This window comes from Lathamus discolor, chromosome 12 (genome assembly GCF_037157495.1).
Source record: "Lathamus discolor isolate bLatDis1 chromosome 12, bLatDis1.hap1, whole genome shotgun sequence".
Classification (NCBI taxonomy): Eukaryota; Metazoa; Chordata; class Aves; order Psittaciformes; family Psittacidae; genus Lathamus; species Lathamus discolor.
This window is the reverse complement of record NC_088895.1, coordinates 13,055,837-13,333,692: the sequence shown is the minus strand read 5'-3', so window position 1 is coordinate 13,333,692 and position 277,856 is coordinate 13,055,837. Positions and strand designations below refer to the sequence as shown.

The 277,856-nt window shown below is 51.3% G+C and overlaps 14 protein-coding genes across 46 annotated transcripts in view; 5 read left to right on the top strand and 9 right to left on the bottom strand.

Annotated features, from left to right (window-relative positions):
• MAPKAPK5 (MAPK activated protein kinase 5) overlaps window positions 1-15,475 on the bottom strand; it is a 21,284-nt gene extending 5,809 nt beyond the window's left edge. For both annotated transcript variants that reach the window (XM_065692463.1, XM_065692464.1), the window contains exons 1-8: window positions 15,151-15,475; window positions 10,474-10,547; window positions 9,131-9,206; window positions 7,855-7,952; window positions 6,287-6,395; window positions 3,668-3,757; window positions 2,970-3,065; window positions 1,650-1,730 (exon numbers count right to left, since the gene is read on the bottom strand). In XM_065692463.1, the coding sequence (XP_065548535.1) occupies window positions 1,650-1,730; window positions 2,970-3,065; window positions 3,668-3,757; window positions 6,287-6,395; window positions 7,855-7,952; window positions 9,131-9,206; window positions 10,474-10,547; window positions 15,151-15,186 (660 nt within the window). In that variant the 5' untranslated portion in view covers window positions 15,187-15,475. The remainder of the gene's footprint in view (window positions 1-1,649; window positions 1,731-2,969; window positions 3,066-3,667; window positions 3,758-6,286; window positions 6,396-7,854; window positions 7,953-9,130; window positions 9,207-10,473; window positions 10,548-15,150) is intronic.
• Window positions 15,476-16,041: 566 nt separating this feature from the next.
• ALDH2 (aldehyde dehydrogenase 2 family member) lies at window positions 16,042-25,018 on the bottom strand. The gene is made up of 13 exons (XM_065692455.1): window positions 24,803-25,018; window positions 24,040-24,144; window positions 22,828-22,968; window positions 22,521-22,600; window positions 21,931-22,042; window positions 20,972-21,100; window positions 20,399-20,512; window positions 19,928-20,030; window positions 19,073-19,257; window positions 18,560-18,724; window positions 18,107-18,264; window positions 17,288-17,402; window positions 16,042-16,532 (listed from the first exon to the last, which is right to left on the bottom strand). Exons 1-13 carry the CDS (start codon window positions 25,001-25,003, stop codon window positions 16,500-16,502), a joined length of 1,641 nt encoding a protein of 546 aa, XP_065548527.1. The 5' UTR covers window positions 25,004-25,018; the 3' UTR covers window positions 16,042-16,499.
• Window positions 25,019-26,766: 1,748 nt separating this feature from the next.
• ACAD10 (acyl-CoA dehydrogenase family member 10) lies at window positions 26,767-39,670 on the bottom strand. Of its 5 annotated transcripts, XM_065692112.1 has the most exons (14): window positions 38,773-39,670; window positions 38,124-38,272; window positions 37,196-37,387; window positions 35,478-35,636; window positions 34,558-34,717; window positions 34,066-34,207; window positions 33,603-33,671; window positions 32,833-33,014; window positions 32,220-32,370; window positions 31,339-31,484; window positions 30,456-30,629; window positions 29,593-29,948; window positions 27,734-27,800; window positions 27,364-27,448 (listed from the first exon to the last, which is right to left on the bottom strand). In XM_065692112.1, the coding sequence occupies exons 1-13, from the start codon at window positions 39,041-39,043 to the stop codon at window positions 27,738-27,740; spliced, it is 2,214 nt and encodes a 737-aa protein (XP_065548184.1). In that variant the 5' UTR covers window positions 39,044-39,670; the 3' UTR covers window positions 27,364-27,448; window positions 27,734-27,737. The 5 variants fall into 5 exon arrangements, with proteins under 5 accessions (XP_065548188.1, XP_065548184.1, XP_065548185.1 ...); XM_065692116.1 differs by lacking the exon at window positions 27,734-27,800 and having other exon boundaries at window positions 26,767-27,446; XM_065692113.1 differs by lacking the exon at window positions 27,364-27,448 and having other exon boundaries at window positions 27,709-28,542.
• On the top strand, window positions 39,583-53,953 carry BRAP (BRCA1 associated protein). The gene is made up of 12 exons (XM_065692117.1): window positions 39,583-39,856; window positions 40,023-40,181; window positions 41,321-41,522; window positions 42,289-42,478; window positions 43,994-44,107; window positions 44,559-44,707; window positions 46,859-46,934; window positions 47,535-47,673; window positions 48,157-48,266; window positions 49,766-49,855; window positions 51,748-51,851; window positions 52,822-53,953. Exons 1-12 carry the CDS (start codon window positions 39,775-39,777, stop codon window positions 53,177-53,179), a joined length of 1,773 nt encoding a protein of 590 aa, XP_065548189.1. The 5' UTR covers window positions 39,583-39,774; the 3' UTR covers window positions 53,180-53,953.
• Window positions 53,954-64,843: 10,890 nt separating this feature from the next.
• Window positions 64,844-116,356, top strand: ATXN2 (ataxin 2). 12 transcript variants are annotated; one of them, XM_065693059.1, is made up of 25 exons: window positions 64,845-65,142; window positions 72,106-72,142; window positions 73,785-73,844; window positions 74,570-74,641; window positions 74,841-74,991; window positions 82,956-83,080; window positions 84,350-84,441; window positions 87,124-87,321; window positions 87,792-87,970; window positions 89,431-89,640; window positions 91,318-91,500; window positions 92,973-93,161; window positions 93,846-93,953; window positions 94,818-94,888; window positions 95,575-95,882; window positions 96,351-96,414; window positions 96,526-96,678; window positions 97,187-97,247; window positions 99,320-99,504; window positions 100,099-100,231; window positions 104,518-104,571; window positions 109,972-110,117; window positions 110,957-111,184; window positions 114,567-114,735; window positions 115,607-116,356. In XM_065693059.1, exons 1-25 carry the CDS (start codon window positions 65,012-65,014, stop codon window positions 115,633-115,635), a joined length of 3,336 nt encoding a protein of 1,111 aa, XP_065549131.1. In that variant the 5' UTR covers window positions 64,845-65,011; the 3' UTR covers window positions 115,636-116,356. The 12 variants fall into 12 exon arrangements, with proteins under 12 accessions (XP_065549140.1, XP_065549131.1, XP_065549129.1 ...); XM_065693057.1 differs by having other exon boundaries at window positions 97,187-97,253; XM_065693063.1 differs by having other exon boundaries at window positions 91,318-91,377; window positions 97,187-97,253; window positions 114,567-116,356.
• Window positions 116,357-118,021: 1,665 nt separating this feature from the next.
• On the bottom strand, window positions 118,022-146,637 carry SH2B3 (SH2B adaptor protein 3). 4 transcript variants are annotated; one of them, XM_065692142.1, is made up of 8 exons: window positions 146,284-146,637; window positions 137,316-138,092; window positions 124,943-125,044; window positions 124,299-124,390; window positions 124,116-124,207; window positions 123,734-123,951; window positions 123,222-123,393; window positions 118,022-122,606 (listed from the first exon to the last, which is right to left on the bottom strand). In XM_065692142.1, the coding sequence occupies exons 2-8, from the start codon at window positions 138,063-138,065 to the stop codon at window positions 122,317-122,319; spliced, it is 1,716 nt and encodes a 571-aa protein (XP_065548214.1). In that variant the 5' UTR covers window positions 138,066-138,092; window positions 146,284-146,637; the 3' UTR covers window positions 118,022-122,316. The 4 variants fall into 4 exon arrangements, with proteins under 4 accessions (XP_065548214.1, XP_065548213.1, XP_065548215.1 ...); XM_065692141.1 differs by lacking the exon at window positions 146,284-146,637 and adding an exon at window positions 144,606-144,695; XM_065692143.1 differs by lacking the exon at window positions 146,284-146,637 and adding an exon at window positions 144,606-144,695 and having other exon boundaries at window positions 123,734-123,948.
• A 2,858-nt stretch (window positions 146,638-149,495) lies between these two features.
• PHETA1 (PH domain containing endocytic trafficking adaptor 1) lies at window positions 149,496-152,363 on the top strand. Of its 2 annotated transcripts, none has more exons than XM_065692507.1 (3): window positions 149,496-149,574; window positions 149,874-150,043; window positions 150,524-152,363. In XM_065692507.1, exon 3 carries the CDS (start codon window positions 150,535-150,537, stop codon window positions 151,306-151,308), a length of 774 nt encoding a protein of 257 aa, XP_065548579.1. In that variant the 5' UTR covers window positions 149,496-149,574; window positions 149,874-150,043; window positions 150,524-150,534; the 3' UTR covers window positions 151,309-152,363. The 2 variants fall into 2 exon arrangements, with proteins under 2 accessions (XP_065548579.1, XP_065548580.1); XM_065692508.1 differs by having other exon boundaries at window positions 149,540-149,574; window positions 149,837-150,043.
• A 1,425-nt stretch (window positions 152,364-153,788) lies between these two features.
• Window positions 153,789-218,712, bottom strand: CUX2 (cut like homeobox 2). 11 transcript variants are annotated; one of them, XM_065692266.1, is made up of 20 exons: window positions 217,836-218,255; window positions 170,969-171,047; window positions 166,607-166,744; window positions 166,312-166,423; window positions 165,452-165,528; window positions 165,303-165,369; window positions 164,998-165,046; window positions 164,159-164,263; window positions 163,362-163,556; window positions 163,196-163,254; window positions 163,015-163,063; window positions 162,807-162,906; window positions 162,000-162,629; window positions 161,009-161,110; window positions 159,392-160,167; window positions 158,820-158,979; window positions 157,976-158,305; window positions 157,547-157,735; window positions 157,180-157,453; window positions 153,789-156,342 (listed from the first exon to the last, which is right to left on the bottom strand). In XM_065692266.1, exons 1-20 carry the CDS (start codon window positions 217,920-217,922, stop codon window positions 155,685-155,687), a joined length of 4,236 nt encoding a protein of 1,411 aa, XP_065548338.1. In that variant the 5' UTR covers window positions 217,923-218,255; the 3' UTR covers window positions 153,789-155,684. The 11 variants fall into 11 exon arrangements, with proteins under 11 accessions (XP_065548338.1, XP_065548339.1, XP_065548340.1 ...); XM_065692267.1 differs by having other exon boundaries at window positions 157,976-158,245; XM_065692268.1 differs by having other exon boundaries at window positions 157,976-158,245; window positions 163,362-163,553.
• A 7,647-nt stretch (window positions 218,713-226,359) lies between these two features.
• On the top strand, window positions 226,360-230,356 carry LOC136020787 (myosin regulatory light chain 2A, cardiac muscle isoform-like). The gene is given in 8 exon segments (XM_065692274.1): window positions 226,360-226,437; window positions 226,439-226,489; window positions 227,416-227,505; window positions 227,824-227,899; window positions 228,721-228,825; window positions 229,865-229,940; window positions 230,023-230,071; window positions 230,158-230,356. Coding segments are annotated over 8 exon segments (609 nt in total). The 5' UTR covers window positions 226,360-226,374; the 3' UTR covers window positions 230,257-230,356.
• A 588-nt stretch (window positions 230,357-230,944) lies between these two features.
• LOC136020786 (coiled-coil domain-containing protein 63-like) lies at window positions 230,945-238,538 on the bottom strand. 2 transcript variants are annotated; one of them, XM_065692273.1, is made up of 12 exons: window positions 238,421-238,538; window positions 237,242-237,330; window positions 236,519-236,682; window positions 235,918-236,107; window positions 234,702-234,821; window positions 234,071-234,252; window positions 233,687-233,868; window positions 232,992-233,212; window positions 232,458-232,532; window positions 231,888-232,080; window positions 231,267-231,464; window positions 230,945-231,070 (listed from the first exon to the last, which is right to left on the bottom strand). In XM_065692273.1, the coding sequence occupies exons 2-12, from the start codon at window positions 237,254-237,256 to the stop codon at window positions 230,961-230,963; spliced, it is 1,650 nt and encodes a 549-aa protein (XP_065548345.1). In that variant the 5' UTR covers window positions 237,257-237,330; window positions 238,421-238,538; the 3' UTR covers window positions 230,945-230,960. The 2 variants fall into 2 exon arrangements, with proteins under 2 accessions (XP_065548345.1, XP_065548344.1); XM_065692272.1 differs by lacking the exon at window positions 230,945-231,070 and having other exon boundaries at window positions 231,079-231,464.
• A 3,811-nt stretch (window positions 238,539-242,349) lies between these two features.
• On the top strand, window positions 242,350-242,881 carry LOC136020963 (myosin regulatory light chain 2A, cardiac muscle isoform-like). The gene is made up of 3 exons (XM_065692651.1): window positions 242,350-242,465; window positions 242,548-242,596; window positions 242,683-242,881. Exons 1-3 carry the CDS (start codon window positions 242,365-242,367, stop codon window positions 242,779-242,781), a joined length of 249 nt encoding a protein of 82 aa, XP_065548723.1. The 5' UTR covers window positions 242,350-242,364; the 3' UTR covers window positions 242,782-242,881.
• A 588-nt stretch (window positions 242,882-243,469) lies between these two features.
• Window positions 243,470-251,098, bottom strand: LOC136021040 (coiled-coil domain-containing protein 63-like). The gene is made up of 12 exons (XM_065692806.1): window positions 250,947-251,098; window positions 249,767-249,952; window positions 249,044-249,207; window positions 248,443-248,632; window positions 247,227-247,346; window positions 246,596-246,777; window positions 246,212-246,393; window positions 245,517-245,737; window positions 244,983-245,057; window positions 244,413-244,605; window positions 243,792-243,989; window positions 243,470-243,595 (listed from the first exon to the last, which is right to left on the bottom strand). The coding sequence occupies exons 2-12, from the start codon at window positions 249,779-249,781 to the stop codon at window positions 243,486-243,488; spliced, it is 1,650 nt and encodes a 549-aa protein (XP_065548878.1). The 5' UTR covers window positions 249,782-249,952; window positions 250,947-251,098; the 3' UTR covers window positions 243,470-243,485.
• A 5,290-nt stretch (window positions 251,099-256,388) lies between these two features.
• On the bottom strand, window positions 256,389-262,867 carry LOC136021030 (coiled-coil domain-containing protein 63-like). Its single transcript, XM_065692792.1, has 11 exons — window positions 262,779-262,867; window positions 262,056-262,219; window positions 261,455-261,644; window positions 260,228-260,347; window positions 259,597-259,778; window positions 259,213-259,394; window positions 258,518-258,738; window positions 257,984-258,058; window positions 257,414-257,606; window positions 256,722-256,919; window positions 256,389-256,525 (listed from the first exon to the last, which is right to left on the bottom strand). Exons 1-11 carry the CDS (start codon window positions 262,791-262,793, stop codon window positions 256,416-256,418), a joined length of 1,650 nt encoding a protein of 549 aa, XP_065548864.1. The 5' UTR covers window positions 262,794-262,867; the 3' UTR covers window positions 256,389-256,415.
• Window positions 262,868-269,899: 7,032 nt separating this feature from the next.
• LOC136021031 (coiled-coil domain-containing protein 63-like) lies at window positions 269,900-277,485 on the bottom strand. 2 transcript variants are annotated; one of them, XM_065692794.1, is made up of 12 exons: window positions 277,369-277,485; window positions 276,189-276,277; window positions 275,466-275,629; window positions 274,865-275,054; window positions 273,638-273,757; window positions 273,007-273,188; window positions 272,623-272,804; window positions 271,928-272,148; window positions 271,397-271,471; window positions 270,827-271,019; window positions 270,206-270,403; window positions 269,900-270,009 (listed from the first exon to the last, which is right to left on the bottom strand). In XM_065692794.1, the coding sequence occupies exons 2-12, from the start codon at window positions 276,201-276,203 to the stop codon at window positions 269,900-269,902; spliced, it is 1,650 nt and encodes a 549-aa protein (XP_065548866.1). In that variant the 5' UTR covers window positions 276,204-276,277; window positions 277,369-277,485. The 2 variants fall into 2 exon arrangements, with proteins under 2 accessions (XP_065548866.1, XP_065548865.1); XM_065692793.1 differs by lacking the exon at window positions 269,900-270,009 and having other exon boundaries at window positions 270,018-270,403.
• Between the last annotated feature and the right edge of the window lie 371 nt (window positions 277,486-277,856).

Sequence of the window (277,856 nt, the reverse complement as noted above, 5' to 3'; positions counted from 1 at the left end):
TTAAACTCTTCATCAATATGGTTCTCAGATTCTATGTCTCAGGAGTGAACCCCTCCAGCCACAACATAGACACTCATATTCCATCCAACACACACAGCTTGATAAAACCACTCAAGAATCAAAGATATGGGTTTTTTTCCTCCAATTTAAAACAGTGGGAGAGCAATCCTGATCATGAAGGTGGATCACAGGCATTTCCACCCAGGCTCGGAGTGGCTGTGGAAGGACAGTGTACCTGGAGTCTAGCACAGTCTATTTTGGGGAACCAGGGTTTGCCAGATGCTGCTTTTGCAGTGAGTCACACTTGGCATGGTAAGGATGAGGCCACTTCTTTCAGCAGCCTGTCCAGTTAGTGCCACCATGGCTGAAAGCAGTTCAGAGCAACAGACCAGTGTCTGGCTGCAATCATCAACTGGTTTCTCCAGGTGGAGAAGAGATGATCATAACTATAAAGAAGGCAGATTCATGAATAGGAAACACTAGACAATAGGTCTCCCTACAGAAGGCTACTAAAACACAGGACTATATATCATACTACCCCCTTTAGCATGTGGTGGGTTAAACCACTGTCCCTAAAGCTGGAAGCAGTGTAGATACTTAGCCCTGCTTTCAGAAACCAGCTACCTTTAATCAAAACTGACTCTGAAATAACACTCAGTGGTTCAAACACTGCTCAGCCAGCAGGAGACAGGGATGATAAGAGGGAAGAAAATGTTTTGGAATGAGCAAAAAGGAGCACAGCCTTTCAGGACACTTTCTGTTATAGCTCTGCCAAGATTCTCACAGCACTTGTCATCGCTCACGGCCACTGCTACAGACCACACAGCACACAAAATTGGTCACTCTGCAGAAGAACCCTGATAGAGACGAGGTACCACGAGAGCTGCCTGAACAAGATACCCCAAATAGTGCTTTGCACACCCAGAAACTCTGCCTGGCAGCAGGGAAGAGGTTTCCTTTGAGCCAGTCGCTTGTGGAGGTGAAAGAACTTCCCACATGGTCACACTGCAGCAGAACCATTCTGCTCTCTCCCAAATCTTTAATATTTAATATTTAGGGCTCCTTTAACAGTGCTTGTGCATTTCCTTTTAATTAAAGGATCATTAATTAAGCTGGGACCAAGTGTGCATTTCATTATTCACTCTATCAGGAGGAACACAGAGCCAGAAGCACTAAAGCCTGTCATTTCTAAACAGAGAAAGACAACTACCTGCACAGATCATTATCTTCTAATTTGCCCATTCAGCTGAATGAAGCCTTGTCTGAACCCAACACATTGAAGGGAAGAAATACCACTGTCTTCCTGGTCACTCCTTTAAGGAAAGCCAAAGGAACCACACTTTTGAGAAATACAGCCCTACAAATACTACTTTCTAACATGTGGACACAAACCAGCAAGCAAGATGTTATCTCCCTACTGCTCCCTGCAGATCCTGCTTTTGACTCAATGTGAGACTAGTTGGATGTATTCCTGAGGTAAGAACAACTGCATTGCTCCTGGCCATAAATGTGCAATTTCAAGGCAATCAAGTTTATTGCCTTAGGTGATAAACTGTGTCTACAGACTGCTCCTACAGCAGATACATTGGTGGGGTTGGGAAGACATTGTGCTGTAAAGACATTGACTTGTGGCCAGTTTCACAGCTTACCTTGTTGTAAGTGTAAGGTGTTGGAGAGGTGGGGATAATACCAGATTTTTCTTTCTGATGCCGTCTTTGTGCCTCCAATACCTGTTGCCATGAGAGAAAAAACAGACAAAAATCCAAAATCCATCTCATCTACAGGCACCACAAACAGCAATGCCCATGCCAAAGATGCCCGATGCTTCTCCATTCGGTGGACTTCTTCCAGCTACTGAAGACTCTGCCAAAATCAAACTGCTCTTCCTCAGAAAGACTGAACTTTCCACATAGGGGAAATCTCAGGTAAAATAGTTTGCTGTTTTGGGTGAAAACTCCACTTTTCTGAATTAAAGCAATTACTCACACCTCGTTTGGTCAAAACCTCTAACACCTCCCTACTTTGGGACTAGAACCTAACCCCTGTTTGGAGGGTAACCTTAGCTCTAGAGACGTCCCTTTTTGCCTCTCCCACAAACACATCACATCAAATTTGTCCCTTGCTGATCAAATCTGTGTTTCTACAAAAATCTCTGTTTAAACATGCTTGGGAAAAGCTTTCTGTGGGTTTGGTGGTTCACTTGTTCTACAAACCCTGCCTGTGGTGCACATGGCCCCTCACCAGCAGGCTCCAGCTGAGGAGGCCTTTTCAGGGCACTCAACCGTGGCCGCATGGTCTGCTCCCTGCAATCTCTCTCCCCAGTCATTAAAGGCTGCTGACGTGCCCAGTATTGCAATTAAATATCCGCAGTTTTCCCTTTATTTTCTTCAGGACCTCAACACAAAGCACAAAAGAGAGTGGGGAAAAAAGCACCACAAGACCCAGCCTGCTATAATGATAGATTATGTCTCAATGCACACTGACAAAGGGGGCAAGCCAAGGTGAACAGGTAACCCTCTGGCACTGCTCTCTTAAGCAATTGCCTTTACAGAACCTTTTTGTTTCACTGTAGTCTTTTTTAATATCATCTTGAACAAGCCTGAGCTGGAGGAAGGATTGCAAAGCAGGGACTTCTCCAAACCAACTGCTTTAATGCAGCTAAAGGCCAATTGTCCAGATTCTGGAGTAGTCTCATTGGTGGCAGTTGGGTCTGGGAAAGTCAGGAGGCACCAGCAACCGGTCAGTGCTAAGGACACAGCCTGGGAGATCTGCCTCACAATCTCCTGCTGATATCAATGGATCACTGTGGCACTCCACCTTCAAAGTTGGCTACTATATAATTACTGAAGATTCCTGTGCCCAGAAGCCCTTAACAGGACAGCAAAGGCTTTTAAAATGACACGGTTATGGAGACACAAGCAATAAAGATCATGACTCCCCTTCAGCCCAGAACTGTAATCGTTTGTTACCTGAGGTGCTACATAATATGGAGTGAACTGTGGTGTCATCAAGTCACCTTGGTCTACTTTGGCAAATCCAAAGTCACACAATTTAACAGGAGCATCCTGAAACAAGGACAAGAGGCTTCATTACAAAATCTCATTGTATCGGCTTTTCTAATATACATTTCTTCACTTCGTACTCACCTTACCTTTGCCACATGTACTCCTCTTTTGTATTCATACCCTCACCATTCCACAAAGCAGCCACATCATAAATTGATCTTTGAAACAATCATTTTTGTTTTCCTGGGTGCACTGGGTCTAAAGCAGTCCCCCTCTGATTTGGAGAGCACATTGTAGGGGTATCACTGCATATGCAGGGTGGTTATGAGCAGAAGAATGAAAAGGTCAAGAGCTTGGATACGTCAAAGCACCCATACTGTATGTTAGAACATCCCGACAACACCCAGGGAGCAAACGTGGCAGACTGGATCCTCTTATCATCAAAACAGGATTCTGTGTTGGGGTGGAGAACCTGAGCCATATTTAACAGCAGCAGCAGAGGCTGTACTCCAAACAGATCAGAGTACAGAAAAGCACAAAGCCAAAAAAGCTCCTTAATTTTTGTCACCACAACATTGCATTGATGTCATGTTGCAACTATTCTGAAAACCACCGTTTTACAGAATTCAGCAGGAAAAAAGAACACCAAGGCTTCATCTTACCAGAGAGTTATCCTTGAAGAGGAGATTCTCAGGCTTGAGGTCTCTATGTGCAATGTTTAGTGAGTGGCAATGCTGCAAAGCCAAAGCTATCTGAAAAAGGGCACAATAAATCAACCACAATTACAGAACTCCTCCTTTAGCCTGAACACTTCTTTTAGCTTTAAAAAGGACATTGCAAACTTAGCTTAGAGCCCATATGTTGCTCACTCCACTTAGGTACAATTCAGAGTTAAGACAAGCCTGGCCATCCTGCACATCAGTGCAGTAGAGCCACGACTGGGAAATGAAACCCACCACTCAAACAGGAAATAAAAGCTAAGTTTTACTGAGCTTCCCAGCCATCTCAATTTGACTAACTCTGGGTATTATTAACCCCCAGAAGTGACACAGATCATGACACAGATCCTTTTACATGCTATGCTAGACTTACAAGGTCACCACTTGCTTGCACCCTCTCCAGCAATTATGTTCTGTTTGACAGTGAGCAGCAAGTTCTTGCTTCAACATTTCACTGAGTATTTTATCACATTTGTTTCTGGCTTAAGAATCAACATTCAGGCAGTTTTAATCTTTAATTCCTAATGGTACTGTCTGGAATCTACTCATTTCATGACATATTACTCAGAAATGCATTACTTGATTCGTTCAAAGACAGCTTCTTACGCTGCTGTGGTTTAGAAACCTGTAACCCAGCCATGAAAGCTCTACAGACCATACGTTTCAAAGTGCAATTCATTTAAAGACAAGGCATAAATACTTAAACAGCATCACTGAAAGTAAGGCAAAGCCACACAACCCTTATTTGAAAGTATTCCTGTTGGCTTCTGTAGGATCCGACCCAAACACAGAGCTCTAAGTGAAGTGCTGAGTCCTTAGGAGACTGTAAATTACCATTACATGAGAACTTCATTGTTCACTTAGAACCAAACGCAAGCATGCTCCCAGAGAAAATGAGAGCTTTGAAACAAGGTTTAACTATTACTATTATTAAGACCCAGTTCAAGACAATGATGAACCACCATTAGATGAAAGAATACAACTTTAACATTGCTTTCAAACTTCACTTGTATAAACATTAAAGCAAAGAGTTACTTGAGCAGCTTGAATAACCCACGTGTTCACACAGTCAGAATTCAGCTCAAAGTCTTGCCTTTTGGTACAGTTTGACAATATTATCCCCACACGTTAATCCTAGAGACTGCCATCGTCAAAACGAAACAGCCCAAAGGACATGAAAACAAACTGTCAAGAGTAATTCTGCGCTTCCACCTCATTTCTTCGTTGGATGACACCAAAAAGGGCACAGCACAATTAGCATTTCATTAGAAACCAGTCAAAGCACAAGCCAGAAAAGTAAGATTCAATACTTCAGCCTCAGCACCAAAGATTATCTCCCCAGCTTAGGGAGAAGCAAGGGATGAGGATATGGATATATTCATAAAGCCACGTCAATTTACAACAAACTCTGTAACATCTTGTCTCACATTTTCTTTCCTTTATTCACTGCAGTGATCACTGGTGTGGGAGCAAGACATTTACTGATTGCTATCTCCAGTGTAGCTTCTCACCTACACTTCATGTATCCTGCGTTTGGAATGCCAATGTAACCTCTGCAAGAAGCAAACAACAGCAACTCCAGCCCTAAACTTCATGCCGTGGTGCCATTTTGACAGCAAGACCCTTCTGCCTTGTGGGTCCTTACACCAACCTGCTGGTCCTCTGCTGTAGCTCCGTAGAAAGGCTACCAGAACACACAGCCATCTTTCCTGCAACCCCCCCACTAATCCAAGCTTTCTGACTGCACACCACAAGTCATCCAACAGCTTGGAAGTGAAAGGGAATGAGTTCACCCCAAAATGACATTGGGAATGAATCTTACAGAGGCCCTTCTGCTTCATTATCCTACCTACTATAGCTAGTCACACCAGACACACTGCTAAGCAAGAAAGAGCCTGATGGACACCAAACCCTCTAACAATAAATCCCATGAAGGCTATAAAATAGAACATTCAAGAGAGAGTTGTGTAGAGAAATGGAGAGGGAAAAATGACATCGGAACAAACAGCACAGAAAACATGCACTGCAGTGGTACATTCCTCTTGTTATCTTCCACAACTCCAAATACAGAACCCAGCTTGAAAACCACTGGCCCAGGACACACGTATGTTATTGTCTGCTGCCCAAGAGGTGAGAGAAACACCAGCTCTGTGTCATGGCCAAGAGCGATTCTCAAACTGGAGCTCAGGAGCCGCATGGGGTCTGTGAGAGCTGTTGGAGGTAACACCTTTAAAACAACAGTGAGGAAACAGCAGGAAGGTTGTGCAAGAGAAGAGCTTTCTCAGGTGAAGGGTTCTGTAGACCAGGTCAGGAAAACCACTGCTAAAGACAGCAGAGACCCCAGGGTCCCAACCCAGAACAACCAGCCCACACCTTCAAATCCTTTGCTTCTATTCAAACTTTGGCATTGTCAGGTTATAACAAAGCAGGCAATGATCATCGGATCAGAACTGAGGATTATTTTAGCTTCCTTTTTCCCCACCACCCCTCCCCACCCAAAAATTGTTAAGTACTTTAGCCATTATCATTCATGGATTTGCTTATACATGGGGGTTGACTTGCCTGCTTTGTTACTTGGCTTGCTTGCTTCTCAGTAAAGTGCCGGTGCTGGCTGATTCTGTGAAATAGCTCTCCCCCTTCCATCATCTCCATTACAATTAGGAGCCGAGCCCTGTTCAAAAGCATTTCATTTTGTTATATTAAAAATAATAAAAAAAAGAACAGAGTTGCTAAGCTAATAATGCATACTTCACGTCTACTGATGGAGGCCGAAAGAGACATGTATACTCGCTTCTCCTACAGTTGTTAGGGCTATTCTGGTTCTCTAATTCTGCCTTTAAGCACATAAACTGCAGGATTTTCTAGCTCCATGCATCATCTGACTCACTGATTGTCAGCCAGGAATCTACAGCTCCCTCTCCATGATGGGCTCCCACATCCAGCTGGAACAAACACCATGGACATGTCTACATGGATGCATTTAGACAGATGCATGCTCCAACCATGCTTTCCACCAGCAAGCCAGTTTGGACCTGGAAGCCATTTAGACACAACTAAAGAATAATCCAGCAGGTAGAGTCTTGCATTAAACAGGCTGAACAGCTTCCAGGCTGGAGTTGGCTTAGAGCACAGCATATACCTGCCTGCACCCATCCTTGCAGACGTGCTGACCTGCCTCGCTGTCTGCCTGGGCGCTGGAGATGATCACGGCAACTTTGAAGCAGAAGGTTGAGGAATTACCTTTAATGCTTTTGAGTCTGGATCCTCCACTGCACCTCCTGGTTTTAATTTACAGTTTTATTGCCATAATTAGGAAGGATAACGAATAGAAAGAGTGGCGACCAGGGCTGTTAGATCCTCAACAAACTAACCCCTTGCTCTCCTTGCCACACAGCAAAATCAGATACATCAGAAGCTAAGACAGGTCTCAGCTCTTTAATCCTCCCAGCTCTGATATTTTCTTTTCAACTAACATCCAATTAGAAGACAGTACTTTTATCCCAAGTGATATTAAGGTATGAAGAATAAGCTTGCTTCATGTTTGGCTGTGTTCACTTTAAGCAGGACAATGTATGGAGAGATTACAGGGCAGAACCTAGCATTTTAGGAACAAGTCTTTCTTCCATTATGTGTTTAATGAAGACTGGCACTCTGAGTTTCCCAGTGGCTCACAGGCAACACCATCATGTAGAAGGATCTCACTTGCTCTAGGTAGCAACAGAAGTCACAGCTCTAATCCTGCTTTAACAGTGTTTTGAAATCAGAAGGAGCTTAAAGGTTACAATCAATTCAGTTCAAGCTCCTAAAGCAGTATCAAAGCAAGGCAGAAGCTAGAAGCTAATATACTGTCTCTGACAATGCACGTGTCACAGACTGAACCAATGAAACACCTGAAAAATGAAGATGCATGCAAAACCAGCAGTGAACGATGCAAATTCATTTAAATCCTCAAAGGTCTGGGCACTGAAAGGGTGAAAAGCAAGTTTGCTTAGTCTGAAGAATAAATATATCTGGAAACCCCCATAAATGTCCATTTTGGTCAAAAAAAAAAACCCCACGCAGACTCCACTATACCTTGGCCTAAACATGGAAAGCAAGCTGTGGGGATGAATCACCCTATGTAACCTTACCTTGGGCTGGATTCATGTGGGAACTGCACACTGTTAGCATAAACTTCAATAATCTGAACAATATTGGGATGTGTTGCACACATCATATGCAGACGTACCTTGAAGAGAAGGGAAGAAACGTTACTGTACACAGCAACATGCACTTGCCCGCTCTGCTCCTCCCTCTGCCCCCAAGACTGCAGCACACTGCTGCTACCAGTGCTCAGCACCAGTTACACCCACTTTAAAGCTATTCACACAATAAGAAATGCCTACAAGGGTTTATAGGAATGGCCATTACGTTGCTTAGACCAGGTAAGGCACAAAGATCATAGGTTGCCAACCTATTTGTTATGGACCACGGAACAAACCCAGCAGAGCTCCAAAAAAGCCCAGTCTTCAATTTCATTGGGGTTTCTAAGTAAATTCCAAGCTAGAACTGGCTTTAAAGTAGCAATAGAGATATGATTGAGACCAAAAATTCATGAGTAAAACCTGAAATTCCATAATCTGGCTTCTTTTATGGCCCAATGACCCAGCAGCTGCAACACAAGAAACCTCATCTCCTTTTCCAACATTCTGAAAGAGGAGTTTTCCCCAGTTTAAAGCTACCTGGAACTGCTACATCAAGCTGAGGTTTGGTGCTGTTTGGAAAGAGAATATTTCTCCCTGTGAATTTTAAGTGAGAATTTGCTCAGTGACAGGAAATGGAAGTTGCCTAAACCTTGAGGACAATTAATCCTTCTTTCCTTTCCAGGACAACCTGAATGACTGTCACGCCAATGTCACGTCACATCATGTCAACTGACTGACAGTCTGGTACCTTGGCACGCCTCTTGCCAGCTACAGTAAGTCACAAAAGGCATCAATGAGCTTCTTTAGTTTCTCATACATGGATAAACCCACACCATTTAGAGCACATTTTGAAGCATTCTCGGCAATTCTTAGTGACATCCAGGAGGGAGATGTACAGAAACAGAATTCATTCTGAACTATTCAGATTACATGGAACGTACGGAGAACACCAGCTTTAAAATGCAGCTCTATAAATGACACTGGTACCTATACACCTAACACCTACAGCAAACTCAGAGTTAGAAATCCCCCCTTCTTTCACCCACTACCTCATCCTACAGGAGCTGAGCTCAGCGAGGCCAGAGGAGCAAACCCAGGGAACCTTGCATAGCAAGATCTGTGGATCAGTGGGGTTTTTCCTCTCTTAAACCATTGCAACAATGCAGCAAAAGGGCAAGATTTGTGCTGTGTGAGAAGCAGACAGTATAAACAGGAACTATACCTCATTTCTAGCTTTTGGACGATCAAGAAGGATTTTCAGTGCAAAGCGTTCTTGAGAGGCTTTTTTCATGCAGACTCTGGTATTACAGCAATAAAATCATTCAGTCAGCAAGAACGTTAAAAAGACACTTCAAGCAATTGATGTGCAGTTACGAGTTTGCTCTCCACATGGGAATGAGCAGTAATGCCCACAATCTGGAATACACAGGGCACCTGTCACCACGTCCCAGCTTGAAAGCCTCAGTTTTCAGCCTCCCACAGCAAACAGGTTACGTAGAAACACCTCACACAAAGTTCTATTTTCAGCAGTGCAGTAAAAGGACTTCAGAGCAATGGGAACTGCAGACAAGCAGAACACACTCTGTACACCCAGCCTGAAGAGACACCCTGGATGGAAAAACCCCAAACCACACAGAGGCAGCCTGCACATCCCCAGTGGAGGGTGTAGTCTGCAGTAAACAGAGTGTTTCTGAATGGAAACCCTTGCTTTGGCAAGGCCACCAACTGTGTCACACACAGGTTTTCTCTCTCCTTCCCCCATTTAACATTAACAATTGAACTGCGTCAGAGGCAAGGGCCCACATATAACCAGGCAGCTAAAGGAAGAAAGCACAAAGGGACATTTTAATAAAGATGAGAGGCAACACAAAATGGATAAGGAGAATAAACCAATTGCCTGGACAAGATAAACAGTCACAAAAGACAATCGCCCTGTCAAGCATCCAGAAACAAGAGGTGCAGGCAGCTGTTTTCCAGCACAAATTCCTGCTCCCAAAAGCGCTTATTGAAAAGGGGATGTATGTTTTGCTTTATGGAAAGCATCCAGCTCCTGCAGGGTTAGAAATTCATGCTGGGCAAGCCTGGTTGGAGATGCAGAGCTCACTGCACTATCTGCTTTGGCCTCACATGAGGATCTGAATAAACAGCTGATAAAAATAGCTAAGGGCACACAGTGCCAATGCCCCAAGTGATGATACCTTAGATGGGACCAGCGACCTTTGCACCACACTGACACTAGTACCAAAGGGACAAAGGTGTTAGAGCAGAAGCATCTGCTGTCTCCATTTCACCACCAACTCCTGTTCCCTCTTTGCTTCAGGAACACAGCCGTGAGATGGGATAATGCAGAGAGAAGAAGAGAGATTTGACTTGAAACACACCCAGAAAAGACAATAGCACATCAGCTATGACCCATATGGGGTAGACACATTTATTTGTCTATAATGAGAGTCTTCCATGTAACACATCTGCTGTTAGCACACTTACAATATGTACTCACTTATTACTCACATAGCTAATGAAACAGGCTGAGATTACACACAAACCCGAGGTGTATGGTCTTACCTAACGGGACCACTGATCCCAGCTCCCAGCTTCTGAGTCCAGTTAATGTTGTACTCCTCTAAAATGGAGGTTTCCTAGTCAAGAAGGAGCAGGGGGAGGGAAAAAGAGAGTAAAGAAAATAAATCAAACTAAATGAATTACTACATCCCTTCAAAAGAACCCATCTCACAGACCTCATCTGCAAGCTCTGAGCGCAGAAAGAACCTGGTTTGGAGCTTTGCTTCACACCAGGAAAATTGAACATAAATACAAATGCTCACCTAAGAATATATCACAGTTTAAAGTTATTTCTGTGCAGCTGAGACTGCTCACTTAGCATTTGGAAAATGGATTATTAGCAACAGTAAAAGGGATCTTGTACCTTTAATACAGGAAGCACATCAAGAGCAATCCCACCCCAGCTTTTAAATCCAGCTTCCTACCTAAAAATGATCAATCACAATTGAACACAACAGCCCAATTTTAGCATTATTATGTATTTTCTTTGTCATAAGCTAAAATGGAAAATTATTCTGTTGCTTTCTTTGGGTTTCCAACCCTTTGGAATCATTATCCTGTAATTTAAACCCTGCCTGACTAGTTTTAGCTTGTCTGATAATGAACCAGGCTCATGTTTGTAATCCTTTTGTCTAAATCCATACAAACAGGGTTTGGTTTCATTATGACAAGGGCTATCATGCTTAAACATGTCACAAGGCAGGATGCAAACGTAGCTTCAGTGTGGAACATTTTGATTAACGCTGCTGCCACGTGCTGTTACACAGATGGGGATCCACCAACAGAGCAGGGCTGACGCTGGAAGCGTGGGCAAACTCAGCCACCAAACAAAACACACATAAAGAAACCTGATAAACTGCAAGAAACTGCCCAAGAAGCTGTGGCTGCCCCATCCCTGGCAGTGTTCAAGGCCCGGTTGGACACAGGGGCTTGGGGCAACCTGCTCAAATGGAAGGTGTTCCTGCTCTTGGCATGGGGTTGAAACCGAATGAGCTTTATTGTCCCTTCCAACCCAAACCATTCTATATTCACTCATAGATGATTTGGATTAGAAGGGACCATAAAAATCATCTGCTTCCAACCCCCTGCCATGGGCAGGGACACCTTCCACTAACCTACAGAGGAGGAAACCGAAAACACTCCTGCTCTCGACTAATTGGGAACGGCAGTCCCTGACCTGGGATCATCCGCCCGCGCTGCAATAGTTGTGGATTAACACTATTGCCAGGCTGGAGCCAGACCTCAAGCCACACGGCTTGGAAAACAAAGCAAGAGAGGAAAGCTGATATTTAGGGCAAGATTTGAAGGGATTAGAGAGTGCAAAAGATAGTTATGGAAGGAAAAATTGTCCGTTATCGCAGTCTGCAGTATCACACCAATCATGCGTGACTACTCTGAATGGTGTGAAGGGAAAAGTTTCAGTGAACAGCGGGTTTTATAGGAAAGGGGAAGAAAAGCACAGTGGATCAGACGTGGTTTGTTGGTTTTAAGTAGAAACGCACAGAATTTATCAATTTAATTAATATAAATGCCACTTGTGAGAAGCTATTGGGAAAGAGCTGATTTCATTTTCCTGATGTCCAGATACAGAGAATTGAAGGCAGAGCTGGAATGAAACCACAACTGTAGAAGAGCATTAACAAGAGGAGAATGGGTTTCTCTGGACAAGGGAGTACATCCTCAGCACATGCTTTCAAGATAAGTTTTTAAGTCACACCACTGACCTGGAGAAGCAAATGCCAAAGGACTCCAGAGCAACACTATGATTGAGCGATAATAGTTCCTCATTACTTTTATAGAGAGCTTTGAAGTGCACTGCTCCTCTTCCAAAACCAAAGGCCCTGCCTGCCCCCAAACCTCCCCAGCCCTTCAAACACACAGCCTGGGCTAAAAGGAGATACTTGTCTCCACACACAAGCCCAGTCTTGACTATAGTTTCTGCTGCCTCATGCCGCTTCTGCAAGGGCATGGACACTACTTGCTTCATCCCAGGTGAATAAGTGGAACAGAGAAGTTTGTTGGGAATTGGAAAGCCTGAGATCTACAGGTCAAATGAAGGGAAAATAAGATCTGCTAGTTCTCAACTCCCAAAGGACAAGAGCAACCACTACAAATAAGCCCATTTTTAATAACAATTTATTTCCTCTTTCGTATTCGGCATATTTACCATTGTTTTAAATAAAAAAGCCAACATTTGTGCTTTCTGCATTTTTATTTGGATTCCAATCTTCACTCCAAAGCAGTTTTACAACTCAGAAGTAAAAAGGAATCATCTATTGATCAAAAAACACCATTCACCATTTCCTAACGATATGAAATACAGTATTTGAGACCTCTGATGCCCATCAAGGTACAGAATTCCTCATACCACCTATTAGAAACAGCAGCTCCAAACACAGCACCAAGACTACACAGCTGCAAATCAACACAAGTTCTATGATTCTATAACACTCAGAGTGAGACACCTAAAACGTACAGATATAAAACTGCCTGTGGAAACACCAAAAGCTGTTCCAACTGGTCACACTGAATGCTTTGCCTCTTCATTTAGATGAATGCCCTGTGGATGCTGGCGACAGAGGGAATGGTATCCCGCACTGAACTCCACATCTGGAGAACACAAAGCCTTACAGCAGCACTGCTGCACAGCACTGAACTTGTGTTCAGACTGGCTGACAGGTCAGCTGGAACTAATCCGCTGCTGCTGGGAACAGAGGAGGCAGAACAGTGCCAGAGAGCACTTTCCAAAGGAAAATCTGCAGTGTTTCTTACAGGAAACCTTTTTCTCCCACTGTGAAAGGAACTTGAAACTTCTGATCACTCCTCAGATTAATTTCCAGTCAGCAAAGGGAATAAACCGATTTGAAATGTATTGAATTACACAAGTTTCACGCAGAGCACTCTCCAATAGCACAATTCCCTTTCAGCAAGCTCAGGGTACCTAAACCAACAAGGTCTGAGCATCCTCCTGTGCAGAGTCAGCAGTCTGCGATGCTATCGGCCTGGAAAGGCAGGGCTTGAAGACCTCTCCCAGCCTGATCTGCTTTCTGACAGGGATGGACACGCATCAGGACCGCTCAGGGGAGCATGCAGGTGCTTCTCAGCCTCCACTGAATCCCAACAGGACAAGGTCTGAAATAAGGTACTTCATGTGTATCCACTCCAGGCAATTACAAGTCCACAGACGGCTGCTTGGACAAGCTCCATGCATTCAACAAGTGAAATGCCAACAGCAGCGTCACTCGAGCTCCACTGCTCCAACACGCAGCCTTGCAACTACTCTGCCTCCAACAGCGATCGCTATCTGGAATCACAGACCTTAAACCTGCAGGTGCAGGTGGAAATGAATCGAACTGAACAACAACCAAGTGTCTGAGGAGTAGGAAAATCAGCGTAACGCATAAAGGTACTAAATTAGGTCGAGAAGCAGACAAACCCAAAGATTTGCCCAGAATCTGTTCTCAATCAAACCCTCCCCGCTCAGAGGGGCGGAAAGTCCGTACACTTACACAACCACTTCAGCTCATTTGGCTCGGTTTTAACCTCAAGAGCTCCGATGCAGATCTTTACTTTCCCACGAAATACCAGAGAAATACTTGAAAAACCTTATTTTTGAAAGCCTTCAGGACAGCTGCTTCACCTGCACTGCGCCGAGCTGGACAACGAGGCAGGAAGAGACAGTAGATCACTTCAATAGGCTGGGATGGCTGAACACAGTGCTTGGACTTCCTTCTATTTTGGACTTTTTTAGTTCAAAAGGAAAACTGCTCGTATTTTAAATCAATCCAGGTTTCAAGAATAGAAAACTTGTGCTGAGACATCCCCTGCACTGATTTTTATCCCAAGTGAGCTTTGTAAAGACAAATCCCACCACGGCAGATAGCAGGGCTAAGGAAAGGTGGCAAACCCCAGACTGGTTTGTGTTGAAGGGACCTTAAAGCTCCTCCAGCTCCAGCCCCTGCCACGGGCAGGGACCCCTTCCACTGCAGCAGCTTGCTCCAAGCCCCTGTGTCCAACCTGGCCTTGAGCACTGCCAGGGATGGGGCAGCCATCCAAATGCCAATCTAAGGGGTCTTTTAACCTACATCCTCCAGGAATTCATACATCCTGTTAAAACAAGCATAGACGAAGACACCCAGACAGTGACAGCGAATGCTTTGCACAAGATAAGGAGCCTGCAGAGTCTTTAAAGCACTGTTTTATTGTCACTTTATCTCAAAAGGGCTTTCCCCGGCTGCTCCAGGGGACCCGCTCAGCCGCGCACTGATCCCCGCTGTGAGCACAGGAGCCCCGGCTGCGCTCAGCTCCTCCACCCCCTCCCCAAGCACCAACATCCCACCCGCGGGGTTTGTTTTCATGGCAGCATCCCAACAGGAACTCGGGGATGCACGGAGGCGACAGCGCTGCCCCTGCACAGCCGCGCAGCGCTGCGAGGCAGACACCGGGGACCCCGCTTCTGCTCCCCAGCGCCTCAGCACCTCAACACCGACCCCGCGGCAGCCTCCGCCCGCAGCTCCCACCTCCTCGCCCGCTGTCCGGCGCTGCGGGTGACCGCCCTGAGTGCAGCCGGGCCCCGGTAGAGACGCAGCCCTACGAGAAGCGGGGAGCCGGACCCGTCGGGCCGGAGGCGAGCGGGGGCCGGTGGCGGGGACACCCCGAGCGCCGCTGCCTCCTGCCTACCTTGATCATCTTGTCCATGTCCGGATCCTCCGACATCCTCCCGCGCGGCCGCGGGGGCCGAGGGCCGGCGGGGCACAAGCAGGGAGGCGGCGGCGGGGCCGGCCCGGGGGGCGCTGGGCCGCGTTAGGCAACGGGCAGCCCCGGAGGAGCCTTTGTGCCACCTCCGCAGCGCCTCATCCCCGCCCGGGCAGGCCGGGGCGGGCCGGGACCTCGCGGGGAGGCGGAGGAGGGGGCCCGGAGCCGCTGCTCAGCCCGGGAGCCGCCGCCGCCGCGGAGCCGCCGCCCGGCAGCCAGGCATTGCCGGCACCCTGACACGGGCACTCCCGCCGGGCGGCGCGCCCCGGCGCAGAGCCGCCGAGCCAGCCGCGCCCCGCCCGGGAGCACGGCCCGCGGCCCCCGCCGCCTCCCCGTTCACACCGGAGAATTGTCGGAGCCCCGGCTACTGCGGCGTCGCGGCTTACAGGCGGCCAAGGGCACCCCTTACACACGCGACAGCGCCAACAAAGCCCCCCGAAAGGGCCTTCGAGGTCCTGGGTGCTTTCTAATGACGCAATGACCAGAGGGGCGGACCATCGCCCCTAAGGGGCGGGGCGAAGCTCGAGCGCCGGGCCCCGCCCCTTGCCTTGAGGGCGCGAAGTCTCGCGAGATCGCGTGAGGGGAGCCCCGGGGCGGTGCCGGCCGCGACCCGCGCCCTCCGCCCCACCTCGCGGGGGCCGATCCGCCATGGAGGTGCCCCTCCCTCACCGCAGCTGCCGCCAACGCCAAGGCAGTGTGGGGAAAGCAGTGCCAATGGTGAGCAAAAAGCTTTAAAACGGCTTGAGGGAGGAGGTAAGTACCGGTTGGGAGCGCGCTGGAGCTCGCGCCCCACAGACGGCTCCGATAAAAGCCCGGTTAACGTCACTAAGAGGTGTTTATTGGGAGCAGATAACGACGAGAGCAGCAAGAACAAGCATTCACCTCAGGTTCAGGCTCTGCTGGGTCCCACAGCCCTCAGTTCAGGACACAGATGAGTGCACAGGACAAGGGCAGAGCTAACCCTAAAGAGTTCCTATACAACCTATGCAGACAAGCACTGAAACGAGTCCTGGGAAGAACATCACCTCCATCAGACACTGATGCACCGAGAGTACCCCCATGTAATGCACTAGGACACCAGTGGCTGTATTTGGTACTTTAGAAAGAGAAAGCCAAGTAGCGTTTGTAACAAAAGCTCCTTCAGGCACGTTCTAAAGAGACAATTCTTAACGCAGAGTTAAAGGCTTTCCACCCATGTTTTGCATGTGTTAAGAAGAGGTTTCCTTGCTCTGCATCCCGCGGAGCAGCACCGACGCTCCCGACCGCTCTCTCCTTTAGGAGTTCTTCTGGGGAACTTTGATTGTCACCTGCAAAGAGAACACACACGGGTCATTAACCTGGAGGCAGCGTTCGGTTATATCCATCAGCCTGTGGGGATGGGATTTCCGAACACTGCGATCAACTCAATAGAGCCGTATTAAGCACTGGTCACTGCCCAGATTCCTGCTCTCGGGTGATGAGTGCCCAGTGTTCCTCTCCCTGTTTGTACCTGCAGAAGCTTCTGCCCATCTCTTCCCATTCCCCACAAAGCAAACTCATGGAGAACTCCACACACTTGCATTCTGTACAGTGGGAGCAGCTAAACAAGTGGTGCAGGCAGCTGGTAATCTATTAGGTTACGTATCTAACAGGTTTTCCTCTAGAAAACCTATTTAAGTTACATAGAAAATATGTATAATTTCATTTTACATAGAAAATACATATACATTAGAAAATCTATGAGGTTACATACCAAGGTTTTCCTCTAGAAACATGGAATGGTTTGGGTTGGAAAGGACCTTAAAGCTCACCCAGCCCCAACCCCTGCCATGGGCAGGGACCCCTTCCACTGGAGCAGCTTGCTCCAAGCCCCTGTGTCTAGCCTGGCCTTGAGCACTGCCAGGGATGGGGCTCTCAGTTACATGAAGCTGTGTCTGTGGTGCCTTCCCAAGTGCAGCTCCAATTTTGTTCCAAGCGTGAGAAGGACAAACTGCAACTCTCAGGCCCGCCTGCACCAACAGGCACAAAGCCAATTTGGAGCTATGGCAGAGGGCAGTCATTCCTTGGATACAGGGATACTCACGTTTTTCACCTCTACATAAGCCTCCAGGCCGTATTCTCCCAGCTCTCGCCCATTCCCAGAGGCTTTGTAGCCACCAAAGGGAGCTTGGGCACCAAACACATCATAGCAGTTTACCCTGAAATGGAAACAAGATTTAAGCACCTGCGGTTTCAGACCTGGTTAATGGAAGAGCCTTCTGCAGTGAATGGGTGTTTACAGGAGGATTTCCAGGCAGGATTTCCCTGTTTGTCCATTCTCTCAGATAACGGACTTAATCCATACCGACACCTTATCCCCATCAACCAGGAAACAACATCAAACCCATTCACCTCTTCCATTATCACAGCACCAAGCGGCCAGGTTGCCACCCACACCTCCCTCAGAGCACAGGTACCAGCAACACCTCCTTGTTCCCCCAGTACCATTGGAAACCAACCAGACAGCGAGATCCTGGCTCTCCAAAACCTCCTGCTGCAGCAGGAAACTGCTGTTGAAGAACTGACTCTGGCACTGCTGCATGGCCTCTGAACACACAGGAACATCAACTGCAGCCACACAGATGTGCTCAGTGACCTTACCATTGCTGGCCCTCACAGCCCTGCAGCCATTGCTCCCATTCCCAGCTGCAGCACTGGATTTCTTCCCCCCTATTCCATTCATTAATTCCTAGTGGGAACATGGAAGCCTAAAATACCTAATTTTTACCAACAGCTGAAGGCCTGTCGTTACATTCAGTGAAGTACTGGATGAGACAGGCTATCAAAGAACAAGCTTACAGAGAAACAGCAGCACAAAAGAAATCTTGCAGCAGCCGAGGGAGAAGGAAGTGTGGATGCTCACCAAACTGTTCCAGCTCGCAGGCTTTGTGACACATAGTTTGCTTTGTCAAGATCCTTTGTGAAGACGGCTGCTGCTAGGCCGTACTTGGAGTCATTTGCTCTCTCGATTACTTCCTCAATGGTTTTGAATTTCAGAATCTGCATGACCGGGCCAAATATCTGCAAAATCCAAAGAGAGCTTGTGAAAATCTGTGTGCTTTCAGCACGGAGCGGGGCTGTGGTTGATGCTGGAGTTACGTATGGATATGGGAGTCACGGGCATCAAATTCCAAGTATCATTCCCTGTATTACAAAGAACCCTGGATGTAATCTGGAGGGAGTTTAATGCGGTCGCTTTCTAAGCAGCATCGAGTTCTGTGGCTCACGACTGCCCAGACCTGTGGGGTTTTGCGTCAGAGAGGCAAAATGAGCAAGAAGGGAGAAGCTGACAGACAGAAAGGTGCTGCAGTCTCACCTCCTCTCTGGCTATCGTCATGTTGTCCTGCACGTCACCAAAGACAGTTGGCTGGATGAAATAGCCTCTGTCTGCAGCAGGGTTGCCACCACACAGCAGTTTGGCTCCTTCCTGCTTCCCAGTACTAATGTACCCAAGGATCTTCTTAAACTGCTCTTCATTTACCTACGAGCCACAGGACAGAGAAATCAGCTTCACTTTACTGGCAGCAAAAGACTTGACTACAAACTGCTGTGCATGTGACTGTGCTCCAGCAATTCCTCATTTCAACAGCCTGCAGAGCCAGCTTCAAAGGGAGATGGTCATTTTTAAATGCCAGCTTCAGGCGGAGGGTTTGGAACCATCAGAATGGTTAACTGACTTCTCCCTCCTGCACAAGCAAGGAGATAACGGCCACAATTCAAAGGAGATTAATCAAGAGGACCCATGGATCCCTTTCATTCCAATCTGCTGATACACAATGACTCAGGGCTATTTCAGGAGATAACAGATCAGGACATTTCCTGCTCTTACCTGAGGCCCCTGTTCAGTTTTAAAGTCAAAGGGGTTTCCAACCACCCTGTTCTTGGCCTTCTCAACACTCCTCTCCACAAACTCCTGATAAATATCCTCCTGGACATACGTCCGGGATCCGGCACAGCAGCACTGCCCTTGGTTGAAGAAGAGGGCAAAGTGGGCTTGATCCACAGCCCAGTCCACTAAGATTGGGGAGAGGGGAGAACACAAATCAGCAAACAAACCCAAGCAGAGTGTTCTGAACAATCACCATGCAGACTGATGGAGTACCAGTGACACAAAGCCCTTTCAGCTGACGGGTGTTTCCCATGCTTTGGTAGGGCAGAAGTTACATACAGATTTAATTAGTGTGGGGGTCTATTGAAGCAGCCCACACTAGAGAAAACCAATCTGATCTGAGGCAGAATACAGCTCTCATTTGACATTATGAGGTATTAAGGACAAGTTGGTTTAGATCTAGAAGTTCTTTCCTGCCATATAAAAGCACATGTGTTGGCTCCTCAAGACCAACAATAAGTCTGCATGCAAGAGATGAGGAAGAGTAGAAAAGAGTGGTACACACCAAGAGAAAGATACAAAACCAAATGGAAGTAAGACTGAAGGAAGAGACTGAACCAGTTCTCATTTGCTGATAACTGAACTTCACAGCACTGGGGAAGAAGTGGGAGTGAAGAAGTGCTGCTATACAAATACAGCAGCTACATCAAGAGGCACTTCACTGGGTGACAACATCCAGATATGGTCAGAGTTGGAGACTCACACCCACAGGAGAGGTTTCCTCTGCCCCCAGCTCTGCTTGCAGAAAGCCAATGCAAAAGGGACAGCTCAAGCACTACACTGAAGGGTGCTTACTGTCTGCGTCAGACATGATTATGTTTGGACTCTTTCCTCCCAGCTCCAGTGTCACCCTCTTCAGGTTACTCTCTGCTGCAGCCTTCTGGACCAGGTGCCCAACCTGCACGGTGAGGAGAACAGGTATTAGGAATTAACTCTTACGTCTGCAGCACCGGGCAGGGCAGCTGGTTTCAGGGCTCAGTCAGCACTTTAACAGTAATCCCTTCATTGTCAGGGCCCTCAGGGAACACCTGAAGCCTGCACAGTTTCACCTCTTCTGAAGCAGCTCAAGGTAAGCAAGAGGAAGTACTCTAAAGAAAGCACCTTAGAGGAGTCTTACGTAAAGTAAAACTAAATGTCACACCCTGAAGTCAGTTCTATTTTCCTTTTAGAAGGCAAAGCACCTCCAGTATTTTACACAGAAAAGGTATCACAGCAGTGAGACACTCTTTGTATCTCAAGGGCTTGCAGGTTAAGGTGCTCCCTTACCTCTGTGGAGCCAGTGAAGGCCACTTTATCTATATCCATGTGGGAGGAGATGGCAGCCCCTGCAGTGGGCCCATAGCCAGGGATGATGTTCACCACTCCTGGTGGGAATCCAGCCTGCCGGTTCACCACAGGGGAGAGCAACGTTAGTCCTTTACAAACCAAGGATTTCCCCTTCCCTCCCCTGCCAGTAACATTTTAATAGGCCTCCCACAAAGACCAGAGCCTTTTCTACCTCACTTTAGTGTTAATGTTCAGTTTGCAACCACCAGGACACCTCCACTCCCCACCCCACACCCTAAGCATAGTTTGGAGCAATAGATGTCAACTTCCCAATCACCCTGAACTGTTTTTGCAACCTAAACCTCAGAGTCCTTCCCTAATCAAGATCTATGTCCTTCGCATACACATTTATAAGGACAAAAGGGGTTTTTTGCTAACCCAATGCTATGATACCCAAGACAATCCAGCCTTTCTTCAGACCAAACAGCCTCTCTCTGTTCCTGCCACACATGCTCTGCAGCTCACCAGTTTGGCTGTACCACAGCAGCGATGGAAACCCAGCCTTTCGCTCACCTCTTTGATCAGATTGGCCACATAGAGAGCACTCAGAGGGGTTTGCTCTGCCACTTTCATCACCACCACATTCCCAGTGGCCAGGGCAGGCCCAAGTTTCCATGCTTGCATCAACAGCGGGAAGTTCCACTGAAAAACAAGGAGGAATTTGCTGCTCTGAGCTTGAGGGTTTCCAATTACTCAGTAAGTAACCAGCGAGCTCCATCCAAACCAGTGCAGTGCCTATGGAAGCAGCTTTTGACCCTTCCCTTGCTGCCTTCCAGTGCCTGCCTGCTTTTCAAGCACTGCCTTCTGCTTGTCCAGGGAAACTCTACTTTGAGGTGTCTCAGCACCACTGCAAACCCCATGTAAATTTATCTTTACTGCCAGTGTAGCCATCAAACCCTCTTTTGAGGCATTTGGAAAGCAAGCCTGTTTGCAGTGGCAGTGCATGCAGCCAGCGAGGTGTTCACATTCAGCTCCTGCTCAATGCAAACATGAAAACCAGACGAATAGAGCACCCAGCAATCAGAATGTGGCTACTCCTAGAAAGAGATAACACTATCCACAGGTCACTGTGTAACGATGACTTGGTTGTTGACCAACCACCTCCCGATGCTGGCTGCTAGTTACCTAAGTAAGATCACGTACATCAAGCTGAATTTTGCAGCTATTTCCTCATCACACAGCATTTTAAACACTAGTTTAAACTTAACCATGGTTCTGAGCCAGGTAACTCCGCTAAAGGGGTTTAAATTCTTTAAATCAGCAGACACAAAGTGAGTCTTACTCAGAGCTTATGAAATCAATAGATAGTTCTACAATGCCAGGACAACCTAACAGCCCTCCCAGCTGGTGCAACCATAGCTTTACCACTGGAAGGAAACAGGGGTGAGCAACAGACAGTAACTTTAAGACAACTCTTCATGATAACACCAAATTCTTGGAATGCTGCAGAAGTAATGATGCATTTTACTCACCGGGATTATCTGTCCACAAACTCCCACTGGCTCGTGTCTTGTGTAACAGAAGAAGTCTCCGTCTAAGGGGATGGTTTTGCCATGGAATTTATCTGACCAGCCTGCAAAGTATCTACCGACAGTAATATTTTGGTCAGTGAATTTAGAATAACAAGTGTCCCATCAGGAGAAGAGAGACTCCCTCCAGCTGTTTGCTTCCTCCCTTCTTCACTTTGTAGAACAGTTACCAATACAAGTATTTCCCAAACAGGGGATTTTAAGAATGGACCATAAACAGAAACATTCCTCTCTCCTGCCTTAGCATAACTGCCATCCCTGTGCTGTAACACAGATCACCTCCAGCAGCGCTAGTCCTGTATATAGCAAGAGATATACATGCAACAGAAATCCTTTGGGAACTCACAGGAATTCCAGTCTCATTCTTAGCAAAAAATAAAGGAAAATGGGTGTCTTATCGCCTGCTGTGGACCACACGGGACCAGCAGGCCAGTGCAGCCCTGCAATTGGAGGCATCTGGCCTCTGCACATGCAGAGGTTTGGCTATCACAGGTCAGCTAAGCATGAGGAGTCACTGCAGCCTCCACACCTACCTGAGACATTTGACTACCATGTCCAGATCCACCAGGTAGGAGATGGAATACGGCTTGCCATTATCCAGGGTTTCCAGTGCCTACAGAACGCAATGAGATTACCAGAAGGTGGGGACAGTCACACAAACAGATTCAGATTCAACTCTCAGTTTGCACTTTGAATCTGCTCTGTGTTGGGTTTTTTTTCCCTCAGCTTCCCAAAAGTACTTCCCATCTCTCCCCATCAACCCAATGGCACAAACCACCCATCTCTGCCCCTCTCCCTCCCCTCTCACAGCAGAGAGCTCAGCCGGAGCACAGCACGCACCGCCAGGTACGCTCGGTCCCTCTCAATCAGGTCAGCGAGGCGGTTCAGCAGCTTCCCCCGGTGGGAAGCATCCATCCTCCTCCAGGGCGAGCCCAGCTGGAAAGCTGCCTTGGCTGCCTGAACGGCCTTGTCCACATCTGCCTGCAGAGGAGGGAAGGCAAGAGGGTGAGAAAGGAGCAGCCAGCCCCCACTCACTCTTTGAAAACACAGCTGAAGCTCTCCTTGGACTCCAGAAGAAAACAGCCCCTGGCACACATGGTTGCTCACACCAGCCTTGTTAGGGCAAGAACTTGCAGCCTTGACTTGCCTCACTGCAAGACACCTGCATCCCCTGAGCTCCTCACCCCATAAGCATCAACTTGGGCACTCGGTGTTACTTCAGCTACGCACAGTGCAAATCCCATCTCCACCATGTCATCTGCTGGGTTAATATTTGCATCCCAGAACGAGGAAAAGCTCCAAAAGTGTGCTTCTCATGCTCACTCAGGTTTTGATTGCACCAGCACAGTCTAAAGGGGTTTTGGCCTTGATAAGACACCCCTCATCCATCATTTTGTCCTGTCAGGGCATTAACTGGTTCCTCGTTGGTTCTCTGTCCTGGCTTGCTGCAATGGTCTTGCCAGGACAAGCCAGTCTACCATGGACAAGCAAATAACAGTTTTCCTTCCCCACCGCTCCCGTGGGTAACACTAACAAGCTTCCAGGCTATAGAAAGAATCCAGAATTGCTGGGAAGCACCAGCTCAGCTCTGCCACAGCCCCATGGAGGGAGGGCCTTCTGTAAGGAATGATTACATGACTCTATTCACCACCACCTCTTGTTCTCATTTCCTAGGGCTGGGGACAGTCTCGGCTCTCCAATGGAATCCTGACCTTTTATCTCCTCTGCTTCTGTGGCTCCAGGTCACGCTGCCAGCACAGGACCGCAGTGTCTGCCTTCATCCCTGCCTCTCTCCCAGGCTCCAATCATGACTGTCCTCACACCTCCCAACTCATCTATTCCTTTTGGCCCTTCTCAGTCCCAGCCTGGCACTGGTGAGAGGCAAAGCCAGAGGGTTTTGTGGAAAGCAACAGTTGAGGAAGAGCACAAGAACCTCTTGACATTGGTACAGCTCAGACAGTGCTGCACACACAGCACTGCATCGGTGTCTTCCCCTGTAATCCCCGTGTACCTGCTGACACTGAAGCCAACCCGATCCCAAGAGAACGTTACCTTATCACCTTCTGCAACCTGGCAGATGACTTCTCCTGTTGCCGGGTTGATCGTCGGGAAGGTTTTCTTACTGACTGCATCGTGCCACTCGTTGTTGATGAAAATCTGCAAGGAAACAAGCAAAGCCTCAGCACCAGAGCCGGGGGGGAGCCAGGGAGAGCACCTGACAGCACCTTAGCTGCTTCATTAAAAGGGACTCGGCTTGTGTGGGCTCCGGATCCGCACCAATACCAAGCAGGTACTTTAGCAACAACAGACACACCCTCAAGTCCGTAACAAGAACTCACCCCTCAGCAACCAGCACCTCAACGGGAAGCAGCTCCGGTCTCAGTAGGTCCCTGCAAGCCCGCGGTGCCCGGCTGGAGCTGCGCAGGGGCAGCGGGAGGCTCAGGGGCAGATCCAGGTCCATGGGGACAGGGTCAGCACCGTGGTGCTCACCGAGACCTTCCCGAGCACCCGGCCAAGAGCCGACAACAGCCCGGGCATGGCCGCTGGGAGCGAAGGAGCGGCGGGGCCGGGGCCCCCTCCTGTAGCTCTGCCCTTAGCGGACCGGTGGCAGCGGTTTCGCTGCCGGGACACGCGCCCCGCACCCGCGGCCGCGCCCAGCATTGCGTTTCCCAAGAGGACTTCCCGGAATTCCCGGCTTTGGGCCCAACCGCCCGCCCCCCGCGGCTACGAACCGGGCTGTCCGCAGCCCGGACCCGGACCGCGCAGCCCCTCGGGCCGCGGCCTTGGACCCAGCTCGCCCCCGGCTCGGCCCTACCTTGTTGCAGGCGATGTCGGGGCGCGGGTTGGGCGCCGGGATGGGGGAAGCGGCGGCGGCGGCCGAGAAGGGCGCACGGAGCGCGGCCGGGCCGCGGCAGAGCCGGGAGACGCGCACCGCTGCCCGCAACATGCTGCGCTGCGCTGCGCTGCCCAGTGCGCCGGCGGCGGAGCCCGCTCCTCCGGGACCGCCCCGCTCCATAGGGACCGCCCCGTGCCATAGGGACCGCCCGGCCCGGCTCGGCCGGGCTGGGGTGTTCCTCCATCAGCGCGGCTCGGTGGCTTTTGCGTGGCTCTGTTCGGATGGAATGGGCTCGGTTCGGCTCTGCAGGGCCCCATTCAGATCAGCGGGGCATGGCTCAGCTGGGCACAGCTCAGTTCAGCCCCATTCGGGTCGGGTCAGCCCGGCTCAGTACAAATCACATCAGCACGGCTTGGTTTGGTGCTCCGGGGATGCCTCATCGGTGTTCAGCACAGGCTGCCCCTGTCCCTGCTTGGCTCTGTGAGGAAGGTGTTGCAAGGAACTGCTCAGGGACCCCTTGTTACCTGGATGTGCCCTTAGTGTGCACATGGGAATCTAATAAAGAAACCTCTGTGTGCAGGGGAAGTGGAACAAAACCAGCAGAAAGCTGAGCCCCTGACAACAGGAACATCATTGGGTGCATGCAAATGAGAGGCTTTGTAAAACTGCTCCCAACAACAGCTAAAGGCCTTTTCTGCACAAGAAGCCTTGTGCAGCTTCAGTGTGTCCAAGCACAGATGCACATGGGGGAAAGAGAGACGTTCTCAGGTTATCATCACTGTCACTAAGGAAGGCAGAGACCAAAACCATGAAGTTTTTAACCTCCAAAATAACCCTTTGTCTGACAGCACCTCTGACTCCCTCAGTGAGGGGTTGGTGAAGGGCAACTGGGGGTGGACAGCTCTGATTTATTAAAGAAGCCAGAAAAAAGGTGGAATATGTCAATTCAGAAGTAGCTTAATGCACTACCCGGGAAGGCACAGATAGCAGTGACAGTGCCTAGGCATCTCACTCGGGAGGGGAATGCCAGCCCTGGTTTGCAGGGGGGAGCCACAAAGCCCAAAGAAGCAGAGCGAGTACCCAAGGTTATCCAGCAGGGCTCTGATTAGGCTGTGTGTTTCCTCCATCAGCAAAAAGAAATCCTCTTGTGTTAGATCTCTCATCCACCCATATCCCTGCAGGGTGACTGGTTCTGCTTTGTCGCCCCACAGACTGGGTCCTGCACAGCTCTTTAGGAGGTAGCCCTAAGGTGGAATACCTGTTCTAACATGGTCTCTCTCCTCTTACAGGCCTGCACGTGCTAAACCACTTTCAGGTGCCAGAAAGACCTGGTTTACCCATGGAGATGTGCCTGTGTGCACTGTCTGTGCCAGAGGGACGGGGTCAGGCTGCGTATCCACAGGGCACATCTCATCACTGATCTCTAGCAGAGCCTTGCCCAGGGCTGAGCTCCATACGCCGTCCTTTGTGTCTTCTGCTGACACCCGGATTCAACTGGTGGCCCTGAGCATTAGCTCACCTGTCTTAATGCTTTCGCTCCTCTTGAGCAGGACCCTTCCCTTCCCTGGGGCTCAGCAGACAAACCCAGCAGCACTAAATGTGTAGTGGAGGAAACACCTCCACAGCAGATCCAGCGCTCAGCCCTGCAGAGGATCTGAGCTGCTGCTCAGATCCAGCTCCCCCTTCTGCAGCAGCGCCAAGTGCCTGAAATTCTACAGAGGCAGAATTCCACCCTGGAGCCTGGGAGAAACTGGAGCTCAGGTTACAAGGATTCCCTCTAGCCCATGGTCCTGGGGCTGGGCAGCCAGCACGGCTCCTCTGCAGCACCCCTTGTGCCCCTGGAAACAGGGATGTGCTGGGGACGCTGGGCAGATGGATGTGGCTGTGTTAAAGGGAGCTGTGAGGCTGTGCCTGAGCTGGAGAAACTGGAGAAGGATTCCAAGGAGTGTGCCCATCACTTTAATATTGAATTCATATTGAGCCCATCACTTTAATATTGGATTAACAGCAGACTTTATGTAAAGAGCCCAGGAAGTGCCATGATTGTTCCCACAGTTCTCCCCTTGCTGTTGGCCTCTGTGGAGCACTGAAAGCCGCCACTGATGCAGTCTGCATCTCATGGACCCCAGAGAAACCCAGAGAGATCCTCTGCAGTCATCGCCTCATGGAGTCCCCCCAGCACCTCCCAGCTCCAGTCTCCCCTGAATCCAGAGTCTTTGAGGACCTGATTCAGTTCCCAATATCCCCAAGGACTCTTGCAGTGTCTGCAGGTCACTGGAGCTGTGCTGAAGGAGAGTCACCCTACTCCATTCTCTTTATTCCCACCGCCAAGTCTTGCCCCCCTAGCCTGGTCATTCCTGACCTGCAAGCCTCAGGATCCAAGGATGGATTTTGCTGCCTACCTCCTGAGCCTGGCAATGAAGATACAGACCCGGGGTAACAGCAAACACCACTGAAATTCAGCAGCTCCCAGGCCGGTTCAGTCTCAGGTCCGAGGTGGTGGCTCAGCCGTGGTGCGCAGAGTGCTGTGAACCACGCAGGACCTTCAGCCAGACGTGGAGCTCAGGCCCGAGCAAAGCACCAGGCTGGGGGCTGCGTTGCTGAGACGTTCTGCTCCAGAGACCTCTGTGAGAGTAGGAGCAAAGCTCATGTGGGCACGTGAGGGGCTGCAGGACCAGGGCAGGTGGCAGCAGAATGTCCCAGGCCCTTCCAGATGCCCTGGGCAATGTGGTGCTGGGGAAACGGCCTCACCAGGGATCCCACAACACACAAGACAAGTCATCCCTCACACTCACGGGCCCCAGACTCGTTCCTGGTGTGGAGGAGGCCCAGAAGGGACAGGGAGGTGTCCCTGTGCTGCTTTATTTGGGCCAGAGAAGGGACAAATGTTAGGTGCATGTGCCTGCTCACCCGGCTATCCCGATCCATGGCCTGCAGGGTCATTGTCAGGCACTGCCTGGCTCCTGCCACTTTGTACCTGGTGGAAGAGGATGAGACATCACATCTTCCTGCATCCCTCTGCCCTGGTGCTGGCCTCCAGCAACCAGCCCTGGCTCCCTCCCAGGCTCAATGCTGTGCCCAGTGCTTTGGCCAAACACATTTATGCTCGCTCTGAAAGAGAAACTGAGCTCTCCTGCTCCTCTGGAGAGGATCTCCTGGAAAACTGTGGGGAAGGGCGACCTCCAGGACAAAGAGGCAAAGTCTGCTGGCTCCTTGTGCGGGCTGGGGCAGGACCAGCTGAGATGTTGCCCTGTTCAGGGGAGTGAATGTGCTGGGGTGAACCTCTGCCCTGCGATGCCAGCTGGCATGAGGAGAGCTCACCCTTCCCCTTGGCCCTTGCCCAGCTCACAGTCCCGGCCTCTTTGGCTGTTCAGCACTGAACTGTGTTATCTTTCTGCTGCGGGCAACAAGACTCCTCCCCTGGCTTTCACAACAGGGGCAATGCCAAGGGAAAGAGCAATGGGACAGCCGGGGAGGTGGCAGGGCTGGGGGTGCTCTGTGGCCCCCAGACAAGTCCAAGGCATGGAGCAGGGAGTGTGGCAGTCCTGCTGCTTGGAGACTTGGCGATTCCCTCCCAGCTCTGAAGATGTTTCTGAGGAGGATGAGGAGATCTCTTCTCAGGACTTCCAAACTCCCCAGACCTGCTCCTTCCTCCTCCCTGTCCATCTTCTCAGTGGATCAGCTCCTAAGCACCCTCAAGTGCTGGGATTTGCTGGTTTCTGCCAGAGCACAAGGAAATGCTTCTAAAGAACTGAAACAACAGATGGGATTCTTTTCTGGCAGCTAAAAGGTGGTTAAGTAATCCCCTAGAATGTGGTAGCGTCACTAGGGCACACAGTATAATCTGTATAAACTCCAGGATGGGGAGGTTTGCTCTCAGGACACACTCTGTGAGCGATTACTCCTGACACAGTTCCCAGCTAATCTATTTGCAACACCAGCCAATACAGCCACGAGCTCCTGAGCCACCGTCACCAGCACTGGGAAGTGGAAGCACAGAGAAACCAGACCCTGGGCAGGGCACGCAGGCGTCCTGATACCCGTGTATTGACCTGCCTCGCACTGGCAGAGGGAGAGAGCTGATGCTACTCCCCTCTCTGCCACTGCCCCCCACATGGGCAAGTCCCTTTTCTAGCTGGTGTCTGCTTCCTCCCCACCACACCAGGAATGCCCCATGTACCTCCACTGGAGGGTTCAGGGCTGCAGCAGCAGCTGCTCTGCACAGGAGAGCCCAGGACAGTGGCAGGGCCAAAGTCTAAGTGGTGCCCTAGAGCCTGCACTGCTGATCACCCTCAGCTTATCACCTGATGGGGTGATAAGTCCTGGGCAGGGGACTGTTTGCTGATGCGGGGTGTCTTCTGGGACAGCCCCTGCCATGGAGAGAGAACACAAAGGAGGGAATGAAGCTGTGGAGGTGCAAGTAGGTCCCTGCTCTATCTGAGGGACCTCCAAAGAAGCACTGGGGCGGACTCTTGTCATCACTGATGGCAGGACCTTGGTGGGGCAGCACCAGCGATTACAGCTGGGCTGGTTCTATCTGCTCACCCTGAAGGGAGTGCCAGCGCCTGAATTGCTGCTTCACAGAACATGAACTCCGTTACTCCAACATAGCAGAAACAGGAACCCATTCCCCTCTGTCTAAGTCACTGGACTTTATGAGTGCCACACGTCTGATGTGACCAGGAAAGCAAGGGCACTCAGAGGCATGCCACAATCCCCTGCCCTTGTGCAGGTGATGCAAAGCAACTTTAGGAAGGAGGATGTCTCACCTTCAGTTCTAGAAGAGGACGTGGAGTCCGTCTGGGCTGGGAAATCAGCAAACCCCACTGGGTGCCCATGATCTTGTCCAGCTTGTAGTAAAGACTCTGGGCCAAACCCAAGACACTGGTGGTGGGAGTGACCAGGGGGACTCTGGGGACAGGAGCCACCCCAGGGCATGACCAGGTACCATAGCTCCTGCTGAGGAAAGGCCCTCGCCTGGCCCAGGTGCTGTAACGTCGTGGGAGAAGCTGTGTGCTGGGGAGGCTGTCAAACACACGGAATCCTTCTTTGATGGCAAAATCCCAAGCCAGGTCAGCCACAAACTCTACATCCTCCGGGCTGCTTCCGCTTGGGGCTGGCTTCCCTGGGGAGAAGAATATGACACTTTTCTTTGGAAGAGCCCCAGTTTTGTAGTCGCATCCCAAGCAGCGCCAAGTGCCCCTGTCCAGCCCAGCCCATCAGGACTTGGGGAAACTCCTTGCTAAGGAATATGAAAGTAACATCTTGTTTTTCTCTGATAGAGACCCCCAGGCCAGGCCTGATGTGCACAGATAAAACAGCATCGAGGGCTCACGGCACTCCCTGCCTCTGGGTCTCTGCAGTGCTTAGTTTGAAGGTCTGGGAACTCCACCTGTGGGGCACAGCCTTGAGCTCTGAACTCTGCTCAGTCCCCCCATGAAAGAGAGCACCCGGCAACCTCTGTGCGATGGGCAAACCGGCATCCAGCCAGCAGCAGCTGCTGGGGAACGCTCTGTGCGTGCTCCCTTTCGCCCTTCCTTCTGCTTGCGGGACACAACGGCCACCCTGAGAGGTCAGAGCAGCCCTGTGTGTGTGTGTGCCCTGTGCAGGGCTGGCGTGGTGGGTTCCTCACCTGCCCCAGGCTGCTTGCAGAGTCCCTGCAGCGCTGCAGCCAGCCGGAAAAAGGCAAAGGCCAGGTAGAAATCCCAGTTCTCCGGTCGCTCTGCTCCCATGTGGCCCCAGTACATCTGGGAATACTCCTCTGCCGTGGGCACTCCCAGGTGCCCCAGATCACAATTCCTCAAGCCTGGAAGGTGTGAAGAGGCAACAGTGAGTCAGCAGTGAGGAGCTCAGAGGTTTCTAGGGATGATGTGAGGCTGGTGGCACAGCCACAGGGCTGTGGAGACTCCCCCATCCAACACCTGCACTGGTTGCAGACACACAGTGGGCTTAGCACCAGCCCATGGAGGTGAAGTGCAGATGGGACAGATGTTCCTCCTAATGCTGGAATCGTTTTCCTCTGGGATTAACCTTATACTTTTAACAAGTGCATAACTGGGGACAGACTCCTCCTGGGCTGCCCTGGGTCACAGCTCCCCAGCTTCACAGCTGAAGTGAGAGGGAAAATAACCCAAACGGATCTTTAAATGCAGTTGGAGCAGTGGAGCAGTTAAATGCTGTGGAGCAGGGCCCTGACATCACCATGAACAAAGGTCCCTGCTCAGGAGCAGGGTGATGGCACCAACCAGGACAAATGGGTGATAGACATGAAACAAACTGGGGATGGGGTGACCATGGTACAGTGATGACTGCACATGCAGAAAGATGTTTCCACCCTGCAGGGTTCTTTAGGGAAGGGAGAAATGGGAGAGCAGGGAATATGGTATAAAACCCACAGCTCCTCCCAGCTGCAATGAGCCCAACCATCAGCTGAGCTCTCTGGGCAGGAGTTAATCTGGTTTTGGACTCTAGGTCCTGGCTCTGTGTGTCAGATGTGGCTTTGCCCCTCTCTGTACCTCTCAGTGCACTAAAGTGAGGTGGCAGGAAGTAGGCCATACAGCTATGCGCCAAATCAGAGATGGGATCTCCTAGAGCTGCAAGCTTCCAGCCAAGGACAGCAAGGACTTCTGGCCTGTCTGGATGAAAGACCAGGTTGTCCATCCTGTATCAGAGGGAAAAAGAGATCAGAAAGGTCTCAAGACAGGGAAGAAGATCCCAGTGCTCAGCAGCAGTAGGTGCTCCCAGTGCTCTTCACAAGCTGCTGAGTCCTTCAGGAGGCTGCACCAGTGAAACATTAATTTCTGCAGGCACAGGTCAGGGAGGACAGAGATTACTCAACAGTGAACTCCCTGATTAATGATGAACTGAGCTGTGCTGTGAAGAATGAAACCAAGCTCTTCAGAGCCTCAGAGCACTAGCAGATGTTACAGGACAGGCCAGCCAAAAAGTGAGGCAGGCAAATCACTGTCCAAGGGGATTTCCTGGGCGTTTCCAAGGCACACAACGACTCCAGGCCCTGCTCTGGAATGTGCCTGATGAGGTGTAGTAAAGCCTTCCCCAGTCTGAGCCCCAGGAGAGGGCAGCAGCCTACTGAGGAGGAAACAGAGAGGGCACCATCCTGCCAGGGTGCAGGAGAGTTGATCCGCCAGTGTTAGAGCAGTGTTTACAGTGGCTGGGCAAAGAAACTCTGTAAGACCCATGAGGCAACAAGATTGCAGTAGCCCTCATCACCTGGGGGATGCTGAGCTTGACCCAGAGCCCAGCTTTTGGACTGTTCTGAAGCTGCTGTGCCAGCCCAGCTCAGCACCTCTCTGGTGTTTACATATTGCTTTACACAATGTGTCCCTCTCTGGTGCATGGGATGTGCTCCAGGGCAGTGCTGGCAGCCAAGCAGTACCTGAAATCCCCGTGCACAACCGTTGTCTGCTGAGAGTCAGGCAAGTGCAGGGGCAGCCACTCAATGAGTCTCTCCATGGCTGGGATAACACGAGTTTCCATAGCTCGGTACTGCTTCGTCCACCTCTCAACTTGCTGCTGAATGTAATTACCTGTAACAGAGGAATGAAGGCTCCGAGGGAAAGAGACTGGCACAGGGAGGCTTCAAAAGAGATGCATAGAAGATGCATGAAGAAAACATGAAACAGCCAAACAGATCCAGCACCCTGCAACAAGCTCTAAGAATCCAAACTGATGTAGCTCTGCACAGAGACTGGAGGAGCTGGGGAAGCCTGGTCAAAGGCAGCAGCAAACAAGTTACTCCTGCACCCACACCCAGCCCTTGCTCATGGCAGGAAGCTCTGGGGACTGCTGACAGGAAACACAGACCTGGAGGACCTAAAGCAGCTCTCCACACCCTCACACTGTTCTGAGCATCCAGGCACCCTGCTGCCCATCTGCACTCTCCTGGCTGCCCCCAAGTTCAGCTCAAGCCCCGTACCCGAGCTCATCCCTTGAGATGCTGCTATACAGGAGAAGAAAACAGTGTCAGAGGACACACAGGCTTCTCTCACCGTGCTCCCTGAGCTCCTCCAGTTTGGCTGCTTTGAGGTCTACGCTGTGGATCTTGGACAGGACTTGGCTCATAGCAGCATAAATAGCTCTTCGTTGGCCCGGCTGCAGTGCGGGTAAGGAGACATCACTGTAGATACGGCCAGCACAATGCTCCATCAGGAAGAAAGGTGTGCCAAGGGTGCTGGGGAGCAAGGGGAAGCAGCGGGGTTGAGGTTAATCCTGCTACCTGCCAGCCCTCGATCTCACCTGGGCTTTGGCTGCTGTGGGCTGCGGAGCCGGGCTGTCAGACCGCACGCAGGCACCACAAATGATGGACACACATTTAACTGCAGTGCAGAGGCTTTGCTGCTGCAGGCAGCAGGGATGTGAGCGTGGCTGTGCTGACTGCAGGCTGCACGGGGTGTCCTGCCTGCAGGCTTGCTGCTGTCATGGCTGCGGATCTTGGGGCAAGTCTGAGGGCTGGCAGTCAGAAAGATCACCTTATTGGAACCCTGAGTGTACGGAGTCAGTGGGAAGCCCTAACCACTGCTTTAGAGCTGCCTTTCAAAGACAGCATTTGATTAACTGCTAAATAGGACACACCTGAACCAAGCCAAATAAAAGTGTTACTGTCCTTTGAGCTTTCAGAGGCTCCTCTAGCCTTAGACTGGGCAAACATTAATGAGCCCAGTGCACTCAGTGAGGTCTGGCTCCTTCTTCTCTCCTTATCTTTGCAGGAATCTGGGTGAGATTTTTCAAGCACAGAGCGGAAGGTGAGGGGCAAGATTACCTTCTGTCCTCACAGAGGGCAAGTACAGTGGGAACAGGAACGCCAGCTTCAGCAAGGGCCTTCAGTAACCTGCCAGGGCGAGCCAGAGAGCTGTGTCAGCACAGAAAGGCATTAGGGAATCAGTACTAGAGCTGCAGTGTTGCCAGGCAGACACACGGTATTAGAGTCCTGTGCTCAGTTTTAAATACACTAAAGCAACATGGCTGGAGGTAGGCAAAAGAAGCACACCAAAACCTTCATGTGGCCCTGAGCCCTTATCCAACACACTCGGAAAACCAAGGGGAGATCCCAGCTGCTCCGGCACAAGTGTCCTGCTGCTGAGATCGCAGACTGGGACACAGAGCGGTGTGTCTGATGTGGAACAGGTTGGAATGGAGCACTGTCCCTAGGATGGGGTTGTTTGGGATCCATGGGAGCGGATTCATTCCTGCTCAGCTGGAATGAGGAGCAGACTCCTTCTCACCTGTATTCCCTTCTGACAGCAGAGCCTGAGGGATGTGGGCTGTCAGAGGGCTCCTTCTTCAGCACTAGCAAGTGACCTCCAAACCTGACAGAGTAGGTCTGGGAGGAGTGTCCATGGCCAAACTGCCGTAACACCAACGGGCCTGCAGGGAGAGAGCAGGGGGTCAGCAGAGCCAGGAGCTTCTATAGGTTTTACATCTGCTTCTTGCAATCAGGAACTTGCACCTGTGTCCCAAATCCCCAGGGAGCATGGCAATAGCCCATAGATGGCTCACAGACCAGGAACATTCCCAGCATCCATTTGTCGTGCTGAACCCCTCCCAGATGAGGAAGTCCTAAAGTGTCATTTCCCATTTCTGGGATACACTGACAGATCACTGAGTGTCCGTACTGTTTGCTTGGAGGTTAGGAGCCTTCTGTTGTATGATGGAGAGAGCCAGTGGCTCCAGAATAGGTGAGCTTTGAGGCAGAAGAGTAGGAAGCACTGTGATACCTGTGGTGTGGTCACTGAGGACATCCTCAAGGTACTTCTGCAGATTGTCTTTTGGGATTTCCATGCTTGGTCTGACTGCACGGGTATATGGAACAAACCCTTGCAAAGGGAAACCCAGACATGTTTCCAGCTCTTTGAATGCCATTTCTGGATCATTCACCTGAATGCAGGAGGGAGAGAGTATAACATTGGGTGATAGCAGCAGATAAAATTGCCTGGGAAAGAAAGAGCTCTGCACACTTCCAATGTGATTATCTGTGAGTTCCATAGCACTGATCCACTAAGACACACAGGGATTCACAGGTCATTCCCTGCCAACGTGGAGCACCATTGCTAATAGTCCCTGAGCCTCCCCCCATGGTCTCTGTTCTGGTGGCATACCTGTTATGGTGGTACAGGCACTGTGGGCTTGGGCTGGGCTAAGAGCTGGAATTCCCTGTGTGCAGTCCAGGGGAGCAGAGTCCACTATTCCCATCAGTTCCATGCTTCCCCCAGTGGTCCCCTCACTGCAGTAAACCCCTCCTGCTCACTCTCTCCAAAGGTGGAGGTTAACCAGTCAGTCCCCAGCTGACAGATCCATGATGCTTCTAGAAACCCATTAAACATGTCTCATTTTCTCTCATCTCACCCATACATTAGGGCTGTTTCTGTAATAGGGAACTGAAATCCATAAGGAAGTGACTTCTCCAAGGTTACACTGGCTGTAGGGTTTAGAGCTGTGAATGAAACAGTGCAGCCCGCCAGGAATCCTCCCCGTTAACCCCCTCACACCCTGAAGGAATAAGTACAGGCTGAAACAAAAGGCTTTGGCAACACGAGTCTGCCACTGCCACTTGAAAATCCTGAGCCATTCAAGTCAAACACAGCTTCTGGACTTAAAAACCATAACCAAAGCCCACCCTGGTTGCTTTGCTTTGTACCTGCACCGTTTTAATGCCAAGCTGGGCTGCTGCTTTTAGGTTCTGGCTGTTGTTGTCGAGGAAGATGGATTCCTGGGGCTGAATGCCCAAGCGCTCCAAGCACAGCTTGTAGATCCGAGGGTCTGCCTTGCCCATCCCTTCCCGATAGGATTCAACCATCTACAGCAACAACAAACGGATTATGCATGAGCCTGCTGTGACCACAGTCATCTGCAGCGTTGGAAATGGAGGATGGGAGGGTGGGAAAGAGGCTGCCAGTCTGATTAGCATGTGAAACAAAGGACATGGAGGGCTGACAGAGCTGGATAGGACATGATTCAAGTGACAGCATGGGTGCCAGGGCTGTGGCTCTTCCAGGCCAAATCAGCAAAACAGGACGAACCAGTCCTCAGAGGGAAGATATCCATCGAGGACTGGATATCCCAGACCATGCTGAACCAATCGCTCAGTGCTGTCCAAGAAAGCCTTGGGTTGCACCACCTTCCAAATGATCTGGAAAGCGATGTCCTGACCACTACACCTATCGACCACACAGCAGCAGAGATGCTGACCACAATCACCTGCTGACCTTGGGGTCAAAGTGTTGAGTCAGTCTCTGAACGCTCGCACTGCCCTCCCAGCCGTAACAAATCCAAGCAGTATTTCACCCTGGCACTGACAGACACTCCAGGAATAGAAATGAATCTATCACATAGATATAAAAGCCGATGCTAATGGAAATCCACATTCAATTAATTTCTTCCCCCACTAATTACTGTGCAGTGCTGTTGCCTGCTGTTACAGAAGAGCCACACCGCGTGAGTGATGACACCAGATAGGTGATGGTTAGTGAAGGGCTTTGAAACAGTCCGGGATGAAAAGAAGTACCACAGAGCATCCCAACAGAGCATCACTCCGCTATGACAACTTCACAGGCACCAGTGTCACCGCACAGAAAGCTGAGTCCATAAGGATGTAATGGTGACAAGGTGACTCTTCTTCACGTATTTTATTGTCTGAAGGCTATAAACCAAACTTAAGTCACGAATAAACTCCTGGAATTGAAAGATGTGAGTTGGGGCACACAAAAAGAAGCCAGTTTTCTGTCGCGCAGAGCTGAGTCCCCATAGCTGCCTGTCAAAGTGAAGCCCCTTGAACCAGCCTGGAGGCTCACAGCTGATCTGCTTCATCTCTGCAGCAGGAAGCGTGCTGGGAGAGGGGTCTCTGCCTGCTCAGCAGCTCAGGCAGGTTGGCGTGTTGGAGTTGTGGGATTCCCAGCTCTTTGGGATGAAACAAGCTTTAAAAGGACTAAATATAAAGCAGGCAGGGACATTGGGGAACGACATTTATTGCTTGTATAGTGTTCCAGCTCCTAAGCCCTTTATCAACTTATTATCTCCTTTATCTATATAAAGATATATCTATATATATGTTATGTCTCTATATATGTTATATCTATAATCTCTATCTCCCTATGCCTGTTACGTGGATACTTGTCGTTGTGGGGGCATTTTGCAGTGAATTTTCACATGCACAAGTACCTGCCTCTCACTCAGACCCTCTCCAAGGCCCTATCACTGCAATGAATTATGCCAGGAAACACCATCACAGGCAGTTCCATTTACAGCTGCTAACACGTGCTGCTGGCTGCCCATCATTTGGTACCTGCATGTAAAGAATTCCAGTTGCTGCTTCCTATAAACCTACAGGAATGCATTTTAGGATCCATCCAGGCTTACCACATCAAAGTGCTTTTGTAGGGGCAGGAAGCTCTTGCCATTCAGCAGGCAGAAGTTGTCCACTAGAAGAGCCGTCTTAAGACCTTCTGCACGGATACACTGTACTGCTTCTGCCATTATGGGGAGCTGTTTTATCATCTCCTTCCTGATTAAGTCCGAGAGCAAAGAGTCCACTGGAACACGGGCGTTTGCCTAAGAAACCAAACCCCAAGAATGGCAATTACCCATAGGCTTGTTTTAAGCAGGAAGGAAAAGCAGAGTGCTTGGGTAGGTAGATTGCCCGAACATCTTATCTTGGTGTCCTGCTTTCTTTGGCAGCAGAAGGCAGGCACTGAAGCGCCCAGCTAAATGGCTTAGACCAAATAAACCAGTGTTCTCACATCACTCATTCTGCAGGAGCAGCAGCAGAGATCAAAGGCTGATTTTGGGAGAGAGAAACACACCAGGACTGTGTCTGCCATGGAATCAAGGTGGGTTAGAGAGAAATCCTGCAGGCAGGAAAGGAATCTGCATTTTGGACTGAGCTGTTTTGGAAAGGCTTTATTCGAAAGAGGATTCCTAAAGCTGTGTTGGAGGGGCTTCTACTGATCCTAAGGACCATGGTCCGTGTACGAAGTAACAGCAAAAGCCTTTCAGCTGGTTTCTGGCTCTGACTTCTCATCTCCACTGATTCTAGAGGTGTTGTGAAATGAAACCACTATGAAACACGCAGGAAGAGGCTGGCGGAAGCAGAGGCAAATTCAGCTGAACATCCAGCCTGGGTACCAGAATGATGATGGCAGGGAAAAGTCTGCCCTGAGCAGACAGCAATGCTTCCTGGATCCAGACCCTTCCAAAGGACTGCTTTTAAAAGCTGCTCTTCCCTCCCTTCTGGATCCCATTCCCTTGCAGCCAGGAAGCACAAAGAGAGGAGGGGGTTTTGGCTTACAATCCCAAAGCACCGCCGGCCCAGTTCCTGCAGAAACTCCACAGCTGTCAGCTCTCCTCTCGTGTACTTCAGGGAGAGGCTGTTTTCCCCTCCAGAGAACACAGCTTGCTGGATGGTGCCGGCTGGAAGACAATCCCGGGCCTCCCAGTCTACACAGGAAGAAAGCCAGGAAAGAGCATGTTTGGCATCATCAGAACTGGGAAATCAGCTTGGAGTCCCTTTGGGGTCTGATCCATCAACAAGCACCCATGAGAACTGAGGTGGACCAGTGCAATTTATGCAGACACAGACAGGAGGTTTGGACATTCCCCCAGCTGAAGCACCTCACCTCTATTTTCGGTGTGGTACCTTGGGGTGAAAACATGGAGCTGTTAAAGCGTGCTGAAGGGCTGTAACGTTGGGTGGTATCAGACAGCATCACTACAGGACAGGTTCATCACAGGTGCTGACCTGGAGCTGTCAACACTGTTGCCGGTCACTGTTGTGGTACTTCTGGTGACACCATCATCATCATGGTGTACCATCATCATCATCATCATCATGGTAAGCTCTTGAGCATCTCACCAGAACCAGCAGCAACCCACAGGGTCACCAGGAATCTACTTTCCCTCCATGCCTGGAAGCAATAGGAGCAAATGAGAATACAGACCCGCGGCTGTCTTGTAAGGGGATGGGAGGAGCGCTCCGCCAGCGTGGAGGATCACGGCTCTGTAATGGCACCATCCAGACCGGCTCCGATGGACTGATCCCTGCAGGTGCTGCCGCATCCCAGCATGCAGCAGGTAAGCGGCAGCGTGGGTGATGCTCCATGGGTACATCCTGGGAACCACACTGAGGGTGGTAGGAAAACTACAACTGTCCTGTATGGACCGAGGAGATGGGATATAGGATACATAGCATTGAATTACAGGGGTGTTCATTCATGTGCAGGAAGTGTCCCACCAAACGTGGTTTTACACAGGGTCCTTGTGCCCTTCAAAGGTACAGCGTGATTTGACTAATCACTAACACACTACTGATCACAAGTCACAGCAAACCTTTGCAAAGTGACTCTAGCCTTGCTGCTTCTCTATTGAGGCAGCAGCCCGTGAAGCCAGTGTCGCTCAAGTTAATTGTCTACAACGCCAGACAATACCGGGAGGGTTTCAAAGATGCATTATAGGGGCTATAGGATGCTGCTGGTTTGATTATCCAGGGTATCCTTCATCCTTCACGGACACCTCTATGCCATGAAGCAAAGTCCTTATTGCCATGGCTGGGCTTTTAGCTTGCTTCACCATGAACCACAGCACAGCGCTGAGCTGCAACGTACCAGCGTGGTGGGTACGGGGGGAAAGGAAGGAAGAGGGCTTTTAATCAATCATGGGGGTGTTCCTTAGCCGAAGGGGATGCGGCCCGAGCCCTCCATTGCCATGGTAACGGGGTCCACAGCCCCTCGCCAGCCAACCGCAGCCCCCCGCTCTCGCGAGAGCTCACCTCCAAGCCTCGCGAGAAGCAGCGGGGCACCGCTCGCCGCCCCCCTGCGCCTTCCTCCTCCTCCTCCTGCTCCTTCCGCCGCTGTCTCCGCCTTACGTCCCACGTCACCGCGCCGGGGTCAGAGGGGAGCGGCGCGGGAGGCGGAAGCGGCGCTGGCCCCGCGGAGCCCGGGCCCATGAGCGTGTCGCTGGTGGTGATCCGGCTGGAGCTGGCCGAGCACTCGGCGCTGCCCGCGGCCTTCGCCTACAGCGCGGCTGGTGAGTGCCTCCAGGGCCCCCGCCGCGGCCCGGGGCAGCGCTGCCCGCAGCGGCGGGCGAGGAAGCGGCGCCGCGGCCCGCGGGCGCCCGGGGAGGGGGTCGGGGAGCGGTCCCGGTGGGCCCCGGCCCCACCGCCGCGCCCCAACGCCGGTTGTTCCCTGCGCAGCTCCGGAGATGGCGGCGGAGGGCACCGGCGCGGCCCCGGCTGCTGTCCCGGCCTGTCTGCAGGGGAAGGGCCCCGGGGAGCGGGCGGCCATCCTCCACCAGCACCTCGGCCGCAGGGAGATGACCGACGTGATCATCGAGACCATCCAGCCGCGGGCAGGTACCGGCCTCGGGGTGCGGTTCGGTTGGTGCTGCCCCGGTCCGGCGGGGGTAAGGGGAGGTGGTCCCGCGGGTGGCGGTCGCCTGTCGGTGTGGGGCTGCTGGGGGGCTGCTGGGGGGGCAGGCCTTGAGGCACTCGTGTGGTTTGGGAAACGGGGAGGGAAGCTGTGGAACGTGCAGAGAGGGGGCTGCTTATTCCTGACCGATGTTCCTTGCTCCATAAAGGTTTGTTTCTTCATGGAGCAGCTCTGCTCTGGAGCCAGGCTGAGAGAGCTGGGCTGGGGCAGCCTGGAGAAGAGAAGGCTCCTGAAGGGGAGACCTGAGAGCAGCTCCAGTGCCTAAAGGGGCTGCAGGAAACCTGGAGAGGGGCTTGGGACAAGGGCCTGTAGGGACAGGCCAAGGGAATGGCTTGAACCTGCCCAAGGGGAGACTGAGCTGAGCTCTTAGGCAGAAGCTCTTCCCTGGGAGGGTGCTGAGGCGCTGGCACAGGGTGCCCAGAGAAGCTGTGGCTGCCCCATCCCTGGCAGTGCTCAAGGCCAGGTTGGACACAGGGGCTTGGAGCAAGCTGCTCCAGTGGAAGGGGTCTGTGCCCGTGGCAGGGGTTGGAGCCGGAGGAGCTTTAAGCTCCCTTCCAACCCAAACCAGGCTGGGATTCTGCGAGTTTATTTTGGGCTGTGCCACAGGCTGGTCAGGGTTTTGCTTGTCAGCGTTGCTGCTCCGTAGCAGCGAGTGCATTCAGCTCTGCAGGTGTTTAAATTCCCTGACAGAGAGGAAATTTAAAGCTGGAATCCCCAAGCCAAATGTCCAGGCTGCTGTCGGAGGAGCTGCTTTCTCCAAGCCCTTGCTCAGCAAACCTGTCTTGCTTGTCCTGTGTTGACACAGGTGCCTGTTGGGGTTTGACTGGCACAAAACTCACTGTGCTTGACCACAGCATTGGGTCCTGCTGGGGGTTTGTGCTGGGTGCGTGGCAGCTCCGGAGTTCCCTCTGGAACAGCAGAGATGAGCTGTGTCTCGTTCCGCTGCTTTCCAGCGTTGGAATCTGACTTCTCCGAGCTGTTGTGTACATGCAGGCTGTGCTTGGGGAACAGGAGACGCTTCTGTTGCGCCATTAGTAATGTGGAAACCTTTGATTTGTGTAAGATGAAACAAAAGCTGCTGTGGAAGGAAGAAAAGCTCCGGAGGCTGCATCTGCTGAGGACAACAATAAACCTGATGATCAAAGCAAAGAGCGTGAGGCTGCTCCCGACTCGCCTTCAAAACAGCTCCCAGACCAGATCTCCTTCTTCAGCGGGAACCCCTCGGTTGAAATCGTCCATGGCATCATGCACCTGTACAAAACAAAGTAAGGATGCTTGGATAATTGCAGCTCTAATGGGAATGCTGCTCCTGAGTAGTGCCAGCACCCGGAAGGGCAGGTTGGTCACCCCGGGGCTGCGGCTCCTGAGCTGGGACAAACAGGAAGGTGACTCAAAGCAGAAGGGGTCTGATGGTGTTAGAGCTGGAGGCTGGCCTCATCCACCAGTTGTGGGTGATGCTGCTCCGGGTGTAAGGGTGCAAGATGAATGCAGGTTCCTATAAAAGGATGCTTGGAAACAGCTTCTGAAGGGATCCCATGATTAAATTGTGGTCCCTGGGGTTGTGGCAGCAGGCCTGAGGAGCTGTCAGGGGCAGGAGGCTTCATCCTGCATTTCACAGATTATCATTCCATGCCATTCCCATATGATCACATGAGAACTGCCATGTCAGGTCTTCCTGAGACATAAAATGAGCATTTAAGCTGGTTACAAATGTTGCTCACATGTTCTAGGAATAGTTCTGAGGGTCTGTGGCTTCCCAAATTCAACAGTTTTTATAGGAAAACAGGTGTCAACTTATTCCTGACAAAGCCATGGCTGTTTGGACCTGCCCAGTTTAATCTGGGAAGGAGTAATAGGTCCATGTGGGTACACCAGACACACTCCCTTGCTTCTCTCTTTATATGTACAAATAAGCAAGAAAAGGGATAAGGTTGAGAGCCGAGTTATCAGGGTATGTTGTTGGGGGTGCGTCCAGCTGTGCCTTTGCCCTCTCTGAAGGGAGCTGAGGCTGTATCTCTCTTGTCTCCTCAGCAAGATGACCTCTCTGAAGGAGGACGTGCGGCGCAGCGCCATGCTGTGCATCCTCACCGTCCCTGCTACCATGACCAGCCACGACCTCATGAAGTTTGTGGCCTCCTTCTACGAAGTGATCGAGCACATGAAAATCATCCGAGATTCCACTCCAAACCAGTACATGGTGCTGATAAAGTTTAGCTCGCAGGTAAGAGCTGGAAGTCCCTTTCCTGTAGGGACTGTTGTACATGGTTGCTCTTTAGGAGGGCTCCCTGGCTTTAAACTGATAGAGGGGAGGCTGAGCTGAGCTCTTAGGCAGAAGCTCTTCCCTGTGAGGGTGCTGAGGCGCTGGCACAGGGTGCCCAGAGAAGCTGTGGCTGCCCCATCCCTGGCAGTGTTCAAGGCCAGGTTGGACACAGGGGCTTGGAGCAAGCTGCTCCAGTGGAAGGGGTCTGTGCCCGTGGCAGGGGTTGGAGCTGGAGGAGCTTTAAGGTCCCTTCCAACCCAAGCCATTCTATGATTGCAGTGTGCTGAGCAGACAGGACCCAGCCAGCTGGGCTTTGCTTGCAGTTTGGGAAAGACTTGTTCTGCTTTTCCAAGGAGCTGGGTGGTCTCACAGCCACTGCCAGCACAGTGTGAAAAGGGCACTCACCCCACAGCTGAGCCCAGGGAATGGATGGGTGGGTGGATAAGCAGACAACAATTTGCTGCTTACAGATCTTCTATGTAGCTTTAAGCATTTCCCCCCCTGCCTGTTCCTGTGTGAACCCTCTCACTTGTACCTTGTCTTCTCCCACTTGAAAGCGACTCGTTTTGGGTTCCTGGAGGGGTTCTCCCCAGCTGTCCGTTTTGTGTGAGGTCCTTGCCGTGGTGTTGGGCAGATGCAATACTTGTTTGTGGTTTGTGCTCTTTGCAGTAATTACAGAGGTGCATTTTGTGTATTGCTGCATCAAATGACCCTGGGCTAAAGAGCCTTGCACAAATCCGTATGCTTGTACTCGGTTCACCCTGCAATTCCTGTTTCCTAGGACATTCCCTGAAGCCCTCTTCCCCAGGGACCCCTAAAAGGTGTCTCTGTAGGTGGCAAAGGAAATCTTGGGGACCTTTGTGCTCCTGGTTGGAGTGACCAGGAACAGAGGAGGGTGGCACTCAGCTCACTCGCCTCAATCTGGTGCAATGGTGTGTGAGAACAAGGGTCTGGGGAGGTTTCTGTGTGTCAAACGCACCCATTTTCAGGTTTGATGTTGGTTGGTTGCCTGTTTGCAAGTGACTCTCAGGCTCCCAGCGTGCTTTAGTACATCCAGAGCATGCCTCGACTGTGACCGGTGACATGGATTCGTGCCCACACTCGAGCTGTTCCTTCCCCGACACAAGTGTCCTGCAGCGGGGCCCTCTGAAACTTTCAGAGACCAAATTTGCTTTGCAAATGTGCTGAAGTTGCTGACAAAGGGCAAAACAGATGCTGAAGGGAGACCCGTTATCCCTGCTGAATGTTCAGGTATCAGAGTAGCTGTCACTGCTGTGAACTTCACTGCTTGTCTTCAAGTGGTAACGCTAAACCCAGTGCCAAAATGCAATGCCTGCTGGCAGGAGCTGGCTATGAAATCCCTCCTCTGGTGTTACAGGGCTTGGTGGCAGGGAGAGGAGAGGATACAGCAGACTGCTCTTCCTCAACTGTATCATCTGTGAGCTTTCTAACTGGCTTCCTTTGCTTTGGGCACAGGCTGATGCGGACAGCTTTTACATGACGTGCAATGGCCGGCAGTTCAACTCGATAGAGGAGGATGTTTGCCAGCTGGTGTATGTGGAAAGGGCTGAAGTCTTCAAATCAGAAGATGTGAGTTTGGTTGGGTTTGGTTTCCCTGCACTGTGGACAACTTTGACAGGATTATTTGGACTGGGCCGAGTGTTGCAAGCGTTGCTTCACTGCATCAACCCAAGCCCTTTATCCCATCCCAGTGTGACTTGGGAGAGTTCGTTTGGTGACTTTGTGGCCTTGATGCCTCGTTGCTGGAGTGTCTGTAACCTAAACCTGCCTTGGGGATAGCTCCAGTGAATCCAGAAAACAGAATGGGCCTGGTTGCGGGTGCAGCAGCTGTACCGAGCCCATGATGTGAAGAGGATCCTGGCAGTTGTAACCACTGTGTAGATGCATGGGATACTTTTAGTGGTTTTGTACATTGGTGCCGGCGGTAATGGGAGAGAAGCTTGATGTTTTCTTATGTGGGTGCTTTGCTTGCGGTGGTTGGAAGGTGCTGAGCAATTTGTCTCCCCTTCTTCTTTTGAAGGGGGCCAGCCTGCCCGTGATGGACCTGACAGAGCTCCCGAAGTGCACGGTGTGCCTGGAGAGGATGGACGAGTCCGTGAACGGGGTCCTCACCACGCTGTGTAACCACAGCTTCCACAGCCAGTGTCTGCAGCGGTGGGAGGACACCACGTAAGAGCCGTTGCTTTAGTTCCACATCTGAAGCTCCTTGGTTTGAGTGTGGTGGTTGTGTGCTGACAAGACTGGTTCTGCTTATCAGAGTGTGGGGGCAGGAGTTACTGCAAGTTCTAATGCTCGGGTTTTTTTCCCATTAAGGGACTCCCAGGGAGAAATCTTCCTGCCAGAAGTAATTGAACAATGTTTCCCATGGGCCTCGCTGCTGAGGCAGGGAGGGAGTTGTAGAGCAATGCTGATTGTTTTAAAACACCATAGGATAAAAACATAGGGGTAAACAGCATGGGATGCACAGCCAGAATGCTTCGCTCAGCCTTAGGTGTCTGTTCAGTCACTTGTTTCCTTGGTGTAGCTGAGGCTGTGCTGTAGGTTTGCACATCTGCCTGCAGCTTAGGAGTCTTTTTTAGAGCCCTGCTGTCCTCTTGTCTTAGATACTGGATGGGGATGAAGAGGAGCAGGGTAAGAGAAGGCAGGCAGGGGGACAGGACAGGAGAGTGAGGGGAAAGGAAGAAATGGCAAAATCACTGAGTAAATCAGAGAGGGAGCTGCTCTAGCCGGGCTGTATGATTCGAGTGATGGGAGAGGGCTCAGGGAGACACCCCAGTGCACTAGGCAGGGCTGGGGCTCAAATCTGCATCTGGCCTTACAGCAGCTCTGCTTTTTACTCTGCCAGCTCTTTCCTGTTCCTCCTCTTACATTCCTCCCCATCCCTGTAGATGGGGATTTCCATGTGTTTGAGTGTCTGACTGCAGAGCCCTGACTGGTACCCAGGTGCTGCTCACAGTGGTGCATGTTTTGCATCCTCTGGACACCGTTGTTCTACTGCACATCAGGCAGTTGTAGATCCTGTAGCAGGCTGCTGATGATCTTCACACTGTTCTTCTCTATCGCTAGTACCTGATTCCCTCTGATCAAGTGTGAGGAAAACATTTACCCCTCTCTATATTGTTTATAAGCCAAAGTAATAGAACCTCAGGTAGGTTAATGGCATTTGTAGCTATGCAAGTGTATGGGCTGCTTTGTTCCAAAATCAGTTTCAATTTGAAGCAGTGGAGCTCAGCCAGTGTAGGAGCAGGATCCAAAACAGCACTTAAATATCTAATGTACAGTTTAAGCAGAACTTACGCTCCCAGTCTAGAAGGATGATAAAATCCCTGTCCACTTTGCTTCGGCGCCACGGAGGCTGGAAGTGCCTGAAGTTGTATAGGGAGCTGACTGCAATCCAGTTGTCTCCTCCCTTGGGTATTTCTGTAGCTTATCCAGCAGCTAATGAAAAATGCATAAGAACAGTCCTGGCAAGAGGATGCTCAGCCTCAGTTACCCTGTTCCCTGGCTGAACTTCTAGGGCTTAGGGTCGGGACAGAAGCTGGTTGTGGGTCTCCTGTCTTTCTTTCAGCATACTGGTATTGTTTCAAAAGAAATCAGAGCAGAATCCCTCCTACTGATTCTTTTGGGGTACAGTTATGGGATGCTCTGCCTGGAAGGGCTGAAATGGGTTCCATTTGGGTTGAAATTGAAGCATCTCCTCATCTCCTTAAGGTTGTTTTGAGTTCCAAGGTATGTTTGCAGAGAGGCAGTACCTCCCTTTGGTACTCGGCTGTCCTCAGCCGTGTGTAGTTACAGCCTCCTTCCACAACAGCATGTACCTGCTGTGTGAAACCCTGCAGGTGGTGGAGAACTGAAGATATCAGTTGGCAGCAGCCTGGAGGAGCAATGTTTAGAGATGTGTAACACATCTATACGAGTGCTTCTTGCAGTGCGATGGCTGAGCCAGGGATGTGATTCTTGAGCTTGGTTGTGGCTCTTTTGCTTACTGGCAGAGGCTGACATTGCTGGCAGCCCCACTGGTGCTCTTGGTTGCAGATGTTCTCTACAGTTGGACTGCAGCAAACCCAGATCAAGCTGAGACTGTGAAACGGCTTTGGAAGAACTGCTCTTTGTTCTTCTGTCACTCAGTGGCTTAAGAACAGCCTTGTGTGGAATGGAGGACAATGTGAGTGGGGTAAATGTGAACTAAGAGATGCACACATATAGGGAGCATCCCACTTGCACAAGGCATTGACTTTCAGCTCTCTGGCTCTCTGTTTAATTACTGTAATATTAAAATGGAGCTGCTTGTGTCTCATCATGATGCTTATTGCCCTCTAGGTGTCCTGTCTGCAGATACTGCCAAACACCTGAGCCAGTGGAAGAGAACAAGTGTTTTGAGTGTGGAGTTCAAGAAGTAAGTAGGTGGGTGGATGGTGAGTGAGATCTAGACTAAATCTGACTGCACAGCTGCTCTAGTTGCTCTTGGGGTTGATTTTAGCAGTTAGTGGTGCATCTGCTTTCCTTTTGAGTTGGAATCAGTACTGGAAGGAATCTCAGCTCCCAGGTTTCCTGTTCTGACAAATCTTTCTTAGAAGGTGTTAGCATGTAAGCTGATCAGAGTGTGTGTGGTGAGTTTGATAGCAGGCCGCAAAGCTAACACTGAACTTGGGGGTCCCTTCTAGTCTGTGCTCTTCAGAGCTTCCTTTTGTGGTCCTGCTGAGGCACCTCATTCATTAGCCAAAGCCATTCTTCCATGCACCTTGTGATGTTACATCAACATGTCCAGCGCCTGCAGCCTTGTAATTGCCTCGAATGAGCAGGTACCTCCTTCTCCTTAACCATCCAGCTGAGCAAGGCTTTGAAGGGGGGGGAAAGCAGACACTTTGCTTTCTAAGGAAGTGACTGGATGTACCCAGCATCAGGAGGCCATCAGTGCCTGACCACACTTCCTCAAAGCACCTTCACCACCACTTGACAGCACTGTATATACAGAGCTTTCTCCCTCTGTTGGCAGAACCTTTGGATCTGTTTAATCTGTGGGCACATCGGCTGCGGCCGATACGTGAGCAGACACGCTTACAAGCACTTTGAGGAGACCCAGCACACCTACGCAATGCAGTTGACCAACCACAGAGTCTGGGACTATGCTGGAGGTAAGTGCTCTGTCTTGCCCCCTTGGAGGATGACCTTGTTTGTAAAGCAGTTTTTGGGACTCCTTAGGAGGAGTACTTGAGGCAGAGCTTGCTTGGAGATGAAGGAGTTTGCATTTGTACTAATACCTGGTCTTTTGGGAACATTCATCTCCTCTCTAATAGCAGTTTTCATGGGTCTGCAGCAGATGGAAGGGGGAGAATGTGATTCTCTAATGATCCGGGGCGGTCCTGGAGTCTCTGTGGAATGTGTTTGTTAATCCCTTTCCATCAATTTGCCCCGAGGAATGGGAATGGGCTGTTGTAATAAATATCCTGTAAGGTGTCTCTGCAAAGTCTGCTAAATAACAAATACATCTGATGTTGGCTTCCTGCCTTGCTAATGTGCTGCTGCAGCAGTCTGCATGGTTAATTGTGCTGCATAACTGGTGTCAACCTGGGTGCTCTTAAGCTAAAACTCCCTGTGGTTGAATTTTGTTTCTTCAGATAACTACGTCCATCGCCTGGTTGCAAGTAAAACTGATGGGAAGATAGTTCAGTATGAGTGTGAGGGAGATATGTGTCAGGAAGAGAAAATTGATGCCTTACAATTAGAGGTAAATATTTTGCCTTGTTGGACTCTGCATTGTGCTGCTGGGTGGAAGCGTTTCAAATCCAGATACGACTACAGTTCAATTACATCAGCCTATGCAGCAGCCCTGCTCCCTGCGTGGAGGCAATCATCTTCAGGCACAAGCAGGATGTTTTTACTGCCTTTTTTTTTCCCCTTTGAAAAAAAACCCAAGCTCTTGTTGGCTCTGCAGAGCCAATGCAGCTCGGTGGAAGCTGGCTGCAGCTTCGTCCTGTGCTCGCCACTAGATTGAAGATGAGCTGGGTACGCTGCTCCGCCTGGGGCACTGGAGGTTGAAACGGGTCCATATGTCCAGGTTCACCCAACAGAACCTTCCCAGTGCATCCGTGACTTGGCTTAAGAGCCAGATTGAGTAGTTTAGCTTGTAAAATGAAGAAGAATGGAAGAATTCCTAGCTGTGTGCTTTCCTTGGCTAACAAAGAAAGCCGACAGGCTCCACTGATTCCAGCCCTGTTCTGCTCCCTTCCCTTGAGTAGATAATGATTTTGGGGGTGGATTTTGTACCTGCTGACCAGCTCCTCCCCTCTAACCAGAAGGGTAAAGTAGAGAAACTCGGAATTACTGCTCCACTGAGCAGGTAATACTGCAGCATGATTTCAGCTGCATTAGGCACAAGGGTATCTGAGGAGGAACAGCCCACAGAGACCAGACTTCATAAGCCTATTGCTCAAATAAATACTTAAGTTGCCTTACCATGAATTTTCTGAGTAACACTTAAATGCTGAACCAGGTAATTGTAACCCTTTCTATTCCTGAGAGGTCGGTGCTTAAAGTGTGTGAGACCTCTCTATCTAGCTGATAAGATGTAAATGTTTCTAGAGAGAATGAATTTGGCAGTGTATTTTAGCACCCAGATGTTACTGAGTGTGCAAGGCTTTTTGCAAGTGTGTAATTCTATGGGGAATGCTTAATTTGGTGCTTATTAGACTGATCATAAGAAGTGATCCCGTTTTCCACCCTTCTCATAACTTATTTGAAGAGCCAGAAGGGAAGAGAAGGGACGTAAGGCATATCCTTGTTCAGATGCCAAAATATCATTGGAATGGGCTGTACATGTTGGAGAAGAATAGCTGTGATTTGTTACACACAGCTGAGGGTGTTTTCCCCGAGTTATTCTTAGTGAAGCCAGATACGTGCACCCTCTGCCTTGGGTTTCGGGCTGTGAATGGGGAACTCAGCAATTCGGCTTTTGGGATCTCAGACTCTCGTGACAGGATGGTTGATGCTTCATTTTCCTGCAGAGTGTAAAACCAGTAGAGAGATTCATTGTTACTACAACAGAAAGTCTTTAACAAGTTCTTGACGTGATACTGGGTATGGTTGGGTGGAACTTGATCCTTGTTGTTGTGCTCCAAAGGCTTTGATTAAGTTGATTTGTATATTAGAGCCCTTTGGGCTTCTCAATCAGCATAGGCACCCTTATGGGAAAGCTGACTCTTGTGTGTGTATCTTCTGTGTTTGCAGTACTCCTATTTGCTAACGAGCCAGTTGGAATCACAACGGATCTATTGGGAAAACAAGATCGTGCGGATAGAAAAGGACACAGCTGAAGAGGTGAGCTCTGGGCATGTGTGCAACTGCCAAAACAGACCCCTGGCCACTGTTGTGCTCAATGGGAGATGGAGCTGCTCAGTCTCCTACAGCTCAAGTGCTGTGTGACGTGGCCTCGCACAGCCTGTTTCACTACCAGCTGAGAAAATTGGCTCTGAGCTCTATCCCTTATCTCGATGCTCAGATCTAGCAATTTGCTGCTCAGTGGTGCAGAAGTAGGTAGATTGCCACCTCGATTGAAGGTTGATTTAAATGGGCTGCTGGGGAGACTGCAGCAGTGGTGAAAACAAGTCTGTGGTGCTGCAGGATCCCTGCTCGCCGATGCCGTCCGTCTCAACGCTGACGTGTGTCTCCAGGGAAGGTTAGTGTAGCATAGGCAGTATGACTTTAATTTGCTCAGCTGCAGAAAGTGGGAGCTGTCTTTCTGCTCCAAATGCACATTGATTTGCCCTTTGGTTTTGATCCCCTGTCTCTCCGCAGCACCCTTTGGGAAAAGTTCAGAGTCTCCTCCTATAAAGCATCCTGTAAGCAGGACTGCTTCAAAATGCCATCAGCAAAAATCCAGTGAGGATATTTGAATGCTTCTCACTCTACGTAGATCCTTTCAACTAGGTTTAAAGTGAGTCAGGGTTTAGGGTTGGGTCCTTAAGTCACCTTCCTACATGACTTCTAGTTAACCATTTAGTATCTGCAGATAGTGGCATTATAAATGTAGAAACTGTGAAGCTGAAGTAGGGGTCATTGGCCTTGGCCTAAAGAACAGTCCAGAAATCTTATGGAGGGCCCCACAAAAGGAAAAGATGCAGCAAAAATCATCGTGTCCATGGTAAGGAAACATGATCCACAAAGCAACTTCAAAGTGAAAGGACTATCAGATATGCCCAAATGTGATTTCATGTTTAAGGATCCTTACAGTTTTATTCATGGCACTTGCTCTGTGTAAGTCTTGGCTGGATCAGTGCCACCCTGCAGTGTATTCCATTATCAGTGCTCAGGCTGCTGCCCCAAATCAACCATCAGCTGCACAAACATCCAGGGATTAGGGCTGGAAGGGATAAAACCTGCTCTGCATTGACTATGGCATCAGTGAAGGCACCACGTGTGCTGACGCTGACGTTTGTCCAGATTGCTCCTCCAAAAAAGCATTTTCCCTTTAAATTCCTGCCTCCACCGCAAGCTTTTGACCTTAATAGAAGGGAAACAAGTGTTTCTGTCCACGAATATCCTGTGAGTCCTGCACCAGAGGTTTTGGTGTGTTCTGTGCGGTGCGGAGAGAATGAGCTTGGTTTTCTTCCGCAGTAACAGCCTCGAGTTGTGAGGTAAAGGGGAAGAGGAAGCCAATGGACGCGTGTTTCTGTTTGTGTTTTGCATGAGTAAGATATTGGTGTCAGTAGGTCACTGCCTTATGACAGCGAGCTGCTGAGTCAGCGCGGAGCAAAGTAGCATGTTCATTTTCAGACTTTGGCCGTGCTTCTTTGAGGTTTGGTTTAACCTGAGCAAAAGTCCAGCGTGACAAAGCCCGAAGATGGGAATTTAAGTTTGCTGAGGATACAAAACCGGCTGAGGGCATGGGGAAATGAACGGGAATGGCAGCCAGGGAGAAGTTATGCATCCGGTAGAGCTTTTGTTTGCACGGGGCGCCTGGCACAGATTTACAGCCCGAGTTGTTGCTCTGTGTGAGCAGCTCCCACGGCAACGTGGTTCCTTGTTGGGGTGCTGCAAAGTGTAATGGGGAGGGTCTGCGTTAAAATAAAGCCTCCTCTTGGCTCGAAGCTTCTGCTTCTCTGCATATAATAATTGGGCAAAGTCGGCCAGGGCTTCAGCAAGTTGAGTGTCCCAATGGAAGTGCTGAGGACTTTGATCGGTTTGAAATGCCTCTGTGTTTGTTTTTACAGATTAACAACATGAAGACCAAGTTTAAAGAGACCATTGAGAAGTGTGACAGTCTGGAACAGAGGCTCAATGACTTGCTCAAAGAAAAGCAGTCTGTCGAAAGGAAGTGGGTACCGCTGCCAGGTTTAGCTCCATGCAGCCATTAAAACTCTGCACACTGACATCCAGCAAGAAAAAACTCCTGCTATTCCTGGGCAATTTGGGGCTATTTAAACTGGTAGACTGAGAACGCAGCTTATTTTAAACCGAGCTCTCATTTCTGTAGGTGTTCACAAACTGAAAGTGCCTGTTGAGTGGAGCGCAGCGTTCGGGCTCTTGGCTCCTTTTACATGGTCTGCATATTTAGCGTTCAGTAATCCCTCCCCTGCCTGCTCGGGAGGAGAAGCCAGGCTGCTTGGCAATTGGTGGGTTTATCCAAGGAGAAGAAAGGCAGCTCAGCAGAGGCAGCTCACCCAGCACAGGCGAAAATGTCGCTCTTAGGAGTTGCCTTGATGAAGGATGTCGAGCATGGGCACTGTGCGCATCGCTCTGTGCCAGCTCCGTAGGTGGGACTGGGTGCTCCACTCCCCATCAGCCACCCGGCCCTTGGTGCTGCTGCCTGTCCCAGCTGGAGCAGGGTGTCCAGGCTGGTGAGCTGGGGCTCCTGCAGCTCCCCTTGCCCGGTGGAAAGGAGTCCATGTATGAGGCCAGCAAACTTTCAGGGCAAAACCAGTTGTTAGGAGTGGGGAAGCACTGTCTGAAACACGAGGCTATGGATACCCTCGTGGGAGCATCTCATTTCCCAGAGAGGCTGGGGCCATCCCTGGCAGTGCTCAAGGCCGGGTTGGACACAGGGGCTTGGAGCAAGCTGCTCCAGTGGAAGGGGTCCCTGCCCGTGGCAGGGGTTGGAGCTGGGTGAGCTTTAAGGCCCCTTCAACCCAACCCATTCCAGGATCCTATGATTTTTTGCCAGGAAAATGAATTGCAGGTGGTGTTGGTGGGGCTGGGGCTGTCCTGAGGGATTGGAAATCAAAAAAGACATGCGAGTGATGTCTGTGTACTGTGCTGCTTTCCTGACCTGTGCTTCTCTTTGTAAGGTGTTCTCAGCTGAATAACAAAGTGGCCAAACTTTCCAACGAGCTGAAGGAGGAGCAGGAGCTGAACAAGTGTTTGCGAGCGAATCAAGCCTTGCTTCAGAACAAACTGAAGGAGGAGGAGAGGGTGTTGAAGGAAACCTGTGAACAGAAGGACCTGCAGATCTCCGAGATCCAGGAGCAGTTGCGGGATGTCATGTTCTACCTGGAGACACAGCAGCAAATCAACCACCTCCCAGCTGAGACCCGGCAGGAGATTCAGGAAGGACAGATCAACATCGCCGTGGCATCTGCCAGCTCCTCCACAGCGGGCACAGGCAAACCCTCCTCCAGGAGAGGCCGTGGCAAGAGGGGCAAATGAACACTGGAATGCTCTGCTCCCATATGGAAACTGGCCATGGTGGTGTAGGCCAGGCTCTCACCCCTTGGGACTCTGGCTGGGAATGCCCAGTTCACTAAAGCTCAGCTAGAAATTGTCTTCAGAGCTGCTCATAAAACTGGCTGCCGGTCAGTGGAGGTGTCTGTGGTATTTAAAAGCATTTCACTGCACTCTTTAGCTGTTTTTAGGCAGATCCTAATGCCCATTTTGCCTTCCTCCCTTTTCAGAAATCATGCATTCGACTTTCTTCTTGGAGAGTGAACTGCTCTGGGGGGGATGTGTTACCTGCACAGCACCACATTCCCCATGGGGATGCTGTGGAGTAGGCTAGGCCCAGTGTGTGAGGCTTCTCCAGTTCTCCTGGATTAAAAGGATTCTTAGTTAAGAAGTGATTTCTATTTAATAAACAGTGTCAATTTGGGATGATATCCATCTCCTTTGAGTATGCGCAGTCCCGATGCTGCAGCACTGCTCGTGCAGGGGTAGAGCTGTAGTCTGGAAATAAAAAGGAGTGAGGTATGGAAAACTAAACCTTCTTAGTGGTGTAAGAAACTGAACGAGTCCTAAGGGCTTCCAGGCTGGGTATTAAATGCTTTAAGGGACTTTGCTACTCTCTTCATTTCAAAGATGGCCTTTGAAAGGCCGGTGCTCGCTGCTTTTGGGGCAGAAAGCATCAGGTTTGCATCCTGGGTGCTGGTTAATGTGGTTATTTTACAGGCACTTTGACAGACTGAATAAATCTGTTGTGAAGATGTATTGACGGCTGCCCCGGCGTTCCTGTCCTCCTGGAGCAGGGTGTGTGTTCACAAGCTCCAGTGCTGCTCTCCCAACATGAGGTGAGGAAGAGGAGTAACGCACCAGTTTAGAACCTCTTCCCTCATTGTCTGTACACAGACCTTGAAGGAGCTGCTACCACAGGGCTGATGTGCCAGGGTCTGGATCCAGTTCCTGTGATCACAGAGCTCTGCCCATCCGGCTCTGAAACATGGCGCTGGCCCAAAGCTGGGCCACCAAAACACCCGTGTGCTTGCCCCGAAGGGGTGCGCATCTCTAAGGGGATTCTAAGGACAAACCTGGGTTGTTTTTCTCTTATTGTTGCTTTTCACTTAGAATATATCCCCAGCAAATCCTCTGGGAAGGGGCCAGGGGTGTCCTGTGTCTGTCCTGCACCATCCTTTCCCATTGCTCACACTGCAGGAACAGCCATGATCTTAGTCCTTAACAGCAGCTCTGCCTTCCCAGCTCCAAACTGGAGCAGGGAACTGAACCAGCTGGTCCTTTATTACTAGAGGCCATTCGGTTTGGCCAACAGAAAGGAGGTGCAATAAACAGAACAACTCGAAGGTCGCTGTAATCCGCTTCCTGCCTTTATGGACTGGGAGCGTGCAACTTCCTCACTCGAATACAGGGCACTGGTCAGTGCACTCGCAGTATCCCCTGCTTGGGTTTGGAGATCTGCCCCATTCATCTTCTATCTTTTCTGACTTTGTAATGGGAATGTGCTATTCACTAGTATGTGGCTTGTAAACAGGGCCTCTGCCTGCTGTAAATGACTCCCAGGACCTAGAGATGCACAACACAGCTTGCACTCCCATAGAAACCGTCTCATTTCAGATCTCTTTTTACACCGTCTAAGAACCTTTGGCTAAACGCTTGCTTTGGGTAGGACACTGAGGTGCCGAACCCTGGAGTTCCACAAGATGTGACTGAAGATTAAACCAGCATCACAGAGGGAGGAGCCTGCAGGGGGGAGAACAGAACATGCAACTTCAGACTGAGTTCTCTGCTTCAGAACTGGAAGGCAAAGCTCTTTGTCACGGTTGGGCTGGGGGGAGTTTGCTTCAGCTGAGGCAGGCAATGAGTTACCTCCTGAGAAGTGGGCAGCTCATGCAGGAGAACCCAGGGTTGCTGGGGGCTTTGGTGTTGAACTGAATCACCCCTCGAGTCCCTGAGCTTCTCCAGGAAGCCAAGACGACCTCCAGCGTGCTCATCCAGTGCTGCTGGGGCAGGTTGAGATGTCCCTTGTGGTGCGACCGCACTGACGTGGCCTGAGCCTGCTCGTGGTGAAGGGAAAAGTCCTGGTAAAGGCCGATCCGTGATGCTTGCAAAGCCATCATCCGGACACCCAAGTGCCTGGAAAAAGCGGTCAGGTTTTGACATCAAGCTGCAGGTCAGCTCTGTGGCTGATGACTCAGTAGCACCGCGGCAGAAGGTTGCAGCAGAGCACTGGACGGCTGAGATTGGCCAAGCTCCTGCTATGATTAAAACCCTTAAAATAGCCTGACTTTATTTTGGTTAAATCAGGAAAGCGGCGCACATTCCTCCCCCGATGAACAGCAACGGGCTTTGAGTGCGTTGGGTGCTGGAGCGGCGTCAGAGAGCTCTGGGACACAGCCTGCCTTGGCACTTATGCATGGGCTACGTGGCAGGAACGGAGAGGATATGCTCCAGCAGCAAGAAAGGGGGCACCTGCTCTCCCCCACAGGGCCTGGATCCTTCACTTCAGTTCCTGCTATTCCCTCCCTGCAAAGGGTCCCTGGTTCGGAGGCTGGCAGCGAGGGAGCAGGACAGCAGCGACTCGTGATTGCACACACGTGGGCGGGACGGTGACAAACACCACCCGAGGCAGCGGCCCAGGAGCCTGTGAAGCAGCAGCTCTGGGTGGGAGCACCCACCTGCTCCAGAGGGACCACAGGGAAGGCTCTGGGATTCGAACCAGCCATGGACAAACCCAGATGGAGCAGAGCGACGGCCAGAAGTCACACGAAGCTTGGCAGAGGCCCCTGAGGATGCCGGAATGATTCACTCCAGCAGCTGCTCCCTGCAAGGGCAGGGGAGAGGTGGTTACATGGGGTCGGGGGGACAAAAGGGATCCCCTGTTTGGAAATGCAGCCCCAAACCCTCTGTTGATGGGCTCCATGAGCCCTTTCTGGGCAGGCCCAGCAGATCCCTCCCCATGCAGCCTGGTAGCACAGTCTGGGGGCAGACACCTGGTTGATGTTGCTCTGCTTCGCACGGTTGTGGGACCCACTAATGTTTTGGTGGGCTAATTTGCCCTTTGGGGAGAACTTGGCCCTTAACATCAGCTAATCCCCTCTGTGACACTGGTTCTGCAATTTGAGGTGCTGGGTGAGGTGGTGTCTCTCTGATTTGTGCCCTAGAACAACCTTGCACAGTGCCTGTAGCAGAGTGGATGGACACGGTCACCCCCCAGGCAAACATCCATGGGTATCCATCCATCCATCCGAGCAGCTGGAGCACCACATGGCCACACTGCGTTCCCTGTGCCATGGCCCCTCCAAGGACCACGCTGCCATCCCACCCCCCATTCTCTGCTCCGTTTGCCTTTTCACCAGAGCCCAATTCCCTAAGGCCCAGTGGAAAATTCCTACCTTGATCTGCACCAACCGACTTGTCCGTTCTCGTCTGAGCTCTGAGAAAATCCCATCAGGTTCTCCAAGGCTTCCCCCCCCTTCCTTTTACATAAACGGGCACTTTGATCTAATAACGGCATTTTAAAGGCAGGCCCATCCAGCAGGATGCTCTCTCTGCGCTGCTTGGAGGGGAGCTCTGCAGCACAGGAGGGATGTTTGTGCATCCATTCCCAGCCTGGACTCCTGGATACGTGTCCCAAGGCTCCGAGCGCTGGTTCACTTCATCCTCCCAGGGGCAACAGCAAAGTAGCGGTAGGTTTGCTTGGAGCAGGAAGCAATTGGGGATGTTTGCTTTCCTTCCAAGGCCCAGTTAAACCCCACACCTAACGCTTCCTGCTCTGCACCACCCCTGAGCAAACACCATTTATAGCAGCAAGCAGCATTTATAGCTTTGCCCCTTCTTGACCTGGAAGCAATTGGTTAATCGAGAGAGACAACAAACCCCAAGACACTCGCATGGTTTCCTTCCACCTCCTCGCAGGGAATCAGTCTCCTTCCACCCCAAGCTGCTTAAACGCAGCAGCCGCCCCAGAGGGAGCTGCGCTTCCTTCCCCACCAGGAAACTGGTCCCTATTGAAGCTTCTTCAGGGCCAAGAGCTCCTATAAAGCTTCTGCACCCGAGGGGTTGCTGCTTTGCTGGAGCACGCTCTGGGGTAGGTGCGGGCTTTTCCTGATGCTGGGAAGCAGGGGGAAGCTTTGCTGCTCACTGGTGGGGCTCTGCAGTGAGCAGAGGTGTCTGAGCTCACCCGGACACTGGGAGCGTGGTCTCTTGGGGATGTGCTGATGTGGTTGTAGAGGTTATCTGGGCTTGAGCACAGGGGGGAGGATGCGCTCTTGCTTTGCTCGTGCTGTGTTAGGTGTGTGCCTGGTTCCTCACCCGAGATCCCTGGGGCTGTGCAGGGCCCTGCGTGCTCCTTGTCTGAAGGTGGCTCTTCAGTGCCTGCAGTGGTTGTGCTCCCCAGGGCGCTCAAGTTGAGCTGTGAAACCTCTGTGGTTGTGCTGGGGGGGGTGTGGGGGCTCCCGTTAATGCTGGTGGAGACGACCAAACACAAACCCCACTGGGCTGGCCCTGCCTGGGCGTTCGGGCTGCCTTCACACATGTAAGGAAGGCTTCTCCTAAGGGTAGACTGCGACTTGTCCGGTTTTCTTGCCGTTATCAGTGTTCTGTGTGGTGGTACCAGCCAGGACAATGTCAGGGTAGGACGTACCTTGGTTTGCTGGATGCAAAGGTGATGTTCTCAACACGTTACATGCCTCTGCCTCCCTCCTGCCTCCTGTCTCTGTACATGATTCTGTGATATTTATTAGTTGATGTGTGATGCTCTCAGTGCACAAGTGTATCCCATTGCCATATAAAGCCCATCTTGGTGGGCTCCTTCTCTCTGGGTGATGGGAGGCTCCCATTACACGTATGAATGAGGCTGCAAGCCAGCCTCATGGTGTCTGTGTCGGAGCTCTACAATACAACCACAGCAAATCTGTTGAGCACCTAACCCGTGCCTGGATCCCCTAAACCATTCCTCTGTGCTGCTGGTAGGCTCAGTCCAAGCAGAATTAACGTAGGCTGGAGAAACTCCTCGTGCTGTTGGCCTGACTCCATGGTCTGTGTGGAGTCCCAGTTGGAAAACCTTCTGTGAGGGCTGGAGGAGCTGAGTGGGAGGTGCAGCCCAGCGTGATGGGTGAGCTGGAATTCTCCACAGGAGATGGGGATGCTGCGCTGATGGAGCGGGAGCAGCCGGGCTCTTCCAAGCACAGCCGTGCCAAGGGCTTCCCTCTGCAAGTGCAGGAGTTCCTGAGGAGCAAAGAGGACTTTTTCCAAGCAGTTCTCCTGGGCAGCTTTCAAACGTGCTCTGGTTTCAATGGAGCGAAGGAGAAATCCCAACTGGATCCTGCTTGTTCGGTGAAGGAGCACCAAGAAGTGAGCACAGCCCTGAGGAGCTCCTGGCCTTCACCCCTTGCTGCCATCCCCCTGCAGCTTCATCGCAAGGAGCCAAACGCCTTCTCCTCCTTCCAAGAAATCAATGGGGAGGAATGGGCAGTGGTGTTCAGCCCAGGTCCATGGGCAGCCGGCTGGGAATGCAGGCAGCACGCTGAATCGCCGGCTCTTCCCCTGCAGCCATGGGAGTCAAACTGCAGAAGCACTTAGGAGGACTGGATATTTCTGATCGTATTTGCAGCTGTGCTACTGGTATCCAAGAGGAGAAATCCGAATGTTTCACCTTGGGAAGCGATTCTGAGCCTGGAAGGGAGCGCTCCCTCGGGATCAGCATCTGGGAATGTGCTCAGACCCGGCTGCTTCGGAGCTGTGAGTTGTTCTATGGCTGAAGCGGTGGCACTTGGCTCCCTGGAAGACCCAGGCTCCTATGGAAAACTCGCCCTGAGCCAGCCTGGATGCAGTGCTCTGAGCTGCACTAATGCCTCCAGCACATCAGCTCCATGCAGGAGGTCTATGTCCCTTCCTGCGGAGATGCTGGGGATGCGCTGATGTCGTAGGAAGCTCCCCTGCTTTTCCCATGGGACACCTCTGAGGAGCCCTTAGCCCCACCACAGGCAGGATGGGTTGAGAGGGAGTTTGGAATCCATTAGGCTCTTGTTCCACAGTAAAACCATGGTCTTGTATCCAAGGAAGATGACATTGCTCCTCTCACATGTGTATTTGCTGGAATCACTTGGCCCCGCTCACAGCAGCTGCCCGGGGCTCCCCTGTGAGGGGTGGCAATCCTGCCTCCATGGATGGAGCCTCCGATGATGCTCCTGGCTGGGGCAGGCAGGTTCTTCCCAAAGCCAAATTCCAGCTGTACCGTGTCAGAGGAGGGGCAGAGATCCGCATCTCCCTTCCGATTTAACTGCTGGTTTCAGCACCGAGCCTTAGTGAACAAGGGGAAGAGAGCCAGAGGTAACAAATCCAACCCTTTCCAAGCGTGGTCATGTGGTCGTCATCTGCCAAAAGCATAAACCAAGATCATAATCCTAAATGTGTCCTTTGAACGTACCTGTGCCTGTTCTGCAGTGGTTCCCTTCTAATCCCTAGGGATTAATTCTGGAGTGCATTGAAACATCCGAGGTGAAGGGGCACACTGGAAATTCCTTGTGGGCTGGTAATAATACCCGAGAGCTGCTCTGTGCAGCAGACCTGAGGCTGACTTGGTTTTTAATGGACATCTGTCTGTAGGGGGAAAAGATGCCATGGCAACTGGCTTCCTTGTTGGCATGCCTGCCTCAGCGAAGGGATGGGGAGAGGACGGGTATTGGTGGGGCTGTGTGGCTGCCTGGGAAGCGTGGAGGTACCGCTCGGTGAGGCAAAGGTTGTTTATGCGCTCTGAGCACCAGATCTTGAGGGATTTAAGAGCTAAATCTTGGCATAACGACTGCTTTGTGCGGTGCTGCTGCTGCTGAGGGCCGGGCTCCCCCCTCCCTGCTCTGGAAACGTGTGCTCGAAAAGCATAAAGTGCTTGGCTGGATTGCCTGGCAGCTTGCTGGGCAGAGGTGGTGTCTCCCGTTCCAGCTCCATCCCCAAGCACTTGCTGGGGAGCTACAGCATCCTTGTACCGGCCTTGGAGCTTTGCTGCGTGAGGAAGGAAATGCCCTTGTTTAGTGGCTGAGGCCAATGGGGTTTGAGAGCAAGGTTCATGGCTATGTTGGTTATAGGTGAAACAAGCCCTGGCACTTCTGCAGCTCTCCTCTGAGCTCTGTGCATGCTGGCGTTTCCCTTCGGCTCCTCTTGGTTGCAGGAGAAGCAGTTGGCTCAGCAGGCACATCCATCATCCATGCCCAGGCTGAACTGAGCTGGAGGGGGCTGCTGGTGGGCTGAGAGGAACTGGGATGGAATAGCTCTAAAAGCACAAGTTGTGGATCACAAACTGGATCTGATGGGAGCTGGTGTCTGCTTGGGACTGAGCTGTGAAGCCAAGGGGCTGCCCACAATGAGGGGTCCCCACACAGAGCATAGGGTGCAAAGGGAAGGGAGGGAAAGGGGAGGCAACAATTGTCCCATCTGGTTGGTTTGGAGCTTGGGCTTTGGTTTTGCTTGTTGTGGTTGATGTACCTGCGCCTGGTTTGGCCAGTAGTGTGTTCATCAGTTAGAACTGAAGGCGGCTTTGCTGATGAGCTAATACCATCTCCCCCTGGGAGGTGTTTCTATGTGTTAGAGGACCCCATTTGTCTTCCTAATGTCTCTCCAAGCGTCTGGAGATCCCTGTGCCCATAGCACTGTTCACAAAGCTTTAGTCTATGGGAAGGGGGTTAAGGATAATGGGGCTGAACAACGGAAGTCTTCAGGGAAGGGAAAACATGCTCAGAGCTTCTGTAACAGCTGATTTGGTTAAAATAGATGCTGCGCGCCTGAGTCGGCTGTCCCTCTGTAGGGACATGCGTGGTTTATCTTGTTGAACGCTGTTGAGGATCACCCTGGGTAGCTCCAGGAAGAGAGCAAGCAGCAAACAGCAGGTTAGATCAAGGAAACATTGCATCATGCAGCACTTCCTGGTAAGTAATGGTATTATCAGTCTCATCCATCTTCCCATGCAAATAGAGCCTGCACATAGAGTCACAGATCTGAATGAAAAGAGATGTCTTGGGGAAAAGAGCAGCTCTTACCTGGAACATGGACAGAAAGAGCAAACCAGGATGTGATTCTCTGTTAGGGAGTGTTGCTTTTCTTTCTCCACCATGGAGCAGGCCACTTGGAATCCCGAATAGCTCTGAATGCTACAGCTAGAGCACTGCATTGCCTGTTCTTTGTCACAACCTAATTTGCAACCAGATTAGTAGATATAATGGTAGGGAATGACAGGAAAAAAAGTGAGGAATTGAGAAAGCCAAGCCATAAAATAGTAAATATGGAATATTGGGAATGATGGGCTATCAAAGCAGAGTGTATACAGGTAGAAGCAAAAGGAATTACGTGCTTTAACCGCAGTGTAATCCCATTACACTGGAAATGTGGGTAGTCCACTGCAGAAGTGTGCTCAGAACCCAAAGGGGAGGAGCAGTGCCTGCTGGTGGGCACAGAGGAATCCATCTGGAAGCCAACCTGCAGGTTCCCCGTTGGTCACCGCTGCCGGAGCTACTTTAATTTGGTCACTTCTCTATGTACTTTTAACGTGTTTTTGACGAAGATGCTGGACAAACAGAGCAGGGAGGGTGCGATGGGAGCCAAACAGAGCTTAACAAAACAAAGAATACATTGAAGGAGAAAACAAGTCAAACTGCAACTGCGCTTGAGTCATTACTGCAGACGTGAACACCAGTCTTATTCATCCGCTGCTTTCCAAGCATGTAATGTCACCCCAAAATGCAGTTTACTACGTTCATATCCTGCCTTAGAAGCCACCTCTGCCCGTGGCACTTATTCCTGTGGGGTTTGACAATGCTGACTATCGAGGGCTCTGTCTTTGCCAGCAGGACCCTGCAGTGTGGCTGCCGCTTCAAAATGCTGCAGGCTCTTTAATAGTTCTTAACCTTTAGCCACATAAAGAGTGACTAATGGCTGTGCACCCTGAACATTCTGAGCTGAAAAAGCATGGAAGTAATGGCCTTTCAAGAAAAACAAACCATGAAGTGAGCTGGATACGTTATACTCGGTATTCCATCAGTCTTCCTTGTGCTTTTCCATGGTCACTTGGGTTTAAAATGCAAACCCCAGCAATGGAACACACTTGTTGAGTAAGAAATCTCAGTTTCAAGGCATATTTTGGCTCTTCAAGTTCCTTTCCTGCTGTATTTCTAATGTGCAGCACTTGGAGGCCCTCTGCTTGAGGGCTAGCAGACCAACTAAGTAATACAGAAACCTTCTGAACAGTACCCTAAGGAGTTGGGTTAAATGCAGGTTATTTTTTATGCTAGTGGATTTTACACACACACACATATATATATGCATGCATGTGTGTGTTTGTGTACTACCTCTGCGTTTGGTGTTTGTCTACATAAAAAGGGTCCTTTTTTGGCTTTTTTTAGGTTTATATTGTCTGTGTATGTATATATATATGTATATAAGGGGGTTGTTTTAGCTTTTCTTAGGTATATATTGTCTGTGTGTATATATATGTATATAAGGGGTTTGTTTTGGCTTTTCTTAGGTATATATTGTCTGTGTGTGTATATATATACATACATACATATATATAAAAGGTCTTTTTGGCTTCTCTTAGGTAATGTCACTTATCCCATTATCTGCAATGAAGCAGACTTCTGCTTTTACAGTAAATGATGCTAAAATCCATGCCGGTGATAGTGTGAGTTGTCTTCAGCTCTGCAGGTGGTAGTGTCTCCTTCAGAATCCCTTGGACTGCAGAAATCCTTGATATCCTCTTCTCTCTGCTCCATACCTGTGGAATAGCAAAGTGAGTTCACTGAAGTGATTGGGAAAAGGCAGTGTCCTTAACGCCTCTGGCTCTGTTTAGGGCAAGCCTTTTCAATGGGAAAAGGCTTGATGCTGAGCCCATTCGGGCTATAGCTGTCATCTGGCTCGGGATGTGTTAACCACAGCTTGGGCCTGTGAGGTGAAGCAGAACAGTTTGAGTCGAAAGTGTAGGGTGCGAACCCTGCTCATTTAAGCAAGCTGTTAAATATTTGTTATCTTTTCACCATTGTGTGTTGCCACCCACAGCAATCCCAACCGCTCGGAGAGCTGTTGCTTTACAAGCAAGGTGTATAAATAATGCTGCTCCTTTTTATTCCATTTGAATCCTGTGGGATTTCTAGAGCATTTCTATGAATAGATTAAACTCTGAGCATTTGGAGTAACCATGGCTATAAATCAATTTAGCTCTTGGTTTTCAAGTTACATCTGCTTTTACTAATCCTGTATGTACACAAATGTGGGGTTTTTAATAGGAGAGACCAGGCTTTATTTTTGGGTATTGAATGAGCTGGTGAAACCCACTTCATGAAGTGGGTACCACGGACGTGGCAGGGCTGGATACCTGCTGGAGCTTGGATGTCGGCAGGAAGCCCGGAGCCCAAGTGTGATGGGAACGGCAGAGGGACCTGGGGGGGTCAGTCTGGAGAAGAGAAGGCTCAGGGGGGACCTGATGGCTCCCTACAGCTGCCTGACAGGAGGATGGAGCCAGGAGGGGCTGGGCTCTGCTCCCAAGGAACAAGGGATGGGACAAGAGGAACCGGCCTCAAGCTGCACCAGGGCAGGTTTAGATGGAGCTGAGGACCTGAGGGTGCTCAGGCATTGGAACAGGCTGCCCAGGGCAGGGCTGCAGGCACCGTCCCTACAAGTGCTCACACACCATGGAGATGAGGCCTCGGTGCCATGGGTCAGTGGTGGCTTTGGCAGTGCTGCGGAATGGTTGGACTTGATCTGACAGGGCTTTTCCAGCACGCTTGTTTCTCTGGTGGCTGGGTCCAACTCGGAGCGATGGGAGAACAGGGCTCAAGTATTCAGTGTTAATAATTCCTTTGGGTTGCAGCGATTTAGGAGGGGGAAATACCCAAAGGTACACCCGTGCTACGGGCGGGCCGGCAGCAGGGGGACGCGCTATCCCTCAGCCCCATCTTGCCTCCCCTCCGCCGGCCCCGAGCACGACGGCTTCAAGCGCTCAGTGGCCACAGCCGGGCTCTGTGGCTGCCGGCAGCAGCCGGCCTGCAGCTTGGCTACCGGCCGCGGGGGTGCCCGGGGCGCTCCGCGGCGCCTCCCGCAGCCCGCCGGGGCCTCGGCCATCTTTCCCCTCAGTTCGGTGTCTCCATGTCGGGTTCGCCCTCACACGGGCAGCTCCCGCTCGGGCGGGAGGGGAGGCAGCGCCAGGCCCGGGGGCCGCAGCACGGCCGCGAGCGAGGGGACGGTCCCCGCTGCGGGGCGGCCGCCGGGGGAAGGGGGGGGGGGGGATGACACCGGGCTCGGTGCTGGGGGGCGGGCGGCTGCTCCGCGGGGCCTCACGGCCCGGCCCTCGGCGGGGCTGCAGCGGGAGCCGCTCCGTCCCGCGCCGCCGCCTCACGTGTCCCCCTCCGCTCCGCTCCCCTCCCCTCCCCGCCTCCCGCCTCCGCCCCTTCACCCGCCGCAGCACCGCCGCGGCGCCCTCCGACTTCCCGTAAAGAGTCCGCGGCTGCCGCTGCCCGCTCCGCCGCAGCCGCCTCGGCCCCCCCCGCCCCGCGGAGGTACCCGGGAGGCGGCGGCGGAGACCGTTGCCACCCTCGGCCTCGCCGCGCCGCTCCCCCGCCGGCCCGGTCCGGCCTCCTCTCCCCAGCCCCCCCCCCCCCCTTCCCGTCTTTCCGCGGATCCTTCCGCGCCGCGCTCGGCTCCCTCCGCCCCGCTCGCACTGTTTGGGAGCAACCGGCCGAGCCAGCGGCGCCCCGGCCCCGCCAGCGCAGCGAGGCCCCGCGGACCGGCCCTCGCCCAGCCCCGGCGCGCAGCCCGGCTCTCGTCCCTCTCGTCATGTCCCTCAAGCAAGCGGCGGCGCCGCAGGCCGCCGGCAACAACCGCAAGCCCCCCGGCGGCGGCGGCGGCGGCGGCGGCGGCCCCGGCCTCCCGTCAGCCGCGGGCGGCGGGAGGCAGAACATGGGCAGGTGGGTGCGCGGCGGCCGCGGCGGCGGGACCGGCCCTGGCCTTGGCCTTGGCCTTGGCCCCGGCCCCGCTGCGGAGGGCCCGGCGCGGGCGCTGCTCCCCCTCCCCCGCCGCCCCCCTCACCCCCCCGCTCCCGCACCGGCCTCCATGGGCGGCGGCGGCGGGGGGGTGGGGAGCGGGGCCTGCTGCACGGCGGGGGCCGCGGCCCGGCGCGGGGGGCTCCGCCCGGCGGGGCGGGAGCCGGCATGGCGGCGGGCGGGGCGCACGCAGGCCCGCCGAGCGGCCCGCCGGTTCCGCAGTGCCGCCGGGGCGAGGCCGCCGGGCCGGGCCGAGGCCGGTTGCCCTTCAGGCGGCCGGGGACGGCTGGGAGACCACGGCGGGGCCTCCATTTTCCGTGACGGGCTTGGCGGGTGAAGCCCCCCGCGGCCTGGCGGGGGCCTGCGGCGGGGGGCGCCGCTTCCCCCGGGCCAACGTGACCCGCCTGCTGAGGAGGCGGCGGCGGGGATGGAGGGGGGGCGGCGGGGGATGGAGCGGGGGGCGGCGGGGCGAGGCGCCGGAGCCGGCGGCCGCACGTGTGCGGGGGGCCGGCGGCGGGAAGGTGCCGGCCGCGATGGCGGCGGCCGCGGGGCGGGGGGCGGCGGGGCTGGCCCGGGGTGGGGGGGGGGGGGTTGGAGGCAGGATCGTTGCGGGGAGTGGGGGGGGGGGGAAGCAGCGAGTCCCGGCCTCGCCGAGCCCCATCCCCGCGCTGGGGCGCGTTTTTATTGATCCCGATAGATGTATAAATGTGATTGATTTAAATCGCAATAAAACTCTCGCGGGAAGGGAGGCCGCGGCAGCGCCCGTTGGCCTCGCCGGAGGATGGCGGCTGCAAGCACGGCTTCGCTTTATTCCCCACATGTGGGGGGGTGAGGACTGTGTGTGTGTTGGGGGGGGGTTCGCAGCCGGCTCTGCCCGCCCCCCCTCCCCACCTCTCGCCCTGCCCGCACAGGCTGCGGCGGCCCCGCTGCCTCACAGCGCCTTGGGAAGGGAGATCCCGCTCCTGCTCCGGGCTCTGCGGATTCACGCATTTAAGGGAGAAAAGGGAAGGGAAAGAATAAACTTCCCAGCGTTCTGTTTCCCGTGCTGCGGGGGTCAGAGCAGACAATCAGAGCGGGACGGTAGCAGTTCTGAAGGTCACAGGCACTCCGAGCACTTCCATCTCAAGTTTTATTCATCTTGCTCTTTAACTTGGCTTTTATTCTTCTACTCAGTTTTGTGCCCTGGCAATAAAACAGAATTTACGGTGGCCCCGTTGTTGGACATCATTGGAAATAGGGGTTTACGTCGTTGCCCGTCTGTGGAACTGGGAGCAGGAAGGAAAGCTTTGGACGGGTTGCAAAGGACAAAATACATTTAAATAATACCAGTAGCACCCCGGCAGCTCACTGCGGGGATTTACTAATCTTTACATATTGCTGTTTACATTGAACGTGATCTTTACTGTGCTTCACTAAACAGTTATCCCTGCCAACACACAGTGGCACTGTAGAGGTTAACCTGAAGGGCAACAAAACCTACAGCTTTCTTTTTAGGTACAGTACAATAGTGAGCCCTCGGCCCTGCACAGGAGAGGATGTGGGCTTCAATTTTGACGTTTTTAAGGTGAAAACCACTGGATTTCTCCTCCCGGTGTTGCCTTTCTGGTTTTGTTGTATAAATTCCACTCCAGAGCTCCTTAGGGAGTTCCAGTGGGGCTGCTCAGCAGCTGACGTGTTCCCTCTGAGGTGTTCGCACTCCCCTCTGTTTGTTGATCAATTTTGCCACTTATTTCTGAATGAAGGGTCTGTAAAATCCCAGCCCCTGGGCTGCTGGAGCCCCATGGAGCCCTCTTCAGAGATCTGCTCCTGTTGCTGTCCTAAAGGAAAGTCTGGCCTGTTGGGGAGTGCAAATTCAAAGGTGGTTCATGCTGCAAACGTGTCCATGGAAATGAAAAGCCGAGTGGTTTTTCTGCTTGAAACATCTAATTGGTTTTTAGCTGGCCTGCCTTTTGGTTTCAAATTGAAGCACTGTATTATTGAATATAAACTTAAACATCTCCAGTTCATGCCAGGCTTGCTTTCTAGCAGTTCATTTCCCCTGCAGCACCAACATTCTCTTCTGGAGATGCAAAAAATGTTACTTTTCATGGCTAAGTTGCTTTTAAAGGCTTAGGTTTGGGTAGAAAACACATCGATAGTGAACTCTCCTAGACCTCATGTTCTGCTGTGTGTTTGTCACTGTAAGACTGAGGTGGGTGAAGCACCTGGGCCTTGTAGGGCTGATAGTGAGAGCAGGGTCAGCTTTGCTCACTGCATCCGCATCCATGGTTTTGTAATGATGGATACACATACTTCCTATTAGAAGGGATGAAATCTTGTGTCAACAACTAAGATACTGCAGTATTTGTTTTCATGATACCAATTTCTTTTACATAAGGGGAAAAAATGACCAATGAAGGTCTCTTAAAAAGTGTTCAAGAAAAACAAGAAGGATTAATACCTCGTTTTATAAAGAGGCCCTAAGTGAAATACTCTGTTCAATAGCAAGTGCCTGTGCAATATGGCAGATGGGAAATGAGGCTGTTGGGAGATGCCAATGGCACATAGAGCTGCAATTGGCGAAGTAGACCTCGTACACAGACCTGCTCTGCTGTGCTACTCAGAACATTATCCAGTACCTACTTTTTGGGGTTTAGTTCCATTTTGCCCTTCCAGAAGCACAGGGAGGTGGAAGTGCATCTGCCCCAGCATTCTTTCAAGCACCGCATCCATTTTTGTTCTCAGTTTTTCGCCATTGTTACTTTGTCTTGAAGGCAAAGCACCTCAGAGGCTGGGTTTGGATGGTTACGTGTGTAGTTCACATGGTGGCAGAAGGTCTTTTTCATTGGGTAATTCTCTTGCCTAACTGGACTTGGAAGTCTGTTAAAGGATAGGCTCAGTTACTGTCCTTTTAGAAACAGCTCTGGCCATTACAAAGTTAAAACTGAAATGATCCCATGTTGTGTAGCTGCTTTTGAGCCTCAACACTTCTTGCCTACTCTTAGCTTCCTTTTTCGTTGACATCCTTTTTCACTAGCCTAACTGAAGGCTTAAGGAAAGGGCAAAAGTGTCCATTCTGCTCAGGTAGAAGTAATCGGGAATATGGAATGCCGAGGCACTCAGCTCTCATGGAAGGGACTGTTCTGGAGGTTTGGTCAGCACGGTTCATTCAGGTTTTCTAGTTTTTTCTGACATATCTGTGTGTGTGTTGGTTTTGATGCAGCAGTGCTAAACTGCTGAGCAGAATGAATGGGTAACCTGCAGGTCTCTTTCTTTATTGTCGTTAATGCACTTTAGTCTGATATTACAGATGTGCTTTGGAGCAGGTTTTAATTTAACGGCTGGTTCATGGCAGTGTATATGAAGAAGGTTCTTCAATGACTAAGGCCACCAGCAGGTTCCAGATGTGCACTGGGTCAGGCTTGAGTCAGGTTACTTACATACTCAGACGCTACAGAAGTTGTCATCTTGTAAGAAGACAGGAGTTGACATTATTAATGTCAGTATTGGGGAGAAACTACAGAAAACATCACTGCAGGACTTCTTCATTTGACTGCTTTGATTCATTTGGCTTGTACAGACAAGTGCTGCGCTTAAACCCTTGTATTTCTGCTTTCTCCCTTAGAAGAAAGCTTTGCCAGCTCTCTGTAAAGTCCTTTCAAGTATCCTGTACATTTGTTTCCAAAGCCATAGTAATGTCCACTAGTGCTCCAGAAACATCTGCTCGCTGCTGTTAAATTCAAGCCTTTGTAGCTGCACCTCTGCTCTAGACATCACAGTGTGGTTGTGTTTGTTTCTTGGTCTCAAAGTGAAGATGCTGCTGGAGAGAAATCCTGCGACTTCCTTTGCCATCCTGGGAAGATTTGTGAACCTTGCATTAGTTTTCGCTTAACTGGGAAAATAGAAATGTGTGACCTTGTTTTGCTTATACAAATGCTCCGCTTGGCATGTAAACATGAGGGATGCTGAGGAGCAGGGTAGTAAATGCTCATAAAAATAGAAAAAAGTTTGCAAGTTGCTCCTGGGGAAGAATGTTGATGGTGCAGGATTTGGGGTTAAGTCCTGACAGAGTCTTTCACTCTAAAGGTATAGCTGTTGGCCTGCAGTGAGTTGGCTGCTAAGTTTAATTGCTTGGTTGTTGCTTTGTTTGGTGCAGCATCTTTCTTACTTGGGGCTTTGCTGCCCCAAAGCAGAGGATTAGCACATTGAAATTGCCAGGCCGCTCTGCCTTCTCCCACCTCCTTTAACCACATTTCTGCAATACAAAATGTTGGGGTTTTGTTTGTATTTACCATACTTGGTGTATTCAAGATGTGGTTTTAGGTGGCAGCACCAAATTGCCGCTGACCCTTCCAGTTTCTCCCACCATTTCTTAGTGTTACCTCTGTTTTAACTTGTGGTCAGCTTCTGGCAAAGACCCATCTCCTTCCCACCTTGTAAAGGTCCCACTTTTTCCCCATATGATACATCAGAGATGAAGTGTCAAGGGGTACTTTGAACTCGAGTCTTCACCTGTGGCAATATAAGCCTCAAGTTGATGGCCCTGATTTTAGCAGGAGAAGCACAGTTTTGATTGAGCATAGCACTGGCAGGATTGGTGAATGTCTTTTTATTTTCATCTTAGTGAATGCCTTTCCTTTTGTTCTTAATGGTTTGTTCTTAACACTTGTAGCTGGAAAACAAGAGGTCAGGTCTGTAAAGAGACCAGAACAGCGTGTAGAATTTCTTCAAGTGGCTTAACTCGTGGTCTGATGTAGAAGTTGAGACCTTTTGCCAGTGTGGATGAACACAATCTGATTGTTTCTCAAAAGAAATGTGGGTAGGAACAGGGATTTGGTAGATGGGGTAGGAGATGGAAAATCTAGAATGCTTAGGTTGATGCTTAAAGGGAATACTCCAAACCTTCTGACCAGTCTAGCAACCCAGTTATTTAAGTTCTAAGAATACCGGTCACTGAAAATGGGAGGGCTTTTTATATCAAAGACACCAAACTGTTTCACTTTTGGCCATTTCTATAGCTGGTGTAGGAGTATCTTCCAAAATCTGTGAGAGCAACAGAGGGTGAAATGGCTTGACTTAAACCGTGTTCTTTCAAAGACCGTGTTGTTGGCACTTCTGCTTGTAAGAAAAGGAGAAATCAGACCTGGACTGCCCCTCTCTCTTACCTGGGCGTTTCACATCTGGTGAAATGGCTCTCAGAAAGAAGATCATTTGTCTGAAAATGATGTTCCAGGCTCGTGCAGGGCTCACTGCAGCACGGTGCCATAGGCAGCCATTTGAGATATGGCAGCTGTAATAAATGGTGGGACTTGCCTGTCTCCAGAGCAAACCTGAAGTTGGGAAGTTAAGGCTGATAGGTAATTAAATAAAGGCTATTTGCATTAGGGTTTTTTCTCTTTTGTGAGATGAGTGCTCTGCAAGTATACTGAAATGTCAGCTAGGCACCCGAAATCTGCAGTTAGTGCCAATCAGCAAATGTCACCCGGGTGCCTGGTGCTCTATGAGACTATAGTGCTGTTTCAGAAGCAACTTTTCTTAAGCAAGTCAGGTGATGGTTTAGTGGGGTTTCATTTTTACCTCCTTAAGGCCTTTCATGTTTCTCTGATGGACTTCTGCACAATTTAGTGGGATATCTGTGTTCAATGGGAGAAGTTCCTTTCATTTTTTTTACTAAGCCCAAAGCCCTGTTTATAAGGACATGTTGTTTTGAGAGCAAGGTTGCGTTCAACCACTGAATTGTGTTTACAAAAGCCATTGAATGCAGTTGACATTCAGCTGGATTTAGGTTTCAGTGGTGTTTGGGTATTATGAAACGTGAACATGACTCTTTGGTGACTTTCTTTAATTAAATGGTCCTTAATCTGTAAGGTGGGTCTGTTTTTTATAGAAGACTTCATTTTGCTTCACATTATGGTGTGCATTTCTGAAGTCATTGCAATAACAGATCTAAATCACTATGAGAAATACCTGAAACTAGGACTTCTTGGTACAAGGAGGTAACTGAAATAAGGCACACTGGTGAGGTTGAAGAGTTGTAGCTCTTGTGGACTTGCTTGGCTGCGAGGATGCTGTTGGGACTCAGATGTCTGAGGTGGAGGGGACAATTACATCTGTTTGCAAGGAATTAAGGGCAAATGGGTTAATTTAAAAGCTTTTTGAAGTGTCCGGAGTGCTACACGTTGATTTGCATTAAAAGCTGTTAGTGTTTTTGAGGGGATGGATAGACTCCATTAGCTTCCCTTGCTGGGTTGTAGTAGCTGCAAGCGAGCTCTGTAGGTAGGGCCTTACAATCAGGGCTCCTCTGTAGCGTTCATCAGGGTTCTGTTGTTTGGGTGGCCCTTAATCAGATGGATTTTGACAATGTACTGGGCCTCTGGTCTTAAAGAGAGGACCCTGGGCTGTGTAGGGGTTGGGCTTGGAGGTGTATCTTGATGCCAGTAAGTTTGGAATTGGCTTTATTAATAGGATTCAGATGGCCAGGTTGGATGGGGCTTGGTGTAACCTGCTCAAGTGGATGGTGTCCCTGCCCGTGGCAGGGGTTGGAGCTGGGTGAGCTTTAAGGTCCCTTCCAACCCAAACCATTCCGTGGTTCTATGATTCTGATTAAGATATGATATTTTTAGATTTTTATAATGACCCAGGGTTAGTATTTTCTTCATTTTGTGCTTTAATTCATTGTAGGTAACCCTCTTGCCTACTAACCAGTGTCACTTGCTTGTAGGTCAGTAGTTTGGAGGATAGATGCACTGGGCCCTGTAGTTGTCAAGTTCTGCTTTAGGGCAGCTCTGTTTTTCTCTGATCCCATACTCCACATTAAATTAAGATGAGGTTTTGCATTCTTAATTGTTAAGAAATTTACTGGTTTCAGCAGTTCTTTTAACCATATCCCATGTATGTATTTAATTTCAGAGGTCGCAGCAGTGGCAAAGGACCGCCTCAGCCTACTGTAAGTATATAGTTTCCTCATTCTACCACTTCTAGATATCATAAGGAATATATATATATAGACACACATAAGGGAACAATTAATGTACGGGGAACCCAAGTATCAGTGTAAGAATAGCAGATACGGGGTTATCCTCTCCATTTTTTCCTTTGGATACTGTAATGAATATTTTGGACTGCGTTATGATCTTCTAAGGATGTTACATCTTGCATTCTTTTAAGCCTCCTGGGAGGGTGAAGGGGAGAAGGCTCACTTCAACTTTTCATTGCACCAGTATAAATTGTCTGCATTTTCTTGCAGTTACAGTTGTAGATACGGATAACATTGAACTGAAGGCACTGCTTTTGAATTAGTTCCTATCTGAAGATTGTAACATTGGCTTTTTCCCTAAATAGGTGACAGTAAGACAACATTTAGTCAAATAAAAATAACAATTTTGTTTAGCTTTACTATAAAATAGGTAACCAGTAACGTAATGTGTAGCTGTAGTTACTGTCAAGGCTGTATATTGTTGAAGTATAGGTGTGCCTTGACTTGTAGAGCATAGTTTTATCAAAGCTGAAGATGTGGATCTTTGAACTGCACTAATCAAATGTTTGCTAATTTGTTATTGGCCTGGTTTTCAAGGATGACTAATTTCAGGGAATGGGGCAGAAGTAGGGAGGTTTGAAAGGACTGTAGTTTACTTACATAAATGTTTATTGGATATATCATGACACCTCAGTAAAAATAAAGAAGCTTTGAGGAAGGGTGGTGAAAAAAGTCATATGCAAACACTAATCATCGCCTCCATACCGAGTGCTGAGCATAGGAGTGTCCTTAAACATGTCTTTTCAGACCAGGAAGGTGCAGGAGGAGTAAGTGGATCCAGCAGCTGACAATTTAAAAGATAACGTTGCTGGTTAAAAAGCTCAAAATATGGTGGAGTCCTTGCATGTTTCAGCATCTCTTGTTTTACAAGCAGGAATTTGACAAGGACAGATCCCAGATGTTGCCACAGAACGCAAACGTCCTGACCACTTCATGTATGCCTGTTTGAGTGTGTCATCTGGCAACCTGCGTGATAGTTGGTCAGCTCTCCTGGTGTAGGACCACACATCCTGGTTCTGCAGTGAATTACTTGTGACTAATTTTATGATGGGTTTTGTAGCTCTTTGGTGTTCCACAGTTTGATGACTTTAGCTCCTGTTAGTGCATGTGACCAGGTCAGTTAGATGGAAAGATGTACTTCAGCAGGCCCTGAAAGCACCTCTTTCTTTTTACTTCTACAGCACTTGAAGTACCTTATCCTGTTGATGGCTCTTAAACCAGTGAGGGATGTTAGCAGGGTTTTCACTTAGGAGCCTGTGCATGTGAGCTACTTAACCAGCAGCAGAATTCCCTTATTGAGTGACATTAGGGAAACTCTGTGCTGTTTTTCTTCTTTGGAAGAGTGTTAGCTCTTCAACTGATCAGAGAAAGGGGTAAGAGTCGTCTCCAAATCTCATTTGACCTAGGTTCTATGTATATTGACTTGAGTAAGATTTGGGACCAGTCTTGCTAGGAATTAACACACACTGATGAAAACCTGCCTTATTTTGCTTTTTGAGTTGTTACAAGTGTTTCTCCTATATTCATGACTGTATCTTTTTCTATTTTTTAGATTTCTTTTGATGGCATCTATGCAAACATGAGAATGGTTCACATACTGACATCAGTTGTTGTAAGTCTTCCTATTTAGAAGGGGGATAAACAGTTGCCATAGAGACATAGAATTGTTAACTCGTCCACTAATTGTGATATAATGGAGTGAATATTAAAATCTAACAGTGGGTATCTTTTGCCAGCTTGATCTTTAAAGAAGCACAGTAATAGCTATTCTGTATTTGTGGCTTGGAAAGGTTCAAATACAACTTGCAGAGTTCCAGCAGGTTTCTTAGGTGCACTGGTCATGTTTTGAGTTTTTGTGCCTTAGTGGAGGTTATGGCTAAATAAAATGAGTCTCTGTGCAAGGAATGGAAGCCCTAGATTTGAAGGGAAGTCCCAGCATGCCAAAATTAACTAAGGCCGACTGTCCTGCATCTGCTTGAGCCCAGGAGAAGCTTTCATCCTGGCTTGTACACACACATAGGCACAGATTTTGCTTTTGTACAAAACCCCATGTTTGTGTGCATTAACTGGTCAAGAGTCTGATGAGCACCAGTTGTGCTTCTGTGAGTATCTTTAGATCCTTTCAGAACAAATGGTGCTGCGCACCCAGCTGTTTGCATCTGCAGAACACAGTGGCATGTTTAGAAATGGGCAAGTGTTGAATAGATGGTTTGACTAAAAACGGAGCTGTAGTTTTACACATTGTACTTACATAGAAAATACATCTTTCAGAGAACCACTCAAATGCCATTTGTCAAGCTGGTAGAAAGCTGTGTTTCCATTTTTCTTGCATTCTAGGGATCCAAATGTGAAGTACAGGTGAAAAATGGTGGTATATATGAAGGAGTTTTTAAAACCTACAGTCCTAAGGTAAGTTCATCTTGACTCTTCCCTGGTTTAAAAGAGCCTAATGTTTGATTAAAATATTAATATTTATTATTATTTTTCCTGTTCATGTCTGGGTTTACAGAAAACCTGTTGTTAAGTGTGTGTATTTTTGCCAGTATATGAAGTTACAGAGGAGCTTACCGCGCATTAAGTTAGTGTATTCTGTTTCTCTCTCTAACAGTGTGATCTAGTGCTCGATGCTGCTCATCGGAAAACTGCAGAGTCCAGTCTGGGGCCAAAACGTGAAGACATACTTGAGAGTATCTTGTTCAAGTCTTCAGATTTTGTGATGGTGCATTTTAAGGATATGGATACCAATTATGCAAGAAGAGGTATACTTGGCTTTAAAGTTGTATCTTAAAATGATCAGTCAGGATTGCTTAAAGTAGATGCTTTAGAATCCAGAAACTGAAGTTCACATTTAGACCGAGTGTGAAACATGCAAATATCCCATTAAAGTTGATGGATGCTCAGCACCTCCTGGGATTGGAACTTAGTAAGAATATTTCAAGTGGGTTGCAGAACCTTTGGGAGGGCATTTTGAGAGGCTGGTTTTGGTGTCTGGAAAGCAAATCCCTACTGGTGTTAGAAAACATTTTACAGATTTGGTGGGAGGTTGGGTTTTTTTTTGCTAAATGTCTTTCTAAATTAATCTGTTTTATGTTCTATGAGACTCCATGAATACACATATTCTTTATAAAAATACTGCTGTTCAGACTTGATGTATATAAAGTCTATATTTAGTTAAGTAACTTTTGTTTCTAAACATGCATTCATATGAATAATCTAAAAATACTACTGCAAATGGAGCTAAATATTCTTAGAAAATCCACTCTTTGTGGTTTTAATTCCTGCTTTACAACCTGCAGGTCTGTAGGTAAAGCCCTACAAACTGCAGAAGAACCCACTGAGGAAGTGGGCAAGTGGTCTTGAGATCTTGAAGATCTGTCTTGAAACTGTCAGAATGAAGCAGTTTTACAGGCAGTCTTCACACTTACTCTTCTAATGCTTGACCTCAGCACCCTAATGACTTTGCAGGAACCTAAAAGGCTTATAAGCCTAGTTCCTTTGCAGATTTTGGGAGAGCAACGAATCTCAAAGGGTTTTATGCTTATATTCCCAATTTGCTGGGCTAAAGACAGCAAATGCGTAGCTTGCTGTGCCATGGGGTTAAATCGCCTGTGTGTGCATTTTTGGGTTGATGGGCAACTGTCCCTAGGAGCTGAGTGGTTATTATAACACACGTGCTTTATTCCCCTGTAGCAGTGACGTAGAGATGCGTAGGGACTGATGGACAATTAATGAGCTCTTTCTCTTTTCACCTTGTGTTTGTACATGCATGTGTTTTCGTCTGATTTAAAGCTGAAGAATGGGAGGCTTGTTGTTTCAAGGAATTTGCTTTTCCCAGAAGAAGATGCATAATGTCAGAGCAAATGTAGCATTGAAATGCAGATAAGTCCCAGGTTCTGGATGGGACTTTGAATTTAAATGACATGAGAGCTGTTTTATAACGGGTCTGCTATGAGCATCACTTTAATGTAAATGCAAACTGGGCTCTCCATTACCCAATATTTATAGATTTGGAGCAGATGGAATGAAGAATATACTGCTACTTCCAGGAATAATTACTCAATGCAAGTTTTCTAGAAGAAAATGTTTGCTTCAGATTGAACAGTTGCTCAGTTCCCTTTATTAGGTGGAATGTCTTTGAATCTAAATCTCATAAGTAAGTAGCTGAAGAGGAAAGCTGAAATAAAGCTGTAGAGATTTGGAGCAAGGTAAACTGGAAGGCTGCAAAACTCATAACTCGTAGTGGGTAAATGAATCTGCTTTCCATTTTGTCTCAAAAGTGTATTGTCTTGAAATGACACTTGAAAGCGCACGTCAGTCCCTGATCACACCTGCAAATTAGAGCAATGAAAGGCTTTCTGCTTCTTGGGAGGTTAAATAAGGATTCAACAGAATGCAAGTGCATGAATATGCGTGCAAGATCTATTTGCCTTGTGTTCTTATAAATAAACCCAAATCTTCATGGTAAGCCTGTGTGATCCACAGTAAAAACTGAGGCTGAACTCCTAGGTGAGGAGGTGGTGCTCCTGACACTGTCTGGCATCCAGAGGAGTTTGACAGTCTTGCACTTACTCAGGACCAAATACTTCTAAATTGCCTCGCCATCAGTGTTTTTGGCTTTCACAGACAAGTTAATAGACAATTTGGACATAGATGGTTGGAAAGGCAGCTTGCTCTCACTTCTTTAAGCATGTAGCCAAACAAAAGGGCACTTCACAAGCATTCTGTTGCCATAAGAGAGGCTTACCTAGAGTAGGGCTTGTTGGGGTCTCTGTAGGTAGTTTCTTCTCCCCCTTAGGATACTACTCAGCCTTTGAGGAGGTCTTGAAGTAAACTTAGTATCTGCATAAGATACCGATTTGGAAGTTTTAGTGCATCCTGATTTCCTGGTTCAGTACAAGTATCTGGAGTTCTGTGGAGTTTTATTCCGGCATTTGCTTCTCTGCGGAGCTGGAGGAGTGTGGACAAATGATGCTTCTGACTGGTTCTTGATCTTCTGACTTGCCCTCTGACTTGAATAGCAGAGATGTTAACTCTGTTGTGAGACCACTTCAGACAGAAGAGACTAGAAGAGTACTGGGAAAGAGCAGGCGGTAGGGAGAAAGGGAAGGGATGGATTCTTCCTTCAGAGGAGTAGAAAACACAGTTGTGTCTGAAAGAACCATCTGAAATAGTCTGCCAAGGACCTTTCATTGCTATCATGCTTGTGCAGCTTTGGAGTGCTGAGCTGATAATTCATCCTGCAGCTACACCAGTGGTGCGAGGGCAGGGGAGGTAACGTCAGTATAGGCTCGGGGTGGGTGAAAACACCCTGTTTGGGAGCAGCAGTCTTAGATTTGCTTGTGCCAAGCATGACATTGCACCTTTAGGCACACCAGTGGAGAAAGTGTGGTGCCTGCCCAGATTGTAGAAACTGGAAGGCTTGGGATAAAAAATAGTAGGTCTGTAGATAGGGATGTTCTACGTGTTTTATGTTTAAATCTGTCCCTACTTCCTGGGCCCTTATTTGCAGCTCTGCCAGCCTGCACAGACCTTTCTGCTCATGTAGAGTCCTGTTAGGCTTTGGAATGAATGGAAATGAGCCACCTGAGGGTCTCTCGCTGTGGAATTAGGCCTTTCTGCAGTACAGGCAAGCTGATGAATGAAACATGCGTTGGAAAACTCAGGTGAAATTGTATTAGTTTCTTCACCCCCCTTTCAGACTACTCTGTCTGCATTTAAATAGGGACAGGCTCTGTCTTCTGCATGTGGCAGTGGAAATTGACTGCTAAAAACCCTCTCTGATGTGGAAGCTGTACATTGGCATGTAACATCTTCCTGCTTCACCTTCTGAAGCCAAGGTGAAGCCCCTGCATCTCGTGTGGTAGATTACTTGGGCTGGGTGATTGAAATAGGAGGTTCTATTTCTCCTGTGTTCAACAGAACAAGCTCGCAGCAGTGTTTCCTCTAGCCCTAACCAGTGATCAGTCAGCAGTGCTGGTCTGCATACGATTCGGATTTGGGTAAGGCTTCAGAGTTGCCTTCCTGGCTTCTCTTTAAAGACAAGACAATTCAACATCATAACTATTGTTAAAGTAAAAGGCTTCTACAATGTTTTTATTGGGGTTTTGGCACCGTTACCGCACTCTGAGAAAAATATTACAAACCCAGTGAAAAAAGGCAGAATTGACTATTTAAGTTTTTCCTTGAATTAGCATTGAAAGTGGCATCTTTCCAGGGAAAGTGTTGCAAGGGGAATAGCAGTAGGCATATTATGAACAAAGGAAGGAAAGGTTGGCTCTCTGCAGAGCTGTTGGTAACTGGTTTTAATGTTCCAGATCAGTAGTGAGTAGTTACAAAACAAATCAGTTTACAGTTGAAACGTTGAAGATGAAACCTCAGTTTACTTTGGACCCTAAACTTGATCAGAGCTTGCAGTGTGCAGCACGAGCACCTTTGACACGTGAGGCCCATTACTTTAATAGCATTGGAACTGCAGAGTTGCACTTAATTACATTGTTGTGCTCTTCACCATTAGTAGCTCAGAACATGTTTGTGCAAACACGCATGTTAAACACTGAAATTGATTAAACCCAGACTCTTTAATTGCTCTGTTCTGGCCATTTTTTTCTTTAACTCCTTCAATACTTGAAGGCTTTGCCCAAGCGGAGTTTTTATCTCAGTGTTTCTGTTTAATTTGCCCTAATGTGAGTTTCTCTTGCACAGAGTTGGCCTTGGGATTTTTTTGCCCTGGTCAGCAGGCTTTAAAACAAGAAGTGAGGTCTTTGGTATCACGTTCCTTTGCTTAGGAGATGTCACATTAGCCAGGTACGGAGGCGGGGGGGCTGATTGAGTGTTACAGCTTGAGCTCTTTGGCCAGTTTTCATTTGGTCTTTAACTTGGGTTTTACCATGTAGAAAAGGGACTTGATTAAAACTTTGGCCGCGTCAAGGTGTCATGTGAATTGCTCATTCAACAGCTCAGAGATAGGAGGCACCAGATAAAGGAGGGGCTGAGCCTGTGCAGTCAGTATCTTGTCTGTTATTACTCCACCAGTCAGCACTTGTAGCAGCAGCTCATGGTTAGGTTCTGCTTTGCCACTAACCTTAAGAGCAGTATTTTTATCTTGGAAACCATTATTTGTAGAATTCCTTTTTTCCATATGTTCTGAATTTTGTTGCTCATGGATTTTGGTAAAGCCTTGTTCGACTTCCAGTATTTTTCATCTCGGTGTCCCATGTCCCTGCCTGGCTGTTTGTCCCAGGAAAATAGTGATGTGTGCCTTGAGGTACTGTTCTGCCTCACTTAAACTTTGGCTGGCTGCTCCTGAGACCATATTGTCTGACTAGTAGTCTGCCTTTGTAGCTTGTATTTTTCCTACCTCTGGATTTCCTTTGAGTCATAGAGGTTAAACTGCTGTTACAGTCTTTCTTGTGGCTTTCATTCTGAAGTGAGAGAGAAATGAAGAGCAGTGGGGCTTCTCTGCCCCATGATAACACTGGATTCTACTGGGAAACAGCACTGACTCTACAGGTCTTACCCAGATCGGTGGCATTCGTTAGATAGTGGAGTTTTTGTTTTGAGTTGGGTTGGTTTTTTCCCCACAGTATCACTGTGATTCTTAACAGCACTCTGCTTAATGTTTATGTGGCTTTTAAAATAAGAAAATTAGGGGGTTGAGTAGATGTGTCTTATTAAGCTGGTATTTTATTCACTGTATCCAAAATGGCACAGTTTTGTGTGGAGTTTGAAGTAATTTAACAGAAACTAAGGAAACACCCTGCTGAAATACAGATTATCTCCATCAGGTGCTGTTACCAGTCCTTCGAAATCATATTTATCTCATCGCATTGGAGAAGAGCTCCCTGTGCTCTCATTGAAGTAATGTAGAAGCAAATTTCAGTTCCCTGAGTGACACTAACAGCCTCCAACCTGCATTTGATGTAAAGTGTCCAATCTGAGCAGATCAAACATGAAACACTGGATTAATGGCGTTGGGCACAGCAGTTTGGTCTGTCTGGGTTGTGGCAGTGTTAGCTCTGGGGTATTGATAAGGTAGATGTAGAGCTTCCAAATACATGTGCCTTACCTTCCTGTTAATTGTGTTCTTTAGTTGCTCCTTAACTGTGGAATGAGGTAGCACTGTGTTACTGTGTAGTTTTAGAGGACATTTAAACATGATATAGAGTATTTTAAAAGCTGGTTGGGTGAAGGTAACCAAGAAATGTTTCCTTTTGAGTTGGTGTATCTTGGAATTCTGTAGGCTATTTGGAAGGGGGTGGTTTGTGAAGGAAAGTGGGGCTGTTAATAGATGGGAACATTTTACTATGGAAATGATTTTTGCAGGGTGGGAGATGTATAATTGGTTTAAACATGTCTGTGAGAGGGACTGAAATAGTTGAGCATTGCCTGAATTCAGCAATATATTGTGAAAGAAAAAAACCCATCTGTATTTATATCTGATGTCTTCCAATTTTTTTCTCTCTCCATATCTGTTGTAGTTCCTTCAGAAACAGGTAACTTTCTTGGCAGTCACTCTGTGTCTCTGCATTTTGCGTTTCATACTGCTTTTCTTACCATAATACGTAACAGAAACTTAACTGTCTTTGCTCGCACATTTATGGCACTGTAAAACATGCATGTGTAACTTCCCAGAATCATTTAGAGTATCCTGCAGTTAGTTGGTGGCTTCTCACCCTTGGCTTTTACCTGTTCTGAGCAGTTGAAAACACAGGGATTGGGGTTGTGCATCAGCACAAAGGTAGCAGTATGATGATACAGTGAGTGTTTCAGAACAGTTAACAAGTAACCCCAGAACGTATCTGCTAAAGGCATCACGTTTAATGAGGAGCTAAAATACAGTCTCCGCTAACAGTGTTGACCTCCAGCTGTGTTGGTGCTGTCCCAGGTCACGACATCACACAAGGTGATGGATACAGGTTTATGGAATTCCATGTGAACCCTAACAGTTTTGTGCCTCCTCGGGTGTCCTTCCTCCATTTGCCTTTCTTTTCTTGTTTTACTGATTCTTTTATATTTGAAATGAATGTTTAGCTAATAAACTCCTTATTTCTCATACATCTTCTATAACATTTTGTTCCATCTGAGCTTATTAACAGTGCTTAATCCCTTACCCCTAGTTGGTTTTTGTTTTGAGCCAGCATTTCATGAGACAGGTGAATGTCATCAGACTGAGCACAGTTCACATTTATGACAGATCATACCAATATATGTGCAGAACCTCACTGTGAAATTGGGTAAAACAGGAATAAGGAGCTATGTCAGCAGTCTCCTGTGCTGGTTTAAAAACTGGAACATCAGTGGCCAGCTTCATATGTTGTGAATCCTTTTCATGATGGCTTCAAAGTTCATTTTCCCTAGTAAGATCTTTATATCTTGCCAAAAGTTAATTTAAGCCACATTCTTCTATATCTGGCACTGCCTGGTGATTTGATCTCATCCTTGCTAAAGGTCTGAAATGTTTACTCCTCATTGTAGCAGTGGAACGATAATAGGAAATTGTAGCTTGCAGGCTTACTTATTTTAGGCTTATTTAGTTATTTATAAGCTTATAACAAGCCTATTTTGTTTTCTAAAGTTGCTTCTCTTGAAGTGTGGCAGCTCTGAGATCTGGTCGCTTACAAATATAAAGCTTGGCTTCCTCGATGAATGGCTCTGTACGTGTTTTACAGCACTTCAATATTCTAGTGTTATTCCTTCCTAAGTCTGGTTTGAATGAAACGTGAACAAGTGAAAATCAAAGCTCATGATCTTTATTTTCTTATATAGTTTTAATATCTTTTATAAACAGGAGCAGACCCTTTCTGTCTATTTATTTTCATATGTTTATTTTCATATGTTATTCACAACCGCTATGAGGGTGCTGAGGCGCTGGCACAGGGTGCCCAGAGAAGCTGTGGTTGCTCCATCCCTGGCAGTGTTCAAGGCCAGATTGGATGGGGCTTGGAGCAACCTGCTCTAGTGGAAGGTGTGCATGCCTGTGGGTTGGAATTGGATAGGCTTTAAGGTTTCTTCCAACCCAAACAAGTCTGGGGTTCTATGAACAAGAGGTAGAGAGTTTCTGAATCGTGCTGTGGGATTTGGGTAAGCTGCTGCTTGAGGAAGCTCTTGCAGGCAGGAAGACATCTCTGTTCACCTCACAGTGAATGGTGCACCAAGCTGATGGATAATTGAGTTACACTGCAAAGGGAGTAGAAGCGTGTGCATGCATGCTGGTGTGCTGAGGAGTTGTAGAAATAGAAGAAACTCGGATGTTTGAAGAGGAACTTGTAATTTACCCATTTAAGGGAAAGGGACTGGGTTGCACTCATGCTTTTTTGACATTTGCATAGTACGTTAGTGTGCAGTTGGTTGGGCTGTTCAGAAAACGCTTTCTACAAGGCTTGGGTTTTGTAGAGGAATGGGGATCCTCAGGTCATCCTTTTTGTTCTTTTTTTCCCCCCAAAACCATACATGTAGTTTGCGTACTGCATTTTGAAATAACTGAAAGTAATCACTGCTATTTTTTGATACATTAGAATTGAGTCTGTACTTTCATAGCTATTCTGAGTCTGAAGTGCCTTTCTAACATAGTCCTATTGAATACCGCAACTACAAGAGAAGGTGAATGATACTTAATGTGCCTGTGATTCAGCTGTATTTGGTTGTTCCTCAGGTAAACTAATGTGTATGTTTCCTGTATGTAACCAAATTAATTTCCCCCCCATCCCTCCCCACTGCATTGTAGATGCTTTTACTGATTCAGCCATCAGTGCTAAAGTCAATGGTGAACACAAGGAAAAGGATCTTGAACCATGGGATGGAGGAGAGAACACCGCTACGGAGGAGCTTGAGGCATTAGAGACAGATGTTGTAAGTAATGCTTTTTATCATGTATGGCAGTCTGTAGATCAGCTAGTTCTCTGGACATGCCTTGCAACAATTCCTTAATCTAGTAATGAACTTTGGACTGAAATTGCTGCCTCCATTGTATGGGTGGATGTTCAGTCTTTGCTGGCAGCTGCCACAGTAGATTTTTACCATTTGAATAAGAATAGCTGGATTTCAAATGCCAGTTTTGGCAAATATTGACAAATGGCAGCAGCTGTGGTAAGGGACGTGTTTGACTCATGGACCTGGCTGAAAGAGGAGCTTTGATTAAGGACTCCAAATTCAGCAGTACACTGAAGTGATTTACGTTTAATCAGAGCGTTCCTGTCTGACTATCACTGCATTTGGAAATTATGGCGAAATTGTGCTTAGCTAACTGTCTCTGAGCTAAGATCAAGGAAATGGGTGGAAGTATGACCCATGACTTAATAAGCACAGATACAATCTCAGTAGATTATGAATCGTTAGATGAAGAGTATGGTCTCAAATGACATTTCCTTATACACCATAGCAGTCAGCTCTTACTCAACCCTTCATTCTTCTTAGTAAGGTATTCAGACTGCAATACGTTAAAGAAAGAGGATGGTATTTCTGATTAGAGGAGAATCTACTCGTATTACTGTGGTGCTTATTAACTTTGGGTAGAACAGTTATCCTGTCAATTTTAGTGTACATATTGTACAGCTGAGATTTATTAGAATACTTAAGACTGTCAGTGCTTTTATAAAACATTCACAACGTTTACCATTGTGCTTTGAGTGCTGTAATAGCAATTTTACTAAAGTGGGGAAGTTGTGCATATCAACAGGGGTGTTCTGCCTGTGGGGTGTGTGGCTCACATAATTGCATTAGTAGTGCCTTTGAAAAGCTGGAGCGTTTGCCACAGCAAAGGACACTTCTAACGTTCAGAAGCGTCAGTTTGCAATTGTGGAAAAGGCGTTCATCTATGTATTCCCTGCTAGCCAGTAATCTTCTAGTACCAGAGTGAGCATGGTACTTAAAACCCGTCATAAAAAGAACACAAAACCACACAACAAACAAGAAAAACCTGGCTTTTGAAGGTAAAATCTGTGCATCTGGTGAACAAATGTCTCTGGAATAAATTGTAGCTTTAGTAACTTTGCTATCTGGACAGTGAATTTATAGGCCCAAGGAAAAGGGCAAAAGGTGTCATTTCTGCCATCAGCCCTTAAGTTTGAGGGAATTGTGTTTCCAGTGTCATTTTGAAAAACAAACATCATTTTCTTCTAGTCTAATGGATGGGATCCCAATGACATGTTTCGTTACAATGAAGAAAATTATGGTGTAGTATCAACTTATGACAGCAGTTTATCTTCTTATACGTAAGTTCCAAAATATTTTGTTATTAGATTTGTATTTCATGTTCTCCCTGCTTCAACAAACTGTGTATCCTGAAGAGAATTTTGCATACTCTCTAAAGCTGTGAAATCGAGTAACTGAAAATGCAATGAATGAATAGTGCTTAAGAAACCTTGCCAGCCTTTTGTGAATAGTTAGATGTAGTAATCATTATATGTTCCCTTAAATGGGCACAATTCCTTCCCATTGCAACATTTTCTGAAGTTAGGCATGCAATAATACTTGTTTCTCACAAAAACCTTTATGAATAAGGTGGAAAATACCAAATTGTGAAACTGTCTTTGCATAGATGCTCTGTCTATAGTTTGTGTTTAACCTAACAGAGCAGTGTCACTCAATCCTGGTTTTATTGAGCCAGTTGATCTGGATGATGTTGGAATGCTGCTGATGACCGGGGGGTTGGGGGGGGTTGTGTGCTGTGACTTGTTTAGCAGACTTGTCTAGATCTAAACTAAAGTTTTACTTACAGTATAATAACAACTTGAATATAGAAGTAGTATAAACCCTGCTCTGGCTACTTTGGCAGTGTGGACCTGTTCCCAGTAGTCTGCAGCTATAATGTTAACTGCAACTGCAAAACAAATCGATTGCAGATGTTCAGCAGCCATTGTGAAATGTCTTTAATGTTTTCCCACTCTTTTAACCCCCGAAGTGTAAACTTATTTTTGAATGGCAAGGAATTGCAGGGAATATTTTGATTTTTATTAGTCTGCAGGTCTCTGGTTCAACAGTTTTATTTCTACTATTTTGTTAAAATAGACCTGTGACATGGTGATCATCAAAGTGCTTTAATCGGCTTACGTTTGAATCCTAGAGAAGCTGGTCTTTCATATACTTCACTGCTCTAAGTACTTTTTGTACTTTTGAACTTTAGTCTTCCATCTTTCTACTTTATGGATATTAGTGGAAAGAGATTAAAACCATGAAGGTGGCTTTAAATTAATGCCATTGTTTCCTAGTCAAGCAACTTGCTCTGCATCTCAGGCTTGCTGAACTGGGAAGCTCTTTTCCTGGTTCTCCCAAGTATGTGATGGGCAGCAGCCTAGCTAAATGAGTATATGTGCAACTGAAGCATTGTGATGGATTTATTGTTTGATTGTTTTCCCTTCCTAGAACCAAGCAGGTATAGTTAGTCAAACTGCATGAAGGTGCAAGTTTGTGTTCTAGCAGGTGTACTGCATTAGTATGTTCATCACCTGCTGTACATGCTTCTCTCATCACTGGGGTTCAAAACAACTTTTCCCCATTAGAAAACATAAATCCGTATGTTCCATCAGGAATTCTTTTGCTTGGTTAGGTTGACATCCCTGCTGCCGTACATCCCTTCATTTTTTTCAGTCTCTTTAAATAAATGAGGATGTATTGGGTGTTCTTAAGTGTAAGCTTAATACAGGGCAAGCAAGGCCTGTGACTTCAGGTTTGTCTGCTTTAAGTTCTTGCATAGCTTATTTGAGCCAAAGCTTTATGCTGAAGGGTAAGGGGTTTATTTCATACCCTTGAAGTTCCCATTGATAAGGCCAGCAGATGTCTGGCCAGAAGTGTATGAGGAAAAAATGTGTGATGCAGTAGCTGAGTGCTGGCTTGGTTTTGTCAAAGCCACTTGTTTTCCTGGTTGTGCCACCAACACTTGAGTAATCTTGCATATGTTAGTACATACTTGGCTTGTGTCTCCACCTACTTTCTTTGTTCTTTTTTTGTATTATTCAAAGTATGTGCAGTAGTGATTCTATAATGCCCAGCATAGCATGGTCCAAGCCTCAGCTGTGTTCTTTATGTAGTTTATTCTGAAGTAAGGTTGGATGAAATGACTTCTAGAACTCAGTATTAGAACTGGGGACAAAGTGCAAAGTTGCTTTGTAAAACCTGATTCTTAAACACAAATTAGAAGAGGTAAAAACCAAAACCATGGGTGGACAGAAGGAGTTGCAGGGTGTAATGTCCATCCCTAGTTACCTTTCAGTATTTCATTGCTTCTGTGTTTAATACTTGGTGGCTTTCCTAAGGAACCTACGTATGCTTTTTGCAACATGCTATTACCTAATAGAGAATGGTAGAGAATACGTGGAATGAATGGGTTTGAGGTCCTAGGACATGGCAAGTGAGTCATGGGTTTCTGGTCCTGTGCTCTAATGTGTGGCATTCATCTTTTCTGCAGTTCCCTCGTAACAGGAAGAGCTGCAGTTCTATGGCTGGAATTATCAAAGGATTAGGAATGTAACTGTTTAATTTCAGTAGGACTGGGGACTCTTGGGTCCACTGGGAATGTGTAAATAGCTAAAGAAATTCAAATACAGTCTTTTAGAGCAGCTTCCTATCTAAACAACAGGCTGAGGCTTCTTATTACTAATGTACTCAAGCATGTGAAAATTGGAGCTTTTGCATAGCTTTAGGGACTGGGGATTTTGCAAGTCCTATGGAAGAGCTCTGCACCCTGACCTCAGCTCTCCAGGCAGGTACATAGCACTGAATTTGCACCAAGTATCAAATCAGTCCAGGAATATCAATATACTAAAAAAGATAGCAAGTCTTCTGGCTTAAAAGCAATTTGTTTTCCTCTTGACTTGGTTAGAATTAACACAGTGTCGTTTTTGTAGCTCCTTTGCGCTTTTGAATGCATTTCAGAGGTTCTTTTTGTTGTCTTCTAGGGTGCCATTAGAAAGAGATAATTCAGAAGAGTTTTTAAAACGGGAAGCCAGAGCAACTCAATTAGCAGAGGAAATCGAATCAAGTGCCCAATACAAAGCTCGGGTTGCCTTGGAAAACGATGAAAGAACAGAAGAAGAAAAATACACTGCTGTTCAGAGAAATGCTAACGAACGAGAAGGCCACGGTGTGAACACTAGGTACTTGCATACACTGTCAATAGTGGTTTGAGTTAAGTGATGTACATGTTTTGGTACAATTTGCTCATTGAAACTGCTTTTTCAGCAGGGCTGATGAGGTTAGGAACCTTGTGTAAACAATCCTGTGCTGGTTTTGGCACTCGCGCTAACTTGCGCACCTCCGCCTGGCCCTGTATTATCTCTGTGGTGAATTCAGACCGAATTACAGGAAAAGGCAGTGGTTATGGTGTGTCGTGGGGAATTTCAGGCATTAGGACTAAAGCGTTCAGTGTTCGTGAGCTCATAGAAAGTGGACTCTGTGGTCAGTATCAAAAGCCAATTCAGGAGGTGAATGTTAGGTCAACATCTGATAGTATTTAGAATTTTCCTTTAGCTTGATTTGAGAAGGATAGAAAATGCCAGCAGAGCACTTGGTCAGGTACTTTTCATTGTTCTGTCTTAACACTGATAGAAATTTGCTGTTTTTACAGAGAAAATAAATACATTCCACCTGGGCAGAGGAATAGAGATGTCCTGTCCTGGGGAAGTGGAAGACAAAACTCACCAAGGATGGGCCAGTCTGGATCAGGCCCACCAATTTCAAGGTCTGGATCCCATACTTCAGAATTCAGTCCTAACTCTGGAGCAGATCAAAGAGTAGTTAACGGAGGCAAGTATCTGAAGTCTAAACAAATGTGCTTTATAAAATTGCAGTCAATTACCTAATTATGTTGCAACTGCATCTGGTGTGGTCTTAGGATGTGTATTTCGTAAGCTAGATTAGCACTCATCATTTAACACAGAGGTCGTGATTTTGATTTGGGTTTAATTTGTAATGGAACACGCATTTGGCTGCGCTGTACAAAGCTTTTCAGAGCAGAAATATCACTTGTTTTCCCTCAATCACCTTTGTCTTAGATGATGGTGCAGTATCAGGTTTTAAAGGTTAAAACCTGCTTTGTGTAGTACTGCTGCTGAGCTCAACGGAGGAGTAGCAATGCTGACACCTAGTGAAAGGGAAGTGGCAGCCAACAAGGCATCTTTCTTCCTTTCTGGTGCATGGATCAATTCTCTTTCCCATGAAAAAGGATAAAGCAAAAGAAGTGTTAGGGGAAGAGGAATCAAAGCCTTCTCTCCAAATAGCTATTTGAGTATTTGCTGCTATACACATGGGTAATATTTATAAACAGACATCACTAGGCACTGTATAGCAGGAATTGGTGTTCCATAAACCAGACACCATGTATCCGAGATGGATTTCAGCAGTAGCCTATACTAAAGGCATTATTTTTCTAAGTTAAAACTGCTGTTACAAGAGATGGCTGTGAATAAATGATAAATATAGAGTACTCAAGTGCCTCTATCTGGAGAGGAGGTCTGAAAACCATCTAAAGGTAAGTGAGACTTCCTTTTTAAATACAGTCAGCTGTACAAAGGATGAACAACTGAGTCTTGCCCAAACAGTGCGAACCTTGACATTTATTCATAGTAATTGTGGTTTCTGTCATACTATTAGTCTGCTGAATGAAAACATATACCTAAGATATTCAGAATGGCTTGTGAATTAAATCTCTTTGATTTGGAAACAATGAGCCCTATATCCTAGACTAAAATATGACATTAATACTTCAGATAACTGCTAAAAGCATTAATGGCAGGATTCAGACACTGAACACCGCTGCTTTTTGTAAAGATACAGTTCCTAGAATTGATACTGCTCATCATTTGGTTTGAAAGTAGCAGTTTGTAGAGTCAATACTGTATGTGAACCGCTGTTTGAGAACCTCTAGTAGCTATTTAAGGACCTTGTCAAGAGTGATGCGTACTGTAGAACATATATATAATAGGCTAACAGATCAAACTTTACTGTCTATTCCTTAGTAGTATTTGTAGATCCTAATTAACCCTTTGGGGAGTTTGTGACATTCAGATGTTAAATTTGACCTGAAGTGGAGGAAATAACCTTGCACAGACCGATTTTCTTGGTTGCCGAGCTAAACTGAGCTATCCCCAAAGGGTTAAACATGAAAAATCATTTTGTCATATTTTACTTTTTTTTTTCTGTTGACCTTTTTCCCCATAATTTTTCTTTAGTTTTTATACTTTCCTTCATATCATTTGTTCTGTCAGGTGTTCCCTGGCCATCGCCTTGCCCATCTCCTTCCTCTCGCCCACCTTCTCGCTACCAGTCAGGTCCCAACTCTCTTCCACCTCGGGCAGCCACCCCTACACGGCCGCCCTCCAGGCCCCCCTCGCGGCCCTCCAGGCCCCCGTCTCACCCCTCTGCTCATGGTTCTCCAGCTCCTGTCTCTACTATGCCTAAACGCATGTCTTCAGAAGGTACAATACCACGATTTGTTCATGTTTTTGTTTGTCTTTGTTTAACTCCTTTGTGAGTTTAATTACAAAATTGTTTTTCCTCTTCATTACTTAACCTATAATTTGTGTTTAACTTTAGTTTTATCAGACTATTTCTATTAACCTTTTTATTTGAAGAGCTTTACAAAAACAAAATAAAGCTGTGACATTTCCCAAGTTGGTATGAAATCAGCTCAGCTTTGTAAACGCTGCTCAGTGTCTTAACTTAACCAACAGCAACATGCAGGACCTGATAACTTGAAGGGCCTTCTTAGGAATATAAATTTATATAACATATCAAATATTTTAATACAGTTGTTCCACAAAAAGCAGTTCCAAATTGAACTAAATCATTGAATTTCCTTTTGTTAAAAACCAGTGTTTGGAGAAGTGCACTGTGGAATGGGATAGGATAAGCTGCTTTATAGGTGAATCTGTAGAAGGCTTTAGATCTGTTTGCATTAGCAGCCAGGAATATGCAGGGAAAGGCTAACCCGTGAGTCTCCATAGCTGTATGCAGGAGTATCTGAGCTAAATTTGTCCTCTGAGGGTACAGGAAGGGAACACATTCTAAAATGTTTATTTAATCTTCTTTAAGTGCACTTAAAAAGTAGCCTGCACAACACGTGCTAGGGCATTGCTGGACAAAGTGTGTATTCTTTAAAAGACTTGCCTGTAGATAAATTGGGTTGAAGTGTGCTTTAGAGTCATGGTTAAAATAGAGGCTGTCATTTAAAAATTTATGTAACCAGAAGAGGTACTTGATATTTTAGAACTTTATCTAAAACCAGAAAGCCATTATCTGAACTTTTCACTGTTACTGACCTACATTAAAAGTGAACTGTAATCGGCCACGTTGTCTTCTGTTCATACACCGTTTTTCCTTTTGAAGTATCAACATTTCAGTCTCATCTTGTAAAGAGAAATGTATTTTAGGCTATAGGAACTGTATTGCTGCTTAGACTTGAGCATAACTGTTCTGTGGCAGTGGTATAAGCTGTTCAGAATTACTGTACTCACTTCTGACTTTAGCTTCTGGCGTTACAACATGCATGACTTGAACCTTGGGATAACAATAACTTGTTTGGTTGCAATTTTGCTGACTTGTAAATGAATTGCGACGTGCTGCAGGCAATTCGGCCTCAATGCAGAATGCTCTGCTGAAATTCCCCAAGAGCATTGGCCAGCCAGTGATGACTGCACTGTAAATACATGGTTGGTATCACTGACCACCTGACAAAAGCAATGGATATTTGTTCTTTTCTGGAAAACCTTTGATAGCCTGGAGCTGTGCTTATCCAGAGGGAACTGGGCCCCTCACCTTTTTGGCTTGTCTGGCAGTAAGCAATATTGGATGCTTGGGTTCAAATCTTTTACATCCAGGACTTGCATACCTGTTCTAATTCTGATAAAGCTTCTAAATATCAATGAACTTGAGCTGTCAGAGCAAGGCGATGAGTGTGTTGGTAGTCTGGCTGGACCAATGACTTGGCCTCTTTACTCTCATGGATCCCTGGTTCTAGTTGATGTCAGTGTAAATTGCTTGACTGTAATACTGAGAGTTATTAGATTAAGTCCAGTTTTAAAAGCAGTATGTTTGGGTACTCGTAGTGGTGGACATTAAGTACTTATTGTGTGGGGTTGTCTTCTTCTCCTCAGGGCCTCCACGGATGTCTCCTAAGGCACAACGGCACCCTCGAGGTCACAGAGTCTCTACTGGTAGGGGTACAATTTCAAGTGGCTTAGAATTTGTATCTCATAATGCACCAGGGGAAGCATCTACTACTGCAGTGGCACGAGGCAGCCCTTCAGGTGGGACGTGGTCATCAGTTGTCAGTGGGGGTAGGTAAAGCTTGGCTTATTGCAGATGGCTTGCCAGGGGCACTCTAGAGTGTGAATGCTAAGCAGAATACTGCGTTTCTAGACAATTCAGGCTCTGAATAAACACTGGTCTGTTAACTTAGCCTGTTCAGATGATGGGGGACAAGGATGTTCCCAGGTAGCTTAGTAAACTAGTTGGTGAGTTGGTCCTTCAGGTGCAGTATTGACCTAATGGCAGAGAGGTTAAGTCAGATGCTGTATGAAAGGAAGGAAAAATGTGGGAATTGGTTGACGAAAAAAGCAATTTTCAGGGAAGTTATTGAAGGAGACAGGAAAAGTTCTTTGTGTTCCATTGTGTCACTGAATTTGGTTAATGGCAGTGTAACTGAGTTGTGGTTTACAAATGGAGGAGGCGTTTGGATAGAGGAAGGCTGGTGTTAGAGGATTCAAGTTGGATATATTTTTCCTTTAAAAACTGGTCAGGTTTTAAGTGGCCATTTTGTGTTTGTCTCAGTGCTGTAGCAGCAGATAATAGTCAGTGTCTTTTCTTGTTTTGTTCCATTAACACGTTTCTTAAATACTTCATGACACAGGCCCTAGTCTCAAGCTTTTGTAGTTGAGGCCGTGTTCTAGTGAGTTGTCAGCAGCTGGGCACTCTCTTTGAATTGAAGGGCAAGCGGGCAGCAGTTTGAAGTCTGGTACATGTTAGCAGTGCTAGAGCTCTGGAGGAGGGCAGTGGGAATGCATGTTTCAGCAAGAAGGGAGGAATTAGACCCCCTCAGACCTGTTGCCCTGTGGAAAAGATTTAACCTCTTCTGTTACGGCATTATGTCTGATTCATCTTCCCTCCCCATTTTATATGTTGTTAGCGTGCAAGTAGGATTGTTAAAACAACTTAACCTGTCTTTCTCCTCGCTCAGTTGATGTTAATATGTGATGTAAGGCACGTAACTAGCCACGGCGGGATGAGCAGGAGGTGCAACTTACGATTCAAAGAATGTACAGCTTCCCTCACTGCTTTAACACGGGGGCAAAACCATACATCACACCATCTTCTTTCAATAGGATATTGTTTTTCTTCCAGCTGGCAAGCCTCCAAAAGAGGACGCTGTAAAATGGATGTGGTTTTTTTCAGCCCTTTTAAAAACGTTTTACAGCTGTTTGTGTGGAGACCTGTCCACCTTTTCTGTGTTAATGTGAGCTGTTGTAGCTGTACTACTTGGGGGCTGGGGAGAATATTGCAGTTTCATGGTGGCACTACAGGGCAGTGATATGTATTAGGGGACAGTCTGCAGAATAATTGCACCACTTACCTGCAATGCTGCATTGTAAGGAACTAGGAGATGTACCTGAAAGGTAAACAGGTTTTCAGTTACTATATAATTCTCCACTAAGTATTTTAAAGCATGTCATTAGTGATTTGTAAATAAGCAAACTGCTGAGCAGATGAGGAAACTTAATCCTATAACTGTTTTTTCCCTGTTTGTTTCTAGTTCCGAGATTATCCCCTAAAACACACAGGCCTAGGTCTCCAAGGCAGAGCAGCACTCCCATGGGACCAGCTCTGCCTTCTCCTCAGCCTGGAACTATTCCCACTGAATCTGTTGCCATGCCTGTTCCAGCTGCCTCTCCTACACCTGCCAGCCCTGCATCCAACAGAGCAGTTACCCCTTCCAGTGAAGGTAAGTTACCCTTGCTGCTTGCAAATGCTCCTGTTCCTTAACCCTGACAAAGAATGTGCCTCTGCAAGAGCAGAGCTGTTTCCTAAATGATAGGAAAACTTCTGATGCGTTTGATTTCACTGTGTAGCAAGTTCCCCTTTTGTCATGATGCTAGCTTTAAACTAAGGTTGGAGAAAAACTTTTTGGTAAGTCTATATGCTCAATTTCTTCTGCTCTTTAAGGAATATGGGCTTATAGGTGTTTGACTTAAATTGAGGATTATATTTTTTCTTCAAACTGAGTTCCTGGCTGTTTAAAGAAACATGGGATGCTGGTTTCAAAGAATATTCTGAGCATAGCAAAAGGAAGGGGAATAATCCAAACACTCAAGAGCACAGTCAAGATGTCTGAGGACTCTGATCATTCTAGCACTGTCTAATGGACTAGTGAAAATAGTCCACTCTCAGTTTATAGTTCATTTCCCAGCCTAGTTAAGGCTCTTGTGTATGATGCGGGGGATGCGTTTGACAGGGACTTCTTCAGCTTAAAGTCAGAGTGGGAAGGAGGGAGGATAACCCTCCAGACCCCAGCGTTTTCTTTTGTAAGCTGAAGTGGTTAAATCTCAGTTCTGTTTCTGTCTTGCTTTCTCTCTTTGGTTAGTTTGAGTTGTGTGTAAGTGAATAACTTTGGTAATTTCTTTCCTAGCTAAAGATACTAGGCTTCAAGACCAGAGGCAAAATTCAGCAACTGGAAACAAGGAGAATATAAAGCCAAGTGAGACTTCTCCTAGTTTTCCTAAACCCGAAAACAAAGGTTTGTATCAAGCTTTCAACTATACTTGTGTAATAGAGGAATTCCACGTACTAAACCTGCTGTACTGACTGCTTTAGTTAGCATTTTGAGGAAGACTTGGAGGCAGCCTGACTGGGGTGTTCTACAGTGAAAACTTGGTCGTGCAGGTGTGAAGTGGCAGGCCTGCAATTTTACATGTTGTTCTGGACTCATTTTATCAACACAGAGTATAGAGATGCTCATGTGGATGGTGGGCTTTCTTTCTCTGTGAGTGTTCTTTTTCCTGCTCACAAAGCCGGTTTTTAGCTGTCTGGACTAAATGCGTGTTTCTGCTGAGAGCTGTATTCCTGAGCATCATGGTTAGCTCAGGTTTTGTAGCTGTGCTTCTTCCTGTTATGCCTTAAATTTGACCCTCTCTGCAGCATTGTTTGTTCATTTAGTTCTCCAAAACATCTTTTCATGTTGAAATTGTAATCATAAAATCATTTAGGTTGAAAAAGACCTTTAAGATCAAGTCCACCTGTAAACCTGACCTTGATCAGCGTTTCGCCTTTACTTGCTATGCTCTGAAATGCTGGTCTGTTAATGTTCTGAGGGTTTTGCTGCATGCTGCTTTGTGTTCAGCTGAGTTCTGCAGTCCCTGCACCTCAGGGCTTCTGTCTTGGTGCGACGCATTAGAACTACAGATATGCCAGTTATGTAATGCTGTGGTTTCAGCAGTGTATTTCTGTGTGCTCATACATGGAATTACAGCAAGCTCCAGATGAAATGATAACACTTTCATTTTTAGATGTGAAACATTTTTGCACACTCAATAATATGTACGTGTTGTGTATCAGTCTTGTATTAGAAATGCTTGGACAATGTTGATCTTATATTTGGCAGGTGTATCTCCAATTGTTTCAGAACATAGAAAACAGATTGATGATTTAAAGAAATTTAAGAATGACTTTAGGGTAAGTCTCTCTGTGTGTTAACTTAATGGTGTTAACTCATGTGCATCCAGACTATTTTAATGAACTGAATAAACTGCATGTGTTAACAGGAGAACAGGTCCTTACCACTTGGGCTTCATTTATGAAAGAGAAGAATTCATGCTAGATATTATAAAATCAATGCAGACTCTTGCTAGTAGAATTACCTAATACACATGAATGTGCATATTGACTGTACACTGAAAATAGTACTTGAAGCCTGTTTCATTATTAGGTACAAATAATTATCACGCTTAAACTCCGTATGGAAGAGCTGTTTGAAAATCAACTAAAGGGATTTGCTGAGGCAAATCGAAGATGGCCATATTGGTTTATTAAATCAGGTTGGCTTTTCAAGTGTTACTGTTAAATCACATGGGGATGAGTCCAGACGGTTGTCTTAAGCTTTCCTGTCACTCCCTAATCAACATATAGGTCATTTAAGTAGCTGAATAGTTTCTTTCACAGTGTAGGCTTAACACGTCATCCTGGTTCATAGATTTCTCTTCTAGTAGAGATTGAAATGTATGCTTTAAAAGGTCATTTCCAGATGATTGAGGCCGGTGGGACTGTGGTGTACTCTGTGTATGTGATAGCATTAGATTTGTCTCTCCCTAGTTCTGCATATCAATTTACTGAATATATTCCTTGGGGTTCTTTCTTTTCAGTTACAGTCGAGTTCCTCTTCAGATGCAGTGGATCAGCTGCTAAACAAAACCCGAGAAGGTGAAAAATCAAGAGATGTAGTTAAAGAAAAGACAGAATCAACCCCTAAAGAATCTATCATAGAAACTGGCAGTAATACTAACTCTAATGGTGGCAGTAGCAAACCTAATAGTCCAAGTATTTCTCCTTCAATAAGTAATAGTTCTGAGCAAAAGCGAGGGCCTGAGGTAACTTCACAAGGTGTACAGACATCTGGGCCTGGAAGTAAACAAGATAAAGAGGATAAAGAGGAGAAGAAGGATACTTCTGAGTGAGTAATTATGCCTTTTAGAATAAGCACATCTGTTATTAGCATTTAGCCATTTGTGGATAAAGCTGTGATGAATGTGTAATATCGTACTGTTTATATACTGATACCAGTACTCTCTGTTAGAGAGAACAGGTGAAGTAACTACTAAAAGTCATCTGATGAGTCAGTGGCAGGGCTGCATGTAGAGCTCTTTTGATGCCTAATTCCTGTCTAAATGCTTATTTAAATGTTTTCCTAGCTCATGTGAGCTGTAGTATCAACAGCAGGAAAGCTTTGTTATGGATAAGTATAGTAAGAGTACTGTCACCAAGGGTGGCTTTTTTCATGCCATGTGTTGCTTGAGTTCTCAGAAATCTGACTCTCAGATGGAAATGAAGTTTTTAATCTCTAAATTTTTAACCATTAGGGAGTTTTACAGGTATGCTTATAAAAGAATAATGCTGAATGTCATTTTTTTGTTACGTTTAGGCAAGTTAGAAAATCAACACTTAATCCTAATGCAAAAGAGTTCAACCCTCGATCTTTTGCTCAAGTAAGTTACTTGATACTGTTTAACATTGTTTTTGAGTAGATCTTTCTAAGTAAAACTTGTACTTGGAGGATAATCAAACTAATCTTATGCCTTGTTGAACTCTGTTTGTAGCCGAAACCTTCTACTACACCAACCTCCCCTCGTCCACAAGCTCAACCTAGCCCCTCCATGGTGGGTCATCAGCAGCCAACTCCAGTGTACACTCAGCCCGTTTGTTTTGCACCAAATATGATGTACCCGGTTCCAGTGAGTCCAGGCGTGCAGGTAAAATGCAGACTTACACTTCTCAGATGGTTGTCAGCAGGTTGAGGACACTTAGGAGATTAAGTTAAAACAGGGAGATGGTACAGCTTATAATACTGTTGTAAATATGGGCACAGTTGCATTGTTGTTAAGTTTTAGCTAGACTTCCTCCCCATCCTCTAAGCTCTCTTAAATTTTAAGCAACTGTTTCTTCCAGCTGTGTCCCACCAGTTTCTGGTCATTATAGGGATTACTAAAATAACAAATCTAACTGTTATAAAGCTGACTGATGTAGTACATTGAAGCAGCAGTAGCAGCATGACTTAACTGGTCATTGCCAACCATATGACCTTAGTTGTTTGTACATGCAGATTAATTACAGTGAGCCAAGAAAATACCTTATGTTAGACAGAGTTCACTAAACCATGTAACATAACAGAGTAAAACACATTAAGCTGAGTGGGGCCCCCACCCTGACACACATTCACTTTTTAAAGGAATATCACAGCTTCACCTCCTTCTGTTTCAGCCTTTGTATCCAATTCCCATGACGCCCATGCCAGTGAACCAAGCCAAGACATATAGAGCAGGTAAAGGTGAGAATAATACTGCCTGTTTGGTTCTTAGTCTGCATGCAGCATGAATACGTTACAGATGTTTGTGTGTTTTCTAATCTGTGTTAATTTGGTTTCAATTGCTATTTTAAATGCTATTTTTAATAAAGAGAAGTAAGTGGAAAATCCAGATAAACTAATTCAGCCAAAACATGCTAAGCTTGAGTAATGGGGAGTTGCTTGGTTTGGAATCTGATTTATCAAACAGGAAAATGTCTCTCATGTTAGTGTAAGCTGATCATTTCCTATATTTCATAAACATTAGGGGTTTGTTTAAAGGGAACCTTTCTGCGCCAGTTTTCTCCACTGATTTACAGCAGAGCCCTCAGTAGTGCTTTAGTAGAGGGGGTTGTTGTGGTTAACAAGCAAAATCACTTGTTTCTTCAGAAAGAGTTCATACTTCAGAGTATAGATAGAAATCCAGAGTAAGAGAGAAATACTTCAGAAAGAGTATGTGATGCCGCTCTTCTAGAAGGAGCTTACTGCTGATTCCAGTTTGTTCCTTTGCATTCCTTCTGCAACACTAACTGAACAGCTGGACTAACAATGCCATGGTTTTAAGAAGTGACACCTGTGGCTGTGGAGGAAGAGAACATGTGTGGTGAGATGCGCTCTCTTCTGGGCAGTGTAGTGAAGGAGCAGAAAAATGCTGGTCTTGTTTTGATAGTCGTGTTTCACATAATGCTCTGATTGTACACAGTGCATGCTTTCTTGCAGTTTTATACAGTGGGTTGTGATGATAGGTTCCAGTGCTGCAGCTCCAGTCACTGGAGGAGGAAATTGTTTAAAAGAGCAGTTCTGCTGTGTAGAAATAAACAAGTAGCCTTTATGAATGGAGGGAAGACAAAACCCCACAATGTAATTCTGTTTTAAACCACACTAACTTCACTGTGGTCTGACCCAGGAAATCTTCTGGTTGGTGACACTGATTGTTTTAATCAGAGATATGTTGCTGGGTACCCACTTGCTGCATGAGGCTGCTCTCCTGTTCTGAATTCCTTTCTCAAGTTCCATTAGTTTTGGATATCCATCCTGTGTGCAGCACAGTCCTGACGGAGCTGCATGGGTTGAAGGTCAGGGCCTTTACGCCGTTCCAGTTGCATCCTGTATTTACTCTTCTCTGTTGTTGATTTTCAGTGTAAATACAATCATCACTGAGTGAATTTACTGACATCTTCAACACTTCCCTCCTTGCCTCTCTCTAAGGGCTCTGTCTACATTGCGCACTGCAGTGGAGTTCACAGGTGCTTGGGTTAGCATAGTTATTAGTTGCAGTCTCACTGCAGCAAGCTGGAGCTCACCTTGAACTCTCATGCCCTATTGCTTAGTAGACTGAATTAGTTTGTGCTCAGTGCCTGGCTGCTGTGGTTTGGTTGACTGGCTTACCAGGATAGCTCAGGTAGTCCCACACTACAGCGCTCTGCTGTCTTAATCTTTCTTTCCTCTAATTATTCATACTCCTTTTCTTCTTGTAGGTTGATTTGTCCCCTTCAGTGTTGACTGTGACCTCAAAGTTGCTTTCTGCTATCCTAAGGGGTAGCACAGAGCTTAAAAGATGTGAATAGCTCAGATTGTGGCTGTATGGAGACCTTTATTCTGCTCTCCTCAGCCATAAGCACAAGTAATTTTAACAGACTCAGATTTCCAGTTGATGGAACAGTTGCTGAGTAGTTCCCATAGAGGGTGAATTAAGCCTTTTGAAGGGGACAGGATCAAATTTGAATAACATAGGTATGCTGTTATAACCTTTCTCTTCTCTTCTTATTCTTAACAGTCCTTCTCTCCCTCCACCTTTGTTCCTTCCTTCACAAAAAGAGCAGGCCTGGGTTTGTGCCTGTATACACGGCTCAAAGGCAGTGATGAAAATCAGATGTTTGTTGGAGGAACTCCTTTTCATGCTGTTCCTTTTTCATAGAGCTCTAATACGTGGTTAAAGCTGAGGCGAGGGTGTTCCACTTGGTCACAGTGACATTGTAATGTAAAACATTTCAGGAAGATGGTCATTCTTTGTCCTGTGTTTCTAATGTGAGGCACTGTTTGCTTTGTAGTACCAAATATGCCACAGCAACGGCAAGACCAACATCATCAGAGCACCATGATGCATCCTGCCTCAGCAGCAGGCCCTCCAATTGTAGCTACGCCACCTGCTTATTCAACACAATATGTTGCATATAGTCCCCAACAGTTTCCTAATCAGCCTCTTGTGCAGCATGTGCCACACTACCAATCTCAGGTAAGAGTCCTTTCACTCTACGTGATAAGTCAAACCAGAAGTAATTGAATGGCTCGGTCCTAAGTTGTTTCCAGTCATAAGAAGTCGCTTAGAACAGTTTCTGTGTTCTGATGGTGTCATGGTGTGCTTCAAAGCCTGTAACAGACTGTAAGGTCAGTTTAGAAGTTGGCATTTATTACTGATCCTACCTTTTTTGCTCTTTGAAGAGTTCTTTCCAGGTCAAGGCCGGGACAGCTCCTAGTTAGGTGTTCTAAAAACAAACTATTTGGTGTACTGCTCTTACTTCAAAAGCTTTGAGATAGATGTGATTGGATAAATACAGAATTACATGCATAAGTTTAATACATAATTCGAGTAGCAAAGGTCAGATATGCCAGTGGGTTTTGGTTCTTTCCAGCCCACTGCGGAAAATACCCTTTAATTTTGAGGAACAACTGGGATAATGGTGCTAGTATGAAATCTGTAGTTTGCTCTGTGTTTTAGTAAGGCTAAGCTATTGCTATTACTGTTTCTAAGTACATAATTGTTTAGATGACAGTAGTTTCTTTGTAATAGCCCTCCAGTTAACTGTTTTCTTCTTTCTCTTGACTGCAGCATCCTCATGTTTATAGCCCTGTAATACAGGGCAACGCTAGAATGATGGCACCACCAACACACGCACAGCCTGGTTTAGTATCTTCTTCTGCAACACAGTATGGTGCGCATGAACAGACGCATGCTATGTATGGTAGGAAACGTTTTGTGTTATATGTAACTTTTTAAGTTCTTAACGTTGTGCAGGGATGTATTTAATCTCAAGCTTCAATTGAACATGGGTATCATTCAGATTACACCAGTAGATGTGGTTTATATTTCATAAGATGATGAGCAGAGAGCATTGAAAACTGAGCCACCGGGTTAAAATGAAAACTCAAGTATGCTGATTTCAGTAGGATGCCAGTGACCAAGATGAAATTTCAACCTGGGAGCTGCTAAAGAATATCTGCCGAAAGAAGTTTGTTCAAGTTCCCTTGATGCTCTTGACAACATCCCTTGATTGTTTCTTGATTATAATTAGGACTTGTTTTATTGCAAGGCTATGACCTCAGTTTCAAAACTTGACTTTAGTTCTGACAACTAGTGAAATGCTGTCCTTATACTACTAGCATTATTAATAGTATGAACACTGCTGTTTAAGCAAAATAAAACATGTGTTGCTTACCTTTCTTTTTTTGGTAAGTCAAGGATATATGAAACAGCTCATGTATTGCTCTGACTTTGACAGTTACTCTCCAGCATTATCAGATGGGCGTATTTCACATACAGTGAAGTGCTGAAAATGTGGGTTACCTTGTTACAGAGTAAAATGTGAAAGAACTTCTAAAGCGTTATAAATGTATGATAAATCAATGCCCAGTTTGGAGGAAGAAACCTCACTGCAAAACATGCTATTGAAAGAGGTAGAATCAAGGTTGCTAGAAGGCTTGGAAATTGTCATAAAATGTCAAAACAGCAGATGGTCTCTTGAAAACATGGCATTTCAATACTTGTTATAGCATCTGAAGAAGCCTTTTATTGGGTCACGTATATTATTGACTTAGATTCTAATAAAAGATTTTCTGTACCTTTAGACATCTTTGTATGTGTTCCAGTGCTTAGTTTTACACTGCTACCTAATGGAAGTCCATGATGTGTCATGAAAACTTGCAAAGGCTGAGAATCTGAAGTTTAGTGTGGAATTAATCCTGATTTTAAGTCTGTGTCTTGCCCATATGAAAACATCCTGTCAGATCTCGGCAGTGGGATGGTAATAGAGCTGAGAAGCAAAACTGAGAGAGAGAAACCTTTTCTGACACTTGGAGGAAGAACATTTCAGCTCATTTGCGCTGAAGCTGAAGTGGAAGTTAACTTGGTAGAGATTAAGTCTTTCACAGGTCCTTGCTAATTGTGTAACTTTGATCTTTTCTACTCTTGTGCTTGAGGTGTCCATGTAAACAGATCTTCTTTTTCATTAGATTAAATAGAGTGAACGATCAAAGGCTTTCAGACCTTTATTGGTGAAAACTCTCCTCTCAAATCCTAATGAAAATAAAAACCAAACATGAGATAATCTGAGACATGGTTCAGAATGGTTGCATGTGACTTCCTAGCAATTTCTCATTGTGCACCATCCTTTTCTTCTGTAGCCAGTGGGTTCTACAGCATTGAAGTACAAGCCCAGTACCCTTGGTTGGCTTTGATCTGTAGATGTCTGTATAGTTTTATCACTGATACTCTAATTTGCAACTGTTAGATCTCATTTCTGTGTTGGTTTTGCAGCTCGTCTGTTGTAGGTATGTGACTACCTACCAGTGCAAACAACTAAGTTGGGTCAAACTTGAATCCTTTGGTATTTTCTGCCATGTAATTAAATACTACGTTTCCAAGAGCACCTAATTTAACAGAAGTTGCATGTCCTCCTGTGTTCTTTCAAATAGCTACTTGGTGACTCTTCTAAATGTTCTCCAGCCTTCCCAGTAAATGATCAAGTGCTTGAAATTCTTGTTACTGAAACCATTCAACGCAGCTGGATCATGAACTCCATATGAGACACTTTTAAGAGTATGTTCTTGCCATGTGCAGATGTGTTTATTGCCTAGTGAACATGAATTGGCTCAAATGTGCCCTTAACCTACAAGGTTTACAGTTAGCTACACACGAGCTGACTTCTGATGTAGTGCAGCACTGTCTCAATTCAGCTTTTTGCAAGTCTTCCATGTGCTGAGTACTTGAAGACCTTGCCTGTATGGATTGTGTTTCCTCCAGATGTGTCCATCTGTAACAGATGCACTTCAGCTTCCATTTATCAATATATGAACTCTTGGGGAAAGCATAGAAATGCCTGAGGTGATAAATATAAGCTGCTTGTGGAGTACACTGCTAAAGACCAACGTGCTGGAATCATTCACATCTGATAGAGTGACTGTAAGAACGTATCCATAACTTATGTTCTGTATTTTTGAATCTTAAGTTTACCCACAGTATGTTTGACCTCAGAATACCAATGCACTTTGATTCTGGTCCTCTTCTAAATGTAATCTGAGAGAATAGCAACTTCCTGAGGAGCAACAACCACTGCTTTTGATTTCTGGAGCACTTGCTCAAACAAGGTCTCAGATTTCCTTTTGGCTCTTTAAAATCGGTGTTTGATTTTAAAAATATATAATATTTATGTTTAAATTCATTTTTGCCCCCTCTGATACCAGGATTCTGTGGGCTATAACTGCCCCTTTATCCTTCAAGGTACTAGTGCTTTCTTTGAGACGACTCTTGGAACGTTCCCTTTTTCTCCTGCATATGTGGTAGAAGAGGTCTGCAAGGACAACATTACTGAGACCTGGGGGTTGGGGGGCACTGCTTATGGAGCATTCTTAAAGGTGTGAAATGTTTTCTGATGAGACCTGAAACTCCATCTCCACTCATGGTTTGGGACAAGTTGCAGGTCTGTGGCAAGCAGTTACAGCCTGCCAGCGAAGAGAAATGCCTGTTGATCTATTGAGTGAACTGCCCTCACTGCCAGAGTTTGGGTTTTGTTTTCCTTCCTGTCCTGGCAAGAGATAGCTGAATCCAAAACACATGCTGTGATCTACACTTGTTGATAAGCACTCTTCCACTTAAAAGTATTTTTTGTCTAATGTTGTTTAATGGGATATTTCTGCACTTCTGGGATTTCCTTGCCAGTCGTTACAGTGTCCTGCTTCTGTTTGACAACCTGCTGTTGACAAGAGCTCAAGAGAAGCAGAGGAGCGTGGTCACCAGTAGACCCACCTAAACCTATGATGGAGGAGTGTATAAACCATTGGGTTTTTTCCCCTCAAAACACAATTGGGAAGGACAATATGCAAGCAACTATCTTCCCATCTACCAGCCAGGTGCTAAACACGTCTAATTACACACTTCAGCTTGTAACTTCTGGAGACGTGAGCCACTTAGATGTCCTTACCAAGGAGAGCTTGAAACGCAGGCACTGCTGAAGCAGAGCAGTACACACACCTTTAACAGCCATACTCACATACCTGGCCATGGAGTTGTTGTTCTCACCCCACCTAACTGCACGCTGGTTTCAGAATGTATTGTCTGTCTCAGAAGTGTTGGCTCTGTGTGATCTCCCTGATACCAATGTCCTTGGGCTGGAGTCTGCTGGCCATGGTTTGCAGTTTGACTCCTTGGTCTGTGTTGCACAAACACCCAAACTTGCCTTGTGCTGTTAGGAGAAAATGTGGGTATCTCAGCAGAGGGTGGATATGTTCATTCCTGTGACAATGACCTTGTGTTAGTTTTACCGTGTAGCTGAATTGCCTGTGTTTTCAGATAACTGGAGTCCTCTGAAAAGCTTAACTTTTGTGTTTAAAACCAAACTTGGGTAAAACCAGACCTTGGTTTTATACAGATGCATTTCCTGTTTTTTGTGCTCTCATTCCTGTCCCCGTTCTCCCTTCCCCTTTCCCCTTCTGCATATGTTTTACTGGTCTGGTGTTGTCTCTAACTTTTATCTGGTTTCTGTCTCAGCAGTAGAGTAAATTCTATTACCCTGATAGTACAATGGTGGATATAATATAAACCTCAGAGGATTCTCCAGGGACTAAGAGTGAACCAGTCACCAAAGGTGTCTTGGAACTGTTAAGAATGACAGTGATCTAGCTGAAAAAGCAGGGGGCCAATTTCTGTTTTAGTGTGATAACATTTTAACCTTCTTATTACAGTGGACTGTAATAGACCATTAATTGACATAAAGTTGATTTTTGTGTGAAGTAAGAACTGAAGTCCTCAGTGTCACAGTTAAGGAAGGCTTGCTTGAGACTTGTGTTGTTTCATCTCCACTCCTTTGTAAAACTAAATATCCACCTCTAATAGCACCTAAGTAAATAAAAATATCTGCATGGTTCTACAAGCTTAAAAAAAGAAAACCTTAAAGCATTGACACTGACCTTTCCAGAAGACGGGAAGTATGCACGTGGCAAGAGGCTAATTTACCTTTCTATTTCCCAAATTCAGCATGTCCCAAAATACCATACAGCAAGGAGACAGGCCCTTCTTTCTACTTTGCCAGTGAGTTGGGTTTTTTGTACTAATTTTGATTGTACAGAAAAAGCACTTTCTAAAGAACAGATGTTAAAGGAATGGGACGTGTTGAGGGAACAAGTTTCCTTGCACCAAACCAGTGTGTGGAAAACTCAGGAAGGTTCCTTTCAGTGGACAGGGGCATGAAGCAGATTGATATAAGCGCAGGAGGCTGATTTGTTGGCTTTTAAAATTGGTTTTGCATGTTGAATAATCTCTGACTTTACTACCCAGTCTTTTCATCCGCACCCCAAAGTGAGCACTGCATGTGGATGGCCTTTCCTTAGAACGTGACTGAACTGCCTCACTCCCTTCCTTTCATGGCTCAAATGGGGTTTTTAAAACTTCACAAGTTATTCATCTTCCTAAAAGGAGAAGTATCTTGTGCCTCATCTCTTTAAAACGCTGTGGCTCAAGTTCAGAGCCCCAGGGAGGAAATTACTTGAGTTGCAGCTGAGGTGAAGGAAGCTTTCTGTAGAGTTGCTTTGGAAGGAGAGCTGTGAGCAACATACTTTGTCTTTATTATAACAAGAGTGAGTAGATGAGGGCTCCTTGCATGAGATGTTTCCTCCTTGGCCGATGGACAGTATCTGTTACCTGGCTCCAGCACTCCTGTGTGGTGTTTCCTACATCAGTGTGAGCACTGGGAGAGGGGCTGATGTTCTCCACGCTCGTGGTACACAACAGCTAACACGGCCTTCAGTTACGTACGTATACTGGGAAAGGCAGATTAACTAAAACCTGCTGCCTTGTATGTTGGTGTTCATCTTGGCACTTTGAGGAAGCTGGGTTTTGCGGGTGTCATTGCAGGATGAGCTGTCGCTGTCACCCGAAACATGGGAAAGGAGGACTTGCAGTTTCAGGGTATTTTCATACTTGCTCCTGTCCTGCAGTGAGGCTTGTTGCTGTGTGTGTCTGCAAGTCCATGCAGCCCATGCCAGGCACGCTCCTGGGGTTGTTGAGTTAGCTCATGCAAGAAGGATGTGAGAAATACCACTTGTTCTCCAAAAATCTCTTCTGGAACAGACTTCCTGTGGTTCTTGTACAGCCCTGGTTCTGCGTGAACTGGTGTTGGAGGATGCTGACCTGTCCTGTTTTCATGCCTCTTGGTTTGGTGCACTGAAATAACTTTACTAAGCTCGTTCCTTTCATGAGTAATCTTTTAAGTGAAGTCCACTCTACATGTGTAAAATGACTTCTTGAAATGTTTGTGTTATGAAAGAAACATTTGCTATTTCTTTGCTTCCTACCATTCAGGTCTTTTAAATGTAGTTATCCTCACCATCTTACTGGGTCTGGCAATAGTTTTGAAGTTTGTTCACTGGTCAGTTCTTGAAAATAGGCTCTTCAGTGCATCTTTGGACGATGACCAACGATGACCACCATTGGCACCATTGAAATTCCGACCAGGGCAAGCACAAAATTACAGGATATGGGTTTTTTTGCATCTACCCTTGTAGCTGGGAGTTCTGCTTGATTTCTGCTGCTCTGACTTCTTTTGATTTCAGCTCCTTCTGTGGGTTTGATGGCTGACTGCTCCTTGTTTGCCTCTCAGAGAAATGGGTTGCACTTTTGTAGAGTTGAATTCAGTAATTCAATCCATCTGATATTTCTGCCCACTTCATTACCCAATCACTTTTCTTCACTGTCTATCCCTGCCAGGTTGGTGCAGTTGAATACTTCATGGTAGGAAACAGCTTGATCAAAAAGATGCTGAAGTGAAGCAGATTATTAGCCCAGGGAGTATTTTAGGGGGAGAGGGAGTTTAAGTCAGAAAGGGTGAGAAAAACAGTGTGTTTGTGCTGGAGTGAGCTGAGGCTACTTGCAGCAGGGAGATGCACAGAGCTGTTTTGTCCTTTCCGAGAGCTTTCTCAGCACTCTCTTGGATACTAGATGGCCATTTGGAAAACGTCCAAAGCATGAAGAATTGGGAGAAAATGTTGGATAATTGGTGATTTATTGTGTTTTTCTTCACCTCCTGTCTTACCTTGTTTGCTCTCTGATACGTGTAGTGAGCTTTTGTGATGAACAGGCAAAAATCCGTGACATGAGTCGCAGTGAAAGTGCTTTAGTTACGGCTAAGCAGGTGAATTTCTCATGGCTGTTCTGCAAGGCTTCTTTCACAGGCTTGCCAGTCTCATAGAGTTCATTGGCTTGTCACGAACTATTAATTGCACTAGCTCAATGTGGAAACCCTTTTACATCCCTGGAGTTGAAGTTTGAACCCTGCTTCTGAGCTAACAAAGATCCATGCGTGTATTTCAGACTTGCTGCCACTCGCCCTGAACCGTTCTTCATTTGTATGCAGTCTCAGTCCAGGATTTAGATGAGTGTCCAAATAACATTTTTTGAGAGGCACTTTTAATATTACTATTAAAACGTGATTTGCAGCAGCATCTGAGGTAGTTTTAACCAAACTTGTAGAGTTTATTGGAGTAATTTGTTAAGGAGAAAATGGGGGAGAGGAGAACCTAAGCAAATAAAAATCCCTCAGTGTAAAATACCTGGTATTTCTAGTGCGAAGCTATAGATAAAAGGTGTTAAAAGGTTATGGAAGAGCTGCTTTCTGACAAACCCTTCATCCTCCCCCTGCTTCTGTATCTGTTCTTTAGGGTACTATTCCTAGGTTTAAGTGGTTTCTTAAGAGGGAAATTCTTCTTTGTGAAGTTTTATTGTATAATGTATCTGTTTCAGAGTAACTCAGTTTATTATTCTCTCGGCTATGAAGAGATGAAAGATGAATTGCACGAATGGTTGAAGAGAGCACCACATTATTTCAGTGGCTCTTAACAAGGAATGTGGCAGGATGTGGGAAGCCTTGAATACCTTACAACTTGGAATTAATTCTCATATACATTTTAAAGCCTCTTGAATGGAGTTGAAGTTAATTTGTAGTCAGGCATGCCAGCGCTGTGGCTGAGGCAGTGGGATGAGAGCTGAGGAAGATTGCTGGTAGCAATGCCCTTTGGCAAGCAAGTCAATCCCTCTCTGCATTTATTTCTATTACTTCGACAGAGGTAATAACTTCTGGCCTTCTGCAGAGTGTGGATAATAACGAGGCTGAGAAATGTGCCTGCTCTGGGAAACCAGAAACTTCATGCTGTAAAAATGATCGGTGTGTCCATCGATGATCTTCACGCAGTCATTGTAAGGAGCGGTGTTCGGAAGCCAGAATGAAGCGTGGTGGGGATGCTGCTGCAAAATAAGTTTTAGTAGTGATATGTATATATAAAAAAAAAAGCCTTTTCTTGCATTTGAAAGCTTAACAAAGTGCTATGGAAGAAAATATTGGTGGCTTTGACAATATGCATAGGAAACACTAAGATGTTTTTCAAAACCCTTCTCAGAGGTGCTCATGGTGTATGAGTATGTACACTCGTGCTTAAGTACACTTACATGCTCATGCATAAGTATGTTACCATCACCTCCAGACTGTAGGAGTTCAGAGGTACAAATATCTACAAAGTTCATCTGCATTAATAGCCTGAAATGGCAGTGCACATCACTGTTGGACCATTTGCTCAGTGAAGACTTAATGGAGCTTTCAAGACAGCAGGGCGGGATTAAGTGAAATGTGGTAGGCAGTTATTTCCTAAAGGAGAGGCTTTCATAATGGCCTGGGAGAGAAATCTCAGTTAGGCAAAAAGATGCTGTCTGGATGTATTCTAGCGAGTTTGATTGTTAGAAGTAGCATTTGTATGCTTAATAGCAAGCCAGACTGGAGGAAAACAAGTATTTGCACAGGGTAGTACTGTGTCAGGGCTGGTTAATGGAGCACAGTAGGGTTGCTGTCTTTTTGAGGTTGCTTTTGCTGAACAGTATTGTGCTTTCAGATGCAGCTACATCTTTGTCCATTTTCTCCACCCATCTTGTCTTTCATCCTTTCTATGCACTCAGGCAGTTGTGTGTATTCATGAACTTGGAGGCCAGCACAGTGACACTCTCCAGGAGCTGCAGCAAACAGTTCCTTGTGAAAGGGAGATAAACCACACCTCACTAGCTGTGAATACACCAGGCAGATGGCTGCAGCGTAACTCAAGGTTTCTCCCTATGCCCTGCTTTCAAGGTTTATTTGCTAGGGGAAGGAAGCACCACTAGAAAACCCATTGCTGCTAAAGGTATGCTACAGACAGGCACTTTCATCGGCTATCAAGTTCTCATCTAATACACACCCCATTAAATAAGCTGTAACCCAGTAGTAAGCAGTAATTAAATTCAATCACAACTACAAAAAGAAATAAAGAAGAGGAGCAGGAGCAGGTTGATAGTTTGCTTGGACTGTTTTGTCAGTATAACCAGCCTCTGTCTTGGCAAGCTGTAACGTAGGAGAGGGTAGCGTGCATTGTCATGTGCAGAAGTATAGTTGCAAACTGGACTAGTTGTTGCAGAAGATCTAAAAGCAATGAGGGGAATAGGCAAAGCATCTTCATTTCCTTAGGGCCTTGCTTTCTGGTTGCATGTTTTGTGTTTAAAGGAAGGCTTGCTATCAGTATGGCTTTTCATACTTGGATTCCCTCAAGAAAAAGACCCTAAACTACCTAATGTGGCCCATTTTGAAGCAGAACAGAGCAAGGCTCTTCAAGGAGGACCTTGTTGATCTTAGTTTGTTGTTGGAGACTGGTATGGCTGTAGCAACAGATGTGGGTTTACTGGTGTGAAAGTTCTGTGGTGGTATTCCTTTTTTAGATTTTTGTACTTTTTGTACTTTTGTACTTTTTTTTTGTACTGTTCCAAGGAATTAAGGATTTCATGGAATGTGGAGATCCAGACCAGGCTCTGTAATTGGCCTTGAGGGGAAAGGCAAGATACGTTATTGTAGTACAAGGTACTGGCTTCAGCAAAACTTTGATGCTCAAGCAGCCTCAGTTTTCTCAGCTGTTGTTGTATATACTGTGTGTCCCTATAGCTCTTTTACATGCAGTGCATTTACTTTACACTGACTGTACTGTGAGCAAGTTCCAGAAGAGTAGCATGGTGAGGTTAGCCAGGTATAAGGCCAAAGAATTTTTTGGATGGTGGAAATAAAAATGGCTTGTAAGACCTTTGAAAAGTCTGCTTCAGGAAAAACTAAATTGTATGAAAACGATGAATTTGATATTTTAAACAAAACCAAAATGCTGCTTTGTTCTGTGTAGTATCTGTTACATTGTCAAACTAGGGAAGATGCACTGTCTAATTATGGTTATTTATAGACTTTCCTGCAAAACCAAACTACACAAAAGGTAAGAACTCAGCTATTTGCAAGATAAATACTTTTTATAGAAGGGGGAGGGAATATATTTACAGTATTTATAGTTCGAGCTGTAGTGCAACCTTCAAGTGCAGATGGTAGCTTGATGAGATGCATGTTGTGTATCTGTTGCTAAATGTTTTTCTCTTTCATCCTAGTTTCCACTGGCTCACTTGCTCAGCAGTATGCCCACCCTAATGCTACCCTGCATCCGCATCCTCCGCATCCTCAGCCTTCTGCCACACCAACTGGCCAGCAGCAAAGCCAACATGCTGGAAGCCACCCTGCTCCTAGCCCCGTGCAGGTAATTGAGGGAGTGAATGGTTTTGCATTGTGTTTAACGTGCTCTGCTGGAAGGTATTGCATCTGATGCTTGGCACTGATACATTGATTCATTTGAGAGGAAAAATGGTAGGAAACTAACTGCATGTGACAGATCTCATGGGGGCCTTGTCTAGATTCCCCTCTATTTTCTGAAGGATGGAAGTAGAGCTGTATAATGTAGTCTTTCTCTGCTTGCAGTGGCAAGGTGATAGGTTTATAATGTAGTTTCTTAGATAAGCTAGCAGGGAAACTCATGAAAGTCCTTTTTCCTTAGTAAGGACTAATATCGTGGAGTCCATGCATCCATTTCTCCCTGTTCACAGGGGCTGAGGTATAGCTTGTTTCTGTGTTAACAGTTAAGGAGGGATCAGAGTTCTGTCAGAGCTTTAATATGAGTGGAGTTACAATTGGAAACAGCAGATCAATGCTAAGAATTGTTTGCGTGTATTTTGTCAAAGACAAGCAGCTGAAAACAAAATAGTCCTTGTGATAGTGCTGCACACCTGAGTTACCTACTGGTAGTAACTTTGGGCTGCTCAGTGCAAATCTGAAGTACACCCAGCTCCATGGTTGCAGGTTCTCCTTGGTTTTACCTGGCAGCGTAGGTTCTGTTTTCCAGATTTGTGCTTACATGATTTCCTAGCGCAAGGAGAAAGTGAGCCTGGTGGATTTGAGATGAGTTTCCTCATGTCCGTAGATGTGATGACCCTTTTGCCACTTTTGCGAGCGGTTTTGCAGACCTTTCTTACTGTAGTTTACGGAACAGATTTGTCTCGCTTCTAGACCATCACCTAAACCATCTTCTGTCTTTCTTTGCAGCATCATCAGCACCAGGCTGCTCAGGCACTCCACCTGGCAAACCCACAGCAGCAGTCGGCAATTTACCACGCAGGTCTAGCTCCAACCCCACCTTCCATGACGCCAGGCTCCAATACGCAGTCTCCACAAAATAGTTTTCCTACAGCACAACAAACAGTCTTCACCATTCATCCCTCCCATGTTCAACCTGCATATACCAATCCGCCACACATGGCCCATGTCCCCCAGGTAAACACAGTTTAACAACCTTCAAGACTAAATGTCTTAATGCCACAAAAGTTAGGACAGTCGGGCCTGCTGAAGTGATTTCCATTCTGTCACCTCTCAGCACAGACTACCTGTTGTGTTATTTAGGTTTTCTGTCTGTACATTGCCTTTTATTTAGAATTTTACAAGAGATTTGGACCTCAGCTTCCAACACCCAGTGCATCTACAACTGTAGTTTAATGAAGACATCTTAAGCTGGCACTGCTACTGAAAGAAATTGAGCTCTCTTCCCAGTTCTCGGCTCCCATCCCTGCCCTGCCCCACCATTCTGCTCACAGAACTGTTTGGCCATGCAGCAAACCAGACTGGGGACATGTCTCACCTGAAGTGTGCCTCCCCTGCCCCCATCTTAGGCTATTCCTCAGATCAGTTCGCTACTCAGGTTCACTGCATGAGCACAGGAAGAGCTGGCATACAGAAAGGTTGGAGGTGAGAGCTTGAGCGGAGGAAGGCTGAATTGCTGCTTTTGGTAGCGGTTTTAGGCTCTGCATTGTAGTCAAACATATACAAGTACATCCAGTAAAGGATGTAACACAGGATTTCTAGGGAATAGCAAGGCACTGCAATGGGAAATAGGTGAGATTCAGTTCAGATGACTGCAAGACAATCCTTGCTGAAAGAGAAAACAGCGTGTGCCTCTGTGTGTGTGTGTGTGTGCGCGTGTGTGTGTATTTGTCTGTGTGTGGTTCTAAACGACCTGCTTAGGCAGAAGATCCCTGATGTTTGTTGGGCAACCTAGCGACAGTCCTTGCTTCAGGATCAGAAACCCACTTCTCTTAACTGCTCTCTTGTGGTCAACTCACTGAAAAAAAACCCTGGATTTTGGGAAGGGAAGCACATGATTGATTAATAAAGAGCTCTGCGTAAAGCAGCCTTACAAAGATTTTCTTTGTATCTAAATCTCATGGATTTAGTCTGCTTTGTCAAGGAATGACAGTTAATTGGGAATTTGCCTGCACAATTTCTTCAGACCGAGTACTTGGTGTGTGGCTTATGCCTTCTCATACAGGTTAACAATAGTTTGGGATATCATGACTAACTGTTAATTAGGGAGGTTAGTCTAATAGGTGTCCCGTCCCTTGCAGAATTCTGATCAAGTCTTTGCTTTGGTCCCTTCATTAAGCCAATGAACTACTAGTTATTTAGGAATTGCTTTACTGATGTTGAGTTTTTAGCTTTTTTATTCTGTTGGGCTTTTAATTTCTCTGCTTCTTTACTCTGGGAGGACAAGGAGAGGATGTCCACACTTGACTACTCTTGCCATGTCCTCCCAGGCTCTGGTTTCTGCCAGGAGCAAGATTCTTGCTCTGCTCTGGTGTGATGACACTGGTGTGAATGCTTAGATTGTAGGAGCTTCTCGGAGTGCCCTGCATGCAACCCTTGGGAAGGGTCTTTGCTGCAAGCCCCTGGGTTAGTGGCATGTGCAGTGCTGTGCCTTGCAACATGAAACATGTTGGTTTCAAGGTCAGCTTAGAGGTACACATCATGGCCAGGCCTGTGCCTGTGCTGTGGATGCGACCATTGCCTTCCTTTCTGTGTGCCAAGCACTTAATAAGCAAACCTTGCTGAAGCAAATCAGATGCAACTTTTAGTCTGTTCAGTCAGGATTTTTAGCAATGCCTGCTAAAAGGAATGCCTGGATTTTTGACTTATGCAGTCTCTTCTGCTGTAGTTTTTGTAGGATGAAAACTACAATCTATCCTCCGTGAGACTGACCCCAAACTAACTGACTTTATCAAACAAAGTGGCTTCCTCAGACATCTCTAGTGAAGGAACAACTACAGTTGTGTTAAGAAATTTTAGATGCATGTAATTATTCCATGGTGGGGAAACTAATCACTGGATTGAATAGTTCCTTAGCAGCCTCATTTCCAACTTCTGAACACCACTCTGAACTACCATGTAGTAGGAGCCTCAGTTAGGCTAACACAGGGGATCGGTTGAATGTCCCTTTAAGTGAACAGATGAATCTGGAGCTGTTAGATATCTCACTTGAGAAACAGTACTTTAAAATTCATTAGAGTCCTGTCAGCTGCCAATTTGCAAAGCGTTTTGAGCCACAGCAGAACATTTTCATCCAATGTGTGTATCGAATGCAGCTGCTATATGAATAGCTGCTTTATAACGATGGCTGCTATAATAGCATGTTTGTCAAAGTAAAAATGGTGCTGATCCTGAAAGGTATTTCTGTTCCACAGCCTTATCTTCTAAGCCTTTTTTAGAGCAAGAGTGAGATTTGGATTGCAGTTCCTGCCTTTAAAGGCTTCTTGAGTGCTACTAGTCCAGCGCAAGTCTGATAAAGAGTTTGAGGAATGTCTGTGATGAGTCAAGTAACCCTTTTTGTCTTGAAGAAATAAAATTGTAGCCACTACCCTGCTATCTGTCTTTACTGGCATGTGAAACTTGGGAGACTGTGATTCCTGCCCCGTGGTGCAATGTTGATGGGATATGGTAGAAGGACAAAGCAAACCTTAGATAATAAATGCTTCCCCCTCCCACCCCCCAAGAGAAACCCCCTGAGAGCTCTAAGAGTTCCTTAATGTTTTGTGCTTTTAAGAAACTAGTGTTTACTAGCTTTTTAAACCAAAAACTTGATGACCTCTAGAGTCCTAGTCTGAGCTAAAGAAGCCAGCTGACAAGTTGCTGAACTTGTTTGCCAGGAGGTGATCAGTCATCCTAAAGAGTAATCTCCTTTTTCCTCTGAGACTTAACTCTGATTGCTTTAGATTACACAAGGACTTTAACTGTGATGAGCTTAACTGGAAACAGAACAAAGCTGCCCTAACAGTATAAAGGGATTAAATCATCTTAGAACGACTGCTTCGATGAACGATAACGTGGGCACAGGTCACTGGAGAGAGTGGTTTCCAGGGCAGGGAGCCACCAAAGAATGTGGAGTTGTTCAATGAGGAAGGGATGCCAGACTCCCAGCGCGTGTGAAGTTCGTGTCTGTACCCGTCGCATTCTCTGCGTAGGAAGTGCTTTGATCCAGGTTACTAACAGAAATGTTTTGAAGATTTGTTGCTGAGGTTTTGTTTGTTTGGGTGTGTTTTGGTTTTGACCCCACTGTTTAATGCTGGCACTTTCTCCCAGCGCTCACTGTCCAAATGGCTAAAATTAAGAATGTGACTCGGAGCCAGCAGTAAAGATTTAAGCCCTTTTTTTGTTGTTGTTTTGTTATTATTTTTTGTGTTAAGATCTCTGACTTAATCCCTGTCGCTAATCTAGTTAAAATGGAATAAATCTCCAGATTTACTGCTACAGCTGGAGAAAAACTTGACAGTCATGTGGCCAGGAGTGATGCCTCCTTGTGACCATTATACTAAAGAGCTCTTTGTTTCAGGCTCATGTACAGTCAGGAATGGTTCCTTCTCACCCAACTGCCCATGCTCCAATGATGCTAATGACGACACAGCCACCTGGTGGTCCCCAAGCCGCCATCGCTCAAAGTGCACTACAGCCCATTCCAGTCTCGACAACAACACATTTCCCCTATATGACGCACCCTTCAGGTGAGGAGTGTGTGCCCGGGAGACCTGCACCGTAACTGAGCCAGGTCGTAGTAGTGAAAAGAACTGTTAGAAACCAGATGTGGGGAAAAAGGAACAACAAAAAAAACCAACCTTAAAGATGTCCTTGTAGAGTGCTGAAGGCAGACTGCTGCTGCGTTTGCATTTGTACATTGCCAACCCAAATGTGAGCCTAGATAAGCGTTACGAGATGCAGCTAATTGAGCAAAGACTTCTCTACTCCAGCTAGAGAGAAGCTAACTCTGCAGACGCTGTGGGATGAGTTCTTCCAGGTTTTGCCGTGGTTTGGCCGTGGGGGATGGACTGTCTGTGTAGCCTGTTTATAATGCTCTGAGCTTTTATTAAATGAAAAGGGATCGGCCGTGAGGATACGAGTGAAAACGTTGCTTGGGGGTAGAGCTGTTAGACTGAATAAAGTGACAGCTGAAGCCTAACCTTTAATTCAGAGTAACGTTCTGCAGCTTTACTTTTTTGGGGAAGAGGAGGTGCTGAATGACTTCTTTCTGCTTTAAATTTAACCTTACCTTTAGGTTTCTCTCTTATTCATTTCCGAACAGCCTCTAAGCTATTGTAGCAAAGTAGTTACCTTGCTCTTGTTTCTTGGGGGATGTGTGAGCAGAACAAAGCTGCTTTCTGCGGGGGTTAGGTAGGGAAACGAAACCATCCGAAGGACATCTTGCTATGCAGGGTTTTGTTTGGTTCTCTAATGTAAGACAAAAAGGAGAGCAAAACCAGAAAGGAAGCAAAGGAAAAGAGACAAAGTTGAGCTCAGTCGTTGTCCTGTGACCACTTAATAGCAAACTGTTGTGTGGCTTGCCAATTTATTATTTACATTTGAACTTTTTTTTTACAGTACAAGCCCACCACCAACAGCAGTTGTAAGGCTCATCTGGAATAACTGAAAGGCTGGATACCTTTTGTAGGCCAAATACCCTCCTTCTACTGCTTCTGCCAACTGGAAGCACAGAAAACCTAGAATTTCATTTTATTTTGTTTAAAAAAAAAAAACCAAACCACCACAAAAAAAAAAAAAAACAAACCACAAAAAACACAAAAAAGGAAATTGATTTCTTGTAACATCCACTAGGAATGCTAACAGTTCATCTTGCAGTGGGAGAGATTCGGACTGAGTAGAGGCATGTAGGAACTTGTGGGCTATTCCATAATTCCATGCACTGTATCTTTTGAGTCCTGCAAGTGCCCCAACTCTGCTTGCTGAAAACTGGAAGTTATTTATTTTTTAATGACCCTTCAAAGTTACGAACTCATCAGCTAGCGAAAGAAGTAACAAGAGTGATTCTTGCTGCTATTCTCACTAAAAATCAAGACTCGGAGATCCCTTTTACTTCTCACTAAACTTGAAACAGGTTCAGTAAAAAAAAAAAAGAAAAAGAGACAAAAAAAAACCAACCCACCACCACCAAACCCCAGAATTCTAATCGTCAAACTGATGAGTTATTATTTATAAATCACGTTTGATGAGAGGATCACTATCGTGAGACAGTGATGTAACTTTTAAGTTAAGAAAACTTTTACTTTGTAGATAATATAAAATAAAAACTTAAAAAAAAAATTAAAAAATAAAAAAAGTTTTAAAAACTGACCTCGGCGTTCGTGTCTTGTGTCAGCACTGCTTTACCGGAACGCCGCCTGCAGCTTGCCAGCCCAAAGGGAGCGAGTGGTTTATGTGGAATCATAGAATAGGGTTGGAAAGGACCGTAAGATCGTCCGGTTCCAACCCCGTGCTGTGGGCAGGGACACCTCACACTAAACCATCCCACCCAAGGCTTCATCCAACCTGGCCTTGAACACCGCCAGGGATGGAGCACTCACAACCTCCCTGGGCAACCGATTCCAGTGCCTCAGCACCCTAACAGGAAAGAATTTCCTCCTTAGATCCAATCTAAACTTCCCCTGTTTAAGTTTGAACCCGTTACCCCTTGTCCTGTCACTGCAGTCCCTGATGAAGAGTCCCTCCCCAGCATCCCTATAGGCCCCCTTCAGGTACTGGAAGTCTGCTCTGAGGTCTCCACGCAGCCTTCTCTTCTCCAGGCTGAACAGCCCCAACTTCCTCAGCCTGTCTTCATATGGGAGGTGCTCCAGCCCCTGATCATCCTCGTGGCCTCCTCTGGACTTGTGTAGCATCAGGTAAGCTTGGCTGGGTGTTGCTGTTGTGTGTGTCCCCCCCCATGGCACCGTTTCCCTTGTATCTGACTTGCAGGGTGATGGCAGGAGCAAGGGGAGGGTTTTGAGGTTCTGTGCAGGTTTCTTGTACTGGGATGGAGTCCCTAAAGCCTCAGCTCTACACTGCAGATGTCAGAGCTGGGCCTTGCGGCTTAAGATGAGGTCAGTGTTACTGCTGGAGAAGGGAAGGAAGAAATCAGGATAAGCATTCCGTAGCAAAATGGCTGGTAAAGGAGGGGAAAGGGTGGGAGAAAGGAGCTGATTCCATCTCCTTCAGTAACGCACAGAGTAATTACAGCTGCCTGTAAAGCGCTGTGGTTTCTCACTGATGTGTGCAGTTCCATCCTATGTTGGTGAGCCCAAAGATAATGGAATCCCAGCCTGGTTTGGCTTGGAAGGGACTTTAAAGCTCACCCAGCTCCAACCCCTGCCCCGGGCAGGGACCCCTTCCACTGGAGCAGCTTGCTCCAAGCCCTTGTGTCCAGCCTGGCCTTGAGCACTGCCAGGGATGGGGCAGCCACAGCTTCTCTGGGCACCCTGTGCCAGCGCCTCAGCACCCTCACAGGGAAGAGCTTCTGCCTAAGAGCTCAGCTCAGCCTCCCCTCGGGCAGGTTAAAGCCATTCCCTTGGCCTGTCCCTGCAGGCCCTTGTCCAAAGCCCCTCTCCAGCTTTCCTGCAGCCCCTTTAGGCACTGGGAGATGATGCTGGTTAAACTGGATGATGACAGAGCTGCGCTTCGGAGGCAGGATAAATGACCTGCACAAAATGCCATGGGCAGCAGTTAAGAGCACGATGTGGCTTGGTGAAAAACATGCAGGGGAACACTGTAGACACTGCTGCATCCCTGCTCCTTCCACGGCAGCGGTGCGGTGAGGTGGAATGAATTAATGCTCAGGTGGGCAGCAGGGGGCATGAGACCTTCACAGGCTTGAATGAGGCTTCTGGAAAGGAGCAGCTCCCTCACAGAGGCTGCCTTTTGCCTTTAGTATCTAAAGGCGAGCTCTTGTCCTTCTGCATGCAGTAGCTGTTAAAATACAGCACCCAGGCACCTCGAGAGGCTCGGGCTAAAAAGTGAGAAACAAAGTTCTAAAAACAGTTTATTAAGAGCAGATTTCTTTATATTACGGTAAAATGGCATTACTCGAGAATAAGTTACTTGTACAGTACATACAGAGACAATATATAGAAACCCCTGCTATACAAGAAGAACTTTCAAATCAATGCACTTGTCACCCAGCGAACTGTTAGCTTTTATCATCCTGCTGAAGGCTGCAATGGAGAACGCGCAGTGGCCTCCCCACCTCCGGTAGCTGCTGGTGGAGGTTGGGTCTGTTCAGATTGAACAAGCTTCAAGATCTGGAATAGTTAGTCAAGATTTCAAGGTTTTTCTATGCTTGTTAGAGTAAAACGGCACCTGTTGGATGGCAGGAGTGATGGGGGGTCCGGAGAGTGAGAAATGAGAAGCTTTGGCCTCACCCTGGACCTCTTCTTAGAAGCTTTGCCCCGGAATAGTTTGAATGTAAAGGTGATTGGGGAGGCAACGGTGGTGCCAGTGTTGGGGAACCTGCTCCTGTGCTGGTCCTTGGGGATGGGATGAGGGAGGGATGGAGAGATCAAATAATGCTTTATCTCATGAACTTCCTTAGAACCTGCCACATCGCTAAAGCCACTGGCTGGGATGTGGCTAGTACACTGATCTGCTGGCAAACTGCAAGTGGTTCTGCAGCTAAGACGGAGATGAAGGGATGTTCTGGCTGGACCCAAGTCTTGTGCTATGTGCTAAGCAAGCTCCCTGCTGTCACAGAGCAAAGGCACTGCCTGATTCGCATCTTTGTCACCAAACACAACTGTCCTGAGTGCTGGCTGGAGCGGGGGGGCCCCGTCCTCACATCCTTGGGGATGCTGTGTGAGTGGCTATGGAGGAGGGGGCTCAGCCAAAGGCACCCGGAGTCGCTGCTGGCTGGGTCATGGCTTTGTTATGCTGGGTCCATACTCGTGTTGTACGTGCCCATCGCAGGGCCAAGGCACAAGCTGGTGGCCACATCCGGCTTTCATCCAGCTCTAGGGAACGTTCCTTGTCCTCCATGGGAGACCAGGAAGTGGCCGTGTCTGCAGCACAGCCGTGCAGGGCTCTTCTCTTGGCTTCTCCTCTTAAATTCGATGCTGATACTTCGTAAGTGCCAATAAAGCCCATGTGGGCCAGGGAACTAAACCTGCCGAGTCTGTGGCTGTTCCCAAGTTCCTGGAAAGACATAAAAATTCCTTCAAGTTGCTCACATTCCATGGGATGGAATGGCTCACTGCCCTCTGCCCACTGCTCGTGAAGAGGATGGATTAACGTAGCCAAGGCTGCTGGCAGGAGCAGAAGTAGGGCTGCACAGCAGGCTCCAACCGGGGTCACAGGCCAGATGCTTTCCAGGAGAAATGGGATTTCAAACTCCTCCGGGAGCTGCGGAAATAGCGCCCGAAATCCCCTTGGATTCCGGTGCAGCTGGGATCTGACTGCAGGAGGTCTGAACTGTGCCCGAGCAGAGGTCTATGGCGGGCAGGTGGTGGCTGGATGGCCTTTGGGTACCTCACTGGGGAGGTTTGAGATGGCAATAACTCTATTAACTCACCAGAGCGCCTTTCCCATTGCTCACTGGTGCGGAGGACAGGCGTGCACATCCCCTGGAGTTCGTCCGCACTGGGGATGTGGCTGATGGGGACCCAACGTGTATGCTGCTCATCAAACACAGCGGTCGCCATTGGAACCACAGAGAACCCCCTTGCAATTAAGCTGCAGGTTAGAAATAACCTCATGCAAGTGCACGTTTCGTTGTTGGCACCGGAACAATAAGCCCCGGCGTGCCAAAACAACCCATCCCAGCAGCAGCAGCATCTGATCGCTCTTGGCAAGGGCTGTGCCGGCTGTGAATAGCATTCCCTTTTCCCAGCCCGTTCTTCCTTGCAGATGCTCTGAGCGGAGGGTGATTGGGGTGAGAGCACCTCGTCTACTGGGGAAAGACCCCCTTTGAATGCCTGACGGGCAGCTCTTCGACCGCAGCAATCTGCAAGTGTTTTCCCAGTGCGTGCTCCGGGAGCCACGCACCAAGCACGGGATGGAGCCGACACCTCCCTCTCCATCCCTGGAGATGCAGGACCACGGCGAGTTCTTTATGTGCAGCGCAGGGCGCTGACTTCCCTGGCACAAACCAGCCCTGGCTCTGTGCTCCTGCAGCCTTTGTGCCGGAGCGGGGAGGGGAACGGGATGCGGATACGGCCGAAGAGCTCCAGCTGAGGACAGGGCCGGCTTTGTTCCTCGGGCAGCTCTCCGGGTTTGGCAGCGCTGGAGGTGCCATTGGCTCCTCATGCTCCGGTTTCAGCTGAGAGCGGGTGACGGCTGCTCTGCTCTGCACCAGAATGCAGGGTTCATCGCCTTGCACCCATTTTCGGGGTGTTCTGAACAGAGAAAGGCTTCGCCTGCTCCAAATGCACGAAGACAACTGGGAAAGGGCAGGGGCAGGAGATGGGGAAGCACAAAGTGCAAATCCCACAGCTGATGATGCCCCGTTCCTCCCAGCCTCTATTACTGCTGATAGACCCAGATTTACTCTGCCCCATCCCTCCTCCTGCCTGCACCAGCTCTGCCCTTCCCAGCCCAGAGCTTGCCCTTCAGCTCCCGGCCTTGAGCAGAGCTCAGCTGCTGGGGCTTTGCCTCCCAACCAGGCTTAACAGCAAAGCCCTGCCTAGAGGCTGGGTCTCTGCAGAGCTCAGCCCCAAGAAGCTTTCCCTTCTTGTTTCCTTGCTCTCCAATTAATCCCAATCCAGGAATGCTCCTGCGGGATCCCGCTTCTGTGGCAAAGCCGAGGAAGGCGACAAAAAAGAGGCTTTCCTGTGAGGCAATTTGAAGGCGATTTTTGCATCCGAAATCCCAGGGAGCCCTGGGAAATCTGGAAGTTGAAACATCCCCTCCCGTGTGGCGCAACAGCTCCAGCCCTTCCTCATTCTTAATATAACAGCAGCTCCCAAGCAGCGGTTCCTCTCGGCGCGGCACCGGCAGGTAAAGCCTGGAAGAGCAGCTGGAGGCTGCGACGTGGCCACTCTCCCGGCTCCGGTGATGCTCTCCCATGCTGGTGCCTTCATCAGGGATCGGGCACGTGAAGCCGCGGGGGTTAAAGTGTGGTGATTCCAATTGGAGTTACGGCAGCGCCTGCGTCTTGCTTGGTGTGCAACCTGTGCGAGCAAGCAGAGCTCTTCTGCTATCAGGGGCTGCCGGGGAGATGCTCTTCCTCCAGGCAGGGAGCGCGCACCATAGGGACCCCCCCTTGCCTGCAAGAGGCCGTTGCATTGCTTTAAATACCACCAAACCTCGGCTTTGCAGTGATTTAAGGGGGAAATAAAAGGCAAATGAGAGCAGGGTGAGTGCTGGAGAGGCACAAAATGTTCTGGGGGGAAACTCACTTGAGATTTGTGCCTAAAATGGTTCCATCATGGGGATAAAATGCCTCAGACACCAGGATAAAACACCTCCATCACTGGGATACACCTCCATCACCAGGATAGACACCCTTATCACTGGGATAAAACACCTCCATCACCGGGATAAAACACCTCCATCACCGGCATAAAACACCTCCATCACCGGGATAAAACACCTCCATCACCGGGAGGAGCAGTTTGCCGTCAGTCTCTGCGCTAGCTCTCCCCTAGTGCCATTACGAACGATGGAGCAGTTAGTGTTCACGTCTGGATCAGCAAGGCCAATGGTGTAAGTGTTCCTCTGGCTGGTGCAGGGAGCCGCTGCAGCTGCTCTGGGTTAGCCAGAAGGGTGCGAAAAGCCAGGGTTTTGCCTTATCTAAACCCAAAGCCCTCACTCTGATGGCGACCATCATCTTCACCCGATGCCGGAGCTCAGCTCCAGCAGGCTGGGCTTTGCTGGGGGCTTTGGCAGCAGCAAGTGCTGGGGCAGGAGGATGGGGCTCGTCTTCGCCAGAGCAGCAACTGGCGATGCATTACAATCCACTCCTCTTAGTTCCCTCTTTTTCCTTTGCCTTAAACCAATTCAATGGGGGCAAGTCAAGCCCCCGGCGGGGATGCTGAGCCCGCCGGCGCGCTGCCCGGCACGCAGGGACTCAGGCACGAGAGGCGTGTGTAAACAGTGACAAAGAAAGCTTTGATTATAACAACCAGAAAATACAGCTAAGAGGCCCTTTAACAGGCCGAAGAGAGGGAGCACACCCGGACTGGAGTGAAAATTACCCCCTTTCCTTGCAGAAATACAATACTCATCCCTAACCAGAAGGAAGAAACGGGCACGTTCTGCCCCTCCATGGGATACCCAGCAGGTCTCTGGGATTTCTCCACCCGAAAGCGCATCCCGGAGCGCGGCAGCCCCGGTCAGAGCGGTGTGTACTGGTTGTCAACGGCACGGACGTGGCCCCGGCCCGGTGCCTCCACCTCGTAGTCCGAATCGCGGGGCCGGGGCCCCGGGGCTGCCCTGCTGGGGCGCAGGCTCTGCACCAGCTCCGACGGCGGCGGCACCACGTGGAAGATCTGCTCCGGTGGGGGGCCCGGGGGGGGCTCGTCGGGGCCATGAGGACAGGAGGAGCTGGTGGGGGTGAGGCTGAAGGCAGGGCTCCAGCCGGGAATGGGCAGCGGGAGAGGGACCGTGGTGCTGGAGCCAGGAGCTGCGGGTGAAGGGCAGAGATGGGCGGTCACTGGGATGCTCCCGCCCTGTTGCCCCCGGGTACCGGGTGTGGTGCTGGATGCATCCTGTGCCCCCCCCCCCCATCTGCAGCGGTTTGGAGCAGCTTCTCCATTCTCAAAAGAGGAAGGTGGGAGCTCGGGAGTCACCTTTTGTGCTGCTCCCCCGATGCTTCCGCTTCCCCTCATCCCATATGCAGCTGCCCAGCCCCAGGGCATCAGCATCCATGCCAGGAACCCTCCCACTGGGACATTCCTGCACTCCATAGAATCATAGAATGGTTTGGGTTGGAAAGGACCTGAAGCTCATCCAGTTCCAACCCCTGCCACGGGCAGGGACACCTTCCACTAGAGCAGCTTGCTCCAAGCACCATCCAACCTGGCCTTGAGCACTGCCAGGGATGGGACATTTACCACCTCTTTGGATAACGTGTTCCGGCGCCTCAGCACCCTCACAGTAAAGATCTTCCTTAGATCTAACCTGAACTTCCCCTGACTCAGTCTGAACCCATCACCCCTTGTCCTCTTGCTACAGTCCCTGATGAAGAGCCCCTCTCCGGCACCCCATGGAACGTCCCCATCCCTCCTTCCCCGTATACCTTGGGGCTGGGGCAGGACGACGACGTAGCTGGACAGCCGGACGTCGCAGGCTGTCCCGCACTCCAGCGGGATGGGGTAGCGATGGAAGTGCTGCAGCATCTCCACGATGGAGGAGAAGCGGAGGTGCTGGACGCGGCACTGGCCCCGCTCCGTCAGTGCCAGCCGCAGGTGCTGCGGGGAGAAACATGGACCTGTTACCCTTCCACCAGCTCCATTGCAGGAGGAGATGATGGGGGACAAAGGGATGGTTGGGGTTGAGGGGGACAAACGGCCTTAACATGATGCGCTGCATCCCCACTGCCTGTATCACTGCATGGATTTTCCCCCTCAGGGATGGGTATGGGCTCACCAGCCTGCTGCAAGCACCAGGGCAGGGACCACATGGGAAGAGCATCTCCATGGGGCGGGATGATGGGACATGGACCATGCTGGGGGGGGACGGACGGGTGACACTCCCCGAGGGGCTCCTGCGAGACTCCCAACCCCATCCCATCCTCTCTCCCACCCGTACCTTTGCTCTGCCCTGGAAGTTGAAGGTGAGCACGTACTCGCCGCGGCGCGTCTCGCTCTGCCGCACCAGGAAGACGCCGTGTCCCTCCAGCCCCCCCACCTGCACCAGGTGAGCCGCCTTCACGCGGGAGATGGGCCCATGGAACCAGGGGCAGGAGGAGAGGAACTGCTCCATCTTCGGCCCCGCCGCCTCCCCCGGGGCCCCCGGCGTCGCCCCTGCTAGGGCATAGGGATGAGTGCCCCTGGGAAGCGGGGACCCCCTGCCCGTCACCCCCATCCACCTCCCCTCTGCACATGGGGATGCTCCATCAGCCTGGTGGGATGCAGAGACCCCCCCCCCCCGGCAAAAGATGCCCCATGCCCAGGGTGTCCCCGCTGCTCACCTTGGCCCTGGGTGTCCGTGCCGGTGGTGGGGCTGGCGGCTGCAGGGTTGGGGTGCCAGCACGCCAGCAGCTCCGGGTCACCCGCGTCAGACCTGCCGGGATGGGAGAAGCCAGGCTGAGAGCTGGGGGGCACGGAAGGGTCATTCCCATGCCCAGGCTTGGGGGCATCCATCGGGAGCTTACCCCCTGCGTGCACATTCCCGGATCTCGGCCGTCCAGGAGCTGAGCTGCTGCTCGTCCCCTGCCTCAAACAGGATGTCGGTGGCGTTGGTGACCTGGGGGACATCAGAGAGGGACATGAGAGGGGGCTTCAGAAAGAGAGGTACATGTGAGGATGCTGGAGAGCGGCTCTGCATCAGGGACTGCAGCGGTAGGGCAAAGGGTGATGGGTTCAGACTGAAACAGGGGAGGGTCAGGTTGGACCTAAGGCAGAAGCTCTTCCTATGAGGGTGCTGAGGCACTGGCACAGGGTGCCCAGAGAAGCTGTGGCTGCCCCATCCCTGGCAGTGCTCAAGGCCAGGTTGGACACAGGGGCTTGGAGCAAGCTGCTCCAGTGGAAGGGGTCCCTGCCCGTGGTTGGAGCCGGATGGGCTTTAAGGTCCCTTCCAACACAAACCATTCCGTGATTCTATATTCAAATCCCTCCCAGCCATGCTGGGCACCAGCCCTGACCCCAGTGGGTGCAGAGCACCCCCCATGCGCTCTTCCCCAGTCCAAGGCTGGGAAGAGGAACCGAAATTTGGCACGGGAGCTTTCGGCAGCCACATGAGCTCCGGAGGGTGGGAAAAGCCTCGGGATCGGGTCCGTGCCCCTCAGCTGGTCCTTACCTTGAGGACGAAGGTGTGCAGGTTGTCGGGCATCTCGAGGCGCGTGCACCTCCGCACCTCCTGCACGGCGGAGCAGGCAGCGTGCAGCTTCGGCTTGGAGCCCTGGGGAGGGTCACAGGATGGATGAGCTGAGCCCCAGCACCCTGACCCACCCCCAAACATCCCGCTGCGCTGCAGGGACGGGGCTGAGCCTGCCGGGAGCCACCCGAGGCACAGCAGACGGCAAGGAAATACCCGGCTCTGCTGGGAAACACCCCGCCAGCAAGGAAATACCCCTTGAGGCATGGAAATACCCCACATGGCACTGCTGGGACACCCTGCACAGAGCGGGACCCATCCTGGTACCCGCAGCAAAGGGATGGGTGGAGGAGAGGAGGGAGAAGAGGGGTCCAGCATGGATGGAACTGGACGGTTCCAGTGTGGTTCCGGGAGACTGAATATACCCAGGACGGGGACACTGGGATGCAGGCAGGGAGCCCCCGCAGATGGGCACAGGGGTCAGCGGCTGCTGACACAAGCACTCGACAAAGTGCTGAGCAAAGACTTCCACAGAGGTTAATAATACCCCTCCCGGCAGCTTTCGGTTCCCCTCCTGCCCAGCACGCTCCATGCACCAGCGAGTGAGGCTGCGGCACGTGGCACCCGCCGGCCACCGCTGGGATCAGGGTGTATCCAGGGTGCCAGGGGCCATCCTGAGTGCCAAAGGCCCTGGGGGACCCCCTGCATCCCAAGCCCTCCATGCTCATCCCTGTGGCCAGAGCCAAGCCACGTTTAAAGGGGCTGTGAACGGACAAAAGGATGGGGTATCGTGCTTATCCAGCCTGGAGAAGGGAAGGATCCAGGGAGACCTTTGAGCAGCTCCAGTGCCTAAAGGGGCTGCAGGAAACCTGGAGAGGGGCTTGGGACAAGGGCCTGTAGGGACAGGCCAAGGGGAATGGCTTGAACCTGCCCGAGGGGAGACTGAGATGAGCTCTTAGGCAGAAGCTCTTCCCTGTGAGGGTGCTGAGGCGCTGGCACAGGGTGCCCAGAGAAGCTGTGGCTGCCCCATCCCTGGCAGTGCTCAAGGCCAGGTTGGACACAGGGGCTTGGAGCAAGCTGCTCCAATGGAAGGGGTCCCTGGATGAGCTGCATGAGCTTTAAGATCCCTTCCAATCCAAACCAGTCAGGGATGCTCTGAGGATGCCCGGCTGCCAGACAGCATTTGCCAACCAAAGTGCCTGAATCCTGCTCCAAGCTTGTGATACTCCCACCCCATCACATCCACAACCACCTGCACGACACCGAGGGGGTCTCCAGCAGGGACTCAGCACTCGAACACCCAACCAAACCCTATTGAGTTGCTTTCTTTTCCTCTCTCCCCCATCCCTCCTCCCTCCCTCCACGCTCTCAGCTGAGGACTCGGTGTACTTTGGGGCCGGAAACGCAGCACGAGAAGGATCAGCCCTTATCAGCACTGAAAAGAAAGTTCTTAGAAGTCGCTCATGCACCGGGGTTGGTGCTACCGCAGCAGCTCACGGCATCCTCAGCCCCATTGGCGACAGTGATTGCAGCTTCGCTGCAATCACTGTCGCCAATGGGGCTGAGGATGCCGTGAGCTGCTGCAATAGCACCAAGACTTAATCCCAAAGGACTTTCATTTTCCTGCATCCTTAGATAATAACCATGCCCTGTGCACACTCCAAAGGGGTTGCCCATCCTGGCTCTTTCCTCACCCCTCGGGTTGTGACACCCAGCACGTCCCCAGCCTTGCAGGGTTGTATTGGCACGCATCCCGACCGCGGCGCTGGGATCGGCTTCCTGCTTTCCTCGGAAGCGGGGAATTTCCAGGAAGAGGGAGTTCGGCGAAGCCCCCCGCATCCCTCCCCGGGGATGGTGCAGATGGGGAGGGTGAAGGGGAGAAGGAAATGATGCGGCAGAGAGATAATGGCACCCGAAAAAGCAGTCTGGCTTCGGAGAAGTGCCTACCACAGGCACGGTGTGCCCGTTCCCCCCCCCACCCCGCACCACAAGATGCCCGGCTCTGGTACCCAGAAAGGGATTTCTTGGTAAGCAAAACTGCACACTCAACACACCACATGCTCACCCAGCACCCACGGGCTGCTGCTCAGCAAGAAAGGTGCCGCAGCAGCATCACAGGGGCTGGGTGCTCCTTGCTGCCAGCTTGGGATGCTCAGGAAGGGATGCTCATGGTGTTGCCCCAGCTCAGCCACCATCCCCATGAGCATCATCGAATGGCATGGATTTAGTAAAGGTCACCCACTTCCAAATCCCTGCCATGGGCAGGGACACCTTACACTAAACCAGGTTGCTCCGAGCCCCATCCAGCCCGGCCTTCAACACTGCCAGGGATGGAGCATTTGAAACCTCCTTGAGCAGCCTATTCCAGCCCCTCACCACCCTCACAGTAAGGAATTCCCCCCTTATATCTAACCTAAATCTCCCCTGGTTAAGTTTAAACCCATTCCTCCCTATCACTACAAAAAACCCCATCACAAGCTTGAGCACCCCTAAAATCACCCAGGGCCATGATACCCCATGAAGCAGCACCCCAGAACACAGCCACACCGTACCAACGCTGCGCAGTCCTGGCCCTGACTTCTGGGCCATCCTGGGATGTGACACCGGCGATCTCCAGCTCACAGGGCACCAGATCCTGCGGCCCCCGCTTCCCTGCCGGGCTGACAGCAGCCAGGCGCTGCTGGGGACATTGAGCCACCGATCGCATCGGTTGGGGATGGAGGAGCTCTCGGCACCTCCTTAACCACAGTGCTGAGAGCGGGTCTGCTGCCCCCAGGATCTGCGTCTTTGCTCTTAGCAGGGAATTCTTCCAGAGTTTAGAATCAGGAAGCCCCATCCCAGCCAGTGCCGTCCCCAGCGCCAGGGGACACGGGGAAAACTGGAAGATGGATGAAAACACCCCCAGGATGAAACCCGCTCCTGCTCCCTACCGCGAGCATCCTACTGGGGAAGGGCACCCCGCTGCACCGCTGTCACGGGGAGCACCAGCACAGCGTGGGGACAGGCAGCGCAGCACAGGGAATGCCGGCACAGCCCCGCGCACCGGGCATCGTGCCCGGGTTAAAGGGGGTTTGCCGGCACCTGATGACTCTAGGAAGGATCCCGCGCCGGGAGCGCGAGCTGAAGGTCAGGCCAAGGTCACAGCTGCGCTGGGGCGTTGCAGGCGCAGAGGAGCCGCTGCGTTTCCGCTCGAGCAGCTCTCACCGCAGCTCCTGCCCCACCACGCTCCCCGGTACCTGCGCTGACGCCAGACCCATGGGCACCGGGCTCCTTCCGTCGTCCTCTGCAGCCTCCTCCCGCTCGCCTTTCCTGCTCCCCCATGCGGGAAACCTGCTGAGCATCGCGGCTCCCTCGCGCCTCTCCAAGGGTACGTTGGATTGATGCTCTCTGGGGAAGCAAAACTCCTTCCAGCCCACTCACATGTGCTGGGAAAGCTCCTGCCGTGATGCTCTGCGCCGCTGCTGCGAGGAGCACGGCCTGGATGCTGCACGGGGGGCAGAGCAGATGCGGGACGCTCTCCGCTCGGCGCAGAGGAAGGCAGGCAGCTTTCCAAGAATGAGAGTGAAATCACACTGCCACAGTGCCCACATCCGGCAGGGCCGCGGCCCAGGTCTGAGAGCAGCACCTCCGGGTCTGACCGGCACCAGCAGGGTGCTGGCACCACCACTCAGCCAACCGCTGCCAGGGCCCTAAAATGCTGCCCCCACCCATAATGCACAGGAGGGAGCTGGAGCCGTCCGCCCTTCCCAGCGGATTTGGACAGTGCCCGGTTCCCTGCTGGCAAAGGCGGTGGTGGCACAGCAATGAGAGCGGTGGCAGGGGATGACGGTGGTGGTGCAGCGGTGATGGTACTGGCATGGTGATGGATGATGAGAACAACACATGGCAGTGACCAATGTGGCACAGTGATGAGGGTGCTGGCGCAGTGACGATGACAGTGGTGGTGATGGGAATGGCATGGTGATGATGGTGGTGGCACTGCAATGACGGCAGTGGCAAGGTGATGAATGACGACAGCAGTGGCACAGGGATGATGGCAGTGGCACCATGACGATGACAGTGGCATGGCAATGACGGCAGCGACACAGCCCTGTGCAGAGCAGAGAGCAAATCCTTCGAGAGCGGCGGGTGCTGGCGCTGGCCCCTCCACGTGCGGGGATTTCCCTGCGCTGCTCTTTCGCTTCCACTCTGAGTCACACCATGGGACGTGCCACAGCCCTTGGGCAAGGGCCCTGATGGATACAGACGAGCTCCGTCGCTCCTTGTAAATCCCAGAGCCCACCAAGCACCCCCTACACAAGGGATAAACCTCAGCTGGAGCTGCAGTGTTCCTGGTGCAAGGAGTGATGGATGGATGGATGGATGGATGGATGGATGGATGGATGGATGGATGGATGGATGGACAGCCACCGAGATCCACAGCACTGCGAGCATGGGATTGTGCTGGTGTCAAACCACATCCTGCACCCACAGGCCCCAGGGAGTTTTGTGAAGTTTCCCAGGACACAGCCTTGTCCCAGGGGAATGCCGGGTGAACTGGAGGGGAAGCACATCCATTGCTCCGGTGCAGGGCAGCAGCAGGGTCCTGTTGGAGGCACCAAGGGTTGTGCTGGAGGATGCAAGGTGTTTGCTGCACCGGTGATCACCTTTGTGGGGTTCCACTGTGGTAATCCCAGTGCTCATCCTCGGGAATTTTGTAGGGCACATAATCCTGGTGTTTGGCCTTGGGGGGGTTCCCCGTGGTTAAACCCAATGCTCATCCTTGAGGACTTTGCACCATAGATCATCCCAGCACGTGTCCTTGGGCGCGGTGTTTGCACCGTGGCTAATCCCGGTGTTCATCCTCAGGGATTTCCACCACTGCTCATTCCCGTGTTCAGCCTCGCAGCATTTAACTCCAGTAATCCCAGTACTCCATGGAGTCCTCTTTTCTATTGCTGGGGATAGGGCCTGGGATCCCATTGATTCAGGCCATTACCCTACACAGCCCCAGCTTCTCATGTGCCTCCTGCACCCCAAATCCACAGCAGGGCCCCCCCCGAGCTCGGCTCAGCCCCTTAAAGCTCTTGGGGAGGACCCCAGGGTGGCACATTCCCACCCCACCACCTGCATGAACCTGTTCACTCTGAAACCTACTGACAGCAGCAGTGAGCACCATCAGGGGGTTGTGTTTTGTGCTTGTGGAACTGGAGGTAGGAGGTTTTCTGCCTCTGTCAAGCAGAGAAACACAAGAGGTGATCCCAGACCCCAGCCATTACCCCCCCCACACCCTCCCCTCTGTACATCCGAAACCCCAGCGCATCCCAACCCACCAGCACCAGAGGCACAAAGCAGCTTCCAAGACACCGCATCCCCGAGCATCCCCACAGCCCACGGCAGGGACAGAGCCATCCCCGAGGGGACCAGGCTCAGTGGTGACAAGAGGCACCGTTGTGCCAGCCTGAAGCGCTGGCTCGGGGGTGGCCGGGGCACAAAGTGCCTTCTGTTCCCATCCTGAGCTGCTGCCGAGCAGGAAAACACAGCCCAGAGCCCATCAATCCTGATGGAAATAAACCTGGGACACTGCAAAACACACCCCAAGAGCCACCGGCTAAATCCATATCCGCGGGGAGGGATTCGGGGGGTTCCATATAGAAACCCCCACCCCACCCTCAGGGCTGATGGCCCTGCTTTGTGCATTGATAAACATCCACTGAGAGACACAGACGTCCATGGGAATGAGTCAACATTCCCTCTCCAAAACCTTACGAACCACCCCAAAACCAGAGAGCCCAGCGGCTCTCATTCGCAGCAGGGTTTGGGAAGACGAGGGCTATAAACAGGATCTGTAAACAGGCAGCATTTGCCAGCCCCTTTCATTTGTGTCTTATTTTAAGCCAAACTCGCTTCCAGCGTGGGCTGCTTTAATAAGTTCCTGGAATAAACAACAAGCATGGAAAATCAACAAGGTGCCTGCATACGAGCAGAGCCGGCTGCAGCCAGGGACTGAGCCACCCCCAAAACCCAGTCCCAGAGGGCTGGGGAACAGGGGGTATCCAGCAAGGACCCCACAGCATCCCCAGGCTGTGCCAGGATTTTGCAGCACCCCAAGGTTTTACATTACCCAAGGGTTTTCTGTCACCCAGAGGGACAGTTCCCTGCACACCCCCAGCATCTCATGTGCCTCCTGCATGCCAAAGCCACTGCAGAGGCCCCCCCAAGCTCAGCTCAGCCTCCTGAAGCTCACTGGGTGGCACATCCCCACCTCACCACCTGCGTGAATCTGTTCACTCTGAAACCTACTGACAGCGGCAGTGAGCACCATCACTGGACAACCCCTTGCTCTGCCCAAATGAATGAAGTAGACCTTGCCCAAAATGCTTCATTTTCAACATCATCTCAAGGCAAGATTGAACATCATGACATCCATCATGCATTGGTTGGAGCTGGGACCAGTGGGGAGGAGCGGGGAACCCTTCCAGACCCTGCGCAGCCTCTCACCGGTATTTACCTTTGAAAGAAGCAGTGCTCAGCCTCGAAACACCCAGCAACAACCACATCCTGGGCCGTAAAAAGAACGAGAAAAAAGGTAAAAAGAGACAACCACCCAAAAAAACACCACCGGGCACCTTACACTGGGTGCCAGGCCTGAGCAGGACCCAGCACCCACCAGCACCCTGCATCCCCAGCTGCGGGAGGCTTGGGTACAGACCCTGAGCACTTTCCCAGTCCCCTTCCTTGTGATTCAGTCAATATCTCCATGTTTTGCTCCCACAGGACAAGGGATAATGGTTTTAAACGAAAAGAAAGTAGATTTAGATGAGATATAAGGCAAGCATTTTTTACAATGGGGGTGATGAGGCACTGGAATAGGTTGCCCAGAGAGGTGGTGGATGTCCCATCCCCTGTAAACACTCAAGGTCAGGTTATACAGGGCCTGATCTAATTGAAGCAGTCCCTGCTCATGGTAGGGGGTTGGGTCTGGATGAGCTTTAAGGTCCTTTCCAATCCACACCACTCTATGATTCAGTGATCCTCAGCTTGTCCAAGGTGCTCTCCTACCTAAGCAGCTCTGCAGCATCCCTGTGAGACAGCCCTGACCATAAGCATCCATGTGCTGGCAGGCAGCAAAGCATCACTGCCATAAGCAAGGGGGTCACAGCAGTGGGATGAACACCCCATCAGCAACAGCAGGGTGGACTTTAAAGGATGGGGTTAAAGTGAAAGGAACCCCCCTGAGCCCCTCTCCTGTTACAAGCCCAGCACCGGGGGATGCAGCAGGTTGGGGCTGCTCCATCCTGCACCCATCCCCTCACAACCCAACCAAGCCCCATCCCAGCAACACGGTTTCCAAAATAAGAAACTCCGCTCTTCAGCAATTAGCACCAGGGCTGTGGTTAAGCTGCTAAAAGTGTTTTTTCCGTGCATGACCAAGGATGGAAAAAGTTGTGGTTAATAAATGACAAATAACCTTTTGTCTCATTGCGCTCCCACCCTGCGATACCCAAAATGAAAAAAATGGGGGGGGGGGGTAATATAGAGAAAGTCACCACCAAAATCTCACCAAAGCAGCTGAAAGGATGCCCCAGCCCTTCGCCTTCGAAGAACAGTGAGCAGCACAGCACCGAAAGCAAAGCTGGGGATGTGCTGCTCACCCTGCTCTGCAGTGAAAGTCTGCGGTGGGTTTCGGTGCGGCTCCAGGCACCTCTGGGTGATGTTTTGCCTTTCCCAAGGGAATCACAGTACAACCAAATCCCTCCAGCTCTTCCCCCAGAGCAGGTTTCCTGGTTTCAGCCCTGGAGATGCCAGGAGAAGGATGCGGTCCCTTGGGGATGCAACCCAAGGGGATGCCAGGAGAGGGATGCAGCTCTCTGGCCACCCACTGTCCAGCCGCCAAGGGTTGATGCAACAGGGTTGCTCTTGGATAGAGGAACAAGGCAGCAAATCCCAGCCTGGGATCAACATTTTCAGGACAACAAAGAGAGAAAATAAGATGCCGTGCAGCCGGCTCGCCCCTAGGCAAACCATGGGGACAAGGGTAGGAGCACACGTGGCCCAGTCTGCTCCAGCTCACAGGATGTAGGACACCAAATGGGATCCAGATTGACACAAACATGCTCCTCCCTAGGCCAGGGCAATGACGGGACGCTGAGATGCTTCCCATCACTACAAACCCTTTCTCATGGGGCACCCGTTGCCTGCAGGCAGTGGGTGCCCTGCTCATGGTGGCCTTGGGAAGAAAAGACCATTTTGCACTGGTTGTTTTTGTGGGAATAGAGGAATGAAGGAGCTGACAGTGCGGCAGCAGCAACCAGGGCATTTGTGCACCAAACTGGGCACATCCAGTTTTTCAGCACAATTGTAGGTCACTAGTAAGAGGAAACACGTTTTGGATTTGAAGCAAAGTGTTCTGCTGCAAAAGACAGGGAGTGCTCAGATCCCTGCCTGGGATAGGGATGCAAACACAGCTGCTGCTGGGGTCCAGGCTTCCCATAATGTGGCCTCTCCATCCCTGAAGGCATCTCCCCCTCCGCCATTGCCCCTCCGTACATCCTCACTGAATCAACTCCAATTGCTCCTGGAGGTACAAAGCAGCTCCAGGAGGAGCTGGAATGGGGATGGGGACCTCAGCGCCAGGATGTCCCTCACCCTACGCCTGGTCCCAGGCACCGCGAATGGGAGCTGAGCGGTGCAGGACCTGCTTGCTCAGGAGGCGGCAGTTCTCAGAAACCAGCTTCAGGTGAAAGGAAGAGGAAAAAGAGAGAGGAGAAATGAAGAGAAAAAAAAAGGAAGTCAAAGCAGTCTCACGCCGAGCGGAGATAAAAATACTGCTCCTGCGGCCACGGCTGCAGACGAGCCATGACACAGGCTCCGCGGGTTCTCTCCGGAAGGAGTCTTCCCGGCCTGTCTCGGCGTGCCATCGATTTACGGGATGCGCTGGATTTCATTAAAATGCTATAAAGAAACCAGCGCAAATGCAAATCCCATTTCCCTTCCCCTTTCCTGTGAAAACATCTGGTCAACAGAAACGGCTCGGGATGCTTCCGCTGCAAATCACGGTTTTCATGGAGCTCAGGGCTTGGCCATGTAAAAGGCACTTGGGGCTCGGCTGATGAACAGGGCAGCCCCGAAACCCTGCGGGGGCTGTTTTGCCAGTTTTGGCTTAAATTTGTGGAGAGGCCTCAGAGCCACCCAAACCTACAAGTGGTATGGGAATAAATATCATGGCAGAGGAGAAAGTCCTTAGTGCCTCCATGGAAAGCAAGTGAGGCCTGCCCTCCTACAGGCATCAGAGAATGCACCTGGGCTGCACACATAGGACCATACCCAGGGTTTCACTGGTTTTCCTGTGCACATCTATATATACACCCATACGTACAAGCACTACAGATACCCCGGTGTCCAGGTGCCCTGAGCCCAGCGGTGCCCTGCAGCCAGGCTGAGATGTGCTCCCAGGAGAGCTCCGCATGCAGGCATCTCCAAACCCCTCCTTTGCAACATCATTTTTCCAGTGCTCGAGGGAGGAGGGAACGATGCCAAAACCAACCCAGCAGCGGCTGCAAGCACGGGAATGTGAGCTGCTCCCTCTGCCCAAAACCCCATCTCATCCAGCTGAAGCTCCAGTGACGTGACAGGGAATGGGATGCCCGCACGGGTGGCACCAGCACGGCTCACTGGCACTCACCCCTTCACCCAGCACAGCGCTGGCCACCCAAGCAGTAAATGGGATTAGGGCCCTTCAAAGGACCCTGCTCCCTTTGATGCCGGGCACGTTACGGGATTAGGCTCAGAGGCCCCATTGAATCGCACCAGGGAGAAAGTAGAGGGAGGGAATAAGATAAAAGCTGCCAAAATGAGGGAGCAGAAGCCAAGCCGTGACCACTTCCCGCGGGCACCCTGCCCTTCCCAGGTCATTGCAAGGTGCTAAGTATTTGGGGGCTTGGCTTGATGCTGTAAAGCCATGAGGTTGAGCCGAATCTCCATTTACATTGTACTGTTTGAAGGGTCTGGAGGTCTGTGGATGGGCAGTGGAAGGTGTCCCTGCCCATGGCAGGGGGGCGAAAATGGACAAGCTTTAAGGTCCCTTCCAACCCAAACCAGTCTGATTCTACAACCAGCAGCATCATCAGATCAGGAACAGACCCACAACACGGGCAGTGGCAAAGCCCTGTGAGCATCATGGGGCAGAGCATGGAGGGGAGGGGGCTCCCTGCATCCTTCTCTAGTATTTATTTGCAAGGAAAAAGAAAGCAAAAGTAAATCACCACCGAGCTGCTCTGCTCCTCTCTTTGCCTCTTGATGGGTTTGGGAAGTGGGGACCCACCAGCACCGTGGGGGCTTCCTGTCCCCCCCCAGAGTTCAACTACACTTGGTGGAAAAGGGTCTGGATTGAGTGTGCTGTAAAGGAGAGAGGATCTGGCCCTGGCCCAGTTAATTAGAGAGGAAGGACCCACCCTGAGAGCATTTGCACAGGAAGCAATTTACTGCGGAGAAATCCAGCGAGGAACATTCCCCCTTCCGCAGACCTGCCTGAGAAACAGGGTCCCCGGCCTCATGGGGATGGGATCTCACCAGGACATCTCTGCGGGATGGAGGTTCCGAGCACACTGCAAGGAATAACGCTGCAGAGCGCTGGGGGAACTCACAAACGGCTTGTTTTAAATGCCTCCTGCCCGTGGGTCACAGCAGCCAGGAGGAAGAATGTGCTGGGTGCTGAGCTTGCTTCCCAAGCAAAGTGGATGGGGGGAAATAGAGAAAAAAAGGGGGGTAAGGGAAGAAGAAAGGCAAAAAGCAGTGTTTGTAAGCACCAGGTTCTGTGGGCAGGCAGCACACAGTGGGGTGCTTGTCCTCTGGCTGGTGGGGGGCATAAGTGGGTTCTCAGGAAGGCCCTGCTTGCTGAGCACCCTGTGCAGGGGAGCATCCCCTTGCTTGGCTTTAGTTTTGGCTCTGCAAAGTCCCAAGGGCAGGTCTGGGCAAAGCCACTGAGGATGTGGAGGAGCAAAGCTGGCAGCAGTGCATGAAATAACATCAGGTACCTCCTCCCCACTGGCCAGGCTGTTCCCTGCGGCATGGTCCGACATGCCCAGTGCCATCCTGGTGAGCCGGGGTATGGACCACGCCAGCATCCAGTGATGCTGCCCATGAGCATCCTCAAAGCACCCCAAAGTGATGCTGTTCAGAGCCAGACCTCCCCCTGCCCGGGGATGGGGACACACACTCCTATGGGAACAAACAACTGCAACCTAACAACACAACGGAGCAAAACCAGCTCTTACTTTCAGACTGTGCAATTTTGGTGTTTTTCCCTTATATTTTCCTTTCTAATATTTAATATTGGAGTCATTTGACAGAAACAGCAGGAATTCAAGCTGCTGCTCCCTGGCCCCACTGCCACAGCAAGCAGCGAACACAGCCCAGAGGCAGGGACAAGGCTCCAGCCCTAGCGGAGGTTTCCTCCTTCCGAAGCACAAGTTTAGTCCTCAAAGTTAAATGAGCACAGAAAAAAAGGGGAAAAGAGGGAAAACGCAGCCCATGACGCCTGCGTGGGACCTGCCATGGGGAGGAACTGCCTTTTTAAAGATTAAACTCCCCGGCTCCCCCCGCATCGCTCCCTGTTTGCTCACATCCTGCATCATCTCCGCTCCAGCTCCAGCCAGCCTCTAAGCACCACGGGAGCTCCCTGGCGTAGCCAAGAGCTGAATTTTGAGCTACAGAAGTACTTACGAACCTAAAATTAACTTCCCTTACAGGTCCCATGGGGAGCAGAGGGAGACTTTTCCCCTTCCTTTCCCAGCTTGCCCAGGCGAGCCAATGCCCTGGCTGCTGAAGCCACAGCAAACCAGAGGCAGGGTGAATTTGGGGTGTGCCAAACCCTTGCTGGGATGGGTCCACGGGGTTGGGGATGAGTGGGATGGAGGCCACCAGCTTCTATCCTCATCTCACAAGGCAGATGCTCTGCTTCTAGCTGGAAAACCCAGGTTTGGGGTCCCATCAGGGAGAAACACAATTGCATCTTGACTGACTGCGATAATCAGTGCACAAATCACCCTCAGCACATGGTCACAGCAACGTCCATCCCCCAGCCACAGGTTCTCCTTCTCAGAGGTCTTAAATAAACTGCGTCCAGCCTTGTGAGGCTGCCGAAGAGGGAGAAGAGCAGCAGAGCAAAGCCATCTGGGTCCTGGGCTTCTGCCCAGACACTGCTCATGGTGACAAACCCTTGTGATCAGGGATGCAGCACGGCCCTGACCCTCTCACCGGACATGCTGGTACCCTGGCATCATCCCCATCCAGCAGCATCATCCCCAGCCTGCAGCATCATCCCCAGCCCACAGCATCACCCAGCTGATAGGGACAGGAACCAGCAGGTCCTTACCTTGGGTGGGTCGAACAGCTCCAGCACGTACTCCTCGCCATCAGACGTCCCCGCTCGCCGCAGCACCAGGCGGCAGCGCTGCCAGCGCGTCCCACTGTCCAAGGAGCTCTCATCCAGCAGCCCGTACTTGAGGATCCCTTCCTTGCGCACCTCGGGGGGCTGCTCCCGCGACAGCCCCCACGGCAGGATGCGCTTCCCCAGTCCCGGTTTCAACGCTGCCTCCGCCGCCTCCCCATCCCCATCCGCAGGGAGAGCATCCGAGGACCGGCGTCGGAAGAGGCTGCGCCAGCTCCTGCGCAGCTGGCTCAGCGAGAAAGGCCTCCGTGCCGGCCCCAGCAGCTCCTCCGAGCTCCAGGACTTGCGGAGCCCTGACGGGGTGGCTTCGGGAGCTCGGGGGGGCTGCTCAGAGCCTAGATCCGAATCGGCTTTGGTGGCCACCGTGCCCAAGGAGGCATCCGTGTGGCGCCGGTGCGTCTCCCGGTAGTCCCGCGCGGGGCCGGCGGGCAGGATGCGGAGCTGGTTCATGGCGAATCCCTCCTTCACCTCATGGCAAAAGTACTGCTGGAAGAGGTCGGTGAACTGCACCGAGAAGTTCTCTGCGGCCAGGAGGTCATGGTGCGGGTGCTCGGTGGCGAAGCGCAGGTAGTGCCGCGCCAGCTCCTTGGCCGTGCTGATGGCGTGCAGCTCGCAGAACTCATGCCAGCCCCGGGGATGCGCTGGCGTGCCGGCTGGCAGAGCGTGCCCATTCATTGCCGTGGCTCCAGCGAGGCAGATGCGCTGCAAGACAGAGCACACCAGAGGGGTCAGGGGAGCCCCAATGCCCTGATGCCTCCCCTCCTGTCCCAGCAACCCCTGGCCAGTGTGGCCATACACCAATCCAAACACGTACCACAGGGCAAACAGCCTGGGGAGCACCATGGCTGGCTTGGTCCCCATCAAAGCCACTTCATTCACCAGGGTAGAGCATGGGATATGCTGCAGCCAGTGTGGGGACAGCCAGCTTCCCGGTGAGTGGCACAGTGGAACCACTATGGCCCAGCATCGAGCCATGCCAGACAGGACTTGGAGCACCCAGCCCTGCCGCAGAACCTTGCATAGAATCATAAATCACAGAACGGTTTGGGTTGGAAAGGTCCTTCAGGTTACCTAGTCCTAGCCCCCTGCCATGGGCAGGGACACCTTACACTAGAGCATGTTACTCTGTCCAACCTGGCCTTGAGCACTGTCAGGGATGGAGCTTTCACCACTTCTCTGGGCACCCTGTGCCAGCACTTCAGCACACTCCCAGTAAAGAACTTCTTCCTTATATCCAGCCTGAACCTCCCCTGTTTCAGTTTGAACCCATCGCCCCTTGTCCTATTGCTGCAGTCCCTGATGAAAAGCCCCTCTCCGGCATCCCCATCCCCACCTGGCAGGGCCGTGCCTCAGTTTCCCCACCTGCGAGGTGGGGTGCAGGCAGGTCCCGGAGCTGGGTGTCTGTGGGGCTTCCTGCCAGCACAGCTGCCTGCAGCGGGGACGCCCGCCCGGGCCACATCCGCTCGGCTCCTGCCAAAGCTTCGCAGCGCTGATGGGTTTCCCTCCAGGGACCTATTTCAACGCAGCTGATAAAACCGGAGTGGGGGTGGGAGGGGAGGAAATGGCAGGAAAAGCTGCAGGAATCCAGGGACAGAGCTGCCAGATCCCAGTGGCTTGGGGCGGGGGGGGGGATTTGGCCACGCCGCCAGCACTACCAGCCATGAGCATGCGTCCCCGGAGGGATGCTCGGCTGCCCATGGACCATCAGGCTTCGGCAAACCACGCCATATCTGTGCCCGGGGCAGATTTTGGTGTGAGGCCAATCTGACGGCACCCATGGCCGCCCCAGTGTGCGTGGCTGAGCCCAGCAGCGGCGCTCCCGATGGGCTGCTTGCTGCTGAACCTCGTGCTCGCCGCCACACTTATCGGGGCCATGCACTCCGCGCAGGCAGGAAACATCGGCCAACCCAGCCGGATCCTGCTACAGCAGCACGGGCACCACCACCACCTCCCTGAAACTGCAAGCACCCGGCAGCGCCGGGCTGCTGGGAGGGGAGGAAAAGTGATTGCATTGGTCATGGGGAGGGAGAATAGGGTAGAAAACCCAAGGGTTGGGTGGAAGCGAGCGTGGCGATGGGGAGCGTGCGGCAATGGTGGAGCTTGTTTGCAGGCAGGGAGGTGATAATGCCGGGAAGCCAACCTCTATCTCTGCCCACCCGCCGCCCTTCCTAGTACGTACCGTGAGGTTTCTCAGCGAGGGGAGATGTTATCTCCCCCCCACCCCGGCTTCCCAGAAGAGCCGCCCGAGGCTCAGGCCCGGCGCTGGGCATGCGCCCGGTCGTGGCCTGGCCGAACACCCCGGCGGGGCCCCGTCTATCAGCGCCGCCAGCCTGCCCTGACTCAGCATCCTCCCGCTTCCTCCCGGCACCCGGGAATCGCCGCCACAGCTGACGGCACCGCCGGCACGCTCCGTGGGATGCTCCCTCAAAGCGCTGGAGGAAGCGGGGCACCCGCATGGATGGCTCCTCAGGCGTGGGGGGAGATTCCCAAAGCAGGGAATTCGCTTTCCAAGGTTTGGGGCTTGCGCCACACTGGCTTTGGGAATGGTTTCCAGCATGGGGATAGCTGGGCTTCGCCTGAGCCACGCGGTGGAAGCAGCCAAAGGCCGTCTCCGGTAGCAACGTGCTTTTCCAACTGGATCGACAATGGGAACTACATCCCCAGCGCTTCCTCCTGCCAGCACAAACAGCAACGCTGCCCTCCCTGCTCCTACCCGGCGCACTTCCCATGTGGAAACAGCTCTCCTGGATGAATCCATGCTTGGGCTACTGCAGCAGCCTCCCGCTCCTCCACCTGGCTCCATGGGACATGCCACAGGGATGTGGGTGCCTGCTGATGAGCGGGTTTCTCCCTGCTCCAGCCCACAATGCCCGAACTCTGCATCCAGTGGCTTTAAAGCAGAATACACATCCGCATCCCTTAGACCTGATACGCTCCTACAAGAGGCTCCAGGCCACCCTGCAGGCCAGCTCTGAGCCAAGGGACTCGTCACAACAGCCAATGGCTTTAACTTGCACTGAATGGGGAATCCAGGCCACCCTTGATGCACGAGGGGATGGCTGGATGGAAGGCTGACATCCTTCCTGAGCACTGGAGGAGCCGTGCATCACCCAGCCCGCCCCATCTCGGGGCTGTTTTGGGGTGCTGGGCCAGGAGTTCCAGGAAGAGTGGGACTGGACAGACCGGCCACGGGCTGACTTTGATGCGGGTTGGGATGGCGAGCCCCGGCTTGTGCAGGATCCAGCCCGGCAGCAGAGCCGCCCCTGGAGATTCCATTAATCTCTTGCTCAACCTTGTGAGCGTCGCTGCGGCAGGGTCGGATCCGGCAATGGGTTATTTGTGCCTTTGCGATGCTGGGAGCCAGCCCCCGCTGCTGGAAGGATGAGTGGTTCAGAGCCAGCAATGCCGTGGAGGAGCTGCAGGATCTATCCCACCGCCTTCCCAGCACAGCACGGCCATGCAGGGGGCTATGGCTGAATGGGAAGAGCACCCTACAGCACCCAGCACTGCAAACCCAGCCTCAAAGGGAGATGTTATGGAGCAGAGTCCACGGCGCTGAGCAAACTCAGCTCCTGCTTGTGCACAGGCGGCCCCGGAGCATGTGCAACCACGATCCGAAAATGAAAGCAGCCCCAGCCCTAGAGCCGTGGGTCTGCACGCCAGCAGCACAAGTAGGAACTGTGATTGATGTGCCGGCTCTCCCAGAAACCACTGTTCCCAATCCGGAGGAGAAGCGGCCGGCGGCGTTTTCAGCCCCTTTTTAGAAGCATGAGGCTATTCAGCACTCACCCCCAGGACTATTTTGAGGAGGGAGCAAAGCGAGGGGCTGGTAGACGCCCTCGCCAGCCCCATAGCTCCCTGCTTGCCGAGTGGCAGAAATACAGCGTTCCCACAATCCCAAGAGCAGGAACATTGTTCCTTCCCAGGATGTCCTCCATGAAAAGAGCTATTCTGAGCCGGCAGCAGCCTTTCTTGGCACAGCCCCGCACCCTGCTCGCGAGGCAGCTATAAAAGGCTGAGTTACAATGAACAGCACTTTTCAATGGGAGAGCATCCGGTGCAGGGGACTCAGGGGGATGCAGGTCCCTGGGGGGGTTCAGAGGGATGCAGGTCCCCAGGGGATCCAGACTGACAGGGATGGGCTCACAAGGGCTGGGTGATGGAGAGCATCCCCCCATGAGGGTGCTGGTGGAGCCCTTCTCTGCATCCCGATCCCCTGGGGACCAGGGTGGCAGATGCTGGAGTATTGGCTGGATGTAACGCTGGGATGAGAGTGCACAAAGGGACCATTTTGGGGGTGGAGATGCAGCCCCTCAGCAAGGCAGGAGGGGCTGGTGCAGGGGGAGAGGTGGGAAAGGGTTTGGCTGCAGCCTCCTGATGTAGGATAAGGGTGGGGACAGAGGGGACCATCCCAATTTCACCCTCCTCCAAGCTGGATCACAACGTGACGCAGAGCAGCATGGCCATGGAAAGCCCCATGAAGTTTTACTGCTGCCCTTTAGTCAAGCTGCTTCTTCCTTCCAGCAGCCCATGCACCCAGGGCATGGGGACTCAAAGGAGGCAAGGAGGGTGACAGGGCCCCCCAAAACAGCACCTACATGTTTACAGCATCCCTATAAAGCAGCCAAGGCCATTTGTGCATCAGGCCAGCAGAATCCACAGCAGGAACTGCCCAGCACTGTCCTGCTCTACTCTCTAGGAGCAGCTCCCCATGGTGCTGTGGATTCTCTGGGGTCTTATAGAGGGTGATGGCACAGCCCCATCACTCCCTGCAACCCAATGGCTGTTTCCACACAACCTGGAGGGCCCCAGAGTGTCTCAGGACCTTCCTCCCCTCTCTTCTATGGCTGAAGCAAACCCACAAACCAAAGAGCAGCAGAGGAGCAGGTTAGAGGAATTCCTCCATCGCATACCCACAGGGGCTGTGTTTTGTCAGGAAATCAGGTTAAAAGCCAGGAGGAGGTTGGGGGGGCCTTGATTTGCTTTCCTGCCCCCCCTTTCTTGCAGGACATGCACACCCCTCTCATTTGACACAACTTGCTCTGCTGAAGGCCAAGGCTGGACTTAATTTACATCTTGATGGGCTAAGCAGCACCACAGACCTCTGGGGACACAGGTGGTTTAGATCCAGAGGGATTCCACCCATTTGGCTTCCCCTGGTCATACCACTGGACAGACAGGATGGACACAGTTCATCCCAAACCCGTCTTGGGTCAAATGCAAGCTCCACGCTCGCTTGACCTGCAGGAGCTCACCAGGGTGAGCCGCTGTGGCCAGCACTGATCCCTAGAAAGCCTCTGCCTGCCCTTGTTCACCCGAGCGCCCATCACCGTGGCGTCTGGCACCCGGCGGCCTGGTTTATACCATCACACTCCCCTACACCTGCTGCCTGCGGGGTAAAGCCCAGCCATGGGGTGACCTCTTTGTACAGGGTTTGTTCTGCTGCATTAAATGAATCTCTGCAGTGCAGGGTGGCAGAACCTGGGTGCAGGGAGGGCTCCCATGGGAGAGGCTGAAGGGGGTCCCCTGGGGAGCAGCTCAGCCCCCCACCAACCCGGCTCTCCCTCCCCACCACAGCAGCATCCCCAGGGCTGGATTGAGCCCGTCCTCCTCGCCAAGCCGCGGCAGGACCACAAACCCTGTCAGCGCTGAGCTCTTGCACTTTCGCTTTGTCTCACCCGCTGCGATTTATCCCCATGCCTTTGTGGTGCCCATCAGCCCGCGGCAGCCCCAGGGGTGTGTGGCTGGGGGGGGTTTGCTCTGGGGGAAGAGGATGTACGACCCCTCAAAAGCCAACAGCACTTGCACCCCAACCTCTCCAGTGCAATACCCGGTGCTGGCAGACCCGCTGCCCTGCGGGCTCTGGCAAAACCAAAGCAGATCTTTCCAGAGGCAACAAATACATAAAGGCAAAGGAGAAAACAAAAGCAGTGTTGGGGGTGGGCAGAACGCTCCCGGACGAGGCTCTCCTGCACCAAAAGCAAGTTAAAAAGAAATCCAAGGCATTGATCTAGTCCCAAACAAGTCAAAGTGAAACCTGCCAGCAATGTCATTGGTCTTTAAACTCCAATCCCTGCCAGCAAACAGGGACACGCAAGAGGCGGCAGTGCCAGGTCCCTGGCCGGCCACCTCTTCCTCCAGCTGCTTTTCCTACCTAAGCACAACCCGAAGAGTCCCTGGGCCACCAGCCCACAACTCCAGCACATCTTGAATCAATTTACAACAACAATATCGAACTCGTCCCTGTTTCCTTGACAGTAAATCCCAGCCCAGGCAGCAATGACCCTGTTATTGCTGCTGTGGGAGCCAGCGGGTCCAGGCTCTCTGCGGGTGATGCCGCCAGGGCTTGGCATGAACAGGACCGGGCACGCTGGCAAGTGCAAGGGAGGCCGCGGGGATGTTGTCCTCCGGTGCATCGGCCTCATGCTCTGAGCCCCCACGGCTGCCAAGCCAGGCAGTGCCTGCGAGCCAACAAAGTCTACAGGGAGCAGAAAGCCAGAGGAGCCACTTGGCAGGCTCTGGTTGGCACCTCCGCTTGGTGCTGGCAGCAGGCACGGGGGTAAAGGAGAAAGGGGCAGTGGGGTGAGCAGGCAGGGCATGGCCCCCACCGGCAGGGCAGCACCCCACATGGGTGGCTGGGGCTGGTGGGCATCACCCCGCGTGGTCCTGTGTCCTGCAAGAGGGGCCACCTCCACGGTGGGGGCTGCAAGGGGCAGATGGAGGAGAGGAACAAGGCTGAATCGGGGGTCCCCGGAATAAAGGTGCTGGAAATGAGGGACCTGGGGGGAGAGTGATCCCAGAAGATGGGGTATTGTGGGGTAAAGGGGTGTCAAGAAGATGGGGATCCCCAGAACTGGGTGCACTCATAGGGGAACAGGGCCCCTGGGATAGGGAACGCCTATGACGGAAAAGGGCACGGGTCCCCAAGGGTGGAAGGAGGGGACCAGAGGAAGGGGACCCCCAAAGAAACGGGGAGCGGAGGGGCTGAAGGGGGCAGACCCGAGGGGTCGGGGCTGGCAGAGAAGAGGCGTCGCGCTGCGGGAGGTCCGCACCCGGCGCAGCTCCGGTCCAGCTCCCCCGTCCCGGCCGGTCCCCGCCGCCGCCGCCGCCGCCACTTTCACTTTGCAGCGGCCGCTGCCCGGGGCCGCCCGTCCCGGTACAGCCCAGCCCAGCCCAGCCCGGCCCGGCCCGGCCCCGCTGCGCGCCCGCGGTTACCTGCAGAGGAAGGCGTCCGGCTGCCGCTCACCCATGGTGGAGCGCGGCGGAGCGCCCGGGGCCGGGACCGGGCGGACGGGACGGACAGCGCGGGACGGGACGGGACGGCTCAGGCAGGAAACCGGGGCAGGCGGCTCCGCATTTCCGCCGAGCGGAGCCGCGGGACACGGACCCCGGCCCCGGGCGCGTTATGTAAAGCGGAGCGGAGCGGCCGAGGGCGGGGGCTGTGCGGGGCGGAGCGGAGGGGCCGCGCTGTCCGTCCGGGTCCCAGCCGGCAGCTCCGCCGGTGCGCACCGCTCCGCCCCTCCGAGCCGGTGCCTTTAACTTATCGCGTCCGCGCCCGCGGAGGCAGTGGCATAAACAGCCCGGCTGCGCTCGTGGAGGTTGCTTTGGGTTTGGTTCATTGGATTTGGGTTTTTTTTTTAAGTTTTTATTACTTTTTACTACTTTTTTTTTTTTTTTCCTCTGTGGGTTTGCGGGTGCCCGGTCATCACAGTCCCGTCGGCCTGGCCCCAGCCTGATCCTGGGGGTCGTTTGGGAGCCTGGGAGGGATGTGCAGGAAAACACCCCCTTTCCTGTTCCTGCCCGGCCGTGTCCTCCCACGGCTCCACAGTCTGAGCCCCAAGGGACCTCTGCGGTGGCAGCAGTGGGCGAGACGCTGCCTCAGACCCCATTTCTCATCGTTTTCCTCTGCCTTTCAGCTGAGGAAATCATCTCGCTGTGAAAGGCACCGCGGGGCTCTGCCTACAGCCCGTGGGAGCGGGTCAGGTCACAGGGCCTGTGGCTGTCCTGCACTGTGGGCAAGGGACAGAGCAGTCTCAGTGCTCCTCCGGCCCCCAAGGAGGGCTGGGGACCGGGGAGGGGAGGGTGTACACAAACCAGGCCCGGCCATCCTGCTGCTGTCATCCTATCCCATGGGAGCAGAGCTGCAGCCGCTCATCCTGCGAGCCATGGGAAATGAGAGGATAATAAACTTGCTCCGCACCTTTTCCCAGGAAAAGGCCGGTTTCTGCTCTGTGCCATCATATCTGGCGCACTGACATCTCCCACCCGTGTCACCGGTAGTCCCAAGAGACCCTCTGGGTCCTCATCCTCAGCAGCACTGGGGATGGAGGACTCTCCTTGCCTTCAGCCCCCATGGAAAGTACCCTGAGCAGCCCTGTCCAGGCCTGGCACTCACCCAGCACACACCAAGCTGGAAAACCCCAGGGAAGTGGCAGCTGGGATTTTACAGCCACCGCAGATCGATTTGTGGGTGTTGGGAGGGTGGAAGCTGCAGGATTTTTTCCCTTGGAGAGCGGGCTGAGGCACGCTGAGCTGTGTGTGAATGGGCACCTGTGTGCCACCACCAACGGGCTTTGATGCTTTAAAATACACTCCAGTCGCTCACCCTATCCATTCCCAATCCATCTCCTTCCAATGAGGAGAAGACTGAAAGAGGACCTGGCGCTGTTCCCTGGGACTGGCCATGCCCAGACCATGGCCCTGGGCTGCTGCTGAGGTGGACACAACCCCACTGCCCTCCTCCAGCTGCACAAACCCCTTGGACCGGATCTGAGCTTCCCTGCAGGTCTATAACCTCGCACTCCTCGGGCATCCAGGCGACTCTGCATCCAGCCAGCCCTCCCCAAACCACGCAGGGAAGTAGCTGGGAGTGGTTGACGTGATAAAATCTTACCTTAAAAGCTGGTTTTGAATTCCTCCTGCTGTCCCTTTATGCATAATTGCACCTTCTGGCTCTTTTCCGGAGCACGGATGAGCGGTCGGCGGAGCCTGGTGCCTGCCCTCCTTCCCATGGGCGGCTGTCCCAGCCCGCAGCTATTGCGCACTCGATGAGCTTCATCTATGTCAAAAGCGCCCTCTCAGCGTCCTCAGTCCCCGTGGCCTGAGATTTCTCTTCTGTTTTGCTTCCTGTATGGATTTTCTACAGTCCCCAACTGCTAATTCACTGCCACCGACTTCTGCTTTCGCTGTTTGTTTATGCAGAGCTGCGCAGATGCCTTTGTACACACACACACACACACACACGCTGCTGCTTCCCTTCCGCTCCGCACCGGCCTCAGCTTTTAACCACTGCTGCTTGCTTCTCCTCTAAAAGCTTCCACCAGCTTCCAAATGTCCTTCCCACTTCCCCCTTCAGCTCCAGCCGCCCGGCCTGCTTCGGTCGCTGGGTGCATGGAGCGGTTTGGAAGAGGCGCATCGGCATCTCTCAGGGTGGGATGTGATGGGAAGCAGGTGACATCTGCCACCCCACAGTGAGGTGCTCCCCCACCATATCTGGGGGTGACATTTGGAGGTGCTTGGCTATGGGAATCTGTGCTGAGCTGTTTGTGGATGGGCATCTGCGTGACACCACCAATGGTCTCCATCTTCCCTGATGGTTTAAAATACACCCCAGTCATTTACCCCATCCATTCCCAATCCATCTCCTTCCAACGAGGGAATGACTGAAACAGAACCCGACACCCCCCACCCCCCACCCCCCCACTGGTGCTGTGCCCCTGGATTGGTCATGCCCAGACCAATGCGCCCCAAATCTCAGCCTGGCTTTCACGCACCCATTCAGAGCGCTGGGTGTTGGTAGGTTGGGTGGTGATGCGTCGGGTGGTGATGGACTGGGTCCTGATGAGCAGGGTGCTGATGGAGGGGGCGCTCCCTGGGCTGGCTGCCCTCCGCAGCCCCGTCGAGCCTGGAGCTGCCACCGCCGCCGGGCTCCATCCGCCCTCTCCCGGGCACTGGCCGCACTGCAGCCGACCCGGTGGTGTTGGGGGGTGTCCCCGGCCCCCGGGCTGCCGGGCTGGAGATCCCCGTGGGTGACTCCCTTTGGGGTCCCTGAGGACCATTCATTGGTGCTCATGATGGAGACCCGCACCTCTTCTCCATCCCCGGCGGGGGACCAGGCATGGAACAGCCCCTGGGTACCCCCGCAGCACCCCCAGATTCCCAGGAAGCCGCTGCTGAGCCAGCACCTGCTGTGACTCAGAGCTCCCACTCACCTCATCCAGCACCCGCTGCTGCATAACCGCACCAAGTCACCAGTCATGGGACAGCAGGAACCAGAGGCCAAGGGCTGCCCACATCCAAAGTGGCAGCCCCTCACCTCCTTTCGGACCCTTTTCTTCTCCTTTTATCTCCATTGTTGGTCAAGCTCAGCCTTGGAATTCATTTCCGCATCTTTCCCATCAAGACTTGACGTGGGAAACTGAGGCACAGGCTTTGGGCTCCCTGTTGGGGGGAAGCTGGAGGAACGACGAAGGGAAAATACGATGGAGCCGCTCAGAAAGGGAAGTGCTGGAGCCTGTGCAGTGGCACGAGACCATCCCAGAAGGAGACCCAAAGGGAAGCGAAAACTCACAGAGGAATTTTGCTGGTGGTTTTTAAGGGATGGGGGTGACTTTTCAAAGGGCTTCCTGGGAAGTGGCTGCAGTGGAAGAACAACCTCTGCTAACATGGCCAATGAGGCTGCCGGAAGCAGCCAGGGTTTCAGAGTCCCAGAGCCAGGAGTGTGGATCCCTTTAATCAGTTACTCCAGCAGGTCTAATAGCAATACTGCTTCTCCCATGGTCTTTCCACCTCCTAATCTTGCCATGTGAAAAGGCACCTTTCTGCAAGGCAGGGAGATAAGTGCTGCAGGGAGACCTGAGACTTCCCACCAGTGGCCTTCAACAGAGCCTGCTCCACTCAGGAAGGAAGATAAAGCCCAGGTGGTTTAAATCCCTCTTTATAGTATGAAAGAGAAAGGTGGTGGGGAAAGTCCTCAGTGATCTGAAAACCACTGCCATGAGCAGAAGATTGCAAAGCCATGAGCAGAAGATTGCAAAGCCCTGAGCAGCTGTGTAGGGCAATGGGGGCATCTATGAGGAGGCGAGGTGAGGACCACAGTGGTGATGCTGAGGTGGTCCTCAAGCTGGTGATGCTTTCAGCAGGAAAGGACAACCAAGAGCAGAAGTCAGCCTGAAGGCTACTCCCAGCCAGAAGTTTAATGATTGCCCTGGGATGTGGGTACCAGTCCCAATGGCCAGCATCATCCAGTCATTGCCAGAGAGGGCAAGCGCTGGCCACCGGGCCAAAAGCACGTCAGCAGCTGTAGTGCCATGTGGCATCATCCATGGTCAGGAAGGAGCGAGCAGGATGTGATCTCTGTCCATGTGGCTGCACAATGCTTGGCAGCTCCAGAGCTAGCTAATGGCTTGTCACCCGGTGCTTCTTAGCTCCTTGGGCCAGTTGTCACCTTCCCCCTGTTGCCCACTCAGCTCCTCCTTTCCCTTTGCACTAAGGCAGAGACTCCCTCCCTGTCTGCTTTGGCCCAGCCTCTCCCAGGGACGTGCTGAAAGCTCAGGTGAGCAGCTGGTCCCTTGCAGCATCTCCCACCTACGCAGGACCAACCTCTGCCCTGTTGCCTTCATCTCCAGCCCTCTCATCCATCAGCCTCTTCCTGTTCCCTGCCAGATGCTTCTGGGCACCGCTTCTGGGACTCTGCCCTAAAAACCTGACTCAAAAATTCAGTGTTTTGCAGCCACTTTCAGCACTAAGCTTCCAGTTTTCCCACCCATGAGTACATCCACGTGTACACCCGTGCGTACTCTAAGCCTACATCCATGCGTGCACTCACGTGTACATCCATGCCTACATCCATCCATATATCCATGTCTATCTTCACGCCTAAATCCACGCATACATCCACGGACGTGCGCACCCCCTGCATCCCCACATCCGTGCTCCCATCTCCCCCAGGCCCTGCCCGGAGCTCAGCCCCGGGGCCCAGAGCTGTGGCACGGAGCCAGCACCCGCCAGCACCGGGGCCGAGCTCCGGAGCGGTTTCTCCTCCGGGAGAAGGGCCCCGCTCTGCCTCCCGCGGGGCCGCCCCGAGGCGCGGTGAGGGGCGGTGGCGGCGGAGGCGGAGGAAGCAGCGCTCCGCCCGCGGGGCCGGGCCGGGCCGAGCCGAGGTGGCGGGGAACCGAGGACAAAGGTGGCCGTGCGGGACCGGGAGCGGGGCCGGGAGCGGGGCCGGGAGCGGAACCGGGAGCGGAACCGGGAGCCGGGGGTGCCGCGGGCGGCAGCGGGTGGGGGGGGGGGGGGCGGGTCCTCCGCTCCCAAACATCCTCAAGACTTTGGGGACCCCAAAAACAGCCCCAAGATACCGGGGAGAAAGGGTTCCCACTGCCCCCCTGCACCGGGAGCCCCGGGAGCCCCCGTCTCGTCTCTTTGATCCCTGATACGTGGCTTAATAGGGAAACAGTAATCCTGGTGCCCATCTGCCTTGTGCAGGCTGGGGGACGGTGAAACCCGCTGGAGCCATCAGCTGGAGCGGGAACACCAGGGTACTGCACCCCACAGTATCCTTACACCATCCGATCCCGGATCCAGCGCTCCCACAGCCACCCTCACATCAGCGATGCTGGCGGATGCCGGAGACTGGAGCTAGAGGCTGAGTCCAGGTAGGCAAAAAGCCTGGCACAGCAAGGCCACGGCTGATCGGGGGACAAGGGGAGGGTGGCCTTGCCCGGCTGCCCGGGTTCATGGCCACTGCTCCCTGGAGCCGCAGCCGGATCCGCGGCGCAGGCCCTAATTCCTCCCTGTGTGCCGCGGGGAGGGGCGAAGCAGCACAGGGCAAACACGGCGCCGGCGGTCGGGTCACCTGCACCGGGTGACGTGGGGCACTGAGGTGAGCCCTGCCTGGGGCTCTTCCACGGGAAAACACTCGGATGGGGATAAATCCCCTCTCGCTGCAGCCCTGAGCCGCCCACCGGACACAGCACCTTAGCTGGAAGCAGAGTTATCCTGGCTATCACGGGGCTCTTTATTCACCAGCTCCATTTCCTGGGCATGAGGGCTGCTGCTGCCAAGAACAAGCCGATGGGTTATTACAGTGCAATTAAAGCACACTCATCCTCAGCATCCATCCTCTATCCCTGCAGGACACGGAGCCATGAAGCTGAATGAGCGGAGCTTGGCCTTTTATGCTACCTGTGACTCCCCGGCTGACAACGCCGGCTTCCTCTACAAGCGCGGTGAGCGGCACACAGCGTACCACCGCCGCTGGTTCGTGCTGAAGGGCAATATGCTCTTCTACTTCGAGGAGCGGGAGAGCCGGGAGCCGGTGGGTGTCATCGTGCTGGAGGGCTGCACCGTGGAGCTCTGCGATACCGCCGAGGAGTTCACCTTCGCCATCCGCTTTGGTGGCACCAAGTCCCGCACCTACGTGCTGGCGGCCGAGAGCCAGGCTGCCATGGAGTCGTGGGTGAAGTCTCTCTCACGAGCCAGCTTTGACTACATGCGCCTGGTGGTGCGGGAGCTGGAGAAGCAGCTAGAGGAGATGCGCTGTGGGATGGCCCGTGGGTGTGCTGGGGGATGCCGGGGATCTCCCAGCTCCTGGAAGCCGAAGCCTTCGGAGCTGGAGCGGTCCCTGGAGCGGCCGCCGGCTCTGCCGGCTGTCTTGCCGAAGGAGAATGGCTGTGCTGTGTGGAACAACACATCGGGGGTGAACCAGCCACCCGAAGCTTCAGGTTGTGGTGAGGATGCTGGTGATGGGAACCCCCGGCCACCGCCGCTGCCACCACGCAGGCGGGCATCAAGCACCGAGGTGGGCAGTGCAGTGGTGGAGAGCCCGTCCTCCTTCTGCCGGCTCCATGAGTGGTACGGCCGGGAGGTGGCCCAGCTGCGGCGGGACTGGCAGGAGAGGCAGCGTGGTCCCCAGCCCTGAGTGATGGCCAAGGCCTGGGGACCCACCAGGACCCGTAACGAGGAGATGATCATTGTTGGTGCTGCATCGGTCCTGTTGTCACCCCGGGATGTGCAGCCCTGTCTATGGTGGTGATGGACACTGCTGATGGTTCCACCAAGGGCTCAGAGCTGAGGCACACCGGTGCTGCTCTGTGATGGTGAAACACCAGCCCAGCACTGATGGCAACTGGGCTCAGCATGCCTCCAGCCAGGCATGAAGCCCCTGGGCTTTGGGAGCTGACAGGCTTTTGGGCATCTTGTGCCAAGGCAGCAGATGCTTCCTGCATGGATGCACCTCTCCAGCCTTGCCCAGCAAGCAAAGAAGCTACAAACCACTTCCTGGCTGATGCCTGCTGGAATTCCAGCACCACACTGAATCTCACGGGACCTCCTGGTGCTTTTGCAGTGGTATCATGCACTGACAATGCTTTTGGAGAAGGATTTGGATGGGATCTCACCGGCCTGAGCCCCTTTGTGGGTATTTCAGAGCCGGGGACCCTGCTACCACCTTCCCCTGCCTGCGCCGAGCTCTGCCGGATCCCTCTGCTCCAGCAGGATGTGGTCTGAAAATGAAAATATCAGCGAGCGCAGCCCTTCCTTAACGGCAGCAGCTTCCCGGGGAGCTGGTGACACCGGGCCGGGGTGTTCCACATGGGGCAATCGCTGCTTGCAGCCTTAGGTGAACCCCTGGTGAGGGCAGACCCAGGGGAACGCTGCAGCTGCAGGCACTCCTGTGCTGGATGGGTATTTCAGGGCAGGGCATCACCCCTGCGCTGGCTTCCTAAGGGGAAGCATCACTCATGGTGGTAATGGGAACGTGTGTGTCAGCACGGAGCGTGTCGAATGATTCATGTGCCAAGCCGGAGTGAAGCCAGTGTCTCGTGCTAGTGATGCTCTTTTCTGCTCCCAGTGGTTTAGATTGACACTAAGGCTGCTGGCTTGGAGGTGACCTGGGTTTGAGCTGGGTGGCTCTGGCTCCCTTTGCCCCATTGGGACAAGCACAAGATTTTGCCACAATAAAAGCTGTTTCAGAAATTCCTGCCTGTCCTGGGTTCTTGTCTGTCTGTGCCTTTAATCCCCTTCCTTCCATGGGGCTGGGCAGGGACAGTGTCACCCAAGTAGGACACAGCCAGCGCCAGGGTCTTGGAGCCTGACTTGCCTGCAGGGATGAGATGGATGGGATGCGATGGATGGGCGAGGATGATGCCACCCTGGGGATATCAGGATACCCAGTGCCAGGGTGGCTCCATGGCAGGGACAGCATGGTTCTGCTTCTCTGTGATGGCTTGAAGAGCCAGGCACAGGTGACCAACATGGGTGTTTGGGCATTGGAAAATGACTGGGAGCACAATGCTCCTACAGTTTCACCCGTGGAAGAGGTATTGGATGCCTCAGTGTGAGTTGCTGGTGCATTACAGGTTCAATGGGGCGTTACAACCATCCCATCAAACCCAGGGTTACAGGCAGCACTATGTGATGCCGCTCAGGTTTGGGTGCTCCTGTTCAGGTTGCCCAGCCCACTTGGTGGGACATCCCAAGCCATCTGCCAAGGGGTTTTAGCCAGGGACAAATTACCTGTCCCCTTGCTGGTGACAGTGTTGGTGCCAAGTGGAAGTGGCCAACATGACCCCCTGCCCCTACCCGCAACACCCACCTGCATGAACATCTCCAGCTTCTTGCCGACATCGAGGTCCGTGTCCCTTGGAGAAACTGAGGCACGAAGCCAGGCAGGTCACTTGCTTGCTGAGAGCACTGTAGAACACTGAGCCCTGCTCCTGGCCACCCCACTTGGTGTTCTGGCATTTGGAGCGGTGTTGCCGAGGGAAGTGGGGCGCAGCCGTACCCATGGCATCCAGATGGTTAACGTGGCCCTGTCAGTCGGCTGTGGAGGAAGGTTCTGGTTTCCATGGCAGCCGGCCCAGCTTCTCCAGACGTTCAGATATTCATTAGAAATAAATCCGTCCCAACACGTTAGCTGACAAACGAGCTTAAACGGATATGCAACATATGGATTTATTAATCCACTGAATGCAAACACCCCTGCCTCGTGTCGGGAGCTGCAAATGTGCCCGGTGATGGGCGGCTCTGAAGAAGAGCTGTGCCGGGGTGCCGTGCCATTGAGCCAAACCTCATGCCAAAGGATGCTAAGTTACCCAAGGGGCAGGAGCAAACCTGCACTAGGGATGAGCACAGGACTTGCACAGGGCAGGATCCCTGCTCATTGCAGGGGTTTGAACTAGGTGACCTTTGGATGTCCAACCCATACTATTCTATGATCTCACCTTGAGCTGGACTAGCCCCATTTCACACTCTCCTTTCTTCCCTCCATCACCAGGAGATGTTTATGGTAGTGAGAGCTCTTGCCACAAACCCAAAGCAAGGCTGTGGTTTCCAACATCAATCCAGGCACCGAGCTCCCATCCCGTCTGCCTCCAGACAAAGCACACTCCAAGGCCAGGGTCGTATCCAACTTCTGTATTTAGTGGCTCTTTACAGAACTTGTTCCTTCCAAAACTGTTAAACAAAGTTCATCGATCTCATAGAAACTTTTGAAGTACAGTACATGAGCCTAACAAAAACGTGATCGGTATGTCCCGCCAGCTTTAATACAACAGGATTGCCGTGTCCGAGACCATCCTAAGTGCTTCCTTGAATCCCATTCCACTAAAGCTCCAGCTAGCACACGACGGAGAAGAGCAATGATTGTACCTTGACCTTCTGTAGAGTGGTGGCAGGGAAAAGAGTGGCCATGGGCAAGCTGGGGCTTGCTGGGGCAGGGTAGGTGGGCAAGGAGAGCCGTGCCTCCATGGAGCCACTTTTAGCATCGCTCACCGACCACCACCATGTAGAAAAATACCTTCTTTTCTGATAAAAATGTATAAATCAGTCAATGCATAGCCTGAGAGCCTGCAGGGAGCCCTCCCGATGGCGGTGGCCACGCTGGGTGATGGCTGATGCCATGCGGGCAGGGGACAGGGCAGAGCAGCCCAGCATGGGCCACCCCATGGTGTTTAAAGGCATTTTGATAGCAGAGCCCAGCTGGTGGTGGTGGGGTTGGGAGGTGGCACCGGGTCAGCCCTGGAGAGCCAAAGCTCAATGGTGCTTTGCCCAATTCAGGTCTGAGCTTGCCCAATTCAGGCAGGAGCCTGGTGTGACAATCCGGGCCTCATCCTGGCTTCATGTGCAGCCACTGCCTGGGACTACCACTGCAGTGAGGGGATGCTCCTCCTGCTCGGGTGCTCTCCCTAAGTAAAAGTGCTTCAGCCACCGGAGCGGGCTGTGGTGCTGGGAGCAGCCCCGAGCAGGGTTTGGCCCCCTGTGAGCAGGCAGCTCATGATTTTTGGGTGCTCATTCCCAAGCACTGGTGCCCCAAGGGCAAAGCTCAAAGGCTCCATCTCTTCTCCTTTCCCAAACGGACGATGGCAGAGCATGGGGAACTGGGATCCAATGGATGCCCATTCCCAGCGAGCTGGAGCCACCCCTGAGCATCACACCCAGGTACCTCTTCCCGTCTCGCTCCCCAAATCACAAGCACAGGTTGCTCTCATTGCTTTTGCATTGGTTTTCCTCTTCCTTTGGGAGCTGGCAGGAGCTGCACCGTGCCGTATCAGGGCTGCCACTGGTTAGGAAGCACGAGGGACAGCGTTGGGACCATGCTACATCTTGTTCCAGGAGGCTAGTGCAGACATCTCTACAACATATACAACCGCACGGGACATTCTGTGTTACAAAGGTTTCCAAGAACATAAACCACCAGAACTAAATACATACTCGATGGCATCAGGGGGGTCGCTTTAGAGTCTTCAGGGACTATGTCGCAGTCTCTGGCTGGGGCAGAAGCGATGCGGTGTCTTACAGACAGAGGTGGAAACTGCTCAGCAAACGTTTAGTCCATTTGGTCAGTCTCATAGTGCTTCTCGATGGCTTTGCTCAGTCTTTTCCTGTGGGATTTTCCTTTGTTTTTAATCTCATCCAGTGGCAAACTACAAGACTTCAGTGTACATTTAATGACACAACTGCTACATCATCTTCATTTTATAGCTATCTTTAATATCAAAGCAGCTCAAGCTGTTAATAAATTCCAAAGTATCCTTTTATTAAAATATCTAAAAGAGGTCTATAAATATTTTTGTTTTCCTTTTTTTTTTTTTTCTTTTTGCTTTTCTAAAATTGTTCCCAGTTTTTCACATTTAAAACAAAGCTGGGGGAGATGTGGCTGCATCATGGGGGCCACCCCCTTTCCCATGGCTGCTCCATGGCTCCGGCTGCCTGTCGCCTCTCGGTGCGTGCTGCATTTAACAAAATATATGTATATATATGTGGGTGTCTATATATATCTGCAGGGTGTTGGAGGGCTCAGAACTCCCACTCGAGGGCCTCCTCGCGGTTGGCAGCCCGCTCCAGGCGGTGGATGATGTTGTTGAGGTTGGCCATCTTCTCATGGCGCCGCTGGACGCTGGTGCTGAGCCGAGGGCCGGGTGCCGGCGGCAGCGCCGGTGACACCGGTCCAGCGGAGGATGGCCCCGGTGAGGCCGAGCCGGCGAGGCCGGGCGAGGATGCTGCCGAGGGCGATGTTGGGGAGACCTCCAAGCTGCAACGGGATGACCCCGATGAGGACTGGGAGCTGTCGGGATGCGGCGGTGGCGGCGGTGGGGGGCCCACGGTGGCGGCACCGGCACGGCCCCCCCGCCGCGGGAGGCTGCCGGCACTGGGGGCAGCAGCGTGGGGGGCTGCCCCCCGATCCTCCTGCGGGGGTCCGGTGCCCTCGGCCGCCCCAGCCGGGCTGTGTGAGTCCCGCCGGCGGCCCCAGCCTCCTGCCTCCCCCTGCTCCTCCTTCACCTTCACAGCGGCACAGGGGTGCTCGCCCCCCGCAAACACAGGTTTACGGTCCTCTGTGTCCGAATCGGGGCTATGGGGGGCCCGGTGCACGGGGATGGGTGTCCCACTGCTCTGCTCCGGATCCGTGTCGTTGTCCGGTGCGCCCTCCACCAGCATCTCCCGCCGCATCCGTGACCTGCCGGGATACAGGCATGGAGGGTCGGTGGCCACCACCCATCATCCCATTCAACAGGCACCACATGTCTTGGAAAAGCATCTCCGGCCGTAAAAATGCAGTGACACCACTTGGGAGGGAAACCCCCACCTTGTTGGCCTTCAAGACACTTATTTTGGGGGAAAACACTCTGCTTGAACACAGGGAATGGGTTTTGCAACACTTTGGGGCCGTTTCCAGCCAAACTGAGACAGATTTTGTTGTTTTATACTTACCATTTTTCAAAGGTTTTTTTAGAGCAGTTGTGTTCCAGGCTTCTCTGGAACCATCTGAGTGGAAAGTTTGTGGGCTTGAAAACACCATTAGTCAATGTATATGTTTTTACACTGTTTTCTATAGGGGAAGGAGCAAAACACATCATCTGGGCTGTTGACTCAGAGCTGGCAGCACTTGGAGTGCGCCTGGAGAGGACCCACGAGCCATGTATGCACCTATAACTGCCTAAGGATGAAGCTCATGCTGCTCCTGCGCTGTGGGGATGAATCCTGTGCTCCAAGAGCCTCCATGAGGCTTTTCTCCACCACCTGCAGTGGCAAGTGGTGTCCCACACCAGTGAGAAAGTGGATGTGAGCATGGGAATTGCTTTAGATGCTCCACACGACTTGGTCAAGCTGGTCAACACCTCTTGCCTACCCATCAACCAGGGTGCATGCAGCATTTCAGCTGCAATCCAGCACCATACGTTGGTCTGCACCTTCCCATCTATGCAAGAGGGACTGGGAGGACTGGAAGAGCAACAACGACACCCCCTTCGTGGCTCAGCACCATCAGATATCCACAGCCCAGGAGCACCCATACCTGTAGTTGTGGAACCAGTTGATGACGGTGTTGGTCTTGAGGTTGAGCTGGAAGGAGAGCAGCTCGATGGTCTGCTGCGAGGGGTAGGGCTCCAGCTGATAGGCTTTCTTCAAGGCTTCCTTCTCCTCCGGGGCCAGCACCACTCGTGGCTTCTTGATCTGGAGGAGGCTGAGGTCCTGCGGCTGCAGGCTGGGGCTGGCGCACTCGGAGCGGGCACTGGGGGACTCGCTGTCCGAGCCGGCGCTCATCAGCCCGTACCGACGCTTCAGGTAGGCTGCAGGAGAGGAGACCCAGCTGCGTGCCCGGGGAGCCCCCCTGCTTGCCCAGCACCCCAGTCCCATTGGGGCTGCATCACCCTGGCCCTCACCTTTCTTCTCCAGCTTCTTCATGTCGCGCAGCTTCTCCACATTGAGGGGGTCGTTGAGCCAGAGCTGCATGCGGACGAAGGGCTCCCTCCCCTTCAGGCTCAGCTTGTGCCACGGCTTGGGCCTGGAGAGGAGATCGGACACCGAGCCCTGCGTCAGGCCCAGGATGCTCTCCCCAAACAGCCGCTGGCCTGGCAGAGGAGAAGCAGAGGTGGTTAGAGTGGGGGGCAGAGCAGCGTGGTGGGTGCTACAGTCCCCCCCGTGGAGCGGGTGCACCCCACTTCCCAGCCAGCATCCTCCCCAGCATGCCAGGATCCCACTGAGCACCCAGAGAGGACAAGGAAGGGTCTGTGGCTACGGGAATTGGGGTGATGCATCCATGCAGCCTCACCAGCAGCTCCCGAAAACCCGGGCGGAGAGAGGATCCGCACCTAAATTGTTGTCCGTCAAGACCTCCTTGACCTTCTTGGTGATGGAGTAGGTGTCCAGCTCCGGGGACATGGCAACGATCTCCTGGATGCCCACAGGTCCCTGGCTGTTGGGGTACGTCTTCCCACCCAGCGCAGGCGTGGACCGGCTCTCGGGCTGCTGGTTTTCTTTGCTGCTCTCCAAGGCCAGGGTGAGGGGCTCCTGGCAGCCCTTTTCGTGCTCAGCGGGGCTGGGGGGCGGCGAGGGGGACGGCTGGGGCTCCACCGGGCTGGCTGTGTGACACCGGGGCAGAGGGGTCAGCGGGGATGGTGGGATGGGAGAGGGCAGGGACCCTGTGGGAGCAGGAAGGATGCTCTGGGGATGCCGGCAAAGTCTCACCAGCAGCTATGGCAAAGCACGAGGTGCCAGTGGAATAATTAAGGAGAGAAAACACCAGTGATGTACAAAATAAAACCCAGTTTTATTTTTTATCTATCTATCTATCTATCTATATATATATCTGTGCCAGGCACAAAGCCAAAGGTTTCTGTTGTGATTTTCCTTTTTATTATTAACCTAGATAATTTCAACTCCCCCTTCTGACCAAATAACTTTTGAGGATCTGTATAACAGCCCATAATTGTCTAAGTGACTAATTAAGGGGGTTTAAAATGAGATGGATGCATTAGAGGAGAGGCGGATGAAAGGGGATTGCCAGGACTGGGGTGTAGGTGCTGAGGAAGCTCTTCCCAGTGCTGGGGTGGGAGCAGGATGAACTTGCCCTGCGCTGGGATGCAGGGGATGGATGCAGAAGCATTGGAAGCACTGATGGCACTTGGGGACCGCAGGGACCGTGGTGGGACTTACCTTGGGAAGGTGTTGGCTGCTGGCTGATGCCTTGGCCCAGCTGGTCCGTCAGCCAGAGCTGCATGCGGATGAAGGGCTCCCGACCCTTCTGCGTCAGCTTGCTCCATGGCTTGGGCCGTGACAGCATGTCGCTCACGCTGCCCTGGGACAGCCCCAGCACCTAGGCACCATGCACGTATCATCCACCAGCACTGGGATGCTGCCTGCCCTCGGTCCCCGTGCTGAGGGAGGCTGCCACCCACTGCTGCGCTCATGGCCCCATGGAATGTCCAAACCGCTTGGCCTCAGCCATAGGTCCTGGGACCATGGTGAGCCCTCCTAGGATACCCAGTGGGATGGGAGGATGGTCCCTGCAGGGTGTTTCTGGTAGGAAGCACCATGAACCAGTTGGTGGTGACCACTGGGAGACCATTTGGGGTTGGGTCAGACTGTGAGGACTTGGCATCCTCCAACAGGAAACGCACTGGGGAGAGTGGGGACCCTCAGAGGAGCTGGCAGAGGCCACTAATGAGCCCAGGACTTCTGGTCATGGAGCAGGGCGGACAGCAGACCCCCTTTCTCCAGGCTGGTACCTTCTCTCCGAAGATCCTTTGGCAGATGCCGTTCTTGGCCAACTTCTCCTTGACCTGCCGGGTCAGCTCCAGCGTGTCCACCTCCCTGTACATGTACATCTCGTACTGCTCCGGGGTCAGCGGCGGCACCGTGGGCTTCAGGGTCCGTGGCACATAGGTGGGGTAGTAAGAGAGGCGACCACCAGCAGCCGGCTCCGTGCCGGCTCCCTCTGCCTTCACCTCGGTGAGCCGATGTGGCTCATCATCTGCCGGCAGCAGCTCGTCCTCATTGGTGCCCCCTTCACCGGGCTCACCCCGCGGCCAGCCCCGGCCATTGGCCATGCTGGAGTAGCTTGAGGAGGAGGAGGACAGCGAAGGCGAGACGGAGGTGTAAGGTCGGCTGAGCAGGCTCCGCTCCGATGCCCAGTGCTGGTCAAAGTAGGAGCCAGCATCGCCAATCTCTGACTTCACCTTCCGGATGATGCTCTGGACAAAGGCGGCAGGGGAGAGGACAGCCAGGGGTGTCTGCGGGGGGCCAGGGCTGGCCCCATTCCCCTCCTCTTGCTTGACGTAGGTGGGGACAATGTTCTGGCTGACAGTGGCCAGCGTGGAGCGCTCGGTGGGTGGTGTGTCCCCGGGGCGCCCGCTGCCCCCCGATTCCATCTCCAACAGCGCCTGCTGCTGCGCCTGCATCTCCCGCCGTGCCTGCTCCAGGATGCTCTTGATGGCATCTTCCGAGCTGCTGCCGCCTGCCCCGTTGGCCACCGCTTGTGATGCTGATGATGTTTTGGGTTCCCCTGGAAAGAAAAGGGGAGAGGGGAGCCCTGAGGAGCAGCAAACATTGTTTTACCGTGTGGCCATAATACGATGCAAGAGGAAAGGGATGTGGAGTGCTCTCTATGGCGTGGGTGCAGATCAGAAGGACCAGGAGCACCCACAAAGCAAAAGGTGCGACACAAAGCTCAAAGCTTCCTTTTTGACGACTGCAAAATAAATCCCATTACCAAAGATCGCAATAGACAAACATGTTTGTTTTCCCTGTCTGTTTTTCCACCATTCCTGTCTAATTCAATTCTACGGGATTCTGCTTTCTCAGCAGACTACCTGTTCTAACGTATTTCGTTTCTTGTAATTGACTGCGAGCGCAGCTGCTTTAATGATTCCTTGTGCCAGATGGATCTTGCATCCTCATTTAATCATCTGGTTTGGGTACCGGGGGAGGAAAAGGGTAGTGCCAAAGTTTCCAAAAGCCCAGATGCAAGCGCTGCTGCATGGGGAGTAATCTTCCACCCCTAACTATTAACCAGCATTTCTTCCCACCATACCCCAGATTTCCTCTATGGATGTCAGTGGGAAAAATGCCCCCCAAAAGCCCATTTTGGCCATGCCAATGCTGCTCCATGCTGGGTGCCCAGAGCTACCCTGTTCAGGAATATCGTGAGTGCCAGGCTTGGCATGATCTGGATAAAGTTTCCTAGGGGATGCAGAGACCCCTGTGCTGGACATTGTTGGTTTTGGGGGTGTTTCATGGGTTCCCCTATGGGACCCGCAGCCACGAGTACCCCTCTGGGTGCTGCTCCCATGGGTGCAAAGTGGGGCTTGGCCTCCCCAAGGGCCACCCAATGCACTGGCACCTACCTCCCTTCTGTGACTCGATCTCCTTCTTCGCCTGCTCCAGGATGCTCTTGATGGCATCGTCAGAGCCGGTCTCTGGCGTCCTGATCCGCGGCGTGATGCTACCTGATCAAAGAGGCAGGATAACAGCCTTGTCACTGGCGCTGGTTTACAAGCTCTGCTTGTATGTCAAGAAGTATTTACTGCTCCTCATGTTCAGTTATTTTTAGGGATGCTGGTTTTAAGACAAATGTCACTCCCGATTAGTCACTTGCTGGAGCACGGGAAGACCTGGTAGCCCCAGCTCCCAGCCACCTTGATCTCTCCATCCAAGGGCACGCAGGGTGCTGAGCAGAGACATGGGCACGGGGACCACGTCCCACATCCCTGGCAGTGCTTGTGCGGGTGAAGGGCTAATGCTTGATTGGATCCAGGGATAAATCAGAGCCCTCTGGACTGAAACACCAGCATGGACATGGACCTGCAGTGCTCAGTGCCACTGAGGAGACACGAGTGACCGGCCACCACTGCTGCCACTGTCCCTGGAGCCAGATGTCACCGCTTCATGGCAGTGACGACACTGCACTGAGGTCCCGCAGCATTAACACTTCATTATTCTAACAAAATATTCCCAAACACATTGATTCACCACCATGGAACAGCCCAATGAATAATTTAATGGCACTTGTCAGAATAAATGAGTAAAGCCCGTCCGGAAATGCAGCTTCCATAAGGATGGGTTGTTGTTAATTGCTACCATTTGCCAGGGCTCCATCCCACTGGCAGCTGCTTCCATCCCACCCCAAAGCAAACAGGGGACCACTGGGACAACCCCTGAGTGCCATCGGTGACCCTGTGTGTGTCCCTGCCTGTCTTGTCATTCCAGGCTGCTGGGCATCCCTGCACGGCGTGATGCTGCCAGGGTGAACTGGGATGCATCGGGATGGGATCCCATGGTACCACATGCAGCATCCCAGTGCAGGACCCGCTGGCCAGGGCCACCCCAACCACTCACCTCTCTGGCGCACCTGGATAGTCCTCAGGGCCAGCACGTTCTGCTCGTCGGAGAGGAACTGCTTCATCTTGATGAACGGCTCCTTGCCCTTCACCGTCAGCTTGTGCCAGGGCTTGGGCCGGGCCAGGATCTCGCTGACGGAGCCCTGCGATAACCCCAGCACGTAATGTCCGAACACCCGCTGCCCGATGTTGTGCTTCAGCAGCTGCTCCTTCACCTGGAAGGCGATTTCGGCCGTGTCCAACTGCTCCTCCTCAGTATTGCTGCTGGTGCTGCTCTCGGTCGGCTCTCCAGGCGGGCTGGTGGCCGGCGCGGTGCCACCGGGGTGTGCGGTGCTGCTTTTGGCACCGAAGATGCCGGAGGGGAAAGGCGGCCCCACGCCGGTGCTCTCGCTCTTATAGGAGGGTGTCGGGAGCTGGGGGGCCTTGGGCTCCCCTGAAAGCCGCTCTCCTCCCGGGAAGGGGGACAAGGAGAATGTCCGTGGTCCCTCAGGGGCCAAGCCAGGGCCAGGCAGAGGTGGGATGGGAGTGGGGGATGCAGCTTCTTCTGCCGGGGCGTGCTGCGGGGATGGGTACGGCTGCTCCATGCCCAGCGAGTCCTTTCCCGACTCATCTTCAGAGTGATCCTCTTCTAGACATGAATGATAGAGAGGGAAACAGCCCTGTAGCGGAGCATCTCCTGCCTCAGTTTCCCCAGGTGGCATCCAAACCCTCCCCTGCTGTTGGCTGCACAGCCAGGGCAGGATCCTGCCTTTCCACCCTCATTCCCAAGGATGCTCCCGGCTGCTGCGGGATGCAGGGACCCTACCAGTGCTGGCCATCAGACTGGGCTTCTCTAGCAGGTACTTCTGGGAGGGGTAGAACGCCTCCTTCCCCAGCAGCAGGGCCTCCTCTGCCTTCGATATGCTCTGCAAGGAGCCAAGCCGAGATGGGAAAGGGCGGCGGAGGCACCGGCGGCAGGGCTGGCATGGGCGCCACAGCCCGGTGAGCGTGCCGGCGCGCGCCGCGGCACTTGCCTGGGGAAGGCTGCAGCTGGCGGAGGCCACCTTCATCGCCTTAAGGATGCTGGGAGGGAGACAAGGGGGTGACTCAGCAGGAATGGCTTCTTGCTGCTGTCAAGCTGTTCGGGATGCTTGAAGAGCACCATGGGTGCCCACGGGCAGGGGACAAGCAGGCAGGGTGCTGGTCAAGCCATACCTCAGCTCTGTTTTGATCTCCTCGTAGTCCGCCTGTGCCTGCAGCTTCTCCTCCAGCTTCTGCAGAGCAGAGGGGGGGATTCCTCGCACCAGCTCCCGTTGCACACCCGGCAGGGCCAGACCCACGTCCCCCCTCCCTGTGAAGCCCCAAGCCCCCGAGGACGCACCTCAATGGCTTCATTCTTGGCAGCCAGCTGCCCCTCCAGCTCAGCGATCTGGTTGGCAGAGGACTCCTCCAGCTCCTGCAGCGAGCTCTGCAGGTGCTGCACATCCTTCAGGAGCCGCAGGATCTCCCGGTCCTTGGCAGCCAGCGCTGCCTCCAGCCTCGACCCTGAGCACATGGAATAGTTCACTTTGTCCTGCTGGGAGAGGGGACACCGTCAGCTCCCGGTCACCCAATGTGGGGACAAGGGCCGCCCTCCCCATCAGACATGGCCCCATGGGCAGCGGGCGAGCCCAGCACTCAGTGCTGCAGGTGATGCAGCCCTGGGGAGGGACAGACCCTTCTTAAGCCATTAAAGGTCTCCCAGGTACATCTGCTCAGTGCCACAGCGTGCTTGTTCCCCCTTTCCCATAGGAGGCTGGGACTGCAGGTAGGACACGGCCAATGCTACACCCCACGGTGGAAAAATGCCTTGGTCACAGGCACTTTGGGCTTGCTCCCGAATACAGTGAGTGTTCCTGAACACGAAAGGGTGCTCCTGAATGCAATAGGGTGCTCCTTAGCACAGTGGGATGCTCCCAAATGTGCTAGGGTGCTCCTAGCTATGACAGGGTGCTCCCGAGTGTGATGGGATGCTACTGGCTATGACAGATGCTCCCAGACATGATGGGTGCTGCCAGCCATGGTGGTGAGGTGCTGCTATCCCCGAGGGATGCTGACAGCTCTGCTGGGGTGCTGCTGTGCCCGAGGGGTGCTCCTGGCTGGTTTGGGGGTGCTGCTGTGCCCGAGGGGTGCCCTCACCCCAGCAGTGCCCGACGGGGAGCAGCAGGCCAGGCGCAGGGAGCTGTTCACAGCCGCCAGCTGCTCCCGCAAGCTCTCCACTTCCCTCTGCGCTGCCTCCGCTCGCTGCAAGAGAGCAGAAAGAGCATCAGGATGCGCACCCCCAGCTCGTCCCACCCCGCACAGGGCACAGCGGGGCTCCAGGACACACGTCCCTCCCAAGCATCCTGCTCCCACCACCGTCACCATAAGATCTCCGTGTATTTCCTCTCCCCACATCCTGATCCCAGTCCCTGGACGCTGCCCACAGACCCCATCCAGGACACTGTCTTTTTCCACCCTAAAGGCCTTATTTACATGCAAACTGCTCTTTAAGCCTCTTTTATTACCCATGCGCATTTATTTGGACCTACAATTTCAGAATGAAGTAGAACTGATGGATAGAAATGGGTAGAACCGGAGGTAATTGTACCAGACACCAGCACCAGGGCAGTGTGGGTGTGCTCTAAAATGCCCAGGAGAGGCTGGAGGTGACAAACATCAGCTCCAGCAGCCAGAATGGAACCTGGCAGAAGCCCAAACACACCAGTGACCCTCAACATGGGGCAGCGGGTCCCACTGGGCTGGGCTGGAGGGGCCACCAGGCAAAGGAAACCAGAGCCACCATCCTTTGTAGGGCTTCCCAGTCCCGGAGCCTGGGAATCCCTTCTGTTTTCCAGGACACACGGCAAGGCCACATGGATGCTTGGGGTGCTACAGTGGGTGCATGCTCTGAGGGGCAAAGCCCATCAGCCCCAGTGTGATGGAAGGGGAGCAGGGTACATGCCCTGTGTTGGCTGGAAAGTCAGCTCCTGGCTCACCTGGTTGGCTTTCTCCAGGTTTGTCATGATCATGGCTACTTCGTCTGCCCTGTGATGAGAAAGCAAGAGGAGTCAGGCAGCGAGGAGGCACAATCATAGCCCTCCACGGCCGGCTGGGGCTCCTGCAGGTGCCGCAGCATCTTAGATATAGGGAGTCCCCATGACTTGGGATGCTTAAAGTATCCCAGCTCCTCAAGTCACTTGGCAGCACCATGGGGCTGTCCTGGTGCTGCTGCAGGCAGCTCGGCTCAGCCTCTGGCACACCAACAGCCTCCCCACACAACCAGGTACTGCCAGTGACTTACTTGGATGCAGCTTCCTCGTCGTATTTACACCGCAGCTCCAGCAGTTCCGTCTGGGTGGCCTTCAGCGCTGGGAAGAGGAAGAGGAGGGTGAGCCATGGGGTTGGGGCTTGGCCCCCCATGGCCAGCAGCCCCTGCCCCGGGCCCCCTACCTGCGTGGAGCACTTTGATCTTCTCCTCTGCCTCCCCCAGCCGAGCGGCCAAAGTGACCTGTGCTTCCTGCAGCCCCCTGTGAGACACGGCCGTCAGTGAGGTGCTGATGCTGCAGCCCCCAAGGTACAAAGACCCCCTCGCTGCATCCCTTCCTCTACCCCATCACTCCGTGACACCAAGGAAATACCCACCAGAGGATGCCAGGACGTGTTCAAGCCATGTTACCCCCTGATGTTAAGAGTTGCATTGCCCCAGATGTAAAGGAATTCGCTTTGGGCTGAAAATGGTCCCTGCTCCCCATGGCTGAACCCCTTCCGATGGCAGCCCACCCCGCCTGGAATTAATTGGAGGAGGGGGAAGCAATCAGGGAACAGTTATTCTGCATTATTTATAGCCCGCACTTGCCAGGAACTTATTCGCAGAGATCTGCAATTTAGGGTTTAAAGATTCCTCATTTGTTTCCCGGTGCAGCGTGTTAAGGAATAACAATGAAGGCCCTGAGAAAACCAGGAGCCTCCGAATTAAAAGGCCATTTAATGAGGTTCACCCAACGACCTGGACTTAACTCCTTTGTCCAAGCAAAGCCACGTGCCAGGGAGATGGTGTAAAGGGCTGGCTGGAGGGATCTGCCCTGGCTCTGCCCATGTCTGCCATTGCCCGAAACCCGCATGGGATGGGTGGACAGATGAATGCGCAGAGTGCCCAAGAACGTGTACCAGGCTTCTGCACAGGATGTGCCCTCGAAGGAGGTGCAAAGGGAAGGAGGAGAGGGAAGGACGGACAGACGTCCCCATGCAGGAGCAGGAACCACGCATCCCCGCAGCACCCCAAGATGACCCCATCCCCGGTACTCACGTACTTTTGCTGTTCTGCCTCATTGCTCTGCAGCAGGGTCTCTGTGCACGGTGCTTTGCCCTCGATGCCAGGTTGCGGGGGCTCGGCCACTGCCGGCGATGTCCCCTCCCTGCGCTCTGCGGGGGGGACACGTTTCATACAGCTGCGTAGGGGACAGCAGCAGTGGCCACCAGGGACCATGGGACAGGTCCTGGCCCTGAGACCCAACCCATGTCCCAGGGATGCTCCGAGGCACATGGGGGAACCCATCTGGGACTGCTGCCATCCTCATCTGAAGGAGCGGCCATGATAGGGGGTACCTTTGGTGCTGATGAGCTCCGGGTGCTTCTTCCAGGGGCGGTTGAGATCCTTCAGGTGAGAGGGTTCAGGCTCGAGGCGCTGGAGCTGCTGCAGCCGGTCCTCCAGGCTCCGCGCAGCCTCCAGCACAGGAGCGGGATCTGCGGGGACACGGGATGCAGTGGTGAGCAGAAGGGATGCCCACCACAAGCCCTCTCCCACCTCCCTGCGGACCCAATGCCCACCCTCCTCACCGCCCACATTACCCTCATAACCAAAGTGGGTGCCCTCCTTGCCCTGAGGAACCCCTCGGTGTACCAAGTGCCACTGGAACACCCCTCAGTCCTGCGCTTTCCATCGCCATCCCCAATGGACTGGCAAGGCTACGAGGGAGCATCACCCCCATGAGCGAGACGGTGGTACCCACAGCACCAGTGGCCCCAGTGCCACCAGTGCCGGCCCGTTTGGGCGCAGACAATGGCGGTTTGTGCCGAGGTAAGCAGGTGCATTCAGAGCCGTCCGTCTTCCCTCTGTCAGCATTACACCATCATTAGCTAGTGTCTGCTCAGCAGGGTGTGCCATTATGTCTCCCAGGGCTGATGTAATTATACATTGACATAATTAACCCAGCAAGCCCATTAAGCAGGCCAGCTAAAAATTCATCTATAATTATTTGTTGTGTGCATGCTAATGAGTCCATCTGCACTGCCATTGTACAACATGAACAAATTAATTTACAAGTCTGGATTTTTTAATAAGTTCAAGAAAATGCCTCCTATTGAGCCAGGTTAATATAGGTTTGGTGGGGTGGGGTTTTTTTCTCCTTCTTAGAAGAGGAAAGAAAATAGATTTGAATTCTCCAGGGTCAAAAAGTTAGACAAACAGGGAAGTGGGACGGAGCCAAGCGCGCTACTGTACATCAGGGATGCATGGCAGGCACCCAAGGGTGAAAAATAATAATGGTGATGGAAAAGAAATGAAACAACTGCTCGGAATGGGACAGAGAACAGCTCCTCTACTGCCCTCCCATCCAACAGCATCATGACCATGAGGTGCAGGGTCCCACTGCAGCACTCACCACGTGGCTTCCCTGCAGGACCAGCGAGTACCAGACCCCATGTGCTAATGCTAAAAGCCCCCGGAGCATCCTTCTCCACAGGGAATGTTCTCCCTTCTTTCTGCTGGATGTCACAGAGACTCCATGGATGGGCTGGGATAAAAGGTTTGCACCCAGATCCTGGCCACAGGGGTGCATCCAGAGCGGGTACTGAGCCAGGACGCTGCTGGCTTTGGCACTGAAACAAGGACTCAGGTCCAGCTGGGACCTTCCCAGGCTGCTCCTGGCACCCTTTGGCTCAGTATCCTACAGGTTGGTTCCTCATCCTAGGACGCAGGAGTGAACCCCCAGAGAGTTGTGGTGGTGCAGCACAGCCCCGAACCAGACCGGATGCTCTCACAGCCATTAATAACATCCGTAAGTACATGAGATGAGATAACGATATGGTTAATTAAACCCAGCGCTCCAGGGCCCCAGCTCACAGGCTGCAGGGGTTGGGGGTCCCCTTGCACTCCCCCAGCCCTGGGGCATTGACAGGATGCTCCGTGCCAGCCTCTGAGCCATCTCCACAGGGATAAACACCAGGGCAGGCCCAGTCGGATCCTCTCACCTCCGTGATGAGAAAGAAGATGGGAGGAACTGGCCTAGGTGATAAAGCCTCCAGGGATTTTCCTTGGATCAGCATTTTCACTCCCATGAGCTGCAGCCCCACGGCTGAAATACAACCAGGGCAATCCTGCAGTGCACTGCTTCCCATTTGGAGGCAAAATCCCAGGATGAAGTGGTTGGGAGTGGAGCTTTTAGAAGGGAAAACAGCAAGCAGCGCTTCAGCTCTGCTTCCTGTATCAGCTGGGGCTCGCTCATGCAATACAATACACCTGGCTGGATTAATTCCATCATGCTAATACCACACTGTCCATCCTGTGGGAAAGTTCTGTCCTTGTCTATGGGGCCACCAGTAAGGAGCCACTGGAACCAGGCACCAAGCTCATGCCATGCCTGCACCGTGCTCACGCTGATGATGAACAAACCAGCTCTCCAACCTTCCTATTGCAGGGCTGGAGAGAGAACATACCCCAGACCAAGTGCATTATCTGCTCACACCGAGGTACATGGATGCCATCGCTCTCTGAGCCACCAGGAGGGCTCAGAACACTGCCCATGACACAGGGGATGCTCCCTTCCTCTGTGGGTCATGGCCCTGAGCTGTGATGGGAGACACCAGAGAGGCTTATGCCAAAACAGGACCTTGGAGCTCCTCAGGCTCCAGCGCCGCATCCACCCGCAGCAGCTCCCACACATTCAGGAGCTGCATCGTTGCCCACCCGACAGCACAGCCAGTGAAGCAGAACCTGCTTATCTATCACTCGCCCACTGTATATATACATATCTATGTATTTATAGACATGTAACTATATATATTGTGCTTCTATAGATATTATAAGTGCTGCCACTAGCTGGCGTTATTGGCTGTCCTTTAGTGCCACCAGTACTGCTGCAGCAGGGACAGGGCGGTGGGCAGGGGACCTTCCTGGGGTCACCAGGCCTGGCACCAGGGCCACGGCTTTTCCCTGTGCTGGAGGGGGTCTGAGCCACCAGCAGACCCCCCCGGACACCCCCACCGCAGCACCCTGCAGCCACTGGAGCTGCTCAAGGCACTGTGTGATGGTGGGATGGGGCAGGAGGTGCCCTGGCTGCTCATCGCCTTCTCCTGAGCACGCACAGCTCCAGGGAGCACCCGTGTCCCTGGGGACCAGCAGCTCATCCCTGTGCCAGGGCCTGGCTGCTTGATCCAGCTTTCAGTGGAGGTCTCTGTGCTGTGGGGCTGAAGGGTGACATTTGCTCCATGCCGATACCCAGCTCCAAGCGGAGCAAAGCGCACCCATGGTGCACCCCTGGTGCATCCCTGTGCATGCCCAGCGCATCCATGGTACCTCCACAGCACATCCCCAGTGCCACCACCTCTCCCCCTGGGGCAGCATCTCATCCACCGCCCCATCCCAACCTGCTCAAACACATCCACCGGTGCCCTACGCATCCCTCCACGAGGCAAAGCCAGCCTTAAATCAAATCATCCCCAACAACAATGACATTAATTATGCTTTTAACACATTTTACTGCTTCCCCCCCTTCCCTTCACGCCACATCTGTGTGAACAATATCCAAAAGATTTACGGTTTTCTCCCGTAATTACAGACACACAGCCAGCTCACTTATCAAAATACTTGCTGAGCAATCAGGCTCCGTTACAGTCTCTGCCAGAGATTTGTGTTGACAGCAGCCATTCAAAGCAAAAAATGTCGAATCAGGACTTATGTGGCGCTTGTAAAGTACTCCACAAAGAGTTCGCCTGTCGAGAGACACACGGACATGTAACAGACGGGGACAGAGCGACAGGCGGGAGGGTTTGGGGAGCAGAAGGGAAGAGGGGAGCAAAAGATGGATGGAGAGAGGGGAGGAAGAGGGGGGCAGAGACCAGAAGGGAGCAGTTCTGAGGTGTGAATGTGCATGAATGTGTGTGCATCCGTATGCACGCGTGTGCAAGCAGGAGGAGCATGGCGGGTGAGTGTGGGGAGGTGGGGAGGGAAGATCACGGGGTTCTGGAAACCGAGCTGACATTTGGTTCTTGTAGCACAGGAGAAAACTTAATGAGGACAAAAATATGTCTCCGTAATTCCCCTAAGAAATCATTAAAACATTTTGTTATTCCTAAATGTCTGGAAAATGAATTAGTGGCCCTGCAGGAGCCCTTTTGAGCATCTTCAGCCGTTCGCAGCTCTCCATCCTCACCATGCTGAGGGATGCTCCATGCCCTGAGCAGCCAAACCCTGGCTCAGAGCACAGCAGAGCCCACGGCGAGGAGTGGGGAGCAATGGGGAGCGGGGTCCCATCCCTTCACACTATGCCAACACAAGCCTCAGGGCTGCCCTGTGCCTCAGTTTCCCCCTCCCAAGGCTTTGAGCACTGTGGTGATAAGGGGGAAGCCATCCCTGAGGCACAGCTGGTGCCGGGAGCCGTGCTGCGAGCCGGCGCTCGGCCGTTTCGGTTAACTTACCGTCAAAAAGACAACTGGGGATAGCCGCAGTGTTATTACAAGGGCTGAGCAAATGTATTCCTTTCCTAATGTCAAGATGCATTTGGCTCAGGGGCTGAAACACAGCGATGGCAAAAGCTGTTTCCACTCCTCTCTTCGGCTGGTATCTCCAGAGCACCATGCGCGAGCCGAGGTCGGTGACACCAGCCGCAGCGGGACGGGGACGGCCGGTCCTCGCTGGCTCCTCTCGGCACGCAACGCGTTAGGCAGCCAGGTCACCACCGTGTTGCTTACCTGGAGCTTCGATTAACTGCTTGTAAACGCTCAGGAAAGCCGTCTCAGCCTCCTTGCTTCTCTTACTAAGTGCAATCACCTGCAGGGAGATGGGAAACAGGGGTCAGAGATGGGCTCGGAGGAGGGAACTGGCTTTGATGCACTGGTGCTACCCATGAGTCCCACCAAGCATCCACCCCGTGCCCTGCACAGCCGCTCACTGCCTTTGGCTGAACTCTCACCGCGGCCACGTCACATTGCCCTAAATCATTGATGTGCTCTGAGTAAATGAAAATTATAATTTAATGTTGGTGCTTAAATAAGAAATAAAGCAGCTCGCCTGCTGTTGGGTTCACCACACAGCCCTCCCCAGGCACACTCCCAGTATGATGCTGGGCCAGAAGTGATGCTCGCACCAGGACTGGGCCATCTCCTCCATCTCATGTCCCTGTCCCCTTTGGCTGCAGGTGATGCTCGCGCCGGGTGGGTGGTGGGGAGCCAGTGTGCTCCATCGCTAATAACGGAACAACACCTCAATCTGCCGCACGCTCCATCCAACATTTATGAGCATGAATCATTTACACACCTTAATTTTTCAAGGCGTGACAACACCTCCGGGTGGGAGCTGCTGCCCACCGGGCTCCGGCACTCTCTGTTGTGGAATGGGGCACCGGTGGCACACACAGACCTCTGTGTCCCTGCCGCCTCAGGTGCAGGGGCTGGGGATGGAGGTGACCCATTCCCAGCTGGAAAATGCAGGCTAAGACAATGACAGGCTAAGGGAATTGAGGCTGTTCATCCTGGAGAAAGAAGGCTGTGTTGAGACCTTAGAGCAGCTTCCAGTGTCTGAAGGAGGGCTACAAGGATGCTGTAGAGGGACTCTTCATCAGGGATTGCAGGGATAGGACAAGGGGTGATGGGCTCAAATTTGAACAGGGGAGATTTAGGATAGATATAAGGAAGAAATTATTTACTGTGAGGGTGCTGAGGCGCTGGCACAGGGTGCCCAGAGAAGCTGTGGCTGCCCCATCCCTGGCAGTGCTCAAGGCCAGGTTGGACACAGGGGCTTGGAGCAAGCTGCTCCAGTGGAAGGGGTCCCTGCCCGTGGCAGGGGTTGCAGCTCGAGTAGCTTTAAGGTCCCTTCCAACACAAACCAGTCTATGACTCCATGCCCAGTTTGATCCAAACTGGGCACCCACACCATCCAGTGATGGAGGATGAGATGCCCACCAGCATTCGGTGCTGGCAGATGCACTATGGATGAGTCAATCAAAATACATTTCAGCCACCAATGGACTAATCATCGAACAAAGCCCAAACTTCACACCTCCCGCACCACAGCATCTTTTCCCTCCAGCCAGAGCTCGCCATTGCTTGTCATTCAAACCCAAAGCAAACCACTCATTTGTAATCCAACAGCCACCTGAGCAAGCCGCCTTCTCCTTCCAAGCTCGCAGGCACTGGAGCACAAAGATCATTTTTCTATTGTTAAAATTGTATAAGCTGGGCTTTTTATAGCATCTCGTACACAAACCTACTTTCTCAGCACCACGTTTCCAGCACAGGAGGAATTTGGGGGCTTTTCTTCAGTGTTCTGCAAAAAAACCTTGGCTTCAGGGTGCTTTAAAATAATAATAACGAAGGGGGGAATGGGGGCGGGGGGCAGAAAGCAGCCGGTGAGCGGCACTGCCTGTGCATCGCAGCAGGACAGCATTGTGCCTGCTGAACGCACCGGCAGCACGTGGTGGTGCGGTGGCACAGGGAGCTTTGCCAGCGTGTCCGTAAGGATGCGGAGACACAGCGGTGCTGGGGCGCTCCATGGCATCAGCACTGTGTGATCATCCCCACCTCCCGCATCCTTTCGATGTTGAATGGGAGAGGAGGAGGACCACAGGGGATGGATCTAGGTTTCCTCCTGGTACTTGCGAGGGGTTGACCAGCTACTCAGCCCACCTTCCCCCCCATTAACTATACCATCAGCATCCTAACTGGAGCATCAGGACCTGTAGTTTGCTGGTGGGGAGGCTTTTGGGGCCATTCCATCAGGCAAAGCTTCTGGGGCCCAATAAACTTCAAGGTAATGTTTTAAATATGGGTATAAATAAATAGACATTTAAATTTTCACCTTTTCCGGATGGGGATAATTCACCAAAATGCCATGGAAGATTCCAAGTCTTGCACAGGGACACCTCACCCTGAAACCACTGTTGCTCCTCACATAGAGCTGAACAAACAAGCAGAAAAAGCCCACCTCAGCCCTAAAATCAGGGGTTTGTAATAAAACCCCTCAAATCCTTCCTTCCTTGGGGACCAAACCCCATCCAAGAGGGCAACATCACCAGCATCCTGCTGAAAAGAGGAGAAAATGGCTATAAACAGGACAGCTGAACAAGCACGGTGGGGTCAGGATGGCACCATCCCTACTCCCATCATCACCACGATGCCCATCAGCAACGGCAAACGCACCACGACCGCTCTCCCTCCTCCCGCGAAGCCCTCAGCGAGCTCTGCCTTCCGCGTTATGTATCCATGTACTATTAATTCCTATTTTCTCCCCCCTTCCACCTCCCTCCGCTGCATTCCCGGGCTCAAGGTGAGGCACGGCAGCGGCGCGGGATCGCCGCCGTGTGATAAATTACATTTACGCGCTGGGTCCTTTTCATGGCTGGTGACTTTCCAGCAAAGCAATTATCACTGTGGAATGCGTAATAGCCTAATTAATTACTATTGTCAGGCTGGCCTCTGTGCCATGATTATACCTTCCGAAGCCAACTTTTTAAACATTTGGAAGCAGCAATATTCCTATAATTGAGTGACAAAGTGGTAAAACTCCCCCGGCGCAGCCGGCTCTCCTCCCGGCACGGCGGTGAGCACCCACCGTCTGAGCAGCTCCTCTCCAAAGGCGCGGGATTTGCATTGCACCGGCGGTGAGTTTATTCTTATATCCATGAGATCAAGTGCAGGATAAGTAGTGGGTTATTTCCATCTAAATACTGGTGGCAGTAAACCACAAATGAGCTCTCTTTTCAGTGGAGAGGAACAGCTGTCGGGGGAGAAAGCGGCAGCAGAGACCCCAAATGCTGAAGAAAACTGATGAAAAAATTCATTCAAGGCTTTTTGCTATTTTTCCTTGCTTTTTTCTTTTTTTTTTTTTTTTTTTTGCTGATGTGTAAAGAAGTTGGGGAGAAACAGGAGGGATGCGGAGGGGAGAGGGGGGAGAGCCAGTCCCAGAGGAAAGATCTGGGTTCTCTGCTTCCCACCTCATCCTTTGCTGCCCTCCCAGTATTCCGCATCCAACAGACCCCTTAAACCCATCACATGTGTGCATCACGCATAGAGACCCATTGCATGTGGACGAGCCTGTCGCAGCCATGCACAGATCCATCGCACACCCACAAACCCCTTGCAGGTACCCACAAACCCATCGCACACATGCAAACCTACCACACAAACCCATCACACACATGCGTGTGCACCCACACAAACCCATGGTGCACACACATGCTCATTGCACACATGTACACACTCACTGCACATGGGCACGGACTGATCACACACACACACAGACCCATCACACACCCACAAACCCATTACACAAGCCCATCACGCACCCACATTGACCCATCACATACCCACACATACCTGCATCGCACACCCAGAGACCTCTTGCACACCCACCCAAACCCATTGCACACCCACAAACTCATTGTGCACCCAAGAACTCATTGCACCTCCATAAGACCCCATCACACATGCACAAACCCATCACACACACACACACCCCTGTTGCACAGCCATAGACCTATCACACACCCAAGCCAATCACACACAGACTCATTGCACATATACATAGACACATTGCACACCCATAGACCCATTGCACACCTACACAGACCTGTTGCATACCCAGAGAACCTTTGCAAACCTACACAGACCCATTGCATACCCATAGACCCATTGCATACCCATAGACCCATTGCATACCCATAGACCCATTGCACACACACAGACCAATTGCATACCCATAGACCCATTGCACACACACAGACCAATTGCATACCCATAGACCCATTGCATATCCATAGACCCATTGCACATCCATAGACCCATTGCACACACACAGACCAACTGCATACCCATAGACCCATTGCACACACACAGAGCAACTGCATACCCATAGACCCATTGCACACACACAGACCAATTGCATACCCATAGACACATCGCATACACAGACCCATTGCACACAACAGTCCTATCACGCATCCCTCTCATACCTACCCTGCCTCCTGCTGCACCCCCATGCCCATCCCTCCAAAGGCAGAAGCAGCTCACAACGTTCTCACAAGGCCAAAAAGCAATTCATGTCAAAAAAGATCAATAATACAAAAATAAAGCCTGAGAATTCTAGTTAAAGGGAACATCACAGAAATATGTTGTTCACGTTCCTGATTCGCAGATTAAAAAAAAAAGGGGGGAAAACAATCAATAGAAGTTCTTCAGATGATGTTATTTCTAATGAGAAATATACCGAGACTGCTGCAAATAACTGCTTAACGGAGGAAAAAAATGCATTAATAATTTACTTTATAAAGCAAAGGATCCCGAATGCAAGAAAATCACTGCTGGTTCTTAATTTTGTTGTAATATTCCCTGACAAGTCCAATGATGCTTTGGCAAAGTTCTTGAGACAGATGATGCTCAGATCATTAGGTTAGTTTTCCCCACCTTTTCCTGCAGCATCCCGGCCTGGCCGGCTCCAGGAGGAGGTACCAGAGCTCTCCCATTCCCATGCACTGCAGGATCCCTTGGGCTGAGCCCCCAGCTCAGCGCTGGCCCTGCCAGCCTGCTGCGGGGCAGGAGCATCCTCCTGCTTCCTCCCAACACCATCCCCAGGTGAGCTGCAGCCTCCAGTCACACAGCAAGAAAGGAAAATATTTCAAGCTTATTTTACCATCCCCATCATCACAATTTAGTACCTTTTTTCACTGCTTTAGTTGAGGTTTTTTCTTCTTCCTTTTTTTTTCCTCTTTATTTTTCCTTAATTTATTTTTTTCCATGCATTTGCTGACAGTTGGCAACTCCAAACCATCTGCTACCGACGCACACACCGAAGCGGAAGGCTTCAGCATCGAACCCATCGCAGCTCGAAGGCACAGGCTCGTCTCTGACCATCGGCATGAGAAGGTGGCACCCGAATGGGCTCATTCCCAGATTTCCTGCAAGCCCACAACATCTTTTTCCTGCAAGAGTATGCAGAATTCCCTATGTGGCTGGTGGCAGCAATCCAGGAGATGGGCAGGGATGAGCGGGGCTCAGCATCGCTGGCACAGATGAAGCAGGGTGATGATGGGGCCCCAGCTGGTCCCTGGGTTCAGGATGGAGCCGGGATGCGGGCGCACCCGGAGCATCGCAAAGTTTCACCTCCCATTTAGCAGAACAAAACTTTTAATTTAGATGTTTTCATCTATCTATCAGAGTAAAAGGAAAAAAAAAGTTTAAAATAATGACTGTAATAAATGAAGGTAATTAATTGTAGTTTGTTCCTTTACTGTCTAGTCAGCTTAATTTTACCTTTTCATCTAATAATGAGAAAATAATTTTTGTGCTCTGAGGGTTAATGATATGTAACTGCAAGAGCTGCTAATTGCATGTTGCAAACTATTCATCAAAATCCCCATCTGCGCTACTTGATTATGTTTGCTAAATTATTGCTTTGAATTATCTTTCATAAAGCAACTTTTGTAATTAGCAGGGCTTTCGCTTTGCTCTTTTCTCCGTCGCAAGGATATTCAAACTTTGTCCGTCTCAAGCTGTTGCCATTAAACTGCCGTCACGGGCGGCTTTTGGGGAGAGAAAGAAACTGCCCTTTAGCTAATCAGAGTGGGGAATAAAAGCTGGGTTCATTCTCTGCAGTCACAATTTATCCTCCTGGCCCTGCTTCTCCTTCCTTGAGGAGAAAAATATATACGGGAAGGATGCAGGAGCCTAAATGGATACGAGATGCATTTGGGAATGGCAGTGAGAAACGGCCTGAACAGCCCATATGCCCCCGCCTGGGTTAATATTTCAAGATGATATTTTTCCCCTTCCCATTTACAAGCAGGAGAAGAGGGGGAGCGCTCGCCATCCGTCACCACGCTTCCACGGGCTCCTTCCCGTGATGCAGGTGATGTAGAGCTCTGCTCTCCCTGTTAATATTCATGGGGAGCGGTGGGAAGTGAGGTTTGTGGGGAGAAAATGTATTGGAGTGTGTTAAAAATGTGAGAAAGGGGGAAGGAAGGGGGGAAAGAGGGAAACAATGGGGTAAAAGGGGGGGGAAGAGAGGGAAAAGAGAGTGAAATGGGGAAGGAGGGAGAGGAGGGGAAAGAGGGGAAAAAAGAGGGAAAACAGAAGGAAAAAGAAGGGAGAAAGAGGGGGGGAAAAGGAGGAAAAGGGGCAAAAATGGGAGGAGAAGGGGGGAATAGAAAGGGGAAAAGAGGGGAAGGAAGAGTGGAAAGAGGGAAAAATGGGGTAAAAGGGGGGGAAGAGAGGGAAAAGAGAGTGAAACAGGGAAGGAGGGAGAGGAGGGGAAAGGGGAAAAAAGAGGGAAAAGAAGGAAAAAGAAGGGAGAAAGAGGGGGGAAAAAAGGAGGAAAAGGGGCAAAAAATGGGAGGAGAAGGGGGCAAAAGAAAGGGGAAAAGAGGGGAGGGAAGAGGGGAAAGAGGGAAAAATGGAGTAAAAGGGGGGGAAGAGAGGGAAAAGAGCAAAATGGGGAAGGAGGGAGAGGAGGAGAAAGGGGAAAAAAGAGGGGAAAGAGAAGGAAAAAGAAGGGAGAAAGAGGGGGGAAAAAGGAGGAAAAGGGGCAAAAAAATGGGAGGGGAAGGGGGGAAAAGAAAGGGGAAAAGAGGGGAAGGAAGGGAAAAATATTTTCAAAGAGAAAAAGAGAAGTGAAAAAATAAGGAAAATATTAAAATAAAAAAAGAGACAAAAAAGAGGGTGAAAATAGAAAAGGGAAAAAAAGAGGGGGAAAAAAGGGGAAGGGAGGGTAGAAAAAAAGCATCCAGGCCCCAGCAAGCCTCATCCCAGGAGAAGCAGCATCGCTCTGGTGTCCATTCCACACTGAAGCAGCCCAGAAACCCAACCTCAGGGGCGTAGAATCCACCTTTTGGGGTAACATCCCCCAAAACCTCCCATGACAAAGATACCCCCGGGCTGGGGGAAGGTGGCAGAGCCAGGGAAGCGGCTGCTGTCAGATGGGAATTGCATCCTGCTCTCCTTTACACCCCCATAAATCCAGAGCCACTTGGGCGGAGGGGCTGGGGCTTCCCAAAGGACATAGCTCAATCCTCGCAGCGGATCTAATGAGGACTATCGGAAAAAATGCAGTATTTAAAAGACTGGAAACGTATTCCTATTGTTATCACTCTCTTTTATGTGTTTATGCATGGTGCATCGGAATGAATCAATACTGGATTGCCCTATAAATAAATGAGCATATCAGTAAACCCAGTAATAAAATGAAGTGATGAAAAATATGGAAATCAGTCGCATTTGTGTAAATCCACTTATTGTTTACTTTAATATTTTCTTATGCAGTTCCGTGGCTCCAAAGAGACAGATTTAAACCCAGGTAATGCTCAGCAGATGACAGATCCTAATGTGTCGCTGCTGGCAAGCTCCAAGTACCAGCAGCTCTCCAGGGGTTTCCATCGAAGCACATTAGAGGAGCAAAGAAAGCAGCCCCCAAAGAGACAGCATTAAAAAGACAGCGAGAAGAAGAGGTATCCTGAAGTGCAATGCATCTCACCAGCATCAGGGGCCAAAGAAAGCCAAGGTACCCGCAGAGCTGTGATAGGGGTATAGGGCTGATCAGGATGGAGGATGGAGGAATAGGTGCCTCCTTCAGTAAGGTGGTGGGCTGGGACCATGTTATCTCACCCCAATGCTCGGCTGCTCCTCAGATAACCCATTGCAACCTCATCTGGTGCATCCTGACCATGCTGTGGTACCTCTTGGTCACATCATTGCATTTCCTGGCCACGCTGCAGCACCTCCCAGTCACACCACAGCACCTTCAGGTCACGTTGCAGCATCTCCTGGCCACACCACGGCACCTCCTGATCCCATCACGGCATCTCCCAGCCACACCACAGCATCTCCTGGCCACATCATGGCACTTCCCAGTCACCTCCTGGCAGTGATGACTCCATGCCATGCCTGGAACCTCTCAAGGCAGCACCTCCATCCCTTCAGGGATCAAGGAGATCAGCAGCAGCAGGACCCTGCCAATAACCATGCCAATAACCATGCCAATAACTGTGCCCATGCATGGCACAAGGACCACCCGTTACCACCCAGGGACACAAAGCAGACAGACTTTATGGGCTGCAGACACCCCTCAAGGGCTGGGGACAGTGACCCCGTGCCTTGGCCACACCAATCCATATCCAGTCTGGCCCTCCCAGCACTCTCCCCTTCCCGTTTCAACCCTCCAAGAACCATCAGGTTGGGAAGAGGCTGGGATCACGAGTGGGATGATGGGGAAAGAGGGCAGGTCCTGCTTACCTCTCCTTTGAGCATCCCCTCGCAGGCTGCCAGTTTTCCTCCCACCCAGGCAGGCAGAAACCACCCCTCCCCACACAGCCTCCGAGGAGCTATTTTAGAGTTGCTCTTTTTATTTTTCTCATCTTTTTTTTTTTTTTCCCCTATTTCTTCAAAAACAACACATCTCCCCCCATCTGGGCTGCGAGCTGGGTGCCAGCATCGCGGCGCCGAGTGCTCAACGCTTGCTTTTTATAAACGCCTCCAAACCCAACGTTTCCCCCCTCCCTGCATTGCCACGATGCATCCAGGAGGATGCATCCAGGAGGATGCTGCGTGCAGGTGGATGCTGCATCCCCTCACCCCATCCAAAGGAGCTACGAGAGGCAGCAAGAGCCATAAATCCCCGTACCCCAAATTTAGGGGCTGAGATTTGTCTTTGTGGCTAATCAGCTTCCATTCTTGTTAGTCTCTTACATCTATGGCGCCCAAAAACCCAGTTGCCAGGGAGGGAAATCACCACCCTGCTGAGTTAATTCTCCAACAGCAAACCTCCTGTACCTCAGGTACATTCCTCTTGAATTCCTGGCTGACTTCAATTAAATGTTTATGAGACCGTGTGCTTCCCCCCACCACGCTGCCAGCACCAAAGCAATAGAATTAAGCTCCTTCTGGAACAAAACAAAACCAAAAGAATGGGGGGGGGGGGGGGGGGGGAAGAGGGGAAACGGTAAAACAAAGATGTTTCGGGAAGGTTGGGGTTTAAGACTGCAGGAATCTAATTGCCCGGGTCTGATTTTGCCCTGTGTCGCGCAGCCACGGCGCGTTGGCCCTGTCGACGAGGGGGTTTATATGAATAATGGAAGGAATTCTGTGTTCCCTGCAAAAGAAAAGGCAAGCCGAGAGGGTTGTGGAGATTATCAGGAGCTTGCTAATCAATATTCCCAGCCCCAGCCTCCTCCTCGCTTCTCCAAAAGGAGCAGTGCCATAAGCTCATCAGTAACTGTAAAAAAAACATCGCACTCCGAGTGTCAAAATAGTCAAGCACAGCATATTGTATTGCCAGATTTCCCTCCCGGTCCACCCCGGTGCCAGATTACATCCATCAGCGGGGAGGGAAGCCGTCCAACGCTGACTTACTTACGCTTAAGTGTTCATAAATAAGGACTTTAAGATAGAGATGGCTTTTTAATTTTGGGCGAATGTGATAGGAAAAATAACGAATTGATAAAAACGACGGTGTTGATGTGATGGGACACGACCTCTCCGGTGCTTCCCGGTAAATCCTGCAGCCTGGACGTGCTGGGGGATGCCCCGGTTCCTATCTGGCTTGTATCACGGTGAAAACAGCCGGAAAGAATTGATGCTGGCACCATAAACCATGGCAAAGCCTTTGTCTGATGGGGAGATACGGCACGAGAACGTGTCCGCGCCAGGAAAACCTCATTAGACAGACTCTAATTACTGCCTGGGAAGTGGGAAGAGACAGAAACCGTCAGACCTGAGCTGGGGGGAGGCTATTAATTGCTTTTGGATAAATTGGGAATGAGGTGCTGGTGGCAGAGGTCAAGAAGTGTCTGTGCGGGGCTCCAGATACAGTCACTGGCGATGCACATCCCATCCCCAACTTGCCTGTCCCACGCATCCCTGTCCAGTTCCCAAAATAGGCAGTTTTGGGGCAAACGGGGTTTGCAATGGAGGAAGCCACCACCACCAGGAGCAGCAGCAGACGCAGGACTGCTAGTCTGCTCCATTCTCACGTCCCCCCAAAACCTCAAGACCATGACCCCCTCTCTCAGTATGGAGCCAGCCTTGCACCCCAGATTTAAGCCATGACCACCTGAATCACAGAGGACCAGCTCCTTCCTCCCCGGCATCACCAAAAACCCACCCGGTGGGACATGGCGCAGGAGGAGACACCGTGTAGGGCAGCCACCAGCATGCTAGATGGACTGTGGGGCAGGTGGGGTGACCCCAGCCATCCATCACCCCCTAATGCCTTATGTAGATCCATGATGCTAAGGATGTATGGAGCCAATTACCAGGGGTCAGTGCTGGTGTAAAATTCCAAGGCGGAAGCTCCTGCTCTCAGATGAATTTGCGTGAGATTGCAAGTTTACTGCCTTTTATTGGACAATATAAATATTTCACTGTTATATAAAAAAATATTGGCGAGAAAGCAGCTAAACCCGGGTCCTGTGTGTATACAGAGAAGCAGGGAGTGAAAAACGACCATCAGCATCTTTTTAATGGCCTCTGGTGCAGTACAGGAGCACGGGTGAAAGGGGTTTGATGACTGCAGTGGCACGGTGAGACGGGGGGACCACAGAGACCCACATCCCAGACACAACGGGGCTATGCTGGGAATGGGAGTGATGCCGGTGGTGCAGTCAGTGGTGAGGTCCAAGGGGTTGTGTCCTGATCCATGATGGAGAGCAACACGTGGGACACAGTAGTAACCTTGGAGGCTGAGCACCATCCCCAAGAAGCCCCAAGCCCAGAGCTGAGCCTGTGCCCACCACAGAAGATGCCCAGGAACGGCCTCACCATATGGACCATTCCCAAATGCATTTTCCTAGCAGTTTCCCCCAGTTTGTCCTTCTGGGATCATATCTCTCCTCATCTGCAGACCCCTGTGCCAGCACAGGACATCCTTATTTCACGCTCACCAATATATCAACCCTTTCCCTGTGACAATAAAGCAGGAGAAAAGCAAAAATAAAAGCCTATAGGAATCGATTGCTTGTTCTCTCTCTCTCCCCCTATATTTTATTAAAAACTTTAGCATCAATATTAATGTTTAAATCCTCACCAAGCTGAGTTTAATTACCTGTAAACTGCATCCACAGCTACATGGACTTTGCTCCTCACTGCAGTAAATACAACTGAGGAGGAGCAGTGCCAACAGCCCCGAGCATCACCTTCCCATCCCTGCAGGAGTGACTGTATCCAGCCCCCCCCTCCCTCAGCAGCATTGCTGGCCACGAGGGGAAAGGATGCTTGGTGATGGAGCTACAGCCACAGCCCAGTGTGGGATAGAGCTGAAAGAGGAAGGGGGAGATGAGAGAAGGGAAAAATTGGGATCCTGAGAAGAAAATGATGCGTAAATATAAAATATCAGGGCTTCTGAGGCCAAAAGGAATCTGCTTTCAGCCACTACGTGAATCATAACATTTGGGATGGGGGAAGGATGGACAAGGATTTGAATGGAGTCCATTAGTGGCTGAGGACCATGAATAACTTGCAGGCAGCAGGAACTGCTCCTGTGGGGCCAGGAACCAACAGAGAAACCGAGCGGGGCTGGGACCAGATCCCGTTTAAACCCACCCAGCAGCAGCCTCCTCCCTTTGCCAGAAGGGGAGAAGCACAAACCTGATGTGTTTTCCTGCTTGCACAAGTGTGCCCGCATCCTCCAACCACCAGCACAGGTAGATACACAGCAAGCGAAAGGAAGCAGGGATCTGTCTCACTGCTGCCACCCCAGGGCCCATCCCTGGTCCACAGTCCTGCAGCAGAGATGCTGAGCCACCAGGTCTCAGCATCTAAAATGGAATCAGGGTTTACAGCCCGTTATCAAAAAAGCCGTAATGGGATCTCGCAGAGGGCAGAGATTTGAGGCATGCATCAGATTTCCATTCCCTGGGAGACAGGAAAAAGCTGGTTCTCAGAAATCCCATATATCAAGGGATGCTATCTCATGCGCTGGATTGGTGCCTGCTCCACCACCCTGCTGTCTTGCCATCCTGCTCCTTACTGGAACCCAAAGAGGGGCTGACGAAGGGGACCAGCCTGTGCCTGCCCTCCTGGACCTTGCATCCCTGCATCCCACAGCCTCTGCTCCTCCCGACCGGCTTCTTTAAGGTCCCTTCCTTATTACAGCGGCTTCCCAAGGCCAGGGCTGAGACGGCGACGGGAGCATTCGAGGGCTCCACTTCCAGAATAATATTCATTACCATATCCATTCAGTGTTTATCTCACAGATGTACGGATCCGTTACAATGGAGGAAAAAGAGAACTCGGAATTTGCTCTCAAAAGATATTCAAATTAGTTAATCAAGAGCCCTTTTATCACGTGTCTCGTGTACCAGCAGCGACTATCCATCGAGATAAATGATCAGCTGCTAATAACTGATTACATTGCAGCAAGTGTTTTCTTATCCCTATTACCACCATGTTTAAAGACATTTTATAAATTTCTAATTATTGCAAATTGTTTCTCCTTTCGAAAACATCTTCCCATAGTCATCAGCTGTCAATTGCCCCCGAAAATCTCTCTCAAGCGAGCTCATAGCACGATGCTTGGGAAGAAGAGAGAAAACCCTTCTAGGCTCCCAGCCGCTGGGATGCAGCCTGGCCACCTCCATCCCGGGGCAGTGGGGGACCAGGATGCTCCTCCAGCCCTTCATGAGCAGAGGAGACTTGAAAGGAAAAGAAAAGCATCCCTAAATTGAATCAATCCTGGATGATGCTGCCTTTACCTGCTGCAGGATGCCAATGTACCACATGGTGGAACGCGCCATTGCTCCGGGTGGATTCACTCTCCAGCGAACCACAAAGAAATAAATAAGCCAGCAGTATATAACACAGCTCCTGACAAGTGCAAGGCACCGGCTCCTACAGGCACTGGCATCCGAGGGCAGATCTGGGCTTGGGAGAGCCCTAAATAAGATCCTGCTTGCTTCCTGCGTATTTTAGAGATGAAAGCTGAAATAGTTGAGAGGGTTTGAAGGCAGCCAGGCCTTTAAATCCAGCAGCCAGCCTCGAGCCGCCGCTCCAGCTGATTTCTGGGCTCCATTCATTATGGCAATCAATCAGCTCAAAAAAAACCCAACCGCAAAAACAACAATAAACCACCCTCGAAACTCCCTCAGACACTTTAATGGAAAACGTATCTCCTTCCATCTTCTGCAGGGCTGGAGCCACGATGCATGTGCCCAGGGCCAGGCTGCAGCCAGGACAGTCTGTACCATGCTGGGGACCACAATGGCATGGGCAGAGCATCCGTGTGCTCCTGGAAGGGATCCAGGACGCAATAAGCCCTCCGGCATGATGCCAGCTCGCCATCACTGGTGCCAGCACTTGGGTGATGGTGGCTCCGCTGGTGACCAGGGATGGGGATGACTGGGACAGGAGCGCATCACAGCTGTGTCCCATGGCACAGCCAGACCCTGGAGATATATACCAGGGTCTGGCCAAGTGCTTCCATGAAGCCAATGAAGCCAAAGCTGCCAATGGCAGCACAGGATGGGAGGAGGAGGAGGGAGGAGGAAGGCTGCCTGGGATAACGGCACTGCAGAGGACCAGGGTGTCCGGCCAAGCACGTTCACGGGGCAGAGCAGAGCCCGTGCCTGCCAGGAAAGGGAGGAGCAACCGGCAGGACACGGAGCTTGGCACGGAGCAGCCCAGGTCCTTCCCGGCTCCAGGGGGGCTCAGACCAGGGGAGGAGGCGCCGCAGGCACCAGCCATGCCATTATACGCTTTATTGATGCTGTTCTGAAGAAAGCTAATCAATATATTAGATTTCCCAAAGAAAGAAAACACCAGCTGCCAGCAGCACATAACTCCTCCAACGCCGTGCATTTTTCCATCAAGCCCCCGAGCCACACGTGTCTGCGCAAGATGAGGTCTCGTTCCAGACAAGACCTCCTTCTCCCCCGGCAGCCGGGTCAGGGCCAGGGCCATGGCCACTGCTTTGCCACAGGGCCCCCTCTGTGGGGTGAAATACAGATGGGAAATTCCCCTAATGTGGGGGGCTGGTACCAGCATCACTGTGGGGAGTGGAGAGACAGCGCCCAGCAGGACAAACCCAGCAAGGTCCAATGGGGAGCCCTAGGGACTGCCCTAATCCCAATGTCTCTGCGTTGCCGCATGGACCCAGAGTCCTAGGTGCTCATTTAGGCTTCACAGAGGGTCCCTAAAAAGCTTTTATCATCAGGAATATCCATCTCAGAAACCGCCTTTTTCCAGCCACATTTCCCTGGCAGAGCCATTCCCACAGTACCAACCAGCCCAAACACATCTGCTCAGCCATGCACCGGCGAGAAACTGGAAAGCATCAAACCAATGGATGCACTTGGCAACAATGGGATCCCAGCACACAGAATCCCAGCAAACCAAACCATGGTGCCCAGGGCATCATGCTTTCCACTGCCCATACCACATCACCTTTCCACAGTACCCATTCCTTAAACCATTAAAGCTGATGCTGTGGCAGCTCCAAAAGCCATTAAAAAAGGACAGAATAAATCCACACTGGACCCAACACTCGGCACCAGCAGGAAAGCGGGCTGACGTCACAGGGAATTGATTAGTGTTTTAATAGAATTAGATCACTGGGAGGGTTGCAGACCTGCTTCAGAAACCCAAATGTTACGCAGATTTGCATTCGAAACCCTAAACCAGGGCGCATTTAACCAAGGCAGAGTAAATGTCCCACATTTCCCCTGGATTATCTAAACCATATCAGATATAATCCAATGATCTGTAAAGTGATTATACCCAACTGAATATAAGAGATCTCTTCTGGTAACGCAATATTTCATCCAGCTGCAGACATTAGGAGCAGGCAAACAAAGGAGGAGATTTAATAAGTGGAAATAAAACTATAGGCAGAGATAGTTTTAATTTCTTCTTTTTTTTGTATCGCATCTAATTGCAATCAACAACAGACATCTGACACAGTGACAGCATCAGCAAAATTGCTGCTGAGAGCACAGAATCTTTGTCTAAAAATAATCAGACATTCAGCGCACCACTGTTTGTTATAATGGTAATCGATGCTGGAGGCTTTGAATTCCATCAATTTATAGATCTGCTCTGTTCTGCCTGGTGATTGTGTTCTGCACACATCCACTCCCGCTCGGCACAGGCAGCGCCGGGGCACTGTGTGATTAAGATAAGCTCAGATTCCTTTCATACATTCCTTATCAGCTCTAATTCTCCACCAGGCAGAGATGTTCACAGCAGTTAAAGATTAGTTCAGCTTCTCAGACGCCAAATTCGAGGGTATTGATCAATAAATCAAATCACGGCAATCAATCGCCCGATCCGAAGAGTCTAGCCGATGCATTATTACTGGCGCCTTCCAAGCTGAGGCTTTTTCATGGGTTTCATCAAAACGCAGCTTCCCTGGCTCCCCGCCAGCTCCCGGGCTGCCTAATAGACTCCGCAGCAGAGGAGCACCAGCCCAGCAGAAGAGCAATAAATCTCTCATCAAACAGCCGATAGAGAAACAAGATGAACATCTGTTTTGCTGCAATGAAACTCCTGTGTTCTTCAGAAGCTGCAAACCAGGTCTGACAGACCACCCCAAAGGCAGCTTTGCCTTCAACAAAGCAGCAAAGCAGAATATTTGCCCGTTATTTCAATCAGGTAATTTAAGAAGACTTTGCATTCTCCTCTCTGCAGCTGCCGGAGCTTTACAGACAGAATTCCTGCTCAGTCGATAATAAAAGCCATCCTGGGACCCTGTACTATGAAGGCAATTTTATGATACCCATTATGTGGCAATGTAACTTCATTAAAAGCTGTTTATTCCCTCTAAGCATTTTAAGCGCTTTCCCTCACCCATAAAGAAGAGCCTCTCGGTGCACTGGAAGGGTTATTTGTGCCCAGAGCTGCTTTTGGGTATTTCTTGCCGGGAAGGAGGGTCGCATCGGCACCGGGATCCCTGGCAAAGGGGCTTCTCCCTTTGGCTGGCAGTGAAACAGGAGCTGTGGAGAGGCAGCTGTATATTACTTTTATTATCCACTCAAGATGAGCTCTGCTTAGGTGACATTTATTGTGCCAGCTCCTTTTAGAAATTAATATGGGCAAGTGCCCCCAGAATCCTCCTCCACTGTGAAGATGAGCTGACTCCTCTGCATGCCCATTTGCTCTTCCATTTGGGACAATTTTGGGTGTCTCAGCCCTGCGAGCTTAATTTTCCAACCCAACATCCAGAGATAGAGCTTCAATCACAGCAAAGCAGGAGCCAGACCCCATCCTGCAGCCAACTGCATCCCTGTGGCATGAAAGAGTCGCCTTGCTCCAAAAGAGAGACAAACTGAAATCCTTCAAGTGATCCAAGCAACCCCCACATCTCAAATGTAATGCTCCTTATTCCTGCTGGTAACATTAGCAACAAACACCCACCCCAAAACCCAACAGTTTGATCCCATCCTGGTGCCCAATCAAGCATTCGGTTAACAAGTTCTTAAGCATGGCCATTGGACAAGGATGGGCTGGGGACATTTCTCCCAGATGCTGCCAGAACAAATCCCACATGGGGCTAAAGAGTTAACCCATGGCTGGAAGGATGTTTGTCTCCAGATGGGATTAGTAGCCCCTTCATCTCTCTGGGTTGATAGAGCAGGAAGGTCTTTGAGACCTCAAGCTGGCCACCAGTAAACGGCTGTTTGTGCTCTGCTGATACTGAGGAACCCATGAAACCACCCAGCAGCCACCTCCGTATCTAATGATGCATCCTCAAATAGCCACTGGCCTGAGAGAAATTATCCATAAAGGAGGGCAAGCCGGCCCACATTTGCAAATTCTATCCAAAATAAAGTGAATTAAATAAGAGAAAAAATAGGGAATGAGAGAGGGAGAAGTGGAGTCTCCTGCAAAGCATGCGAATCCCAAAGTTTTTGCTCTTGGCAAATTTTCTCCTCCATCCAGCAAGGTTTTTCTCACTGCACAGAGGCTGTGATGTCTCCAGGGAATGGACCGAAAGGTCCATTTACCTCTGGACCACCACACACTGCTCTCACATCCTCCTGAGTTAACATTCCCCAAACCTCTCCAAGAACACACCAAAAGGATGCAAATTCTGTAGGAATTAATAACCAGGACAATTATTGGCATAGAGGAAAAGAATTTCCCCTCTTACTACCTTCCAAATAACTGCTCCTTTCTCCAAATAAACGGGCAGAGACTGGTGTGGCTTGAGGGAAGAGACCGGGGCAAGGCATGCTCCCGTGCCCATCACCAGGCACCAAACTCCACAGCAACAGCTCGATATTCTCCCATCAAACATACACAGAATGCTGCTAATGGCTTGGTATTTCTTTAAACAGAGTCGCCAAGGAAAAATGGAATTACTAGAATACATTTTAATTGATTTACAACAGCACTTAGTAACAGTGATAAAGGAAAAACTTGTTTTATTGGACCTCCTGCTAATTAGCTCGACTGACTCCAGGTTAGAAAAGTGCATCCTTTGCAACCTGGCACAACCCCGATGAGCACCTGACACCAAACAGCTTTTATGCACAGAAAAACCTCTCTAATAACCCGAGAAAAACCACTACCAAGTGGTTATGGCCAAGAGGCACTGGAGGAAAGAGGACTGCCCCGAGGATGGAGCCACCAAATGGGATAAACCAGCCTCTCGGGCGGATTCGAGCATCCCCTTCCCATCCATAAACACGCCTTTATTGCAACTTTGATATATCCTTCCCTTAACGACTTTTAAGGGCAGCTGATAAAGTCAAAAGAAGCTCACAAGCAACCAGCAAATGTTTAATATTCAATAAATGTGTCAATTTTACATACGGAGGTAAATGGGGCTTTATTGAAGAATTGGTAAACTTCCTTGGAGGAAAGTAAGTGCATTTTAGCCTTCAAGGGGTCCCTGATGAATAGAAATGGAATGTGATTTGTGATAAAACTCAGCTGCTCTATAAAAGACGTTAAATAAATGTTGCTGTTTCACTAGGGATATACAGAATTGATTGCATTATAGACTGATTTGAAGATGCACGCTCCCCGCGAGCTATCCGCTTGCTCCTGTGCGCCACGCAGCCTGTTCCCATTGCCTCTCTGTGGCCCTCTTAATAGCTGGGTGGAATTTTCTGGAAACAATTTAAAACCACCCTTCCCCATGGTTTTGCCCACTATGGCATCCCAAGCACCATCTGCAGCAGCGCAGGGCTGGATCCATCCCAACCTCAAGGAAACAGGGGAACCTCCAGTGCAGGGTAAGTGCCACCATGGATCCGACCGGGACATCTTGATTCTTCCCAAACCTCAATATTCCCTTATTAGCTGCATTACTGTCTCCGTCTCCGGAGACATTCAAAACCTGCTTGGACATGTTCCTATGTAACCTGCTCTAGGTGGCCCTTGATTGTCAGGGGGTTTGAACTAGGTGATTTCCAAAGGTCCCTTCCAGCTCCAACCATTCTATGATAGGTAGAATTTGGAATTACCATTTAATGGCAAAATAACGGGGGAGAAAAGCACCAATTAAACCCATTTTCAACACCACAACACCAAGCCAAGCCCCCGCCTGCCCCGGAGCATCCTGCAACTGGTGCCGTGGGATCCGACCCATCGGAGCAACGCGTGACACCCGGGAAGGGCAAGGCAAACAATCCAATCTCCGCCAGACAAATGAGAGGCCAACGGTACCACCGCGGCGAGCGCAAACTGTGATATAATTGTGCTGCTGCTACATCATCTTTAATCAATAACATGATTGCGCGCACAGCCCAAGCCCCAGCCTCCGCCAAGAAACAGCATGTTGTTAAAAAGCCCAATAGCTCTTTCCCCGCTAATAGGTGGCTCATTCCCTCAACCCTGCTGAGTTTTTAAACAAACCTAAATTCCAATAATTGTTTAATGTTTGGTTTTGTTTAGCTCTGGTTCACCTACCCTGCCTCTCCATGTCGGGCATTGATATTTTGCTCCGGTGGCTGGGGAAAATCAACCCAAAATTAGGAACCCGATGGTGATGCCTTCTCATAGAGTGCGCCATAACCGCAGCTTCCGGCGGATTCTATTCCTCCTAAACTCATATTTGCTCCAGTTTTCCAGGGATCACCTTGCCCCAGGACCCTTTGGAAGGGCTCCAAAGCATGGGATTTGTGGTTTTTTCCCCCTGCCCAACAAAAGCCTGGATTTAAGCCCAAAAGAGATGCTCTTGCTTTCCGGGTAGGTTCATCTTTCTAAAACCCATCAGTGCTGCTGCCTTCCCATCTCCCCTCTGAGCAGGGTTGAAGGTGGTTCTGGAAAAGTACAGGAAAGATACAACCAATTCCTTTAGGAGATCCATCACGTCAGATTAGCAACTTAGTTTCTTATTAGCTATTTTCCATCCTATCATATTAATATTTGTTTTCACTATACAATGCAGGAGTCTTATCATATTAGCAACTTTCACATCACATTAGTGAAAACAAATACTAATACAATACAATACTAATATGACATGATCTGATGGGAAATTGCTAATACAATAAGACTCTTCTACCATATTAGTACAGAAACATGGTGTGTCCCAGTTACAGCTCTCTTTGAACTGGGTAAATACCCAGCATTTCCAAACCCAACCAGGTTCTTTGTGTCCCAAGGTGCACACATGGGATAGGGGGACCCCTCTTTGCCCCCATAGAGCAGATGCATTAAATTATAGTGAAAATTCCTTATTCAGAAGTATACTAGTGAAATTTAGGGCTTCTCCACCACACAACCAGATCATTGGGACCATAGCCCTAGTTGTGGTGGTGGATGAAGAGCCAAGCCAGCCACCACGACCCAGGCATGGCCACCATGGACTGAAAACTCCTACAAGCAATAATAATTGGAAAGAGAAATCCAATGAAGCCAAAGAGCCCGTCACATAGTTTGGGCATTGGTAGCTGCCTCTCACCAAGCCCCAATGTTCCTCAAGTCCCCAGCACAAACCTGAGGCTCTGGGGACTATCCCAAGGAGCAGGAGACTCCACAGCCAGTTTGCAGCAGCATCATCTGAGATGCTAATGGGGGACATCCCCACATACAAATGCCAGGAGGAGGAGGAGGAAATCCAGAGCTTATGCTAGGAAGAAAGGCTGGACCATAGGAATCATTCACCAGTCAGCATCACAGGCCCCAAGACAGGGATGCTGCCCTGGACCTTGGAGAGTGGAAGCTCAGCACCAGCCCAGGGATGAGATATGATGCTTGGAAAACCCACGCATCTTAATATATTGGCTCCATGAGGCAGCCTCCTCTGGCTGGGGCAGACAGCTCACCCTCTATGCCAGCTTTATTTCCTCTCACCTCCAGCACCGGGACCCATTTTCCTGCTCTTTGGCTTCAGATCTCCCACAAGTCCCCCTTAGCATCCCCCAGTCCCCAGCCACAAGCTTCGGGCTCAATAGCAAAGAGGGTTTTTTTCTCTCCCCAGCTCCTTGGCAAAGCCACCTGCGGGAGCCACTTCCCAGCTTGGCATCAGCACGCACCCAGGGATGCTCCGTGCTGTCCCAGCCAACTGTGGCACCGACCAGCAGAGCACAGCTCCAGCACGGGGAGAGGCAGGCAGCGTGTCTCCTGCGAGCAATGCCCGGCTTCGGCACGCTCAGCAGTTTTCTATTCTCTCAGCAATTTTCTGTTCTACTGAATTAGTAGTTTGTATTGAATTAGTATTCATTTTCCCTAATATGATATATAAGCATAATCATGTTAGTGACTTTGATATCGCATTAGGCTCTACTGCCGGCATGCATCCCGGCCCCAGCAGCGCCGGGTGGGGAGCACCACAGCCAAGGAGGAGCCTGCAGTGGGAATACTCCAAATGTAAGGCTGGATCCTGCTCTCACCAAGCTCCTCCAGAGCTCCCCCAGCCCCACGGTGCTGAGGTCCCCACCGAGGGCAGGATTTCCCATCTCAGGATGGTGAAATGCAAACCAAAGGGTGCTGCATCCTGAACAAGCAACTCATTCATCTAATAATGATTCCCAAAGGCAGCCGCCCAATGAGGAAGCATCCCTGGCAGCACTGGGTGCTCCTCTCCTTGCAAAACCGTGGCAATTTGGGAACTAAAAGCCAAGGAGACAACGGGATGCAGCCAGATAAATCAGGGTTACAGCAGAGATGGGGGATGCTCACTCGGCTGCAGCTGAGAGCTGGCACAATCCCATGGGAAAACCCCAGCCAGCACTGAGCCTGCCTCAGTTTCTCCATCAGGATGAGAAAGGGCTCTGCAGGGCCCGGTTCTTAATTAGCTGATGAAGGTGAAACAAGCACAAGCACTGAGAGGAAAACGGGAAGGAACAAGGAAAGTCCCTGTGCCACAGAGCGCAGAGGGATCAGGGAGAGAGCGAAGGGCACAGGGCCAGCACAGGGCCACTGGAAGGCACAAACTGGTGGCTCCGGAGCCGATTCCACTGCAAGGGGACAGGAATGGGCTTATGTGAGGATGAGCACCTCCGGAGCTGCATCACCAGCACACATCTCCCCACCACTGGTACAGAGCAACCGGGTAACAGTTCGCAATCTGCCGCATCCCTAATTAGCTCTTTTATGGACTCAAATAAATCGTCTTCACGTTAACATGGAAGCGTGGTTCTTTTAAGCCACTGCCTGTGAGGCTCTGACAGCAGCATACCTGTGCCTCCAACCGAGAATCCATCGCCCATTGGGGCCAGGAAGGACCAAAGCATCACCAGTGCCAGAGCAGAGCTGCCCATCGAGCATCAGTCAAGAGCAGAGTAGTCACTGTGTGAGATCAGCACATTTTATATAGATATTTTAATACATATTTTAATGTTTATTTAAATATATATAGTTAATATATAGTTAATATATTTTAATAAGTTTTATATATACATTTCTCATACATATGTCTGAAAAAAATTCCCCTACGTGCTGATGCCCATGCGGACACCCCAAGGATGCAACACCCGGCACTGAGCTCCCAACCAGGAGCCCAAAGGTTACCCTAAGAAGAGATCTCCTGGCCATGCACAGATGCGTACACACACATGCAAACACAGACACACATCCTAAACCCCCAAGAAAATCCTGAGTCCTCACTGTCAGCGCTGTATATCACTTTGAGATATATACCATATTAGCAAAAAGAACTGAATTATATTGCATTCATGATGCAATTAAACACTTCACTAGGAATCAATGTAAAACTGATGAGGCCTGAAAGTAGTGCATATGGCTTAGAACATTATAAAACATTACCTTCACTCAAATCCTTTTCAGTAGCAATTTAAATCTTCTTACAGTTACTGCTGCCAATGGTAAACCATCCACTGATTCATAACAGGGCATGGGGAGGAATGGGTTTTTGTAAAAATTTATTCAACTACTAAATTACCCATGAAACCGGAATAGCTGACAGAAGTCATCTGAATTATTATTAGCTCTGCAAGTATTCTGCATTAGCCAATTTAAAACCACGGCTCACAGGAAGAAACCAGTTAGTACAGGCAGGGTGTTAAATGACTGCCATAGTTCTTCATTTTACTGCTGCTTACGTTTAAAGGTCAAGAGATAAAAATTACACATGACTGCAAACACAGAAAGGGTGTTTGTCTTTTTTTTTCTGTCCCTATGAATCAGGTCAACCAGAAACTTCAGAAACATTTGGAGATGGGGTTGTGCAAAGCACGATGCCTCTGAAGTACCCCAGGATTGAGGAAGGGGGTGCGGAAGCTGCATTGGTGGGGGCTGTTCTTCCTTATCATCATCATCATCCCAGTAGCTTTTTGTGCCAGAAAAATGGGAAAAGGAAGGGATGAGATGCTCCTGTCCTCCAAATTATGGGCATGACCCAGCTGATCCATGGCTGCAGGGATCACCGCAGAGCCACGGAAGGTCCCATCACTGGGGACCGGTGGCAGCTCTCCAACCCTTGTCCGTCACTTCCACCCCACAGCCAGCACTGGGAGCTGCTTGCAGGAGGATGAGGGATTCAGCCCTGCTGAAATCACCACTGGGCTCCTCATCCATGGGTTGCTTCCTCAGAAAGCAAAACTGCCTGGGATTTGGGCACTGACTGCTCGGGCAGCATCAGTCAATGGGGCAGGGGGACCCTGGTGTCCCCAAAACAAGGGCAGGGAGCACCCAGGGACAGTACCTGCCCCCATTTATAAAGCAGCATCAAGGTGAGAGCAGCTCCCTGAGATGCCAAGCGTGCTGCATCCCTTGTTTACCTCCTGCATGGATTCAAGCGTGTGCAAGGCAGGGGGAGGAATGGGCTCAGTCCCTGGCATGGGCACCCCTGGGGTCCCTGGCTCCCCATTTGAGGGCAAAGAAGACGCCTGTCCCCCCCAGACAAAGCTAGTGATTTGCAAAGTGATGCTGAGGGCCGCCCTGGCTATACCCGCATCCCACAAGGATTTAGCTGGCCGCTTTGCCCATTTTCCATGGATGAAGAGGGCAGGACAGGGCAGGTTTCCAGGCAGAAGCCCCCAGTGCTGGCAGGGAGTGGAGGCGGTGTCTCTTTAACTGACCATAACACTGCATCATCCTTTCTCTTCCTATTTTCAGTTTTATTAGCAAAGCAGCACAATGTTTATACTAGTGGGTATTACATTTGCCAGAACAATTACGGTATGACAAATGGCACATCAATGTAATCCATCAACTCGGCCCAGACAGGAATCCTTTATCCCGGGCTGCCATTAATTCCCAGCCAGGTCCCTGGGGTCCCATGCGTCAGTAACCATGACAACCCGGGGGACGCCGGGCGGTGATGGCATCTCATGGGGAAGAGACGGGCACCCCGGTGGGGAGCTGGGATTTCACCTTTGGCGCTGGAATGTCAGCCTTGGGATTGAACATGGGGTGTGAGACCCCCCTGTGCAGCATATGGACCACGCAGGAGCCCAAAGTCAGCATGGGGACACTGGAAGAAGCAGTAGAGCATGGTGGCACAGCCCAGACCATGGCAGACAGTATTCTCCAGTGTCTAATATGATGATGGTGCTTGTGCCCCCTTTTTCCATACAGGACAATTGTTTAAGGTGGATTTCCCTGGCCAATTTTCATGACAGGTTTTGGAGCATCTCTTAAAAAGCTTACATTGGGTTGACTGAAGGAATACAGCGTTACTGAGGGGAATGGATACCCAAGGCCAAGCCTCAGCCCTCCAGGAAGCCAGGCACTGTGGGACAGGGCTCCCTGCCCGATGGCACATTAAATGTGCCAGTGGGATGAATACAGTGGAGCTCTGTGGATACGAGAGGAGATATGGCTGCACCAACCCTCAGTGGTGCCTGGGCAGGCAGAGCCCGATGCCAGGCTCCCCAAACCCCACAGTGGAGCACCCAAATGCTCCCTTCCCACACATGGGCTCACAGTTTGGCTACTTCCTTACATAAAACAAAGACAAACTCCAGCACGCAAGAATTCCCAGGCACATCACCCAGGTAAGGAAAGGAGCCAACTGCTGCTACTCAGAAGCCAAAACCAAGAGGGAAAAACCAAACCCTCCCCATGGCCACACTCTCCAAAGCACCGAGGGGTTTCTCCTCCCCTGCCAAATCAATCTGGCCTCGACCCAAAGATGCATGCAGACAGCCTCAACTACCTCCCCTGTTTTATTAAGCCATTACCAGAATCATCTTATCCCCATTTATAATGTTCGATACATGGTCTGAAGACTTCTCTAATCCAGTAATTAGATGCGATGCTCAGATGGAGGAAATCGAGATGGTATCTTACACAATTACGCTGTATTTTCCAAGGACCTGCAAGGATTTCACCCCCCCGAGTGGTCGGCTGTTGCCTGCATCCCACACCTAGAAAAGGCTTGGCTTGCTTTTTGGAAAGCAGACGGGTTTGTGGGGTGATGCCACCATCCCAAACCCACTTCACCTCCATTGAGGTCCCCCATATCCCAGCACAGACATAAGCACAGTACAAATACCCAGGTACACCCCCACCCAGCACAGACCCATCTCTCTTCCCATCCCTCCCCCTCCAGTGCTGATCCAGGAGGAAAATAAAGGTTTTTCCCATCTTTCTGTAGGTAACAGCACCAACCACTGCGGCTGCCACAATAAAACCCTTTTCTCTCCAGCCTCTCCCACGAGCGAGGCCAAAGAGATGGCTTCATCCCCTTGGATCCTGTAAATCATCTCAAAGCCATCCTCACAATTTATAGGTAGGACATTAAATATTATAGCCACTGACGGCATCAAATTACACTTGAAAAATTGAGTTCTGATGGAAAATGAATTTAAAAACCAAATTAAATTAAAACCTAACTGAATTAAAATTAGGTTTCTAAACTAAAACGACTTTTTAATATTTTCAGGAGGAAGGGGGGAAAAAAAATCCCCTTCTGTCAACTAATAAAATTTGCCAGTGTCTTTTATAGCTGACAAGTCCTGTCTGAGAGCAATTCTGGTTATGCTGCTTAATAAATAACTGGAATAGAAAAGGTGGCGGAGGATGGGACCCATCAGCTGCGCAATCTCAGCTCCTTCAAAGGGGGGTGGGAAAGGACAGAAAGACCCTCAAAGCAATTAAAAACTAATCATAATTAACACAATCTTTAGCAAGCAGCTGGATGTGGCAAATCCAGCTGCAACCTCTCTGCTGTAGTGATGCTGATGCAGCCCCAGTGTGCTGGTGGGATGGCTGGGGACCATCATAGCCTATAGGTCATGCATCACCCCACAGGGATGCTCAGCCAGGGCTGTTGGAGGAAGGTTTGCTGATGCAGGACCCAAGAAACTGTGGAAAAGTTGTATCTAAATGCCCTCATTCCTAGCATTTCTAGGCCTTTTCCCCAGGTCTATTCCCTGCCAGATCCACAGGGATTCATCACAGCCTACAAATGTTGCTTGGTCTCCTGCAGATGGGGACCATGGACCACAGCATCCCAGATGTGCGCCGTAACATCAGCACCGAAGCATCACAAGATACCACCTGCTCGGTTTGTCTCATGCTCAAGGCTCCAAGCCATCAGCTGAAGCTTCCTAAAGTCTCTCCCCAGTCATTAATGGTGGTAATTAATTCATCCCACTTTTTAAATGGCGCTCGATGTATGAGCCTGCCTGCTCGCATCTTGATCTCGTGTTGTCAGGGCTGTGATAGAAGAGATACATAAACAGCCTGGGTGACCATACGTCTATTGATTATTAGTGCAGGGAGATTTAACACGAGCACCGTAATAGGACATATCCAAACGAGCTTTAGGAGAGGAGAGAGATCAAGCAGGCAGCAAGCAGGTCTGCACAGCTTCATCCGATAATTCCCACTATCCAGGAGGAGCCCTGCAAAAGCATCTGAAGGAGTTATCCGGTGTGGATGCTCCATCTCTAGTGTTCAAGGCCAGGTTGGACGGGGCTTGGAGCAACCTGGTCTAGTGGAAGGTGGGCATGCCTGTGGCAGGGGGCTGGAACTAAATGATCTTAAGGTCGTTCCAACACAAACCATTCTGATTCTATGCTGCCAGATCCCAAACCAGCACCGTCCTCATAGCTCGAGCCAGGGAGCAGCGGCTCAACCAGCAACAGCAGCACCGCAGCCCTTTTTAAGTGCTCTTTTTTATCTCTCACTGATATTTATTGCTCCGTTAAATTGGCAGCTCCCTCTGTGGGGAATATTTCTCCCCCTCCCTGCGATGACGGGTGACACGGACTCCTCTCGTGAGGTGAAGAGAAGACCCTTTACTGAGATACAGCTCGAGTTCTATAGCCCCTGCCCCAGCCCCGCAAAGTGCCACACCGCAATTTTCGGTTCCCTTATTAATCACAAGATTATGACATTATTCCTGTTTCTTTGCACAGGCTTATTTCATGTTAGTCTTATGATCACATTATTGCAAACACAGCATCTTATAATCGTCGTATTGCTAACACAGTGTCTACACGTTCCACTTGTGCCCAGAGCCGGTTCCTTGTCTTGACTCCTGGTTCCTTCTCTTTACTTTTCTCTCTCCCAAGGCCTGCATCCAGCCACCTGTATGAAGTCCCAGCCGCTGCTCGTGCTGGAGACTAAGCTGCATCCATCCTCCGCACCCCCCCTTCCTGCTTCCCGACTCGCTGCTGCTTCACAAGATGCCAGACTCGGGGGCTAGCCTGCTAGACGCCAACCCAACGGCCCTCTTTCAACAACATTAATTATCTCGAGCTTGCCATAACACAAAATAAGCTTGATCCCTCTGGCTGCCAATAGTGGAGAAGCTCGCGGAGGAAAAGGCTTTTATCTTCCCATCTCAGAGAAGAGCCTCGTGTTTGATCAGCCGCGGTGTTTTTCCCCCCCTTCCCTCTTTGTACATTGTGAACTTTATAGACTGATTAATTCCGCCGATCGCGGTAAACTGCTGTGTACACTCGAGTGTTGACTTGATTTTCTTCCCATTAAGGAAACAGCTATCTTCATATGAAATTAAAAGAGCTTAGCACATCTTTGCTCCGTGAGCAAGCTGGGAAGAGCCTCAAATGGGGAAGAGCGGGGACGGAGGAGGGGAAAGAGGCGAGTTGGAAAGATGTCTTTATTTTAAATTAAAGTTCAGGATTAAAGGCATCAGGCTTGCAGGAGTTATTGTGAAAGCCTTTCTGAAAGTCCCAAGTGCATAGTCCATAATCTTCTTTTAAATGGCTAAATTTAGACCAAGAAGCCCTCCAGCCCTCCCAGCTCCAGCCCTCCACGTCTGGCACCCAGCACCAGGAGCTGGGGGGGGTTAATACGATCGCTCTTTCACAAATACCAAACGAGATTTACACTGGTTTTGTAAGCCCTGGGTCCACAAAGCCTGGCTTTCCTGGGCTCACTATCAATAGGATAACAAACAAGTGCCCGTCCCTGCTGCCCATCAACACGAAGGATGAAAGTCAGGAGGAAAAGATTGGAGCCATTGGGTTCAAAAGTTAATTTCTCTGGCTAGGGAGAGGAGGCAGAGGCAGGCACCATCCCCAATATCGACAGGGCCAGATCAAAGATCCCATTCATTGTGATTTATTCCCCGCTTTTCCATTTCATCAAATCATCTTAACCCTTACCTCTTATCACAGATCAATGCTCTGCCTGGCAGAAACTCTGAGCCAGCCACACAAAACACACTTTCCGTTTTACTCTCTACCTTGCAGCTTAAACTCCATAATTATGCCTAACGAATAAAGGATTTGACTGAGTTCGCAGCTATTTCAGCTAATAAATGCTTCCAGATTTATGGCAGTTATTCATGCAAGGGCTACGTTACTTGTAAATCAATACCATAAAGAACAATTTGCTAAAAATATAAATACCATGTTTAGGCTTTAAGGACATTAGCAAAGAGGGATGCTTGGCGGCAGTGTATAAAATAACTGCACCTGTCTGAGTGCCCAGGCTGGGATCAGAATAGTGCTCCATGCTGGTCTACCCTAAAATAAGAAATACCAGCAATGCCTGCTCTTCCAAACCAGCTCCTGAAGCCCCAAGGATCTGGGGGACTCTGCTCTGCGTCCACATGGATGCTTGGCCGCAGGGATCCCAAATCATTGCAAATAAATACAAACAATTTGGAATTAAATGCAAAATCATTTGCGAATGATTTAAATGTAAAGGACTGCAAACACACCTGCAAGGAGACACCAGCCTTCTGGGGAGACCTGGCCATCCATCTCCCATTGGACACAGCACTGCCATAAGGTGGGCGCCGGCGGCTTTTCCACATTGAGACATACACCCACGACCGTGTAATATGGCCATCATTGGTGGTCGCTTCATTTGGCTGATTACAGAGGAAGGAGCAGACAGCTGGGGTTTATTTTTGCCATGGGTTTAGGTATTCCCACTCCAGGCAGCTCTGGGCATCCCCATCCCATGGCCGGCAGCAATGGGGTATGTGCCACACACAGCCAGGATGGGCGCAGGGCGAAGGACCCGTTCCCATTGGGCTGAGGGCTGCTGAAGAGAGACATCTCTCCCTGTAAGTACATAACTCAGAATAAAAAGCCAGAGCTCGAACACAGCGCAATTAATGCAGGAAGCATCGATTTCTGCACGGCACCAAGCTGGCTCATTAATTCCAGGTGCTCCTACAACCCATTCCAGCACCGGCCTCCCTGCAACAGGAGGCAAACGGGAGAATATCAAAGGCTGAAATTCCTTCATGCGCTGACCTTTTACCACCGCGGAGCTTCCAAACCTCCGCACCCTCAGCTGCTCCCCTCTCCAAACCCCACGTTTTGGGTACCGGTGTTGCAAAGCCACATGAGCTACCATCCTGGGCCCTGATTTCAAGGGCAACGCTGCCTGCAGCCTCCTGCCTGTCTCTGCCAGGACCGGGGGGATGCTCAGATGCAAGAGATGACTTTTCAGATGTGAGGCACAAGTCACCTCCATGCGCCTCAGCTCACCCGCTGCCACCGCATCCTCACAAAACCCCCATAACCCTTCAGTCCATCCAGTAACACCCTCTTCCCCCAGCATGGATGCAGGCAGTGGGGTATGGGGGATGCCTTGAGCTTTTTGGGAAGCCACTGGAAGCCACTTAACCTCCTGCAAGCCATCAGAGACCAACATCGCTGCCCCAGTGCTACCGATTCAGGAGAGCATCTCCCCACACTGGGAAGCTCAAACAGCAGGGATGCTCCCAGATGCAGGAGCATGGGTCAGGCAGCCAAAAAACAACCCTGAGGGTTATATACAGCACCGAGATCCATGCAATTGGAAAAGCAGATGAGGTTGGAACCCATCTGGGAGCTGCACTTATGGGGACAGGGTACCAGCCAACCTGGACCCTCCAGCACCCAAAGCATCCTCCGCTTGCAATGCACAGGACCACATCCCTACACACGGGTCGGATGCAGCAGACAGCAGGGAAAGCAGCAGATCCTCCCTGCTGTAACAAATGCCAAATCTGGTTTGCACTTGATAGAGCCTAACAAGAGCAACAATCGCAGATTAGTAAGAAAACTTCTTGCTTTTCAACAAAGGTTAATAAATAGTGACAGCATTAAGTCTCTTCTGATTAACTATGCTGAAAGATATTATTGCCATTTGTAACATGGAATCATTATTGGATTAAGCACAGTGTATAAAAATGAAATGTGAGGTTTAATCTCAAATGCAGGCTCTCTGTGCTCCGATGCAGAGCAGGAAACTCGCAAAAGCCTCCTTGTATTAAATTCCCTAACTCCAGCTGCAGAGAGATAGCATCTGAACCGCGTTGCCTTTCCAGGGTTTTTGGGATTCTTTTCTTTCCTAGACTGTAACAAAACCACCACGACTCGACTTGAGAAGCGTCTAAAAATGAGCCACATGTTCTGGCTAAAATTAAGCCCCAAATCCCCTGTCATTTCCCAATACAGCATCTCCCAGGGCGGATTTTGCTGCGCTCCAAGCCTCTGGCATGAAGCGGGCAGGGATGAGGGCAAGGAGCAGAAATTGTTGCTCTAATTAAGGAGGCACTAAATTAAGTGCTTCTGCCCATATGTGACCAACTCCTTGCTTGCTCACCCCATGGCTCTGGGCAGAGGCACCTTGGGGGGCAATGCCCAAGGGCAGAGCAGGGGACAAAGCCAGTGCTGGGTCACCAGCAGTGGGCATCACATTGGGGATCAGCACAGCCCATGGAGGGACCCCCACAGTGACACTGAATGGTGACAGGATGGATCCTAACTAGTGATGGGGTGGGATGGGCAGGGAGGGGACTGTTCCCAGTGCCACAAGCCCAGGATGAGCTGCCTGGGATGTACAGTCACTCTTCAGGAGAGGGAACACGGTCCCATGGTGCTGTACTTCCAAAGGGACATCCTGCTGCCAGTGCCAGGCTGTGATTGCTGAACCAGTGCTCAGAAGGAAAGATGGAACACGGCATGAGATATGGCACAGGACCTGTGATGGATCAGTTGAGGGACCTACAACGATCATCTAATCCGTGGTATTCAAAGGGAAAAGACTAAGGAAACAGTTAAAAGTGAGAACACTGAACACAGTGCCCAGGCTGGCACCGCTCATGTCCATAGGGCAGAGAGGGAAGAGGAAACCTTCATGTAAACCCTAGGACTTGCTGTAACCAAATGATTTCCATACATCACTTAGATTCTCTTCAGCTGCTCATGGGGTATTTGTGCTCAGCCCACTGCTCGAAATAGCAAGAAGGTGCTGCTGCTTTTAATTAGCCACACTTGAGCCAAAGCCAGGCATAGTACAGCCTAATGCCAACAGAATTATGCCAGGGAGGAATTTTACCCATTACTCCTCAAAATTGCCTTGGAAAAAGCTCACAACTGAGCAGAATTTTGTCATCCTGGGGTTATCTTTGGGATCCCTCCCACCAGGACCCAAAATATCTCCAGGCTTGGCTGGGAGAAAAATGGGGGGAGAGAAGGCAAAGCTGCATTCCCTCCCCAGGAAAAGGATGGGATGGGGAAGTGGGGGCCATTGCCATTGTCCCGCAGATTCTACCACTGCCCCAGCATCTCCTGGAGCCATCCTGGATGCAGCCACAGGGCAGAACCTGGGGTGCAGATGGCAGCACCAAACCAGAGTGCCCAAAAGGGCTGCCTGCCCTCCCTCTCCCTTAAAAAAAGGGCAATAGTAGGAGTGTTTTCACAGAAAACGTCACTTTTATGAAAAACAAGACGCATTTTTTCTCCAGAAAAGGCATTTCTGAAGAAATTCTTGCTTGAAATATTGGGAAAAACAAATCCAAACGTCTCCCAGAAGGGAAGATTTCTGGTTTATTTTAGGAGGATCCTCTCATGTTTATCCTTCATCCTGCTGGCTTTACCATATTCCACTGCCCAGCACTGGGGCCGGTTTCTAACATGACATAACAGCTAAACTATTCCAGTCTTACAGTTTTCCTTACTTTTAGTTTTAAAACCATTAAGAGCAGCTACTACTTAGCACCAATTGAAACCCCTTATCTCCTTCTCTGGATGAAAGGGGGGGTCTGCTTGTTGTAATGAAACCAGTTTGCACCTAGATCAAAGCCTCCGCTGTCTGCATCAGTCGGGGAAGTGTTTGACACTGGTGTCAAAGTGTCAAACTATTTCATTACCACGCGAAGCGGAGACACTTTGACTAGAGGAGATAAGATGTTTCCATCAATCAGCATCCAGAAACAGCCTCCCCACGATGATTAGAAAAAATCAAATAATAAGGTGGTTTCAGCCGCAGCATTCGAACCGCGGCTGTGTAATGAAGCAGTGTAGTAATAAATAACGGCACGAAAGCAAAGCCCAACAGCAGTGCAGGAGCATCCCGTGATGCTCCTTCTGGGCTCGCTGGCCAAAGGGGAACTCCACCTGATGAATGGGAAACAGAGGGAAAAGAAAGAACCACTGCCTGAGGGGAGAGGGGGTACTGCTGCTGCTCACCCCACCACCAGCCTCTGTGCCCTGAGGCTGCAATATGGGCCTTGTAGGTGGGAAAAGATGAGTCAAGCCTGAGGAACACCAGAAAGCCCCAAAACAATCTTGATGACCGTGGCAAATCAAATATGTAGGTGGGAAAGCTCACACCTTTGCTGCCTTGCAGCCCATGCGTGATGCAGAAGGGAGAGATGAACCAGAGGAATGTTACAACACCCTCAAATAAAATCACCAGCCCAATGAAGTGGGTGCCTAAGGGGCACTCGTGCTTGGTGCCAGGAAGCAGCACAATGTCTCGGCGCAGCATCCTCCCACCATCAGCACCACCCAGCTATGCCAAAACCAGTAAGCACCCCACAAATGGGCTATGGGATCTTCTTGACAGTGCAACGAATATGGTTGTTAGAGGGAAAATAGAGCTGGAAGCAGCAGCCAGCCATGGTGGAGATTAGAGAAAAGCCTGCTTAGGCCTGGCTGTGCTGGAGGAGCCATACGGGAACACTTCATCCCTATGTAAATACTGCCACTGGAATGCCGACAGAGCCGAAGCTCCGAGAGCAGGGAGAAGTTATCAGCTGAGCAAATTCTGCTTGTTTCACTCTACATTGCCTTCAGGCATGCTCACCTCTCTGATTTTCCCCAAACACTCTCTTTGGAGGAAGAAGAACCATTCCTCGGAATCACCCTCCCACAGGATCCACATGGATTTACGGAAGCAGGAGAAGAGCAGCCGCAGCCTGCACTGAGGATGCTTCCCAGGTTAATTCAGGTCAGAGTTGAGCTCCTGGCTGGAGCGAGCTCTTTGGGGCACGGATGCAGATCCTCTCCACTAACCCCTTTGCAAAGTCCTCTTGCAAAATTGGTTTTTAGCAAAGCCACTTATCACCTTAACCATCTATCGATTCCCTGACTCCTGGCCAGAGCTCCCAGGATCCAACACAGCACAGGCAGGGAAAGCAGAAAAACATGACTGCAAATGAGGGCACAGAAGCACGCGGCGGAGATCACCTCGGAGAAAGCAAAGACCCCCAAACTGCAAGCAAAGGTGATGCCTGGATGCTCACCAGGGACTTCAGTGCTCTCACCCTGGGGCAAACGCTACCAGCCAGAAAACTGCTGCATTTTTGCCACCTCCAGCAATGGGAAGATGCAGGTGAGCCGGCTCCACCCCACCAGACCCAAACCCCACTCTCTGATGTAGCTCCATCACCACACCGGGACTTGCGCATCACCCCAGCGCGTTGCTGGGACTCCCATCTCCCGTGTGGCAACAGCAGAAAGACTGCATAAATCACCACCCTCCCCATGCACCTCTTGCCAGGGAAACCTCCATGTTATGGATGAGCCACCTAAATCCAAGCTCCACAGTCAGGACACGGGCTGCGAGCAGGAGGCTGCCGGTTGCAAGCAGGAGCTCGCAGCCCCGCATGCTTCCCGGCAGTATCGATCTCGCAGCGGTAACAGCCGGTATAATTTTGCTTAGCTTCAAGTACCTGGTGATCATGAATTCTTTGGCCACAAGGTTATAAAGCATTCTCTAAAACATGAGGAAAAGATTAGGCCTGCTTATAGTTAATATACTGCATACTGTCTATCAAGCTGGCTGTTTGCTATTGAGAGCCTACTATTAGACACTTATTTAAAAGGCCTTTCAAAGCTTCCCAAGAAAGTGCAGTTATGCATTTCTTTTTCTGGCAAGAACTACTATAGATAAACATCAATTCACTCCTGCAGATCACAGTCGCAGTAAATAAATTTTTCAGGAAGCTAAGTTCCATACAAAGCCTCCTCAAAGCTCCCATTTCACACAACATCAATGTTTGGCCTCTGAGAAATAAAAAGCTCTGAGGTTGCTTTATCCAGAGCTAAATTATCAATTGGAGCTGCTTGAGAAAAAAACAAAAATAGGGCATTTCAACGAGAAGCCAGTGTGGGAGGCAAACAGCGCCGTTGCGAGATGGTGATGCTGGTTAGAGACGGAACGGGAAAGACAAGAATTTGGCTGATGATTGATTTGATGGCATCTGCAGCCCCAACGCATCACGATGGTGAGGAGGGAGCGACCAGCTTCGGGCAAGCTCAGCAGCCAGCGCCTGGGCTCATTTCTTTTGTGGCTGTTTCAAGCAATGGCCTGGGATTATCCACCGAAAACACCTCACGTTGGTTATAACCATCCAAGCTGCGGCTCCTCCGGTCGCTGCTCACAGAGGCGGGATGCAGGGAGAGATGCTCAGCACTGGGTTGAGCCCATGGCACCCACTGTGTGCCGGATTTTGCCGACTCAGTAGGAAGGAATGATGACCCATTGCGGCCCAGAAGTGCTTTTCAAGCAGCTTGCTGGGATTCAGCCATGGCATAGGAAGGGAAGGCAGGAAAATCATCTCGGCTCATCTCTACCTAATGATGCCCTTCTAGTTCCGAGCGGCATCCCATGGGGTGCTGCCTGCCCAATAACACGGTCCTCAGGGGGCACATCCAAACCCTGAGCTCCAGGACTTGCTGGCGCTGTCGGAGCCAGGACCATGCTAATATACAGGATGCTCCATCTGCTCTTTAAATAAGGAGATGCTGGGCTCTGTTATTGTTTAATTATTAGCCTAAAAAAAAGACAGAAACACAGAAACGCTTCCAGGCTCAGGTTATGCGTGGTAGGAAGGAGGGATTCTTCAATAAGAGCAAGGCATGGATAAGGAGAAAAGGACTGCTGCCAAAAGGCAGTCTGCATGTCCCGCATAGGAAGACCTGATGGACCCAAATACTCCGTGGTGTCCAAAATTGCTGGGGCCTCATATCCAGCTAAATGGCTTAAAAATCAAGGAGGAAAAAGGACAGGATTACACACCAGTCTCAGTAACTCTATCTCAGTAACTCCAAATCAGATCAGCTCAGCTTTCAAGCAACGCACAGGGTTGTACCCACCAGCCTTGGGACTGTCACAAGGACAAACCTCATGGACCCAAAATGAGCTCTGAGCTGCAAAGGAGCAGCTGCCATGCAGACCTTTAAATCACAAATGAAGCAGCAAAGCACCGTTTCCAACCCCACCGGTGCGCTTTGCTCACTCTGCACACAGGGCCCATCTCCCACTGCAGTTTTGGGTCAATCCTGTCTGGAGCAATGACACTAAAACCCAGGGGCCCATCAGCAATTCATTTACTCAGTTGCTGAACACAAGGGCAGTTTGTTAACAGAGAGTTAATGAGTTACCAGAAGAGCTGGTTCTTCTCTCAAGCACAAGAACTGGGCAGCTCCCCAGTGTCCAATGGACACTGTAGACCCATCACCTCCATTGATGCTTCCTAAGCACCCATTATTAGACAAAACACAGGTCAGCTGCCCCTCTCCTCTTTGCAAAACTGTTCTTCTTTCCCCTCTCCTCAGAAAATAACCAGCAGATGCTTAACAGAGAAGCACATTTTCCATCACCAAAATAAACTTCATTTTGAAGTCACGAACTTGTGACACCCATTGCTCTCCTGAAAATAAACCTGCCAGGGATGATATAATATGCATATTTAACCTTCTGATGTTGCTAATGTTTTTAGCAGAAACTGATATATCGCCCATGCCCACTGACAGGCACGAGAGCCCACAAGCTATTGCTGTGGCTATTAGCAAACACTCATTACCTGCAGTGTTATTTCCAGGCTATAGAAAATGAGCCCTTGGGCTTATGGTACTGTAATAACACCAAGCACTGCAAAGCCCCAAAGGAGACCTTGAAGCGTGGCTGGTTGTGGCCAGAGGTCAGCAAACACAGGGGACGTGAGTGCGCACGTGGGGCTGGAGTAGGCTACAGCACCCAGCGGGACCAGGGAGCACATCCCCATGCTCACATCCCATCACCGGCATCCCAAAGGCTTCAGCCCGCTTTTCCCGGGGCTCAGACGACTCCCTCGCCAAATCAGCACGAAGCTATATATATAAATTCGTAAATACAGCCAGTTTTAAACAAAAGGCGTCTCTTTCAAGGAACTAAAACGGAGAAGGAAACCTGCCAGGAGCAAGCCCCCACACAGCCATGAGCTTAATTGATCTGTGGCAAGAGGGAAAATGGTTATTTAGGTTAAGGAGACTGCCAGAAGGCACAAGTTTGAAAAGTAAAATCCCAAAGCACCCGGGGCAAAACCATGCAAATTACCAGCACCACGGAGTCCTTATTTATATCTATATCTGCCAGCAACAGACCGTCCCCAGCCACCGACCACAGAGCCGTACGCACTCCAGTGATCCTGTCCCCAAAGTTACATTCACAGGACTTTTACCTTTTCTGCTGTTAAAAAATAGAGCTTCATTTTCAGGGAGTCCTCCTAGAGCGGTTGTGAATCCTTGCTTCAAGACAGTGGATTCCATTGAGGAAAAAATAAACGGGTTTTATGCATGTCTTTACAAAAAGAAATGCGTGTGGTTATCAAAGTTCAGTGCAATGTGTCAAGCTGGGGATGCTTGTTGTAATCGTCTAATGTATATGTAAGTAATAACATAACAAATAAATAAGCATCTGCCCATAGGATCATAGAATAGTCCGGGTTGGAAAGGACCTCAAGATTATCCAGTTCCAACCCCCTGCCATGGGCAGGGACACCTCACACTAAACCATCCCACCCAAGGCTTCATCCAACCTGGCCTTGAACACTGCCAGGGATGGAGCACTCACAACCTCCCTGGGCAACCCATTCCAGCCCAGCTCCCCACCCAGTATTTAACTAGTGATGGGAATCCAGCTCTGTCAGTATTACTAAAATATTACATTAATATCATATGAAATCAAAGTTATTCCCTCTGAAACGCTACTCACACATAGGAACTTGGCCAGGATCTCTCTGCCTCCCACTGGGGTTTGCCCCCTGCTCTCCCAGCACCCACAAGCTCATCCCGAAGGTGCTTTTGGTAGCCCTTGGGGAGGCAAACTCCCAAAGAGATACTTGGGAAGGGGTGAGCCAAACAGCCCCAAGATGCTTCTATACCTAAGAGTCAGTGATCGATCAGTAAACGTTTTTCCATCGATAACAGCGGATCGCTAAATCAAAGCTTCCGCATGCCCTCCGAGCTCTCAAGCAGCATCACGGATTTCCTACCGAATCACTGGATGAATCCAATACGTGGTGATAATCCCAGCGATTTAGTTTGGGGGAGCCAGGGCAAAGGGAGGCGGGGGCCGGGCTCCAGCCCCGGCGAGGATTTGCGTATTAGTAAAAACAAACGATGCTGTAAATAACGAGCCCCTCGTCCTGTCTCCACCAACGCTCCTCTTATTGAGTGAGTCAGATGTTCTGCTGATTAAAAATTGATCCATTTCAAAATCTAATCAACAGAATAGGATTCTTTCATATGTTATCAAGGCAGCTGCTGACAACAAAAACCAAACCTGTTATTAACCCATGAACCCCGATGACCTGAACCTGGCTGGGCTCCGCAACTGTAAATTATTCAGTAGTCCAAGAGCAATACCCGTAAGCCTGATGAATTTACACCCCGACCGGAGCCGGTGGGGGTTAAAGCCAATATCACAGACCCAGGGGTCCCTGGGGACACGGTTCACGACACGCTGCCACTCTGTGTCATGCCTGGGAATACATTACCAGCATCTGCTCGCCTTCGCCTTGCAAATGTCTAGGCTTTTTTAGGTGGTTTTTTGTGTTTTAAATGACTTTATGGATTCAGCACAGCACAGCAGGAAGCAGCCCCATGCCAGTGGTGCAGCAGAGCCCAGGCAGCCCTGTGTCACTGCCATTGAGCAATATACATAGAGCAAATGGCTTGCAACCCTGCTTTAGCCATAGCCATAGCCCAGCATTGACCGTTCCTGCCCACCACTGTCAAACAGTTTCCATCTGAGCTGCCTGGTCACAGGTAGCACCAGCCTGGCTGAGCCACCGCTGGTTGATCCATTCAGCTTAAGAGAATGAAACCAGAATGGGGGGAAATTGGCATCACAGGAACCAAGCTGGAAGGTAATGACGGCTCTTCTCTTACATTGTAATGTATTTATGGGTTTAATGACTCTCTGACCTCTCCTTAAAGCCCAAATAACCCCTGGGGAGCCCCCGCAGACTGGCCGCAATCGATCCCGGCTGGACTGCCGTCTCCCAGCTACCGGCACCTGCCAGGGATGCTCCATGCGTTGAGTGGGAAGTAAAACCTCTCCTGCTTCCCCCAAACCCACTGGGTGTCAGCACCATTCAGGGGCTTTTCAGTTATTTAATAGTGAGCCCATCACCATCCTTTACCTGGCAGCGATACCTCAAATGGCAGCACATGGCTGAAAACACCAGATACTGAGGGGTTTTCACTGCATTAAGTCGAAAAGCACTTCAAAAGCAACCCAGTCAGAACAGGTTGATTACCCACTTTACTGCTGGACTGGGGCTCTATAAGCACCCCTGCTATGGGGTACCTGGATTAAACCCCCAGCAGGCTGCAGCCCTGCATCCTTCCTCATGCATGGTTTTGCCCACCCAGCTCCAAGATACTATGGACTCCCCACATCAAGACTTCCCGATGCACTTCAGCATCCTTATGGGATGCAGCAAAGACCTCTCCACACACTTCAGCATCCTTACAGGATGCTGCCCAGTGGGTTACCAGACTGATTCAGACCTGGAGAACACAGCAGGGTTTTGCCTCTTGGTAAATCAGATCTTCTGTGTAATTTCATTATATTACAAGGTAGATATTAGGGAACAAGTCTTAGAAGTGAAACTGAGCACAGGATCCAGTCCCATCCTGATCCAGCCCTGTGACCTACAGGGATGCACACAGGGACCACCAGTTTGTCTCACCATCACCATTGCACCAGGGGCAACAGAGGCTCCCTCGGCACTACCAGGACAGGCCAGGCTCACCCAGCACCAACCATCGACCCCTCCACTCCCTCCTCACTATCTAATAATCACACTTGTGCAAAGCTGTTGCCGTACAGAAGGAAAAGAGAAAACATCCTTGGAGAGCCTAACAATCAGACAAGTTTTAAGATCATGGAGCATTAAACCATTCCCAATAGGGTTTACTAATCAAACAGCCAAATCCTTCATAACCAACCAATCCCTACAGAGCAATTAAATCCTTCCCCTTTAAAACACTTGGCACGCCGTCTGGGGAGAAAAAGGAAAATTTGCAAAATTCATTTGATAAATTAACCAGGGAAAAGAAAGAAGTGAATCAAGCTTTGTTCTTTTCATTTTTTTTAATTATGGAATTCACAATGCCTGAATAATGTTTAATAAGAACGATGGAAATTCCTAACAGTATTACAACACAACACAAAAGAATTAACCTGGTTACCGTGAAAAATTGCATATTTAATTAAGAACAGAGAGTTCAAAACTATCCAGAGATTTCAAAAGTACTGTTGCCTAAGGGGCTAAATTACACGCTCGCAGTGCTGCTAACAGGGCTGGAGCGCGCAATCATTACCCAAGTGTCCCCATTAAGTGACAATGGGCAGATGACATCAAATTCATTTCAAAAGCAACAGGAATTGAAGCATTCGCTTGGGTAGTGGAAGGGAAAGCGACTATCCTGCTGGTATAAACCAGACCCCTTGTTGATAAAGGCAATAATTAAAGAATAATGTTAATTAGCTGCTTTTATTTGAAGGAAAAGTGCAGTAGCAGGAGACGCTACCTCTGCGGCGTGCGCCAAGCAGAGGATGGAGTGGGCAAAGCTGATGGTCCTGGATGGCTGCTGCCATCCTGGATGCTGGGTCCCACCAGCTCCGGGTACCTGCCAGCCCAAACTCTGCCGGGGCTGGGGTTGGGGGAGTTGGAGGTGCCGGAAGAGTGGGAACTGGCACAGCATGACCAGGGCATCCTGCTCTGGCTCCAGTACAATGAATACGGCATCAGCAAATGCTCACGGGAGGAGAGACACCGTGGAGGAGCTTCACCAGCAACTTGGGCACTGAATTCAGGCCCCAAAGGTGCTGCTCAGGGGATCCAACACGATGCTCTGCCCAACCAGGGAGAGTGGCACTGTCTTTAGACTTCAGAGCCTTCCTCTTGGAGGGCACCATCCTCCCCATCACTCCATCCCAGCCACCATGCACTGCATGTGGACATCACAGCAGGCTTTTAGCAACGCCGCTCCCCAAACCGTGCCCCTCCAGAGCAGAGCCCACTGCTCCCTCAGCCAAGGGACCAGGGGGACAGGAGGGGTAATGATTACCCGGCTCCCAGGGATGAAGCAATGTTTGCAGAGCGCTCCGAGCGCCGCAGCCGAAGGCAGCTCTCCCCATGCCCTTTATTAATCAGCGTGATTAATAAAGAATAAATGTCCTCTGCAGCCAGGCTAAGCAATAACACACCGGCCCTGGCGCCAACGAGCGGCTGTGCTTGCACCACACATTACAAGACCCGCTGCCAGCACCAGGTAATACTTTATTATGTGATCCCGACGGAAGAAAACAAAGGATGCCTGAGGTCCTGACTCCGGTGTAAAACCACGGCAGCGTTACCAAAGGCAACGGCAGCGTGCTCCGAGCAGCTGACGCACGGCGCGGCTCCCACCAGAGGGATATTTACCCGGGGTTCAAATGGGTTATTTACTCCTTCAGAAACCCATGTTGCAGGAGAAACCAACCAGCACGCACCCACCAAGCAATTAATATTAGAGCGGTCCTGCGTTCACAGAGTCGCTTGAACTGCAGCTAAATCAATCCTCTGGGGTCCTGTTGCAGCTTTGGGGAAATCATTAAGTGCTAGTTCTAAGTAGTCAAAAAAATAATTACACAGCAAGGCCGTACTAAGAGAAAGGGGGGGGAAAGCAGCACCGAAACCATTTTGGAAGGAGGTGTTCAGCTGCGTGAAATCGGGAAGCTTCAACTTAAAAGGAAAGCCGTCAATTGTGGGAATACGGCAAAGCTCGCCAGCAGGCACGGCCACAATAAATCATGTTAAATACACAGATGGAGTTGAAGGAGCCCATCATCCAATGGGGCTCCTGCCTGCAAGCCCAGGGTGAGCAGTTATTGCCCACCTCAAACCTGGATCTGACCCGGGAAGGAGTGGAAGCTGCTGTGCCCGTGTTCATTAACAACCACTGCGGTAAATAACGAGCACTTGAGCTTTCCAGGCTATCTAAAGCCTTTTGGTTGGATTCTGCTGATGACCCCCTGCAGCTGGTGGCTTGCTGGCTTCAAGAGCTGTTCTTCATTGTGCTGATACAGCCTGGATCTCTTTGCGGACGTGCCCCCCGAGATCCTCTGCATGGGCAGCCAAAATGGCACACACAACTCGTCCAAGGGCCCTTTGCTGCAGCAGATGATGGACAACACACAGCCATGCACCCAGGCAACAGGCACAAACACCGTGAGCTGCCAGACCCCTTTTTGGAGGTGATGTGCCCCAAGATGCTCCATCCCTTGTACCCCGGCAGCAGGGAAACTGAGGTACAAAGCCATTGCCCTAGGTAGCAAGCAGGTGCTGGGACAGACCCCAGACCAAAAGAGCATCATGGCTGTTTCACTGCATCCTGAATCCCAGAGGCTTCTCAGCCTGCGATGGGGAAGGGGACACAATCCCATTACTTCACAGTGGGTTGGGAATACAGATCTTGAGCTTCAACCCTCTCACAGCAACTGTGCTCAGCCCCATCCTCCCTGAGATGATGGGGTGAGGCACCCACACACCCCACTCCCCCTGATAAGGGGGATCCCCACCAGATGGCAACCCCCCAGTCAGAGACTCCATCACCAAAGCCAAGCCAAGGCAGTGATCTCGAGCAAGCCAGACCCAGCACCGGGCTGAATCCTGCTTCCCAAGTCTTGCTGTCCTGGCAAGGGACACCAAAAACTGCACGCAAAGGTAATTAAAGAGAGCTCAGTCTCATAGATCCTAACGCAACACACACGAGAAAGCGTTACGAAAGGGGAAAACTTTTTAATAAAGCCTGCAAGTATATATTCCTCCTTTATCAACCTCAAGATTTATTGACCCAAGAAGCCATATTGACTGAATAAATCTTGATAATGACCCCAGCAGAAGTCAATACCTGCTTATTATCTCCCAAGTTGGGGAATTACATCTTTCGGTAATAGGAGCAGGATGGTACAAAATGTTCTGAGAAACTTCACACAGGCTCTTTTATTTTCTGGAGGGATGGATGCCTCTAATGTGCCTTTTCCAATCCGAGAGGGAATGTGCTACCCATTAATACAGCAAGCGAGCTGCTGGGTGGTTTCTATCTCAAGGTCTGGCAAGGTGGGGGGGGCACACACCATCACTGCTGCACCCTAAATCAACTTCATCCCAAGGCAGGCTGCTGAGGATGCTGCAGCTCAACATCACCCTCCCGCCCTGCAAAGAAGGGTCCTGCATTTGCAGTTTGCCATGCTGAGTCAGCAGTTCTTGGGATATATTCCCTGGAATTCAAGATGCGGGAATTCCCATGGCCGGGAATGCACAGCACCATGATTACACCAGCACCCAAGGGAGGAGGGGAGCAGCATCACTGCATCCCATGGGACACACAGCCACCTCCGGGAGCCCAAACACTCTGCTTGCCTCCAACCAGCAAAACCAGGAGGGGACAACTGAGGAGCAGACGGGTCGCTCCAGCCCCTAAATCCATATCCTGCGTTTAAAGTTGATGCTGCTCTTGCCAACAGTTAACTTGCCATTCAGCAGAGAAGACAGCAGCCATGGGACCAGCGCACACAACAATTTTGCCTGCATTTTGAGTTGAAGTCTCTGCAGACAGCAAGAAAAATTAACTGAAAGGAGCAGCTCCTGTGCCAACATATGGAGGGAGATGAATAGCGCGCTCTGCACGCTCCGCTGAGGTTATCTAGTTAAGCAAGTGCCTCCTAAAGGACTGGGGGCTGGGAGCGTGCTGCTTGCTTAATCTGGTCATAAATAATAATTCAGATCACCAAACACTTTAGCATTCAGCTCCACCTGCAGCACAAAGGCCCTGCTGAGCCCGGCCAAACTCATGGCCATGAGCGGCAGGAGGTGATGAGGAACACGAGGACCGCAATGAAACAGCTCCCTCATTGCCACCAAGCCATGCAGGGCATTGATGCAGGAGGCTGGCCTGGCCTGACTGAGGGGCAGCAGGCAGCTGCCTCCACCCCATGAATCCCATTCCACAATGGGGCACAGCAACCACACGCACTCTGCTCACTGTCGCCATTCCCACCTCCAAGCTGATACCCTTCCCTCCAGTCCCACAAAATCAAACCACATCCCCATCCTTGTCCCCTATTTGCCTCTTGATCCCAATCCCCTTTTTTCCCCCCCTCCCCTCCAAGGCCACAGAGACAATCCACTAAACTGGATCAGGAGGCCAGCGTGTACATCTCTAATGGGCTGCAGCACGCACACAATTAATTAATGGATTTATTAATTAGGGAAGAAGTCACTCTTCGGGCTGGAATTGGGGTCACCAGTTTCTAAAGCGAGAGCTGCGGAGCTAAAGATAAACTCTCATTTTCTGCAGCTCTCATCTTGTCTGGCAGCGTCTCAATTATTCAGACACAGGAAAAAATAATAGGGGGAAAAACATACATTTGACCTCAGAAACCTCACGGAATGACTTCCTGAGGGTGCACAACCCAAAGCCAACGGCAGGCAGGAGCAGGAACGGCGTCCATCCCCATCCCGTTCCTTCTTGATGTTAGAAATACCAAGTAATTGCTTCTAATGAAGGGTTTGGGGAGGAACAGTGGGATGTGGGATGGATGCTGCACCACAACCAGTCTCAAGCAGGGAGCTGCAGTGGGAGTGTGGAGGAAGGGGACACCACAGTGTGGTCAGCGATGGTGACATCCAGAGACACAAGTTCCCCAGTGGCCAAGGTTTTAACAAGCCACGCTGGAACATCAGCTGCGCTTTGGTGGTCAGTTCAGGTGAACCTCGTTGGTGGTATATGGAAAGGAGAAGCATCTGTAGCTGCCATAGCCCTAGATCTCTAAAGAAACAGGGCTCCTGAGTGAAGAAACGTCACCCGTGTCCCTGCCAAGAGACAGGCTACATAGCGCAGCCGCAATAGAAGACAGCAGAAAATCCACATAAGGAGCACCATCAGGTCATTGGGCACCTCTCAAGAGGAGCACACAACCATCAGACAACAGACACCTGCGGAGAACTGGGTGTCATTACTGCCACCGCTCCTATATCCATGTTAACTGTGTAAACGGGATGATTCCGCAGCTCCCACCCCAACGCACAAGGAGCAGCCAGAGCCTCTGCGAAGCACAAACCATTCACAACCCCACAACGCTCCTCAGCCGGCCCCAGGCATGGGCTGTAATGGCACAGACCCTGAGCTTTCCCCTTGGAAAGATGAAATGCCCAAGATGGGGGCACGCAGAGCCCCCTCCAGCACCTCCCTCCTCCCCTTGGGCACAGTGACCATGAGCATCACCTCACCCTCTGGCTTTGCAGAGGTGGGAATGAACAGTCGTGGGTGCTGGAGGAAACTGGAAGGTGCCACCAGTCTCTCCATCCGATCCCTAAAACCCACAGAACCCAGGGATTCACAGAGGCTATCCCCCCATGGATAGCCCCAAAAGCACCCTTGCCTCCTCCTGAGGTTATCCTGCCCACCACAAGCAAGCAGTTCAGCCTGTTAGTCCAAGCTCCAGGAACTAAGCTGCAGCCAAGAGGACTGATAGCTTATTTACTGCTGTCGTCTATATAAAGAAGAATTTTGACACATTGTTAAATGATGCACATTTAGATAAGTCAAGCTGTCATATCATTTAATGGATGTCTAAACTCCCTCTGTAGCTGATATGTAAAATTTATGCACTTCAGAATATCATAAGGTTATAATATTTTAATCACATCCACAGTCGTGGGGTTGGTTGGGTGGGTTTCAAACCCCCCCCCATTCCCTAAACTTTGAACAGCAAAAACCACTCCATCAACCACACCGCGTTCCAAGGCTCCTGACGAAGTTTCTGCCCAACTCCGCTCCGGAATGCCGAGAGCATTTGCATTACAGGAAATCAAACCGAGAGCATTTTATTCGACGAACCAAACGCTGGAGCCATATAGCCAGAGCTCATCTGCATAATGAGATGTGAAGACATTGATAAAAGATGGCTATAATCAGTCCCTCTCCCCTCACTCGCTCTTGTATTTATTATCCCAAATCAGCAGCTCGCAACTCTTCCCATTTTTTGCCGGTTTGGGTTAGATTAAAGCGGCATCCGGAGCGTGTAATCCATACAGTGCCAACCGGAACGTAATAAACCAAGAGCAAATTAAAACACAAAAAACCCATAAAGGACCGAATCCTGCTATGACTATTATACACAAGAAAGCTGTAAAAAAATACTGCATTAGTAATGTACACAATAAAACAATCTCATAACCCAATGAAATATGTCTGGCATTATCTTTGATGGAATTTTATCTCCTCTCATTTCCAAGACTATTTGCTGTAAAAAGCCTCGACGCCGTTTCGATCAAAGTGCTGCCGAGTAGCACATTATCTACATGTTTTACATATGCCCACCATTCATCAGGGTTGCTCAAAACTCTGCCATTCCCAGGGAGCCCCAGGCCAGCAGAGCTGCTCAGGCACATGCATTGAAGAGGAAAAGGGAGGAAAGAAACCAGGGGAAAAGCTCTTGGAAAGATAATAACTGGATTGCTTCCTTTTATTTATGTTTTCCTTTCTAATAGAGGGCATTAGGCCAAGCTGGCACAAGGTCACCTTTCCCATCGAGATCCTGGCTGGACAGAAGTCAATCCCTACGGCTCCATCTCCAGCACCCAACCATGGCCATCCAGTCAAGCAAAGCACCCACCGCCCTTGCCCGCCTCCCCCTCCAGCAAAGTTCCCCCCACAACGGACCCACGGAAAAGTGGCTGCCGATATTTGCCTTTAAATAAGGGTCTGCACACCCAGGAAAAGTCATCAGCGTGATTTAGCTGGGAATGCTTTTGTATCCAAAGCGCTCAGAGCCGTGATCCCTTCCCGACCACAATGAGCAGTCATGGCAAGCCGACCAGCCGTGGTACCCGCAGTACTTTTAGGGTCGCGTATCGCAGACATAGCACACGCAATCTGCTTAAAAGCCAAAATGCATTAAATGCTGGAACTGTTGATATAGTACCAGAGCCCCGTAAATCGCATTTCAATCTGTTTACTCCCCTACGAAGCGCACTATGCTTTAAACTCCGTAATATCCGACAGGGATAAACCCATTTAACATCCACGTAAATGAGCGTTTCGGCTTTTGTAGTGGATCCAGGTTGGGTTTCATCCCATTATGTTGGGAGAGCTATTGTGTTAATTATCCGCCTCCCCGCTACATCGGTGCCTATTTCAGACCACAAACTGCCAGCATCCCCCGGCGAACCTTCCCTCGCACACCTTAACAAAGGACTTACCGGTAATTTCACACACCGAGGGCACCACGGCGGGATACGGCAGCCGTGACCTGCCCGGAGCCACAAAGGATCTCTCTCCCGCCGCATCCATCGCCAGTCCCGGGCACCGCAGGACCGGCCAACAGCCGCCTCGTCCCGATCGCCTTTCCCTGCCGCTCAGGGCTGACCGAGCCCCGGCACCGCGGACCCGGGGCCCTGAACAATGGGAGCGCGGCGGGGCTCCGGGCAGCCCCGCTCCGCCATCCCCCGGCTACCGCGCATCCATCCTCTCAGCGGGGCGCCCCTGCCCCGCCGCGCCCGCTCCCGGGGGGAGGCCGGGCAACACCGGGGACACTTCGCAGCCCGCGGGCACCTGCGGCTCCGCTCCGCGGGCGGGGACCGCGAGAAACTTGGCGGAGCGGCGCGGGGGGCCGCGCTCCCCGCAACTTCATCCCGCGCAACTTCCTCCGCTCCCTCCCTCCCTCCCTCCCGCCGGGGCGGAGCGGCGGCCGCGCTGTCACCTCGGGGGCGGCGGGGCGGGGGCCGGGGCGGCGCGGCTCCATCGCCGCTAGCGCTGCTCCATGCTCCCGGGCGGCGCCGAACAAAGAGCGGCGGCGGCGGGGATCAATTTCTGATACCTATCGATGGGGAAGGGCGGGCGGAGGGAGGGCGGGAGCGATGGGGGGGGGGATAAGGGGAGGGATGGGGGCGGCCGCCCGGATCCCCCCCCTCCCGCCCCGCTCCATCCATCCTCCGCCCGCCGCCACCAACCTGGAGCCGGCGGACATCAAACCGCGTCCGGTATCGAAACATCGATCCCACGTCGGCGGCCATCTTGGCGGAGACCGGCGGCGCGGACGGGCGCGGAGAGCAGCGGAGCGCAGCGCACCGGACCGCACCGCGCCGCCCGCCCGCCTCCACCGCCGGGGGCGGCCCCGCCGCCGCCTCGCCCCGCCCGCAGCCCCCGTCGGGTCCATGGGACCCCCCCCCCTCTATGGCTGGGAAGGGCGCGATGGGTGGCTTGGGGTTTGCCGGTGGTTGGGGAGCATCCGCACCGCGGGGAGCGGGGAGCCGGCATCCAGAAGCCGCCCGTTAAAGTTGAGCTGGTTTGCGTTTCTAACCGGGCACAGCCACAGCACCTTTGACCCTGGTGGGAGCTGCAACAGCAAACACGAGCACAGCAAAACCCGGCCGGGAAAATCCACACGTTCAGAGTGATGGAGGCGGATGTTTAAATCACTTAATGCAACTGAGCTCTGAAGAGCTCGGCCAACTTCAACCGAGCAATAGGGCTCAGACGCCGGCATTTGGGCAGTAACGAAACCTGTCCAATAAACGCCCCCTTTGCTTTCCTACCAAAAAGCCCCCGAACTTTGTGGTTTCTGCCCCAAGTTTCCCCATATCCTGCTGCACCAACCACACCAACATCCAAACACAGGGCTCTGAGCATTAAACCCCAGGTAAAGCCGTGCTGTGATTGCCAGGAGTCCCCGTTGGGTGCAGAAGGGCCGAGCTGCCCCTTTGGGCACGTTTTGCAGGTGGGTACTTGCAGAGCAAGCAAACGCAGCAGTTCAATGCTCCTGCTAAGGAGCAGGGCACACCTCGAGCTGTCGTGCAGACACGTGCATGGCCCTGTGCCTGGAAGAGCCTGGGGCTCCTGCCAGGCTCTGACACAAGCCCGCATCCCAGCTCTGCTACCTGAGATCCAGTGTGGAGGAGCTGGGGTCCCAACCACCCCACAATGGGGAATGAAGCATCACCCTGGGCTCATAAACCTGGGTGCTGCTTTGCCTCTGAAACTGCAGAGAGGAGGAGGGCATCCTGAAGCACCCCATCCTGCCCCATCACACTGGTCCCCCTTTGTCTTACCTGTCACCGTTTGCTGCTTTGGAGATCCCGGTGCTCAGAGGGAGGTAGTCAGGATCCCAACAGCCTCTACTCCTTGTGTGCATGGACACCAGCAAACCCAGGGCAAGTGCTCCTGCAGCTCTCATTCAGTCCTTCACCATCCCAGCCCCAAAGCTCTGAGCTTTGCTCCTTGCAGCAGATCTTGCACTGGAGATGCAGGGATGAAGCAGCCCCTGTGCCTTGGCCTCACTTGGCAGCCCAGGTATGATCCTGCTGCCGTTATCTGCATTGTGCAGGACTCCTGGGATTCCACCAAAAAGCCCAATTTGTGCCCAGAAGGCACCAAAGGAACGTCCTCCAAACTGCACCCTGCTCTGCAGGTACACCCAGCCACCACAGGGACAGGGCTGCTCATTCCCTTCTTGCTGTCTGAAGTTCACCTGGGCCAGGAGAACAGCCCAAAAGGATAAGGCAGGCACGCAAAGTGACCTTGGCACCGTGCTATATGATGAACAGCCAGGAAATGATCTCCTCCTTCTCATCTCTTCCACTCAGGGAAACTTGGAGCTGTTTGGGATCCCACCGTTGCAAACTGCCTCAGGCAGAAGAGCAAGCGAACAGAAAATCAAAGTTCAAAGGAAAGCTTTGCAAGAGCCAAGGCCGTTTGTGTTAGAGCTGGGGCGCCCTGGCCCAGCATCTTCCACACCTCCAGAGCTGGCTGGAGAGGGGGGCTCCCACAGAAGATCCTCCTCATGGTGCTGCAACGAAAGCATCCACTTGGAACTGGTGCAGACTGCAAATGCCAAGCTGAAACCGCAGCCTTGTTACCATCAGCAGCAAGCCCCATGGATGCTCTGAGACCTCCAACCATCACATGCCTCTGCACTACCCCTGCTTGGGTACACCCGTGCCAAGGGCCCAACTCGGCTCTGGGAGGCCAAGCCCTATAAATAGATTCTCTCTCAACCCAAAGAATCAAAGAGCCCAAAGCAGTGGGAGGTGCTGAGATTTGTAATGAGATTGGGGCTGCAGGTGGTGCCAGGAAGGTGCTTCACATTTGGCTTAATGAGGCTGTAATTAGGCAGAGGCGAGAGCAGGTTGTGTAAAGGGAGGATTCCTCCATGGGAATTGGCTTCCATCCCTCTAAGGGCCATGCACAGGGGGAGGTTTGGTTATAGATGGGCCAATAAACTCAGGTGGCATGGGCGGTCTTTGCTGGGGTGAGAGCTGGTGTTGGCTGTTGGGTACCAGTTTTCTCTCCAAGCCAATAACGGGGATTGAGATGTTCATGACAAGATGCTCCAGGCATCTGCTGTTGGACACTGTCAGTGACAGGTCCCAGGCCATCCCCCTGCACCCACAAAGCTGATCTCACACCCGTAAATCACTGCCCCTCTCTGGATCAGAAGAGCCTGCTCATAAATCAGAAACAAAACTAACCGGGCATTTTGGTGGGCAAATTAAATTGTGGGCTTTGGAGGAATGTTTCTCTTTGGCCAAATCATTAACGGATCAATGGGAGCCATGAGGAAGAGGAGAGGAACTGCACCCTGTGCTGTGCAGAGGGATGCAGAGCTGCAGGGCAGCACGCTCCATCCCTGCTCCCCCTGTGGCCCCCTGTTGTTCCCTAAGGCACCATCCCGCTGGCCCTGGGGCATCCCAGGAGAGCAGGGGGACCCCATCCCACTGTGTGCCCCCCCCCCCCCCCCGGCTTCCCTGCCTCAGGGAATGCTGCGAGGTGCAGGTTAATAAATCAGTTTGTCTCCAGAAGGGTTTGCTTTGTGTGCCTGACAATAGCCCGTTGTAAACGGCAGCCCCTTGCCTCCTCTTCTGAAAGGCTTTTAATTAAAATATGGAAGGGGCTTTTCTGTGTACTTAAAAAAGGAAATAATGGTTAGATTTCAGCACGTTCCCATTCAATTTATTCGCATCTTCCCGATGGTTTTGATCCACATAAGCCCTTTGTGCGGTGATCCGGCACCATTATGCAGTCGAGGGGTGATGCTGGCAGCAAGAACCATGAGCCCATGGTGATGGTGGGCTTGCTTGGCCTTGTCCCCAGGACAGGCAGGAGGACAGCAGGAGCCCCACCAAGGGACGAGTGGGGACAAGTGAGGCCTTGGGGCTCGTCCGCCAGCAGGAAGACCCTCATGAAGACCCAAACAACTGCTTCAGAGCTCTGTCCCCATGCCATGCAGAGGAGCACAGCACAGCCCCTGTCAGTTGTCACAAGGAGGCTGCCTGCCCAGTGCCTCTGCTGCAGGGTCTCTGCCTCTCCCAGTGGGAGAGACCAGGGGTATCCCAGCGCTGCCTGGCTCTGCCAGCCTGGGGAAGCAGAGCCAACCTCGCAGGGGGATATGGGGCCGCTCAGTCCCTTTCCCATCTTCTCACACGTGGTTCAAGGTGTTTGGTGGCGCAGAAGCCCGTTACCGCAGGCGATGCCGCTCCAGGGCATCTCCCCTGTCCCGGTACCAAGCCCTCTCCCTCCGGCCCCTCTCCCCTCCTGCTCCTCTCCCCCGCCCTACTGGGTCCAGCGCACAGCGCCCGCTACAATGGCGCCACCTGGTGGCCTCCGAGGCAGCTGCAGCGCGTCCCACCGGGCCGGCGGGGGGGGGGCTCACCGGGGGGCACCGGAAGGGCTGGGGGGCACACCCCCTATGGGGCACACTAAGGGACGTGGGCGGCATCATGGGGGCAAAGCAGTGCGGGCTGAGACACCACGGGGGACTTTCCCGTCTCCCCTTGGCGCCCATCGCTTCCGCGGGACATGCACTGAGCTGTGCCCGGCCTCAGCCCTCGCTATCCCCCGGGTACCCCAGGATGTGCGGGAAGGATGCTCGGGCCCCTCCACCAGCCGCTTTTCTGCCACGGCCACTTCTATCCAGGCATATTCCCCTTACAATTAGCACATCCTCTTTAATTAATTTTCCTCTTTTATTGCTTTGCTCGAATTATCTCAACTATGGCACCATTCGGCGCTCACAGTGGATAATGCTGCTATTTATGGCTTTTCCCTTGTCAATGCCGTAGCTCCAGAGGCCAGCATGGCCACCTCCTCCTGGGGCCACATCCTGTGCACAGCACAAGGCACATCCCAGATAGGCCAATTTAGGGATGGGATATTGTTTACCCTCATGCCCATCCTCAGGCCAGCCGGTCCCCAGCCCTGTTTAGTGGGTGGCAGCTCCTCCCCAGGCTCCTGAGCTGGGCAAACCCTCCTGGCCATTACTGCAGTGACACATCCTTCCAAGGGGAAATGGAGCTGAAACAGGAAAAGCTGCTAAATTAAGTCTGTCTGGAATAAGCTGTTAAACATGGAAACCTTCTGGACTCCAAGGGAAGGTGGATAAAGCCCTCCTGAAGATGCAGCCAGCAGAAAGGGGCTGTGGGGGGAGTGTGATGAGCCCAAGGAAAGGATTCCCCCAAGCCCCAACGTGTTGGGAAATGAGATGTAAGGATGTGGCCAAGGACACAGAGGCCATCGGTGGCAGAGGACGGCCCTCAGCACTGGGATGCTCTGGCTACCCCAATGGCCACCTTCAGCGTGAGCACCAGGGATAGGGCAACCACCACCAGCTTCAAACTGCAGCTGCACAGGAATCCATCCTTCAACCTTTAATAATCTTTCTCCCTTTAAAAATAATCATTACCAATAAACAAATGCAGCAGGCAGTGTATATAAGCATCAAATTAAGTAGCGACATGCATTTGTTATATTTGATATAGCCTTGTTAACGGGAAATTCCTAGGTTTGGAATATGTATTGATTTCAGCAAACATATATTATTTCACGGTAAGTACCAACAGCCGTTGTAGTTAATATACAACAGTTTAATTTAAAATGCATTAGTTTAATAAAAATGCATAAAATAGAAGAGAATTGCATTAGCTTCAATAAAAAATTCAATTTCATAAATATTATCCCGTGTTAAAATGCATCGATTTCCCAGGAAAATGTATTGGTCAAAGGTAATTTACATTGGTTTGAATGGGAATGTACTGGTGTGTATACATATGTATTAGTTTAGTCAAACGTATCTGATCACAGGGAAGAATGTCAGTTGGAGCAGAAGATATTCATCAGGAAACTGCAATGGCACGGATTGAGCCGTGGCTCTGGAGCATCCTGACCCACTGATGTGGCCCTGGGGGCCTGAAACCCCCCGCATCACCTCCATCGATGGGGCTACCCCTAGGCACGATGCTGCTGGGCTCCATGGGATGATGGAGCCCGTTATCGGCCACGGGCAGGACTCGGCTGGGCGCAGGCACGCGTGTGGCTGAGGCAGAGCACGCGCCGTGAGCAGAGCAGGGGTTAATCAAATCCTTTTGACTCCATTTTTTATCGAGCTCGAGAGGGGCTGTCCTGTTAATTAGAAAGGCTTTTTCATGTAAAACACAGCCTTTTTGTTTTTACAGATAAGAAGGACAACACTTGCTTTTGCCACGGCGCAGATACGTGTGTTATTCCCTGACATCCATTCACAAGCCGCAGCCACTTCCCAGCAGCTCTTTTGTTCACTATGGGGCTCTATAGGCATATATGTACATACATACATATTTAAAGCACTCACTTTTTCCTGGGTGCCACTAAATCCCCCTATATCCACAGCAGGAGAAGGAAAAGATGTGACTGAAGCCACCTCCATCCCCAGGCTGGACCAGGATCCTCACGGTGGGGTCAGGATCCGGCCTGTGCAGCACGGAGGATTAGGTCTGACAGTGAGAAGTGAGCAGTGGAGCAGATGCACCGTCTTACAAATCACAGCAGAAGCACAGGCAGCCATCTGCACCCCATTCCCAGCCAGCATTCCTGTGCCACACTCAGCACATCCAGCCCCTCAAAGACCCCAGCCACCATTGTACCCCCAACCACAACATGGGCAACGCATGGGAGAGACCGAAGTCTGACCTGTTCCAGTCTGGGCAAGCAGAAATGGTGCTTCCCCCAAAAGAAACCCCAATCTGGGATATCTCCATGGCTCCAGAGCTCCCTCCTGCACCACCAGCCATGTCCAGCCATGGACATGGAGCCATGGATGGCGATGGGTAGCATCCAGGCGGTGCCAATGGCTCCACGGCCAACCAGTCCCATTAAACTGCTACACCTCACTTCCCTGATGCTTATGGATTTTTCCTTAATGCCACAAATTAAGGTAATTGGGCTTGGCTGGGCGATGAATCCAGCTGAACTTGGCAGGAGGAGGGAGCATTCGCACCGAGTTTGATCCCCCTCATCCCTGGCTATACCCAGGTTTGGTCCTCCCTCCATCCCTGCCCCTTGGCTCTCTTGTCTGCTCTTTTGCTCAGAGAGAGCCCAAACCCCATCCTGAAATCCCTTCCCTCAGCTGCAGCTCCATCCAGATGAGGCGGCCATTCCCGAATCAGGAGTTTTCCCCTCTCTGGGCACTTTTCCCTACTCATTTCCCCGCTGGCTTCTTAAATCCCCCCTTTAATACCGTCCTTACTGGCTCGGTCGTGTCAGCGCAGTATTGAAGTGCATCCAAATGGCGAGTGCCAGGGATTAAGCAGGGTATTTGTGTCCTCTGGGGGAACAAGGGCAGTGTCTGGGCAGAGCCTGAAGCTCCAGGGATTTGATTTCATCGTCTCTTTTGTTCCCAGCCCTGTTCCAGCCCTCCAGCCTCCTTGGCATGCGGAGGGGATGATTCCGGGCAGTGAGTCCAGCAGCACCCGTGTCCCAGCCGCCAGGTCAAGGCCATAGAGCCATAGAGTCATAGACTGGGTTGGGTGGGAAAGGACTTTAAAGCTCCCCCAGCTCCAGCCCCTGCCACGGGCAGGGACCCCTTCCACTGGAGCAGCTTGCTCCAAGCCCCTGTGTCCAACCTGGCCTTGAGCACTGCCAGGGATGGGGCAGCCACAGCTTCTCTGGGCACCCTGTGCCAGCGCCTCAGCACCCTCACAGGGAAGAGCTTCTGCCTTAGATCTAATCCTACCTCCCCCTGGTGCAGTTTAAACCCATCACCCTTGTCCTGCCGTGATGGCTACTCCCGGGTGATGCAGGATGCGGCTCCGCACCCGGGATGGGGAGAGTTAATCCCATGCATGTCGCTGGGACCATGATGAGCAAGTGGTTGGCTTAAGTGCGTGACAGGTGCCTCGGTGGGGGGTGACACATGAGAGGAGCCCTGCGTGCCTGCCCTACTCTGTGGGACTCAGCATCACATCCAGCCTTGTCCCAGTGCTCTTGAATGGGGTGCTGAATACAGCAGGACGGTCACCTTTCGACCAGAGATGGGGTGATCAGGTCCTTGGATCATCACAGTGATGGGACCCAGTTGCAGGTGGGACAGGGGGGCTTCTCCACCCACAGCACCTTGTTTTGGGATGAAGGCTCCCAAAGCTGCCTGGTAGGACCGCGGCAAAACACCCTTATCCTCGGGTGACTGTAACTGGGGGTACCCACAGCTCAAACCCTCCTTGCCTGTCCCTCAGCAGAGGGGAAAAGCCCAGCCCCATCCCGAGTGACAAACGCAGGTGGGATTGCTCCTGTGCAGTCCCCACCATGGGTCAGCATCTGCAGTGTGGGAGCTGCGGGGCCACTTGGTTAACCTTGAAACCCTTTCTGGCTCTCACATGTCACGTCAGCCGCTGACAAGAAGCTGCTATTCCAGATTAGAGAGAGGGGGACAGAGAGAGCCCGAGACAAGAGGGCTGGGGGTGGCTGATTTACCTAACACAACCAAAAGTGGGCATGAAGCTATTTTTAACCCGGGATGGGATGTATTTATTGTTTCAGCCCAAGGGGAAGGAGGGACTTGCCTCCGAGACACCTCTTGCAGCAGCATTGGTACCTGCGTGAAGCCATGGTGAGTACCGAGAGCTCAGAATTCCAATGGGAAGAGGCAAAATCTGTCAGCTTTTTCACCAGGATAGCTTTAACATGCAGGGAATGATGGAGGCGACAGGGATCTGATGGCCAAAGGTCCCTCCTGCCCTGGGAAGGGGGTGAGCAATCTGGCTGCATCGGCAGCATCCCGTGGGGAACAGAGAGGTGTATCCCACACTAGCAGAGCTTTCTAAAGGGGGCAGAGGGTTTGGGGATCCAAATACCATCCTGCTGCTTTCCCTTCCTCCATACAGAGAGAGGAAGGGCCACTGTATTCCCTAAGATCCCTTCTCTGGCAGACCCCCCCTGGTTAGAGGGAAGGGCTGGGAAGAGGGATGACGGGCAGGGTGGGATGGCGAGCAGCTCTGTCCTCTGCTCCTTATAAAAGTTGAGCTGTTTCTGGTTGTTTCAAGCCTCACTGCAGGAGGAGGCAGATTCTTTTATTAAGCAGTTTAATAAGAGCTGAGTCCTCAGTGAGGCACAGCAGGTTAAGGAAGCACCCAATGACAACAGCCCTTGGGTGCAACCTCAGCAGCGCACTCCCAAACCTGGATACCCACCCAGGGAGATCCCAATCTCACCCCGGTGCCGACCCTTTTACCTGCCATAGCCTTTGGTGGGGGAGTGATTTCCCAGCTCATCCTTCCTGGGATCTATATGGTTAAATTAATCAAGGAAGCAAAGATAGAGCTGTGATTTAAGCAAGAATCTTAACACCCCTTGATATTGGAGGGTTGCATGTGTCCAGAGCTGAGCAATGCACCAAGCACCCAGGGAAGACAGCAGAGCAGCAGCACCAACCCAGAGCTACCATGAAGGACTCACCTAAAAATAGGGTAGTTTCATGCTTTTGTTCCACACCATAAAAAGCCAGTGAATTAGTGATACATACTTGAACCCCTGCAGGCACCCAAGAAAGCCAAGAAGAGGATTGAAGGTGCTAATTCCAACGTGTTCTCCATGTTTGAGCAGGCCCAGATCCAGGAATTCAAAGAGGTAGGTGTGTTTGGATGACCAAGCATCCAGGATGCGATGTGCCCTTCAGCTCTTCATGGTGTTCCCCCTGTGTGGCTGGCACATGGTGCTGTACAGCATTAGGGCTTGCCATAGGAAGCCATCACCCCACAAACACCCAAGGGTGCAGGGGTTTAGGACTGCTGCTGGATTTGGGTGATGGTTGTTGCGCCATCCTGTGAGGGCTCAAGGTGCCCTTGTCCCATCCAAGTTGAAGGGAGGAGTAGGATACTAAAGCCTTTGCAAAGGCTGACAACTCCCCCTCTGCCTGTGCTCCCTGTCCTCCTCCTGTGCTTCCAGGCATTCACCATCATGGATCAGAACCGGGATGGCTTCATCGACAAGGCAGACCTGAGAGACACCTTCGCTGCACTCGGTGAGCCCCCTTTAGGATCCTCCCTAACAGCTTAGACAATATCAGACCTATTATGTGAGAAATCAGCTGTGAGCCCCCATTTAACCAAGCCCCAGCAGTAACTGGATCTGCTGCTTCACTGAAAACCTCCTGATCCAAACCCACTTCTGTTAGCTGTGTGTGGGAGCAGATCCCACAGCAGCAGGCGTTTTATCCCAGAGATCCAGCTGCTGGATTGTACATGGCTAAATTCTCCCTGCCTTCTCTTAGCTAAGAAGGACCTGGTTAGGCCCATCCCACAGCATCCCTGGTTGTATGGGCATTAGGGGCATTTATGGGCTTTGTGGGAAGCTGTGAAGTCGTCAGCTTGACTCTGATCACAGAGGCCAGCGTGAACCACTGATGGGGAGTCCCAAAGACACCCAAGCTCATGTAAAAGGATGTAGGCATTCAGTCCTGTTCACTTCTGAGTCAGGGAGGAGCAGCACTGTTGGTTTCAACCCAAAACATCTCCCAGGGAGGACTGAAGCAGGCTGCTCCATAGGGCAGTGAGGGAAGGAAGCAGCACAGCTCAGCCCTTTGAAGCCCTCTTGTATGATGCTGAGGCTGGCGAAACCAGAGATGGAAATGATGGAAATCAGCACAAGAATCTCCCATCCTCACTTCTTCATTGCCCTTCCTTGTCAGAGGTGATTCCCCAGGGCTGTGCTGCTTCAGACGGGGGAAAAAACTCTGGGAAAGGCTCTCATGGTGTGTCTTTTAGCCTCCAGCAATAGAGCAGAACCTGGAGGGCTGCACATCTCTGCAGCTGGACATGGACACCCATTGCTGCTCTCCCCTAGGCCGCCTGAACGTGAAGAACGAAGAGATCGATGAGATGATAAAGGAGGCGCCCGGCCCCATCAACTTCACCGTGTTCCTCACCATGTTTGGGGAGAAACTCAAGGGTGAGAGGGCAGCTGGGGGGTCAGTGGGCACCGATACCATCACCAATATCCTGTACAGCTCCCAGGGCCTCCATCACCCTTCCAGGGAGAACCCTCAAATGGTCCTTGGAGGCTTCAGATGGGAGCTGCTAAAGGAAAGCAAATGGCACTGGCTGCTGTACTGTGGCACGCAGAGCATGGGAAGTGGGATGCTCCCATATCATGGCGAAGAGGTCAAACTTGGGGACAGCCATGGGATGCTTGTGAAATGATCTCCCTCTCACATCCCTCCCACATCCATTAATGCCACCTTCTCACAATGGCAGCACAGGAACCCCCCCAGAGATAGAGGCTACAGGGGAATCTTCACCAGCAACAACCTCCCTTCCCAAGAAGTCCAGTTCTCAGCCTCCCTACTGTGTGTTCTCCCTACTTCCCTGTCCTGAGACACCACAGATAGGAAGGACAAAGAGCATCATGTACCCTGAGCAAGTGTCCCCAGTGAGATCCCTGCGCCCCAGAATTCACACTGATTTGCAACACAGTCTCAGACAGGGCTGGTGCTGCCCATCTGGAGCCCTGGATCTCATTCCATGTCTTTCCAACCTGTTGTGGGGTGTGAGCAGGTCTCTGTGCCTCAGTTTCCCCAACCGTTAAGAACCACAACAGGCTGCGATGCTGCTGCCCCCGTAAGAGGGGATGAAGAGATCCCGCCGTGCCTCTGAGCCTGCTGACACAGCCCGAGGCACGCAGCCTCCCTGCAGCTCTCCAGGAGGAACTGCAGCCCAAAAAGCCTGGAGCCCTATAAATACACTCGGAGATAAGATAGATGCCGGCTGCCGGGCGGTGGTGACAGCCTGCTCTGCAGCCACACCATAGCCCTGCATCTGCTCCTCGACAGCCACCACCTCCACCTGAGGCCCCAGCTGCAGGGTCCACATTCCTGTGGGAATGACACTTCCCAACCTTCCCTTTCTACCCCAAAGGCTGTGGGAAGCAGGAGGCTGGAGTTGCTTTCCTCCTCCACTGCCTCCAATGGCTGTGCCCATGTCACCCACAGGAGCAGACCCGGAGGAGACCATCCTGAATGCGTTCAAGGTGTTCGATCCAGAGGGAAAAGGACTGAAATCTGCCTAGTGAGTGCAGGGCTTGCCCAAGGGGAGGGCGGGTGTCCTCACCGAGGCCTCCCTGGTGCTCACCACACTCTCTTGATTGCAGCATCAAAGAAATGCTGATGACCCAGGGCGAGAGGTTTTCCCAGGAAGAGGTACGAGCTCCTTCCCTCCATCCCGACAGACCCCCAGCCACAAACCCTTTCTGTGCCACTTTTCCAACCTCTCTCCTTCCCGACAGATCGAGCAGATGTTCGCAGCCTTCCCTCCAGACATGTCTGGCAACCTGGATTACAAAAACCTCGTCCATGTCATTACACACGGCGAAGAGAAGGACTAACTGGGCACCGCTAGATCACCTCTCTCTGGCTCCCACGTGTTCCATGGGGAACGTGTGAATGGCATCCACATTAAATTGCCTTTTGGCAAGCAGAAATTCAGCTGCTGGTGTGAACAGTGCTTGGGCTTGTGTGGTGTGCCTGTGTGGTGTTCCTGTCTGGTGAGTCTGCGCCTTTGGATCCCTCCCAGACGCGCACCCCACCGTTGCAGCCCCACTGCGCATCACCCCCACGTGCCCTCAGTCCCTCTGCCTCAACGTGGCCCAGCCTGGCCCAGCTCCCAGCCCCAAAGAGCCTGTTTGGGCTGTGGCAAGCAGCCATCTGGCCCAACCAGCCCAGGACCAGCACTGAGCTCAGCTTTACTTTAGGCAGCAGAGAGCTGCCTGCTCCTTCCAGGTTAGCAGGGAACACCCAGCAAGCACACTGCTTGGGCAGGCATAGGGCAGGACTGGGACCGTGGTCCCCATCTCCTCCCTCGTAGCTGCACAATGCCTGGCTGCAGGAAGGGTGCTAGGCTGTGCCATGGTGACAGCATCCCACTGGAGAGCAGTGGGCCCTTTACACAGCAGCTGCCAGGGGTGGGTGAAGCCATGCCAAATACCACCTTTGGAAGCCTGCAGAAGGCGCTGGGCTCCTTCCAGAGGAGAAGGGAGACGGAATGATGTCCAGGATGCAGAAGCAGAGGGGAACTCAAGAGTAAAACTATTTATTCCATCCCTGCTGCATTCTCATCCGTGCCAGCAGCGTTGTCCCAGTCCTTCTCATGGTTCTGGAGAACCATCTGACGGAGCTGATCATGGTCCAGAGGCACCTCCACTGCCCAAGAAAACATCCACCCCGTCACACACACCTTATATACCTGTGTGCAGGTATATATTCCCACTTATATACCTGGTAGGGCGGGACAGGCTGGGTGGGATTAGCTGGGGAGGACAGGTGACAGTGGGACATAGGAACCATGGATTGTCGGGCTGCATGGACACGGCCCTTCCCTCCCGCATCCGGCACTCACAGGCATTGATGACGTCGTCGTTGTTGCTCAGGGTGGGAGGTGGTGGGCAAATCTGGGAGCAGTTGATCTCCTGGAGCAGCTCAGGGCCTCCCAGCAGTGGGTTGGTGAAGGGCAGGTCCAGAGAAGTGCCTGCAGTCAGTGTGTAGCGCAGGATGGACTCCAGCAGCAGAAGCTCATTGGTCTTCTTCTCCATGAGACCTGCATGGGAAGAAACACCATCCTAGAGGGCTTCTGTGGGCCGAAACCCACCCCCAGACATTTGCTGAGAAGGGGACCCATGGATTTCCCCATGGGACTGTTGTCAGGCAGCCTGTCTCCCCAGGGACAAGAGTCCAAGGCTGGGTCCCACACCCAGAGCCAAGATGAGGGCCTGGGGGTCCACGGGGATCATAGAATCAACTAGGACGGAAAAGACCTTTAGGATCAAGTCCAACCTTTACCCCAGCATTGACAAGTCCTCCACTAAACCACGTCACTAAGGGCCTCTCCACACGGTTTGTGAGCACTTCCAGGGATGGGCAGGGGGGGGAAAACCAGCTCAATTCAAACTCAGTGCAAGCAGGTGGTGGACATACGAGATCCAGACTGTGCGGCATGAGAAGATGGGCAGCCCTGACTCACCAAAATACTTCATCAGGTTCAGATCCGTGACCTCCCCTTTTTCTCCAAGCTGCTTCCTTATGTCCGTAGTGTCGCAGTTGATTGTTTTGAGCAGGACTTCCATGCTGGATTTGAGCTGGCCCAGGGTTTTGCTCCTCTCTTTGCACAGGTCTTCGTAGCGGTTGGCTTCCTCAGTGGTTTCCGTTAGCTTTTTCTATCAGCAAAGGTTTTGCAAGGTGTTACAGCAGTTCCCTGCTCTCCCCCCAACCCCCTTCCTGTCCACTTCCAGTTTGGACACCGGAGACACCCCAGGAGAGGCTGTGGGATGCTCCCATCCCTGCAGGGGAAAGGCTCTGTGAAGGGGATCCTAAGCTCCCCATGCCAAGGACAAGGCTCAGGGAGGAGCAGGCTTGCCAGGAGCCCTCCAGTCCCCCTCTCACCATGCACTGGGAGGCAGGGCTGCCAAAGCCTATGCAGGGCCCTTTTCTGACATTAGCCAGAGCAGCATCGGCAGGACCAGACCCCCAAGGGGACATGCCAGGACAGACGGGGATCTGCTGCCCTCGCAGAGGGAAATCCTGGCTGCCATACCTCCAGTTCCTTCGTGCGACGAAAGTTCTTGGTCTCTGCCTGCTTCTGACCCTTCACGAGGGATGCAATTTCAATCTGCGTAAACACAAGCACACAACGGGGATACTGCCTGAATGCCCACCAGATGTGCCTAACAGAGGCTGGGCACCATCCCTCCGCCCTGGGAGCAGCGACATCCCACTTGACCCCTCTGGGGATCACTGTCCCCAGGCCAGGAGGGCAGGTGATGTCCCCTCCTCTCACTCCAGCTATGGAGGGAGGCAAAGGCAGCTCTTGGCTTTCCTGGATGCTGCAGTATTTTTGCTGGGTACACGGTGGCAGCATTGAGCCCCTTTCAGCGCGGAGAACGCAGAGCTCTGGTTAGTGGAGTTGGATGGTTAGCTAGCTCTTTGCATTCCCCTCATCCCACCCGTGCGGCAGGCTGAGGGCAGGGCTCTGGTGCGGGCAGCGAGGCTGGACACACGGGAGAGGAAACACCCACTCCAGCCCAAACCCACCAGCTGAGAGGGGAGACATGAAGAGGCTGGAACAGACCTGCACTTCCTTGATCTTCCTCTGCAGCTTCTGCACATCGTCATTGAGCTCAGAGGCATAGAGGAAGCAGGCGAATCTCTTTTGCTCCTTCTCGATGAAGCTGTTCAGCAGCTGGTCGACATTCCCATCCTCTGCCAGCTCCAGCAGGCGTTTGTAAGCCACTTCGCGGGTCTGAAAGCACTCCCCTTGGCTCTTCTTGGCCCTCTGGGCTGCTTTCAAGTCTGAGGGAGAGACAGAGAGCCCAGGCTGTGTATGTCCCTGTGAGGTGCCCTTTACAGAGCCTTCCCTTGCAGGTGCTGAGGGTTCGGTGGCGCTCAGGACAGGGCGCAGCAGTGCCAGAGGGGCAGAAGGTGTCCTGATTTCGCACTGAAACTAAGCAGGGAAGTCGCTGTCCTCACGGGAATGGGCCAAACACAGTGGGATCCCTCCCCAGGAGGATAAAAGGAGACATGGTTGCACACAGGGGCAGCTTCCCCATCCCTCCCTCTGCCCCAAGGGTACACACAGTGCTGGTTGGTTATCAGTGTTCACCCTTTTCACTTGTAGGGTGAAAGTTGGGTGAAGGAGCCTTTGGAAAGGGGAGAGGTCCTTCCTTTGGGGTTCAGTGATACAGAGCACTGTAAACAGCCCCCTTGCCAGCTCTGCAGGCTCCTGGTTGGCAGTCCCAGCTGCACGTACTCTCTCTCCTCTCATACCTCTTTTCTTTTTGGCCTGTTCCTCCAGTTCAGAGCGATCAGTAAATCTGGCAAGCGTGAAGGCTTTCAATTTGCTCTCCCGTGCAAGGATATGCTCCTGCTCCTGCATCTCAATGTGGTACTGGGCAATGTCTGCCCTGTGCCTTTCGATCATGGCTGCAATCCTTGTCTGGGCCTCTGACCTGCACACAGAGAGCAGCCGCAGGTTACATCGTGTGTGCCCCTCTCCCTGCACTGACCGCACCCTAATCCTAGCACCCAGCTCTAGACAGGAGTGCTGAAGCCTCTCTCTGAAGTTGAAATCTCTTTCTTCACATCAGCACTCATCACTGGCATTGCCTCTTGGTGCTGAGTTTGCCACACAGGGCTCTCAAGGCCACGTACAGCTGCTCGTAGGCTTGTGCGGTTTGCTCGACAGCAGCGTTCATCCTTTTCTTCTGCTGATCCAGCTTTGTATGGAGCTTGAAGTAGAACTTGTCCAAAACAGCCTTCTGGATTTGCAGACTTTCAATCTCTTCTCGAAGCTTGTTATTTTTGGCTAGGATGGTACTGAAACGGACATTGGCCTGGGAAGAGAGATGCAAAAAGCTTGAAGCTGGTATAAGACGCAGGTCTCTGTTGAAAGACCTTGACCAGACTTAGGACAAGCAGCCTAAGAGATCTTCAGCTGGCCCTGCACTATCCTCCCAAAGACAGGCAAGGCAATAGTAAGTCAGACCAATCACAACAGGGACCTGGAGCTGGCATTGTCCAAAGCAAAGTGGCTTCAGGCAGCTTGGTTTTATCTGTACACAGGTGCAGACCTTCAGGCTTCTCAGCGTGGCACAAGTGCTGCCTTTGGGTCACCAAGTTTGAAGGAGCCTTTGAGATATTCTGGGAGCAATCAGGCCAGGGGAACAGCCACGTCCTTTATGCAGCTCAGGTCAACCAAATGCATTTGCACCATTACCCTTTGTCCTTACTAAAAAGTGGGTTTCACACGTGGTCTCCAAAGGTCTGCGACAGGTTTGCTTACATTGTACAGACGCATCTCCAGTGTGTCAATCTGCTTCTGCAGCTGTTTGTGACAGTTCGCTTGCTTCGCCTTCCTTGCTATCAGGTTTTGCTTCTCAACCTTTTTTTCCAGCTCTGCTATCTGCAACGCAGATTAAAAATAACAATGATCATACTAAAAGGAAAGCTTAATCCCCACCCCTGTGTTCTGGGCTCTTCTCAGGACACCTAGCCAAAGAAAATACCCTCTGTTGACTTGAACTACAGCAACCATGTCATTAATGAGCTCGCAGTTCTAGAAACAGCTCTAATCCCAAAGGATCCCATCCTGCACATGCAGAAATATGAACTAGAACTAGGAAAGGGTTTCCTTTCATGTCATGAAGGAAATGTAGCTGCCTCTGGAGGGAAATGCAGCAGGTGTTGGACAAGGCAGAGCAGCACTCTGTGTCGAGTGGAAGAGGTGATGAGGATGGGGTTTTGGTAGTCTCATTGTGCTGGGCAGACAGGGATCTGTGCAGTCTTCCCTGGGACTGAGAGGAGAAAAGCTTCTTCCAGAAGTGGGGAGCTGCCAGAGGAAATAAATCCGGGAGAAGAATAAAGGAGTTGGAGAACAGCGAAGCAGGGAGCGGGTGGGAGAGGTATAACTCAGCCAAGAGATCCCTGATGGAAAGCTGACCCTGGTGTGGAAAGCTCTGCAGCACCTCGAGCAACTCTAAACCATCCGAGCACGTTCCCTGATTTCTGTCATGGCCAATTTGTTCAGAGCAGAAAGCAGCAAGGACCTGTCACTTCTGTAGCACTAGGTTTCCCTTGGTCTCAGACCAAATCCAACCGGGCTGCCCAGAGGAGAAGTAATGGTACATCCCACAGGTGCTGCTGCTCCTCTGTTTGCCACGTCTCAGGCAGCACAACTGATGTTCCATTTTTGCCTCTTTTTCAGGAGGAAAAGTCAAAGGAATGTTGCTTGACCCCAGGCAGGTGCGTGCCGTCAAAGAGGAGCCGCAGAGACTAGGACAGCAAGGCTGAGGGTCAGACCTTACTTTTCCAGCCAGCGCTGCTGACTTGAACGGCTCTATCCATTTGTCATTGTCATGTGTCTTTTGCCAGGAGGCAGCACTATATTCCAAGACCTGAACTCAATGCATTTTACATCGAGGTGTTCCAGCTCCAGGCCTCACTCTGTGACTCTGCTCTGCTGTACCATGCTCAGCAGGAAACAGTCCAGATGTTCTTACCTGCTTGTCCAGGACAGCTAACAGTGCTTTTCTTTCTCTAATCAGACAATCATACTGATATCTGATCTGCAAAAGGTCTTGGGCCTCTTTGCAATTTCTGTCATCCAGCATCCTATTTTTCGCGGACATGATCTGGCCTATCCTTAGTGACACCTCTCTCTGTTCTTGAGTCAGAGATTCTATTTCTTTTCTGCAAAAACAGAACCACAAATGACATTTAGCACATCCCATCTACAACACCACAGCAGGTCCTACACCCGCCCTCCATCTCGGCATGGAGGAGCTTTCCAAGCACAGTTGTTGCCTTTGCTGGCGTGGCGACCTGATTCAGGAACGGCACGGCGACCAACCCCAGCCCGCTCAGGCCATCAGCTCACAGACACCAATGTGGTGGACGGCAAATGGCGTTTGCTGACGGGTAACACGGCGTTATGTACCCTGCGTTTACAACGTCACTTGCGTCTGCTTACGTCACAAACCAAGCGTCACGGGCTCTAGGGAGAGGGGCCTTGTCTTCTTATCTTTCCGTACAGCGCGGCGTCTTCCGACCGCCGAACCCTAACTACCTACACACAATGAAGCTGAGTGAAGCTGAACTCACTCCTGGGCAAGTATTTGCTGTTTCAGGTTGGTACTGTAAGACTTCCTCTTCTCCGTTGCTATCCGAAACTGTTTCTGCAGGCTGTTGATCTCGGACACAGCCGTCCTTTCTGACACCTTCACAGGCTCATCTGAAAGGTCCTGCCTTGAGGGGTGTCCTAGCCCCTGTCACACAGAGAGAGAGTTTGGTTACTCGAGCAAATGCAACCAGCATTTGCTGGTAGGCAGTGGAGCTGGACACAGAGGAGTGGGTTAATGGCATCACCTCCAGCTCTGTGTCAGCACCAAAACCAGAGCCATATAAACCAACCCCATAAGTGGGTCTGACCCACTTCAGAGCAAACCCCACCGTGCTGGGGATGTGAACAAACCCAGCTTTGCCCAGGAGCGGAGCAGGAGTGCTCACATCCCCGGCCGTGGGAAGGTGACTTCTAGCTGAGAAACTGCCCAACAGGAAAGCACTGAAGCTGTGGCATTTAGATCCACCACTGCCTGTGTCCTCAGGCGTTATCTCCCAACCCTGCCTTCCCCAGCACCCAAACATCAGGCTATGGACTCATCCCCAGCAGAGTCAGACCCAGCACAACCCAACACCTCGCTAGCAAAAGAAAGCCTGGCTCCCTCCCCACCGCCCATCCAGCTCACTGCACCACAGCATTTCTTTCTGTAGGGAAGATCCCCAAGGCAGATCCCATTTAGCTTTGGTTTGTGCTTCAGTTTTTACCTTTGACTTCCTCATTTCTTCCAGCTAATTCTGTAGTCACCCTGCAGGCACCGTGGGAAGGGGAAGATAGAGCCTCCACGGGGACAGCCCTGCTTTCCAAGGGGAGAAAGAGAACCTGGGTAAGGGGTTGGTTGTATGATTGTGTCCTTCAGGTGTTTTGGCACACAAGGAAACCGTCGCAGATGGCTGCACAATGAATAAAAGGAGAGCATGTGTAGGGGTGTCATCACGAAGCACGCTCCTCTTATCCAGTTTAGAAGTGGAGGAAGAACAGATGGTTTGAGCTATTCCATCCCATTGGGTACCTGGGTTTCCTTAGAAATCCCCGTGAGGCCAGACCTCCTGTGCCAGCAGGCAGAGTCCCCTGGCAGCATGAGCAGGGACATTGCCTCGATGCAGCCCCCATCCCTCTGCAGCACTGGGGCCGACCCCTCAGCCCTCACCCCCAAAGCTGGTGCCCCCCCAGCCCCACTGCAGCCATCCGGGCTCCCCTGTACCCCACAGTGCTGCTCACCCTGCTGCAGGATGCAGCAGTTCCTCTCCAGCCAGGGGACAGGACCACGATGGCAGTCAGTTATTCCCCAAGAACAGCCCCTATTTCCAGTGGGAAGCACAGGAGCAGTAAGAACCCATCAGAGAGCGGGTACTGCTCCAACCCTGGCTGCCATGACAGCGACATCACACCAGCATGTGGACGCGCTCTCCACGGGGACCATCACCAAGGAGCGTGTCCAGGGGAGTGCTGGGAGCCTCCATTACATGGACCAAAGGGCTTTCCGTGCCCCAAAAGCAGCCCTGAAGCATGTGCTCTGATGTCTCCCTGGCTGTGTGTCCACAGCAAGCAGAAACCCTCATTTTACTGGTTCTTGCTTCCCTTCGAATCTTTGAATCATCCCATAAGCTGGCACTTTGAAGCCTTTGCTCTAACTGGAAAGCAGAACCCAGGGTTTCGCTCTCAGGAGCCACAGAGCTGCCATTTCCTTCCCTTCCCTGCAAGCAGCTCCTGGACTTCATGCCTACTTTCTGTCTGTTTCACTCATGGAGAAGCAGCAAGCACCACATCGCTGCCACTGTCTCAGCACCCGGACACCCGGGAGATGCCTGCCACTGGGAGAACAGGCACTGCCCACCTGGAGAGAGAGACAGAGCCGATACAGGGAACAAACTAAGGATTCATACCTGCTTCTCCCTTTTCCGTGCACACAGGAGCTGTGGGCTGAATCACAAGAGCTATGATAATCCCTTCCTCGTGAGCTGGAGCGCGCGTCCAGCTTCTTCCCAGGGACTCAGCAAAGCCTGGACGGCAAATGGTGTTTGTTGACGGGTAGCACGGCTTTATATACCCTGCGTTTACGACGTCACTTCCGTCTGCTTACGTCACAAACCAAGCGTCACTGGCTCTAGGGAGAGGGGCCTTGTCTTCTTATCTTTCCGTACAGCGCGGCATCTTCCGACCGCCGAACCCTAACTACCTACATTTCCCCCCTCCCTATGCGTAAATAAATCGGCCAAAACCTAACAAGTTCTAGAAGAGGTGTATCCTCATTTTAGATATTAAATACATCTCGCTTCAATTCTATACTCTATAAGTGTCTTATCTTACTGTATGTATATTTGTGAGAATCTTGAGGTACATATCACAAACAAACTTGAGTATAAAACACGAGGCACGTAGAACAAGAGGTAACCGGGGGGTAACTGGGATCTATGGAGTATAACTGGAGATCATAGAATCATAGAATAGTTCGGGTTGGAAAGGACCTCAAGATCATCCAGTTCCAACCCCCCTGCCATGGGCAGGAACACCTCACGCTAAACCATCCCACCCAAGGCTTCATCCAACCTGGCCTTGAACACTGCCAGGGATGGAGCACTCACAACCTCCCTGGGCAACCCATTCCAGTGTCTCACCACCCTAACAGGAAAGAATTTCCTCCTTAGATCCAATCTAAACTTCCCCTGTTTAAGTTTGAACCCGTTACCCCTTGTCCTGTCACTGCAGTCCCTGATGAAGAGTCTCTCCCCAGCATCCCTATAGGCCCCCTTCAGGTACTGGAAGCTGCTCTGAGGTCTCCACGCAGCCTTCTCTTCTCCAGGCTGAACAGCCCCAACTTCCTCAGCCTGTCTTCATACGGGAGGTGCTCCAGTCCCTGATCATCCTCGTGGCCTCTTCTGGACTTGTTCCAGCAGTTCCATGTTCTTTTTATGTTGAGGACACCAGAACTGCACACAATGCTCCAGGTGAGGTCTCACAAGAGCAGAGTAGAGGGGCAGGATCACCTCCTTCGACCTGTTAGTCATGCTCCTTTTGATGCAGCCCAGGATACGGTTGGCTTTCTGGGCTGCGAGCGCACACTGCAGCCGGTTCATGTTCATTTTCTCATCGACCAGCACCCCCAAGTCCTTCTCCGCAGGGCCGCTCTGAATCTCTTCTTTGCCCGGTCTGTAGCTGTGCCTGGGATTGCTCCGACCCAGGTGTAGGACCTTGCACTTGTCGTGGTTGAACTTCATAAGGTTGGCATCAGCCCACCTCACAAGCGTGTCAAGGTCCCTCTGGATGGCATCCCTTCCCTCCAGCGTATCAACTGGACCACACAGCTTGGTGTCATCGGCAAACTTGCTGAGGGCACACTCAATCCCACTGTCCATGTCAGCAACGAAGATGTTAAACAAGACCGGTCCCAACACCGATCCCTGAGGGACACCACTCGTTACCGGTCTCCAGCCGGACATCGAGCCATTGACCAAAACTCTTTGTGTGTGGCCGTCCAGCCAGTTCTTTATCCACCGAGTGGTCCATCCATCAAATTGATGTCTCTCCAATTTAGAGAGAAGGATGTCGTGAGGGACAGTGTCAAATGCTTTGCACAAGTCCAGGTAGATGACGTCAGCTGCCTTACCCTTGTCCATCAGTTCTGTAGCCCCATCATAGAAGGCCACCAAATTGGTCAGGCAGGATTTCCCCCTAGTGAAGCCATGCTGGCTGTCACCAAGCACCTTGTTGTTTTTCATGTGCCTTAGCATGCCTTCCAGGAGAATGTGTTCCAAGATTTTGCCAGGCACAGAGGTGAGACTGACTGCTCTGTAATTCCCCGGGTCTTCCATTTTCCCCTTCTTGAAAATGGGGGTTATATTTCCCTTTTTCCAGTCATCAGGAACTTCACCTGACTGCCATGATTTTTCAAATACGATGGCCAGTGGCTTAGCAACTTCATTCGCCAGCTCCTTCAGGACCCGCGGATGGATTCCATCAGGTCCCACGGACTTGTGCACGTTCAGATTTTGAAGATGGTCTCGAACCAGATCCTCTCCTACGGTGGGCCCAAGGTCTTCATTCTCACAGCCCCTGCGTCTGCCTTCTAAGAACTGGGTGGTGCAGTCAGAGCCTTTGCCAGTGAAGACCGAGGCGAAGAAGTCATTCAGAACCTCAGCCTTCTCCAAATCCTGCGTAGCCAGTTCTCCCGAAAGCTTCCTCAGGGGGCCTATTTTGTCCCTAGTCTGTTTTTTGTTTGCTACGTACCTGTAGAATCCCTTCCTATTATCCTTAACATCCCTGGCTAGGTTTAATTCTAACTGGCCTTAGCCTTCCTAACCTGGTCCCTAGCTTCCCGGACAACATCCCTGTACTCTACCCAGGCCGCCTGTCCTTGCTTCCATTTTTTATAAGCCTCTTTTTCCCTTTGAATTTTCCTCAGCAGCTCCTTATCCATCCAAGGAGGTCTCCTGGCCCTCCTGCCGCACTTCCTTCTAGTTGGGATGCAGCACTCCTGAGCTTGTAGCAGGTGATCCCTGAATATCAACCAACAGTCTTGGGCCCCCCTGCCCTCCAGGGCTATATCCCATGGAACCTTACTAAGCAGGCTCCTGAAGAGGCCAAAGCCTGCTCTGTTGAAGCCCAGGGCAGTGAGCTTGCTACACGCTCTTCTCACTGTCCTGGGGATCTCAAATTCGACCATCTCGTGATCGCTGCATCCAAGGCTGCCCTGGAGTACCACATTCTCAACCAGCCCTTCCCTGTTGGTGAGCACGAGTTCAAGCATGGCACCTCTCCTTGTCGGCTCCTCTATTACTTGCAGAAGAAAGTTGTCTTCCACACAATCGAGGAACCTCCTGGATTGCTTGTGCCGTGCAGTGCCATCGTTCCAACAGATGTCAGGGTGGTTGAAATCCCCCATGAGAACAAGGGCCTGCGAGCGTGAGGCTTTTCCTACCTGTCTGTAGAGTGCTTCATCCACAGGTTCTCCTTGATCAGGCGGCCTGTAACAGATCCCCACAGTAATGTCTCCCACAGCTGTTTTCCCTTTAACCCTGACCCACAAACTCTCTGTAAACTGCTCACCTGTCCCCAGACAGAGTTCCATACTCTCCAGCCTATCCCTAACATAAAGGGCAAATCCCCCCCGCCCCGCCTGCCAGGCCTGTCCTTTCTGAAGAGCCTGTAACCTTCCATTCCAACACTGCAGTCATAGGAGCCATCCCACCATGTTTCTGTGATGCCTATTATATCATACCCCCGTAGATGTGCACACATCTCTAATTCCTCTTGTTTGTTCCCCATGCTACTGGCGTTTGTATAGAGGCATCTGAGACGAGCTCCAATTGAAGCCGGCTCGTTGGCTGGAGCAGCGGGAATATATCTACATTGTTCCGAGCATTTATTATAGGTGCTGGCAACTGACTGGGTGTGTTGGGATGGAATGATGCCCCCCTCCCGCAACACATCTAGTTTAAAGCCTCCTTGACCAGTCTGGCTAGCCTCCTACCAAAACTGTTCTTCCCCTTCTTTACCAGAGCAGCTCCAACAGCCCCCAGTAGATCCGGCCTACTAACTTCACCAGCAACAACCTCCCTTCCCAAGAAGTCCAGTTCTCAGCCTCCAAATCCTGGACTTGTGTGTTCTCCCTACTTCCCTGTCCTGAGACACCACAGATAGCAAGGACAAAGAGCATCATGTACCCTGAGCAAGTGTCCCCAGTGAGATCCCTGCGCCCCAGAATTCACACTGATTTGCAACACAGTCTCAGACAGGGCTGGTGCTGGTGACACTTCCCAGCTTTCCCTTTCTACCCCAAAGGCTGTGGGAAGCAGGAGGCTGGAGTTGCTTTCCTCCTCCACTGCCTCCAATGGCTGTGCCCATGTCACCCACAGGAGCAGACCCGGAGGAGACCATCCTGAATGCGTTCAAGGTGTTCGATCCAGAGGGAAAAGGACTGAAATCTGCCTAGTGAGTGCAGGGCTTGCCCAAGGGGAGGGCGGGTGTCCTCACCGAGGCCTCCCTGGTGCTCACCACACTCTCTTGATTGCAGCATCAAAGAAATGCTGATGACCCAGGGCGAGAGGTTTTCCCAGGAAGAGGTACGAGCTCCTTCCCTCCATCCCGACAGACCCCCAGCCACAAACCCTTTCTGTGCCACTTTTCCAACCTCTCTCCTTCCCGACAGATCGAGCAGATGTTCGCAGCCTTCCCTCCAGACATGTCTGGCAACCTGGATTACAAAAACCTCGTCCATGTCATTACACACGGCGAAGAGAAGGACTAACTGGGCACCGCTAGATCACCTCTCTCTGGCTCCCACGTGTTCCATGGGGAACGTGTGAATGGCATCCACATTAAATTGCCTTTTGGCAAGCAGAAATTCAGCTGCTGGTGTGAACAGTGCTTGGGCTTGTGTGGTGTGCCTGTGTGGTGTTCCTGTCTGGTGAGTCTGCGCCTTTGGATCCCTCCCAGACGCGCACCCCACCGTTGCAGCCCCACTGCACATCACCCCCACGTGCCCTCAGTCCCTCTGCCTCAACGTGGCCCAGCCTGGCCCAGCTCCCAGCCCCAAAGAGCCTGTTTGGGCTGTGGCAAGCAGCCATCTGGCCCAACCAGCCCAGGACCAGCACTGAGCTCAGCTTTACTTTAGGCAGCAGAGAGCTGCCTGCTCCTTCCAGGTTAGCAGGGAACACCCAGCAAGCACACTGCTTGGGCAGGCATAGGGCAGGACTGGGACCGTGGTCCCCATCTCCTCCCTCGTAGCTGCACAATGCCTGGCTGCAGGAAGGGTGCTAGGCTGTGCCATGGTGACAGCATCCCACTGAAGAGCAGTGGGCCCTTTACACAGCAGCTGCCAGGGGTGGGTGAAGCCATGCCAAATATCACTTTTGGAAGCCTGCAGAAGGCGTGGGGCTCCTTCCAGAGGAGAAGGGAGACGGAATGATGTCCAGGATGCAGAAGCAGAGGGGAACTCAAGAGTAAAACTATTTATTCCATCCCTGCTGCATTCTCATCCGTGCCAGCAGCGTTGTCCCAGTACTTCTCGTGGTTCTGGAGAACCATCTGACGGAGCTGATCATGGTCCAGAGGCACCTCCACTGCCCAAGAAAACATCCACCCCGTCACACACACCTTATATACCTGTGTGCAGGTATATATTCCCACTTATATACCTGGTAGGGCGGGACAGGCTGGGTGGGATTAGCTGGGGAGGACAGGTGACAGTGGGACACAGGAACCATGGATTGTCGGGCTGCATGGACACGGCCCTTCCCTCCCGCATCCGGCACTCACAGGCATTGATGACGTCGTCGTTGTTGCTCAGGGTGGGAGGTGGTGGGCAAATCTGGGAGCAGTTGATCTCCTGGAGCAGCTCAGGGCCTCCCAGCAGTGGGTTGGTGAAGGGCAGGTCCAGAGAAGTGCCTGCAGTCAGTGTGTAGCGCAGGACGGACTCCAGCAGCAGGAGCTCATTGGTCTTCTTCTCCATGAGACCTGCATGGGAAGAAACACCATCCTAGAGGGCTTCTGTGGGCCGAAACCCACCCCCAGACATTTGCTGAGAAGGGGACCCATGGATTTCCCCATGGAACTGTTGTCAGGCAGCCTGTCTCCCCAGGGACAAGAGTCCAAGGCTGGGTCCCACACCCAGAGCCAAGATGAGGGCCTGGGGGTCCACGGGGATCATAGAATCAAGTAGGATGGAAAAGACCTTTAGGATCAAGTCCAACCTTTACCCCAGCATTGACAAGTTCTCCACTAAACCACGTCACTAAGGGCCTCTCCACACGGTTTGTGAGCACTTCCAGGGATGGGCAGGGGGGGGAAAACCAGCTCAATTCAAACTCAGTGCAAGCAGGTGGTGGACATACGAGATCCAGACTGTGCGGCATGAGAAGATGGGCAGCCCTGACTCACCAAAATACTTCATCAGGTTCAGATCCGTGACCTCCCCTTTTTCTCCAAGCTGCTTCCTTATGTCCGTAGTGTCGCAGTTGATTGTTTTGAGCAGGACTTCCATGCTGGATTTGAGCTGGCTCAGGGTTTTGCTCCTCTCTTTGCACAGGTCTTCGTAGCGGTTGGCTTCCTCAGTGGTTTCCGTTAGCTTTTTCTATCAGCAAAGGTTTTGCAAGGTGTTACAGCAGTTCCCTGCTCTCCCCCCAACCCCCTTCCTGTCCACGTCCAGTCTGGACACCGGAGACACCCCAGGAGAGGCTGTGGGATGCTCCCATCCCTGCAGGGGAAAGGCTCTGTGAAGGGGATCCTAAGCTCCCCATGCCAAGGACAAGGCTCAGGGAGGAGCAGGCTTGCCAGGAGCCCTCCAGTCCCCCTCTCACCATGCACTGGGAGGCAGGGCTGCCAAAGCCTATGCAGGGCCCTTTTCTGACATTAGCCAGAGCAGCATCGGCAGCACCAGACCCCCAAGGGGACATGCCAGGACAGACGGGGATCTGCTGCCCTCGCAGAGGGAAATCCTGGCCGCCATACCTCCAGTTCCTTCGTGAGACGAAAGTTCTTGGTCTCTGCCTGCTTCTGGCCCTTCACGAGGGATGCAATTTCAATCTGCGTAAACACAAGCACACAACGGGGATACTGCCTGAATGCCCACCAGATGTGCCTAACAGAGGCTGGGCACCATCCCTCCGCCCTGGGAGCAGCGACATCCCACTTGACCCCTCTGGGGATCACTGTCCCCAGGCCAGGAGGGCAGGTGATGTCCCCTCCTCTCACTCCAGCTATGGAGGGAGGCAAAGGCAGCTCTTGGCTTTCCTGGATGCTGCAGTATTTTTGCTGGGTACACGGTGGCAGCATTGAGCCCCTTTCAGCGCGGAGAACGCAGAGCTCTGGTTAGTGGAGTTGGATGGTTAGCTAGCTCTTTGCATTCCCCTCATCCCACCCGTGCGGCAGGCTGAGAGCAGGGCTCTGGTGCGGGCAGCGAGGCTGGACACATGGGAGAGGAAACACCCACTCCAGCCCAAACCCACCAGCTGAGAGGGGAGACATGAAGAGGCTGGAACAGACCTGCACTTCCTTGATCTTCCTCTGCAGCTTCTGCACATCGTCATTGAGCTCAGAGGCATAGAGGAAGCAGGCGAATCTCTTTTGCTCCTTCTCGATGAAGCTGTTCAGCAGCTGGTCGACATTCCCATCCTCTGCCAGCTCCAGCAGGCGTTTGTAAGCCACTTCGCGGGTCTGAAAGCACTCCCCTTGGCTCTTCTTGGCCCTCTGGGCTGCTTTCAAGTCTGAGGGAGAGACAGAGAGCCCAGGCTGTGTATGTCCCTGCGAGGTGCCCTTTACAGAGCCTTCCCTTGCAGGTGCTGAGGGTTCGGTGGCGCTCAGGACAGGGCGCAGCAGTGCCAGAGGGGCAGAAGGTGTCCTGATTTCGCACTGAAACTAAGCAGGGAAGTCGCTGTCCTCACGGGAATGGGCCAAACACAGTGGGATCCCTCCCCAGGAGGATAAAAGGAGACATGGTTGCACACAGGGGCAGCTTCCCCATCCCTCCCTCTGCCCCAAGGGTACACACAGTGCTGGTTGGTTATCAGTGTTCACCCTTTTCACTTGTAGGGTGAAAGTTGGGTGAAGGAGCCTTTGGAAAGGGGAGAGGTCCTTCCTTTGGGGTTCAGTGATACAGAGCACTGTAAACAGCCCCCTTGCCAGCTCTGCAGGCTCCTGGTTGGCAGTCCCAGCTGCACGTACTCTCTCTCCTCTCATACCTCTTTTCTTTTTGGCCTGTTCCTCCAGTTCAGAGCGATCAGTAAATCTGGCAAGCGTGAAGGCTTTCAATTTGCTCTCCCGTGCAAGGATATGCTCCTGCTCCTGCATCTCAGTGTGGTACTGGGCAATGTCTGCCCTGTGCCTTTCGATCATGGCTGCAATCCTTGTCTGGGCCTCTGACCTGCACACAGAGAGCAGCAGCAGGTTACATCGTGTGTACCCGTCTCCCTGCACTGACGGCACCCTAATCCTAGCACCCAGCTCTAGACAGGAGTGCTGAAGCCTCTCTCTGAAGTTGAAATCTCTTTCTTCACATCAGCACTCATCACTGGCATTGCCTCTTGGTGCTGAGTTTGCCACACAGGGCTCTCAAGGCCACGTACAGCTGCTCGTAGGCTTGTGCGGTTTGCTCGACAGCAGCGTTCATCCTTTTCTTCTGCTGATCCAGCTTTGTATGGAGCTTGAAGTAGAACTTGTCCAAAACAGCCTTCTGGATTTGCAGACTTTCAATCTCTTCTCGAAGCTTGTTATTTTTGGCTAGGATGGTACTGAAACGGACATTGGCCTGGGAAGAGAGATGCAAAAAGCTTGAAGCTGGTATAAGACGCAGGTCTCTGTTGAAAGACCTTGACCAGACTTAGGACAAGCAGCCTAAGAGATCTTCAGCTGGCCCTGCACTATCCTCCCAAAGACAGGCAAGGCAATAGTAAGTCAGACCAATCACAACAGGGACCTGCAGCTGGCATTGTCCAAAGCAAAGTGGCTTCAGGCAGCTTGGTTTTATCTGTACACAGGTGCAGACCTTCAGGCTTCTCAGCATGGCACAAGTGCTGCCTTTGGGTCACCAAGTTTGAAGGAGCCTTTGAGATATTCTGGGAGCAATCAGGCCAGGGGAACAGCCACGTCCTTTATGCAGCTCAGGTCAACCAAATGCATTTGCACCATTACCCTTTGTCCTTACTAAAAAGTGGGTTTCACACGTGGTCTCCAAAGGTCTGCGACAGGTTTGCTTACATTGTACAGACGCATCTCCAGTGTGTCAATCTGCTTCTGCAGCTGTTTGTGACAGTTCGCTTGCTTCGCCTTCCTTGCTATCAGGTTTTGCTTCTCAACCTTTTTTTCCAGCTCTGCTATCTGCAACGCAGATTAAAAATAACAATGATCATACTAAAAGGAAAGCTTAATCCCCACCCCTGTGTTCTGGGCTCTTCTCAGGACACCTAGCCAAAGAAAATACCCTCTGTTGACTTGAACTACAGCAACCATGTCATTAGTGAGCTCGCAGTTCTAGAAACAGCTCTAATCCCAAAGGATCCCATCCTGCACATGCAGAAATATGAACTAGAACTAGGAAAGGGTTTCCTTTCATGTCATGAAGGAAATGTAGCTGCCTCTGGAGGGAAATGCAGCAGGTGTTGGACAAGGCAGAGCAGCACTCTGTGTCGAGTGGAAGAGGTGATGAGGATGGGGTTTTGGTAGTCTCATTGTGCTGGGCAGACAGGGATCTGTGCAGTCTTCCCTGGGACTGAGAGGAGAAAAGCTTCTTCCAGAAGTGGGGAGCTGCCAGAGGAAATAAATCCGGGAGAAGAATAAAGGAGTTGGAGAACAGCGAAGCAGGGAGCGGGTGGGAGAGGTATAACTCAGCCAAGAGATCCCTGATGGAAAGCTGACCCTGGTGTGGAAAGCTCTGCAGCACCTCGAGCAACTCTAAACCATCCGAGCACGTTCCCTGATTTCTGTCATGGCCAATTTGTTCAGAGCAGAAAGCAGCAAGGACCTGTCACTTCTGTAGCACTAGGTTTCCCTTCGTCTCAGATCAAATCCAACCGGGCTGCCCAGAGGAGAAGTAATGGTACATCCCACAGGTGCTGCTGCTCCTCTGTTTGCCACGTCTCAGGCAGCACAACTGATGTTCCATTTCTGCCTCTTTTTCAGGAGGAAAAGTCAAAGGAATGTTGCTTGACCCCAGGCAGGCGCGTGCCGTCAAAGAGGAGCCGCAGAGACTAGGACAGCAAGGCTGAGGGTCAGACCTTACTTTTCCAGCCAGCGCTGCTGACTTGAACGGCTCTATCCATTTGTCATTGTCATGTGTCTTTTGCCAGGAGGCAGCACTATATTCCAAGACCTGAACTCAATGCATTTTACATCGAGGTGTTCCAGCTCCAGGCCTCACTCTGTGACTCTGCTCTGCTGTACCATGCTCAGCAGGAAACAGTCCAGATGTTCTTACCTGCTTGTCCAGGACAGCTAACAGTGCTTTTCTTTCTCTAATCAGACAATCATACTGATATCTGATTTGCAAAAGGTCTTGGGCCTCTTTGCAATTTCTGTCATCCAGCATCCTGTTTTTCGGGGACATGATCTGGCCTATCCTTAGTGACACCTCTCTCTGTTCTTGAGTCAGAGATTCTATTTCTTTTCTGCAAAAACAGAACCACAAATGACATTTAGCACATCCCATCTACACCACCACAGCAGGTCCTACACCCGCCCTCCATCTCGGCATGGAGGAGCTTTCCAAGCACAGTTGTTGCCTTTGCTGGCGCGGCGACCTGATTCAGGAACGGCACGGCGACCAACCCCAGCCCGCTCAGGCCATCAGCTCACAGACACCAATGTGGTGGACGGCAAATGGCGTTTGCTGACGGGTAACACGGCGTTATGTACCCTGCGTTTACAACGTCACTTGCGTCTGCTTACGTCACAAACCAAGCGTCACGGGCTCTAGGGAGAGGGGCCTTGTCTTCTTATCTTTCCGTACAGCGCGGCGTCTTCCGACCGCCGAACCCTAACTACCTACACACAATGAAGCTGAGTGAAGCTGAACTCACTCCTGGGCAAGTATTTGCTGTTTCAGGTTGGTACTGTAAGACTTCCTCTTCTCCGTTGCTATCCGAAACTGTTTCTGCAGGCTGCTGATCTCGGACACAGCCGTCCTTTCTGACACCTTCACAGGCTCATCTGAAAGGTCCTGCCTTGAGGGGCGTCCTAGCCCCTGTCACACAGAGAGAGAGTTTGGTTACTCGAGCCAATGCAACCAGCATTTGCTGGTAGGCAGTGGAGCTGGACACAGAGGAGTGGGTTAATGGCATCACCTCCAGCTCTGTGTCAGCACCAAAACCAGAGCCATATAAACCAACCCCATAAGTGGGTCTGACCCACTTCAGAGCAAACCCCACCGTGCTGGGGATGTGAACAAACCCAGCTTTGCCCAGGAGCGGAGCAGGAGTGCTCACATCCCCGGCTGTGGGAAGGTGACTTCTAGCTGAGAAACTGCCCAACAGGAAAGCACTGAAGCTGTGGCATTTAGATCCACCACTGCCTGTGTCCTCAGGCGTTATCTCCCAACCCTGCCTTCCCCAGCACCCAAACATCAGGCTATGGACTCATCCCCAGCAGAGTCAGACCCAGCACAACCCAACACCTCGCTAGCAAAAGAAAGCCTGGCTCCCTCCCCACCGGCCATCCAGCTCACTGCACCACAGCATTTCTTTCTGTAGGGAAGATCCCCAAGGCAGATCCCATTTAGCTTTGGTTTGTGCTTCAGCTTTTACCTTTGACTTCCTCATTTCTTCCAGCTAATTCTGTAGTCACCCTGCAGGCACCGTGGGAAGGGGAAGATAGAGCCTCCACGGGGACAGCCCTGCTTTCCAAGGGGAGAAAGAGAACCTGGGTAAGGGGTTGGTTGTATGATTGTGTCCTTCAGGTGTTTTGGCACACAAGGAAACCGTCGCAGATGGCTGCACAATGAATAAAAGGAGAGCATGTGTAGGGGTGTCATCACGAAGCACGCTCCTCTTATCCAGTTTAGAAGTGGAGGAAGAACAGATGGTTTGAGCTATTCCATCCCATTGGGTACCTGGGTTTCCATAGAAATCCCAGTGAGGCCAGACCTCCTGTGCCAGCAGGCAGAGTCCCCTGGCAGCATGAGCAGGGACATTGCCTCGATGCAGCCCCCATCCCTCTGCAGCACTGGGGCCGACCCCTCAGCCCTCACCCCCAAAGCTGGTGCCCCCCCAGCCCCACTGCAGCCATCCGGGCTCCCCTGTACCCCACAGTGCTGCTCACCCTGCTGCAGGATGCAGCAGTTCCTCTCCAGCCAGGGGACAGGACCACGATGGCAGTCAGTTATTCCCCAAGAACAGCCCCTATTTCCAGTGGGAAGCACAGGAGCAGTAAGAACCCATCAGAGAGCGGGTACTGCTCCAACCCTGGCTGCCATGACAGCGACATCACACCAGCATGTGGACGCGCTCTCCACGGGGACCATCACCAAGGAGGGTGTCCAGGGGAGTGCTGGGAGCCTCCATTACATGGACCAAAGGGCTTTCCGTGCCCCAAAAGCAGCCCTGAAGCATGTGCTCTGATGTCTCCCTGGCTGTGTGTCCACAGCAAGCAGAAACCCTCAATTTACTGGTTCTTGCTTCCCTTCGAATCTTTGAATCATCCCATAAGCTGGCACTTTGAAGCCTTTTCTCTAACTGGAAAGCAGAACCCAGGGTTTCGCTCTCAAGAGCCACAGAGTTGCCATTTCCTTCCCTTCCCTGCAAGCAGCTCCCTGGACTTCATGCCTACTTTCTGTCTGTTTCACTCATGGAGAAGCAGCAAGCACCACATCGCTGCCACTGTCTCAGCACCCGGACACCCGGGAGATGCCTGCCACTGGGAGAACAGGCACTGCCCACCTGGAGAGAGAGACAGAGCCGATACAGGGAACAAACTAAGGATTCATACCTGCTTCTCCCTTTTCCGTGCACACAGGAGCTGTGGGCTGAATCACAAGAGCTATGATAATCCCTTCCTCGTGAGCTGGAGCGCGCGTCCAGCTTCTTCCCAGGGACTCAGCAAAGCCTGGACGGCAAATGGCGTTTGTTGACGGGTAGCACGGCTTTATATACCCTGCGTTTACGACGTCACTTCCGTCTGCTTACGTCACAAACCAAGCGTCACTGGCTCTAGGGAGAGGGGCCTTGTCTTCTTATCTTTCCGTACAGCGCGGCATCTTCCGACCGCCGAACCCTAACTACCTACATTTCCCCCCTCCCTATGCGTAAATAAATCGGCCAAAACCTAACAAGTTCTAGAAGAGGTGTATCCTCATTTTAGATATTAAATACATCTCGCTTCAATTCTATACTCTATAAGTGTCTTATCTTACTGTATGTATATTTGTGAGAATCTTGAGGTACATATCACAAACAAACTTGAGTATAAAACACGAGGCACGTAGAACAAGAGGTAACCGGGGGGTAACTGGGATCTATGGAGTATAACTGGAGATGGCGAAAGGAAACTTCGAACAAGAACGTTCTTAAAGCAGTTGTTGACGTTCTGTGAACATAATATTGACTTTTTCTAGCCGGCTCTTATCAAACGACACAAGCTTGTTCAGAACACAGGGCCCCAAAATTAGTGCCATCACGATCATTGCAATTGGTCCCACTAGGGTAGATATCAGGGTGGTTAGCCACGGTGAATGGTTGAACCATGATTCGTACCATCCTTGTTGAGCTTCTCTTTCCCTTTTTCTTTTTCCTAAACCTTCTCCAAGTTTGGCCACAGTGTCCCTCACTACTCCAGTGTGATCTGCGTATACACAGCATTCTTCTCTAAGCGCTGCACACACCCCTCCTTGCTGTAAAAACATTAAATCTGGTCCTCTCCGCTTTTGCAGCACTGCCTCGGACAGTGATCTGATAGATTTTTCTAAAGCAGTTATTGACTGTTCCATTCTTACCAGGTCCTCGTCTACGGCCATCCTTAGTGCTTTAAATTCTTTGCTCTGTTGTACCAATGAGGTTACTCCTGTTCCTACTCCCACACCTCCCAGGATCATTAACGTGGCTACTGTTAATGCTGTGAAGGGTTCTCGTTTGAACAAGTGACGATTCGGGGTGGTATGTGAGTCATAAACAAACTCTTCGGTACGGTAAAAGATTTTGGGGATTACAATTACTTGGACACAATATTCTGCGGATGGGTTAAATTTTTCCAGCGACAGACAAGGTGCCATTCCCATAAGAGAACAAACCCACTTAGTATTGTTGGCCGGTATTAGCCATTTTGCAGAGGTGCTCTCTTGGATCTTATTAACACACAGTTGTTTTTTGGTTTTCGGGACTTTACCTACACACACGCCACGTCCCGCTATTTGCTCTGTTGTGATTCCTTGTTTTTCTGTGTCCCATACACACTGGGCCGGGTTTGGAACGTTTATCCGCGAGGGTTCGTCACCTACTCCTATAGCCTCATAATAGGGTGGGTTTATCCCGTAGCACAGCCAACAAGGTTCAGTAAGATTTGGGTGAGTTTCGTTCAGTACTTGATCGCTAACTTGCATCATTTTCCAAAGAGGATTTCTCTCTGTCGGTCACCAGCATGTATGGGTTCCGGGGACGTCTGATGAGCTGGTCCTGTGGGCAAAAACTCTGATTTAGAGACAAAGTCTGGGCCATTGTCGGTTTTGATCTGATTGGGGATGCCGAGCCATGCCATGGCCGTCAGCCAATGTTGGATGCTCGCTTTAGAGTCGGTTTTAAGGTGTTGTGTGGCTACAATTATTCCGCTATATGTATGTATCTATCTATCTATCTATCCATCTATAGATATCTATATCGCTAGCGCTTTAGCTCCGATGTGGAGAGACTCGTGTAGCTGGCGGGCCTCTCTTAGCGCCCACAACCCTTTTGCAGCAGCGTCTGCTTTGTCGTTGCCGGTTTGGAAAAACCCTGTAATTGGATTGTGGCTGTTGACGTGGATGACCGATATGGTACCCTTTGGGGAAAGAAGTGCTTCTTCTAACATGAGAGCTGTTGTGGATGTCGATACGCCGGGTCCTGACATAGCTAAGCAAAGTCTGGCTACGAACATCGAATCAGTTACTATGTTTAGGTGTTCCATTGGGAACAGTCCACACGCCAGTACGACGGCCGTCGCTTCTAACTGTTGGACCGAAAGGGCATAATCGGTCATTTTAATGCAGTGCCATTCTGTTCCTGATTGCCATACTGCCGCTGCTGTTGAGGTGGCTGAGGATGCATCCGCGATGACTGTTGGTCCTTGTTGGGGCCGATCCGTGATCTTCCTTGGGAGGCCAACGTCGACAATTGCTAGCATTTCGGTCCAGGGGGGCTTTGTAGCATATTGGACTTCTCCGCCAAATCCAGCGAGAGCCATAGCTAGGTACTCTGACATCGCTGCTGATAGCGCTGGGAGCTGTTTGCGAAAAGGTAGATCTATTTTGGCGGGTTCCGTGCCTAGGTGTCTTAGGGCGAGTTTTCTGCCTTTCATGATAAGGTTACCGAGGCATTCGACTCCTGGAGAGAATGCGCGTGACGGTTTTCCCAGGATTATCCACTGTATTGGTTGAGCTTTTTCAGGGGGCCCCTGGGCTAGTGCCCCTGCTCCCCCTCCTTTCGTGAGCTGTGCATACAGATCGAGTGGTACATCTGGGTCCCACCTGGCAAGCGTGCTTGACGGTATTTGTTGTTCGATAAAGTCAAGAGAGTTCATCGGTTCCTTTGTCAGAGTTTTTTGATCCCACGGGTTCTTTCCTTTCAAAAGATCGTATAAGGGGGCCATAATTTTGGGGGGGATCAAGACAGTGTTGCGAAGCCATTGTAGGGGCCCTACTAACTGTTGCGTGTCATGGAGGGTTTTGATATTTCGGCAAATTTTTATTTGGGGTGGGGTTACGTAGGAGTTTGTGATCTCCACTCCCGGAAAGCTTACACATGCTCCCTTTTCACCTTTCGCGCTCGCGATCTCGAACCCGCTGGTCTTTAAAGTTTCCGAAACTGTTGATATTAGCTGGTCTACCCAACTTCCCGATGGTGCGGCGATCACAACATCGTCCATGTATTGAACGATAATTGCGGTTGGATTATTGTGTCGAACCGGCGCCAACGGCCGACTAACGTATGCTGACGTGAGCATTCTGCAACAACCGCACCCTTCGCTTCCGCAGGCAGGGTCGAAGAGTCGACCGCCGCCTGGAGGCGATCTACAAATTGTGTAAACCTCTCGTTTTCGTTTTGCTTTATTGTAGACCATGGCAATGGCTTGACGACGACTCTAGAGGCTTCACGAATGGCTTCTCTGGCTGCACGGGTAGTTGTCATTACCTCATAGGGCCGCAGGCCCTGGGCCTGCGCCTGGGGGGTAATCATTGCTGGGTCTGTACCCATTAATCCCTGCAGGCTGGAGCCCTGCAGCGGGTGATCCGCCCCGGTTACTTGAGCTAGTTGCCCGATACAGTTGTATTCCCAATCTTGTTTAAAAACAATCACCCCTGCCCCGTCAGAGATCATTCTACAAGTTTGTTTTATATCGAACGGGAGCATGTCATCTCCCCCGAAGACACCATCTATGAGGGTGCAGACCATGGCAGAATTAAGCCCTTTATCCGCGACTGCCTTAACAATCGCTTGTATGTCCTTAGGGTTTATTGGCGAGTGGACCCTCTCTCCCCCATCTGTCACCCGGACCGGGAACGCTAGGTTGGCTGATGGGGTCCAGTCGGCGCAAGCAACCTTTATTTTCCTCCAGTCCGTGAGGGGGATTTCCCCCCCTTTGTTCGCCTTCGTTTCCTCCGCCTCTGAGCTTGAATCGGTTGCGAGCCGCCCGTCCCCGCTGATGCCTCCCTCAGACTCAGAGCTCGACCGACCGGTTACTGCCGGCTCCCTGTGCGTTTTGTCGGGCCCCGGCCCCAACCGCTTTCCTTGCGGGCGGCCGTTCCCTCCGTCTTGGTTCGCCCCCCTCTACCCGGCGGGCTGTTTGCCCTGCAGGGACATGGCTCCAGGCGGCCGCTCCGACCGGCTTTCTGCCCCTCGCTGCGCTCTCCTCGCTTTCCCGGGGGCCCCCACCAGTTCTCTGCTCCCCGTTCTCCTCCTCCTCCCCACTGCATGCCATGGTAACGCCAGCGCTTCCTCCCCTTCCCCGCCGAGGGCGTCTTCGCCCCGCCCTCCGCCTTTCTGCTCGGCGCCATCTTGGGACGCCCATGGCGCTGGTCTAGGCCAGGCTGCCTCAGACTGCGCTTTCTCCGCGGCGCCCCCGGCCTCCTCGGCCCGCCTGCCCCAGAGGGATTGATCTCGTTTCTGTCCCTCCGTTCACGTGTCGGGGCCCGGTCGAGAGGACGGGTCGCCCCTTGCAGATCTTTGGGCTCAGAACAATCGGCACCGTCTGGGGCGTGCAAAGTCTGCGTGGCCGCCCCGACTCCCAGTCTCGGGGTGGCCAACAAACAGTTCTCTGCCGCCTTCCAGGCCTCCTGCTCTTGTATGGCCTTTTTCAGAGCCTGCACGACTTTCCCCCATGACTTAAGATTTTTCCCACAACCCGAAGACATCGTTTCTTCGGCCAACGCGTTAGTACATTTATCCCCCGCTTGGGGGAGGAGGATATCCACCGGCTGGGCAATAACCCCAGTTTGCAAAAGCCTCGCAACTGCGAGAGTAAAATCTTTGGGTTTACAATCAATACCCCACTGCTTGTGTAACTGTGATGCGGCCTTCACAAGGGCTTCCATCCTGCTTGTTGGTCCGGGGGAACGTGTGAATGGCATCCACATTAAATTGCCTTTTGGCAAGCAGAAATTCAGCTGCTGGTGTGAACAGTGCTTGGGCTTGTGTGGTGTGCCTGTGTGGTGTTCCTGTCTGGTGTGTCTGTGCCTTTGGATCCCTCCCAGACGCGCACCCCACCGTTGCAGCCCCACTGCGCATCACCCCCACGTGCCCTCAGTCCCTCTGCCTCAACGTGGCTCAGCCTGGCCCAGCTCCCAGCCCCAAAGAGCCTGTTTGGGCAGTGGCAAGCAGCCATCTGGCCCAAGCAGCCCAGGACTTTACTAAAGTAAAGCTCAGCTTTACTTTAGGCAGCAGAGAGCTGCCTGCTCCTTCCAGGTTAGCAGGGAACACCCAGCAAGCACACTGCTTGGGCAGGCATAGGGCAGGACTGGGACCGTGGTCCCCATCTCCTCCCTCGTAGCTGCACAATGCCTGGCTGCAGGAAGGGTGCTAGGCTGTGCCATGGTGACAGCATCCCACTGGAGAGCAGTGGGCCCTTTACACAGCAGCTGCCAGGGGTGGGTGAAGCCATGCCAAATATCACTTTTGGAAGCCTGCAGAAGGCGTGGGGCTCCTTCCAGAGGAGAAGGGAGACGGAATGATGTCCAGGATGCAGAAGCAGAGGGGAACTCAAGAGTAAAACTATTTATTCCATCCCTGCTGCATTCTCATCCGTGCCAGCAGCGTTGTCCCAGTCCTTCTCGTGGTTCTGGAGAACCATCTGACGGAGCTGATCATGGTCCAGAGGCACCTCCACTGCCCAAGAAAACATCCACCCCGTCACACACACCTTATATACCTGTGTGCAGGTATATATTCCCACTTATATACCTGGTAGGGCGGGACAGGCTGGGTGGGATTAGCTGGGGAGGACAGGTGACAGTGGGACACAGGAACCATGGATTGTCGGGCTGCATGGACACGGCCCTTCCCTCCCGCATCCGGCACTCACAGGCATTGATGACGTCGTCGTTGTTGCTCAGGGTGGGAGGTGGTGGGCAAATCTGGGAGCAGTTGATCTCCTGGAGCAGCTCAGGGCCTCCCAGCAGTGGGTTGGTGAAGGGCAGGTCCAGAGAAGTGCCTGCAGTCAGTGTGTAGCGCAGGACGGACTCCAGCAGCAGGAGCTCATTGGTCTTCTTCTCCATGAGACCTGCATGGGAAGAAACACCATCCTAGAGGGCTTCTGTGGGCCGAAACCCACCCCCAGACATTTGCTGAGAAGGGGACCCATGGATTTCCCCATGGGACTGTTGTCAGGCAGCCTGTCTCCCCAGGGACAAGAGTCCAAGGCTGGGTCCCACACCCAGAGCCAAGATGAGGGCCTGGGGGTCCACGGGGATCATAGAATCAACTAGGACGGAAAAGACCTTTAGGATCAAGTCCAACCTTTACCCCAGCATTGACAAGTCCTCCACTAAACCACGTCACTAAGGGGCTCTCCACATGGTTTGTGAGCACTTCCAGGGATGGGCAGGTTAGCTCCTGTATTTGCCTTCAATTTGGCATCACAAAATCACATTAGGGACACCCATCCGTGCTGGAGCAGGGGGGGAAAACCAGCTCAATTCAACCTCAGTGCAAGCAGGTGGTGGACATACGAGATCCAGACTATGCGGCATGAGAAGATGGGCAGCCCTGACTCACCAAAATACTTCATCAGGTTCAGATCCGTGACCTCCCCTTTTTCTCCAAGCTGCTTCCTTATGTCCGTAGTGTCGCAGTTGATTGTTTTGAGCAGGACTTCCATGCTGGATTTGAGCTGGCTCAGGGTTTTGCTCCTCTCTTTGCACAGGTCTTCGTAGCGGTTGGCTTCCTCAGTGGTTTCCGTTAGCTTTTTCTATCAGCAAAGGTTTTGCAAGGTGTTACAGCAGTTCCCTGCTCTCCCCCCAACCCCCTTCCTGTCCACTTCCAGTCTGGACACCGGAGACACCCCAGGAGAGGCTGTGGGATGCTCCCATCCCTGCAGGGGAAAGGCTCTGTGAAGGGGATCCTAAGCTCCCCATGCCAAGGACAAGGCTCAGGGAGGAGCAGGCTTGCCAGGAGCCCTCCAGTCCCCCTCTCACCATGCACTGGGAGGCAGGGCTGCCAAAGCCTATGCAGGGCCCTTTTCTGACATTAGCCAGAGCAGCATCGGCAGGACCAGACCCCCAAGGGGACATGCCAGGACAGACGGGGATCTGCTGCCCTTGCAGAGGGAAATCCTGGCCGCCATACCTCCAGTTCCTTCGTGCAACGAAAGTTCTTGGTCTCTGCCTGCTTCTGACCCTTCACGAGGGATGCAATTTCAATCTGTGTAAACACAAGCACACAACGGGGATACTGCCTGAATGCCCACCAGATGTGCCTAACAGAGGCTGGGCACCATCCCTCCGCCCTGGGAGCAGCGACATCCCACTTGACCCCTCTGGGGATCACTGTCCCCAGGCCAGGAGGGCAGGTGATGTCCCCTCCTCTCACTCCAGCTATGGAGGGAGGCAAAGGCAGCTCTTGGCTTTCCTGGATGCTGCAGTATTTTTCCTGGGTACACGGTGGCAGCATTGAGCCCCTTTCAGCGCGGAGAACGCAGAGCTCTGGTTAGTGGAGTTGGATGGTTAGCTAGCTCTTTGCATTCCCCTCATCCCACCCGTGCGGCAGGCTGAGGGCAGGGCTCTGGTGCGGGCAGCGAGGCTGGACACACGGGAGAGGAAACACCCACTCCAGCCCAAACCCACCAGCTGAGAGGGGAGACATGAAGAGGCTGGAACAGACCTGCACTTCCTTGATCTTCCTCTGCAGCTTCTGCACATCGTCATTGAGCTCAGAGGCATAGAGGAAGCAGGCGAATCTCTTTTGCTCCTTCTCGATGAAGCTGTTCAGCAGCTGGTCGACATTCCCATCCTCTGCCAGCTCCAGCAGGCGTTTGTAAGCCACTTCGCGGGTCTGAAAGCACTCCCCTTGGCTCTTCTTGGCCCTCTGGGCTGCTTTCAAGTCTGAGGGAGAGACAGAGAGCCCAGGCTGTGTATGTCCCTGCGAGGTGCCCTTTACAGAGCCTTCCCTTGCAGGTGCTGAGGGTTCGGTGGCGCTCAGGACAGGGCGCAGCAGTGCCAGAGGGGCAGAAGGTGTCCTGATTTCGCACTGAAACTAAGCAGGGAAGTCGCTGTCCTCACGGGAATGGGCCAAACACAGTGGGATCCCTCCCCAGGAGGATAAAAGGAGACATGGTTGCACACAGGGGCAGCTTCCCCATCCCTCCCTCTGCCCCAAGGGTACACACAGTGCTGGTTGGTTATCAGTGTTCACCCTTTTCACTTGTAGGGTGAAAGTTGGGTGAAGGAGCCTTTGGAAAGGGGAGAGGTCCTTCCTTTGGGGTTCAGTGATACAGAGCACTGTAAACAGCCCCCTTGCCAGCTCTGCAGGCTCCTGGTTGGCAGTCCCAGCTGCACGTACTCTCTCTCCTCTCATACCTCTTTTCTTTTTGGCCTGTTCCTCCAGTTCAGAGCGATCAGTAAATCTGGCAAGCGTGAAGGCTTTCAATTTGCTCTCCCGTGCAAGCATATGCTCCTGCTCCTGCATCTCAATGTGGTACTGGGCAATGTCTGCCCTGTGCCTTTCGATCATGGCTGCAATCCTTGTCTGGGCCTCTGACCTGCACACAGAGAGCAGCAGCAGGTTACATCGTGTGTACCCGTCTCCCTGCGCTGACCGCACCCTAATCCTAGCACCCAGCTCTAGACAGGAGTGCTGAAGCCTCTCTCTGAAGTTGAAATCTCTTTCTTCACATCAGCACTCATCACTGGCATTGCCTCTTGGTGCTGAGTTTGCCACACAGGGCTCTCAAGGCCACGTACAGCTGCTCGTAGGCTTGTGCGGTCTGCTCGACAGCAGCGTTCATCCTTTTCTTCTGCTGATCCAGCTTTGTATGGAGCTTGAAGTAGAACTTGTCCAAAACAGCCTTCTGGATTTGCAGACTTTCAATCTCTTCTCGAAGCTTGTTATTTTTGGCTAGGATGGTACTGAAACGGACATTGGCCTGGGAAGAGAGATGCAAAAAGCTTGAAGCTGGTATAAGACGCAGGTCTCTGTTGAAAGACCTTGACCAGACTTAGGACAAGCAGCCTAAGAGATCTTCAGCTGGCCCTGCACTATCCTCCCAAAGACAGGCAAGGCAATAGTAAGTCAGACCAATCACAACAGGGACCTGGAGCTGGCATTGTCCAAAGCAAAGTGGCTTCAGGCAGCTTGGTTTTATCTGTACACAGGTGCAGACCTTCAGGCTTCTCAGCGTGGCACAAGTGCTGCCTTTGGGTCACCAAGTTTGAAGGAGCCTTTGAGATATTCTGGGAGCAATCAGGCCAGGGGAACAGCCACGTCCTTTATGCAGCTCAGGTCAACCAAATGCATTTGCACCATTACCCTTTGTCCTTACTAAAAAGTGGGTTTCACACGTGGTCTCCAAAGGTCTGCGACAGGTTTGCTTACATTGTACAGACGCATCTCCAGTGTGTCAATCTGCTTCTGCAGCTGTTTGTGACAGTTCGCTTGCTTCGCCTTCCTTGCTATCAGGTTTTGCTTCTCAACCTTTTTTTCCAGCTCTGCTATCTGCAACGCAGATTAAAAATAACAATGATCATACTAAAAGGAAAGCTTAATCCCCACCCCTGTGTTCTGGGCTCTTCTCAGGACACCTAGCCAAAGAAAATACCCTCTGTTGACTTGAACTACAGCAACCATGTCATTAGTGAGCTCGCAGTTCTAGAAACAGCTCTAATCCCAAAGGATCCCATCCTGCACATGCAGAAATATGAACTAGAACTAGGAAAGGGTTTCCTTTCATGTCATGAAGGAAATGTAGCTGCCTCTGGAGGGAAATGCAGCAGGTGTTGGACAAGGCAGAGCAGCACTCTGTGTCGAGTGGAAGAGGTGATGAGGATGGGGTTTTGGTAGTCTCATTGTGCTGGGCAGACAGGGATCTGTGCAGTCTTCCCTGGGACTGAGAGGAGAAAAACTTCTTCCAGAAGTGGGGAGCTGCCAGAGGAAATAAATCCGGGAGAAGAACAAAGGAGTTGGAGAACAGCGAAGCAGGGAGCGGGTGGGAGAGGTATAACTCAGCCAAGAGATCCCTGATGGAAAGCTGACCCTGGTGTGGAAAGCTCTGCAGCACCTCGAGCAACTCTAAACCATCCGAGCACGTTCCCTGATTTCTGTCATGGCCAATTTGTTCAGAGCAGAAAGCAGCAAGGACCTGTCACTTCTGTAGCACTAGGTTTCCCTTGGTCTCAGACCAAATCCAACCGGGCTGCCCAGAGGAGAAGTAATGGTACATCCCACAGGTGCTGCTGCTCCTCTGTTTGCCACGTCTCAGGCAGCACAACTGATGTTCCATTTTTGCCTCTTTTTCAGGAGGAAATGTCAAGGGGAAAGCAAAGGAATGTTGCTTGACCCCAGGCAGGCGCGTGCCGTCAAAGAGGAGCCGCAGAGACTAGGACAGCAAGGCTGAGGGTCAGACCTTACTTTTCCAGCCAGCGCTGCTGACTTGAACGGCTCTATCCATTTGTCATTGTCATGTGTCTTTTGCCGGGAGGCAGCACTATATTCCAAGACCTGAACTCAATGCATTTTACATCGAGGTGTTCCAGCTCCAGGCCTCACTCTGTGACTCTGCTCTGCTGTACCATGCTCAGCAGGAAACAGTCCAGATGTTCTTACCTGCTTGTCCAGGACAGCTAACAGTGCTTTTCTTTCTCTAATCAGACAATCATACTGATATCTGATCTGCAAAAGGTCTTGGGCCTCTTTGCAATTTCTGTCATCCAGCATCCTATTTTTCGGGGACATGATCTGGCCTATCCTTAGTGACACCTCTCTCTGTTCTTGAGTCAGAGATTCTATTTCTTTTCTGCAAAAACAGAACCACAAATGACATTTAGCACATCCCATCTACAACACCACAGCAGGTCCTACACCCGCCCTCCATCTCGGCATGGAGGAGCTTTCCAAGCACAGTTGTTGCCTTTGCTGGCGTGGCGACCTGATTCAGGAACGGCACGGCGACCAACCCCAGCCCGCTCAGGCCATCAGCTCACAGACACCAATGTGGTGGACGGCAAATGGCGTTTGCTGACGGGTAACACGGCGTTATGTACCCTGCGTTTACAACGTCACTTGCGTCTGCTTACGTCACAAACCAAGCGTCACGGGCTCTAGGGAGAGGGGCCTTGTCTTCTTATCTTTCCGTACAGCGCGGCGTCTTCCGACCGCCGAACCCTAACTACCTACACACAATGAAGCTGAGTGAAGCTGAACTCACTCCTGGGCAAGTATTTGCTGTTTCAGGTTGGTACTGTAAGACTTCCTCTTCTCCGTTGCTATCCGAAACTGTTTCTGCAGGCTGTTGATCTCGGACACAGCCGTCCTTTCTGACACGTTCACAGGCTCATCTGAAAGGTCCTGCCTTGAGGGGTGTCCTAGCCCCTGTCACACAGAGAGAGAGTTTGGTTACTTGAGCAAATGCAACCAGCATTTGCTGGTAGGCAGTGGAGCTGGACACAGAGGAGTGGGTTAATGGCATCACCTCCAGCTCTGTGTCAGCACCAAAACCAGAGCCATATAAACCAACCCCATAAGTGGGTCTGACCCACTTCAGAGCAAACCCCACCGTGCTGGGGATGTGAACAAACCCAGCTTTGCCCAGGAGCGGAGCAGGAGTGCTCACATCCCCGGCTGTGGGAAGGTGACTTCTAGCTGAGAAACTGCCCAACAGGAAAGCACTGAAGCTGTGGCATTTAGATCCACCACTGCCTGTGTCCTCAGGCGTTATCTCCCAACCCTGCCTTCCCCAGCACCCAAACATCAGGCTATGGACTCATCCCCAGCAGAGTCAGACCCAGCACAACCCAACACCTCGCTAGCAAAAGAAAGCCTGGCTCCCTCCCCACCGCCCATCCAGCTCACTGCACCACAGCATTTCTTTCTGTAGGGAAGATCCCCAAGGCAGATCCCATTGAGCTTTGGTTTGTGCTTCAGCTTTTACCTTTGACTTCCTCATTTCTTCCAGCTAATTCTGTAGTCACCCTGCAGGCACCGTGGGAAGGGGAAGATAGAGCCTCCACGGGGACAGCCCTGCTTTCCAAGGGGAGAAAGAGAACCTGGGTAAGGGGTTGGTTGTATGATTGTGTCCTTCAGGTGTTTTGGCACACAAGGAAACCGTCGCAGATGGCTGCACAATGAATAAAAGGAGAGCATGTGTAGGGGTGTCATCACGAAGCACGCTCCTCTTATCCAGTTTAGAAGTGGAGGAAGAACAGATGGTTTGAGCTATTCCATCCCATTGGGTACCTGGGTTTCCTTAGAAATCCCCGTGAGGCCAGACCTCCTGTGCCAGCAGGCAGAGTCCCCTGGCAGCATGAGCAGGGACATTGCCTCGATGCAGCCCCCATCCCTCTGCAGCACTGGGGCCGACCCCTTAGCCCTCACCCCCAAAGCTGGTGCCCCCCCAGCCCCACTGCAGCCATCCGGGCTCCCCTGTACCCCACAGTGCTGCTCACCCTGCTGCAGGATGCAGCAGTTCCTCTCCAGCCAGGGGACAGGACCACGATGGCAGTCAGTTATTCCCCAAGAACAGCCCCTATTTCCAGTGGGAAGCACAGGAGCAGTAAGAACCCATCAGAGAGCGGGTACTGCTCCGACCCTGGCTGCCATGACAGCGACATCACACCAGCATGTGGACGCGCTCTCCACGGGGACCATCACCAAGGAGGGTGTCCAGGGGAGTGCTGGGAGCCTCCATTACATGGACCAAAGGGCTTTCCGTGCCCCAAAAGCAGCCCTGAAGCATGTGCTCTGATGTCTCCCTGGCTGTGTGTCCACAGCAAGCAGAAACCCTCAATTTACTGGTTCTTGCTTCCCTTCGAATCTTTGAATCATCCCATAAGCTGGCACTTTGAAGCCTTTGCTCTAACTGGAAAGCAGAACCCAGGGTTTCGCTCTCAAGAGCCACAGAGTTGCCATTTCCGTCCCTTCCCTGCAAGCAGCTCCCTGGACTTCATGCCTACTTTCTGTCTGTTTCACTCATGGAGAAGCAGCAAGCACCACATCGCTGCCGCTGTCTCAGCACCCGGACACCCGGGAGATGCCTGCCACTGGGAGAACAGGCACTGCCCACCTGGAGAGAGAGACAGAGCCGATACAGGGAACAAACTAAGGATTCATACCTGCTTCTCCCTTTTCCGTGCACACAGGAGCTGTGGGCTGAATCACAAGAGCTATGATAATCCCTTCCTCGTGAGCTGGAGCGCGCGTCCAGCTTCTTCCCAGGGACTCAGCAAAGCCTGGACGGCAAATGGCGTTTGTTGACGGGTAGCACGGCTTTATATACCCTGCGTTTACGACGTCACTTCCGTCTGCTTACGTCACAAACCAAGCGTCACTGGCTCTAGGGAGAGGGGCCTTGTCTTCTTATCTTTCCGTACAGCGCGGCATCTTCCGACCGCCGAACCCTAACTACCTACATTTCCCCCCTCCCTATGCGTAAATAAATCGGCCAAAACCTAACAAGTTCTAGAAGAGGTGTATCCTCATTTTAGATATTAAATACATCTCGCTTCAATTCTATACTCTATAAGTGTCTTATCTTACTGTATGTATATTTGTGAGAATCTTGAGGTACATATCACAAACAAACTTGAGTATAAAACACGAGGCACGTAGAACAAGAGGTAACCGGGGGGTAACTGGGATCTATGGAGTATAACTGGAGATGGCGAAAGGAAAGTTCAAACAAGAACGTTCTTAAAGCAGTTGTTGACGTTCTATGAACATAATATTGACTTTTTCTAGCCGGCTCTTATCAAACGACACAAGCTTGTTCAGAACACAGGGCCCCAAAATTAGTGCCATCACGATCATTGCAATTGGTCCCACTAGGGTAGATATCAGGGTGGTTAGCCACGGTGAATGGTTGAACCATGATTCGTACCATCCTTGTTGAGCTTCTCTTTCCCTTTTTCTTTTTCCTAAACCTTCTCCAAGTTTGGCCACAGTGTCCCTCACTACTCCAGTGTGATCTGCGTATACACAGCATTCTTCTCTAAGCGCTGCACACACCCCTCCTTGCTGTAAAAACATTAAATCTGGTCCTCTCCGCTTTTGCAGCACTGCCTCGGACAGTGATCTGATAGATTTTTCTAAAGCAGTTATTGACTGTTCCATTCTTACCAGGTCCTCGTCTACGGCCATCCTTAGTGCTTTAAATTTTTGCTCTGTTGTACCAATGAGGTTACTCCTGTTCCTACTCCCACACCTCCCAGGATCATTAACGTGGCTACTGTCAATGCTGTGAAGGGTTCTCGTTTGAACAAGTGACGATTCGGGGTGGTATGTGAGTCATAAACAAACTCTTCGGTACGGTAAAAGATTTTGGGGATTACAATTACTTGGACACAATATTCTGCGGATGGGTTAAATTTTTCCAGCGACAGACAAGGTGCCATTCCCATAAGAGAACAAACCCACTTAGTATTGTTGGCCGGTATTAGCCATTTTGCAGAGGTGCTCTCTTGGATCTTATTAACACACAGTTGTTTTTTGGTTTTCGGGACTTTACCTACACGCACGCCACGTCCCGCTATTTGCTCTGTTGTGATTCCTTGTTTTTCTGTGTCCCATACACACTGGGCCGGGTTTGGAACGTTTATTCGTGAGGGTTCGTCACCTACTCCTATAGCCTCATAATAGGGTGGGTTTATCCCGTAGCACAGCCAACAAGGTTCGGTAAGATTTGGGTGAGTTTCGTTCAGTACTTGATAGCTAACTTGCATCATTTTCCAAAGAGGATTTCTCTCTGTCGGTCACCGGCATGTATGGGTTCCGGGGACGTCTGATGAGCTGGTCCTGTGGGCAAAAACTCGCAGTTTTCATTAGTTTCATTGGTTTTATCCATTTTGTTCTGAAGATCTGGTTTAATAGACTTAAGTGGGCACCATTTAACTCTGCCATCTTTTCTGACTGCGGCATACCCTCGCCCTGTCAGGACCAGCCTCCACCCCTGTTCCCACTCTCCCAGCTCATTTTTAATTATAACTAACGGGCCTTCTTCTAGTGCTCGAGTGGCCCAATGTTTTTGGGTGGGGCTCCTCACCTCCTCTCCCCTGGGGAACTGATTTAGTGCTAAAAGCGCGGTTGCTAACAGGCGTGTTTGGTCTCCCGGGGGAATGGCGTTGCTAAAACCTTCTGTTTTCGCTAGCACCTCTAATTTAGATTTCAGAGTTTGATTCGCTCGTTCGACCATAGCCTGTCCTGTGCTATTGTACGGACTACCGTGTGTTAAAGTGATATCCCATTTTAAAGCAAATGCCTGGACTGATTTAGAGACAAAGTCTGGGCCATTGTCAGTTTTGATCTGATTGGGGATGCCGAGCCATGCCATGGCTGTCAGCCAATGTTGGATGCTCGCTTTAGAGTCGGTTTTAAGGTGTTGTGTGGCTACAATTATTCCGCTATATGTATGTATGTATGTATGTATGTATGTATGTATGTATCTATCTATCTATCCATCTATAGATATCTATATCGCTAGCGCTTTAGCTCCGATGTGGAGAGACTCGTGTAGCTGGCGGGCCTCTCTTAGCGCCCACAACCCTTTTGCAGCAGCGTCTGCTTTGTCGTTGCCGGTTTGGAAAAACCCTTTAATTGGATTGTGGCTGTTGACGTGGATGACCGATATGGTACCCTTTGGGGAAAGAAGTGCTTCTAACATGAGAGCTGTTGTGGATGTCGATACGCCGGGTCCTGACATAGCTAAGCAAAGTCTGGCTACGAACATCGAATCAGTTACTATGTTTAGGTGTTCCATTGGGAACAGTCCACACGCCAGTACGAAGGCCGTCGCTTCTAACTCTTGGACTGAAAGCGCATAATCGGTCATTTTAATGCAGTGCCATTCTGTTCCTGATTGCCATACCGCCGCTGCTGTTGAGGTGGCTGAGGATGCATCCGCGAAGACTGTAGGTCCTTGTTGGGGCCGATCCGTGATCTTCCTTGGGAGGCCAACGTCGACAATTGCTAGCATTTCGGTCCAGGGGGGCTTTGTAGCATATTGGACTTCTCCGCCAAATCCAGCGAGAGCCATAGCTAGGTATTCTGACATCGCTGCTGATAGCGCTGGGAGCTGTTTGCGAAAAGGTAGATCTATTTTGGCGGGTTCCGTGCCTAGGTGTCTTAGGGCGAGTTTTCTGCCTTTCATGATAAGGTTACCGAGGCATTCGACTCCTGGAGAGAATGCGCGTGACGGTTTTCCCAGGATTATCCACTGTATTGGTTGAGCTTTTTCAGGGGGCCCCTGGGCTAGTGCCCCTGCTCCCCCTCCTTTCGTGAGCTGTGCATACAGATCGAGTGGTACATCTGGGTCCCACCTGGCAAGCGTGCTTGACGGTATTTGTTGTTCGATAAAGTCAAGAGAGTTCATCGGTTCCTTTGTCAGAGGTTTTTGATCCCACGGGTTCTTTCCTTTCAAAAGATCGTATAAGGGGGCCATAATTTTGGGGGGGATCAAGACAGTGTTGCGAAGCCATTGTAGGGGCCCTACTAACTGTTGCGTGTCATGGAGGGTTTTGATATTTCGGCAAATTTTTATTTGGGGCGGGGTTACGTAGGAGTTTGTGATCTCCACTCCCGGAAAGCTTACACATGCTCCCTTTTCACCTTTCGCGCTCGCGATCTCGAACCCGCTGGTCTTTAAAGTTTCCGAAACTGTTGATATTAGCTGGTCTACCCGACTTCCCGATGGTGCGGCGATCACAACATCGTCCATGTATTGAACGATAATTGCGGTTGGATTATTGTGTCGAACCGGCGCCAACGGCCGACTAACGTATGCTGACGTGAGCATTCTGCAACAACCGCACCCTTCGCTTCCGCAGGCAGGGTCGAAGAGTCGACCGCCGCCTGGAGGCGATCTGCAAATTGTGTAAACCTCTCGTTTTCATTTTGCTTTATTGTAGACCATGGCAATGGCTTGACGACGACTCTAGAGGCTTCACGAATGGCTTCTCTGGCTGCACGGGTAGTTGTCATTACCTCATAGGGCCGCAGGCCCTGGGCCTGCGCCTGGGGGGTAATCATTGCTGGGTCTGTACCCATTAATCCCTGCAGGCTGGAGCCCTGCAGCGGGTGATCCGCCCCGGTTACTTGAGCTAGTTGCCCGATACAGTTGTATTCCCAATCTTGTTTAAAAACAATCACCCCTGCCCCGTCAGAGATCATTCTACAAGTTTGTTTTATATCGAACGGGAGCATGTCATCTCCCCCGAAGACACCATCTATGAGGGTGCAGACCATGGCAGAATTAAGCCCTTTATCCGCGACTGCCTTAACAATCGCTTGTATGTCCTTAGGGTTTATTGGCGAGTGGACCCTCTGTCCCCCATCTGTCACCCGGACCGGGAACGCTAGGTTGGCTGATGGGGTCCAGTCGGCGCAAGCAACCTTTATTTTCCTCCAGTCCGTGAGGGGGATTTCCCCCCCTTTGTTCGCCTTCGTTTCCTCCGCCTCTGAGCTTGAATCGGTTGCGAGCCGCCCGTCCCCGCTGATGCCTCCCTCAGACTCAGAGCTCGACCGACCGGTTACTGCCGGCTCCCTGTGCGTTTTGTCGGGCCCCGGCCCCAACCGCTTTCCTTGCGGGCGGCCGTTCCCTCCCTCTTGGTTCGCCCCCCTCTACCCGGCGGGCTGCTTGCCCTGCAGGGACATGGCTCCAGGCGGCCGCTCCGACCGGCTTTCTGCCCCTCGCTGCGCTCTCCTCGCTTTCCCGGGGGCCCCCACCAGTTCTCTGCTCCCCGTTCTCCTCCTCCTCCCCACTGCATGCCATGGTAACGCCAGCGCTTCCTCCCCTTCCCCGCCGAGGGCGTCTTCGCCCCGCCCTCCGCCTTTCTGCTCGGCGCCATCTTGGGACGCCCATGGCGGTGGTCTAGGCCAGGCTGCCTCAGACTGCGCTTTCTCCGCGGCGCCCCCGGCCTCCTCGGCCCGCCTGCCCCAGAGGGATTGATCTCGTTTCTGTCCCTCTGTTCACGTGTCGGGGCCCGGTCGAGAGGACGGGTCGCCCCTTGCAGATCTTTGGGCTCAGAACAATCGGCACCATCTGGGGCGTGCAAAGTCTGCGTGGCCGCCCCGACTCCCAGTCTCGGGGTGGCCAACAAACAGTTCTCCGCCGCCTTCCAGGCCTCCTGCTCTTCTATGGCCTTTTTCAGAGCCTGCACGACTTTCCCCCATGACTTAAGATTTTTCCCACAACCCGAAGACATCGTTTCTTCGGCCAACGCGTTAGTACATTTATCCCCCGCTTGGGGGAGGAGGATATCCACCGGCTGGGCAATAACCCCAGTTTGCAAAAGCCTCGCAACTGCGAGAGTAAAATCTTTGGGTTTACAATCAATACCCCACTGCTTGTGTAACTGTGATGCGGCCTTCACAAGGGCTTCCATCCTGCTTGTTGGTCCGGGGGAACGTGTGAATGGCATCCACATTAAATTGCCTTTTGGCAAGCAGAAATTCAGCTGCTGGTGTGAACAGTGCTTGGGCTTGTGTGGTGTGCCTGTGTGGTGTTCCTGTCTGGTGAGTCTGTGCCTTTGGATCCCTCCCAGACGCGCACCCCACCGTTGCAGCCCCACTGCGCATCACCCCCACGTGCCCTCAGTCCCTCTGCCTCAACGTGGCCCAGCCTGGCCCAGCTCCCAGCCCCAAAGAGCCTGTTTGGGCTGTGGCAAGCAGCCATCTGGCCCAACCAGCCCAGGACTTTACTAAAGTAAAGCTCAGCTTTACTTGAGGCAGCAGAGAGCTGCCTGCTCCTTCCAGGTTAGCAGGGAACACCCAGCAAGCACACTGCTTGGGCAGGCATAGGGCAGGACTGGGACCGTGGTCCCCATCTCCTCCCTCGTAGCTGCACAATGCCTGGCTGCAGGAAGGGTGCTAGGCTGTGCCATGGTGACAGCATCCCACTGAAGAGCAGTGGGCCCTTTACACAGCAGCTGCCAGGGGTGGGTGAAGCCATGCCAAATATCACTTTTGGAAGCCTGCAGAAGGCGTGGGGCTCCTTCCAGAGGAGAAGGGAGACGGAATGATGTCCAGGATGCAGAAGCAGAGGGGAACTCAGAGTAAAACTATTTATTCCATCCCTGCTGCATTCTCATCCGTGCCAGCAGCGTTGTCCCAGTCCTTCTCGTGGTTCTGGAGAACCATCTGACGGAGCTGATCATGGTCCAGAGGCACCTCCACTGCCCAAGAAAACATCCACCCCGTCACACACACCTTATATACCTGTGTGCAGGTATATATTCCCACTTATATACCTGGTAGGGCGGGACAGGCTGGGTGGGATTAGCTGGGGAGGACAGGTGACAGTGGGACATAGGAACCATGGATTGTCGGGCTGCATGGACACGGCCCTTCCCTCCCGCATCCGGCACTCACAGGCATTGATGACGTCGTCGTTGTTGCTCAGGGTGGGAGGTGGTGGGCAAATCTGGGAGCAGTTGATCTCCTGGAGCAGCTCAGGGCCTCCCAGCAGTGGGTTGGTGAAGGGCAGGTCCAGAGAAGTGCCTGCAGTCAGTGTGTAGCGCAGGACGGACTCCAGCAGCAGGAGCTCATTGGTCTTCTTCTCCATGAGACCTGCATGGGAAGAAACACCATCCTAGAGGGCTTCTGTGGGCCGAAACCCACCCCCAGACATTTGCTGAGAAGGGGACCCATGGATTTCCCCATGGAACTGTTGTCAGGCAGCCTGTCTCCCCAGGGACAAGAGTCCAAGGCTGGGTCCCACACCCAGAGCCAAGATGAGGGCCTGGGGGTCCACGGGGATCATAGAATCAAGTAGGATGGAAAAGACCTTTAGGATCAAGTCCAACCTTTACCCCAGCATTGACAAGTTCTCCACTAAACCACGTCACTAAGGGCCTCTCCACACGGTTTGTGAGCACTTCCAGGGATGGGCAGGGGGGGGAAAACCAGCTCAATTCAAACTCAGTGCAAGCAGGTGGTGGACATACGAGATCCAGACTGTGCGGCATGAGAAGATGGGCAGCCCTGACTCACCAAAATACTTCATCAGGTTCAGATCCGTGACCTCCCCTTTTTCTCCAAGCTGCTTCCTTATGTCCGTAGTGTCGCAGTTGATTGTTTTGAGCAGGACTTCCATGCTGGATTTGAGCTGGCTCAGGGTTTTGCTCCTCTCTTTGCACAGGTCTTCGTAGCGGTTGGCTTCCTCAGTGGTTTCCGTTAGCTTTTTCTATCAGCAAAGGTTTTGCAAGGTGTTACAGCAGTTCCCTGCTCTCCCCCCAACCCCCTTCCTGTCCACTTCCAGTCTGGACACCGGAGACACCCCAGGAGAGGCTGTGGGATGCTCCCATCCCTGCAGGGGAAAGGCTCTGTGAAGGGGATCCTAAGCTCCCCATGCCAAGGACAAGGCTCAGGGAGGAGCAGGCTTGCCAGGAGCCCTCCAGTCACCCTCTCACCATGCACTGGGAGGCAGGGCTGCCAAAGCCTATGCAGGGCCCTTTTCTGACATTAGCCAGAGCAGCATCGGCAGGACCAGACCCCCAAGGGGACATGCCAGGACAGACGGGGATCTGCTGCCCTCGCAGAGGGAAATCCTGGCCGCCATACCTCCAGTTCCTTCGTGAGACGGAAGTTCTTGGTCTCTGCCTGCTTCTGGCCCTTCACGAGGGATGCAATTTCAATCTGCGTAAACACAAGCACACAACGGGGATACTGCCTGAATGCCCACCAGATGTGCCTAACAGAGGCTGGGCACCATCCCTCCGCCGTGGGAGCAGCGACATCCCACTTGACCCCTCTGGGGATCACTGTCCCCAGGCCAGGAGGGCAGGTGATGTCCCCTCCTCTCACTCCAGCTATGGAGGGAGGCAAAGGCAGCTCTTGGCTTTCCTGGATGCTGCAGTATTTTTGCTGGGTACACGGTGGCAGCATTGAGCCCCTTTCAGCGCGGAGAACGCAGAGCTCTGGTTAGTGGAGTTGGATGGTTAGCTAGCTCTTTGCATTCTCATCCCACCCGTGCGGCAGGCTGAGAGCAGGGCTCTGGTGCGGGCAGCGAGGCTGGACACACGGGAGAGGAAACACCCACTCCAGCCCAAACCCACCAGCTGAGAGGGGAGACATGAAGAGGCTGGAACAGACCTGCACTTCCTTGATCTTCCTCTGCAGCTTCTGCACGTCGTCATTGAGCTCAGAGGCATAGAGGAAGCAGGCGAATCTCTTTTGCTCCTTCTCGATGAAGCTGTTCAGCAGCTGGTCGACATTCCCATCCTCTGCCAGCTCCAGCAGGCGTTTGTAAGCCACTTCGCGGGTCTCAAAGCACTCCCCTTGGCTCTTCTTGGCCCTCTGGGCTGCTTTCAAGTCTGAGGGAGAGACAGAGAGCCCAGGCTGTGTATGTCCCTGCGAGGTGCCCTTTACAGAGCCTTCCCTTGCAGGTGCTGAGGGTTCGGTGGCGCTCAGGACAGGGCGCAGCAGTGCCAGAGGGGCAGAAGTTGTCCTGATTTCGCACTGAAACTAAGCAGGGAAGTCGCTGTCCTCACGGGAATGGGCCAAACACAGTGGGATCCCTCCCCAGGAGGATAAAAGGAGACATGGTTGCACACAGGGGCAGCTTCCCCATCCCTCCCTCTGCCCCAAGGGTACACACAGTGCTGGTTGGTTATCAGTGTTCACCCTTTTCACTTGTAGGGTGAAAGTTGGGTGAAGGAGCCTTTGGAAAGGGGAGAGGTCCTTCCTTTGGGGTTCAGTGATACAGAGCACTGTAAACAGCCCCCTTGCCAGCTCTGCAGGCTCCTGGTTGGCAGTCCCAGCTGCACGTACTCTCTCTCCTCTCATACCTCTTTTCTTTTTGGCCTGTTCCTCCAGTTCAGAGCGATCAGTAAATCTGGCAAGCGTGAAGGCTTTCAATTTGCTCTCCCGTGCAAGGATATGCTCCTGCTCCTGCATCTCAATGTGGTACTGGGCAATGTCTGCCCTGTGCCTTTCGATCATGGCTGCAATCCTTGTCTGGGCCTCTGACCTGCACACAGAGAGCAGCCGCAGGTTACATCGTGTGTGCCCCTCTCCCTGCACTGACCGCACCCTAATCCTAGCACCCAGCTCTAGACAGGAGTGCTGAAGCCTCTCTCTGAAGTTGAAATCTCTTTCTTCACATCAGCACTCATCACTGGCATTGCCTCTTGGTGCTGAGTTTGCCACACAGGGCTCCCAAGGCCACGTACAGCTGCTCGTAGGCTTGTGCGGTTTGCTCGACAGCAGCGTTCATCCTTTTCTTCTGCTGATCCAGCTTTGTATGGAGCTTGAAGTAGAACTTGTCCAAAACAGCCTTCTGGATTTGCAGACTTTCAATCTCTTCTCGAAGCTTGTTATTTTTGGCTAGGATGGTACTGAAACGGACATTGGCCTGGGAAGAGAGATGCAAAAAGCTTGAAGCTGGTATAAGACGCAGGTCTCTGTTGAAAGACCTTGACCAGACTTAGGACAAGCAGCCTAAGAGATCTTCAGCTGGCCCTGCACTATCCTCCCAAAGACAGGCAAGGCAATAGTAAGTCAGACCAATCACAACAGGGACCTGGAGCTGGCATTGTCCAAAGCAAAGTGGCTTCAGGCAGCTTGGTTTTATCTCTGCACAGGTGCAGACCTTCAGGCTTCTCAGCGTGGCACAAGTGCTGCCTTTGGGTCACCAAGTTTGAAGGAGCCTTTGAGATATTCTGGGAGCAATCAGGCCAGGGGAACAGCCACGTCCTTTATGCAGCTCAGGTCGACCAAATGCATTTGCACCATTACCCTTTGTCCTTACTAAAAAGTGGGTTTCACGCGTGGTCTCCAAAGGTCTGCGACAGGTTTGCTTACATTGTACAGACGCAACTCCAGTGTGTCAATCTGCTTCTGCAGCTGTTTGTGACAGTTCGCTTGCTTCGCCTTCCTTGCTATCAGGTTTTGCTTCTCAACCTTTTTTTCCAGCTCTGCTATCTGCAACGCAGATTAAAAATAACAATGATCATACTAAAAGGAAAGCTTAATCCCCACCCCTGTGTTCTGGGCTCTTCTCAGGACACCTAGCCAAAGAAAATACCCTCTGTTGACTTGAACTACAGCAACCATGTCATTAGTGAGCTCGCAGTTCTAGAAACAGCTTTAATCCCAAAGGATCCCATCCTGCACATGCAGAAATATGAACTAGAACTAGGAAAGGGTTTCCTTTCATGTCATGAAGGAAATGTTGCTGCCTCTGGAGGGAAATGCAGCAGGTGTTGGACAAGGCAGAGCAGCACTCTGTGTCGAGTGGAAGAGGTGATGAGGATGGGGTTTTGGTAGTCTCATTGTGCTGAGCAGACAGGGATCTGTGCAGTCTTCCCTGGGACTGAGAGGAGAAAAGCTTCTTCCAGAAGTGGGGAGCTGCCAGAGGAAATAAATCCCGGAGAAGAATAAAGGAGTTGGAGAACAGCGAAGCAGGGAGCGGGTGGGAGAGGTATAACTCAGCCAAGAGATCCCTGATGGAAAGCTGACCCTGGTGTGGAAAGCTCTGCAGCACCTCGAGCAACTCTAAACCATCCGAGCACGTTCCCTGATTTCTGTCATGGCCAATTTGTTCAGAGCAGAAAGCAGCAAGGACCTGTCACTTCTGTAGCACTAGGTTTCCCTTGGTCTCAGACCAAATCCAACCGGGCTGCCCAGAGGAGAAGTAATGGTACATCCCACAGGTGCTGCTGCTCCTCTGTTTGCCACGTCTCAGGCAGCACAACTGATGTTCCATTTTTGCCTCTTTTTCAGGAGGAAATGTCAAGGGGAAAGCAAAGGAATGTTGCTTGACCCCAGGCAGGCGCGTGCCGTCAAAGAGGAGCCGCAGAGACTAGGACAGCAAGGCTGAGGGTCAGACCTTACTTTTCCAGCCAGCGCTGCTGACTTGAACGGCTCTATCCGTTTGTCATTGTCATGTGTCTTTTGCCAGGAGGCAGCACTATATTCCAAGACCTGAACTCAATGCATTTTACATCGAGGTGTTCCAGCTCCAGGCCTCACTCTGTGACTCTGCTCTGCTGTACCATGCTCAGCAGGAAACAGTCCAGATGTTCTTACCTGCTTGTCCAGGACAGCTAACAGTGCTTTTCTTTCTCTAATCAGACAATCATACTGATATCTGATCTGCAAAAGGTCTTGGGCCTCTTTGCAATTTCTGTCATCCAGCATCCTATTTTTCGGGGACATGATCTGGCCTATCCTTAGTGACACCTCTCTCTGTTCTTGAGTCAGAGATTCTATTTCTTTTCTGCAAAAACAGAACCACAAATGACATTTAGCACATCCCATCTACAACACCACAGCAGGTCCTACACCCGCCCTCCATCTCGGCATGGAGGAGCTTTCCAAGCACAGTTGTTGCCTTTGCTGGCGTGGCGACCTGATTCAGGAACGGCACGGCGACCAACCCCAGCCCGCTCAGGCCATCAGCTCACAGACACCAATGTGGTGGACGGCAAATGGCGTTTGCTGACGGGTAACACGGCGTTATGTACCCTGCGTTTACAACGTCACTTGCGTCTGCTTACGTCACAAACCAAGCGTCACGGGCTCTAGGGAGAGGGGCCTTGTCTTCTTATCTTTCCGTACAGCGCGGCGTCTTCCGACCGCCGAACCCTAACTACCTACACACAATGAAGCTGAGTGAAGCTGAACTCACTCCTGGGCAAGTATTTGCTGTTTCAGGTTGGTACTGTAAGACTTCCTCTTCTCCGTTGCTATCCGAAACTGTTTCTGCAGGCTGTTGATCTCGGACACAGCCGTCCTTTCTGACACCTTCACAGGCTCATCTGAAAGGTCCTGCCTTGAGGGGTGTCCTAGCCCCTGTCACACAGAGAGAGAGTTTGGTTACTCGAGCAAATGCAACCAGCATTTGCTGGTAGGCAGTGGAGCTGGACACAGAGGAGTGGGTTAATGGCATCACCTCCAGCTCTGTGTCAGCACCAAAACCAGAGCCATATAAACCAACCCCATAAGTGGGTCTGACCCACTTCAGAGCAAACCCCACCGTGCTGGGGATGTGAACAAACCCAGCTTTGCCCAGGAGCGGAGCAGGAGTGCTCACATCCCCGGCTGTGGGAAGGTGACTTCTAGCTGAGAAACTGCCCAACAGGAAAGCACTGAAGCTGTGGCATTTAGATCCACCACTGCCTGTGTCCTCAGGCGTTATCTCCCAACCCTGCCTTCCCCAGCACCCAAACATCAGGCTATGGACTCATCCCCAGCAGAGTCAGACCCAGCACAACCCAACACCTCGCTAGCAAAAGAAAGCTTGGCTCCCTCCCCACCGGCCATCCAGCTCACTGCACCACAGCATTTCTTTCTGTAGGGAAGATCCCCAAGGCAGATCCCATTTAGCTTTGGTTTGTGCTTCAGCTTTTACCTTTGACTTCCTCATTTCTTCCAGCTAATTCTGTAGTCACCCTGCAGGCACCGTGGGAAGGGGAAGATAGAGCCTCCACGGGGACAGCCCTGCTTTCCAAGGGGAGAAAGAGAACCTGGGTAAGGGGTTGGTTGTATGATTGTGTCCTTCAGGTGTTTTGGCACACAAGGAAACCGTCACAGATGGCTGCACAATGAATAAAAGGAGAGCATGTGTAGGGATGTCATCACGAAGCACGCTCCTCTTATCCAGTTTAGAAGTGGAGGAAGAACAGATGGTTTGAGCTATTCCATCCCATTGGGTACCTGGGTTTCCATAGAAATCCCAGTGAGGCCAGACCTCCTGTGCCAGCAGGCAGAGTCCCCTGGCAGCATGAGCAGGGACATTGCCTCGATGCAGCCCCCATCCCTCTGCAGCACTGGGGCCGACCCCTCAGCCCTCACCCCCAAAGCTGGTGCCCCCCCAGCCCCACTGCAGCCATCCGGGCTCCCCTGTACCCCACAGTGCTGCTCACCCTGCTGCAGGATGCAGCAGTTCCTCTCCAGCCAGGGGACAGGACCACGATGGCAGTCAGTTATTCCCCAAGAACAGCCCCTATTTCCAGTGGGAAGCACAGGAGCAGTAAGAACCCATCAGAGAGCGGGTACTGCTCCGACCCTGGCTGCCATGACAGCGACATCACACCAGCATGTGGACGCGCTCTCCACGGGGACCATCACCAAGGAGGGTGTCCAGGGGAGTGCTGGGAGCCTCCATTACATGGACCAAAGGGCTTTCCGTGCCCCAAAAGCAGCCCTGAAGCATGTGCTCTGATGTCTCCCTGGCTGTGTGTCCACAGCAAGCAGAAACCCTCAATTTACTGGTTCTTGCTTCCCTTCGAATCTTTGAATCATCCCATAAGCTGGCACTTTGAAGCCTTTGCTCTAACTGGAAAGCAGAACCCAGGGTTTCGCTCTCAAGAGCCACAGAGTTGCCATTTCCGTCCCTTCCCTGCAAGCAGCTCCCTGGACTTCATGCCTACTTTCTGTCTGTTTCACTCATGGAGAAGCAGCAAGCACCACATCGCTGCCACTGTCTCAGCACCCGGACACCCGGGAGATGCCTGCCACTGGGAGAACAGGCACTGCCCACCTGGAGAGAGAGACAGAGCCGATACAGGGAACAAACTAAGGATTCATACCTGCTTCTCCCTTTTCCGTGCACACAGGAGCTGTGGGCTGAATCACAAGAGCTATGATAATCCCTTCCTCGTGAGCTGGAGCGCGCGTCCAGCTTCTTCCCAGGGACTCAGCAAAGCCTGGACGGCAAATGGCGTTTGTTGACGGGTAGCACGGCTTTATATACCCTGCGTTTATGACGTCACTTCCGTCTGCTTACGTCACAAACCAAGCGTCACTGGCTCTAGGGAGAGGGGCCTTGTCTTCTTATCTTTCCGTACAGCGCGGCGTCTTCCGACCGCCGAACCCTAACTACCTACATTTCCCCCCTCCCTATGCGTAAATAAATCGGCCAAAACCTAACAAGTTCTAGAAGAGGTGTATCCTCATTTTAGATATTAAATACATCTCGCTTCAATTCTATACTCTATAAGTGTCTTATCTTACTGTATGTATATTTGTGAGAATCTTGAGGTACATATCACAAACAAACTTGAGTATAAAACACGAG

Excerpts from the sequence above, each read along its gene's own strand:
- LOC136020963 (XM_065692651.1), top strand. The coding sequence starts at position 242,365 with ATGGCTGTGCCCATGTCACCCACAGGAGCAGACCCGGAGGAGACCATC. Across the intron at positions 242,466-242,547 it reads AAAGGACTGAAATCTGCCTA|CATCAAAGAAATGCTGATGA; the intron begins GTGAGTGCAGGG and ends TCTTGATTGCAG. Across the intron at positions 242,597-242,682 it reads AGAGGTTTTCCCAGGAAGAG|ATCGAGCAGATGTTCGCAGC; the intron begins GTACGAGCTCCT and ends CCTTCCCGACAG.
- SH2B3 (XM_065692142.1), bottom strand. The coding sequence starts at position 138,065 with ATGAATGGGCACGCTCTGCCAGCCGGCACGCCAGCGCATCCCCGGGGC. Across the intron at positions 125,045-137,315 it reads AGCTGTTCGACCCACCCAAG|GGCTCCAAGCCGAAGCTGCA; the intron begins GTAAGGACCTGC and ends GACCCTCCCCAG. Across the intron at positions 124,208-124,298 it reads CGGGAATGTGCACGCAGGGG|GTCTGACGCGGGTGACCCGG; the intron begins GTAAGCTCCCGA and ends CCATCCCGGCAG.
- LOC136021031 (XM_065692793.1), bottom strand. Across the intron at positions 272,149-272,622 it reads ACAGGCCAAAAAGAAAAGAG|ACTTGAAAGCAGCCCAGAGG; the intron begins GTATGAGAGGAG and ends TCTCTCCCTCAG. Across the intron at positions 271,472-271,927 it reads GGAAGATCAAGGAAGTGCAG|ATTGAAATTGCATCCCTCGT; the intron begins GTCTGTTCCAGC and ends GTGTTTACGCAG.
- LOC136020786 (XM_065692272.1), bottom strand. Across the intron at positions 233,869-234,070 it reads GCACAAGCCTACGAGCAGCT|GTCAGAGGCCCAGACAAGGA; the intron begins GTACGTGGCCTT and ends CTCTGTGTGCAG. Across the intron at positions 232,533-232,991 it reads GGAAGATCAAGGAAGTGCAG|ATTGAAATTGCATCCCTCGT; the intron begins GTCTGTTCCAGC and ends GTGTTTACGCAG.
- LOC136021040 (XM_065692806.1), bottom strand. Across the intron at positions 245,738-246,211 it reads ACAGGCCAAAAAGAAAAGAG|ACTTGAAAGCAGCCCAGAGG; the intron begins GTATGAGAGGAG and ends TCTCTCCCTCAG. Across the intron at positions 245,058-245,516 it reads GGAAGATCAAGGAAGTGCAG|ATTGAAATTGCATCCCTCGT; the intron begins GTCTGTTCCAGC and ends GTGTTTACGCAG.
- ATXN2 (XM_065693055.1), top strand. The coding sequence starts at position 65,012 with ATGTCCCTCAAGCAAGCGGCGGCGCCGCAGGCCGCCGGCAACAACCGC. Across the intron at positions 95,883-96,350 it reads GAGAAGAAGGATACTTCTGA|GCAAGTTAGAAAATCAACAC; the intron begins GTGAGTAATTAT and ends TGTTACGTTTAG. Across the intron at positions 97,254-99,319 it reads GACATATAGAGCAGGTAAAG|TACCAAATATGCCACAGCAA; the intron begins GTGAGAATAATA and ends TTTGCTTTGTAG.
- BRAP (XM_065692117.1), top strand. The coding sequence starts at position 39,775 with ATGAGCGTGTCGCTGGTGGTGATCCGGCTGGAGCTGGCCGAGCACTCG. Across the intron at positions 40,182-41,320 it reads GACCATCCAGCCGCGGGCAG|ATGAAACAAAAGCTGCTGTG; the intron begins GTACCGGCCTCG and ends GATTTGTGTAAG. Across the intron at positions 48,267-49,765 it reads TTGATGCCTTACAATTAGAG|TACTCCTATTTGCTAACGAG; the intron begins GTAAATATTTTG and ends CTGTGTTTGCAG.
- CUX2 (XM_065692259.1), bottom strand. The coding sequence starts at position 217,922 with ATGCGGCGGGAGAGAGATCCTTTGTGGCTCCGGGCAGGTCACGGCTGC. Across the intron at positions 163,557-164,158 it reads CCCCGTCGGGCACTGCTGGG|CAGGACAAAGTGAACTATTC; the intron begins GTGAGGGCACCC and ends CCCCTCTCCCAG. Across the intron at positions 158,306-158,819 it reads GCAGCCAACACCTTCCCAAG|GGTCCCTGCCCTCTCCCATC; the intron begins GTAAGTCCCACC and ends CTGCTCCCACAG.
- ALDH2 (XM_065692455.1), bottom strand. The coding sequence starts at position 25,003 with ATGGAGCGGGGCGGTCCCGGAGGAGCGGGCTCCGCCGCCGGCGCACTG. Across the intron at positions 22,601-22,827 it reads GGGACCGAGCGTACCTGGCG|GCACTGGAAACCCTGGATAA; the intron begins GTGCGTGCTGTG and ends TGCGTTCTGTAG. Across the intron at positions 18,725-19,072 it reads AAACTGAACAGGGGCCTCAG|GTAAATGAAGAGCAGTTTAA; the intron begins GTAAGAGCAGGA and ends TGTGGCTCGTAG.
- LOC136021030 (XM_065692792.1), bottom strand. Across the intron at positions 257,607-257,983 it reads GTTGCACGAAGGAACTGGAG|AAAAAGCTAACGGAAACCAC; the intron begins GTATGGCGGCCA and ends CTTTGCTGATAG. Across the intron at positions 256,920-257,413 it reads GAACCTGATGAAGTATTTTG|GTCTCATGGAGAAGAAGACC; the intron begins GTGAGTCAGGGC and ends CTTCCCATGCAG.
- ACAD10 (XM_065692116.1), bottom strand. The coding sequence starts at position 39,043 with ATGAACACCCCTGTAATTCAATGCTATGTATCCTATATCCCATCTCCT. Across the intron at positions 33,672-34,065 it reads GCTGTCAGAAGGGAATACAG|GTTACTGAAGGCCCTTGCTG; the intron begins GTGAGAAGGAGT and ends TCGCCCTGGCAG. Across the intron at positions 31,485-32,219 it reads GTTGTGCACGGGGATTTCAG|GATGGACAACCTGGTCTTTC; the intron begins GTACTGCTTGGC and ends CCTCTGATACAG.
- PHETA1 (XM_065692507.1), top strand. The coding sequence starts at position 150,535 with ATGAAGCTGAATGAGCGGAGCTTGGCCTTTTATGCTACCTGTGACTCC.